This window comes from Phalacrocorax aristotelis, chromosome 1 (genome assembly GCF_949628215.1).
Source record: "Phalacrocorax aristotelis chromosome 1, bGulAri2.1, whole genome shotgun sequence".
In the NCBI taxonomy this organism is placed as follows: domain Eukaryota; kingdom Metazoa; phylum Chordata; class Aves; order Suliformes; family Phalacrocoracidae; genus Phalacrocorax; species Phalacrocorax aristotelis.
Genome location: NC_134276.1, coordinates 122,211,745 through 122,500,102, shown reverse-complemented (window position 1 = coordinate 122,500,102; position 288,358 = coordinate 122,211,745). Strand labels below are relative to the sequence as shown.

The following is a 288,358-nucleotide window of genomic DNA, read 5'->3' as shown; positions in this document are numbered from 1 at the left end:
ATTGTGGGATCCTGTTTCAGCAATTTCAGAACAGTTTGACTTGCCAGGCCCTCTTCACCCTCCTCCACTTTTCTTATTTCTTTCATGGATATCACAGTCCCCGCTCTTTTCACTGTCCAAAGCACTTGTGTGGGTACCTCTAAGTGCATGGTTGCCTGAGTAATTTTTAAGTTAAATTCAGTTCTCTTGGCTAGACAATGATTTTCAAAGATGTGCCCCATTCCCAGTAACACAAAACTGGGATTTGAGAAGTGGGGAAAAGTTCACTAAGGATATCTCCTTGTTTGGTTTTGAAGTTTGGGGAAAAATATTTGCTTTTAGGCTGTTCCTCACTTCATGAGATTGTGCCACACCAAGGTGGGCGCCATGCACATTTTCACCTCACGGTCACCATCCTGGAGAATTGCCACCACACTCACTGAAAGATCAGAGTCCTACGTCCGATCCATCCAACAAACCATCATTGTGACTGATAAGCTGGTCTGGCCTGCTCATTTTTTTCACTCTGCTTTTATCACACTTTCTGCTACAGGAAAAGAGCTGTTTCAATAATAAATCAGAACAAATAAAACTCTTCAGCCATGAAAACCAGACTGGACCCTTGTGCTAAAATTTACTAGGGATGATTTAGGTGTAACAAAATTCAGTCTTGTACTGATGCAGGAGGCACGGATAAGACAATCCAGTATAGATCCCTTCAAACAAACCAAGACCAAGATTTATGCATCAGGTTTTGACAGCTTCTGTCTTGAGATATTAAAGGATGATCCCCTCCACAGTTTAAAAATTACTTCTTTACATGACAGCAAGAGCTGTCCCTGAAACTTCAATCTTTAGTCCAAAAATTGCCCTTTCCAAATGTGTACAGCACACCAGAGAAAGTTATGAATTTATTTGAAATCCAAGTTGCAGATGGAAAATCGAGATCCTGTCTGCTCACAGCTCTTAAAGAGAGCATGATATACTTTTTCAGAGGTAGACAGTTATCCTCAATGTGCTGGCTAAATAAGTAATTATATTCTGTCCACCTGGCTTCCCCGCGGGGCTTCGAATTAAAACAATACTTAATCACCTCCAAGTTGTGAGGCAGTATGCCTGAGTTTGAGCCAGGAGACTTTACATTTCTGCAGTAGATGAACTAATTACTGGTATCCCCAGTGCCTGCATAATCTGAAGTAAAAATATCTCTGCTTCTCCTGTGTCTGCACCTTCTAGGTCCCAGAAGGAAACAATATTTCTTAACTGGAAAAAAGTCTTTCAAGTCCTATCACACTGATATTCTTCTCTTTCACTTTTCTCTCACTCCTACTTTTCAGGCAGAGCTTTCTAACTATTTTATTATTTATTTGAAGTAGAAAGACTTTTTTAAAGCCTGAGCGCTTGCAGAATGTCTTTCTCTATGATCCCTTGATTGCCTCCATCATACAGCAGCTCTGCCAACACGGGCTACAGCCACCCTCATACCTTCCTGGGCCTCTCGGTGAGGAGCAGGGTGTGAGAAGGTATCTGTGGCTGCCAATTTCACAAACAGCATGTGACCTTCTCCAGCAACACAACAGTGAGGTGAAGGTTGATGCTAGCTCAGTGCAGCTGTGGACCAAATATTCCTGTTTTAAAAGGGCTAATTGCTTACAAAACTCAGGCATGATCTGAAGAAAATGCCTTTGTTTTGTTTCACAATCACATGGAGAAGGTCAGAAGAATGACTTAGTCATCAGAAGCGTGCCTTCTCCCTCACAGGAGTTAACGGCCCTCCGTATCACAGCTGTAGGATCAGTTACCCTTTCTCTGGTCTCTGCATGTACACTCTCAGGAATAGCCTTACATTTATGCTATCCATGCCTAATTGCCTAATTGCAAAATTCTCTTCCTCTTAAATGAGGAGCCAATTATGACTTCCCATGTATGCCAACTGCTCTTACCCCTTGGCAAGTTTGGCGGTTTCTCTTTGAGAATCGGTAACCCGTAGTACACAGTGGCCAGCCAAAATTATTGAAACAACATTATTTATTATTCATACAGCAGCAAGAACACAACACTAAAGAAAAAAATACAGCTCAAAGTAGCAGCAGTTTACATGCAAGTCTAACTCAGCCAAAGCCCAGACATCAGTGATGGCAACCTAGTAAGGCCTGTCTTAACCAGCTACCCCAGGGTGCCTCTGATTCTGTCTCCAACATTCAGAAGGATTGAAGCGCTCAAGCATCCAAGTAACTCTTGAAAATGTGACTCAGACATATCAGAATCACCAAGAAATATTCTAGCTGACTGCAAGCCAGACTAATGATTTACACCTTTAACAAAGGCACAGAGTATGTGCACACAAATGTACCCTCCCTCTACTTGTTCTGCCTGATCTAAGTTAAGATAAAGTTTAAATAACCTCGTCCTCTTTTCATTAGTGATTTCATACATGAATGGGTGGTTCCAGGCTGAAGCTTTGTCTTTCAAAACAGGCTAACCTACAGAGCTCTGATTCTGTTGTCTTTGTTTCTTCTATATTAACAGAAAATTGATTTTTGAACCCATAAATAATGCAGTTTTATCCCAGAAAACACTGCTTTGACACTGTGTTGACAAAAACTTCCCTACGTAGTTTTTGAGACTGTTAGCAACCACTGACTGTGGCACTGCACTGCCAGGAAAAGAGCTGTCTTTCTGTCAGTCGTTTTTCTACTGTCTTAGTGCCTCAGTGTGAGCACAATTTTTTCCCTGCTATTGCAAATTGTTGAACCTTAAAAAAATTAATTGCATATACACTAGTGATCACTTCCATAGATGGGGCCTAAGGCAAAACACACAGATGAAATACTATGCATCTTCTTCTGACATGTTGTGGTGAATGTTATCTATTAAATTACAAATAAAATCACCAGGACCAGCTGCTCATTTTAGCTATGCCCTTCTAATCAGACCAGTTATGAAAGTCTCCTTACTCAAAAGTTTTCTCAGTTCAGACAGAATCTCTTCAGAGTGGAGTTTTTCAAACAATACTGTTTTATGCAATATGTATTATATACCTATGTGTGTATACATATACACACACACCAACGTGTACAATATAAAGGTATACTATATAGTATAATTATTACATACACCATCTAATATACAATAACTATATACACTATTATATGTTATAATTACGATATACAGGTACAGAACATATACTGCATACAAGTATATATTGTATATATAATATATATTATATACCTGTATATAATCTACGTAGAGGTAATTTTTGTATTACTCCTTTTTGCTGCTCAACCACTGCTACATTTGTGTCCACTGGGCTTTGTTTTCCATGCACTCACTCTTAGAAGATGATATAGAAACATCTGCAAATGCAAAAGTGGCATAGGCTCAAGCGATACCTCGGTGCACTACAGAGATCATCTCAGCTCTCAAACCCAGATGTAGGATGGGTGCAGGTCTGGGTACAGGAAGCACCTCTCTTGCCATTGGAAAAGAAAGTAAAGAATCGTGGGCATCAGGATTCAGGGAACACAAGCAGAATAACTTTTAATTCCAGCAGACTTTAGTGTCTGAAACTTCTGCTCATTCGTAATGAAATAGTTCTCCTGAAGAATAATCCAAACTACTGGTGAGGAAACCTAGATCTGATATCTGACCTGTCAGCATTGAACAAGAATGGATTCTTAGCAAAGAAAGTAAAGTATCTCAGCTAGACCAACACAGAGTAGGTCAAACCCTTAGCCTAGACATCCTACCTTGACAGGGGCTAGTCTAATGCCTCCAAATACAAGATTTAATTAATCACCTTGCCTAACATTGGACCCATCATGCATAATAAGGGATCTAAGTCTTTTAGATGTTATTTTTTTTCCTAAATCCATGTATTATTAATCAATACTGCTGGTATGAAGGTTCACTGGAAGAGATAGATTCCATGTGAAGGAAAAATGTCATATTCTTTCCGTAGCAGTGAGCTGCATTCGTATCTCACTGCTCCCCACTAAAATAATATTCACTGAAACCCTGAGTGTAAAGGTCTTTACAAAAAGTTTATTGAGAAAGAACATATCCTACCTGTAATTTCTAAAGCAAAATGAGTAGGCTGGCTTAAAGCATTTTGACAATAAGTATGAAAAGTTAACCTCATATGCCACATCTGTGTTATTCCAGTTGAGATAATTTGCAAAACAAGTATTTGCAATGGGAGACTGCAGCATGATATTAACTTATGTGAATGCATTATAACAGTCAAGTATTTAATCACTTTTCAATTCTTGTAAAACAAAGAACATTTTCCAGCATTGTCTGAACTGCGCTTGCTGTAGTCAATGGGTGTTCAACTCCTTTACATGAGAGAATTGAGTTCACCACCCTGCATAATGAAGTCCTACCATATTTGAGACTATAACTCAGCAGGTGATTGAATATTATCTGCTTCGCAGAAAAATACAAGTAAAATGAGCTCTTCAGCTGTAAATAATTTGTTCATAAGAGAGAAAGCCAACGTATTTCTTAGGTAACAATCTCAGCTCTGCTGCATGCTGCACTTATTTCCCCTGGACAGTTCTGGATTACATGATATCATCCACCCCAAAAAAGGAATGTTAGTGAGGATTTTTGTGAAAAGTCTCTTTGCTAAACTGAGCATGGGAATTCACATGAAGAGTTTGGTGCAGAACATGGCCTGACTGAATTTTCTTCTCCCCAGCACAATGGGAAGAAAGGGAGTACTGGAAAAATCTTCTTTGTCATCTAGAAAGAGCCCTACCTTCTTTCTCTCCCCCACCTCCCAAAGTTAATCGTATCGTTTGACAGCCCTGCAAATGCTCTCAGAGGCTTTAGCAGACTTTGGTTTATATTTATAATGCAAAACTAAGGTTTTAGATTATGTTTTGGTTTTAGAATATCCATAATATAAAAAAGCACCGGACATCAAAGAATCAACTAATCCCTTTATCCAGAGCTGTTCAGATCAATCATTAAAACACCGTGAGGTTATGACAGATGCCACCATGACAGATTTCTTTCCCCCCATGTTGTTTTCATTGCCACAGATTTTTTGATTTGGGTCATAATTGCATTTGGACTTTCAATGGCATGTAGTCAAACTACCTCACTTTGAATGTTGATTTCCTGCAAATAATTGAAAACCAATCCATATTTTTAATCTGTGGCAGCTGCTTGGCTACAACAGCCTCCTTTTGTTGTTGTTGCCATTGATATACAATATGTGATCCGGGAAAATGTCTGGTTCCCATGGCTATCTTCCCAACACTGGCTTCGTTAAATAACTGGTTTCACCTAGCCAGATTTTGAAAGTTTGCAATCATTTACTTGTAATGCCGCTTATTGCCTCTCGCCATTTCATAAGGCAGCTCTTCAGTGTTTTAAGCCTCCCCTGGTTAGCACTTAGTCTGTAGACAACTCACCCTGCGGTGTATTGTATCCTAATGAGGCTTCCCCAAAACCTTTCATAAAGCTGTCAAATAACGGGCAATCTCTGTGCTGCCATGTGCCTGAAGCACCACTGTAACACAGCTTATACTTGAACTGTCATAGTTGTAGTGGCAAAATACACCAGGTAAGGAGACGGTGTTTTGATCAGTGTAACTGTAGCAAATTCATCCTTTCATGAAAATACCATGTCTTTTTAACGTATATATAATATATGCACAGATATCTATGCTGATTTGCTTTCCTCCTGTAAAGTTCAACTTATTCCCATATTACACAGGGTGAGGCAAGGTTTGTGGGAAGAAGTAACGGTTTTTATGAAACCAAGATAGTTTCTCAGAAAAATCAAACAAGCCTTCCTGTTTACAGGCCTTTCTTCAGGTCGGAAGCCCAGATGTTCATACAAAGTGATTTTCCAATACAGCCACAAGAACTTAGCCTTCAAGAGTGACACATAATATTTAACTCCTCTACAACCAGCCAGACCACTAGAAAAAACATGAAGGCCCTTCTCATGAAATATCAAGATATAAAATAGGCTAAGTCTGTACAGAAAATTACGTGTGTGTATGTCTACACAGCATATAGCCATCCCAGGCAGAGGTAATGGTTCTGGTTTAGAAAGCAGTAGTTAGCTTTTCCATAGTATATTGACAACTTTTCTAAAGCAAGCCTAAGCCTCTGTACTGCTGAGCAGTACATTTATGCCCTGTAGAGTCCGATGTAGCTTCATCCTGGCTTAAAGGTTGGTGTGTGCTTAAATGTTTTCCTGGGCTATTTAAAACACTTTCATTGCACCCTGCCTGTTAAAAGCAGACCACAATAATCCTGGATATGGGAGAAGACACTTCTAAAAACACTTTCAAAACACTCTACCTGTCTGTTAGAAATTTTGAAATTATTGCTGTCTGCCTGTTTCTCACAGGTGAGGAGTGAAAGTGCTTTTGCTTAGCATCTTTCTCTTTTTCTGGCCCAACTCCAGTCCCATCTCCCCAGGATTTCTTACTCATTGCTAATAGGCAGCTGCAGTTAAAGTCCTTTAAAACAATCTGCTTTCATACCAGTTGACCACAAGCTCTACAGCAGTGTCACAACCTCTCATTTTTGTTCCTAGGGACATGCAATTTTTCAGACAGTTCGAATATATTTGATCTCTTCAGTTTTTAAAAGGCCATTAGGAAGACTGATTGTTCCCAGCTAATTGTAGAGAGAGAAAGGAAGGAGGGAAGCTGGTTGTTAATAATAGAAAAATGCCCTGATGTCTAGATAGACTTCAGTCATGATAATGCACGAGGTTTATTGTCTGATTTGGCAAATTTGATCCTGTACCAAGAGGCTGTACAAAGTGAGTCTAATTCAGGCATGACTATATGGGCAAAATCTGTGTTCAGTGGTGTCTTTGGAGGCTGTTCAAAAAAAGGCAGATCCAGTTCTCAGATCTTTTCAAGCTTTCCCCAGAGTAGGTGTCACCGTTGTTGGAGACAACTTTTGTGAGCACGGACCCTCCTGTGGGTACATCCAGACCACAGCTCTGCTGGAAGACACAGAATGGCTACTGGTTGTACCTGGAGCTGGGCTTTCCTCTCACAGGGTGACAGTCTCATGTGCCTTCTCTGCTTGCTCTGGTAGCACAAATTTCACTCTCCAGCAGGGGTTGCCATATTGCCTTTGGGGAAGGGACAAACACAGCTTTCTATTCAAAGCCAGAAGGATGGTCTAAGAGTCAGAACAGAGGATTTCTTTGCTGTACTTTCAGGTCTGCCATCCAGAGCAGAAGAGGAAAAAGGGCTGTTTGAGAGGCATAAGATGAAGCAGCTGCCTCTCTTCCTCCACCTCTGCTTCACCAAGTATGTGAAGGAGCTTCTCTGACCAGGTGAGGTTGTGTTTAAAGGCAAGAAATTCCAAGCAGGGAAACACCCTGAACCATGTGTTGTGTGCACACTGCACACCTTCCTCCCCTCCCGCCCCTCCCGCTCCCTAGGGCCATCACAGTAGTCCGTATCTTCTTGAAATGATTCTTGAGCTGAAATAGAAGAGGTGCTGGTGTGTGTTTAATGTGCAGATATTAGTATGTAACAGTGACAGGAGTACTGTAAGTGACCTGATTGGTGAGGTGAAGTTACTGTCCAACAAGAGTAGGTTATTCCTTTCCTGTATGAATACACAGTTTTGACTTAGGAGAGAGCTGTGGGAAAGGTGGGCAAGGACTGCATCATAAATCCTGATGAGCTGCTGCAAGCACACACTCATGAGGTGCATGGTGTGAACCGTTAGCTTAGAGGATCTGCAGAACCAGCAAGGAAGAAAAGCTTTTTTCAGAGACTGGAGTTTGGAGGTAAAGAAAGAGCCAGGGAGCTTCTAAAAGGAACTTTCCCTAGAATGCCATGGGACAAATTATTTGAGTTAATGGTACCAACCTTGTCAGTCCAACTGCAGGACCAAGAGGCAGCTTAATACACTCAGGACTCCCCGCTACCTGATTAAAACACAAACCAGAACAAAACTCCTATCAGATAACAAAATTTGCAGATTATTTAGATTATAAATACAATACGTTTGCTTTGTAGTTTTAAGATCTATAGGCTGGGAGGCTGTGGACCAACCTTTGGCCAGCCAGTAAAAGAAGGGTTTCCTTCCCTAAGCTTGGGTGACCCGTTGAAGCTTATGGTCTGGCCAGGACTAATGTGGGAGGACCAACGGTGCAAAAACTTCCATAACCCGTAGCTTATGCCAGTCAGCAAAGTAATGCCAACCACGCCAGCAGCGGAGCGGCATGTATACCTGATGCAGCCTTTCTCGGCAGCAGGCCTGACTCAATTCTGTGTCCCTTCGCACGTACCTGGAGCCCCCGAGGAGTCTGAGTGCACATTGCCACAAATGCTGTTTGACTTCAGGTATCGCCTTGACTTTGTACACTGGACAGACGCAGCACTGACTTCTGTAGCGGTGGTCCCTTACAGCCTTGCTGTGCTATCTATTTGAGACTTCTAAATTAGACAGTAAGGATAAAACAAATAAGAGGAGGGAGGAAAACAGATCTGGAAAAATATATATTATCTCTGCACTTTCTTTTGCCACTTTGAGATCCTGGAAATTGGATCTTGCTGCATTTTTTTTTTTAATGCTTCTTTCGAGCATAGGATAGCATATAAGCAAAGGATATAATTGACCATCAGACTATATCATAATTAAGCTCCTGAAAGGTGTAGCTCCAGTTAAGCAATGCCTTGGGGTAGACTTCCGTTTGCACTGGGCTTCTTGGAAGGTTTTATAATGGTTTTATTTTAAAAGAACTGTCTGTATGCCTGAGCATGGGAGAGGAGGGAGACTGGCAAACTTCTCTACAGTTCTGAGCTTGGCAAAATGTGTTTGTGATCTACAGATGTTCGTCCTCTATCTCTTGCAGCATCTTAATGATACGGCTCACTGAGCTCTGCCACTTGCCCCTGAATTTTCCTCTCATGCTTCCCCTCAGCTTATTTTCACCTCATTCAATAGCTATTAACATAATGCTGCTGTTAGAAGCCAGCAGGGGCTCATTGTTGCTCTCCTACAGCCGCTTTTTACCCTGATACACTCACCTGTCTGTGTAAATTGAGCTAGTAAAGAGAAGGCAATTTCTAGGACAACAAGATTCTAACAGCCAGATTTGTGCCTGGTGTAAATCAGCACCGCTCTGTGCTATGAAGTTTTTCCAGCAGTGACTGGTTTAGTCCGGGTGAGGAGGTGTTGGGTTTGAGATTAGAAAACCTCAAGGCAATTATTCTTTATTTCTTTTTGCCTTTCCTTGCAGAATCTCCAGACCTGTCATCCAGTCAAACGTCTGGGCACAGACCTACCACAAAAAGACAACCTTGTCCAGCTGTGCCTAGTTGCTTCAGTGCTGCAGACTCAGCTCTGGCTCCCAGGAGTGGCTCTCCTCGTACTTGCCAAGTAGCCTTGACCCTTGAGGAGCTGTGCTGGGCCATGATGACAGGTTCATGTGATCCTGATACTAAATGTCTTTTGGAGCACTAGTTATTTAACCCTAACACTTGAGCCTCAGTTCATCAGATGCTTGATGCATGTGATTCATTTTTAAACATAATGATTCAGTAGAGCTGCAGTGAAAGCCACATTAAGGTGTTTCTTTTGCTTTTAATCTTTAGTCTTTAATCTGGCTTCAGTGAGCCGAAAGATCTTGCAAAGGAAAAAAGAAAAACAAAGGAAACTCCTGTGTTAAACTCAGCAGAGTCCAAATTCTAGGTTTTGCTCTTTTGGGCTGTGACTCTGCAGTTATGGAGACTGGGACTACGGATGGGTATTAAATGGTTGTCACAGGCAGATGATGTTGTGGTACAAGCAAGGGATTCAGCATCATATTCCAGAGCCAACCTTGTTACATTAGCAAGGAAGGTGGGCCAAATTTATCCTCTATGCAATTCATGGCCTTTTTGTCTCCAGATTTTCCATTTATTTTTTATATCTGCCAAGAGGGTAGTTTAGAGAACATTACACTGTCATAACATTGTATTCCACTGGCAATATTCCTTAATTGTAGTAATAATACATAATCGGCCATATATGTATGCATTGATATATTAGCTGCACAGCTTCAGCACTAACTTCTGTTACACCCAACAACAGTCATGCTCGGCTGCCTTATTACTTGAGCTTCAAAATATTAATTTCTTTCTGTTAGATGCTTGGGGTATATGTTATTTTTATAATAGGAGCCAATGATGTTTCTGTCAGAAAGCCATGGGGTTTTATTGTGGAGTCTATAATTTTTATACAATGAGAATTTTCAGAGGACTGAACAGTACAGTGTTGCAGCATGTTGATGGGCTGGCAAAGGTTGAACTCTTGGCACGTTTACCAACCCAGAGGAGTTAAGGGACACCTAAAACTACCACTGTCTCTGCCTTTAGCTGCATGCGCTCAGGGTGTCAGAGAATAAGCCCTTGCTTTTGGGGTGACCAGAGTCTGCTGAAGATTTTGCTGTGACATCTTTTCCCAAGGGCACTTGTTGCATCCGTGGGAGCAGGCATTGCTCCCTAAGCAGAGGGGAGCAGCTATTGAGTGGGAAGGAAGGACACAAAGAGGAGTCAGAAAATGGGGGGTTTCTGGGGTAAAACCATTTGTCTGCAGTAATGCTTGGGCAAAAATTTAAAGCAGTGGGAGGGACCTTCTTAGCTGGCCTGGGGCAGGACAGCTTCAGCTGGTCCCAGCTACTGACTGGAGTGTGTGTGATTTAAAGCAGTGTTGCACATTCTACTGTTTCTTTACTGTCCCTCACCCAGATTTGGACAGGTTTTTGAGCATAGGCCTACAGGAGCTAAACCACACGTCACAGTCCCACCTCTTAGAGTTACAAACTTGCCTCTGAAGCCACTGTGAACCAACTGAAGAAGGGCCAATGAAGGGTAAAAAATGGTACAAAGAAAATCAAAAGTTGTACCCTTCTAGCACACTTCTGCTGGAAGGGTACAACACCAGGGGAGGTGTTCACTATGATGCTAGAGGAAAATACATCAGACAAGATAAAAGACCAACAACTTTTTTCTGTCTCTGTGAAGGCCTTGAATGACATCTGCTGAATGACAGTGCATATCAATTTGCAAAGACTTAATTTTAATTGAAACAAATAGCTACAAATGACATGCAGAATAAATGGATGGCTTTTTGCTGTGTTTTGCAGAGGTGAAATGTGGGACTGTGGAAGGGGGTGACATTGGTGAAGGGACTAACTTTGAAATGATAAAGAAAAATGAACAGTGGAGGAAAAGAGAGGGAATTGGAAGAAATGGAGCAAGAAGAACATTATTTTGTGTAAATTAAATTTAAATAAAAAAGGATGACACTGGCTCTGATCTTGTCATGCTGAAGTATTTTAAGGCCAACAGTAATAAGAGAATTATATATAACATGAATAGCCCATGAGTGCCAGGTCCACCTTTTTTCTTTTCTAATAATGAAGTTGCTGATGCACATTTGTCAAGAAGACAAATAAACACCCTTTAAATTGACCAAAAATGGTAGCCTTAGTCATTTAACATCTTCAGAGTTCTCTTGCATCAAGGTGAGGAACAGTGAAATGTACTGAGAAAAAGGCAAGAAAATGCCTGAGAAATGTTAGGTTGCCATTTGACCTGTCTTTCAAGTTTCCTTAAATAGGTGGGCACAGCAGAGGGTCCTTTTTTGTGCCTTGCTGTTTTCAGACTGTTGTAGAAGTTGATTTCTTCCACTCCAGTCTAGTCAGTTCAACAAGAATTGGACAGAAACTGTATCTGAACAGCAATGGCCATAATGCAAATCTGTGAATCCCCTCTGCCTAGAGGGTTGTCATGGGTGCTGGCGTATGCGTGGTGGGTGGGTTCCTCCAAAGGGCCAGCAGATGTTGTCACTTAAGAAAGGTAAAAAAAGAGCACAGGAATATTCAACCATGTGCATAAAATCTGGCAGCATTGAAAGAATTATTCCTGCTAATCCCAGAGAAATTCCACACAGTAATGCTATTATTAGACATGGCTCAAATTTTGTCTGATGTTGTCACGTGCTAGAACCTACCAAGGCAAAGACGTTTACCTACTCCAGGCAACTGCATGGAGGCATATGGGTCAAGTGGACCACTGATGTAGTCAGTCATGAGGCAGATATGAGGCAGGACAGGTAGCAGCCACATCGGCAATTGGTTTGTAAAATGGAAGGGAGGCAAAATCTTGCCTCTGGTCTTATGCAAGCTGGCTCTTCAGCAACAAATTATTACCTTTCTGGAGTAAGAGAATAGCAGTTAAAGGATGATTTGTGACTCTAAGAAAACTCTACAACTCACCACCACAAGATGTTAAGCTCAATGGTATATATTTGTTCAAAAATATTTAGGCTCATTCATTCACATTCAGTTGTTATTAAACATGATAGTTTGGATGTAACTCCCTTGCCAGAAAATGCCTGAACATTGTCAGATGTTTGTTGTCATATGGGAATTATTTTATATTAGCCCTTTCCCTTACACATGTTGCCTGTGGATTGTCTATTGGACAAGAGCAGAGTTGGGACACTGGGCTAGATGAAACTCTGGTCTGACCTCCTATGGCCTTTCTGCTGTTCTTGCGAGGGTAAATCCAAATAGCATACCAAACACATAAAATGGCTGTATAGCAGCATATATTCATTGCGATAAATGTCATGCTAATGCATGTACACAGATGCTGAGAGGTAGCTGCCCTTCAGCTCTCCAGGAATCTAAGCGGAGAAAATCTGTCAGCCCTGAGGACCACATAGGCACATCCGTAGACAAACAGATCCTTATCACAGAGGCAAAGTTATTAGTTGTTCCCTTGTCTGCCCTTGAGGGAGCATAGTTATAGCCCGTTGCTTACTGTGTGACCTCCCAGTCCCTCAAAGCCTTCCCTGTCTGCTTAGCTTCATGCAGCGCAAATAGCCCTACTGAACTTCAATCATGCAACTCACAGTGCGTAACATTAACAGAGCAAGATTTTGTAAGTCCAGCACTTAAACCTGAAGTCTAGCTCAAAAAAGTACTTATTTGTACTGTACAATTTCTAACAACATGTTTTCCTATAGGAGTAGTACTGACTTTTGACTAGTATGTGCAATGATAGGGCAGTGGCGCTCACAGCTGATGTTCCCATTCCAGAAAGGCAGTTGTACATATAAGCAAATACTTTTGCAATACCACCCAGAAGGAAGAAAAGTATATCTATATGACAAACTGCTTCTAGACAAATGTAGGTATTGAATGAAAATTAAATAGAAGCAAAAAACTTCAGTATGGGTTAAACCTTAGAGAGAGCTCCTTTCAATCTTTTTCCTGTTTGGGGAACCCTATGTATTTTCCAGTGGATGCCTGCATGGATGGATTAAATCTAAGCCCAGTGGCAATCCACTTGCTGGGTTTAGTTACCTTCCATGGGCCCCCAAACATAGTCCTTGGACCACTGATCCATGACCACAGGTTTTGGAATCACTAACTGTAATTCTTCAAGATTTGGGAGCGCCTTGATGTGCTGAGAGGATGGAGATATAATGCTGCATTATGAATATCATAAATTTACCTCTCAGATCTGGTGTCATTTGCAAGCCTTTCCTGCCCCGCTGCATGAACAGGAAATGGTAAATAGAAGTTCTTCTTTGCCAGGAAAAGGTGGAAGGTGGGTTGCAGAGAGCAGACTTATTTAGGGACTCTGTCCAAATCTGGATAAGATTATCATATTTCTCCCTGAGCAAACATGAAATGAACAAAGATCCTGAGTTAAAAGAGGATTTGCTAACAAGACCAGGGAAAGGAGGACATGCTAACAAAACCCCACACCACTCATACAAGACAAGGCCATTGCAGACCCAGGCCTGTTGCTCCTGTAAGGCAAAGAGCCCCAAACTGGCTTCAATACGGACAGACTGCTGCCTCCCTGCCTGGGGTGTTGCTCTCAGTATGCAGAGCAAGGTGAGACGCTCCTTTTGCTGGGTCTAATTTGTCAGGCAGTGGGTAAAGCAGGACTCTCTTCTATCTGCTTTGAACCTGCCACCAATGAGTTGCACCTGATGATCCCATTACCTGCAAGGCAAATATTACAGGCTTTCTTGGGCTGGTTTTTTGCTATTCATTTGCCTTCAGGCAAAGGTTTGGAGAGAGACGTATTTTTGTACTCTCAGTGACTGGAGGGGCCCTCCTTCCCTAATAAAAGGTAGCAGTTTGGAAGCAGAAGCAGATGTTGGATGCAGACACCCAAAAGGGAGGGGAAAGAGGAGCAGGAAAGGGGAGCAAAACAAAGCCAGAGAGAGATCCTATTGCCCTCTGTCAACACATCCAGTAGCTAAGCACCAAGGAGACAGAAAAACTGTGTAAGGAAATGGACAAAGCTGGAAAAAAGAAACAGGTACACCCTGCCTATGAAGAAACTTAGGCAGCAAATCAGAAGAAGGTTTCCAGTCATGAGAAGAATGAAGCTTGGGAACAGCCTCTGGAAAGAAGAGCAAGGACAAAATTTACTACTGTTAAGGTGGAGGTTGATTGGTTTATGCAGTGCATATATATCATGGTAGCCAGTAGTCACAGCAGATACTTTTATAGTACCTACACACAAGACCTTTTACATTTTACAAACTCTGGTGTCATTACAAAACAGATGAATCCACAGACCTGGCTACAACCAAAGGATTACAGCTGAGTAGAGCAGAAGCTTCCATCAGAAACACTCAGCCAGGAAAAATATGTGCTGCTGCGAGACAAGTTCTTTGATGGTATGTCATATTTGAGATATGAGGGGGAGTTTCAAGATGTCTGAGGAGAACCCAGAACCTGGCAGCATTTCCAAAATGAGATGCAGTCTTAACAGCATAAGTGTCTGTTCCGCTACTGAATCTCTGATGTTGAAAAAAGCTTGTGGCAAACCAGCATAAATGCAATATGGGTCAGTGGCATAGGTGTTGCTTTTGTTTATTAGAACATGAAATTAGTTGAATAATTTTTTGTCTGTTATGATTATTTATGTGCGTGGGTGTAAACAAGCGGTTGTTTGAGCTTTCTGGTTAGGCTGTTATTGCTCAAACCCAGCCACAGCTTTAGCAAACTAAACACACAAGGTCAACAGAGCAGCAAGTAGACAGGTAAAGGGGGGCTCAATGTGTGTCTACAGTTGCAACTAAGAAAGCACAGCACAAGGTGTCAAGATTTGCCCAAGCTGCAGCCGGAGTGAGGCTGCACGCAGGGAGCCGGGACTCAAGAACAGACCTACCACCTGGCCAGGAGGGCAAGCAGCCCAGGCAGTAACTGTCACCAAGTGTACATGGAGTTGGTTGCACAGGTCTCATCTGTTAAGAAGACAGCAACAAACTTCTGAACTGACAGGGCTGACAGGGGAGACGCTGTCTGGACCTTCCGGAAACTGAAAGGCTCACACTTGAACTCATAATGAAGGGTAGCGGGGACTGATCCTCAAGTTGTCTGACCTACTCAATAATTCTTACTCATATCCAGTGCTGTATTTAGGGGTGGTCCCTGTCATCATCTAAATGTTTTTCTTTCTCTCAGGAGCCTATATCCACTGGCTGCAGCAGGGTGAATTGGGGACTGCAGTTTGGCCATGATGCTTTCACTTCTGCAAGTATATTCTTGTAGCTTCCTCATGCATAGAGTGACAGGAAGGCATCATGATGGGTAACAGCTTCAAGTCGTCCCATGTGAAGCCATAATTTTCCTTTTTTATTGCAGTTTAGCATTTTTGCTATGTAGTGTATGTACTGTAGTTGAATGTGTCTAATCATTTACCCTGTCTCTTCCATCCTTCCAGGCAGCCTCTCCCTCAATCCCCCTCATTCCAGCAGCTCTCTTGGGCTAGGTACTCATTCAGAAAGTATTGGGAATAGGTTCTCAAACCATTTGACAGAGCATTGTTATCACTCAGGAAACACTTCAGAAACAATTTTTCGAAGCTTATTTCACGAGATGAAAAGCCAAGGAGTGAGCTACTTATCCGTGACTCCCTCAGTCATTTTAGTCAGTTCTCATTGTAATACAATTTGAGTGAGGTGATGGAAGGAGATTAGTAAAGGCTGCCAGCTATACTCAAAGAGTTAAAAAATAACCCAAGTAATAAACTGTCCTGTAGATATAGCCAAGTCTGATCACAATATAGGGGCAAGGGCAGCTATTAAGAGAGAGATCAGGTTTTACAGTTAAAACAATAGAAAGGAGTCAAATCTTCATCTTTCTGGCCGTGTCAGCACCATGAACTGGTGGTGGCCACCTGGGAGATGCAGAAAGTCTGCCAGGAAGAGAATGGGGGTCGGGTCAGCCATGTTTGCATCTGCCCTGCAGGCACATGTGTCTCAGTCTCCATCCTTGACAAGCAGTAGCAATCCTTCCTACACCTGTCCTGCCCTGCCCTATCTGGGGAAAAGTACCTGGGATGTGCTTTGCCAGGGATGGACTCCTGGAGTGGGGTTTACTGGGAAATGCAGAGCTAAATACCAGCAGGTGGATACCTCCATGCCTCAGGAAAGGCTCTGTCTGTGCAAGTTTTGGGGGGTGCTTCCTGCTGAAGGACCTGATTGTGCCATGGGTTCAGTGCCTCCTGACAAACCCTGGGACTAAGAGGAAAGTGAGTAGGTTCCTCAGCACCTTTCAGGGCTCGAGGGATCCCTGCCAGCTGAATGCTACATGGTGAGCAAAGGCATCCCTAGGGAGCAGGGGATCTCCTGACAGGCAGGCGAGTTGCCAAGCTGTGGCCGAACACCCACAGCACAGACAGGGCCGTTTCTGGGCCCTGATTCATGCTCCCTCGTCCCTCACGGTGCCCCACCGGCCCTGCGAGGGCTGCTCAGGCCTGCACCCCAGCGCCACCTTCCCCTCGCCCTCTGCCTCAGCTAGTCACAGCAAGGGGCACCATGTGGATTTTGGGTTTATGGGGCTGTGCAGCTTACTGGGTTCCTTAGGATAGGGGATAAAAATGTGCAGGAAAACATCTCCTTGCTACAGCATGTCCTGGGTCGGTCCCAATTACTGCTGCTGGCAGGGCATCCCCAGGTCCCCTCTCCTGTATGTGCCCACCCAAAGACTAAGGCTGCTGTTTCTTTTTCATCTTTCCTTTGCTCGCGGTTTGGGTTCTTCTGCCATTAAAGAGAGGACTGAGTGGGTAGGGATGCATGAAAAATTAAAATGTGTTATTACTTATTCCCCTTTTGAACGTTTCCTTCCCTGAGGGTTATCTGCTTCTTAACTCCACCTGGTGACAGGGGTGCCTTGTGCGTTGCTTTCATTAATCTCCATCCCACACAAACCTCGCTGCTTGGAGAGGTTATCAAAATTAAAATATCAGGCTTTTGTCTGAAAACATTTCCTTACCCATTATCACACCAAGGATTATGAGAGTTGAAAGAAACAGGGAGATCGGTAAGGGGTAGGAGAGGGAGGGACAAGAATTTTTACACAGGAAGGGAGAATAGAATTTTTTTTAATTGGAAAATGTGGTGATAAAATCACAAAATTAATGAAGTGAGAGAACTCAAGGTCAGTGCAGTACCTGAAGATACTTTAAGCACATTTTCTAGTTTGGTTTCTTAAAAAAAAAAAAAAAAAGCCAGTCTGTGCACGTCTGTTTGCTTTGCCGTTCCCCTCTCCATGATCTTCAAACCACTCAGCAGATTTCAGTCGCTCCTGAGAGAGGGATGGAGATTTCCTAAATAAATTAATTTCTCTCCTTTTCATAAAATATCCACTGGCAAAGGTATGGGACCAGGCTCAAGCAATCGCGTTGTCTTCCTAACTCACTTTCGGTGCTCTTAGCGCTAACTTTTACGTTATGTACAGCATAATGCTCCCCCTCTGTGGGAGGGGGCCTGCGAGAGAGAACGGGGCTTGTTTTATAACTAATGGGGATGATTATAACTAAGGAGTAATTAATAGCTGAAGGGGAACTGCTTTCTTGTAGTTCAGTTTAAAAAGTCGCTCAAGCAACAGAAACAAATCCACTGGAAAGTCAGTTTCATGGCTTCTGTGGCTTGCAGAGCTCTTCAGTTTTTTTAATGTTATAACACCAGGCTAATGACAGCCTCTTAAACAACCTGGAGAACTGAACTTGGAAACAGGGTGCTCCAGTAAAATAAAATCTCCTCATCCATGTTTTTGCTCCGTGTTTTTACTCAGAGACAGATCTGCACCAGAAGGCAGGCGTGCTGGTGTGGAAACCTTGCAGGTGCCCAGGGGCCACACAGGGTTTGCTGCGTGCTGCCCTGGGGATGCCGGGAGCCAGGGTGGGGCTGCTTTTGTGTCCCCAGGCTGCTGTAAGTGCAGGCTTGGGTGTCTGCAAGGCCAAAGGCACATGCTTTCCTGAGGGGAAACGATCAGTCCTCTGAACAGTGCCTTTGTGGGGGCAAGGCCACCCCTTCACCAAAGAAAGCATGTGCAAGACAGGTTATGAATAATTGATTCAGGTAACAGCAATTCACAGATGTGACATCATTGTTGGGTGCATTAGGATGCTGAGCAACCTCTGGGGAATATTAGGAGTTAGATGACCCAGGGAACTCAAAGATATTAATGCATAATTTATTTTATGGGGGAAATAAGAACTAGAGCTGTCCATAAAATTCTGGTCATATCCCATTTCTTTTGTTGTGTCTCCCTCAAAAGGGTATTCCAGTGGAGACATTATATTCTTATATAAAAATATCAACTTTCCATAGGAAACTTTTCTCTCTGTGAGCAAATTCCAAAGTCATTGTACATTAAATTAAAAGCTAAGTCTTTTTTAATTATTATAGCTCACCGAAGCAGGAGTTCAAAAATAACAGGTAAATCAAAAAAGAGAAACCCAAAAGGCCAAACAGGCCACTAAGTTGCATCCAGTGACTGGAAAACAGCTTTAATCCTGGTGCTCAAAGAATGCCTCTGAAGTTCAGCCTTCTAAAATCACACTTTCTCTCCTAATCCCTACACCAGTAGCATGTCCTCCAAGAGTATCTTTTTCTACAGAGGGAATTTGGTGGTGATATCACCTGTAGTGCCTGGCTGCTGGATGCTTTCTGGGGCTGAAAACATCTTTTGATGCAAGCCTTTCTCTCATCTTTAGTGGATATTCTTTGTACTCCTTTTTTTGAGCAAGTTTCTTTTTTCCTCCTTCTTTCCCCTCTGGTTTTGTTCCTCTCCTTTCTCCCCTAAATTGCACAGATTTCTAGCAGCTTTTATCCTCCCTTTCTTTTTTCCTTATAGATTTTGGGTGAAAATGAAGAATGCACCTCTTAAGGGAGCAGGTCGCATGAAAAGTTTTCATTTTGCAATTGGGTTAACCCTTTGGTTGTCAGATACCCTTCTATATAGCACTTGGGGTAATAGGAATCACAAATTCTGTTCACCTTTACTTAGGACCATCTACTTTGGTAGACACACTTCCAAGTTTCTTCTTGCATTCATTGCAGACAGAGTATTTTCCCAACGACACATCCATGGAAGTATTGCACTTTTTACATATGGATCATATATAATAAGGTTCCTTTGATATTATATAGGACATCAGTAGCTTTATTGTTAGATGCTCCTCAACTAGGAGAGTCAATAACTGAAGCTCTTGGGACTGCCCTTGTGTTTACATTTGGTAAACTGTGTAAGATTACCACTTAAGCCTCCATTCAAAGCAAACTTCTGTCAAATCAGAAACACTACATACAGAAATGCTTCAAAAGTGCTGTTCAGCGTGGACTTCCATATCACATGCAATACATGAAAACTCCCTCCTCCAACCTCTGCCCAAAGGAAGACTATTCAGATGGCAGCTTCATCAGACACAGAAGGCTGGCTCTGTGGCTGGCAATGTAACCTACATTCAACCCATTACGCTGTGGTCACTGAGTCCATGGTCACCCACAGGGCTGAGGGAACAAGCCGGGACCAGAGGGGTAATCCCTGCATTATCAGGGATTTGCAGTAGAAGCTGCAGAAGCCCCAGAGATTGGTGCTGTGCCTAACAGGACAAGGAAGGACAGTCCTAGCTACAGCTGTTTACATCACTGCTGTGGACTTATGCCTTGGTACCAGATACACAGTTTCAGACAAATATCTGTTCTTATCAGTGGAGCATTAGCTACCATATAGTGAGAAAGAGAGGATGTCTATATTTCTTAGCCCTGAAAGCATGTCTATTTGGTTTGTAGGCTTTTTTATTTCCTGAAATACGACTCACAAAGACTGTGAGCCAACATAACACAGAAGCACAATCTGTAGGGATATATCTGTGTACACATTATTAAGCACTAAAGGTAAAGTTAGATTAGCAATAATCCAAATAAAATGCATTGTGGTTGAATCATTAATTTTAATAATAACAACCAGTACAATAATTATGATTCCCTTCTCCTTTCACAAAGTTCTTATTATTCAGTGTAAGAATGATCAGAGAACTAGAAAACATGACCTGCAATGAAAGATTGAACTAATTGGTTCTGTGCAATCTATGGAAAAGAAAATGAAGCAGAGGCAAGGTAATAGTTTTCAAACACATAAAAGGCTGCTGCAAAGAAGGGAGCCTTCCATTTTCTGCATCCGTGATGGATAAGACAAAAATGGCAGGCTTTATCTGTGTCAAAAAAAGATTCTGCCAAGACATCAGGAAGGATATTGGCTCAGTTAGGGGCAGTAAAGCTGGGGAATAGCCCACCTGAGGAAGGCCCATCTGTAGGGTTCTTAAAGAAAAGGTTAGAGAAATTTCCATCAGGCTATCTGGCCTGCTGTAGGTGACATTTTAAGGTCCTTCCCACCTCTCTTTTCTATGATTCTACATTTTACATGCATTTATGAAGACTTTACATGATAGAAAGCCTCCTGTCTCACAACATTGCTCTTGATAATTCTGTCATTGGCATCTGTCAGAAAAGGATTGGGCCAATCAGGTTTTTTAAGAACTGAGTACAACGCAGGGACTAACATGCTGAAATATGTGTCAGGCCTTGCTTCAGCTTAAACTCATGGGATAATATTGTGGGTGAGTGACATGTAGTACACACATTGTGTTAGTAGCCTCACAAAACCAAAGCCTGGAATAAGAAAGTGTATTTATAAAGCATCAAGCACCTCAGGAGTATGCAACAATTCAAGCAACTGCTGGCAGGGACATTTTATACAAACCCAGTACCATATCTTCAACTGGGAATATCAAGGATTAATTGTGCAATCATATTTTATAAATATCCTATTACATGCATTTGTAGAGTTCCGAAGCTACCCAAGGATGACCTAGGGGGACCAGGCAAAAGCAGCCTCCCAGACTGTTGGGTGCAACAGAAGTCTAGCGGACTTCTGCAAGATCTCACTACAGCTTTATACAAGGAAGTTGTTAGAAATGTCATGACCAGTTAAAGTACAAGGGGAATGACAAGTTGTGGAGGGCAGCTGGTATGTTCACATCAGCTATTCTAAACTTCCCTAGATATTTAATTTTGAAGCTTTGAATTCTCCCTTGAGGGACTGAGTGTTACTTTACAGACTCTCTAAGTGACTTGGGTACCTAAATTAGCTCCTAAGTTATATGGTATGAGAACCTCCCCATGTAATTATCCTGGAATTTGTCTGCAATGCTGTGTTTAACAACCCAACTGATCAGCAGTAAATTACTGAATTCAGAACTGCCAATCCTTGAACTTCAGAGAAAGTTGCATCGGTAGGTGGATTTCAGTGACACAGTTCACAGCCAGTTTCTGGTCAGAACAGTGCAACTCCTAGCTGAAAATATTTAGAGGCATGATCTTAGTATCTTGCAGTCCAGTGCAAGTCACAGCTTGTTCATGGGAGAAGCTTACAAAAAGAATATTAACTAGTTATAAAACCTGACTCTTTCCGCCCAGCCTTGATTCACTTGCATTTGCTATTTCTGATATGGCTCAGTTATCTGATATATAAATGTGATATACAAAGCATTTGTGCTACCTGCTATATAGCACGCACCTGATTTGTGATGGTCAGGTACTCTTTGCAACTGCAAGTTGATTAAGGACCAACGAATGGCCAGCTGACTTGCAGGCTGCATGGCTGTAAATACTTGTATCTCAAAATAAAGTAATCAAAGAAGGAAGTGGTGTTGCTGAGTTTCACACAGCTCCTACCTAGGAAAGCCATATGTAAGCTTGATAAACTGGGAAATCGGGAAGCACAGTGAGCCCTTGCAATAATTCTTCTCTCTTTTAACATGATGGGTAATGAAATGCCATGGTGGGACAACAGTCCAAGAGCCTGTTTGGAACAAATTCATTTGGCAGTCATTCTTCCCAGAGTCAACACCGTGTAAGAGCCCAACAGGCAGAAATCAGTGTGTGAGATGTGCATATTATCCTCTCATCTCTTGCTGATTTACAGCACTTCACAGTCATTCTAGCAGAAACACCCACAGCTTCCATTTCTTAAATATTTAAGCAGGAAAACTTCCTAGGCAGAAATTTCCACTCCAGGGTTTAAAACACATCATAAGCCCACATCTGCTCCTCATGGAAGCAAGAGTGAGATTCCCTCAGACAAAGGTTTTTGGAAGCTATTAAAACAATCCCAGCTTTTAGCCAGAAAATAAGCTGGTATTCAAAGTACTTAGGCACATACATCAAAGGCATTAGTACATGCTTAAAGTTAACCACTTTCCTGATCTTAACTGGTGCCTTTCCCTTCATAATTTTTTTTTATAGCTACATCAAGGCCTGCCCGACAGTCCTGCAAGGTAAATGGGAGACTCCTACTGATTTCAGTGGGATCTCGGTGGCAGCCTTGCTTGCTTTATCTTTAGTGATGGCAACATTATCTTTAGTATCTTTAAATAGTGTGCGTGTCAACCTTACTTTCATTTTCTACTACCTCTCTGATTTATCTACATGGGGATTTGCTGTCATCTGTGGGTAACTGATGGACCTTGCAACAAAATTATATTCCTTGGCTTTTAACCGTCAAGAAGCTTTATTTCTCCCCCCTCATTATTTGAAGGGTTTCCAATTCAGGCAACAAAGTAATTAAGGGCACTGGATTTAACATTGACTGTAACAGGACTATCCATCCAAATTTGACCTACATTACCTAATTCTGATTTTTCCCTGCACACCATTCATTATCAGGCATGACTGGAACAGGTGGCAACATACTGATATGTGTTTAGTGGAACAGACGTTCAAATGCATATTTCAAAACTGGGCAAATTATTTCCTTTGTAACACTGTCAAATCATGAGCAGTGACAATTTCAGGAATATGCTACCTCATCCCAAACTGTCCCACCTTCATGTCTAGCATCTGCCGACTGGTATTTTGTTTTTCAGATTTTTGCAGTCTTCACTCATGCCTGATGTCTGTGCCTAGAAAAATGACATGAGTAGTGTTGGTATGTAACTCATTTGTTTTGAACCAACAGCGTGTCACCCTGCATGGTCTGAATGACCCCTGTGTGACTGTCACCTTAGCCTCCTGCACCTTTCAGTCCACCAGCATTTGAAGCCAGTGGTAGTTGTATTTATCAGCTATGCTCAGCCCCTGACTCAGAAGTCAGTCTTGTGCCAACATGCTTCTGCATGCCTGGGGAGACTACCTGGTTTCAGAGGCAGTCCAGATGGCTGCAGCTCTGTATGGGAGCATCACTATGTTATTTCTCCTAACTAGGGACCCACTTGGTTATGTGTCCACTGCAGAAAGGTGTCATTCTCCTAGCTGTTTCTCCTAGGGCAAATATGGAAAAGATTAGAAGTTTGCACAAGAACTGGAGGCTTATTAACACTGTTGACATTAGGTGTGTTTAGACATTTAACCCAAGTGCGGTGGCCCAGTTCTCCACATAAGCAAAGGAACAAGGTGTGCACTTGCAGTGTGGAACTTCAAAGTGAAATGCCCAAAGCACTCTTTGGTAGATGGTATAAATGCTCCTTCAGGATTTCCACACTTAGAGCTTTTTAGCTGTCACTCAGTGCTAGTGATGCCTGAGTCCCTAATCCTTCAGACCTGGATCCAGTTTTCAGTTACTTCAGCTGCAGTAAGCTAAAACCCGCAAAGAGTCTCATTGGTTTCAACAGAATTATTCAAGCCTGCATAATGCAAAGGTTGAGCTCATTTCTTAAAATAAGCACAACTAATTTTGGTCCATTTAAATGCCGAGTCCTTCATGGGACGGACAGTCATAAGGGAAAAGACTCTTCAAAGGAACCCACTTTCACAGCAAGGGATTCACAACAGCCTGTACGCCTAATGGAGATCACAGTGAAGTCAATGACCACCCATCTACCTTAATGTTACAACCAACTGCAAGTCTCTGGCTGACTTGAAAACACAAATAAGGTGTTTTATTTTATTACCGCCCTTTTAAAGGCATAGGGAATTTTTTTAATTTACCTGTCAACCAAAAATAAGTGACATTATAAACACTGAGAAATGTTTAAATGAGCCAAAGTACTTGTAGTAACGGACCTAACTTTTAATATCTCGAAATGGGATATTTTTAAAAAGAAATGTAATTAAATGTAGCTAGAAGACGTATATTTAACCAATATCAGATATTTGTAATTCTACATTTTAAGTACTTCTTGATCCCTTTGAACTTTATTGTCAAATATGTAGGAAGTTAATTAAGAGTTTTCCTTCAGAGTCAGGTCACAAATGAGTTAAAACAATACAATTTATAAAACAATATCCATTGACATAAGTTCCTCCCAGCTCTGAAATCTTAATGCCACAGAATATTGGCAATACTTTTAACTATATTTAATCCTTCCCTTCAGTTGTGACTTTCTTTTTGCCTAATTATGCTCATACCCAACCAGCATAGTCACTAGATGTTTTCACAAGCTGGCAGGTGTCAAAAGAAGTGTCAAAACACAGTACAAATTTATTTTAGCTACCTGAAACTGATGGAGGGAGTAGGAACATTGGGCATTTTGAGCCATATGGGCCAATAAAAAAGGCACAAGAAGAGTAAGTGACCATTGGGCAACATGGACACATGGACTGAACACTCCAAATACATAAAGGAAAAGGCTCCAACTGACAGAGGTTTTATTAAATAGTAATGGAGGCAGCCCTTTTTTTTTTTTTTTTCTTTTGTAACCTGGAAATAAGTAAAGACAAAAGAGATTTTTGTTCAGGGCAAACACTGAACAACTGTTTCATAAAGGTACGCTACTATTTCCAGCTAGCTATCTACCTGAAGAAGCCTGATCTGGACAGGCTGACAGCATTTAGCACCTATTTCCTCTACAGCTGTCACTCATCAAAACTTCTGATCTTTAACTTCATGTCTAAATACAAGTGCCCTCAGCTGGTTCACGACATTCAGCTCTCAACTTTGGAGTAGTTTCAAGAATGGTCATAAATAGACAAATAATCAAACAAATGCAGCAGAACGCTAACCTAGAAAGATAAATGCTTGGTCAGATTCTCTTTTTACATGCTGCATTTCCAACATAACATCAGCTGCTTCCTTGAATTTCTTCTGGATTCAGGAGTGGTGCAGAGATGATGACACCATGAGAAGTAAATAGCTAAGAAGATTTGGAAGCAGGTGGAAAAAAGTACTTGTAGAATTGTTTAGACAAGCTTCAACATTAATAAGGAAATTGACCTATTAATAAATGCCAATCAACTTTAATCATCTGACTGGTGACTTAAGTGATCTTGTTATTCACAGATACTAAGAAGAAGAAAAAGCAAGAGGTTGAGAGTTAATGAGCTACTTCTGTGCAGCTTCTCAATAATATTTGGAAATTCAGAAGCAGTTGGGAGAAAAAACTTTTAGTTCATTCCTTTCGCTTTCCAGTTAGTTCATGATGCTCTGGACGCAGTCAGTATTTGTTTGATGTCCTCACCTCAAGCTTCATGCAGACCATAGAGCCACTCCTAAGAAAACTATACTATCTTTATAGATACTTGTCTTTTCACTAGGTTTCATGGTCTTTACTCAAGGAAAAGTCCCCATTTTGCCTGACAAAGGCTGGACTGATTACCACCAATTACTAGAAATTTATTCGGCAACCAGATTATGCCAGCAAACACCCATGTAATAATCCTTTAATCCTGACTCTTTATTCTCTAGGAAGGTCACTATTATAGGCAGTTGACTGTAATTTGTGTGCTTTATTTTCTCCATGGTTAATTCGTTAGCTAAGATGTCCACCTTTATTTACTGCACTTCAAACAAACTGGGGATTAGTTGGTTCCTGGGTAGCAGAGGTCTGACCCCATGTGCTGAACATGAGGCTCACACAGATGATTTGTTGCACTGTTGGCTGCCCAAATGTTGCTGGCAGCTTGCTTACGGCAAGTTGTTTGTCTCAGTTACTTGATCACAATGTACCTGCCAGGTGATAAACTGATTTAAATGGGCGTATTGCATGACTCTGCAATATCTGCAAGAGTCCCTTCAAAAAAAAAGGGAAAAAAAATACATAGCACACCAACTTACCCTCAAGAAAAAGACCCAGCTAGACCCAAAAGACCCAAACAGCCAAAAGGCAAAGTCAGCCATGAAGGACCCAGTGAAAAAAAAGCATAAGGTGAGAGCTGCTGACCTACCTCAAGCTGGAAATCCCAAGGCAAGGATGTATCATACTGACTGACAGCATGCCATAAATTTCACTGTCCATATGGCACAGCAAAGAAACTTTGTGATTGACCTCCCTTATTTTCAAACAAATAGCTATACATAGGCACACAAATGGTTCTGTAAACTAAGTAGCCTATGAAGTGGGGTAGGAGTATACATCAGTCAAACAAACCTGGCTTTTATGCAATGGGGAGGAGAGTCTGCACTGTCTGATCCAGAAGGTCATATAAAGCAAAAATCTTGGTTCTCCACGGCAACGTAATTGTTTGAAGTATTGTCACTTAGTCTCAAAAATCCTTCTTAGGTTCACTCAGAAACACCATCTTCACAGGGGTCATGTTTGGTACGAGGTACTAGTAGATGTTTTGGGGGAAGGGTAACCGTGTGATGCTAAATGGTGGCTGGACCCTCCCCTCCCCTGCCTTGCCTTCACCCACAGCCTCTGCTGTCCAGCTGGAGCCTCTGTTAACACAACCACTTCTCCCTGGCTTTGCTTCTTCCCTTACAAACAGAGGCCATAAATACTAAGAGCATTCAGCTCACACAGACATAGATAAAACCTAAATTCAAATAGCAAAAAGTCTGTCAGACCGAATAAAACCGGAGCCTGTCTCAGTGCATAAGCGTAGGTGTACCTTTGCCCAATTTACAGTACATTTTGAAATGTACTTAAATAACAGTCTTTTTCACTGCAGTCAGTTATAACGGTCATTAGAGTACTCTGCCTCAGCTTTCCTTGATGCTCTCAAGAGCCTGAATAGTAGCAATTTATTACCCACAGGGCCATACAGCTTCAATCTCCAGTGGCACAATGAGTTTTCTTTCATTACTATAGAGACATTTCGGTATGTTCATTCACCTTCCCTGAAGACAGCAAGACTGCCCTGGTGAGAATTAAGTACACAAATGTTCCACACTGTATGATACACCTACCAAATTTTGTCCTGCTATTTTGCAGGATTTAGAAACAGACCAAATCATTTTCTGAAATTTGGCAGTTTTTGCAAGGGCTGATCTGCACCTTCACTACACGTTCATGCCTCCAACAAGATGGGTAACGTGAAGGGTCCAGTTATGTCTTTCCTAGTGGAAGCAAGACCAAAAAGGACACTCTGGAAAGCAAACATTTCTTATGTTCTCTGAGTGAGACATGGGTCACGAATGCAGCAAAGCAATTTCTTACCCAAGTTATACATGTCTTTTGACAGCGTTGGTGACTCAGGCCTCCTTAAAAGCAATGCTAAATGGTCTCTGCATTCTCGTAGGCAATACCAGGACACCAAGTGCTGGTATGACCTGTTTTCTGAGTCATCCACTTTTCTTTGAAAACTCTGCCTACATTTGAACTATTTATTTAGGACTTATTCTAACTGTAGACAAAATATAAACTAATTTATTTTTTCTGTAGTCAGTTTGTTCCACAATCAAAATCTTATTGCTCCATTTTTAAGCCTTTCAAGTAAAATACAGAGAATACTACATGAGGTTCACAAATAGTGTTCCCAAAGATTCCCAGATTCTTCCAACAAATCAGTGAATACCCGAGTGATATATAAAAAGGGAAAACACTGTTATTAAACCATTGCAGCTCATTGGAATTTTATTCTTTAGGACCAAGAGGTGACTGAATAATGAGGCAGTCATAAAGTTTGTGGCCTGTGTTAAAATCAGACAGGGATGAGTTGCCTGTTCTAATGTACTCATTAGGGACAGAGTAAGTACATCCTGGTATGCTTGAATAGAACAATTATTTTGTCCTGCAGTTGAAATGAATTATCAACTGCCAAGTGAAAAGTTCTGTTCTGAGTCATCATTCAGGAGGAGTCATTTGTTCACAGCATTATAAAAGTTTGCAAGATCAAACGTTTATATAGGAATGCATTCTTTGTGCCAGCAATCAACACTTGCAGATCTTTCACACACCTGAATGAAGTTTGATTTCATCTTTGCTACTAGCACTTGGAATATATTTTAAATTATCGCTATCAAGATATAAGTACGGTACTGTTGCATTCATCATATTTATTTCACCAATTTTGAATTTTCCTGCGTGGCAACATTATGCAAAACCAGTGGACTTTGCAGTGTGTAGCTGCTGGGAACCTCAGCCCGTGCGTCTTGAGGAATTCAGAAGGGAACCCATGGGCAAGACACCATCCACAGCCACCTGCAGACCTGTTTGTGGTAGGTAAGGAAATACCAAGGGACCAGAAACCATCTACTTCTGTTTAGAGGTTAAAGCGACCTTGCCCAGCCAAATGGCAGTGAGGTCTCTGCTCATCCCTTAATGGTCATAGTGCAAGCTGCAGCATGTGTGGTGTTGGAAAACAAAATTAAACCCACCCTACTACAGGGGACATATTTTCAAAAGACAAAAAGAAACAGTAAAAGCAGGCTAAAAATTAATCATATCAAATTTATCATAGTTCTACTGGATTCCTTCTTATTTAGCTAAAGACAAACTTGATATTACTGCTGCACTTATAAGCTTTATTAAGTAAATTACACTGAAAGATAAGAAGCTACAGAAATAAAATTTTAAAAAAGAAAGGGGGTTACATTGTACTAATAGAATTAAATCCTGGGATTTAACATATACAGTTTAAAATTTTATCAAGTACAAATAATCAAACTTGTTAATTCATTTCTTCTAGGCACAAAATGACAATTCTGCTAAATTTAGCTCCTTGGTACATAGTACTTGCACTACTAGAACTAAAATGGTGGATCAGTTTGCACCATGTCGTGCATGTGAGGCATACACACATGCACGTCTCAATCACGGGTTTGCAGTTCCTAGAAAACAGCTTTGACTGCAAGATCTTTTGATGCCAAGTAAATAAACCTTATATTAAAAGCACGTACACGTACACATCCTACAGTTCTGCTACTAATGCTTTCAAGTCACTTACCCAATGGTTAACTGTTTCAGGTAAAACCAGGTAGGTGCTCAAGAGCCTTCTAGTCAACCTGGCCTATGACTTAAGTGGTGTCTCTGTACTCCCCACATCTTGGCACCTCCTGGTCATCCCATTAGCCTCGACCCTCTCCCGTGAGCCTGCTGGAACACTGCCTCCACCTCTTGTGCTGCCCCATGAGTCTTCAGCTTTCTATCTCAGGATCTTCCTGGACTTCCCACCGTAACGTGGCCACCTTTTCGCATGTTTTGCTTTACTCTGCCTCAAATGCTGCTTTTGTGTCTGGTTCACATTTGCTTTTGCAGTACCCTTATACTTGCCCCAGAATTTTTCTTTGAAATGAAAGACTCAATGGCTGGGCGCTAACATGTCGCTACAAATCTTCATTCTGAAAACAGTCTGGGGGCAAAGTCTTCAGTCTGTTCTCCACAGCTGTGGGTCCCCCTCTTAACACGCTGGCATGCTGTCCCCAAGGAGCTCTCTCAGCTCTGCTCTAACATGATGAAATGAGGAAGAGCAGAAGCAGGAGAAGAGAAGCACCAAGTTTCCCTCCTTGTTTTGTAATGATTTTCCTGACTCCCTATCTCTCATTCTAGTAAGGACTAGATCTCATCAGAAAAGTCTGAATCCTTGAAAATACCCTGGAATTTAAAGAAGATAATGAATAAATAAATACATTAGAACGGTAAAGGTGCAAAGGCAGTTTCAGAAATTTTGGGGGGAAAACGAAGGAGAATGAGGGGGTAAGGGACCAAGGAAGCACTTCTCCCAAAAACACTTTCCTCTCCTGCTTACTCCTCTGGTTGCCATTTGTGGGAATGAGAATCACTCATGGCTTAAAATGGTTGTGATGCTTAGGTAACGCCAGACTTTTTGGTTGAAAACTAAAACTATAATTCAGACTGGGGATTAATACCTCAACAACTGATAAACTAATAAATGACATGTTCAAAAGAAAGCTGCTCTATGCAGCTTCAAAGCAATCCTGATCACATTCAGGGCAGTTATGCAGTACCAAAAGCCAGAATAATTTCCTTGAAATTTTCTTTTAACTCTGAGTAGGACAGCGCAGGGCATTTGAATGAGGGAAAGCGCTCTCCTTTCAGGCTCACTAAATAGAAGCTGAGCCCATATGTAAGATAATGTTACCATCTACTGGACTCGTGGAGGAATGCAGCAGAGCTGGGCGAATCCCTCCAGCTTTGGCTTTAGGGAGCAGCCGAGTCGCCCACCAGCATCCGTTGCTGTCGCCGGTGCCTCTCCAGGAGCATGGACAAGCAGCTGGGTCTCCAGCGGTCTCCCTGCAATGGCCACCCACGGTGGACATGGATCCCAGCCATAGTGTCAGGTGCTGTTTCAGATGCTAGGATTGAGAGCTGGCCTTGAAGGCCTGGAGGCATTTGCTGGAGGCTTACTTGGGAACACCAGCCTGCAGGGCCCAAGGTAGTGATCCCTGCTGGAGCCATTCCTGACAGGCAGACGCGCCAAGTCCGCGTCCCCCATGCTCCCGTTTGGTCCTTACCTCCAAAGGGGCTGGCTGTCACCATCTCTCCTGCCTAGCTACACTCTTTTATATGAGCAAAGGAAATCCTATAACACCACATTAATTAAAATCAAACAGCAAAACTAATCTGGTCACTGTGCTGTCCGTCCCTAAGACCTTGGCTCCATCTCCAGCCATCTGTAGAAGGGGTCATGGGTGGCTGGGGACAGTGAATGCCTGCAGCCCGCCCTCCCCAGATGTGCAGAGACCTTGCAAGCTGCCAGCACACTGCAGAGACATGCCTGAGAGGTGGCCAGTGGCATGGGGGGGGGGGTCCAAACCACCTTGTAGCACACCAAGCCCACTCAGGGAGAGGGTGCTGGCTTAGAGAAGCCAATAGTAAAAGGGAGGAAGATTTCAGCACATGCTCAAAGCTTAGCAAATGCTCAGGTGCTCTCTCTGGATCATGGCCAGCACAAATGGGCACACCAGCATGAGTTCTTGGTGCCCAAAAATGCTGTACTGCTCCCTGTACTGTCCACAGCAGCAGCTGGGTTTTTGCTTGGGATCTTCTACACTTAGGAAAAATTGAGATGAACATTTAACACATTTTCTGTTTCCAATAGGAATTAAAAAATGACAGAGAGTAATTGCTAGTTGGAACAAATGACAATTTTGTAATCTCTCCCAGTTGTTGGGGGAGGAAGAGCAATACAACACTGCTCAATGTTTTTACAGCTGGAAGGAAAATTAAGAAGTTACTTTAAACTGATAGGTAGAGTACTCTGCACGGCGAGTCACTACATTTCAGTTAACTGGTTTATACCACGGTGCACCAAAACTGCTTTGACAAACAATGCTTCTTGGGAACAGACTGCAATATATCTTGCCTCATCAAAATCACAAGCACATCCATTGATACTTCTCAGAACAAGTATCAAAGCTCAAGGACTGTATATTATGTTAAGCAGTTTAATATTGGATATAAAACAGTGGCACTGGTGCTGGGGAAACAATTGCAGCATATTTGAAGAGTAATACCAGCTGAGGGAGGTCACGGGCAATCAAGGAATGGGGGTGAATTTAATATTTAACTTTCTCTCCCATCTGCAGTATTTAATCACTTGATATAATACATGAGTCCTTGACCTTTGATATTTGGAGTACCACAGGAATTGTCAGATTTTCTGAAGCGTCCTTTTCCATCCAAAGGAATATTAGATAGAAAGGATCAGTCAGTAATTCTCTGGCTGAATGAAATGCTAGACAAAAAATCAAATAAAATAATGTAACTACACTACACAGTATAGCTGGTCTCTAATTTTCAGACTGCAGGCACTTATGTGTGCTCATACCACTCCTGATAGTCCATTCAAGGTGAATCTGCGGAATAAAGACATGATATTCAAAACTGGCATCTTCCGTGCATTTGCTATGAATGCTAAAATTAAAAAAAAAAACAAAACCAAGGCCTAATCTTCAGTGACACTATCTAACTAAATCCTGCAAGGTTTGTGTTTTCGTCAGTTCACTGAGTTAGAGTGAGATGTGTTTTCGTGGCAGATACAGATTTATTTAGATGAAATGGACATTTGAATTGTCAGACTATTTATCTACCTTACTCTTTTCCAACTACTATTCAGCTTTTTTTTTTCTTTCCATGGGATTTTTTGCACAACCCAACCTCTATATTCCTCACTTTCATCTAGGGTTGAGATACAGATAGATCACAGACCCTCATCCTCAGCAGTTAGATGCATGCATGAACCAAAGGGAGTTAAAAACACACAAGGGTATTTGGAAGACTTATGTCTTATTCTCCAGCCTGTGCCAGGACATATCCACACAGAGGAATGAGTGACACTAATAAAAAACTAGGGCAGGTGACACAAGCCAGGTTCCCTTATTCTGTGATACAACCCAGTGAACGCAAGGAGCAGAGGGCTGCTGTTCCCGTCCATCTTGAGATAGGGAGCTGTCTGCCCCTGAGAAAGAAGTTATGGATACTCTCCAACCTAAGGGCTAGAAAAGGAGAGCTACTTCTCGTTTGACTAAAAGTCTAAGAGGATCAGATTAGTGGTGAAAAAGAGTCTTTTATATCCCAGTTCCTAGCCTGGATCAACAAAGTCACATCCAAGCTCCTTAGCATTGCCACTTCTGGGGTGCCGGCAGCAGCACATTGGAGCAGGGAGGCTCTCCGGTCAGAGTTATGAAGAGCAAACAATCACAGTGTCCCTCCCTCCATCTGCAGTTTAAAATCTCTGAGCACAGTGTAAGCCAGAGGGCTAAAAATCCTGTAAGCATCAGCAGGACGGGCAGAAGGACAAGCAGAGGTCAGCTTAGGCCATGCTGTGGCCTAGAAGTGCATGCCTAATTAATCCAATTGCAATTGTATTAGGCATGAAGGCCTAAACCCCGTTAGCCCTCTTTTGACATTTTTTCCTGTGTACTCTTTGGTTCTCTGGTTGTGTTTGCCTCAGTAACTTCTTTAAACTCTTTTAGATAGCTTACCCACAGTCACTGATGAGACTCGTTGCTCAGCACTGGCATTAGCAAAGGACTCTTAGAAGTTACTGCCTAACTTCTGGACCTTTCCGATAGAGAGTTGACCCTGCCCAAGGGTAGGGAGATGAACTGTGTGCGTCTTGGTTTTGTAGTACTCTGTGTCCCACAAGTCTTTGCAGCACAGTCACACAACCACATTTCTTTCAGATGAAAAACACTAAGCAGTTCCCTGCAGAAATGCATAAGACAAACTGCAGCTCACAGGGACGCTGAGTTCCTGGTCAAACAGTTGCAGAACCAGAACCTGTCATTTTTCAGAGGAAGGAGAAATCCTTAAAACCAATTGAGGAATTGCAAGAAATAATTCACCCTGTGCCACACCATTTCTCAGCCTTTTCATCCAAGGCTCAATTTGCTTCAGCTTCGTCATACGTGGGGTATGTACATCTGAACACCTTTTCCAGGAAGAGAATGAAATGTGCAAACTCAGAACTCCCGTAATAATAATGCCTACCTCGACTATTGTGTAGATAAGAAAGCAAGCATCAGTGAAAGTGCATTTCATTCAGATAATTAGATCCTGCTGACATTTTCTGTGGGAGTAAGTTAAGGAAAGCCAGCGATTCTAGCTGTTGTTCAGATACCAAGGAGGAATATGAAGTAATTGCAGCTTACCATAAATAAAGCTGACATGGAGCAATGCTTATTTTAATCATGACTTTATTTTCACAAAGACTGTGAGGATTAACTTTATCAATGGGAAAAATCACTCTTCTTCAAGTTAACCTAGTGATTTTTTGGGACAATGTTGTTGCACTAGCTGATCAAGCCACACGACCCACCAGGGCCAGGTCCTAACAAAATTCAGGAAGCTAGTGGATAACAGGGATCCCTGGTAGACCATCTCAGTGGTTATGAGGAGCAGGTTAGGATGGCTGAAAGAGTGGTGGGTTCCCAGAGGAGTGCTGGGTATGTTTGCCAGTGCACCGCATCTTCATGAGACAGAGGTTCCCCCGAAAACTTTGCAAAGACCTGTCTGAGACATGCAGAAGTCAACAGGAGTTTTTCTACAGCTTTCAATCAGTGCAGCCTACAGTGATGAATCTCCAGGGGCAAATGACACCGGGAAAGTTTCTCTTACAGTATTCATTTCCATACGATAGGCATATTGTCTGGTAGTTACTGCATAGAACTGATTGCCAGGACTCCTGGACCCTGGACTCGTCCTTCACTTCCTATCTTGCCATACGGCTTTCTCACATCTCTGCTTCCTTTCTACAGGGGAAGGTTTTACAAAAGTTTGTGAAACTTGGTATTTGTAAGATACTTGAGATCCATACCCGAAGGCCCTCTGCAGAAGCAAGGTTTTTGTTGTTCAAAACCTTAAGGATATTGTGCAGGGCTCTTTTTTTTAAAATGAAGCTATCAAAACATACACTGTACACACTAAACTATTCCTTTTAACACCTTAGTGAGATGGTGTAAATATGATTCATGTTAAACATGTTTGGAGTAGGAGCTTTCAGCAGAAGGAATCTGCTGGGAGTCTTTGCAAATCTGTGTGAGTACAATGCACAGATTGTGGCTGGTAAATTAGGAAATAGCTGTATTTTTTAATGTAGATGCTAACAAAAGCGTGCCATGTCTCTCCCAGGTGCAACACCATTCATCTTTGTAATTGTATTCCAATAGCACAGTTGTGGCACAAATCTTTTTTCTATCTACAGATTAGAGAGCTGGCAAGAAACAAAGGTGTTGAGACGGTGATCTGTAGCTTCACACAAAGAAAAAGGAAACGTGGCAGGAGAGAGGAAGACACTAGCAAGGATACTTTTGGACTTTTTCATGGCAGAGCAACAGAGATGATACTGGCCGAGCCTCAAGCCCAGCAACAGCAGGGTTGGGAGGCCTCCAGAGTTCAGGAGCAGACCCTGGTCACCCTACAAGGATCCTGGACCCTCTTCTAATAACTAATTTTCGACCCAGAGACTGCATCACAGAGGTGAGAAAACTGAGGCAGAAATACAATTTTTTGCTTTGTTGTCCTTATTATTTCTCTATTGTATTCACTGTAAAGAACAATCCTGATTTAAGAAACTCCATCCTTCCCACAGAAAATAAAATACAAGTTAGCCAGCACACTCTGAGGACAAGTTTAAAATGTGCCTAATCCTTTTTTATGTCTCAGTCCCGAGTACTAAGTTCAACAAACTTGAATAGCAACATGCTTTTTTGAAGAATTGAGTATACTTCTTTAGATTATGGCACTTCCCAGCTGTCTTAAATGAAGTACACGCAAACAGAAGAATATCTCGAAAACTTTAACGGAGTATTCTTGCTGTTCAATTCTTTGGAGAGATCACTTCGCTATAGTGCTGGTTCTTTTATATGAGAGCACTGACTGTGCTTGTGGAAGATCTTTACCTGGCTTTATTTGCAACGTTAAATCACTGAAGGGAAGGTTAAATACAGGAAGAAAAATCTGGGTACACAGCATCCTAAGGCATGTCTGCAACAGAAAACCTCTGCTTTTATTTCAGGTCCAGCTGCCTGTTAATTTTTGAAGGAACAATACAACTCTTAGGACTCTGAAAACCTGTATGTTTACTCTCACAGATGCAATAAACTGTCTCTGGAAGATTCACCATCACCCACACATTAACTCATCACCTTGAATAATAAAGTTCACAAATATCATTTCATTTTTTTCATGCTAAGTTGCCTGAGTAAAACAAAATCACATCACATTCCTTTGATTTGTAGCTTGTATACTTTGTAAACAGCTTTGCCACAAACAATCTGACAACATTAAGGTAATGGGACCTTCTTTTCAAAGTTTCCACGCTTACAGTCCTTGTTATTATTTACACGTATCAGCACTGAAATATTGCAATTAGTGGAATGAAGTTTGGAGGAATGCATCCACAGGAACAATCAAGGCTGATTGTCTCGGAAGATGCAGAAGCTATTAGTGATCCCACGAAGTATTAGGAATGTTGATCCTGCTTCACTAAACAGCTTGGCATTTCCAACTCTTGCCTTTTACTGACAAGGCTATCAGAAATGGCACATTTGTCACATATAATTGAAAAATGGCTATCTGCCTTCTCAGAACTTCTTTCTTTTAGGTTTGCTGTGAAATATGCAAAGCATATTTATGCCTGGCACATTAGAACATTAAATTCAATTTTCTAATGTCTGCCACTAGCTTGGGGAAAAATAACACACAGGTTCTTTCATGTACCCTGGGGACCATCAAGGAAAAACAACAGTCCCACAAACCACTTGTGCTGCTGTGTTTTCAGGGCACTGAGGTTAAGAAGAACCTGTACCAAAAAAAAACCAATTACAAATACACTTTGAGACAGTCAGCTCCTGTAAATGCTTTAAAAGACAGTTGCATGAATTCTCAAAGGTAGGTGTATGCACATATTTTACATGCACATCCTGTATTTTACTCAGGTGTGAGTCATGGCCACACTGTTGAGCTGTGTGGAAAAATCTAGCTCCTGATGTGCTGCATCATATCGGCACATGGAAATGCAGGCATCCATAAGGGATGTTAAAATTTTCAGACTCTGACTCCCTGTGATCAGCATGGCCCCAAACCCCCATCCCAAGCCAGCACAAGACACTTGCAGGAAGGATCAGTTTTACTTCCGTCACTCACCACTTCACCCTACTGCATCAGTGGGACCGGTTGCAAATTCAGGATAAAAAGGAAGGAGGATCAGGCACCCATGGAAATACCCACATATGTGATCCAAGTGCCAACCTGATTCATCAGCTTGAACAGTAACTCAATTTGGGGTGTTTTTTACAACATGCTCTTGAAGGTAAATTTGACTTGGTTGTGGTAGAATCCTATGGCACTGAGCCACAGATCCCAGGCATTGCTCTTCATCATCCATTCAGACAGGCTCTCACAGCTCTCCAGGTGGAGATAAGCCTTCTGTCTCTGAGCACAGCATCCTCCCTAAACAATCAGGCAGAGGAGTCAGAATCCATTGTTGTGCTTGAGAGATGATGATTCACCGCAAGGGGAAGAGAGGAGATGCTGCCAGTTCAGCATTGCAGACTCATAGCAGGACACAGGAAGGAAGGAAAAACTGGGATGAGAAAGGGTTAAACAAAACAACTTGCCTGTGTGTGGAGATTAATTCATCCCCTCTGTCCCTATCTAGTGTCACCGTATATACCCAGCCAGGACTCATTGCCATCTTTTCCATCACAATAGTGTGAGGCAGGACACAAAGAGACCAAAGAAGTTTCAGCAGGGCGACGGCAGGCAATGCTGGCAAGGAGGCAGCTGCATGTGTCCTTGTGCTCTGAGGGGCCCTGGGGAGATGTGGCTGCCCTTGCCTTTGGTCCTCACCTCCTTGTCTCTCCCCTCACAGCCTATGCCTTGGTGGTGGTTAGCAGCTGGGAAATAGCACTGAAGGGTGATAGAAGTTGGTCGTTGTGACAGGCCCCTTAAAATGAGGATATTGAGAAGAAAACATTCTGCTGCTTTTTGGAAACCTTTTTCCAGCTGCCAGGACAATTTGTTGATTCAGTTGGCAGTCTTTGAGGATGAGAAATTCAAGAAATCAGCTGCTTCTTACTGCCGTAAATGACAGCAAGTCTCTATGGATGAAAACAGCACACCAGTTAGGCTCACTAGTGGGGCAAACTGATCAAGTACTAGGCTTTTTGGGGATATGTTTTTTTCTCTGAGCCATTCTGCTTTAATGAATTGCAAGCCATGACACCATCTCAGACACACTTGTCTCCCTTTCTCCTGCTTTACCTCATTTCTTGCTGTGCACCCTCGTTGCTGCATGCATTCAAAATCATTCATGTACATAAATGCAAAGGCATCCACAGCAGCTATGCACCCAGCCCATTAGGCACTCAGGTGGCCTGAAACTCTGACCCAGCTGTGGAACAGCCTCTACTGAGCCTTGAAGGATGTGTTTTCAAGGCCAGGCCCATTATCTGCAAGTACCACCATGAAGATAGCCATAATGCTGGCCTTTAGAGAGCTAGACAGCACTGTGCATATACAGGCAACATGATTGTGGGGCAGAAAATTGTAAAGCCTCTCAAATGCAACATGCATCTAGCCCTTGGCTTTGCCACTGCACCCCTTTTTTCCCATATTGCATGGTACATACTGCAGCAGAACCAATCAAGGTATGAAAAAATGTAGCTAAGTGGAGTACGCATCTGATGATCTGCATCATCAGATGCTGAGGTACCTTTTTAAAAAATACAACACACTTTTAAGATTCTTTAGAACTCACAGTAGTCTTTTTCTGGTTATTATGCTGATGCAAAAATGATGTGAAATAGCTTGTTGCTTCACAGTGACGTTAAATAGGATCCTGTCTGTACCCCAGAACATTTTGAGTGGAGATAGAAAAAAGCTGCACAAAGGGAAATGTGACTTTCTACCCTAGCAGTTAGGATATTCAGATGAGCAGGGAGAGGACTGCTTTCTTGGTTTTGCTCCCAAAATGGTCTTTGCAGTTTACACAAGTCCTACTTATAGGTACATCTTCTGTACTTCTGCATGCCCACCCTCCAAATCCAGCAATGAAGCAGAATCTGGGTGTGCTTCCCTTCATTCAGCACCCAGATCTGCTTGCCAGGCCTAATGCTAAACAAGACATGGGAGACACATCTTCCCTCAAGATATTCAGCCTCCCATTTATTGAATGAGAGCACTCCTTTTTGCAGGGAAGGAGGGCAAAAGTGTCATTTCAAACAACGTGGGAGGATAACATAGCCTTAGCAGGCCACAGTGTCCTTCAGAAATGATATCAGCCACCTGACACTGACTTCTCACACCAGTGCAGGAAAGCTGGTGCAGGATATAAAGAAAATTGCTTGCCTATACCAATGGTTTTCGCTGTATCAAGAAAACCCACTGGGCCTCTGCAAACCCTGATGCCATCGCAAAAGTCTCATATGTGTGTAGAACTGACTTAATGGCTTCAGCTGATTTAATGATCCCTCAGAAAAGGAAGGGCTTTAGCTAATAAAGGTAGGAGGAAAGACTTCAAAGGTAATGAAGAGGAAGAAAGTAGCAGGGGTTGCTCTTTACTGGTCCCATCTCCAGTGAAAGGAATATGCCCTTTGTCAAAAACACTCAGTAAAAGATCTCTTCCAGAAATTATAAGAACACACAAGTTTCTACTTGAGGTTTTACACCTAGAAAGGTAAGTATTTGCATGAAAGTACATCTAACATACGAGCTGTCCCAATAAAGGCAAAAGTATTGTTCAGCTTAATAAAAAGCTCTAGAGAAGCCACAGCTGCAGACTGTTTCCCTGCTGCCTACTGCATATTTTAAAAGGGTGATTTGCAACCTAGAAGCAGGTATTCCGAGTGAAGAGACAAGTTACATTGAAAAGCTGAGACTGGACTTTCTTTTCTTTGGCCTCAAGGCTTATGAAATAGCTCTTCCTGCTTTGCACCTCCAGGTGAAAAGTTGAAGAGCTTTTGTGCCCAGCTATGAAAGAGGAAAAGTTTTCCTGCTAAAAAGCAAGGAAGAACATAAGATACTTTGTATGAATCATAGAGACGAAGTATGTTGTACGAATTAGCAGTACCGCTGTCAGACCAAGGCCACAGAGGTAGCATGTGTTATGGCTACTTACCTGTGTCACAGCTGAGGTGGGAACTGGTTTCCAAATTCAATAGTACTCTTCAGTCCCTCTCCTAAGTTTCTTCTTCCCCTTTCTCCTCTGAAAAGACATAGCACCATGAACTAATAGGTGTGTTATCCGAGGCAAGAGTGTTTTCTGGAAGGGTGGGTTGGGACAGAAACAGCCAGGAATAAGGGAACTGTAAGTTTACATGACGTTGATCTCATTTTTTTCTTTCCTTTGGGTTAATTTTTTTTATTTATTTCAATTAAAAATTACCTACCTACTTTGCCTGCCTATAAAGTTGTATTGATTTGTGGGGAGGGAGATCTTCCAAACTTACAGATGTACCCATACAAAGGGCTCTTACACCCACCTCATGAAAAACCAGTGATTTGTGACAAGCTGACGTCTCACTGCCACGACACTGGACCTCCCAGGGATGAACAAACTCAATCCTCCACTGGACATTTTGGCCAGTAGGAGGAGCGCTCATGCACTGATGTATGATCCACAGAGCCCATGCATACCTTACCATGTCCTTCAGACATTCATGTCACAGCCTGTTTAAACTAACACTTGGGGCCAGGCGCAAAGGTTTGAGTCACTCCTGTAAGAGCCCCTGAGTTAATGCACCTTACGGATGCTTTCACCACCTCCACAACTGCCTGCCAGGAGAGAAGCGGCACACCTTACGAACAAAAACAAAACATGCAGCAGCACTTACGCTGACAAATACAAGTTCTAGCTCTGGCACAAGAAACATTTTCTTCATTTCTATGATAACATCATTAGGAAATTAGCAAGGACTCCTTCAGGACACATGTAGCAGCTACCAGAAAAAATGGTGGCATCTCTCACCAGTAATTTGATTTCCCAAAGAGTTGCTCTCCATAAGGTATCAGGCAGTTCATCCATCAATCTTCTAAAAAAGCTTTTCAGTTTTGGGCTGTGGTTTTCCCAGTCACTTATTTTAGTCTGTCTTTATTAACAGTGGTTTGATGTGATCAATCTCTGCCATGTTTCTGGACAGGCTGACTCAGCTTCCTCAGTGGAAATAAGCAATTTTAGGAAGGAGGGAACAAAGACTATCTACTCTGTCTCTGTCTGTGTATCTGAAGATGCAGAACAGACTCTGCAATTATCTGCTGATGCCAGTTTCTAATGCTGTGGCACATTTTTCAGATGGGCTGATTACAAATAGGGTTCCATTTCTTCGCATTAGAAGTAACATACTCTCATCATTATCCTCTCAGGGCTTACTCTCACTTTTAGTTAGTGTTGACCACCGTCAGAAACAGGATGCAAGATGAAAAGAATTATCGTTTAAATCCAGGACAATGTTTGTTACATTGAGGCAGGAAAAATAAATCAAGGACAACTAATGAATACACCTCAACAACATTGTTTTCCCACACAGGGCTTGTATTTATCCAGGGATATTTGCAAATACCAAAGAGAGATTTTGAATTTCACTTTTCAAACCTGCCCATCAGCTACTAGTCCCACACAACCATCACTCCCCACCCCTGTGTTTTCTAATGCACACTGATTGCTGAGCCCATGAGGAGGCTGAGCTGGAGTGTCCTGCTCTCTCTGCTTTCGTCCCAGGTTTGGTGATTATGCTTTTGATAGGAAAGTATCTGATGCATCTGAGCAGCTGCCTTTGCTGATCCATTCATCTCTGGTAACTTTAGCATCATTTGTGTTCCTCGGTCCATGTTTCCAATTTATCTTAGTTTCCAGAGCAACCAAATCTCATTCTTACTGCTCCTTCTCAGCTGATTTGGTTATGTCTCTGCTTCCTGCATATTCTGATTACCCTGCAGTGCTAAAGACTAGTATCACGGGTTCGGAGAAGAAAAATCCCAGTGCCCGAGTCGTTTATTGTTCTTTTTTATCTTTTAATAGACATTACATTTGTGGTTTTTCTTCCCTCACTTTTTCCCACATTTAATGGTGTGTTGAAGGACTGGCACTGCATTTTTCCCATTAGATTTTCCCTTTAGTAGGGTCCCTCTGACCTTACTGCACTCTCCAGTGGAACAACCTCTTTTACTGGTATTTCGGTATTATATCAGTGAAAAGATACCATTAGTGGAAGTGGCACTGTACATATCTTTTCATTTTCTGACACCAATGTTTCTGTCGCTGCTGTTCACCTTTCTTGTGCATGTAATAGCCTTAGCAGGTATTTTCTAAAATGCTAATTTTCTGGCTATCCAGTCCTTCCATTCCTCTCCCTGTGAAGCCAATCGCATGGGGTAACTGTTCCCCTGCTCCATGTACACACCTGTCCCTCCCTTCCCTTGACCTTCTCTGCACTAGTTTCTTCATGGATTTTGCAGTGCAGTCAAAGCGATCAGACACCCAAAGTTATCTGTACAACCCGGAGAGGCAGGGGATTCCAAGAGTGATGTGGTGTGTATCCAGGCCATGTGGTATGCAATGCATCCAGCATTAGGGACTCAGCCAGCTTCAGGGAAACATGACAAGATGAGCTTGCTCAGAGGTGATTCAGCATCTCTTGGCACTCATACATTCATTGCCTTAAAGCTCAGACCATGGACTTTAAACCAGATTTAAACTTGAAACTCTTTTTAATGCTTAACATGTTCGGCTTTCAGTGTCCACGTAGTTCAATTGTCAAATGGGGAGGAAAAATGGCCAAAGATTCTGTAAAACTTGTGTAGTTATAAAAAATAAGCATATAGCCAGAGTGCTTCACAACAATTTTCCTTCAGCCATACAGTAAAGCTACATTACAAGTCTGTCAACAAAAAAATGTTTGTTTTCTTCGTTTCTACCCTAAATTCATTCTTTCCTAAACAGCTAACGTTCAAACAGTACATCAGTGGAGTCTAAAGCTCTCCCCTCTCCCCTCCTCCCCAAGTCCTTTAAAAAAATCTGCACCTTCAAAAGCCAGATGACAAATACATGGACACCAGGGACAGTACTTGCCAGCTGTGCCTCTGCTCCCCTTTCAGCTCCTGATGAGGCACGTAATGCTCCTTCATACTCCTCTGAGGTTATTTTCTCCCACATTTGCTCTGTTCCAGTCAACAGATACATCTGCATTTCCTCTCTTTCATTTTTTTTTTCCCAATCTAGTCTTTCCATACAGTAGCAACCTCATTTATAGGCAGAGAAAAATCAACACAAGGTAATTAGGTGAGCTGCACAGAAACGCATGGTTAAACTGGCAAGCACCAAAGCACTGTCACCCTAAGCTCGGGCCTGCTGCCATGCCAGCATCCCACATATCGCGTGTGCCATCCGGACCAGGCACGAATCTGTCTCATTGCTGTTCAACGCCTTCAGCCCATCAGGTAACGGCTTCCCATTTCCTTTCTGGTTCAGTCTACACTTCCTGACTTTGACATTTATTAATTTTCCAAACGGGTCACCGACCCAGCTTGCCACACCTCCAACCCCCCACCCCATCCCCCACCCCAATCATCCCAGGCGCTCGCTGTGCCCCCCTGCCAGCAAAACCTCTTCCTGCAAGCTGGGGGGAGTGGTGGGGGGTGGGTTTAGTTCATTTTGGGTTAGAGGTCCCAGCAGGCAGGAGGGATGATGGGCTCAACTCCCTGCCCAGAGCACTGCACCCCGTGGCAGTTCCTCCTCACTTTCGCAGGGGGTCTCAGGAAGCCCCTGGCCCCACAGAGACAGGGTGTAGCGGGAAAGAGCTGGTTTGGTGTAAGGTGAGAAGTGGGTAAATTCTGCATTGCTTTGGAAAGAAGTGATAAACCCCCTGTGAATCAATGGCACGTGTCCCTGCCCGGGCCACTGAGGGGCACTGAGGGGGTGTTTGTAGCAAGGGGGCAAACTTGTACTGAAGGATGCCTCGTTACTAAGGCGAGGCTGTTCAAAGCACTAAGGTTTGATGTAAAAGAGGCAAAGTTTGCAAGGACAGGCTGTTTTAACAGAGCAGCCCAGACCGTCTGAGAAGGAGGATGAAATGCCTTTGAAATTCAGGGCGAGCAATTTATAAACAACTTGATGGTGGCTGGAAAGCTGAGTGGAAAAGAGACAAGGAGCTTAAATCTCTTAAAGATCAGGTGACTTTTACTGGAAGCGTGGGGCAAAACTTTTCCTATCAAGGTCAGGCAGAAATACAAGGCTTGAAGGAGCACTGAGCAATCCGGAGAAACAAAAGTTTGGCTTTTGGAGAGCCTCATAAGGAACAATATGTCAGCTAGCCACACCACTTTTAAATAAAAATCAAATTCAGCTAGAAAAGCAAAGCTGCCTAATAGTTCGTCCCCTGACAGATCCCAATAAAGTGCCTGGGACAGTCGGGTCTTGATGTTGTGTCTTGCAACAGCAACGCTGCTGGTCCCTGTGTGGAGCTCCTTGCGTCCTCCCCTGCACCGCAGCAGAACCCTGAAGGGTGCTTGCAGAGAGCAGGCAAGCACCCACAATAAAAGCCCATGGTATTGGCAAAGGTGCTGAAGCAGTGAATTTCCGAACGCCTGTTATCCAATGTATATGTTTCCGTATAGAATAAGAAGGAAACGAAGACGCCGGCAGATTTTTGTTTTACTTTCTGACCGGTTGCTTTTCTGGGGAGGCATTCAGGGAATTGTCCCGACCCCGCAGCGGCCTGGGGCCGGGCGCCGGGCGCCGGGCCGGGCGGCAGCCGGCTCCGACAGCAGGGGGCAGGCGGGGACCGGGAACGCCCCGGGAGCTCCGGACGGGCGGCAGCCGCCGGGGGTCGGCGGGGCCGGCGGCGCCTCCCCCGCGGCTGCCGCCCCCCGCCCCCGCGGCCCGCGCCGCGCCCCGCTCGCCCCTCCCCACTCGCCCCTCTCTCCTCCCCACTCGCCCCTCCCCACTCGCCCCTCGCCCCTCCCCCCTCGCCCCTCGCCCCTCCCCCTCGCCCCTCGCCCCTCCCCCTCGCCCCTCGCCCCTCCCCCCTCGCCACTCGCCCCTCCCCCCTCGCCACTCGCCCCTCCCCCCTCGCCACTCGCCCCTCCCCCCTCGCCACTCGCCCCTCCCCCCTCGCCACTCGCCCCTCCCCCCTCGCCACTCGCCCCTCCCCCCTCGCCCGGCCCTGAGGCTGGCCCTAAGCGAGGGCAGCTCCGCTCCTGCCGGAGAGGACTGGTGACACAGCGGCAGATAGCGAGAGGGAGGATTTGGGGGGATGTGGGGGGGTCCCCCCTCCTCTTTGGTTTCCTACCCCTTCCTTTTCATGCAGTTGGCCTCTCTGCCTTGCTGTTCTCTCTGGTTTTGTTTTGTCGTTCAGGCTTTCTGCAGATCTGCTTGAAAACTGGAGTCGCTGTTGGAAACGTTTATAATACTGGGGGTTTTGATCTGCGTCTCCCTGAGCTGTTGCGTCCCCGCTGCACTCGGGAAAGCCCTTCTGCATATGCATAATTTTAAGAGTGTAGAGGGTCCCATTCCCTCCCTCCCAAACGCAGAAAAATCAGCCCCTCGCTTCAGTATCCACGCTCTCGTTTGCTGCTGGAATCAGCTGGGCAGTAAAGATCACGTTATCAAAAATCTTCAGGTGTTCCTTGTAAAGCTGATCTTTTTAAAATTACCGCCATACACCTTCCGTGAAAGTATAGCCCGTCTCTCAATCAGGGAGCCTTTGTGTCCGTTCTGTAAAGTGCTGGGAGGTCACTTTCTCTTTTTGTTAGTTACCTGTTTGTGGTTTAGTTTGAAAAGCCTCCAACGTTTTTACCGAGCAAGAATTTTCAGCAACTCTTTCTCTGTCAACACTTTTTACCTTTACAACTTCTCTTTAATAGGGGAAATTTGGGAAGGGAAGCAACAAAAATATTGTTTTGCAAGGCAGAATCTTGCTTTGTTTGAGTTTGCAAGCTGGAGTTTTCACAGACATGCACCATTTTCTTATGCCTCTTCATTTAGGAAATTAATATGCAGGAGACTTGGGGAAAAGTTTAGGGAAATAAGGGCCAGAGGGGAGGGCGTTAACCTGGCCCTTTCCAGGCTTCAATACTGATGGAGAGAGAATAATTCCCCACTTATTAGACATTTACACATTGTTTATTTCAAGGACGTGGAAATTTATATTTATCATATACATCACTTGTTATTGCTCTTACTTCCTGACTGAATGACTGAAAAAGGAAATTAAGCTGTGCTGAATGGCATGTGTTATTGATAGCACAAAAAAAGAGCAAACTTCACAGAGACACCCTAAAAAATTATAGGCCTATGTTCCTTCAAGGTAGCTAGTTATTCCCGGTGGAGGTTTTAGCTTTAGCTGTGATAAAGTCTGAGGATACAAAAAAGCAAGGTTGGTAAGGAGAGGTAATATGCTTTATTAGGTTAACTCTTACAAGTGGACAACTTTTTGGGCTCACAGGTACTGTGACTCCATACAGAGAGTCTATAAGCACGTACTTCCTTTACTTTTCCTATGGGAGGTGTCATGTATGGACCACATCTTTTGGAAAGGAGTTTTGCTTTCTGTGCCGTTAATGCTGCAACTTTACAGCTGCTGGTGGTGTAACTTGCATGGAGTTCATGGAGTTCCACTGCAGCGGAAAGTGGGAGCTCCCGGGTTACTCCAGCTTAATGGGGATGTTTCTGCAGCTGGGTTCAGCCAGCTGCACGCTTCCCCCCACTCAGCCTGGACACATGCACCTCCTAACACTGTCAGCCAGACCCCAGGCTCTTCCCCTTCAACCAGTATTGCTCATAGCAAGGCCTGAAGGCAATTCACGCTCCAACGCCTGCATCCAGCTTGGGTTCCCTGCTGAATGACTGAGAGCTGCAGTTATGCCTTCCCATTTTGGGGCTATTATAAATATTCTCTGTTAAATTTTTACAGCTACAACTTTGCCATCCATTTGGATTTGGATTTACGTTACCGTGAAGTTGGTTCTGCTTTTTGCGCATGGATGCACAAAGCTGGTTTTGGCAGATTCATTAAACTGACTGAAGAGATAAAAGGGAGGGAAGGCACTTAGACATCATCCAATACTCAAAGAGGACAACTGGATATTTTTATTTGAAGAATTAGTATAATTCTTCTTTTAGGGTCCCTGTTCAGTGGTCTTCAAATCAAACTCTATGGCTGTATAGGCTTTTAAAAAGAAACTCCACACATGAGTGTAGTCCAGGTTAGGGGCTCCTCTTCTCCTGGCTAATGGAAGCAGATTGTATCTCCTCTTTACTTAATAAGGGCATATGGGAAGAGGGGAAAGTGACCTCCCTGTTTCATGCTAGGAGTTGTGACATTTGGAGGCTGCACATGCAAACAGCTAGCTCTTCTAGGAAGCCTGCCACTGCTTCTCCTAGCTGTGGGAAAAAATCAGAGGCCATAAGTTGATTCTATTTTTGTCCAAACAGCCTGTGGAAAGCAAAATAGATTTTCCTGTGAGAACACGCTGCTTCCAAAGCCTTCTGAGCCTGCCAGTGACTATGGTGCGGTGTCACACAGCCAATCTCCCTTGCTAGCTGCGCGCACGTGGTTATTAGGCAAGGACAACAAGGGTGGGCAATGGCCCTCGTGGGCAAGCCAATGTTCTTCTTGTGAGACTTTGCACAGGTGGATAGCGATGTTGTTGCTTATGGACCTGTTTCTCACACAGGCTGGTAAGGATAGCTCGTGGGCACAAGGGTAACATTTGTAGCTTGGTGCGTCAGCAGGAGGCAATGGGGGAGAAGGTTGTGCTCATGGCACCGATGCCTGTTGCTGCATGCTTGCTGCTCATCAGCCAGCAGGTGTTCACTGAACAAAATTGTTCGGACTTGTCTTATTAAAATGCTTTCCCCTAAAATGGCCACAGTTTGTTGCCAGGGTGTTTTTGTAGCCTCACTATAATCCTGGAATCCCCCATAGCTTACAGACACTTTCAGACCAAGAAACAACAGCTAAAACAACCCCTCATTTTCAGTCAGAGTTGTAGCTCAGAAACAATTTTGCTCAAGTTTCCTGGGCTTAAATTCACGGGCTGCCCTTTACCTGTTAAGGTGAGATTTTGAGCTACTGATTGTCCTTGCTCAAAACACACATAGAAGCAAGACTCAGCAACTGCAGTCTGACTAAGAGGATGGACGTTTGGCCAACTATCCCGTGGGAGGTTATGCAAGCCAATATGCTGACCATGCTTTGGGCTGTCATTGCTTGACATCTTCTTTCACTTTCTTTAACCACTTTCCCATTCCTCTAAATGTAGATTCCCAGGAATGGCAGATAATAATTTTTTCATCTGTCTGGGCACATACTGGTAAGGCCTCAGCAGCACATGGACAAAATGATAATGATTTCATAAGGGAAATACACGCAGTGCTTCAAACTAACGCTTCTCTTCTCCTCTCATCACCAGCTTCCCTCTCCATGTTACAAGCTTGGCTGTACCTCAGAAAGTGCCCATTTTCTTGTAGGAGCTCAGAAGTCTGTGTCATTTTTTCAGTCCCCAGCTTTTAAAATATAAATGCTGTAATGTTTTGACATAGCACAGAGAATGAGTAGCAAAGCGCTCAAGATATGCGGCACAGCCCCTTGCAGTTATGGACAACAAACCCTGTAATGCCCTTCCCAGAGTATCACATTATGTCTTCACAGCAGATGGCAGAGGAGAGCAAAGAAAGTTAGGGAGCTTCCAGTTCCTGGTTAGACATAGCTATGGATCACAGATACCTACTTGTCCTCATGCCAGACTTACTCTTGAGCTTAAATGGGTCTTTTCCTTTTTCCTTCCTCTGTGTGTTACAAACAGCAGTCTTGCTGTCCAACTTCTCTTGGCTAAAGCAGCCAAACCCTTCCATTCCCCTTCATACCTGTAAAACAAAGACCATTGTTCTTCTCTGAGGCAGTGGCTGCAAATGATATTTTGGCTCCATCTTTCCTAAGATTCTGGGTTTTAGAGCCAGAAGGTCTTATAAAAGGTACACCTGCAGCTGACTTGAGGACAGTGCTTCCTGACCAGAGATAGTTAATCATCAGCCGTATCCAGATGGTTTGTGACTGGGCCTGGTGATGATGCATGTACTTGGGGAATTTCCAGGTTTTGTTCACAATTCATTCAGCTTTGACTTCCCCGGCTGAGCAGGGAAGATCTCACAAACCATAGTAATAGTCTGCGTTATAGAGCAATTCACATACAGCTTTGCACCAATTGAAATTGAGATTTTGAGATTACTCCTGCATGGGGATGTCATGGTGTTATATCACGAGGTTGCATCTGTATCAGTTTTCCTCTTCTGTTGTGTACAAGCACAGGCTCACAGGAACCTTTTATGAGATATGTTTTATCTGTCTCCAAGGCTATTTACTCCTGCAATGGGAGAGGGCTTAGCTTCCCTTCCAGTCTGCCATTTCGCTTGTATCCATGCTTTAATAATGACAGTAATGCAAACTGGCACTTTCCTTTTATTCCAAAGGCAGCTGACTTTTTATAACATGATACCAGGTTTGCACCTTAGAATACAACCGCAGCCATTCTGATGAGTAATAGGAAATGCAGCAGAGCATCCTTTTGGCACCAGGAACATATGCATCTACTCTTGGCACTTCAGTGATAATGAGATGCACCTTATCACTGTGTTATGTGAGCATCTGCAACATCCTTAAGATGCTGGTCCCACTTCAGCTACCTGCCAGGAGTATGCTGTGGTCAGAGGAGGTGGTGGCAGTGGCAAGGTCAAATTGTGTTTATTGTGTACAATCACTGTGCTTGATATATTCTGGAGAGTTTTGATGTAACAGGTTGTGTTTGGTTGTCCTTCTTATGGAGCAGAAACTTGCACAAACTCACAACATGTCACTTACCATGAAGGTGTTCAACTATGTGAATGTTGCAGCACTGCTAGCAGTCATGCATAGTTAGTACAGGCTGGTACCCTGCTGTGCTTTCTCCTCCTGGTGCTATCACCACACTCACACGCCCTGCCTTTCACTGTGGGCTGATGGCTGCTTTAAACCCCCACAAGCTCCTGCACCTCAGGGCATGCTCTGCTTTCATGGGGACAGGGGACATGGTCACTAGCAAGCCCAGTTTGGTGTGTCCTTCCTGGCACCTGCAAGCATCCCAGCTGCAGGCTGCACACCCTGCTCTCCACCTGCACCTGCAAGCATGCTCAGCTTGTAGGACCCTGTGCCTCAGGGGCAGCAGGGAGGCCTCCTGGGAGCTGTAGCACAGCCTGTGTTCTTCTGCAAGATAGTACCCTGCTGGGGAAAGCCCATAACAGTTGAATATTATTCCCCATCATTTAGTCTCTGCTGCAATACTCTGCTGGAAGGGCAAGGGCAGAGTCCTTGAGACACCTCAGCTGGCATTGCTTCCTCTGCTCCCTGCATCCTTTGCTCCTCCAGCCCCACTCAACCCCGATCTGACAAACTCCATGGCTTGCTGTCATGGGCAAAGATGAAACCCATTTCTCCACTGTGCTGTTCCCCTCCCTTTGCCAGTGACTCATCCTTGCTGTGATTCCTTCAAGAAGCAAGTTAATACCATAAACTAAAAAAAAAAAAAAAAAAAAAAGGAAAACAAAATATTCGGTCCTTCCAGCTCTCAGCTGCTTGCTTTTTATTTTGATCTGCAGGCTCTCCAAGGCATCTCATTTTGTGTGCTGAACCGCATCAAGCACTGATGCTGCCCTTCTGATGACAGAAATGCTCTGGTCTGCTGGCCAGCACTGCCTGTGAACATGGGGACATAAAATACTCTGCTGGACATTTTATCCATGTCCCTAGAGGCTCCAGGGAAGAAGACTCAGGCAGGTACACTAGGGTGGCAGTGCCAAAATGTTTTCAGTCATCCCTGTGCCATGGCCTAGGTGAAGGTCCACCTCTTGGCTCATCAGCACTCCCCAACTCAACAGCAGAGGCAGGAAACAAGGCAGGGGCGGAGGAGCTGCCCCACCTCGGGGGACCAGTGCAGCCCATTGATATTTGTTATAGAGTGGTTTTTCACTGTTGTTTAAGCTGTTTCATCGTTGATGTCTATTCCCCTCTTCTTTTGGAAAAAAAAAAACAAAAGGCAGAAGTGGAGGGAGCCTAGAACAGAAATGTTCCTGCTTTTCCAGAAGAATGATAATGGTTGCACTGTGCACTGTTCTTGTATCGTAGCCTTCCCAAAAATACCACTAGAGGACAGTTTGCAATTTGAAGGTGCCTCCTCCCCATTTTAGTACATGCTCAGACCTCAGACGTACAAACTGGCAGAGATCCTCCAAAAGCAGCACTCGCCAAGGTCCCGGAGGTGCATCTTGGGTGGATCATGACCACATGGAGCAAAGCCCAGAGCCCACGGCTTGTGAGTTTGCTCCATGTGGTCGTGATCCACCCAAGGTGCCTCAGCTATGCTTTTTGTGTGTTCTCAAATAGTGGCCTACCAAATGTCTAAGAAAGGCCACTTTTGTCTTCAGCCCAACAATCTAATCCAATACTTTTCTTCTTGAAAATAAAGCAGGTTAATGTTGATACTTTTTGGCCACATGCAGTTTGTAGAACACAGAAAATACTAGAAAAAAATCTTTTAACTACCCTACCTATTTTATTCCATATCCTTCTTGCTACAGCAGAGAAATGTATCTTCCTGTTACCATATTCATTTCATTTTTACTAAACTTGTGTAAACTTTAACTTCTGTGATACGCAATTCAATTTATTTTGGGTTTCAGTGACAGTGGCAAAAGGAAGAAGGAAGAACATCCCTCACTTTATTACTGTTCCTGGTATTCCACCACCCCACCCTCATCTGAGCTGTCAGATGAAACCAATAGCTCTCCTTTAAGCTTCTCTATTCAGAAAACAGTAGTTGTACATCACTAAAAGGGCCTCCTGGAGGAGAAGGCTGATGATTTCAGCTTTATCGTGTGGGCCAGTGGAGACCAATGATGTTTTACTGGGTTAGCTTGTCATCATTCCCAAATATGTAAAGGCAGCACAGGCAGCAGAAGCAGCACACCTATGCTCTCACAGTATCTTAACATATGATGGGACACTAATATTTAAACAAATCCAACAAGCCAAATTACAGTCTCACATATCCATTATCCGTACAGATGGCCAGTTACACTTCTCCGAGTTTCACCCTGGATTTTGCATGGATTCTTGGTTGAAGCCCTCAGTAGTTGGTGCAACTCCACAGGACCTCCACTTTCAGCAGTTCTGCTGGTCTGAAGAGCAGCTGGCCCAGTCTTACCACCTGAGTTCAGGGTTTCTATTGCCTCTCACACCCAAGCTGCAAAGCCACGTCTGCAGCATTTGCATGATACCAAATGACTGCCCATAAATCATTCACATGCTATGCCTTTCCTTCCCTCTCCTTCCATTGCCTCTCCTCCTCTCACTTTCCTGTTATTGGCTTCTGTCCTGAAATAATTTTCTATCTCAGATTGTCTTAAAATCTATGGCGGTTGCTATTTTTCACCTTTCCCTTTCTAGAGCTCATCTGCCTTCATTGCCTTCACTGCCACCCTTTGTAACGTGGAATGGCAGACAACTCAATAATATAAGAGAATACTGTATTCTAAATACTGAAAGAAACCTTTGTTTTAAATTGAAAGGTCCAGTTTTAAGTCCAATATTTCATTATCACTGCTAAAAACACTGCTTCTCCTTGGAAGAGAAATAAAACTTGAGAATTGGTTCTCCGCTTGCTGCAGAGGATTTGATTCTCTCTTGGCCTATATGTGGTATGGTTACTTACCCTTGTGTAGCCCAAAAAGGAAATGGGTAGTATGCAATGTTCATGAATTGTATACTATCAGGATTGTAAAATCTGTAGGAAGACGAGCTTTATTTCTGCACGGTATTAGCCTTTAACACAAACTATGCAGAATTAGTGCATCACCTTTTCCTTTACACCAAGTTTATGCTTTTGTATTAAAATTACATCTGAATAGACAGCTGTGAGATTAAACTGAGGGGTTGAGTTTTTGTGTAGAAATGCAAAAGTGATGACTCTGAAAAGAGCAGCTCCTCACTGAATGTAGCCCTCAGTGTTAAGTCAGCTCAAGTCCCACCAAGAGCTCTTGGGACTGAGCTCAGCTGAGGCAAAGAAATGTGTCAAGGGGGCATGTGCATGGTAGTGGATGAGCATAGGGATGCAGTAAGAGCAGCCAGGCACAGTGCCGTGGATTCGCTATGCGACCCTGAATGTATCCATGCGGACCCTGATCCTCAGGGAGGGTTGGTGAGCACAAGAGCGCAGCCCTGCAAGACCTACCAGTGGCTACTCCTGGCCCTGCCCCAGCCTCCCCACAGGGCATGGTGCCCCGCCACTGGGGATGGGAGGGTATAATCTCCATTGATTCCTAAGGCAGTAAAGTACCAACATAAATACAGTGTTAATAATCTCAGTCCTTGTGGAGGTGAGGCAAGGACTGGTGTTATGAAGGTTCTCAGACACTGGTAAAATATACACTTGATGCCTGCAACAAGATAAGGACTGCATGTAAATTGTATGTAAATCTATCTTTTTTTAGACTAATGCAAATGGGGTAAAAATTGGCAAGCAGTCAGGCATGTGAGCGCACCTTCCTTCTCCATAAGCCTGCAAACTTGGTCTTATGTTTTTAGACCAACCTTGCTGCAATCCTGCCACCGATCTATACAGAAATTATTTTGAATCATTGTGGTATTCGGTGGATGACTACAAGTTAAATTTCAAATAAATGTATGCCAGTAAGGATAGAGTTGTGGTTTAAGCACTCTACAGATGCAGGTTTATTTCTTTACAGCATCCTGAGTATCACAGGCCATGCTGCCGAGTGATGAAGCTTTCCAGCTTCTAAGATAAAGATGCTTTTTCACAGATATGATATTGGAATTCTGTGGAGATTTGACATTTTGTGAGTTTTTAAAATGTGTCCCTTGGATTTAATTCTCTATATAGATACCAAATCACAAACCTAAATAAGAAAGAGACTGGAGGTAAGAAAAACAAGGTAGAGTATATCAGAAGTTGAGACCGATTCACACAAGCCCTATAAGACTTCGAGGGAAAAGGTGAAAATACCAGTCCCGTATTTCCTAGAATTTTGTGATGAATCTGTGAAGATTTTTAAGCCGTAAAGGGCTCACTGTCAGACTTCTGACACTTTGGAGTTTTCTTTTCATGAAATGGCAAACTTTTTTGCACAGTCTGCTTATGGTATCACAGTGAGGACTCATTCAAGTAGAATAAAATAGAGAAGTTGGTATTTTGACTTTGGAGTCTTTCTAAAGTTCCCAGGAATTCAAAGAAAGCAGATGATCAAGCAGTTCCTTCCGCCAGAGTAGCCTTGGCCACCTGGAATATATCCCATAACAGTGTGACATTGCTCTGGGTTGCTTCGGTAATCCAATAAATGTGAATCCAACCCTGGGGAAATAGAACTGTGCAAAAATGTAATTATAGGCTTATAAAAATCATACTTCCCTAATATTCCATTGCATTCCCAAGAGAAATATATTGCCTTGGGGACTGAAATGGGTGTATATTTGCTACATCCATCATTAAAATACGTGTAATCTACTGCCACTTCTACCTACAAGGGCAAGATGCTAGACTCTGAGGTCCCCTTACTGTAGCAACTCCAGTGAAATCAGAATACTTACGTAAAAAAAAAACCTGCATAGGTTTAGATGAGAATCAGAGCTATTAAAACAATTTTATTTTAGTGTTATTCCTGGTTTTTACCTCACATACAGGTCCACACTTCATCTTTTCATAGAGGTGTGTTGGCTGCAGTGGACCTACACCAATTTACACTAGCCAAGGACTGGAATATGTGTGTTTAAAACTGCCAAGAAGTCCTTGAATGGAATACATCAGCAGGACCTGTTTTCATGGGGTAAGGGCTGTTGTTCACCCTTCCAGCAAAGAAATGCAAATCAAAATCTTTCAGTTGCCCTGAAAAGCCTTAACAAAATGACTGCCATCATCCCTGTTGCTTGTAGACAGACCTTGAGATCAATGAGGCCTGATTGTTCCACGATGGCTCTCACCCGCCCTATCCTTCAGTGGTGGAGGTAGATCAGCAACCTTCCCCTGTGGGAATTGCTATGCGTATTCCTCCAAAAAGATGCTTGCTTGGGAAATCAATCAGGATTTTTCAACAAAGCTGATTTTATTTGGGAAAATGTTGATATTTTAACATTGGTGACCCACCAGAAAATCAGCCCTGCCTCCACCACCTTTTTCCAACCTAACAACCCAAGCTTAGGGACTTTGCAGGTTAAGACACTTTTTGAGAATTGAGACACTAAGGTGAACATCTCTTCTCTGTGACACTAACCAACCCACTCTTGGCCATTTGGGCATGACTGACTCTCACTTTCAAATTTCTTGTGTACAAAAATATTAAACATTAAAATGTCTTTCTGACATGGCGTGGAAAATTGTTGAAATCTCCTGTCTTGGGGGTGTGTGGCAAGCTGTTGGCAGTGGGGAGCGGCAGGGGTAGCCTCTGTGAAGAGAGACTGGGGCTGTCTCTGTCACCATCCAGCTCCAACTGTCACATCGCAGGGCACAGCTGAGCCCCTCAGCCATCATGATGATGCCTCTGAACTCACCAGAGGAGTCGGTGGTGCTTCTATGAAAACCTAGTTAATAAAGGGTGGTAAAAGCTGAGCAAGAGGGAACAGAAAGGCCAGACAAGTAGGAGGCACTGCATGGCAGAGCTGGTAACAACGCCCAAAAGGACTGTGGCACATGGATAACCCATGCCAGAGCAGGTACTCCCCCAAAAAGACTGCAGCCCATGGAGGACCCATGCCAGAGACTAGAAGAAGAGTGAGAAGGAAGGGGCAGTGGAAGAAAAGAGGGAGAAACAACAAGTGGCAGAAAGAAACCACTGTGCCCTGTCCCCAAGCCCCTGTCCCACCTGTTGCCTCACCAAAGGGACTGAGTGCAACCTGCAGCGATAACAAGGGGAGTAAAGACCAGGAAGGGAGAGGAGATGTGTCTGGAGTGAAGCTGAGTGGTGGAAAAGTGATTTCCCAAAGTAGTTAAATGTTTGTCCTCTTTGTTTCCCAATATCCAAATAAGTTATTAAATGTTTATGTTAACTGGCAATAAATCAAAATCTTTCCCCAAGTCTTGTCTGTTTTACCCACAGTAATTGTGGGCAACAGTAAGTGATCTACCTGTCTTTACCTCAACCCACATGTTTTCCCACTCTCATTCTTCCTGTTCTCTCCCTTTCCCACCGGGGAGGGTGAGCAAGTAACTGGGCGTGTGCTTGGCTACTGGCTGGAGCCAACTTACCACATCCCCAAAACATCTGCAGCACAAGAATATAATCTCCTGTCCTTTCTGGAGTAGATGTGGGTATCATGAAGCATTTGAAGAGGCTGTCTGAAACAGCCATGAAGTCTCACCGTCATGGTTTTTAAGAATCCCCGAGTGAACTATCTGCAAGGAATGACATTGTAACCTGGGTGAGGTAGGGGAATAGATGAAGTGATCCTATTTGCTGTGACCATATGGCTTAGACTCCTGTGTTTCTAACACTCCAGCTACCACAGATCTGATCATTCAAAAATGACAAATGGAAGAGATCTATGTTCATGTCATGAACACCCACAAATGGATGGTTTTGCTTTTATCATGAACAAATGCCTTCAAAGTTTGGTTTTTCAAAGTCATGTTTATTTCATTATACATTGTATAAGAAAAATTCAAGGATGCTTTTTCACAGTATTAAATAGCACTGGAACAACGTAATCATTCGGGAGTATTAGTGCACAGCTTATCTCACCGCTCTGTCAGCAGCAACGCAGACACCATGTGGCTGAGTGCTTCCTGGAGTGCCAGCGGGAGTTAACTAGACTAGGATGATTCAGGCAGAAGTCTAAGGATGATACTGAGGAAAGGAAAACTACAACTTCATTGGGTTTTTTTGTTTGGTTGGTTCATTTGTTTGTTTGTTTTGGTCACGCCTAGAGGTCTACCTTGGCCATCCAAGAGAAAAAGAATGGTAGTTGTTGCTCTTCTCATGTGGGCCAGCCAGAATATCCTGGACTTTTCCTTCAAGCTGGTATGGATGAAGCAGCTTAGCTTCTAAAATACTCTTAACCATGTGTGGCCTCCCAGCATAGTCTGTTGATCTTTGTAGCTTGGACCACGCTGTTGGAGTGAGGTCACTGCAGACCTCACGTGCTGTAGTCCTGACATATAAGTGGAATTGTGTGGTGCTAAGAACAAATAATAATGATCTTGAAAGAAGAATAACTCTTTGCCTTTTTCTGAATAAACAAAGCAAAAAAAATCAATGAAAAATTAAACACCCCTATGTTTGAAATATTCCTGTGAGTAACAATTCTCAAAAATAACCACTAGAGGAGGTAGGAGGGTAGGAAGTGTTCAGTAATTTTTTTGGTCTACCATATTTTTTATCACAATAATTCTTGTGAGTCTATCAATTGTGTATCTGCACAGAGAGCATGAGTCAGTCATTGGTAACTGATGCTGCTGATGTAGGGAGCAGAGTCCTAAACCCATGGGGATTTGCAACTGGGGAACTGAGAATAGCTGTCACAGATGAACCTGTCACCTTATTGAGAGCATTCCTCCACACTGTATAAGTTCTTAAGCCAGTTAGGGGTTTTTGTTGTTGTTGCTGTTGTTGGGTTTTTTCCCTACAAAAATAATTATCTTAAAACGTTCCTTCCTCACTTAACAGCAATTACTGCTAATATATTTCCAGGGCATAATATTGTAATGTAAATTTAGCTGGACTGCATGATGATGGAAGGATTTGCAAGTGTTGCTGAAAGTGTTGCCGTGGGAATCCACATTAGGCTGTAAAAGTAAGATCCTACACTTTGTCGATAATAAAGCAAAAAGGCTCCTGAGACCTTCTGTATCCTCCAGCCATGCCCAGCCTTGTAAAAGCTGGGTGAGCCACAGCATGTACCACAGCATGAACCGCAGCATGTAACTGAATTGGCGAAGCAGTGGCTGGACGACTGGAGGCAGCACCTACCTTTATGGCAAAAAAGATCCTGTGTACAAAGTAGAGAGACAGTACTGGAGTCCAGCAAGGGCCATGCTGACCTCCTGTCAGTTTCAGGTGTTTGCAGACCAACAAAGCCCAGCACAGCCCTGAAAAACAAATGTATTTTTGATGCTATTTCAGCTCAACAACTCAACGTTTTCTTTCTCCCAACCTGATGGCCTGTCCTGGGACTGCAAGGGCCCTGAGAGGTGCAGGACTGGACAAGCACACTCTGGCCAGATCTGTCACGCTGCAGTGCGGTATGTGACTGCTATGCGCCCAGGCCCCTGGCCCTGCAAGGAGGCTGGTGGCAAACCAAGGCATGGCCGAGCCCCACAGCCCAGCAGAGCTGCCAGGCTGGCACCATGTGTCCCTGCCCGGGGCAGGGATGGGGCTGGCCGAGCTCGACGTGCTCCAAGCGGAGGGGTACCCTGGCTTTGTCACTGGCTTCAAACACACCGGCAGGTAAGAAAAAACCCTAAATGTTTTCTTTTCAAAGGACAATTGCTGCAAAAATCATGACATGTGAGATGAAGGCAGGGGAGGAGAGGGGAGTGTGTTCTATCACTCTGTTTTCACCCATGAGATTAGGGAACTGCTTTTTTGCCTTTCTCTCCCTAAAGAACATTTTGCCATTGCCTGGGTGCACTTCAGGGAAAGGGGCCGAAGCAGCAGCAAGCCAAGGCATCAGCGCCAGACAGACTGCAACATACGGTAAACTGGATTTAAGTGAAGGGAGGCCTATTGCCCATATCATTGAGATCTATAACACCCAGACATTAGGTCACCCTGGTCTCTCCTAAGAAGCATGTGTTCAAGGAAAGCAGATTGTCTTGGCTGTCAGTTGCTGATTTAGCCCCTATTCAGTATTTTCTATTTGAATTTGGCTACCCTAGCCAAACCCTGTTTGGATGATTGACATTTTTATAAGAGACTAGCAAATAGCAGATGACAAATGAGTTACATCTCCTGCAGATTTCTGAAGCTTTGGATTTATAAACATTTTCATGACTATGCCACAGCTATCTAAATGTTTCCAAACAGAGAGAAACAGAAGCTTCTGAGGAGTGAAGACCTCAGTATTGGCTGGTTATTCTAGAAACTGGAGTTTTGTAATGGAGCCAGCTCCAACACTTGACCTGCCTTTTACCCTTTGCTCCATCCCTTTCACTTCCATTGCCCACTCCTCATTGTTTATCCTCTTGCTTGCCCATGTGTTTTCACCCTTACGCATTTTAATTCAAGTGTGCAGAGGTTTTTCATGTTATGTTAATTTCTAAGACATTCAGAAAGCTTAAGGATACTGTTTTTGAAAAGCCTTGAATATGAAAGCAACCTATGCATTTATAAGCTGTGACTTTCAATGAAATGCAGATACTTCACTTTCCATGGGACAGCCTGTTGTATCCATTCTCTCCTCCCAGTGCTTGACTGATAAATACATGCTCACACAACAAAAAAAAAAAAAATCTATTTACTTAGACACTGAGCTGCACCAGCATGACAGCATTGCTCAGTATCTGCAGTCCAGAAAACACCTTCCTGGGGCAACTGCTTGATCACTGTCAGACTTTGCAAAGCCACCATCCCCACCCAAGCCTCCCAATGACATGGCTCAATATTCCCCTTGCCAACTCTGTTGCATGTCTACTATAAAAAGTCCTTGGCCAGCCAGTTCTCAGCGTTGGACAAATCGGTAGGCTCGGTGTGGTGGCACAAAAGGTGCCAGCTGAGGTTGACTCTCCTAAATGTAAAGCCTTAAGCACTGTGCTACAGCAGTAATCATGACCTATTTCCATTTAAACACCGACTTCCCCTAACCTTCCCTGTGGAAGTTCCTTGTTCACTTCATTAACTGTAAGCCTGTCTTTTCATATCAGCTTGTCCCTCTACTAATCTAATTCACCGTAACCTCTTCCAAACAAGGTGGTTGTCTTTATCATTGAAATTCACAAGTGAACTTTTAATCTCATTTAGTGGCAAAAATGGGAGGGCAGAGGTGCTAGCATGGAAATTCTCAAGTCTTGGTATAATGCTCTTGCAGCTCATCACTCAGTTGTAGAAAGTGTCAGGGTATTTTATGAGGTGCTCCTAAGGCATACCAGCCTTTTCTGCCCCAGGATTATGCCTTTCACTAAGCTTCTGAAGTTCTGGTCCAGCCAAGACTGTGCTCCCACTAAGGTGCTATAACTGAGTCTTTTCACTGGCTTTATCATAGGACCTTGTGGTTTTAGTCACCAGAACCTGAGTAAGCTCTGAGATTAACATCTGGCGGGAGCCTCTTGCACCATGCTGACTTCTTGGAAATACACTTCCACCCAAAGCAAACTAATCCACCTTCAGAGAGCTGCGAGGCTCTGTGTAAATGCCCTGCTTGGAAGCACGCTGTGGGATGAAGAAGGGGTTGAAATCGTTGGCCATCATTTTATTCTGGTTGTGCAATTCTGTAACACCTTCTCTCATGCTGCCCTGGCTGCCACTGGGAACCACCTTCTCGCACAAAACATGTGAGCCAAAGCCTGAAGAGGATTGCTGCAACAAAGGTGAAGTATCCATTCCACTACAGGTGAAAGAAATCACCAGGGACCTTGCTTCTGCAGCATGATCTGCCCACCAATGTCATTTTAGAGCTTCCCTGTTTAGCCGTGAATGGGCTTCCTGATGCCAAGGAAATATACGCCCAGGCACATCAGTGAGTGCCACGTTAGCAGCAACTTCTGCTCAGAGTTCCCCGTTGTCTCCACAATTACAATTGAGATCAGGACCAGCTGAAATAAGTTTTTCAAAAGGTCTTTCCTGAAGAGAGGAATACCTGTCTTTTGGAACTATTCTTTTCCATATATTCACACTAGGAGCAAGCAATGAGTTACTGAAGTGCATGTGTGTATATGCACATGTGCATGCACATACACATGCGTTGTTTTGAAACAGCAGTAAGGCTCATTTGCCAACACATAAATTAAAGGCAAGGAGCTATATTAGGCGGAAGAGCCAGAACAGAGACCTGCAGGGAAACATCAATCTCTCATTTGAGTAAGAAAGAGAGTCTGCTGATTGCTGAAAGCAGCTTTCTCGCTCTTTCTCTTCTAACACAAAATTTTCTTTCTTTAAAGGGATGCTGTTCCCCACAAGGATTTGCTAAAAGGGTAAAACTGCGAGGGAAGCATTCCTCCTGCAGCAACGCTGCTGGAGCCTCATAACCTTAACCGACCTTAGGTGTCTCCATGCTCCAGCTCTGTATCTCCTCTTAGCTCATTCTGCAAGAGCTACTTAACCTAATTACAGAGAAGACACCTCAAGACTGTGGCAGGCGAGGACGTGGGGGAGGGTGGACAACGCACGCTTTCATCATGTGTCCTCATGCATGATTTGTACAGGACGGAAAAATTTCCTCTTCCTGTAAAAAAAGGATAAGCTCCACCTATGCGAGAGCACAGGAGAGACAAGCCAGGAAACCCATGCTGCGCCGTGCAGCTGGGCTGCACTCCCGGCAGGCTGCGCTCCCGCATCGCCCAGGGCTCCGGCACTGCTGCGTCCTACGCTGGGGACAAATTATGTGGCACATGTAGGTCTGCCTGTGCAAGGACTGCACGGTCCCCTGCTTTTCCTACGGGTGGAGTCCAAAGGCAAGCTGTGAAAATGAGTACGGGATCGCTACGCATTTCCTGCGTGGAGATCTCAGTGGCAATAAGGCTGGTGAACTGGAGGCAATGTGGCAGCTGTGGAAAACAGTAAATGATTATGAGAAGAGGGAGCAGTTTTGTCTTTAATTCTTGTAGCAGAAAAAACAAGAGGCCATCTGCGAAATGAGCCAGGCTAAGTTTTCTTTCCCGATTTTTCTTGAGTTGCCTGTGGAACATCATGAAAGCTGGAGATAGGATGAAATAAAGTGTTTCAAAGTGTTAGAAAACTCTTGCTATATAAGAAAAGAAAAAAAAAAAACATAAAAAGAGGCAAATCCCTCCTTAGATTATATACATGCCTGTAACTTTTAGTAACTGGAAAAAAACTTCTTCAAATGGTGACTTAAGCAAAAGGAAAAATTCTCCACAATAGATTTTTTTATCACCTTTTTCTGAAATGCTTGTTTTAGTCATTTGGGGAAAAATGTCATAAGTAGAGGAGCAGTAGTAGTCAGTATGATAATAGCACTATTCCAGACATTTCTGAAAGCAGATTATTGATGAATGGTACAAAACATGGTCACTGAGGTCTAAGCCAGGCTGCTAGGCTGTTTTCTGACAAGGCCTGTGCATGTAATTTGCATTCCTGCCTTTTGCAGGAGGTGTGTGGTGAACTACTTCAGCCATTGCTGCCCGCAGTTTTGAGGGTTACAGGGAAGGAGAAGGATGTCTTTTCTGTTGGAAAGACGAAGGGGATCCTCCCGCAGGCTTCTTCCCAGTTCTCGTGTAAGGAGAGCTGCAAATAGTTTTTCACAGCAACACATGGAGCAGTTCAGCAGCAGAAATCATGTCACTGTGCCAGGTAGAGCAAAGCCATGCAACGCTCAATGGGAATAACACTGCCACTCTCCCACCTTTCTGTTGTGCCACCTCAGGTCGTGAGCACGGCGGGGAAGGCAGGCTTGCCCTTTCTCTGCACTGTGCCTGGTGTAACAGCCTCTGGAGAGCAATGGGGACAGAATAAGCACACGACAGCTCTCCAGATTTGCTCACATTCTCACTCGGAGCGAACCAAGCCTCCCAAGTGTTTATTTGTGAAATGGACGTTTTTCAGTATGGTTGTTTTCAGAACAAACTGCTTTGCGGCTGAAATGCTGGATCCCATCTCTCAGGCAACTTCCTCTTGCCCCAGGCAGTCCTGCCCAGGGAGCCCCACACATGGTACACCCCTTCCCGCTGAAACCCGGATGACACCGCAACGTGCTGCGCTGACAGAAGACTTTGGCTTCAATAAACCTGCAAACTGTGACACATTTGCATTTCACCAAAAAAGTTCTAGCTAGCTGTAACCCTGAACTGAGGTGTGACCTTCAGGCATGGTACAGTACAAATAATAAGAACAACAGCACGCCTGATTATTATATAGCAAAGAGTGGAAAGGACAGCAAGAGCATATGAGTTAATAACATGAGTCCTGGCCACGCCAGAGTGCCTAACGAGGAGATTTGACTGCATTCCTGAAAAATTGCAAAGCAATGCCTATAGAAAGCTTTATAGTAATTCCCTGGAATAGCATCTCTTCCACAGCATCTGCTTTTCAGATCTGGCTCATCCCCGACCTCTGGGTGAAGTGTGTAAATCACCAAATACGCAGAACGGGGTTTTTTGAAGCAAGCGGTAAGCAATGGGTTTGGGCGGGGGTGAATTTAATTCTAGCTTAACTCTTCCGAGCTGATTTAATCTAAAAACCCTGCAGGCATGAAAGCAGATCTGGGAGGACCCCAGGTATTTTGTCACTGCCGTCAGCAGCCCCAAGGACACAGGGACATCTCTGCAGGGCGGGAGGCCAGGGAGAGAAGTGGACTCTGAAATGTCATATCAGTAGAAGAAAGACAAATAACGGGAAAAGTCTATCTCCTCCTTAGTTTGTCAGTGCAAGTGATTCAGAATCCCTCCAACCACAAACACCATTGAGGGAAACAGCCCTAATCATGTAAGATTTGCTACTGGTAAATATATTCCACCATCCGTACGCCTTGACACTTTCTCCTTCAGAGAGGCAGAGACTGCGGAGACCCATTCATACAGCCCACATTTCCAAACCTGACTTCGGTGGCTACGGAGTGCCCCAGCACGTAACCCACTCGGTCCCAGCCCATGCTTTTTGCCTGAGGGTTTCACCGAAATTCCATAAAATACTGGCTGCTGTTTAAGCGTGCCCGCTTCGGAGCGGGATTTGAGAAAGCCCCGATCACATTTATGACTTGGAGCTTGATATAATGCACAGAGGGAATTTTCTGACCGGGTGTGTTGAAAGGCACCGTCCTGCCAAAACTGCCACCACCGTCTTTCCCCCCGCCCCGTTCTCGCACGTTGCCGGTGCTCTGACCTCTGGTGGCAGCAGAGGGCAATTACAGAGATTTTTCTGATAGTAAGTGTTAAAAGACCCGGAACAAAAAAATCATCAGTAACAGCGTGAGAACGCACACCCGAGTGTAGGTAAAAAAACTTCAGAGTAGTTGAGTGAATGTAAAACTGCCTGAATAACTGTATTTTTTTGAAATAGCAAGGCAAAAAAAAATCAGGAAAATAATTTTTGTGTGAACTCAACAGGGAAGTGTTTTGGTACCCTTTTGGTTCAAAAAAAAATTGAGATAACATAAATTAAAAAAAAAAACACACACAACTTTCCTTTTTTTTCGGAACCCTTTTTTTAGTTATTTTTATAGGTAATAATTTGAACGGATGATTTGAGCTTTCTCTAGCCTTGTTGAGGAACCATTGGCTGATCTTGACTGGAGATGCCCTAAATAATTCCGTTACATACAATTCCAAAAATTCACTTTTGTCCAAGAAGTCTCACCAGCTTTCAGAAAACATTCCAGAAAACATGCTTTAAATAAACATGTGTTGGTTAGGCAGGCAGAGTTTCATAGGGCGGTTTCTAATGTTATTCTATAAGAAAAAGTGTCCCCAGAGGAAGCAAGCTCTGCCTGGTCATCACGCTCCTTCTCTGATTGCATTCAATATTATACCTGACGTGAAATTACGAAATGTAATAGACTGGAGATTAACTAAATCAACTAAAAAAAATATGAGGGGTATGAAGACCGGAGGGTAAGGGGAATGTGCCTGAAATTTCCTGAGAAACTTATCTGCTTCAGGAGCACGGCACTAGCTTTCTCCATGATCCAGAGAAATGCATAATAAATGCTGCTGAAATATCCTGAGCTCTAGACTCAACAATATCTACATGCCAGGCTGATCTATAGGTCGCTGGCATTAATATATAAGACGATTCCCTCTGACTGAATGAGCTGTCTCTTAAGTTGATGGAGCAGACCAACCTTGTTCACTGAAAGAGATATGCGTAGCAGACTGATGAGAAACAACTGACATTTCAATATTGTGTCTAGTGGACCTAAATGTAGGTTTCTGTGAGATTTTCCAGAGAATTTCAAGCACTTTAATTGATGACACTTTATTAAAATTATTAACTAATATTTTCTGCTTATCAAAACTGCAAGGTAAAAATATTTGAGATGCTATCTCAATTTTAGAATCAGTCTCGAATGACAAGGATTTTTGTGGCACTGTTCCAAAATAATGACAGTCAAATGCAGTAACTTCTTTTTGTGAAGAGTCCTGCAATTATAAAGCGGGGTCATTTTTCACTGGAAAGCATCAATTACCTCTGAATAAATAGAAGACCCCCCTCCTGCACTCTTTCTCCATATCATTTGGTAGCATACCTGCCTTTGTCGTATCCTCTTTTGTTCAGCTGAACTAAAAATCTCTACAAATTTCAAACTATTGGGATATTACTTATGTAAATGCAAGTAACAAAGACCTTTGCAGAAATGACTGGGGTGCTTTGGAGCAAAGGGCTCTCAGCTCCTGGCTTACTTGTGGAAGCATCCTCTGACTTCGCTGAACCACTTGAAATTCTTCCAAGTCTGTCCCAGGCCAAATGACAGTAGAAATGTCTAATAAATAAACAAACACCCCCGCATTTTGTCAGATTTGGGACCACAGGAATTCACCCTTTGCTTTTGAGAAGTCTGTTACACCACTCGGCTGTGCAAAGGAAACTGAGCAAATAGTGCGTCTGTTAAACACGGTTTCCTTTGATTCCTCGTGCTTGAATACATGAATTATTATTTTTTCTCAGAAGGAGGAACAAAAACTGGGTAAGAGGCAAGTGGAGGTGCTTCCTTGATAATCAAGCCCTCCTTTTGTCCTTTTCAGCAGAGTTTTATTTGCAAATGCCTGTTCTGCACAAGCTTTAAAAGGCCTCGGCTTCGAACAATGCCGTGTCCTCATTGAGGTTGACCTGGAGCGGACCTCTATTTACCAAATATAAAGATGCTAATTATTTCGTGTATAGGCCTTAACATGATTACAGCGAGCATGGACACTGGTTGTTGTTATAGCAATCTGAATTAAATTATGCTTGTGCCAGCATAATTAGGATCCCCCCTTGAGTTTATTGGGCTGGTATTTTAACGTGGCATCTCAGCAGCTTGGTAAAAACAACAATTTCACTTTTGCACCAGTTAAAGCATGCAGGCTGAGACACTGAAAAAAAAAAAGAGCTTTCTTGAGCAAATCCTGAGGAGGGAGGTCTGGGCTTTATGTGAAGCCCAGAGATGGCTTTCCTGCCCCTGTGAGCATTTCAATAAATGCTCATTAAAAAAATAGGAACTGGAGTTATAACAACTAAACTTAGGCCAGGTCTTTCTTGTTAAATGAATGCCTTTCCACAATGGAAACAATCATAGTATTCAAGCCCTGCAACACAAACGAGGTAATGAAGTTATTAGGCCATGCATGCATGTTGGGGGGCACGGGCTGCCCAGGGTCCGGCGGCGCCCCGAGCCCCAGGACCCCAGCTGAGGCAGGCAGGGGACAGTGGGTGGCAGGGCTTCTCAGAAAGCCAGGTGGGAAGATGGTGCAGCAGGGGAGGCGAATCAGTGCCTTTGGCCAGCCCTGGTCCCTGCCATGGCCAGAGGGCCTCAGACCCTTTGCAGGAGGCAGGATGACCACTGAACCTCAGCAAGCCCCCGAGCCACATGCCAGCACCCCCTCAGCAGCATCTGTCCTGCAGCGAGACGTTGCCTACAGTCTTGTTAACTGTTTTCCCTTCTGTCTCCACCTTGGGAAGCCACACTCCATCAGCTGCAGCTTTATTACCAGCTTTGGGGATAGCTGAAGGTGAAAGAGTGTCTTCTGCATCCTTTCTGCTGTTTTGGAGGACACTTCGTCAAAAGCTTCCCGAAGGCCAGGCAGTTGATGTTTCCAGTGGAGGAGCTGCATCTGCACACTGCTTGTGGCTGGCTTTGCTCCCAGTCAGCTGTCCCCAAGTCCCCAAGGACAGGAGCAAGGAGGGCATCCCTGGGGCATCCCTGCCACAGAGCAGACCCGCACAAGCCCCGCACCCATCTGCTGTTACCGGTGGGAAGATACTGTCCCAGAGCATCCCCTGAGAAATGATGGCAGGGGAGGGACACACAGAACTTTAATAAATGACATGTGCCTGTCCGAATAGTAAACGTTGTCAATGCGATCAGGAGGGTAAAGGTGTTAGTTTCTCACAGGAACACCAGCATGAGTAACTCTGACATACAGTTCGGCTTCTAAAAAATATGTTAGTCACCAGAGGTGTGAGTCTCATGGTGGCAGCAGCAATGTAAGTGATCGGTTTAAAGCCTGTGTGGTCAGCACTACAGGGATCCCACCGCAGCAGAGTATCACTGCGTCAGATGCTTGTTGGGATGCTTAGCTTCCAGAAACACACAAAAAATGAGCTGAAATCTAAGTAAATACATTGCAGCCGATAGGATGACACACACATTTTTAATTATGCAGGTGCTTAAGGAATTTGCAAAACTAGGGGCTATAGTTTGCTTTCATTTTCAGCACTTTGCATAATTTTATTTTCTGTGCATAGTGTGAAGTCAGAAACAAGCAATAATGTCAAGTCTACTATACAGTCAAGAATTGCACATCTACCACATACTTTCCAGGAACTCCCTTGGAAAGTTTCTGAAAATATGACCTTGTTAGCCAGAGCTTATGTTCTCTGGCATCATGGTGAGCCACGAATATGAAACAGGCTGGAAGGGAACCAGTTCACAGAGGAATTCCCACGCAGCAGAGCTCACCAACCTAAATGGTCCAAGACTCTCTCTTTGAAACTGTGAAAGATGGCAGTAACAGCAGAGCAGCAATATAACTTCCCTGGTTCTTACTATATTCCACCCCACTCAAACAGTAAAACGAAAAAGGAAACCTTACCTTAAAGGCTTGTACTTTCAAGTGTATATTTATATCATACAATTGCCATATAATCGCCAGCTTTAATTGCCCTAAGAATCAAATACTGTGGGAGGAAAACTAGTATTTGCAGTTAGGCTTGTTGGGGGGGTTAGGTAGGCTTAATCATATCTTGTCATAAGTGACAGCCTGATGGCTCATGGTAGATTTTGCAGCAGTGGGATAACGCCAGGGGGTAATGCCCAAGGGCCAGAATCAAATCCTGTATGGCTTCAGTCTTTGTTGAAAACAAGAGTTGGGGAAGACTTTTTTCCTTGGAAATGGGATCACCACCCAAATGCATTCATGCATTCTGCTGTCAATAAACACCCTCCTCCGTCCTGCTCTGTTTCCCCAAGGTGATCAGTTCCTGTCTTGCTACAGGGCGCATCCACCTCTGGCTGGAGTGTCAGACCTGCTCATGGGAGGCTGCCCCACCATGCAGGAAGGCCACACACGCTAGCAGAGCCTCAGCAGTGCCAGTAAAACCAATTTTGCCCTTCCAGAGATCACAACACCAACTCTGATGACTCCACCCTGTTCAAGCGGCATTATTCTCCTAGCATTCCAAGGAAAGCTCCTCCTTGGCCCAAACAGACCCAACACCCAGACTGCCAGGGCTTTGCCTTCTCTGGATGATGGGTGCTCTCCAGCTCCAGGCAACACCAGCCTTTGGCAGGCCAGATAGCTCCTTTTCTATCATGCTTCTGGCTCCTGCGCTTGAATGAGCCAGTCCAGAGCTGCTGCCCAGCCTCCTGCACAGGAGCAGGGGAGGAAGAAGGGTGATGGAGATGGAGAGATGCACATTGCGGTCTTGGTTTGGCACTGGCAGCAAAGACACAGCTGCCCCTTTCTAAGGCACTGACTCCATCTGCCTGCTGTCCTAGCAACAGCCAGTGTCCAAAGCCAGCCCTGAACTCCAACAGCAGGACCCAGCCGTAAAGGCTGATGAAGCATCTTCATGACCACAGCAAGTGGAGGGGAAAGAATTAGAATAATTATTCATGCAAATAAATTTTGGTAGATTTCTTTTTCATGCAGCCCCCAAAACAGGAGTGTCTTCCTTCCCTCCCTCACAGCAGCGGTATTTCTCTGGTACGGCTGCACTCAAGGCGGTGCAGTTGGGTCACGAATTCATCGGCAATAGGTGTCTCAGCACAGCAAGGCAGGGGAGATCTTTTTGCTGTCAGCAGTCGAGGTCACTGCATTTTATCTAGACTCAATCTATGGATCTTAATATAGATCTTTGTTACGCGAGATTGAGTGCTGTTCCAGTGAAAGCACTGCCTTTAGGAACAATATTTCAATGAGTTTATTAAAAGAGCACTCATCAAATTTTGGGGGGGGGGGGACACAGGGTAGGGACAAGCTATTTTAGGAATTGAAAATGAACTCATATTTAGCATACAGCAATCTTACAGGCACCTTGAGACTTAAAAAAAAAAAAAAAGAAATAAGAGTAAAGAATCAGGCTTCAATAAAAACAAATGCAAATCTTTATGTGATGTGTGTCAGTTCCCTGTGGCCCATAAAGATAACTCAGCGTAAACCCAACCGTATGAACGTATGAAGCAACTCTCATAAGCTAAGCTGACAATATAGGGCTTTGACTAAATGCAGTTGAATAGTTTACTGAAGTAATGTGACACAGAGATATCGAGAGGGCACACGTAATAGTCTGGCTTCATTTTCACATCTGCAGGGCACTTTGTTTGAAGCGAAGGAACAAAACCAGTTCATTATTTCTGCAAAGGTCTCCTGATACTAGTGCAGTCTAAATGCCATTAACGTTAGTATCGCTGGATGTTTTACAACCACTTGACTTTTGCTATTCCTTCCTGAATTTGAGAAGAATTATTTACCTGTAACTCTTATGCTGTTGGCGTACGCAGAGGCTGTACCAGGGAGGCAGCCAGCCAGAGACCAGAAAACGGAGCTTTCCTGAGCTATTAATTTCTCTCCCCGCTAGATGGCCCATATCTCTACCCATGAGCCAGGGAGAGGAAGATTTCTTCCCCGCACGTATTTCTGCCCTACAGAGCAATCCCATGCCAGCCGTCAGGCTCTGAAGGCTGACAGCCCAGTGTGGGGAAGCCTACTCCCTGCCGCCCTACCCCTGGCATCGCTGAGGGCTGTTCTGGAAATCCCATGCTCTCTATTTAGATAGAGAGCGACGGCTCCCAAGCCCTATGATACGTGCCATTTCACGTACAACTATACACCAGAGAACCAATGCCAATTCTGATGGTGTTTTTCCAGAAAACTGTATTTGGAAATTCATATCCTGAATTTAAAGGCGACTCCCCCATTTTTACAGCATGCGGATATTTCACCGGCTGCCACTGCACAGAGACATTTATGCAGCATTAAGCAGGTCTGACACTACCCAACAGAAAGCAGGATGCGTCCTCTTCTATATCTACGTGCACACACTCTTAGGTACCTAACTCCGTCCCTGCACTGAAGAGGAAAAAACTAACATTCACCCCCCCCCCAAAAAAAAATCTCTAGCTACATTAATCTGTGAAGATAAAAATATGATACGTAAGTTCCTCTTTGTGCCCCAATCAGGACAGGAAAAAAGCAGCCTATTGTAAACATATTTACTTACAGTAAGAGAGCTGGAAGGACTGGCATATTTCAGACAAAAAAAAGTAATCTGTTCAGGAGTGAGGACCTCTGATGTAAAAATGGGAGTAAACCAGCATGGCAGCAAAATCAATGTGTTTTTTTAGCTTGAAGAACTTGGATACAGGTAAGTTAGAAAACCTCACATCCCCGGTCCAAAACCAGAGGCTTTATTCTAAGAAAGGAATCAGACAGACAGCGAGGAAAAATCTCTTCTGTTACAGCTTTTATGACATGACCATCTCCTCGCATTACATTTGCACTGCTCTCAACTATACGTCAAAATCATATAGCCTAAGGAATCCATGTCCTTATGGTGGAGGCATAAAATATGCATACACATTATTAAAGTTGCATTAGTTTTGTTCAATCTGCATCACAAGACCTTGGAGGCATTGTTGCCTTCAGGAGCAAACACCAGTTTTGGTAGTTAAGGAGCATAAATGCTAATTCTTTCTCTGATATTCACCTAGCTTGAAACTTCAGCTATGTCACTTACACTGCAGTTTCCTTATTTGTAAAGTATGGAGGAAACAGTGGCGTGTTTGCCTTGCAGGGGTATCCTGAACTGTTAATGGCTGAACACTCCTTTGAATGCACAGGGTGCTGCTGCTTAACGGCTGTGTATTTTTAAAACCCGCTATTTTTTCAAGAAGTCAGAGGTCTTTTTAGTGATTCATCTGGTTTTCCCTTGGTCACCCTTGTGACAGGCTGCGAAGCTGTTCCCAGAGGAGAGAAGGAAGGGATATCGAATGGCAGAGCACGGGTGCAGGGCACGCTGCCTTTCAGATGGACACCGCAGCTGCCTGTGTAGAACAGTCTGGTGATGCATCAAGCCCAGGGTGCATCACCCGCAGTGGCCCCTGCAGTGTGCTCTGGAGGAAACAGTAGGCATTCCCCCATAATTCAACCCGTCAGGTGGTCAATATTATACCACAGGGATAAGCTATGCATTCCTGACCTCCTTTGTCACTCATGCCAAGAAGGAGGATTAATGACCCCTGTAAGGACCAGAATAGAAATGGTACTAGCAAATATCAATCTTCCTCTTTTCTGTACTATCCAGATCTGTACCTTAGCACAGACCAAGCCTGCTTCTGAAAATTCCCAGAGGTCCTGGCCAAAAGCACCAACATCCTCATGCCAGGCTGCACTGTCAATGGTATGTGCTCCTATCTCCCCTCAGTGCTCTAGAAAGCTCTGTTTGCCCCTTTTCTTGGGGTGGTTAATATGCCAATGCCTTGCCTGTCTCACACACCCTGACAGACCCAGCATTACTGTTCTTCATGACCCTCAAGGAATAAGTATGGACATCTCCAGCCACCACAGATCCACAACAATTTCCCCTATTGCTATGCAGTCTCTGTCTCTCAAGCTACTGGAGACACGAACATCTCAGGTCCATCCAAGACAGGCAACCACAGGTTGATGTGTCCAGTCATGGCTATTCTGTAGAAAGGTTTGAGATCCTTGGGCCTTAGGAATATAGGGTTGTGCTAATTTGATAGGCTGCAAAATACAGAGTGTAACATGCGAGCAGTCTGCTCTTGACCAGAGACTGGGGAGCCTAAACAAAAGGTGACTGAGTTTTGTATAACCTTGGTGGAGCTGGTGTAGGACTGCAACCTTTCTCCACCTCCAACAAAGGTGGCAGAGGTCTCTTTTCTTTTTCAGTAATTAGAAGTAAGGCCTCAGAATATAAAGCAATCGATATAACACAGCTGCAGTACTGATGTCAGATATTCATAACCCAGACCATGGAGAAAGAAAGCAAAAGCATATTGCATATGAATAATGGGAGGTCTCCATGAAGTCATATGACCAGTCAGCTGGCGAATTAACAATTTTAGCAGGTTTTTTTAGGTTAGGTGGGATTTTTTTCCCCTGGGAGAGAGACCCTCTGTAATGGAGTCCTTAGTATCAAATAACACATTGAACTAGTCTTGTTCCCTGAGGACATTCAAAATCCACCTGGACGTGGTCCTGTGCCCCCTGCTCTAGATCTACCTGCTCAAGCAGGGGGTTGGACAAGCCCCTTCCAACCCCTACCATTTTGTGACTCTGTGATTCTGTGAACTATAACTGTAATATTGATTTCTGAGATGTCTCCAACACAGCAAGCAATCTTTTGAGCCACCAGAATTTGGTCAGTGGAGACATGCATATTAGGAAAAATTTCTTTAATGAAAGAGTGATCAGGCATTGGAACAGGCTGCCCAGAGAGGTGGTAGAGTCACCACCCTGGAGGTGTTCAAGAAATGTGTAGACATGACACTTGAGGGCACGGTTTAGGAGGCAATGTGGTGTTGGGTTGATGGTTGGACTGATGATCTTAGAGGTCTTTTCCAACCTTAATGATTCTATGATTCTAAGATAATACAGATGTATGCATCAGGATGAGTGACTGACAATGAATTTCCACATTCCCATGATCCTAGAGTGTGGAAATTTGGTATACTCATATACTAGGAATGGAGCTGCATACAAGCACTTGGAGGAGAAGCAAATTTAATTTTTGATCTTTCTTTCTGAGAACACCAGAAGGTCAGCTTCTTTGTTAAGTCTGGTCTCAAACACTGATGTTCACTGATGTGAAGCTGAGATTTTGCAATTCATTCTGGTCCTCTGCTTATGAAAAAAACAACTTTCAGTATTTCAATATTTCTGTCACAAAAAAGTGATCACTTTTTTATTATTCTATTTCATCTTCCATCTGTGGGACATGTAGGACATGGAACCTCTAATTTGGAGAAATTAAGGTCATTTGAGGTCACTAGTTCAGTTTTTTGAGCTTTAGGCAAGACACCTCTCAAAGGGGAGCAAGCGCATTGTAGATGTTGATAGTGGTTGTCACTGTGAGGTAACAGGTCAGCTGCAGTCAATTAATAAACCCTTGAGGTCCATACAAAGAGGATCATCGTTTTGGATGAATCTGAGCGCACATATGCAGGAGCTTCCACAGTAAATAACGGTTTGACAGTTATGTTACTGTTTCATATTATGTTCCTCCTTAATAAAACTAGTTCAGTTACGTGCTAGGATCCAGAAGCTGAAAATTATTTAGCTGTCTAATGAAGAGTAAAATCATTGGAAGAGAAGTCTCTTAAAGCACCATGGAAGGTGTTTTAGGTGTCACGTTTCCATAGAAATTTAAACTCGCTGAGTATCACATTATTGGCACCTCTTTCTCCCTGAAAAGCACACCAGGATCTCTTCCAAACCTTCTTGCAAGAAGTGTTTCCACTCTCAGAAGCAAGAATCCCTTGGAGTTTGTGAGGAATTTTGCTATTGCTAATAACTTTCCAGGACAGGTGCTGAGAGCCTATGGTGGGCATCTATGAGTCTATGCTTAGGCATAAGTACTTAAGTCTCTACTGTAGTTAAGTCTCATCTTAAGTAACGCTGTGATAGGCCAATCAGAGGACAAGTCAGAGCTAATGAAATGTCTCTGCAATGCTGAGGAACAGCGCAGCGTTTGTGAAGGCAGTTTAGGTCAATGATTATGAAATTCTGCACCCAAAAGGACATACAGATAATCTACATAAATCTTTAAAGCCCTCACAGGATTAAATTTAAAATGATCTAATATCAGGCTAATGCTTTTCTCCCAAAGAAGAGAACACACTGCTTCTGAGCAGGAGCTGTAGGCAAGCCTCAAATAATCTCTTTCCAGCCAGTCAAAACAGAGTGGGTCACTAATCAAAGCTTTTCTTTCCCTTCCTCAAGTGTCCACCTAACACAAGACTATTTCCAGGACAGAGAAACTGAAAGACCAGAGGAATGTAAGTAACATCTCCCACCTTCTGCAAGTTCTGGGGTGGAATAAAAAAGTCACAGAAGTCTCTAAATCCCTCTAAGAAACTGGTACTTGATACAAAAGCCTGGGACACTTTGAAATGTAACTCAGGCGAACTATCCTCAGCACACCTTGACAGAAAGTCATCGCTTCTCTTTTACCTACCACATTAATTCTGAGCAGGAGCTGGATCAGCATATGTTGGAAAAGCAACAGTTATTGAAGAAAAAGCTGGGAGGACAAACATCCTCTTCATTAGAAACTATGAAGTACTTTTCTAATCCTAGTGGACATTCTCTGTAGGCTTCCTAAAATATTCCCCCACAAAAGATCAAAATATTATATACATTTGCTCTTGCAGCAGCTAGCCCATAAAGGATAACATAATGCCTGGCTTTTCTCTAAATTCTCTCTACGTGTCTGTCCTTTAACTGTGAGCTTCTCTGATCAGACAGTGCTTGGCACATTTCTAACATGTACTTGTGATTAATTAGTTGTAATCAAAGAGAGACCTGTAGCTACAGAAAGATTGCTTGCCTCCTTGGAGAAAACACTGCCTTTCTCATGTCCAATATCTGCAAATGAAACAAAAGCCCCAGTCACCACCCTCTGCCATCAGTCTTGTTGGAAAATTTACATTCAGGGGCTAAATAATAGGAAAGGCAGAAACATGTCCCACTGAAGAGCTCTGACTAAACTCCCATCTCCACCTATGTTTCCAACCGTGAGCAGACATGAGGTTATTTGGATGTGGAGAAGACATCCATCTCTAAGCTATTATAGATGAATCCTGGTGAGTTGCCTACTGACTGTGGGCAGCACAAACCTAGCACTCCCCAGAAATAAACAAAAACCCTATGGCAGCCACTTCTGCCTCCTGAGCAACCCTCTGCGTTCAAAACACTCCCTTGCCTAAAAACCTCTCGACATGAAAAGCAAAAGCCAAACTTCAGAAGAAAGGAACAAAAGGAAGGAGGCTGAGAGGATGAGTTTAGAGGAGGCTCCTCCACACAGCCATTTCCACACCCATGTTAGCACAGCATGCGTCACAGGAGAAACTTACTCTGGGAATGAAACTCACCACATACTGCTTCTTTTGGAAGGTTTTTGTACAATCTGACCGAATCACAGGATGACAAAATTCCAAAACAGCCCAGGTTGGAAGGGACCTCAAAAGATCATCTGGTCCAACCTTTAGAGGGAAAGGGAGCCTAGATAAGATTATCTAGCAGCCTGTACTATCGCATCTTGAAAAACCTCCAGCTATGGGGACTCTACCACATTCCCAAAGAGGTTGTTCCTTTTAAATGCTTCTGTTCCTCAGAAGCCACCTGGTACTGAGGCAAATCAACACAGAAAAGAGCCATCCTACACCCTGTTGCAGCAAAGATGTTGACAAGACAGCAGGTATAAGTAGCTACTCATGGGAAAAGAGTAACAACTGATGTGTGACCAAAACTAGCCTGCATGACTTGGCCATGCAGGACAGTGAAGCGTATTAATATGACACGCTCAAATATGTGCCTTTTCTGCCCTTTGTGAGTGCTGAATGCAACAGAGAATATTTTCAACAACAACAAAAAAATCCAGTTTATTCCAGAAGGAGCAGTATTAACATGCAGAAAGGGTGATGACTAATGCTGGTCAAATTAATTTTGTTGCAATGTTTGTTTTATGAAAAGCCTCAAATGAACCTGTTCTATGTATTTCCAGAAAGTGGTGCTCTTTACTGGTGACTGACTTTTACTGATGGCATTCTTGGAAACCCCCAAATGATCAGTCTGGGAGTTGTCAATGCGGTTATTTGCAGGTGATGAAGAAAGGAAGTAAATAAAAATATGATTTGACATTTCGTTAGTAGTGCTAGAGACGGCTGTGCACAGAGCAGAGGCAATGAATATTGCACCTGCTGGAGTGCAAGCAATAAAGGCAAATGCATAGCCTGCTCTGACCTCTAGCCTTCATTACCCAGAACGATATGCCGTTCCCTGTATCCAAAATCATACTCTGCTTGTGATAGCAGCAACCAGTGGCTGGATTTACATCCACCCAGCCGGAATTAAATTGCTATGATTCAGCTACCTCCTTCCCTTCTCTCTTGAACATAACCTGTCTTCTAGCTAGACTGCTGCCTTTCCAGTTGGGAATAAGCCACTGTTTTAAAGAAAAAGAACTGTGTGGGTGGAATGAAATGCTCAGAGGATATATGCTCTACCATTTAGATTTTTTTTTCCCTAATAAAGAAAGGGTGCAAAAAAGATGCCAGAATCCAAAGCGCAAACCCAAGTGTGCAACTGCATCTTTGAGCTTCTTTCTTGATTATTTAGATAACCAGATAAAAAAGGCAGAACACAAGGTTCAAATTTCCAGACTAATTCAAAGCAATCAGTGGTGACTAGTCCAAATATTTTAATGGTAACCAAGATTATCATTAAAGTGATATTCCTCTATAAAGAATGTAACAATTCTTGCAGTTTGCAGTGGTATAAATAAGATTAGGCTTTGACTCTGTATGAACATATAATCATCCAGTGAGCTACCCTGTGAACAAAAAGCCATTTCCTTGTACTTGATACTTGAAGAGATTATGAAAAAATGATATGTTTTATATAAAACAGTGCAGAGGCTTGTGCCACCATAGCTTGAAGAAAAGGTTACATTCACAACCCATTATTAATAAGAACCTTGTTTTTCTCCTGGTCATCTAGTTCTTTTCTTAAAAATAAGAGCATCTAGAAAACACTGTGTTGGTTTTCCATCTGGTATGTGATAAAAATGATCTCCCAGTCCCAGCCTTACACCAGATTTGGCTCTAACAGGACCAGTGGTCAGTCGCATTGAGAAATGCAGTAGGAAAAACTGGCATTTGGAGTTCACTAACAGTCAACCTTCCTGGTACCTTCTGGCAGAGAGAGTTAAACTCAGCTGAGCAACAGAGTCTCCCTGGTCCTCTCAAACTGTTGGTCCAGTCCACACAATACCACAGCTAGGTACATTATGATGGAAAGTCTAAGGGTGTTCATGATATGACTGAGTCTTTGTAATAGATCTGAGCTTATCTTGGCTAAGGAAATCGGCTTTATGAATGTGTAAATCTATGTATAGACATACATAGTGAAAGATATATATTTATCTATGTATTAATATATAAGGATAGATACAGATGTAAAGATATGAAATACACAGAAATACGATATATCCTTCTTTACAGATGGGCTACAAAATATTTTTTGTGTCCAGCAATTTCTGATACCTTTGGACAGCTGGCCAGTCTGTGCTGGCCTCTGCTTGCTGGGTTAGCCCTCTCCCTCATCCTCTTTTGGCAACCTCCCTCCAAAGGACCAATGACTTCTACTGCTTTATGCCTGAATTATTTAATGTCACGTTCCGGTGTGGATGGAAATCAATTCTTCCCTTGCTGACTTGGCTGCTCACATGCACACACACCTTTCCAGGACACAATTCAATAGCATCCAGGAAACTCACATTCAGGTATGACCTGATGGCAATGGTGAGAAAATGAGACCATTTCTCACTGGAAGAGGAGTAACTGACTACATGCTGCACAAATGGCAGAGCCCTGCCTCGAGTCTCAGGAGATACACAAAGCATCAGGCACAAGCTTTTCTACCTGGCCATGAATCCAGAACCAAAGTTATTCTATCGGTACCTTGCTTTCAGCTTAACATTGCTCTCTAATCCAGAGGAGTATTGCAGGCAGCAAGGAACAGAGCTATGAGTAGTTATCAGCAAGGTTGCATCTTAGGGTACCTGGTAGTATACCCTTTATGGCATTCATCCGATGGCTGGTAGATACATGCAAATTCATTCAGGTAGAAAGCGGAGTTGAACCCCTGTCCCTGTTGGCAGGTATCAGCTGCGGCCACAGAGCTCTAATATGTACCAGTAACTGTCCCACCTCTCTTCCAGCCTCTCCCCTGCATGACAACTGGTCAGTGAGAGATGTTCAGTTTATATAAACAATGTTTTTGACAGTAAATAAAACCTACCTGTGAAAAAAAGAGATGCTCAGCTTTACTCCCACATCTCTTAGCCTTTTATGAAAATATTGACCTAACCCAACAGAAACCCTGAGCAGGTTCCAGTAAAAAACAGAATCAGAAAAAAAAAGTCAGTGGAAGTCAGCATTTCTGTGCCTTTTGAAAATTTCCCTCATAATTTCTAACAAAAAGCCTAGACAGTGAGAGAGGAGGAAGCGTCACAATCATCTGGATAAGTGAACTAAACCGTCCATCTTACTGTGGCATCCGTGCAGAAATTAGTCTGAGAAGGCTGGTTTCTGATGCCATGTGAATCACACCTTCACTCTACAAGGCGTTTGTAGAGACAGTCCTACATATCACTTACAATCCATAGCACTCAAAGTACCCGACTAATCCTTTGAATGACCTACTCAAATATGGAGTTAGGAGTTTGCAATTTCTTCTCAAAAGAGGGAAGAAGTAGCAGCGATGTTCTTGTTTTGTCCAGCTAAAATCAAAACTTTCTGTTACACTGAATAAGCCAAGAACCATAGGTTCAGGCCGCAGTGTTGACCAAAATATGGTCAAGATGGCAAGCACGGAGTTTGGGGACTGCACGTAAGCACATGTTTAAAAATAAGAATGCACCCTCTGCTTCTACGTTCAACCAAAGGCAAATGTCCACCACCTTTGAAGCGCTTCTTTGAACCATGGTCTCTGGATCTGGGCCAAGAGAGAAACAAATTCCTGGCTCCAGTGAGCTTTGCAACCTGCCCCCAGGTATATAAATCTCAAGGCACCTCATCTAATTACAGTTTCAAGAGCAAAATATTGAAGGAAGTAGTTTTAAAAAACGTTGCCATCACTTCTGCCACATAGATATTTATGATCTCATCTCTGTCTGCAGGGTCAATACTTCCACCTAGAGGTGGTTTTCCATAAGAATGTCAAATTTATGTTGACGCTTTTGTAGAGCCGTTCTGCAGAAATGAATGGGCTGGAGACTGGGGAAAGCTCATGTCTGCAGCCAATTATTCCTGTTTGGCAGAACTCCTTCCTTCTGTTTTTAAGTTGTGGCCTATCATTTCCCTGTGATTCACTCACACTTCAGTGTCAAACCAATGCACAGACCCAGTGCAAAGCTTAGACACAGTGAGAAAGCTCCGGTGGGTTACCCAGTGAAGCCAGTTGGCAGTTCAGAGGAGCTAAAACTCTGACCTGTTTACTTTTAAAATCAAACCTTGTATTTCCTGGCTTGCTGGAGGGCTAGAGACAATGTAAAAGGAGCTTTCTCACCCTTTCATTGATGATCACTCCTGAAGTCTCTGCTTGGAGGGGATGAAATCCTCCCTCCTGCACAGTAGAAGACATCTGCAAAATGTCCATCCTTAAAACACACTTTAGAAATGTTGCATAGGGCTCTTGACACAGAGGTGGATTTTACAGAGCAGTGGCACATCAATTCCTTTAGCACACACATCGCCTCTGAAAATCTAGCAGTCTGTTCTCCTTACTTCAGAAATCAACAGTTAGCATACCATTTTTGCATTCAGGGGCCCTGATTCTGTTTTCATGTGCATATCTTGTACCCTAGTATAACTTTAAGCATACTCAGAGACAGTTGCTCTAATTTCTGACAGCAAAAGACCTGGAATGGTTCACATTTTTTTCATAATTCTGACTTAATACAGGTGCAAGTGGTGAGTCTGTTTTAACTATATCAGATTTTTTTCAGCTTAAAACTTCCCCTTTGATTTTGGAATGCAATTGGCATTATATTATTCTGAATTGCGAAAACCCTCAACAATTACCGTGGTTTTGGGGTACCAGGAAAGTTAAGTCTGTCAAAACCAAGGGTGCTGCCTTACAGACATTGAAATCAGTTCTACAACTTAATTTTACTTCAGGAAAGCCAAAACTTTATTATGAGCCATAATTACTCAGCAACTGGATGTGCTACCTTTTCAGGGACTTTCTACAAAAAGCTTCATGTCTGGGTTTGCAGAATTTAACCAAATGTAAAGTTTCTGAAAAATCTTGATAGGAAATGTCCTGCTTTGACATCTCCGTGTTGAAACTGATGGGCTTTTTTTATCTGAAAGTATTTTATAAAACAAGTTTGGGCCCTAAAATTCTGTTTGTGCACTTAAATAGCGTGTTGGTTTGGAAGGGTGGCTTTTCCCTCCCCCCGCCCCCCCCGAAACGCTATTGGCCAGCAGCTTTGTGCTGAGGGGATAAGAGCTGCAGCATGCAAAGCTGTGCTCTGTGAGCTACTGGGTTGTGCCCAGCAGAGCAGAGATGCCTTCCCCCTCTCCGGACCCGGGGAAGCACAGCTTAGGATATCTCCCTGGGCCGTGCTCCTCACAGGGAGTGGTGGCACTGGGCGCTGCACCCACTCCCACGGCTGGCATCCCACTGCTGGCCCATGAAGCATCACCCCTGGGCTCCGCAGAAGCTCCCTCTTAGTCTTCCCAGGCTTCAAAGGTGGGGGTGCAACTCTTGCTTGTTCTTCTGGTTTCCCGAAGGAACAGGTGCAAAGCACATAGCCGCTTAGCATCCTGACATCTTAGCTGTAAAATGGGAGTGATACACTGCTTCTGCTTTACAGAAACCCCGTGAGGCTGCACAAGGGCTGTTAAAGTCTGGTCTGAGGTCTGAAGCTCACTGATTTGCAGCATCTAGAAATGCCTTGTTTGCTCCCTTCCTGACCTGTGCACCTCCTGACAAGAGAAAAAGGTGGCACACAGGACCATGGGTGTCTCAAGTTTTCTGAAAGGTTTCACCAAGAAAAAAAAGAAGTCTGTTCCTTTTTATTACTGTTATTTTGCAGTTCAGGAAAAGGGACTGCAGGTGATACATGTTAAAGCCTTTTCTGCATCATTTGCTCAGTTATGCTATCTCAATAACCATTGTGATTAAAGTAAAGCAGCTCTATAAAGTATGGACCCTTAACTTGCCTTAATGGTATTTAAAAACTGGTTCCTTAGAGGAAAAGGAAAGAACCGTATCAATGAAGGCTTGTCTTTACTGTCACACCTTGTCAGATACTAGTACAACCACAATAAAATCTACATTCTAAGGTAGTACTTGGACCCCACACATATATCAGTACCAAAGCATGGTGAAGCTGTGTGTGGAGAATCCTTTTTCATATATAAAGATACTACTCAAAACTATCCATTAAAACACCAGACAAATAATGTTCAACTCTTTTGCCTCAGCAAGCAATGGAGCTTTTCCAGCAGCAGCAGAAGTCCTTCTGCTCTACCCTTGCTACTCTACTGCTGCAAGATGCTGCCTGCAGTGAAGCCGTTCACCGTAGCCAAAGTCAACACCGTACACTCCCAAGCCCCTGCTAGAAGAAGGCTGAAGGCCTGACATGTTCAGGCAGCCTGTAACTGGTTGACAGGCCATTGACTGAGCATCCCAGCATCAGAGAAACTACCTTGGCAAGTTAACCTATCATCACTGACCTTCATGATAGGAAATAAAGCTCTCCATGCTAATTCAGGGAAAAGTCCAAGGAAAAAATCCAGAAAAACTCTTAAGTATACCTGATACTACCTTTTGAACCTGCTGATGATTTGTCAGTCCTCACCCGTTAGACCTTGCCCCAAAGAGTAATGGCGCCAAACACCAGTGGCTACAGCAGGGGATCACACTGGTCCTCGCACTGAACACTGAGGGGTACCACGGCCAAGTGAAACAAGCCTGATGGATAATAAGGGTGAATCTAAGTACAACACAGAAACAAGCACTATTGGTATCAAAGAAATTAAGCACTTTCTAGCTCTCTGAGGCTCTATGGCCTGTACTATGACAACAGAGGAGCCAAAACTTTGCAGAGATGGAGCCACCACCGGGCCTTTGATTTCTATAGGGGGGAGGGGGGACCTTCTTGCCCGAAATGTCTGACTGGGTAATCCATCCCAGGAAGAAAAGCATGATCACATGGGAAAAAAAGTTGCTACCATGTTTTCTTTTTTAATATTCTTTTATGCACAAGATAAGTTAATAGTTAAGCAGCTAAGCCCACATGGTAAGTTTGATAGTAGCGAGGGTGTGAATGAGGAAGATTAAGGGTTGTAGAAACACAGTCGTGTAACGATTCAGCTGATTTGTATGAATGTCCTGGTGGTTTTACCCATGCTTCTTCCTTTTTTCCTTTTTTTCTTTTTTTTAAGAAATCATGTTGGATGGAATCCTGGTCTCTCTGAGATGAATGGAAAAGAACATTGACTCACTTTGTGTGGGCACTGTGGAAGAAAGTGGTGGAGTTTTTTTCAGAGGAACTTAAATAACAGGCTGGATGGACCAGCATAGTGAAAGACGACCAAGACTGCCGTGCAAAAGTGGTTGGCGGTGTTGTGATTTCATTTTAAAAAAGAAACTAGGACAGAAAAAGGATGGTAGGTGGCTTGCTACTTCTTTGGGGGCTGGGGGATGGCGGGGTGAGACCAGCCATTTTGGAAAGCTGAGCAAATAGGACAGTGTGTTCTTGAGTAGTCATGGTGCTGATCTGGGGACATGGGGAGCTGTGGTTTATTTCCGCTTTTAACATCGATTAAAGGTTCATGCCAGGGAAACCATTTCACCTGTGCTGCATTCTCCAGGCTCTGTCTCCATGGCTGTCCCTCAGGATGGCCCTGCGGGGCAAAGCAAAGTTTCTGACTCCGTGTTTCTCAAAAGCACAGTTTAGCTAGAAAGCCCTAAATTGTTTTAGACCTCTTCCTCTCCCTTGCAATAATACAGGTGAGCTTGTGTCTGCTGGATCATGCCACACAGCAGCAGGCAGCGGCCACCCCATCCCGGGGGTTTCGCCTCCCTGCTCAACGGTGTGGCTCTACCCACAGCAGTGGATGCACCATGCACACAGGGATCCTGACTTCGCTCCTGGTGGCATTGACTTGGAGAAGTCCTCAACAATCTTCTAGAGCAAAGCTTTGTACTCACACTTTTGGCAAAGTGATCTGATGTATTAGTTGTCCAATTCTAGGGTCATCCTGTCGTAATACAAACAGTAAATAATGAATAGAAATGGCAGGCGTTCACTATGACTAAATGTTATCCAGACCATAAAACTCAAACAGAAACAACAAAGAAACGTTCTGCTGCGTAATTACAACTGGAAATACTTTTGGCATTTAGTAGTGTGAAGTAACATCAATAAAAAGAGAAAGTGCACTCAGGAGTCCAAAAATACATAAATATTTATTTGAAAATTTATAATTGAATAAATTATATTCACAGTCTCTTCAAAAGAGGATGAATATTTACTGGCTAAGCCAGAGACCCGTGACTTGGCTGAACCATAGGCAAAGCTGCCGAGTAGGTGATGTGCTGCAGGCAATTTATACTTTGCCCTTAGCCCCACTTTTAGGGCATGATGCTGCCTGCGAGCCATTGCCTGAGAACCATTTCTTTGCAGCAACATTGTCCAACCTTTTGACCAAAACAGGCCATGCCTGCTTCCTTCATCAAATAAGCAGAAATTTCTGTCTTGTTGTTGTGGTTCAGCCCCAGTCAGCAACTAAACACCACGCAGCTGCTCGCTCACTCCCCACACTTGTGTTCCTGATCCCGTGCTTTCCCAGCACCTGAGGGTTATGTCATACAGCCCCATCAAACAACTTAACGTACCTCCACAGTCAACCACATGAATAAGGGACGCCTCTGTTTCCGTCACTTAACACATATGCATCTTGGTTAGTGCAGTCAGACAGTGTGAGGTCCCTAAGGAAGAGGATAGCAGGAAGCACACCAAGAGATACAAAATCTCTGAGCTGGGAATATTATTTTCTCCCTGTCCACATTTGACAAGCTTCAGGAAAAACAAGGAGCAAGCAGTGGGCTGGATTAAATCTTGTGACAGGGCTGAACTCTGCTTACTGGAAATTATTATATTTTTTACAATATATACTGTGGGAATTTATTGGTACCCTGTACTGGATCCATGCATTTTGCGTGGCCACAATAGTAGTAACAAACTAGTATTTTTTTTATCAGCACATAAAAACGCCAACACTATCCACCCCTGAGTGACACCAACACAGTCTTGCTAGCTTAACTGCATTAACATCAGAGATCTCTTTCACTGGTTAGATCAGCAATCGCATCTCTTCAACTCCTAGCATACAGTAGGGTATGTTCAGTTTATCCAGGTTCCAGCAAGTCATCTTCCCAGGAATAGCAGATTTTTATCATCACGACTAGAACAAACGTAATTCCTTTATCACAAAAGATAGGCAGGCCTATCTCAGAGATTACTGCTGTGATAATCTCTACACTTTAATATGAACTAAGATATTATGTCCATTCTAAAAATATATAAGACGTAGGAAAATGTTCCTAGCAGTTTTAGAGCATTGTAGCTCTGTTGATTTCAGTGGAGCTGTATTAATTTACATGAAATGTAGGTCCAGCCCTGCATTTCCAGTGCATCCTCTCAGACAGAGAGTAGAAAAAAAGTATAGAAAACACAAGAAGAGATAACACTGTAGATCTAGTCCCTCAACCTATTAGCCAAGGTTACAGAGACATGAAATAGAGAGTAAAATCCTGATTTGACTTCTAACGCTGTGTATTTTTTTCTTGGGATTATTTTTGATTTTCCCACTTTGGGTCAGGCACAGGTGCATAGGAGCTAGATCATATCTTTAAGGCTCCCTCTGATTCAACATCTAATACTTCTTATCAGTTGCTGATTTAAAAGGGGCAGAAGTCATTGAGCAACTGATGCTTTATCTGCAAGAAATAATTCTCTTGATAGAAGTCTCTGAGCAACACAAAACCAATTATTATTTCCAGGAACTTTTAACTAAAGAAAAAGGCATCCTTGAAAAATAGCAATCTAATTCCTCGTGGTAAAGCCTCGTAACTCAACTGTTTCATCCACTTTTAATAATTTACAGCCTTTCCCCTGGAGAAGGCTATGTGAGGCGATCAGAGTGGTCATCAAATGAGATGAGGTGAACTTTCCGATACTCTTAATTAATTGTCCTGTGCTCGTTGGTCTGTGCCTAATAAGAGCTCGTGGTGGCTTCATGAACTAGGATGTTGAAAAATATAAAAAAAAGCCACTGTTATCTACAGCTGATAAACTTAGCCTGTTTTCTAAAGCGATTGTTCCTCCTTCCCTGAAGAGTCAGACCTGATTTTCAGGCTTCCAGCTAGAGAAACAGAGAATGGAGAACCACTGCGGACACCAAACCCCACCCACTGCAATTACAGGCAGCCATCCAGCTGTTGTGACTGCCTGCTTAACCCACACCCTCCATAGGCCTGGCTTTTCCATCTTACCCACTGGAATCTGGATTCACAAATGCTCTAGAAGATGCCCAAAGTTTGACAGCGTTCTTCTGTAGTTCAGTGGTGAATCGGAGAAAGGATAACGTAAGAAATAACTTTTGATTAAGGATATAGCACCTTTTTTTTGTAACAAGCTTTGGGAAGATAGCATGGAGGGTAGCTGCCCTTGCCAGTCTTCCCTGACTCCTCAGCAGTGACCGCTGTAAATCAGAAAAAGCAATGCTAATGAGGTGGTGCTACCATTTCTCCTCTTTCTCTCCCTGAGAGCAAGAAATGCCAGGTCCTACTTGCCTTTTCCTAAGAGGTGAATTGCATGATTTCATGTGTAAACGAGGAAACCTTGGCAGTCTAAATGAAAGTTATAGCAGTTAATGTTTGAGAAAGTCAACCAAATGGACTAGTCTCACTGTCAATAAAAATAAATGATCTAAAACAGTAGCTAAATCATGAAGAATAGAATACTCTGAGCAAATGGGTCTCAATAAAAAAAGCTGTTCTGGAAATATGAAATTCCTCAAGTGGTTTTGTAGAAAAGAACACATATTAAACACAGCCATCGGTCCAAACAGAAACACAAGTTAAGACTGAGTTAATTATTTTCTGAAAGAAAATCTATTGTGAGTACATTTACTTCTTGGGGAAAAATAAGTCTCTTAAGATAAATTCAAGCTCCCCTGTACAGGTGTGTAATATATATGTCTCTCTATATATAACTGTTACATGACATCTGTGCAGATTGTCTGAAGGCATTTAAAAAGCAATTCACTAGTTTGTGTTAATATTTTAAAATCCTACTGAGGTTATTTTCTATGAGATAGTAAATTGCAGGACAGTTCCCTAATAAATGTTTATTTTTGCAGACTCTGGGCCAAATTCAGTAGTGAACTCTATGGTTGTGTAACATACACTGGTCTCCCTTACAGAGATAGCCCTCTGGTGTCACCACCCTCAGAGAAGCAGAACATTTTCTGGAGAACCAATGACCAGGCAAAAACTGACCATGGGGGATTTACATGGGGCAAAACTGCACCTCCACTGACATCGGGACATTTTACATCCATCTAGATCTGGAGTTGTTTAACTGGCAATGGATCAGCTGAAAACACTGTGTGGATTCAGTGGTGCTGCAAAAATTTGATCCAAAAGAACAAATATGTACTTGAGTTAATTCTTGCCAAAACCACTAATGACGAGGTAAATGTATGGCTTCAGGTATCAAGGAATGTATATGGACATGGATTAAATCAGGGAGATACCTGCTTTGTCACCTTTTACTAGCACTGCTCTTCTGTCTCCTTGGTACATCCATTGTGTTCGTTCTGTACAGTCAGAGGGTACAAGCTCTAATGCCTTGCAATTTATGGGGTTTTTTTCTGATTAATTTCTGACCAACCTGTTAATTTCTTCAGCCACCTGTCCTAACATCTCTCTTGCCTATATTTGATTGCTTTTCTTGCTCCCAGATTTTCTCTCTGAAACTCCTTGTATCAGAACAGAGTGTCAGTCTGAACTGAGATCCATTTCATGTATCTTCAGAGGCCTATAGGGTATTGATACCTACATCTGCACTAGTTTTTCTTTACATCAGTGGAGGGAACCAGGCACTTACAGGACGTGATTCATATGACCTATTTTAGACCTACTTTAGATGGAATGAATCACAGCCTAGACATGCCTATTTTTCCTTCTGTGGACTCAAAGGAAACCTGGAATGGCTTGTTCAGCTGTAGATATCTGCAGTCGAGATGCCTACACTATAGATGCCTATATAATGTTAGATGGGTCCTACCATTGATTGATAGCTTTGTCTTAATAGCAGCTTAGCTTTCCAGAAACATAACACTGTTTGGTGAAGACATTAATTTCATTGGATTTGGCTTCCTTTGGTATTCATCCCCAAATATTCTTCACTATTAAAAGGAATGTGACTGTATCTTTTGATGGGTTTTTTTGTGAAGTTGCTTCTTACATGTGCTTTTCCTTTTTTCCTTTTTCATTCTTTCTTTTAGCAATGCTGCTGACAATAAACACAGAATTGAAAAGAAAGAGCAAAAGCAAATCTTCACTTTCTACCAAGGATCTGATAATGGGTTAGTCAGGGAGCCACTGGCTTGGTTTTGTTTATTAGGTGTAAGGAATTTATGCTGGAGTGGTTTTGTATTCTAAAATACAATTGCTCTTTAATAATCCCTCACCTCTTGAGAACAAGAAGGCAGGGCTATCCATGTTTTCTTATGGTTCACCATTTCCTGAACAAACTTCTCATTAGAACGAGGCACATCATCCTAATGTAGCAAATTTTTCTTTTTATCAGTAGCCTCATAACAGTTTGTTTGAGCAGAGTTCATACTGTCATGGACATAAACACTCTACAGTTCAATACCTGTGTTTTACAGTATCTAAATTGTACTAATGATGGAGCCCAAAGAGTCTGCAAAGAAGATGGGACGAGAGCTCAGCAACACAATGAGGTGAAGAGCCAGTTGTTTCAAAGAGCAGATTGGAGAGTCCTTCCCTTGCAACTCAGGCATGCTATCAGCTTACAGAAGGAATACAAGAAGTAAATCAAATCATCAGCACTGTAAAGCCAAGGAAATGTCCAGAGGAATAAGAAATAAGGGAGATATATTCATCTGCTTAAATAGGATTTGGTCAGAAAAAGTCTACAGATACCCAATGCAAAAGCTACCTATCTCAACACATGACAGTGGGAGCCAGAAATCCACCAAAGGCATAGACAGAGCAAATTTCTCAGAGCAAATGCTATGTATTAGATATACTGAATTTGTAACAAATGCCGTAGCAGAGAGCTCCACAGGCTCTTAGGTCACCCAGCGAAAAAGGAGAGGGAAATATCTGTACAGTGCACTCGGAATGAATCTGGAGCATCTCTCAGGCAGCAGGATCTCCACGTTAGCTGCAGAAGCCCTCTATCAAACAGCACATAAAGGGAACTCTGGCATTTAACTACTATGAGGACACATAAAGAGCAACCCAGGGCAGACAGGCATGATGGATCCATGCCTGTGTCATGGTACTGGAGGAAGGACATTGATTCAGCCTGAGAAAATTATAATCAGAGAGCAGGATGACAGTCATGGTAATTCCAAACTCCTGCAACATCTCCCTTTTGCAATCTCCCATAGTTGTCTAAGCAGTCCATGTACAGCACAACAGAGCGGCCAGGGCAGCTTGTAAAAAACTGCATGGAAGACTAAGACTGCAAAGTCCTGCATTTGTTGTTTTTCTATCCTCTTATCTCTTCTTCTTATCAAATTTTCTGTGCAAAAACAGAATTCCCCAGGGATGGAATGTTACTGGGTGAAAGGGAGGGTGTCATTCAAGATTCCAAAACAATTGCTCCATATTTGGTATTTTTTTAAACAAAAGGTGGTTTCAAAATGTATTTTCACAACAAAACATTAAAAGACAGGATATTGTCTCAACGAATGTCTGGGTTTTTAAAAAAAAAAAAAAAAAAAGTCATGTCTGTGATAAAAGTCTTTTACCAGAAAAATATTCAAACTAGCCAGGAGAATGTTCTATAGCTGTGAAACAAACTTGAATGAATTTAAGTTTTGCCAAGAGTCACTATGTAGTTTTTATCTTACTTAAGCCACCTAAATAGTATTTAGCTAGAGATAAGGGAAGTAGAAGGAAGTTCTTTTTCCCCCTGTGTTCATTAGATTAATGTATTATATAGCTTCTCTTTCTCCGTATAGCAAATGTAGGCTTGTGGGGAAATACACTCAGAGATACATAAAACTTAGGAGCATGTTTAAACTAGAGGACCACGCTGGCACAGAAACAGATGATCCAAAACTAGCTATGAATAAGTTGATGACAGACAGTTTCTACCTCCTGCATCAGAGAGACTCTGGAGCAACCTTCCAGGAGGGAGGTGAGGGGAGGAAATCTATCCAGTAAAGTGATACATTTATAAAAGAGATGGTATGACCTGTCTGACTGTGATAGAAGAGAGCTGGACGCAAGGATTTTTACACAAAGCAAGGTGATGAATACATCAGTTAAGCTGAAATGATGGCTTTTGTTTATTACAGCCTTCAGAGTACTTTCCCATTATCTATCACTGCTTCCAGCAAATCCTTGTGAAAAAAATTAGCTCAGATATATTAAACGTGGGAGGAGAAGAAAAGATGGCACGGGGAGGGGGGAAACACGTTCACACACTCTGGCTGAATGCTGCACTCTTAGCTCCAAACCACCTGAAGCAAAAACAAAAAAATTAACCTGTTAAAGTGGCAGTATGGGCCATGGGATAGAGCGTGGGCGTAGCTCCAAGGACAGCAGGGTGCAGCTCTGGTCTTGGCGTGCCAGACGACCTTCACCGATTCCCTTTATCTCCTGAGGTTCCTCATCAGCAGTGATCGTCAGTGTTGATGATTACAACCCCTTTCCTCAAGGGCTTTGAGATCTGCACGTTTAAGTTACTGTATGAAAAAATATATTATTACTTTGCCACAGATTTAGTGACAGGAGATTTCATTGTAAACTTTATCCAGGATGATACTGTATACTCTTACATCTGTGTGGACAACAGGACCCTGGGGTACATTTTTAAAAATTGTTTAAGAAGTAGGGACTTAAAATACCTTTTTAGATATCAGCCTTAGCAATTAAAAAAAAAAAAAAAAAGGAAATTGTAATCAAAATTAGAGCAAAATTGCTCAGGAATTCTGAGGTGCATATAGATGTTCACAGAAAAATGGCAAAATAGTTTGTCTTAGATTTTTAGGTCACTACAAATTTGCTACAAATAGTTTTGAGGATGTGCTGACCAGCACTGGGGGTAAACTCCCCCCAAAGCCCTCTGAATAAAGGAAGCTTTATTTTCAGTTTACTCTGCTCTGATTTAGCACTCAAGAGAAAACTCATGATGGTAATTCACCTTACTTAATTTTTCTTTAATGGGCTACCAGAAGCACATAGCTAAACCCAAAGCCAAACCTTAAGATTTCTAGACTGTCATTGAGGGTCATGCTATATAGACAATGTACGACAATTTCTATCTCTGGGCATTTCCTTTGTACATTTTCTCTTAATCTTGTCCAAATGTCCTCACCCCAGACTGAGAGCAAGGTGTAGCTACCTGCAAGAGTCAGAAGATACTCACACAGAGAACAACAGGGCTACTCACACTTCCCAGGGAAAGCGGACCCATTAAAACTGCCTAATGTTTTAAAGGCCATGTTGGTGGTTGGGAATATTGCTCTTTATGTGGCTTACCTTACCATTTAGCTTACCTTTTTTCCCATACATTTAGGGCTGAGATTGTACTCACTGCAATGGGCCTTCTTTTGTAGGAACACGAGGGCTATGTTACTTACTAAAAATAAAGCTGACCTGGCACTACTAGTGAACATATTAATCACCAAAATTTGTTTTGGCACATACCTTGCTTTTGGGATGAGGAAAACGTGGTGTGAGTTTGACTTTGTTTCGCTGCATTACCGAATTACTGCATTTCTTTTTAGTAGCTTTTATTTCAACCAAATTCTTTTCTCCAAACCGCCTTTTTTTTAAAGCTGCTTTCTTTTTTGTTGAAAAAACAATAAAAGGATTAAAAGAAACTCTCAGACCCAGAATAAAATGTTTTGAGTGAGGTCATATGAAATATATTTTTAATATAGTTCTCTTTGAGTCAGTTCTTTTTTTGTTTTTTGAATGACAAATGAATCCAGCAGTGGTCAGTCGTAAGACATTCCGTCCACTCTCTGCACAGTACTGCAGACCAGTGCAATCAGTCCTGTGGCATTTTATACCTGCTTCTCTTTGAACATACAGTTAAAGGGCAAAGTAAGACACAAGGCAATGGCGTATCAGGCCTTTTGTCTTTAAGGGTGGTATCTGTGCACTGCCTATACAATTTAGGCAGGAGTCTAGCAACCAGAGTTGACACACCTGGCCCCAAGAGGTAGTCTTGCTTTTTGGTAGTGTAAACTACAATAAAGTCTATATGGCTAAAACTATATGAAGGCTGAAACAGATTATCACAGAGTATTTGGGAACTATAACTGACATCAGTGTAATTCCTGCTATTTGCCACACTGAGTAGATTTAGATACAGCCAAGAACACGGCCTGGCATTATTTCCTGCCTGGGAATTTCCTATTTGTTTGTCTCTTTTATGCTCTCAGGGAAAGCCTAGAGCGTATTAAGATGTTTAATACATACCAACAATAACAGGTTACATTTATAATAGTTTACAGGTTCTAAAAAATCTTCTGCCAATATATTCCATCAATTGGTCCTAACGTCCTAAAGCAAAATTCACTGCCTAAAATATAATGTTTGTCTTGTGCCCTTAGTGGATTTGTTTCAACTTCTGGCCCTTGCTTTTAAAAAAGAGAAGGTGTATATGGTGGAAAGTGCACCAGAGGACTTCAGTTGACACGAAAGAACTACATCATCTTGAACTGCAGACGTGCAACTTCATTCATAAAATGCATGAGTAATTACGTGGCATAATTACATGGTCTATCCAGGTAATTGCATGTGAAATTGAGCATGGTGTCATGTGCTAATGAGGTTTACAGCTACACTTAAATTTTTGTGTGTATGATTATATTGATTAAAATACTTTAAATCTGCTCTTAATAGTAAGGGTTATTCAATTGTCTGGTCTAAACTACTCCCAGCAGGGTGAAAGTCTACCATCGTAGAGGTTTAGCACAAGGTCTTTTCATCACTGGTATTTTTCAATCAGAAATTAAATGTGAGCTCTTTCTCCTCCCACTGTTGGTCCAGTTACTCTGTAAAAAGCTGCCTAGCAATGATCCATTTCTCTTGTGCCAGTGGAAATCAGGAATAAACAGGAGAAATCAGGAAAATCGCTGAGGTCTTACTACCGCTGTCATGTGTCAATAGGCTGTGTACAGAATGGTAGATAAAGCGTGTCATGTACAAGCTGGGTGTTTAGTGCTGACATATCAGAGTGCTATACAGATGGTTATCCTATTGCCTCAGGGAGGGAGCAGGAGGAAGGCCTGGCAGACCTGCCCGGGTATGGTTTTGCTCCTCAGGGTGATGGAGGGTATGTCCAGCACCTCTCAGAAAACTGCTACCCATGTTATTTAGGTATATTGTAGAGCCCCCAAGGGTTGGTTGGAGGCTAGGTACTCTGCATAAATCCTGCAGAAGCCACTGTCCCCAAAGAACCTGCAGTGTACCCTGCTTCCCAGTGGTGGGACCCACTTGCAACAACCGCCAAGTCTCCAGGGCCTTCCCCCTTACAGCACCCCCCAGGCAGGAGCTGCACCACTGCCCAAGCCTAGCAGCAGTCCTCCTCCACGCTCTCTTCCCTCCTGTCTTCTGTACACTCAGTTACCAAGTAGTGGAGAGCAGGGGAGGGTCCACAGCAAGAGCAATGGCTGGCCAAATGACCCTTTTGCCATAGGTATTTCCCCTGCAGTCCCGTCATCATCACCGTCTGTGGATATGGTAAGGCTGAATAGTCCAGGAGGGTAGGCGGAGGGAGGTGTGCCTGACCAGGGAAATTAGAGATATATTAAATGATCATTTACAAAGGAAGGTGAGATCATACCGGAACACAGCACCTGGCCTTTCTAGCAAGTTTATAATACTGACACCTGCTAACATTAAAAAAATACCCCATTAGGAAAATTATTTCACCCACACTGCCTCTCAGTTGTCTTTCCTTTCAATGAAAAGGATATATTAGCACCAAAATCTTCTGCTGCTCTTTTCCCACTGGCTAGAGTAATACTGGAATCAAGCCTAAATGTGAACATAATGGAGAACTCTTTTGAATAAAACTATCTCATTCAGACATACTGGTTCTAGGATGTCAAGCTAATGCAATCATTACAGTAGGAGTCTAGAAGTCCAGGGCTGCTTACTTCTACACCTGATTTGACTACTGACTTGTTTTATGACTTTAGAAACAACTTAACTTTTCTGTGATTCATCTCCTTCAGCTGGAAGATGGATATGATAATGTTTGTTTATTTCAATTATGTCTTGAGTGGTTTAAAAGGGATTAATTAATCTCCATCAGACAACCTTAAAGGTACTAATGCGTAGTGTTAATAATACTGTAACAGCCCTAAAAGTAAGGAGGGGAGAGGACGTTTTAGAAGTTGCAGAGCTTTAAGCCTAAAGCTGGTGTAAATAGGAAGGACAGACTATTTTTATGAGCAGGAATAGAAAAGCAACCGACCCATTTAGTACATTCTTGAGCAAGAGTTAGATTTTGCATATTTATTTATCAGTGAACCATGTGTCTTCCAATTCCTCATTGGTTGCTAATTCATTCCAGTTAGTTGGAGAATGTTTACATCTGTTCTCATAAAATCCCATTCACACCTCTCACTATTTCAAATTAATTAGCCTGGCTTAAACTTCAATATACCTTCTAGAGTAAATCCTTTCAAGAGTACTTTACAGTGTTAGTACATCCAATACACAATGCCTGGGATCATACCACATTGCCCCAAAAGAGTATTAGATTTGCAGCCTACTCCCAGCCACCATGGTTCTTCTTCCAGCACAAATTTGAATTTTTAGGGCTGAAAACATGAGCTGTTATTCTAAGTGACCTGGACTAAGTCTCTACAATTTCTCTGAAGACAATTGAACTACATTGATCCACAACAGCTGAGGCTTTAGCCCTGCCATAATAATTAAGAACCGTGTCAGTGTAGAAAAAATACAGTCTGATCTGTACTTATTTGTGCATTTTTAACCAAAGAATTTAGTGCTAAACTCAGTCCTTGTATACTGCCGTGAATAAGTACCTGAGGGCAGAGTTGATTCTTGCTGTCATAAATGTCATCAGTCTTTCTCTGTAGCTCCCAGTGGAAAGCGCAAATCTGACAACCTTTAGGCTACAAGATCCATCTCTTTCCATGAGCAGGTTGGGAGTAAATGGTTCTCCAAAGGTAGAGTTTGAGTGCTGATGTGTATTGCCAAGTTATCATTTAAGTTTGCTAGTGTTGTCTGAGGACATTAGGCAATTATGTCATTGCATTTGCAGGTTATATCTATATTTAATAGAGCCTAGAATTAGTCCTGTTTGGGACAGTTACAAATACACAGATGAACTAAAAATTATCATCATTCTCTATGCAGTTGACCACTTTCACCCCATGATGACAATAAATTAAATAATACTAGAACCAAAGTATTTCTGAGAGACGGCTCATTTATCTGTGCTCTTCCATGGGAAGACTGTTTGCCTCTGTCATAGTGTTGAACACCTTCTATATAATAGGTCCTTCCTCCATGGAGGATCTATTCCTCTCCAAATATTAGCTGATTTTAATTAGACTCTCTAGGTCCTTCAGTACACCACTTGGTCTCATCTGTATGCAGCTTCCACAATTTTCCTTGGTGGATTTATTACAAATACAGTATTAGTGGTATTTTAGTCTTTGTGGTAAGTGGTTGTTTCTAAGTATTGCTCCTAGGGAACTTGTGGTAATGTTTTCAAAATCACCTAAGAGCCCAAGTTCCACTTTCAATGGTGAGTGAGGTGCCAACGTCTCCAGCCGAAGAGCAGGCAGCCAGACAGCCATTTCAGCATAGGCCATGTAGCAGCTGCATCCCAGCGTTATGGAGGTGCAGAAATCGCCCTTCTTTTGGTCACACTGGGCTGCTGAAGAGAAACCCGTGTTCCTAGAGCCTTCTGGATATCTCCTACCTCATCTGCATTTATTCAGTATCCCTATGGCAACTACATCATTTGCTCAACTGGAGTAGTCATCTTAGGACGGTATTATATAATTTCTTCTTCTAAGTGGTTTAGCAATTGAAAAGAAAAGAAAACAGTAAAACAGCATCAGTGACCCAATAGTTCTATGGAGACAACATACAACTACTTAAAAGGACCAGGAGATGTCCAAAGACTGCTGTTTGAGTGGAACAACTGGACTCAGCAAAAAGCTACAGCCTTCCTCTTGGGCAGCTCAGCACTTTTCCTTGGCACTAATTAGAATGGGGAGAGGGGGAAATAGCCCTTAAATCAGAAAGAAACCTCAAAAGTTACATTTAGGGAAGGAGTAGCTTTTATTTAGGTCAGTGCTTCTGAGGTCTCTAATTTCCAGCATCACTCTCTTGAAAGGGTTTTGCATCTGTGAACTGAAATTCTTTATCAAGGGCTCCAAATGGCAATGAAAATTATACAGTGAAGGGCTCAGCCAGTATTGGGTTACCTTTCTTTTCTCCATCTGATTATCACTTAGAATGCATATCAACGTGGTGGTTTTGGTTTCATCCAGCTACTGCAGAAGCATTATACTAACTGTACATCAATAAAGCTTTGATTGGTATCAGGGTGTTTTTCTTATCTCCACCCACAGCCATTTTATGGAAAACGTCTGTTAAAATTCTCAGGTCTTCATGGTTTGCAGAGGTTTACGGTGGTTCACTTTGAAAATTCATAGGTCAGTCCCCAGTGTCAGCAAAGGAGAAGTCCATCAGACCTTTTCAAGGCCCCTACGCCACTTTAAATCCAATTTAGTCATGTCAAGAGATTTTAGTGATGTACAATACTTGTGGGCCTTCTTTTGTTCTTCGCAAGCAGATATAAAAAAAAAATCTACATTTTTGAGGTCCCTTCCAACCTGGGTTATTCTACAATTCTGGCTTTTTTGAGATACAATTTTCCAAATTGGTCTTACCTTGGATCAGAACATTTGGATTGCACTCACCTCCAGTCTGCTCAGCTTTCAAGCTGACTACTGCAACATGTGAATGTGCAACAGGTCACAAAATTGTAAGCTTAGCTTAAAGGTTGGGAGATTTTTAAATAGTAACATAGTTTGAGAAATTGTGACTTTATGCAACACATAGTAAGTCTCATAAGACTTTGTAAGACTTACTATGAAATTTGGTCCTAGGTTTGTAAAATACTGACTGCTGTAGGTCTGAGAAATGAAGGCAATTTTCCATGTTTATTTCCTATCAAAAGTTTATGTGAAAACATAACATCACGCACGAGTGAGGCAGTGGTCCTGACAACAGTCAGAGACAAGCTGACAAAACTCCTCTTGCTTTCATGACAAAGAAGCCTTTTCCATCTAGGTGAGAGCAAAAAAGAGAAAATATAATTGCAAGTTATTTATGTATTTAAAAAAAGAAACAAATACTTTTGAGTGCTTTCACTTTGAGCCTAACATGTTTTCTCCCATATTAAAACGTGAGTAGAGGAACCTGCGTGTGTGTGTCTCTGCGTGGTTTTGTATACATCTAGTCACACAAATATTTCAAAACATTAATTAAATCAAACATTTGAGGATGAAGCATGCCTCCTTTGAAGCCAATGGCTAACCACTGACCTCAATGTGTCCATCCTCACCTGTAATTACGTCTTCAGACTGAAACCCCTAACTTCAGTGGACTAACTGGAAAAGCTTAATTTGCTGTGAGGGAACCAGTCTCTTCGCTACTAGTTTATTATGGATGGTTCTTCCCATGAAATTAAGAGCAAGAGGAATTATAACAGACATGAATAGAAATCAGATTTTCCATTGATATATGGGAAATCTGACTGGCATCTCAGATATACTGAGATGAAAATCTGAAGATACAAACATGGACTGAGATTATTGGAAATATAAAGTTTGCTTAGTTCAGAACTAAGAAATGTTGAAAATTTTAACTATTTCACATATTAACTTTCATTACTTCATTAGTTATTTGTAAACAACAAGAGTTACAAAAAAAGGAATACATGCTTTTGCAAGTTTATTCTTCAAAATATATTACTTCTAATGAATTTCATTTTTCATATATTTTTAAATGTTGGATTTCCGTATGAGTCATAAAAATAAATCAGAAAAGAGAAAAGAAACATATATAGATATGTACATACATATAAAATCAACATATGTTCAATTAAATTGTATTTTGCAATGAGGTCAGCCTCCTGTTTCAGAAGCTTTCCTGAAAAATATATTTGTGTAGATGAATCATTTTAAGATTCAACAGTCAGTGGAAGTTGACAGAGGCTTTTCATATGAACTATTACACAACCTTATGAACATCAAAATTATATGGCAGGAACTGTTCTGTTGAGCACTACAGTCACTTACCCAGGATCAGATCAATACATTTTCTGTCAAAGAACAAAATCTGCTAAAACAACCAGAAAATTTTTGCAATAAAATGTTATTTTTAATACAGCTAACTATGTAATTCCAGAGCAATACAGATAGGCTTTTTCACATACTTTCTTATTGAAGAAAACCAAGGAGGTATTACACAGATTTCCCAGTACATTTTCACAAACTCAGACCCATTTTGCAAAAGCTTATGGACATGCTTAACTTTTCACAGAGGTGTACTTATTTCAACATAATAGATCTCTGCCTGCAAAGTAAGCACATACATTAAATCTTTTCAAAATTAGAGTCTTTGGTTCTGATCATACAGGCAACTGCATAAGCTCATCCCTGTAACTTAGCTAAATCCCATTTACAACATGTGCAAGGGTTGTCTTCACAAACAGCTCTCAAGGTATAGCCAAACTCTGGAAACATTCTGCATGTGCATAGCTTTTCAGGGGAAATATAATTAAAGACTACCTTATCTGATCCCAGTGGATCTAGCCACAATTGCAGAATTGTTTTTAAAGTCTTTTTATGTGTCAGCTGTAGCTCCTTATGCAGGCCTCATGTGGAAGCTTCTGAGTTGCTTTCAAGGACTGTCAATGATGATGTCAATGACTTGTATGATACAAGACATAAAGATAAAAGAAGGGTTTGATATTTCTTTGCTTTTTAAGAAATTAAAGTTATAATTTGAAGGACCAGTTGTCATTCTCTCTCTTTGGTGTGATAGACTATTCCAATTCTCTAGCAATCAATATGCCACTGGAGGTAAAGAGTTAATCAGTAAAAATAATTGGTTTCCTGTGTTGGATTAAAAATAATGGCATCATATTGATGGTTGCAATGATTGTAATGGGGTGAAGAAATAAAATAGTTGTTGAACTGGGTCTTTGGTTTGGATTGAAGAATGTTTGAACTGTACAAACTTGGTTATTTGAGGCAGGGATCCCTGGATGGCTAATTTAAATTCAGTGGATAGGAAATTAGCATTTCTTAGGTTCTCTGTTCTTCTAAATCTTCATACAGGAAAGCTAAGTGGAACTGTGACACCACCTGAATTCAGGCACCTACGTACCTCTGCCAAAAGACAATCTCCTCAGGTTCTGTTTGTAGACAGCGAGGGGAGCTGAGCAACCACTGAAAGAAATCCAGAGTGAGTCTAGGTCCAAGGGGAGCCTTTATGCCTCTTCACCACTTACAGGAGGAGCCTAAGGAGATCAACCCTAAACTGAAACCCCGCCTAATTTTACCTGTTCTAGGCCTCATAATCTATTACTTACATATTCAAAGAACCCAATCACTTAACAGACAGCTACGATAGAACTTAATCTCCCCATTCACAAAGCCTTTAGTTATGAGCCTGTGCAGGGGCCCAGTCATGCATAGATTGTCCTTGAAAAAAAGGTGCCCAAAGTTTTGCTTTTGTCTCCGAATTAAAGCACATAACTGGATAACAATGGCTTTGTTTGTCCTTCACCTCTTGCAAGAGGCTTAAGAGGTTTCAGAACTGTCTCTTCTAACAGATACTCAGGGAAAGAAAAGGAGTGAGGGGTGCAGGACACCTGTGAAGCAACCACAGAAAAGGGCAGTAGCTGCAGCACCTGGTGCCTCAAGGGGGAGTCTCACACGAAGGTAAGGCCTGAGCTTCCAATGCCCACCTCCATCTCGGTGGTGCTTACATGAACAACGAGGTTCTGAGAAGGTGCTCTTCTATTTCCTGATGAGCTGTCATCAACTGTATCACTTTCAATAAGGTAAACCCAATGTGAGTATCTGCTGTGTCAGTATCTGAATGCCAGCTTGCTCCTCTGGCTAGGAGTAAATTTCTGTGATAGGAAGAACCACCTGTCTGGACCCAAGGCTGGTTTTCTGAACTTCTGCTAGTGCCAGAAATTTCTTAAATTCTTAGCTACCATGCAGGGTGCCTGGAGGCTGGGAAAGTGCATTCCCTTTTCTTCTCAGAGGTTGTAGTGGTACATTCCTTCAGTAACGTCAAGGTCATCCACAAAACCCATTTGTCCTCTGCTGGCTCACACTTCTGCTCTTGGATTACTGCAAGAAAAAGAGAAGAAAAAAACCTAAGCCCTGGGCTTTGTCCCCTCCAGGGACATCAGGAGAGCCATAGGTCACCTCAAGCATCCTTGGACAAGTTGTGCCCATCAGTCTGCAGTTTAGTTTCAGCCCACCTACAACTCAGGGCTGGCTCTGGTAGAGACAACTATCCCTGCCCTAAGGATTTAAGAAGCCCTGTGTTTGGTCCTGGAGTGCCAGCAACAGTTATTATTGGTGTTAAATTTTAATTCAAATTCTCTTCAACCATTTCTTTTTGCAGAACTGCGAGGCATCCAGTTATCATTGTCTCCAGCCATGAGAGAACGCAAAATGGCCCCAACAGGTGCAGCAAAGCAGCACTTCAGAATCCACTCATAACTCAACAGACACAAAGTAAATGTATTCAATAAATATTTTATTTTGACACACCGTACATATTTGTACCTTAAGCAAATACTATAGCCAAAGGAATGCTTACAAAGAGATTGACACCAGAAATAGCAAAGCATAAAATTATCATTTTCCTGAACAGAGAGAGTTTTGTACTTAGAAGAATTTTTATATTATTCATCGAGTACCATCCATGTGCTCTGTACTGCTGAGCATGTACAGCCAGCCCTGGGATAAATATTTTCAGAGCCATCCAAGTGATTTGGAGACTAAAACCCACAGACTGTTGGTAGTTATTGGGTGCTTTTGATGGTGTTACCTGTCTTGTGCAGACCACAGGGCTCACTATCCAAACCCCTGAGGTCATTAAGAGACTTTCCATTTACTTCAAAGGCTCTGTGTCAGGTCCACAAGGTGCTGTAAGCTCTCTAGGAGGAGACGGGAACCCTTCTGGAACAACAGATTACTTTGGACTAAGAGAGACCATTTACTGCGAATAATACAAAGTATTTTTAAGTAGGTGACACTCACTGCTAAAATGCAAACAGCTGAAGGAGTCGCACTAGGGTAGTACTGTACGTGCATTTTGTCCTTTCCAGTGAATTACAATGAAAACCTATGAAACCTACGAAAACAACACCCCAGTTTGATTCAAACTGCTGCAGTCTTCACTCACACCTTAGCCAGGGAAAACTCAAGTAATCTTTGGCATCAAGATTAGCAAGGTAAAAAAAAAATGACTCACCTTGCTCTCTTCTGTCTACTCAAATTTAAAAGAATCAGGGCCGCCTTTTGTTATGAAACCCAACCTTGTGGATTCCAAGCTGATGAGCACGAGTGCCTGAAAATATCAGAAAACTGTGGTTTAGCAAGAGAAATAGGGAGTGAGTGGAGGAGCCATCCTGTTGATTTTGGAAGGAGTGGCAGAAGTTCCACTGACTTCAGCTGGGCACAAGCCAGGCCCACTGGGCATAAAACTCCACTTGGCATCTCTTCCATCTTCCACACACAATACTGACGGGGGTCCTACAGACAAAATTTAATTGATTGTGGCACTCAGACATCACCCAGAAATTGTTTCTTTGTGGTAGAGTTTACCCGTGTGTAAAGACTCAGCACAAATAGGACTATGAGGGACCTGGATGGTACATAAACCTTGCTTTGTTCCTCTCCATAATTGAATTCCACCCTTGGAGAATAAGCAAGGAAGTCTGCTTCTTAATGGTTAGTTTTCTGCTACAACTTGATGGATGACTGTTTTAAAAATATTTGTAAAGGCATGTATGCATTATACTAAAGAAAGGTGTTTGATGGCAGTGGGGAATGAAACCTTGGATTTAGTCAGAGATAAGAAAGAACCCTTTAATATTTTCATAAAAACTCTGGTTGAAATGAAGATACAGCAGCATCCTATGGCTTCATCAGTCCCCAGCACCACAAATGTTTCCTAACAGCCTTGTACAGAGCTTAATACGGAGGACAAAGATTAACAGGATGCTGTTATCAAGCACCATGTGCTGGGAAAGGGTAAATGCTCAAACAGTCTGTGCTAGCATCATTGTTGTATTATCTCTGCATCCATGGATAGTGAGAAAATGAGGGCTTCTAAAAATTCACCTGAAGAATTTGACCTCCATCTTATTATTATGCTAAAATACTACTTCACCATACATAAAGGAGTCCCAAAGTGGACTAGGAGAATTGCCACAGTAAAGCCCTGAATTTTGTCGGATATCATTCCCTTCTTTGTTTCACACATACACGTATACATATGCCTGTTCAGAGTCAAAACTGATGAGCTAGCGATCCACAAAATTTCTCCAAGAACACAGAAGTTTTGCACAAGAAAGCAATGAGTTCCAGTGGCAATGTATGTGCTCGGTTACTGCCACGGGAAAGGAGGCTATCCCTACAGACCCCAGTGCGGGGATGACAACCTGACAAAATCACACCCTGGACTTATTTCGGTGTCACTGTAAAAGCTTTGAACAAAGCTGGAGAACAAAAGAGGTCAAAACAATATTTTAAATAATTGTTGATATCCTAACAAAAACAGCATCAAGATTTCACCAGCTGGGCCTTTTCTTGGGAAGATGCTGAACGGTCTTAACAGGGAAGGTAGCAACCACACCATTTTCTTGGTGTTACAGATCAGCTAAAATCAAATAATGTCCTTGGAGAAAGTTCATTATTACTTATGGCAACAGGAAAATGCTTAAAAGTATTTGGGCCCTTTCATTAAACCACTGCAGTTGATTACATAAAAACTACTTTTGAGGAAGGATTCTATATCTATTACTGGCCCTAAACCATAAAGGAGTATAGATGTGAACGAACTAACTTTTCCATAATTAAAAGTGCTGCTGAGGTTGTGTTCAGCATAAGGAGAGATTCTGAAATAAGAAAAGCAATAAGATAAACTAGCGGGAAAAACAATGGGGGCAATATCCATCTGAGTGCGAGCAGAGTGAAAAACCAATGCAGAGAAAAGATAGAAAGAGAAGCGAAGGTGGTGGAGAAAATATATTAAACAGTGTGCCCTATATTCCTACTTGAATGTGTCTTGGAGGACAAGGGGCGTTCCAGCCTTTCCTATGGTGACAGAACGGCTTGGCAGAAAACACAACACAGAAACAGCCAGCAAGAGTTTTCACCTTGGGGGACAATGCTTATAATCAGAAATCAAACCAGTCAATATAGAGGCAACACTGACAAAAGAACTACAAAAAGTCCTTAGCGTAGAACACCCTACTTCAATAATGGACTTTCAATGTATGGTGGCATCCTTGCACTCTCATTTTCCTAGGAGATACCTACCTATAAAACTATGGACAGATTAGACCTAACCTGAACATTGAAGGACAAGTGCTTATTCTCTAGCCATTCTGCTAATAAGAGCCGTGCGAGTTCATAGCCTCCCAGACACAGGCTGTGTCTAACTACCAAATGGTTTAGAAGCACTGATGTTCAAAGCAGCTCCATCAGGCACCTGTGAAACTAGGCTCTTCCATCTAGCACCATTTTGAGGCCATTGCTGCTCATTTGGATTGGCAATACCTCACTCAGAGAATTCATTATTGCAAAACATCTCCAATTACTGAACAAGCAGATAGCTAAAGTGATTCTTGCGCTAGCTCCCAGTAATTTTTTTCCAATCACAATTGATATCCAATAGTTTCAGCCACATTTCATGTTTGTGTGCCCTGTATCTTAATGGTGTCTTTAATTTGCTTTCCCTGCCCCATTTCAGAAACAGGATAAAACATTCTAGAAATGGGCTCACCAATTCAATGTTCAAATCCGTAGGGACATACGTTGTATTACCCATGCTGTTTCCTATGCTGAAAAGCACTAATTTAGCAAAAACTGTTGTATTTTGGGCATGTTCATCCATGCCGTGCATGGGATGAACCTCACAATCATACTGGGTGAATGTCCGTTTTGTGTAAGTGAACTTCTCCCTGGCAATAGTCCGTATTCAGACTTGCATGCTTACCCCATTTCCATGTATTCCGCTGTTTCTGCTTGTAAACTTGTGTGTATAATGAAGGTCAGTCCAGTATTCACTCTGTAAGTATATTAACAAGCAGGTGGAACTGTGAAGACCCTATTTGTGCTGGTGGGCATTTACTTAGGTCATTGTACCTGCTGAGAAAGTGCTTGCCAACATATTACAGCTCCGCAATCTAGCCTCACATAATCAGGTTCTGTCTGTATGCAGTTAGAGTCCTCCACAATGAAACATTTCCATTCCCTGAAAAGCAGAGCTGCATGTGGAATCAAGCAAGCAGATATTTTTACTCATACAATTTTCCTCTTGCCAGGAAGCTGGATGGGTTTTATTTGGTTTTTGTTTGTTTGCTTGTTTGTTTGTTTTTATGAGAATGTCCATGGGGAAATGTCATTTCCACTTAAAGCTTTTTTTTTTTTTTTAAACTTTTATAGTAAATGCAAACAACTCAATGAAGATAAACTTTCTGCTTGGTATACACTGCACAAGAAATATTAAAAATTTCTAATGAAACATATTCATTTGAAATTGGAAGGTGAAAAGGTTCCTGTCAACTGTAATGTGAAAGACTAGGAGGATTTATCCTTAAGGAAATAACACTTCCCACATCAGTTAACACTCTATACGTAAGGAAAGGAAACAGAAGAGGGTGCATGGTCACAGTTTCTCCTCCACTCATCCACGCACGCCTGTTGCACCTGCATTGTGTAGATGCAAAGATGACGAGCTCTAAATTATACCAATCCCATCAGAAAAGCAAAGCTTTGAGAAGGGCCCTGCACTGATTGACACAAATGTGATCCTTGCCATTAACTTTGACAGGGTTAGGTACAAGATCCTGCTAAGAACAGGTTCACACAGCATCGCTAACTTTGTGCATTAGTTTGTGAGGGCAGCCAGGGAGAGAATGTTCTTTTTTGGAGAAGTCAGCACCTTATTTCAAGGTTATTAATGAAATAATGCATGCACAGAGTGCCTTAAAATACATTTAAAAAAATAATTTTCAACTGCTTCCAGCTGACTGAGGAGTTGCACTGGTGCAGGACCGAACCACGAGTATGAACATACAGGACTGAACGCCAGTTTGAGCACAGATTCAGATATATGGCAACTGTGAGAACAGGACAGAAAACTGAAAGCCATGTCAGCATTAAAAGACCAGAACTCATTCTGTCACGATGACCGGCTTTGGGCAATCCCTGAGCTGGTTCACAGGACGCCCATAGGCACAGGGATGGTTCTGGGTGTATGTCTGTAACTCCAGGCTGGGGAAAACTCAGTTTATTCTCCTGTTTGGCCACCATCTTCCAACATAGCTTGGAAAGAGCCACTGTTCCTCTTTCTACCTCAGTTTTCTACCTGCAAAAGAGACATAATAATATTTAGTTTCTCACCACTTGGAGATGAAGTGAACACACAATACCCACAGTTTAGAGGAGTGCAATAATCTACATGTAGGCACCATGGGTGAAAGAATGGCTATGGGACTGGACTCTGGTGCTGAACCTCAGCTGCTACTGAACCAGAAGGACGCTTAGGTACACTCTTCTATCTTTTCAATGACTCAAGCCTGCAAGGCCTTGTTGAGACCTTCAGGTTCCCTTGAAGCCCACTAAGTTAATGTCGAATCCCTTCGCAAGGTTGCTACAAGCCCTCTGTGTCAGCAATTTTCTGTAGAAAGCCAGTACATATATGTGCTCACTGTTGTATGTGTTAGCACACATACGTGCAGGGATATTACCATTATCCATCACTTCAGCTGCTGGAGATGCTCCACCCATCCCGTTCCACCACGGTGTCTGCCAGATTTTCCCCAAAATCCTTAGGGCCACATTCTGCTGTCTCCATATGCTTAGAGGGTGAGGGCCTAGGTTAATTTGTCTGCTTCCTCATTTGTTTTACAACCCGTATTTAATGCAATGGGCCTCTCACGCAGCAGCAGGCAGAGAAGAGGAGTTGAGAGTGAGGCGGTTTTCCCTGCTCTAGAGCTGATGTGCTGATGTGTGCCCCACCACATGCCACCCTGCTCGGCAGCCAGTGCCATTACCCCACCTTGTGAAGAGTTTTCTGTCAGCACTGATGCGATGGCTTTGTCCCTAAGGAAACATTAGCTTTTCCCCCACTAGCAAACATCATACACAACATTTCATCCTCAGATAAAAATGGTTTTGTACCCCAAAGGTATGAATACCAGGAGTATTTTCTTGTTACCAAAGTATGTGGAGAGCTGCTTTGACGCAGACATGCCAGTGAGGGGCAATTTTTGTTTGGCTTTCAGTACTTTGCATACCCACTCAGAAGCACAAGGAAAACAAAAAATAACCATAAACTTAAAAACTATACAAGCAAATGTGGTTACACCAATTCCCTCAATTCCTTCCAGAAATAAAAATTTGGGATGCAGCACTGGTTGACTAAGAAATCTCAGACCGGGTCTTCAGTCTAGCTGTTGCCACCTGTATTGCAAATAAGAGATCCTGACAAGTACTTCTAGGCTAACGATAGCAGGAGAGTATCCCACTGCAGTCTGCAAGATCTCCGTCACCGCTGTCAGAATTTCACTCACTGAGTGTAAAGTTTTGGAGCAAGAAATGCATCTCAACACAAAGCTCCAGCTTCACAAGGAAGACAGAAGCAACAGACCTTTGAAGCCAGAGTCACTTGTGTCTAGGCAGGCCTTCTTGGAAGAACCAAAATCATGCACAAGTTTAACTGTATGTGCACAAACAGCTCCCTCAAAGTCAATAGATGAGTATATAAACCTCCCTTTGACCGAGGCCTAAGTGTGGATGGAAGGCACTCTAGTACTTTTTAAAATACGGGTTTTATATGGGCAGAAAAAGTGGAGTGGGAGCAACAAGTCAGCCTGGAAATTTAAGAATGAAGGGGAAATAATTATTAACTTAATGTGAGCGCTGCTGAGCATGACGACTTGGGTTCTTCTCAGTAGGACTTCAGCAGTCACAGATTTAAGGTTTCTTTATGAGCACCCGGTTCATCACAGACCATAAATCTCACCATAGATCTCTGCATGCCTTCCACAACTCCCATTCGAAAAAAATGCAGACAGGCTTATGCAAACCACCAGTTTTTCAAATTGCTGGAAGTTTAAAAAAAAAAAAAAAAAAAGACAACAGATCACTTGTGTTAACCTGGATTGATTATTTTTCAAAAACTTATGTTGAAGTGCATTGACACTGAAGGCCAGAAAAGTGCACTAAAAATGCTGTTTCAGGTTTGATAATTTTATAGTTTTTTTTTAAATTTAAAAATGAAAATGTTCAATTTAGAAAGCATGTAAAAAAATTTAAACTTCTGCATGTAAATACAGGTACTTGCACCTCCTCTCCCCTCCACATATATAACCATAATTCCCCAAACCAGCAGCTGACAATACCCACCCTTTGAAAAAAATGGCCTGGTATTATCAAACTGCTTTTTTGCTGATCAAAGTTAAAACTTAAAATGTAGATTGACTCGACCACTAACCTTTCATAAAATTATAAGGAGAGAGAGCAAGGGCTGTAACTGTTCGTGACGCAGAGATCTCAACACAAATAAATGCTTCCACTAGAGCTGCAGAGTGTCAGAATAAAGGAAATACACACCCACCATGGGTGTCTGAGGGCGAAACCAAGCAGGGTTGGCAGACAGACTCGTGTGGAATTTGCCTACTTTATAGAGTAAAATATCTTCCTCGCTGCAGCACTGGCACTGGGGAAAGCTATGAGAACCTGCCGACTTCAGGGAAAAGCCACATTAAGAGGGCACACGGGAAGGCACGCTGTATATTTTTAAAAGGGCTCGTTCTTACAGGCTGGCCTGCCAACGATTCTCATGTTGGAGCAGGGAGGAGCAGGAGAAAGTGCCCTTCTTAAGTTTCACCTTCTTCTCCATTTTAACCCAGTGGGACAGAAACAATGCAATGTTCTGATTTAATTTCCTCTCGTGAGGCCTCTCACCTGGATGCACTGAAGCAGTGCACAACCGTGCTCCTGCAAGAATATTTACAGTGGGTTGCACTAGTCCAAGACATGAATTGTTTTCTTCTTTTTTTTTCTTTTTTGTCCCGGAAGAAGGCCTCAGGATCCATCCAGTTTTGTTCCCCACCCTACGTCATTCTTCCGATAAATCAGAAAATTGTCTAGTTTTATTAAATGATATTTATATATAATATATATCAAAATTATCAAAGCTGATAATTTTAATTCCAAAAGCAATTCCTCAGAAAGGGAAGGCTAGATGCGGTCCTCTGCCTCTGGGCTCCACTGGATTGGATGCTTCTTACCTCTTTGCCGGGAGCTGAGCCAGGACTCCTTCACTGTGTCCCCACATGACCACCACCTGAAGGAATAAAAACTCTCCCTTGCAGAGATGAGTAAGATCACTAATATTAAATCCGCAGGACTCTGTATTTCCCTAGATATAACAAGTTAAGAGTCAAACACCATGTCTTTGAGTAGTTCAGTGACTAATGCACGCTCTTGTTATTTAGGGTCAAATGGTCACTTGCTTTATTTACTTTACAAATGGTAGCAGCAGTGTGCGGCCAAAGAAGTGTGCTGCGGCCTCAAAACGGACATAACTACAGGCATGGCAGTGGGGCAATGAGACGTGCATCTGGGAAGCTCACCAAGTAAGAATTCATGCTCAGACCTAATGGGTGCTGCTCGTTCACTTGAGTCACTGCAGGGACTTGCCACTTGTCAAGCACAGACTCAATGACAACCTCTTCAGTTAAGCAGTGGACTTAGCAGGCTAAAAACCCTTTGCTCCCTGATTGTCCTGGTTCCTCTAGACAGAAGTACGTACGTAGTTGTGAGGTAGTTCTGAAGTCTCTGGTGGTGTATTGGAGGTTGGAGGGGGACGCTAGAAGAGAGTTGCAGTTTCTTTAAAGCACCATGAACATTTACAGAAAAGGGAAAAAAAGCAAAAAAGCAAATAAATGTTTGGATAATACCAGAAACAGAGATAAGAAAAAGAGGCCCTTGGGTGGAGGAGGGAAAGAGCTATTTGATAGTGCTAAAATGTAATAAGGGGCAAACAATCTAAAACTGAAAAATTAGTTCCAATAACATTTTATGCTTAAAGCAGTTAAATATTATTACAGTTTACAAGAGAGTTAAAGCAGTAACTGTAAAAATCCAAAGTGTGGAGCTGAGGGAAAGCTGCTACCCTTTGGCCCAGCTTTTAATGGGGGCTTTGTCAGTACATCTGAAGGAATCCCTGGGTGTGAATGGTAGACCCACTGCTCTCCTGTGGGTCGCTGGCTATGGAAACTGATTTACTCGCACTAGACTAACTCAATGGGCTACATAACCTCAGGTGAGCAGGCTGGACCTGGTTTACATATTTTTGGTAATGCAGTATACTTGTATAAGGACAAGTAAAATTACTGAGTGTAGAGCTTAGCAGACAATCACTTCATTATTGCAGACATTGTCTATTTCACATACGCTAGTATGCTAAGTAGTTATATATTAGTTTAACATATACCTACACATCTTGCAGAATCAGAAGCAATTTTTACAGAGGTGATAGACTGAAATAGATCTGCATGCTCTGGCTAACCTATTACTCAATTCTTCTGAAACAGGAAAAAACAGTAAAGAGCTCCTCAAGGTATAGTAATATTTCTCTGAAAAAGGGGGGTGCTGTGAAGGACACATCTCAGAGCAACAAAGAAATGTACGGAGCCATGCACTGCAAGTTAGAAGTCCAGATTTGGTTCCTGACTTTGCTGCTTCCACAGTGTGAGACTACGGGCAGGTCGTTTCACTTGTCTGCTCCCCTTCCTACTCTCTTTAACTTGTCAAATGAAACTGCTCGCAGCTTAGGCCAGAGGTTGCTTGTAGGATCTATCACTCTTAGTAGCTGGTTCTGTCAGAGGGCTGTAGTTGTTAATGCTCTGCTGATAGGGAGAGGCATAAAAATTAAAAAAGAGTTAACAGGAGACAGTGGAAATTAGATGTACAAGTATGGAAAGTTCAGAAGCAGTATCTCAAAATTAAAAGAAGAAAATACCCCGATCATTTTAATGTTGTGAAATAACAGGAGTAAGGATCAGGAGCAAAGAAATACAGTCAGAATTTAACAGTGCCCTCCTACAGAGAAACCAACAGAACAAGTTGGCCTCTCTTTGACTTCTACAAACTTCTGTTGAGTTCTCAAGAAACTGAAAGTGTTCCTAAAAGGGGCTGAGGTGGGAACAATAACTTCCTAAAAGTGTGGTCCTTGAAGAATGGCCGTCCTGCACTCATCCTGTGGCTCTCTGTTCCTCCTCTAACACGGATATTCTGCAGCTTTAGTTCAGATAAAATGCCTCCTCCCTTCAGTGCTTGCACATAAATTGCTATTAATGTTACCATGTTATACAAGTGCATTGAGGAGGAAAATAGGCCCACTAATGCATTGTCCTGCTCCAGTGTTTTTTAACCTGGAGGATGCCACACTATTCCACGGACTGTGGGTGGGCACAAGCCACAGGAAAAAAGCAACAGAGGTGGGACAGGCTCCATAAGGCTGCATCTGCCTCACCCTTTCTTCCCCATGCTTCTCCCCAGCCTGTGTGCAAAGCTTAACGCAGATAAAGCATATGCTCCCAGAGTTGCCTTATGGCCTTCCTTCCCTGCTCACATGACAACCGTCACTTGTAGTCAGCCATGGTAGCAGCTCAAAGGGATCCAGGGCCTGCAGGCTCAGGCTGCAGCTGGCTAGTCCAAGCTTCCTTTTTATTTTCTGAATACATTTAAAACAGCCATGGAAGCATGTGTCTACCTCAGCCTGGAAGAGCTACCAGTGGTCAGCTCGGTTCCACAGGCAGCAGGTAGCTTTTGCAGTGGGCAGAAGGAGGAGAGAAAATGGTAATCAAGGACCAAACTCAGGCCCCCGCAACATTAGGGAGTTCCATGGCAGGCCCCAAAGGAAGGGAACAGAACAAATCCTGATTATTATTCTTTATAGCAATGCTATTATTTTTCCTGTTATTATTAAATAACAACAACATGAAGGGAAATATTTTTCCCCCCCTTGACAGAGCACTGACACATGGCTACCTCACGTCTTTTATGTTGTGCCATGGATTAAGAGGGGATGCACAGCTGGGAGGGAGATACTCCACTGCCTGTTGCGCGCAGAACAGGCAAACCCAGATGAACTCAAACAAATGCCACGAATGTGCAACTTCGAAGCCCCAAATCCTGCTGCGGGTGCATCTGAGCAAACTGCTTTATCCGTGCAGAACGGCATCGACTCCAGCAGAGCGCTAGCTGTACACAGGAGTCCCCGTGAACAGCCCACATGGTAGGATCGGGACGTCACTCTTTTAAAAACTAACACCAATTACACAGAAGTGACAGAAAAGTGTCATCTGATGATACAAGTTGCTGCAGAAAAATCTGGAAACGCAACTTGTGCAGAGTTTTAAAACAACTAATAATCAGCAAGCAATTTTAAAAATTTCAGCACTCGCTGTCCCTCAAAAAATTCCTCACAAAGTCTGGCTAGCACCTTATAACTCTTGATAACAGTGACTGACTAAAGCCAGAAATACCTCCAAGTGGGCATGCAGAAAGATTAATTTGCTTAAAATCATGTATAGAGAAACGGAAACCCAGAAATATTTACTATCCTCTCCCTCTCCCTCTCCCCCTCATGACCTCAGTGTTTGCAGAAGGTCCTGGATTGACGGCCCAAGAAAATACAGTCCTCTCTTTCACTATGGACACAATAAATCAAAGGCAGTGGAAACTCAAGCATTTTATTTTCTTACCATACCAGCGTACCTTGGCTTACTCATCTCTCTTAAAGGGTGACAAAATACTTCTTCTTACAGGTCTAACAGGTGGCTGCCTTGCAACTCATGAAGCCATGTGTAACCGTACAAAGTGGACACCAAACATTATTGTTCTAATTAGCAGCACTGTATATCCATTTCATATAGCTGCAAACTACATTACATGCAAGGTGTCCCTATCTTGACCTCTTTTCTGAAATGGTCAGTAACGGAATCTAGTGTTGTTAACAACAAAATGAAGCATCCTTTAAAATGAACATCACGTATACTATCAAGCATCTATATCACTTATATTGCTCAGTTATTACCTACATCGGCAGGGTTTTAGCAATGAAGAGGTATGAGAGGCTCCATGATGTACTATCATTAATATGGTTAAAAGAATCCAAGAAACAGGGCATTGATACTGAGAAGTAAGAAACTATACCATGTAAGTTTTAACTGTCTGGCTTAGGCCTCTTAACGGCAACTGCTTATGCATACTGAAAAGGTGCTGCTTACCTACAACTGCAAGACACTTCAAAATCTACAAATCACAGGAGGAAGATCTGCCTAAAAATTAGGCCAACCTTTTCAAATGTGACTAATGAGATTTGTGTGCCTTCGCTTGCCAGGGTCCCAACTTGTGACACCTGACGCACACCTGACTTCCAGCGGATGGACGGTTGGCTCTGCTTTCTTAGCACTGAAAATGAAACATGAAAATTTCTGATTAATTACAGAATATGTTTATCCTGCTACTTTTACATTATTGAGGAGCTGACTAACCCACCCCTGCTGAAAATGAGCAAGAGGGTGGGGCATTTAGAATACTTTTCTCACAACTTAACAAAAAACGTGCGAGCTAATTTAAAATGACTTCTCAGAAACATGGTCCCAGTTTATTTTTCTAAAATCAGCTTGTACTTTACCCCACCGTTTTGTTCAGACATAAGAAATATTATTTCACAGTTAATATAATTCTGCCATAAAGGAAAATGGAAAAAAAATAGAAAAGAGTAGGCAAGCAATGGGAAGATGCTGAAATCAACCATACCACAATGGAAAAAAGCTCAGGACAGAGAACATATGGAATAAACTCTGCAACATCCTTGGGAGTGTTGGGTACTGATGTGAAGCACAAAATTTTCTCTTTTGCTGGAGACAAACAATGAGTACTCTTCAGTGTCCACTGTTGTTACTACTATTATTACTTCTATCTTTTTTTTTAATATGTCAATTGCAGACTGGAAGTCAGAGTCCCACCTGGAGACAGCGACACACAAAAATTAGTGCTTCCTAACTGCAAGAATAAACACCACACATTTTGTCCTTAAAAAAAACCCATAAAGGTCTCACGTTGCCTATGTCGAAACCCTTGCGAACATTAATACGTCGGGTCAGCGCACACCGTATGCTTCCACGTTGCATTGGATACCTGCAGGAGAAAGGAGCTTTTCCAAAGAAAAGTTAAGACTCCGCTTCTGCTGGGCTTTTCCAACACCCGTCCGCACAATCGCCGCGCAGTCACCCGAAAGCTGCCGGCCTCACGCTGCCGCCTGGCCCGTGTGGGTCACACCAGTTCTGAGAGGAGTTTCACATCCCTGTGGCCGGTGACCCCCGCGGGCACAGGGCGCAGGGCAGGGCAGGGCAGGGCAGGGGGCACGGCGCGGACGCCGGCGCTGCGCTGGTTCTGCCAAGTAAGTGCCCGCTGTCTCTATGGAAAGCCGACGCCAAGACGGCCGTGCTGTCGACGCTGGGCCGCCGAGGGCCTCTCCGCCACGTTTGGGCGAGGATTACCCGAGGCGGCGGGCACCATCCGCTGCCTCGCCGCATCCCCCCCGCGGCGCCGCGGCCCGACACCCTCCCGCCAGGCCCGGGGGGCGACGGCCGGCCTCGGGCCCCCCCCCCCCCCCGCGCCGCGGGGCTGCCTTCCCCTGCTCGCTCCGCGGGCAGGGGCTGTGCGGATGCACCGCGCCTCCCTCAACTTCTCCGCTCGCCGTCTTGTGGCCTCTGAATGAAACCCGCCCAACTCCACGGAGTAAGTTACGGGGGGCTGGGGCCGAGCGGTGCCGTGCCGTGCCGTGCCGTGCCCGCACCCCGCCGCCACCGTTACCCCGCGGCGCTGCCCAGGGCAGGCGTAGTTTACTCTCGCAGCCCTCCCCGGGCGGCCAATGGACAGCGGCTGCCGGTGCTGCGGCCGGCGCGGCTCCGCGCTCCCCTCGGCGCCGGCGGCCCCCGCTACCTGCCCTGCCCTGCCCTGCCCGGCTCCGCCGCCGCCGCCGCCGGCTCCTCAAAGACCGTGAAGAGCAGCGCGACGATCTTTGTGTGAGTGTGTGCGGGGAGTGTGTGCGCCAGCGGCTCCCTCGCGGGCCACGGGTGTAACGGCGCCGCGGAATGGCTGGCGAACCCGTCCCTCAGCGCGCCGGCCAATGGCGGGCCGCCTTATATCCCGGGGAGTGTTGTGGCGCTGCCCGGGTTGCATGGCTCTGTGTGGAGCCGCGTTCCGCGGGCGCCGAGGCGGAGGGGCTCCGCTGCGCGCCGCGCCTCGCTCCGGCCCAGCGGCGCGCTGCCCGCCCGCCCGCCGGCTCTGCCGAGGTGAGTGCGCGCCGCTCGCCGCCCTTCACCGGGCGGCAGGGGGACGGACGGGGACGGACAGCGGCAGGCAGGGAGCGAGAGAGAGGGGTGCCCTCGCCCCACACTTTCCCCTCCGCGCCCCGGTGGCGGGGCAGTCCCCCCAGCCCGTTCCCGCGGGCCCCACCACCCCCGCGGGGGCCGGGAGGGAGGCGCGGAGCTTCTCTTCCCCTGCCCTGCGCGGCGGCTGCCGCGGCTCCCAGTCACTTTTCCTCCCTCTCGCCAGCCCTGCCTTCGTTTGAAAGTTTGGGCAGGGGAGGACGGGTGGGTTGCTGCCGCCAGCCTTCTGCCCGGCCGGGAGGGCAGGGGGCGCGGGGGGTGTTTTACCGGGGCGGGGGGGCGAGGCGAGGTGAATTGCATTGCAGCGCAGTGCATTTAAAAAAAAAAAAAACCACCACCCAGAAGAAGAAGGCGGCAGGGGTAGGCCAGCCAGTGCCAGGCTGCGTTTGAAACCAGGCACCTCTCGCCGCCACAGAGAGAGAGGCAAGAGCAGCGGCGGCCGCGGCGGAGGGAGGAAGGGGAAGGAGGGCGAGGAGGAGGAGGAGGGATGGCCATCGGCCGCCGCTCGGTGTGTGCCTCCGGGGGGGACTTGACAGAGAAATCGCGGCAGGCAGAAACGAAACTTCATCCCGAGGGGCGGCGAGGCGAGGCGAGGCGCGGGGGAGAGTGCGCGGATCGGTATCGGCTGCCGCCGGCCTGGGGGGGCTCCGCGCCGCCGCCGCCGGGAGAAGCGGCGGGTGGCGGGGGGGGGGGGCATATAAAACCGGAGAGGGCGAGGGAGCCGATCCGGCGGCCGCACGGGGCGGCGGGAGGAAAAAGCCCGGCGCCGACCCCGACAACAACAGCGGCCGGGCTCGGCCGGAGAGTTGGGCTGTGCGTTTTCCGGTAGTCATCGGCGATGCACCCGGGGCGGCGGTGGCCCCGGTGGGCAGCGGGGCGGGGGGGTGGGTGGGCGGCCCTGCCGGGGTTTCGCGTGGATGTGGGATTATGTTGTGTCAATAAGTTTAAGGTGGAGAGGGAGAAAGGGAGGCGGGCGGGGGCCGGGGGGGAGGCGGCGGCAGGCCTCGGCCGCGCGAAGTCCTATTTCTGAAGGTAAGTTGTGACATTGGGTGGTCGCGATGACAGAAAACTTGGCGGGGGGCGCCCCGGGGAGGGGGCGGCCGCCTCGGGGGGGGCTCTCTCCGCCGCCGGGAGCCGGATGGGTGCTCGGCTCTTATTTGCTGCTGCGAGATCGGGTCGCTGGTAAATTACAGAAAGCAGCCCTCCTCCTCCTCCTCCTCCTCCCCCCCACCCCCCCCCCCCCCCCGCCAGCCGCTTCGCTCTTCCTCCTCTCGGGTTTATTTGCAATGTATGAAACTTGCATGGCTGTGGGGAGAGCCGATCCAGTGTAGGTTTGCGAGGAGGAGGAGGAGGAGGAGGACGGGGAAGGAAGGGTTGGAGGCAGGGGAAGGGAGGCAATCGCGTTAATCCCGGGCGCCGCACGGCAGCAGGTTTGCGTTAGAAATATCGGTGGCAGCCCGCCGCCGCCGCTGAATGAGGAAGGTAAAGCGAAGCGATGCGAGAGCCGCCGAGGCGACATGTACGGCGGCGGGGCGAGAGGCACCGGCAGGCGGCTGCCCGCCCCCTCCCTCCCTGCCTGCCTCCTCCCTCCCTCTCTCCCTCCCTCCCTCCCTCCCCGCCGGGGCGGGGAAGGACCGTGCCCGGGTCTCCCCCGCTCGCCGCCAGCCGAGCCGGGGGGCCGCGGGGCTTTAACCGTGTGCGGGGCGGATTCGCCACTTTTTCCGGGGGAGGCCCGCGGTTAAAAGTTTTTTTCCGGAGGTGAGTGTGTGCGGGGAGGCCGGGGCGCCGCCAGGCCGGCGGTGGTCACTCGGGCCTGGGGCGCCGAAACCATTGCCCGTCCTGCTGGTGACACGTCCAAGTCCCGCAGCCCGGCGGGGCGGCGGAGGGGCCCGGCCCGGCCGCCGGGGCAGGGACGGGGTGCCGGTCTCCATGTGGCTCTTCCCGGCGTCGGCAGCGGCGGCACCTCCTCCCCGGTGGCAGCGGCAGCGGCGGCGGCAGCAGCGGGATCATCGCCCGGGCCCGCGGGGAGGAGGAGGGGAGCAGCAGGGAGGTGTTTGCTGCCAGCCTGCCTCGCCAGATCCCGCCGGGGAGGGCAGCTGGGAGGGCCGGGGAGCCCCCCGCGCCCCCTCCCCGCGCCGCCGCCCCTTCCCTGCCCGCCCGCCCGCCCCCAAAGGTGTTGTGCAGACTTTTCCCCCGGGAGGGTGAGATTTATGCGCTGCATTATTGCTCCTCTCCTCCCCCCTCAAAGCAAGATGGACTCTCTCTTCTCTCTCTCTCTCTCACACACACACACTCTCTCTCACTCACTCTCTCTCTTTCTCTCCCCCTCTCCCTGTGTCTTGTCAGCCTTCAAGATCGACATTTTGTAACTAAGATGCAAACTTGATGGTGACCGGGGGCGGGGAAGGGGGGGGGGAGAGACGGGAAAACCCTGGGTCACGGCGGTCTTTCTCCATATTTAATACCTTTTCTTTCCACCCCACCCCGGAGCCCGGATTCCGGTGGCCCTACACTTTGCACGGGCGGGGGTGGGCGGTGGCGGCGGCTGCCAACGCCGCCCCCCCGCTCCGCGGCGGGGCCGGGGGTCTGGCCGCTCTCCCCGCGGGCGGCGGCGGGGCCGGCGGGGCGGTCGCAGGACGCCGGGCGGCTCGGCTGAGCTCCGGCCGGCCGGGGGGAACGGCGTTACCTGAAACTGTGTTACGGCGTTGCAGCCTTCCCTTGTCTGTCCGTCCCTCTGCCTCTGTCTGTCTGTCTCCCCGGGTGGATCTCGTACCTGCAGACTGGCGGCTTATTCTTGTTAATTTCGCGTTGTTTGGGTTGTCCACGCACGGCGATTGATCGCTCACTTGTGTAAGTTCCCGGGGGTTATTGTTACGTTCGCCTCCTTGCAGATGGTGGTCAACTTTCTGCCTTTTATTTTGACAATGCGCGCGTGTTTCTCTGTGTGTGGATGTAAATAATTACCTGATGCATCCCTGTGTCTACGTATATATGCCTGTGTGCACACGTAAACATGCATCCCTGTCTAGGAGAGACGTGGAGGGAAAAATAACCCACCCTGCTGATGCACACGCAGATGATTTGCTCCATTTGCCCAGTCCTAATGCCCTTTAAAGATACGGTGCATCTTTTGTTTGCTCCTTACGGTTTCCTGCGACTGTCATCTTGTCTTAGTGACAACTTCTCTGGGGTGGGGGTGAAGAGGAAGCAAGTTTCAAGTTTTGGGATCTCTCCTCTTGTTGACGTTGTGGTGAGTTGCAATATTGTAAAATCATGGTGTGCTGATGATGTGCTTTTATTTGATACTTTATAGGTCACTATCACATGACAAAGGCTTTGAGACAGCTTCATCTTCGTCTGTCTGTAATTTCCATTTGCCTTCCTGGGTAAGTATGTAAACTGTACACACGGAAAAAGAACTCAGTTGTTGTTGATAAGACAGAGGTCCTTGTGCTGCCACTTTTTACGTGGAAGATGCTTGTTCAGGTTTTAGTGCCTCAGAAAACATGTCTTCTCTGGGTGCTTGTAGCAACTGCTAGATTATGAAGTTTGTGGTAGGGGTGGGTTTGAATGACCTGAGAATTAAAAGGGTGCGTGTATTCCAATCTCTCTTAGCTTTTTTTTTTTTTTCCTTAAACGTTGTTTTGTAAAGACAGTCAGCTGATTGACTTAGGGCAAAAGTTTTAAACCAAAGTAACGTTAGAATATGTGAAGTGCAGCACACGGATTGAAAACTTAATGTCAAGTCCTTTTTAAAATCCAGTGGTAGGAAAAATATGAAAATATAAACGGAATAGGTAATTAGAAATCTCTGGAGGTCAAGAGAAGTTTAGCAGAACTGTAATACTACTGCAACAGGAGTTTGTTCGGTTTTAACTCATAAACTGAGAGCTAATTAGAATTCTATCCATGCACTTTCTGTGTTACTGTGTTTTCTTTTGGCATTGATTAATGCAGGTACCGATCAATTTGAAAGATGAATCTTTGTGACTAATGTACTAGTATTCCTAAGCTTTCAGGTACGCAACTTTTTTTTTTTTTTAACCTGTATGCTTGGAAAAGTTTTGACATCTTTGAAGGGTTTGACATCTTTTAATCTGAAGTAGAAGTGCTAGTTTAAAGAAGAGGTTCTAATTTCTGTGGTCACATTCATAGATGATGTAAGATGAGTGGCACTCAGAGCGCTTCTCATACAATTGCCCATGGTGGCAGTGAACTGCATTTGGCCCAAAATGGGGAAGTGGGAGGTAATATTTTTTTATGGTGCTATTTTGTACATAATTAAAAACAAGCCATGTATTTGGGGTAAGCTTAATACTCATAAACGCAAATGATTAATAACATACTCTTGACCTTTTCCAGGCAGTGTATAGCAGACATAAGATAAGTGATGGTCCCAAACATACTGGATTGAAGGGGGCTGTTAGGAGCAGCTGTCTTGATGTGATATTATGATCACAAGCCTTAAGGCTGGATAACCTCTGTGGGGAGATGGTTCGAAGGGAGGATTCTGCCTGTTCTCCAGGTTCCTGTAGAATTACACCCCAATTTCAGTTCTTCGGACTTTGTGGGGAATGAGGTTGGTTTGTGTGGGTCTGAGCGTAAAAACACCAAATTAAATTGCTGAAATTCTTTATGACAAACTTGTTGCATGGGAGAATACTGCTTTCACTTTTAAAGCATTATTGACATGGATCGCGTTCTGTGTAGAGTAATCGCAACAATTTTTACAAAGTAGGAACGCGTTGGGAAATTCAAAAACTGGCAGATAGGCTTCAAACTGCTGTTCAGAGCTGAATACAAATGGACTGATTTCTGAACTTAATTTTCTGTGTTGTCAGGTAAGAGTCAGATTAAAGTGCTGGAAGTGCCAAGGACTTTTTCTTTATTTGGAGTACTTGTAGTTTCTTTATTTGGAGTAAGGGGTACTGAACAAGAATAGCTGAGGGACCTTACTTCAGGTAGTATCTTCGTTCATTATCTGGTTTTAGTTTTATGTGATGGAACCTTTTGGAGGCATAGAATTTTGATCCTAGAAATGAAGCGGTGATCATAATCTGCCCGCAACTTTAAGAGGAGCCGACCTTGATTTTTTGTGCATAATGCTAAATGTGGGTCTTGCTTACTGTTGAACTGGTGTGAACAAATTACAAAGAAAAGAAGGGTAGGGTATCTTTTTGATGAAAAAGACAATAGAAGCTTTAGAGGAAGCAGATAAATACATTTCCTCATAGCTTAAAAAAAAGTTAATAAAAATAATTTGTCTCATTAAGGGGAGAATAGAGATTTCTTTAGATTTGTCCATGACTAGAAACTTCCATTTACTTTAGGGAGCTTTTATTTTGGTAGAAGGGAAGATTTCTTTTATTATACAGTTCTCAGTAAAGTAACCTTTCGTGAGTAGAGTTTAGTAATTCAGTCTTGACGTACAGGAGAGACACCTGGGTTTTGGTCTTGCTTAACAAGTGCCGGATGCAGTGCTGGTGTGTCACAAGCTAAAAGGGGAGAGCTACTTAGCAGGGGGCTTTGTGAATGCTTCAAAAGTGGGTCCATGGTCTCAAAAACTCATTGCATACTACTGCCTCTCTTGGTACAGCAAGCTGATAAACCATTTCAAGCAGGCACATAAATTAGCAGAAACGTAACTGGTTTCTGTGTTGAGGTAAACTCAAAATATTTAAGAAGTTTGCCCTCAATGCTTTTGAGCTTTTTGGGGGCTGCTTGCTATAAACCCGTCATCTACAAAACTTCCACTGGTTTCGGCAGGAGGTTTATTTAGAAAAGGAGTGTAGGAGTGATGGAGAGAGGAATTTGTCCATGTTTATTTTCCCGTTCAAGGAAGAAAACCTTTCTCTTTTGTAGCTGTTGTGTGAATAATTAAAGATATTAAATGTCAGTTTCCACATAAAATATCAGAGGTAGTCGTGCAGTTATTTTATAGCTAACACTTTTCATCCAGAATGATCTTGGTACACTTTATTCGTAAATTAGTGGTTCCATAGCTTGCAAGCCTGTAAGAGTGTGAATATCTTCACACAGATGACAAGTCTTGTTAAATTCGCTGATAGGATTGCTCGGGTTCAGAGCTTAAAGTTACTCCAGGTTGCTGCTGCTGCTCGTGGTCTGCAGGCTGAGGATGCGCAATGTCTCTGAAGCTCAGTAAACATGATGCGAGGCAGGGCAGTCCTCAGGCATAAGGCTGGTAGCAGAGCGGTATGAAGACAGGAAATTTTGACAAGGTGAGCTGGGGAGAGTTACTCTTCCACTGCGCATAGTGGTGGGGAAGGTGCACGTGAGGTAGATGAGACCTGTGGTGCGCAAAGCTCTGCTGTAGTGTGAAACCTGTAAATGTACCTGCAGTGAAATCTGGGCACCTGGGAGATGAAACAGTGACTCTCTTTCGATGCTACGTGGCACTTCCAGTGTTCAGGCCTCCCTGTCTGTTTAAAGGTGGTTCCTAAATTACAGTTGGAACTGAAATGAAACTCTGATTTTAATTTCTGAGTGTGCCACAGGCTGTCTTTGTGAGCTCTGGCAAGTGATGTACTCAGAACCAGAGGCCGCTTTCCAAATTTTGAACCAAACTTTCCAAAGTTGAACTTTTCTGGTGCCCTGCCACAAGGGGTGGCCCGCTGCAGCTGCTGGTGGAGTCGTGGGCGCTGCTGAGGCCCGCCGGCGTCTTCCAGGGTCAGAGTTTACTCTTGGAAGCACGTCCATATGACCCTCTGCCATCTGCAAATGGAGATTAAGGATACTTCCCTGTATCATTAAATCATATAGACAGTTTTCTTAAGCGAATTAAGTTGGTTTTAAAGTGTTATGGATACTGTTTTACCTTACTTTAACCGTAACAATTTAAGTTTTCTCGATTACTTAGGAGTCTATAAATCTGGTTTGAAATAGTAGTCATATGTATTTCAAAATATTATTGAGAAGAAACAAGAAAAAGTCACTTTCTAACTTCTGTACTATTAACTTTATTTCTTTTCCTTCTGCCATGTTTCCCCCTTTTCCTGGGGTATCACTGGCAGAAGCTTTTTCATTCTGTTTCATGTCAAAAGATTTATTAGGACTTACTTCCTTTTTATTATTTTAGGTTTATTTTTTTAGAATCAGTAATGATACAATGTTTCTGTCTTGAGAGGAATGTGGTGAGCCTGGTACTAGTGGACTTGTGAATTTCACAGAAGGCTCCTACAGCTGTCACCCTTCGTGAGACTTTCAGAGGTATAAGACCTGAACCAGCATAAGGATTACTCTAACTTTCAGAATGGCTTGATGAGCTGCTGTTAGATTGTATTGCTTGGAAAAGGAAGAAAAATCACACGTTACACTCTATGATAATGATATTATTAATAATTGGCAGTTGTAGGCATTGACTTATTCATGTGCTTATGTCGTGTCTGGCAAACTACATAAGCCATACTGTAATTGCACACCTCAAAACAAGGAACAGTCATTTGTATCCCTGTTTTAGGCATCTGAGATACAAAGCAGTGAAGGAGTGTAGGCTTGCCTGCAGTCACTTAGCAGGTTAGCATTAGCAGGGAATGGCATAAAATCTGCATCTGACTGCTTAGTTTTGTGTCCTTTCCCTTGGTGTATGCCACCACTCCGAAGCTTTCCCAGTAAATGCCTGTCTTGACATGTGAGTTGTTTCACTGAATTCTGTGCCAGGTGGCATCTTTTGCTAATACTCAACTTCTCTTCATATGCCACTTTAAAACCCAACAAACAAAAAAACCAACCCCAAACCAAAACAACCCACCTTCAGAATAGTGTGAAGTTACTGACTTTCAATTCAGTTATACTGATTAACAGGAGAGTCTAAAGTAGGAGGGAAGCTTACTTGAGATATTTGCCAGCTAATGTGGTATTTAAGCTGCTGTGTATATTACTCTATTTATTTAATACTAACTTACTTGTATTAACTTTATGAAGTAAAATACTGGTTTTCATAGTGACGTTTTAAAAATATGCATTGGTCTGAAAGTTCTATACACTTATTTTTAGTACTCATAAACTAATCCAAAATCACAACTGACTTTCCTAAGAAACATGGAACTGACAGAAGCAGTTACTTTGACACTCTGGCAGTATTGTGATGAATAGGGTAGCTTACTGATTTGAACGTTTATTTTTAAACCTGCTAAACATATTTCATCCTGTAAGATTTTCAGATTTGGTGATTACTAGTGGTTTTAATTTTAAAATAGGAGTTGTATTTGAGGAGGAAAGCATACGTTACTTAATGCCTGAGTGTAGACGTAATTGTAGTATTCTCACAATGATAGCAGCATTTTATTATTTTTAATATTTAGAAATTCAATTACATAGAAGATGAATCAACAAAGAGGAGAAGCATGGCTTTGACACTTTCCAGTGTTCGTGCCTTTTTCTTTATAGCATGCAAATGCATAATGTAATAGCAAGTCCTTAGGAGCATGGACAATTCAGCATGTGAAAATAAGCTAGCTTCAGGCATATCTGAGTACAAAGACAGCTAGTACAACAAAATTCCAATTTTTAGCAAGGGGAAGGAAAGTTAACAGGATTTTATGAGACTACACTAAGAAAATCAGTTGCTTAGGAAGTATGGAATTTTTATTGTCAGAGATCTTCCATGCGGGTGTTCCAGTATAAGAGATTTATCAAAATGTAGCAATCGCTGAAAATAAGAAACAGCATTTTATTGACCCTTCGTGTCACAGAGAGCTTCACTCAGCAAAGATAAAAATAATTCAGTGGACTTGCACAACATGGGATCTATGGAGCTGAATTGAAGTGGAAGCTCTCTTGACAAGAAGCTTAACAAGTCTTGCCTACACCTTCCGTCGCTGAGGGGAAGTGGGAAGGTGTGTCTTCCCTCTGCCTATTTGGTGTTTTTTGTTTGGGTTTTTCAATTATTTTTTCTTTCTGAAAGGCAATACGTATGTAGCAAATTGTTGAGGACTCTGCTTTGAGACATTGTCAGACCATCCAAACTGCAGGCTCGGCTGTGGGGTTACCCTCCTCTTACGCAGGTGTGGCAAAAGGAAGATATCTGCCATCCACGTTCTCCGGAGGGGCTTCGTCCTGCTCTGCTGAAACCCCGAGTTCCCTGTGGCAGGGCCGGGCGCACACGTTAAAGGCCTGCTCCTCGGTACTGTTGGTGAGAGCTGAACAGGCCCATGGCAGGGTTCAAGTGAGGAAAGCTTAAACCTGGTCCTGGGCCTCTGATGGGCTGGGTCTTGGGCTGGCGACTACACTGCACTGCAGAGTGTGCCGGGCAGTCCTTTACTGCTGCTGGGCTGATGGCTTTCAACCAATACCTTTCACTTCTTTCCTCGGTATGTTTTTTTTTTGCCAGCTGTGTAAGGACTGTTAAACATATGCCTTTTCAGTTGTCGTCTGTCTTTTTGTTATGTTTTTTTTTGTTGTTGTTGTTGTTCATTTGTACCCATGTCCTACATGATCAGGAGTTATCCAGCAATGGCAATGAGTAAGGCATGTCACATGGTAATAGTTAGGATTATATCTCTCGCAGTAGAATAGTAAGTCTTCGCTCATCAACCTGTGTGATCTTTTATGAAGCAAATAATCATAGGTTTTTGTTTGTATATGTGAGAGAATGTGTTATTTTTGTGGTTGTCAAAGCAGTATTTAAGAGAAAGACATCACAAGAGATTTGGAGATGAAGCTGGATAAAGAAAACCTTGGGAGAGAATGGAAGGAGTGAGAGACAACTTGATTTCTTATCATCTTTCAGCCTCTTCAGTGTGAAGTAGCTCCACGGAAGTCAGTGGAGCTGAAATGTTGTGAAGTTCTGCATTAAAGTCTGTCCGTGAAAGTTGGGAGAAAGTTGCTGGTTTTTGCCACGTTGATGAAAAGACATTTTTGTAGTTGCCGTGTTTTAATTTGCTTTCCACAAGTGGCCTTTGAGCCACATCATGTCTACAGTGATCTACAGTTAGCAATATCATGCTGATTTTTTTTTTTCCCCCTGATGGGATGAAGTACAGGAACATCAGTGTATCTTGTCCTAACTACTGAAGACTTCAATCCTGCAGCTACAGCTGTGTAACTGGATTCCTGATGTATCATCAATGCGCACCCCTTCGCAGGTCTGCTGCCTGAAGTTTCTGGTGGCCTCAGGAAAGCTGCAGATTTCACATTATTTGTAATTATTGATGTGCAAATAGTCCTGCCAGGGTCACGTGCCCGTTGTACTCAGCAATCAGTGCACCACCTTATAGGCAGTCCCTGACCTGATGAGCAATGCAGGAAGGGCTAGCAATAGAGACATTGCTGAAATATGTAGGGTTCCCATAAATGAGAACAGGGTGGAAGAGCATAAAGTGTGAGAATGCCAGTTGGTAGATGATACGTCTTTCGGCACATATGCCATTTTGTTCATTTGCTCCCTAAGTTGGTTATGTGGCTAGGCAAAGAAGGCATTCTGATGTACTGCAGATCAGTGGTTGGAGGCGATAGATTTGGAAAGAAGTAGGATTATCACCTCCACTTCATTGGTAAGTCTGGCTTTAGATGTTCTTTCTCTTTGCGAAGGGTTTCTTTATACCCAGATTTCATGTTGAATAGTGCACACTTCCTGCCTGGCTCAGTTCTAATCAGTGAGTGCTCCATGCCGCAAACTTGTGAGTTTCAGGATTTACCTCTTGTTTGAATAAGTAAAACTTTTTTTCTTATTTAAGTGTCTTTATTTGTATTTCTTCCCTCTAATTTGTTTGAGATACTCTTTCATACATTGTGTTAAACATCAGTCATCAAGTGCTCATAATATATTTTGAAGCAAGTACACAAAATTGCAGCATGATCCAGCACTGATTACAGAGCTATGGCATACAAATTAATAAGAAAATAAAAATAGCATCATTAATTTCCAGCTGCTTTTGTAGCAACAGAGGTGTTTGTAGGGGGAAATTTGGTGTCTGCAAAATGAAGAATGACAAAACTGGTAGCAAATACATTAATGCAAGTGACTCTTCACAATTTACTTCCTCTGTTCTATTGATTAAAAATGGGTTCCAGTGCCGAAATAGTAGGCAGAAGCTCCAATGCCATTCTCTTAAAACTGTTGGACTAAATGGAGAGCACTAATGTCGGAACTAGAGCAAGGGGATGAAGTTTTTAACTATTTCTTAGTATAGAAAACCTTAAATAAGGGAAGTAGATTATGGATAGCTAAGTGTAACAGTTAGTTAAATATGCCTACTTCCTATTAATTTGAGAGAGAATTGCCTGCATGTGTGGGGAAAATTATCTTTTAAGTGTTTCCCTTGGTTGTAAGTCAGTGTTTTCCATGCATCTCTTGCATGTGCTTGCTTCTGCTTGTCTGTCTCACCTCAGCATTGTGTACCAAAGCAGCAGAAGGTAAATAAAATCTATGGTTAAAAGTGACGCAGGCAAAAATCTTATATTGTGAGGGCCCTCGCCACAGTATGGACCATCATCTTCCTTCAAAGGAAGCTGTGGAAGGGATCTGGATGCTCAGTTGCAGGTTTTGAAATCTCCGCTTAGTTTACTCTTACTCAGGGCTGGCCTGTTGTTCAGGTGGAAGCTCCAAAGAAAGCTTTGGGCCTGCGTGCCTGCAAAGTCTTCCGGGATTTTTATCAGCAAAGGAAGATCTTACCCTCCTGAGAGACATGTCTAGAGGAAACAGATTATTTATTTATATAGTGAAGTGGACTCTTGAGGATGTCCCTGTCGAGCTTTCTGTTTTGCTGCACCGTGTGGCTACGGGGGCCAAAGCGAGTGGGAGGATGCTGAAGCCCGGGGAGGGAAGCACCTGAGAAAACTGGCCAAATACTCTGTTTTGTCTAAGAATTGTCCTGCTGGTTTCTCTGCCACAGGCGATGTAGTTTCTGTGTGCAATCTTGCTTTCCTGGATGGACCCACAGGGCTGCGTTTGAAGTTCACTGCTATTCTTCACTTATGGAGAGAGAGAGTTTGAAACGGGGTGAGGCAGTCATCACAGACATCCCCGTGCAATCAGTTGCAGGAGAGAAGGGCACGGTGCAGGTCTTCCGGTTAGGACAGTATGTGTTCTTATTCAAGGATCCTAGAGTTAAAAAAAAACCAAACCTTTGAGTGGGGGATGGTGTTTTGTGGAACGCTAACGGGCATTGCAGGGATTGAGCAGGGCTGAAGGAGAGAGTGGGGGCAGGCACAGTGAAAGCAGGGAGGTTTTTACACCTCGTATTCCTGGCCCTTGTGAGCCCCTCTCTACGTATGCTTATGTGTCTGATACCTTGACATTCCGGTTATACCTATTGAACTGATTTAAATCATGATTTTGGTCAATAGACACTTGGTTTACATTGGTGCTTTTAATCTTATTTTGCTTTGGTACTTTTGTATTTGTTTTCTCAGAAGCAATCTCTATTGGTAGGCGACTGTTGAAATATGTTGCTAAATATAGCCTTTACACTAAATTTGGCACTACCTTTTTGTTAGTTCAGAGGATACACTGTGTGCCTGCACACTTTCTAAGTGATTGCATTGGTTATATGCATTTATTTAGATTGCAACAGTTAAGAAAGCTTTGATTTAGGGTGTCACAAGTAACGCTTTTTTTTTTAATTCTGGCCTTTAAAAATGCCCTATTTAATAAAGCTACACTCATGCACTAACACACACATGCTCACAAGTTAATGCAGATAAAGTATTATCCCTAATAAGGTAACCGATTCTACTGTAACTGAACGCAAGCTTTTAGAACTAGTAGAGCTCAAACTTCTCTGCTTTGCTTTCTCAGATGAGGAGGAAAACAAGTGGTCTAACTTTTTCAATTCCCAGTTAGTTTCTCAACTTTACACCAAATTCCACGAAGTGACTCACGGAGCAAAGACATTTTCTCTGCAAATACAGATGAAGTTACTACTTTCAGGTAACTTAGTTCTAAACCCTAATACTTGTTCTTGGTCCTTCGGTGAAGACTTACCTGCTCCGTATTAGAAATTTGTTTACAGTTTTGGCATCAAACATTGGTAATTTATTGTAATTTAATAGAATTTGAGTTACATAATATTACAGTATAATTTAACATTGCTTTGTCACAATTTATAGGTAATTTACAGTTAGCTTTTTTATTAAAATACATTTAGCATCAAGAACATCTGAGTGAAATTTGAGTCCAATTTCTTTGTTCAAACGGATTAATTTGTAACTGTATCTATTTCTGTTAAGCTGAATATATTTTCTCAGACAACTTCAGTATCCATTATCCAAAGTTTCCGTTTTTAATAACGGATGCCTTGGGCAGTATCTTCTGCCATTAAAGAATGAAGAGCAGCGGACTAGGTGTCACTGGTACCATATTAACCCTTTTTGTGGGAGCTAGACCCTTCTGTGGCTTCTAGCAGATGTAGATCAACAGATACCTGTCTGTTTACACACTTATGTCCTTAACTTCTTTTTTTATATTTTTTTACATTATTATTTTAAAATTGCTAGTGCAAGCTTTTCTCTAGACTATGTGGCATGTGACTGTGACTTTAATGGTTGAGAGGGGACTTTATAACTTCCAGGAATGGATCTAGCACCACTGGTATCCAGAAACAAAAAAGTGAAAACAAGTTGGTTACTCGATGCTGAATGTATTACTAATGTATTAGATGAAGAAAGAGTAAGGAAAAAGGAATTGGTAAATATGTCATAGCAACTCTGTGGGCTAACACAGGTAAAGAATTCTAACCCCCACCCTACCAAAATATTAGTAGCATCTGTGCAGTTTCAGAGAGTTTGATAACATGTATTGACTCTGCAGCTCCACGCAGTTGTTCTGCAGCAGGGGAACCATGTAGCAGTATCTGTGACGATTAAGGAATGCCGAGTTAGACCTTGGGTAGTAGAAGGGTTGTGCTCAGAAATGTGGAGTGCGCCTGAGGCGTGGTGGCACAGTTATACTCAACATATTGCACTTTTGCCCACGCCCCCGACGAAGGAGGAGTTACACCCTTCAAGAAGTGTTTTTATGGCCTTCTTTCCCCAGTGCAAACATAGGTTTTGTGATCCTGTCTTTGTCCTGATTTTCTGTATTCTTTTGCATCAACGTATAGGGTATTAAAACTCAGCAGTTATTGTGGTCTTGTATAACTAAATATAAAAAGATAAGATTAGAAAGTTAAATAGAAATGAAAAGAATTGAAGCAAAGGTCAAAATGCTATTGTAGGTCACAAATGTTTAAAACAGTCAATTTTTAAAAAGCAAGAAAAAACTTCCTTAAAAAATTGAAATGGGAAAATTACTGAGTATTACCTAGTCTTTTCCTTAAGAAGAGAGCAAGCCAAAGTAAGATGAATCACTCATCCTGAAAGGGTCGTCATTTTCATTTTCACATACATTTGGTACAAGATCAGTAAGAAGATAAAGCAGTTGCATATTTAGGCAACTTTTCTGATGGAAGTTGTTTATTGCTGAAGCATTCGTGTTTTATGAAGCTGCCCTAAAACAATTAGCTCTTGTTTAGCGTAAGTGTTTAAACAGAATGCTTTACTAATGTGGCTGATTTTATAGTTATTGCATTTCCATAGGATTGAACTATTCTTGTTCTAACTTGCTTCCCCCCACCCCGACATGAAATGTTGAGGCTTTCTTCCCTTTAAGAAAGTGAGTATTTGAACCAAGATTTTCTCAGGAGGATTGGTATCTTTGAGGGTGTTCTGTCTGAGACGTCTCAGAGAAGCCTGTTACTCAGCATGTGCTTAGCAGTGTTTTCCTGCTAGGTTACACTGAAATGGGCTACTGGTCAGGCTAAAAAAATCTGGATATAAAATCCACTTTGGTCTGAATTCAGAGTTGGTGTGAGCTTGTGCAATTCCACCGAGGCTGTTGAACAGAATTTGACTGCGTTAGTCATGGGGATTGTGGCAAAACCACCTAGGAGTAGTGCGTGTTTAAAAATATTGCTGTAACTACATCGGTAACACTTGATGTGAAGAACAAGACACCCTCACTCCCGTTTGGTTTTCATTTGTGGGGGAGGGGCTTGCTCCCATCACTGCCATTAAAGCTCACTTTTTTCCCTTTGCTTTGGAGAGTTAGTTGGATGGATCAATTTAGTGAAATAATCCCACCAACAGTCCACATTTAGATGACAGGCCAGTCTTTTTCTTGAAACAATTTTATACTCAGGAACTTCCAGAAAATCGTATCTTCACAACCAGAAGTGTTTCTGCTGGTGCTGAACCAAACTAGTGCTGCTGCCAAACAGTCTGCTTTCTTGGCAGCTCCAGCCAAGCATAGAGGGAGTGCAAAGGCAGGTGCGCTGTCTTAGCCTGAGCACTCCAAGTTTGTATAAGGTAAGTAAGCTGCAGGGGAATATCCTTTGCAAAGTATCATATGTGTATAACACACATGCTGCACATATGCACGCCGTCTGCAAAATAGATTCTGTCACTTTCCCAGGTACTTCTTCCCCCGCGCCCCCAAAAGTGACGGGGGCACCTAACCATATGTGTGATTCCCCTGCCTCCCATCCAAAAAGGAGTTTACGCTGTTACCTGGGAGCAGTGCCCCAGTAGGTCTAATCAATGTCATGCTGAGTTCAGTGAGAACTTTATTGAGTGCAATGGAAACAAATTCTGACTTTTAAGAAAACCTTCATGAATCTCACTGAGGATTCTTTAAGGATCATGTGTGCTTTACTGGTGATTGGTGTGAATTTTACTGTTGTATGAATGTGGGTGGAAGTATGAGCATGGGTGCAGTAACTTTAGAATAAAGGTACAGTATGCCACTACAACTTTCAGCTACGGAGACCAAAAAAAGCAGTAAAATCCCTTTCACAAGGGTCTGCTTGCATTTCTGTAAGTTTGCTTTTTTGCCCTTTGAGGTATGCTGGTAGAATAACTTGCGTAGAAGCGAAGTGCGCGCGCACACACATAATCGCTTGCTAGGTATAGACTAGTATCCTGCTGCCATAGTATTTGTTCTGTTTGTGTTCTGGTATAGCTGAAACAAGACTATTTTCTAAGGTGAACAAATTCATAGAATAATGCATAAATTATACTCTGATGGTGCTAGGAGTGAAGAACAGTAATCTTGGAGTGAGTTTCTACTAAAATGTTTCCCAGACACTGAATGAACTTCTTGAAACACAACCTGGGGCACGTGCAATGCTGTATCTAGTACAATTTACTAGTTGAGTTCAAATATATTCAGAGGGATGGGTGAAAATACATTCCAGCTCTGCACTTATATTTTAGCAAGCAAATAAAAGGTTAGCGCTTCCTTCTAGGAGTCCAGAAAAGGGTGAAAATTGTGCTGGATGGAACAGGAAAAAAAAACACTGGCTGGTGCTGCAGTTTTTACCATTAACTCGCTTCATGATCTCATGCGGATTGCTTCCTCTTTCTTTCTCTCTCTGTTTCTCCATTTACAAACTTGGGATGGTGAGGGCTTCTTCCTTTGTAAAGTATTGTGCAATCTCTGGAAGAAAAACATGGTACTGAGTAGGAGGGCAGAAGGTTGAGTTGTCCAGATTTTTTTTTTTTTAATTACCATGTGTTAGCTCTTACCGTAGTGTAAAATAGCAGTTGCAGTAATTGTGGTGGTGTTAAAATACTTGGGGAAAGTTTTACGCTGAGGCTCAGTTTCGTTTGATGTTTGTGAAGATCTAGAAAAGATGCCTGCTTCCTTCTCTAGAGAGATGGACTTCAGGTTGACTTTTAGCATTTCATCCTAGCAGAGAGTCAAAACAATTCACTTTCTAAACCGGTATATAAACAGTCTTTAAGAGTGTGTACTGTAGAACAGAGATGGTGCTGCTATTCATGTGTGTTACATGTTTTGTTAAACAGCACATTACTAGGGTGTAATAATACTTTGCTCTCCTATTGTGTACTTTTACAGGCATCAACTAACTGCATTTTACAAACATTTCAGAACCAGTGTTACTACCCCTGTTTTGCAGATTGCAGAGTAGACCCAGGGATGTTCAGGTAAGACTAGATGCCTGGTGGCAGAACCAAGTACAGAACTCCTGAACTTGCTGCAAGTTTCTTACATCACTGTTAAATTTGTTACACCAGCTACCTCTTTGTTACTAAAATATCTGCCCTACGTATGCACACGTATTACTTTTCCATATTGGTAGGTGAAAAAAATGATAGCAAACTGTCATCTGTTGATTTCAGGCTTACTGGTTAAGTATTTGTGAACTTACCAAACCTGTTGGGATCCAAGTTCAATTCAGAATTCTTCTACTACTTTTAAGAGCTTGTGCTGCTTGATAGAAACGTAATCTTGTAGGTCACAGCTTTTGGACCTGGTGTTCTGTTCTTCCAACCCAGGGTCTCTTCTTAACTTGTTGCTTTGTAAATATTGCTCTCTGTTCTTCCTACTTCTCTGAAAGTGACTTTTGCAAACAGAAATGCTTGTGCATCCTTGTGGTCTGAGATGTGTAAAGGTGATAGAAACGTATTTATGCTGGTTCCAAGTATGAGCTAAAATGTCCCACTGCTCAAAAGGGCTTCTTAGGCCAGGCTTGGTCTGTACTTTAATATTTCAGAGTGTTCAATTCAGCTCCCTTGCCTGAGCTTCTTGCTCTAAGGATTGGCACGAGTGGTCTGGAAGGAAGTCAGCATTGCAGCAGCATGGGGTTTTGTGGGGCACTTCATAGTTCAGGTCCCAAGTTTAAACTTGTGGTTTTGTAGTAGGTCAGTAACAAGGAAGCCTAATGACTGTCTTTTAATCATTTAGATTAGACTGAGAATCCAGGGATCTTGTGCTTTCTTTTCCTAGGCTTGTAGTGTTCAGAGCTGTAGACTTCTGTGCCTACCTAGGGTTTTAAGCATCTTCTACTTTCTCAGTTGGCACACAGTCTTGGGCATACCAGAACGCGATTTCACAGAAAATTCTTAATATCTTGTTCACCTTCTGATTTCAGATCCAGCCATCTGTCTGCTATACTATGAAATAAAATGATGGAAAGCTAAGAAGGTAATTGGTAAAAATCAGTAGATCCCAAGGGAGTTATCCCCTATCCTTGCTCTACAGTTCCAGCCAGCACTCTCAGGTTTTGAACTGCTGACCTTTTTTTTTAAATGCTGCCGAATTTGCATCTTTGGGACTGAATTTTTCCTGCATTGGGCTTGTCTTTAGGACAAGGGCCATGTATGGTTTTCATCTGAGGGAGATGGGAAAGAATTATCAGAATAAAAATATTTATTTCAAGAAAGAAAAAAACCCCTTAAACAACTAAAAAAACCCAACAAAACAGGAAGTGGGGAAACAGCCTCTAGATCTTAAGGAGCTTGGCCTGAAGAATGCTGGTCCTGCTTGCTGTCCAAAGAATTGATTTTTATTTCACAAATACAGAAGTTTTTTGTTTGGCTGGTTTTTAAGAATTGTGCTTCAGTTGTGGAGAGGACAAAGGTCTTTATATACTTGATTATTTTAGGGCCCAGTCCTGCAACGCCTCTGTCATAGCAATCTCCCTGAGCTATTGCAGTTGCAGGGTTGAAGCCCTGCATGCATCTAATCTTACAGGGAGCTGATCCTGCTCTGAGATATTTTGGCTCAAATCTTTGGGCGCATGCACAGTTACGGGTAAGCTGTTGTGGCTTGGCATCAGTGAAACAGTTGGAGAAGATGGAGCTGATAGTGGAATCCTGTTTGTGAAGCAGCGAGGTTCCTCTTGGAAATTTGATAAGACTTGTTATATACAGAAGATTGTAAATTCTGTAACCTGAGTGATTTTTTTTTTTAGATCTGTTTCTCAAGAAATAGAGATGGTTACATTCAGAACTTGCCTCTTCTTACAATGTAAGGCTAAGCAGTTGGCAGCAAAAGGAGATCAATAAGTGTGTAGATAAAATAAAAACAGAACGGTTAAGTGGCCCAGTAGTGTGGTGGGTTTTGTTTTTGTTTTTTGTTTTTTTTAATAATTCTTCCTCCGGTTAATACATGAATGGAATAATTAATTTATGTGACTGCTTGGAAATTTCCCTCAACAAAAGTTTTCAAAAGTCAAATAATGTTTTTTGCAGAAAAATACATATTCTGTGAAAAAGTAAAACAATCTTACCCTTAGAGCTAAGGAGCAGTTTCATATAGGAACCAGGCTGAAGCCATGCCATGGTGCATCCTTGACCTGGACCGGATGCTTTTAGCTCCTTAGAGAACTTGTAACTTTAAGCAGAGTTAATGCTGGCCAGGTTTTCACTGCTGGTGTTTAGAATGCTGTGGACAACAGTGAGAACTGAAAATTACTGGGTACTTTGAAGTCTGCTGCTGCTTGGGAGTGCTGTTATTATCAGGTTCAACTCAGCTACAACCTCCAAGAAGAGGACTTCTAGTCAGGGTATGAAAAGGGTGTCTATGCTGCTACTGGTTTCAAACCATCCTGAAGAATAAGGTAGTAGCTCAGCTCCCTGGTACTGCAGTTAGACTGCTATGAGCATGTAGGCAAGCCTGCTGCATTCGTAACACTGCAGAATGTAGGACTAGTAGGGAAATAAAATGGGGGTAAGAGAATATGGGAGGATATGATTCACTCACATCAAAGTGGAATTTCTTGTACGGTCCTAGTATTTTCCTCTCATGGTTTATGGTGTTATTGAGACCTGCAGCAGCTGTTGGATCTGATCCATTCTGGTGCTAGAGCATGCTATTTCTTTTTCTCTGTAGCCAAGGACTGAAGCTGGCTCTTAGATACATGTCTGCAGTTACAGTGAGACTGAGTTAACGTCATGGTGCTCCAGAGCAAGGAGAACCAAATACCTCGTGATGAGGAGATGTCTGTATTCCTTATATCCAGAGTGAGGTAAGAGTATAGTGGTAACTGGGTTGTCCTTGCAAGGTGTTGACTGTATCTGGGGCAGGTAGAGTATGCCCTGCAGTTCTATTCCCTGATCGTCTAGACTGAGAACTCTCTTCTTGAGCTCCCTGCCTGTTTTTCTGTCTGGGTTTCCTGTAGCGGAGATTGGGATGGGTAAGGACAATTGTGAGGAACATTTTGGCATCCTCCAGTCAGGTCACAGACACAGCTCAGTCTGGAAGGAATTCTCAGTATTGGAGCTGAGGTATGGTCAGAGGTTGTCACGGATGCCTCTGAACTTTGGCTTCTAAGTTAATGGTATGGCTACTAGGACTTTAAGAGTATATAGGAGAAGATAAGGGCGGGGAGGAATATGATGGCTATCAGAGAGAACTCCCACTTGTGAAGTTACAAGGGAATCTTGTGAGATTGTAAAACTTTTTATTTGAGAACACAAAATTTCTGTCCCTCAGGTATACTGTGCTGACTTGATTCATTGCCTGACATTTTGTCATTGTTTCACTCTTTAGCAAAAATGCATTCTACGTATGGATGAAAGAGGACATTCCTGCTGCATTTCCTCTGGCTGTGAATCTGTAATTATTGTTCTTGAGTTTATTTATGAGCTACTAAGGCCTTTACTAGAGGTGATTTGCTTGTGACGTCAGGAAGAGCTGTTCCTGTTTTGAGTTTGTTGACTGTTTTTCCTTTACCAGAAGGAAGTCCCAAGGAGTTTAGTTTGCTCGAGTTGGCGTCAAGTACACAGCATGGTAAATCTCCACCGGGTTCAGTGAAGCAGTTGCAGGATGATGGGGGAGAAGTGCACCCTAACTGTTCCTGCATTTCTATGCATCAAATCACTTAGCTCCAAGAATAGAAAGGAGAAGGTTCATTGAGGCTGTTGATCAGGTTCATGGAGTCATGTCATCCATACTCTTCTGTACTGTTTCATTTTTTGAGATCTGGAGCAGCAGAGGCTTTCTTTAAATAAAAAGAGAACCTCATATCTTCTGTATCGTTTGCAGCTGCTGTTGTCTTTGTCACACCTATTTTGTGGAGGTGCAGAATTAGTTGTCTGAGGAGACAGTAGACAACATGTAAAACATCAGGACGGAGATCCATGGACCTTCACCTGCATGTTACTATGTTGAAAAACTACTTTCGTTCCAATCGTCCCATTCTTTTTTGGAGAACTTCACTCATCCATTAAGTTGGCCATGTATGATAGGGATGGAGGAGGATGAGGAGAGGAAAAACATTAAATAGAAAGTCAAATTGCAGTTAAAAAGTAATTACATGGAATCAGATCTTTTGGGAGAACTGGACATGTGTTACGACCATATTAAAAGTTAAGCTCATACATAATTCCTTATAAGACTGAGAATATTATTGGGTTTCAAAATTGCACCTGACTGCAAGGATTTTCGGCCTAAATTCCTATTATTTCTGTGTGGAATATGTTTCAAATATGTGAAATTTACTGCTGGTGACAAGTATTTGATCATAGCGTTATTTTAAACTTAGATGCATCAGCTTTCAAAATTTAAGATTCTTGACAGGTATTTAAATATTTAAAACACCCTCCATAAGATTACTAAATCCAGCAGTTCAACTATATAAACAATGCTAGGAATAATGAACCAGAAAACACCCAAAATTGCATACCCTCTCCATAAATATTTCTTTCTTATTTTAACATTCACCATGGTGAAACACAAGGAAAGTAACTCCTGAATGTTTGTTTTAACTGACTAGCTTGCCGCTGAAACAAGCTTTCAGGGAAATCCATGGAGTCCCACAAGGTGGCAGGAGCTAACTGTTCTATACTAGAGCCGTGGCCTTAAGGAAAGTAAAGGTAATAAACTGATTTTGCTAGTTGCATGCATTCAAATCATGAGCAAGTTAAATCAAGTTAAACCCCAGCTTGTGTAGGTGCTTCTTGGACTGCCAAATAATTTGGGCAAATGAACAAGATTCTATCCTCAAGAGTCTTACTTGAAAAGAGAAAGTTCAAGCATTCTGACTTTGTCAACAAAAAGGATCTTTATTTTCACGCAGTGGTGGTAATTTGCTTGTAATGTGCATCATCACTGTGAAAGGAGAGCAGGGATGAAGCCATGCAAGAACTTGCTGGCGTACGAAGTTCGCAGCTTAACAAATTGGTAGTGAGCATCTCTAACGTGCAAACTCACCTTGACATCGTGGGAATGCTGATCACAAGGTGGGACACAGCAGCCAGGGCTGAGGGACTGCCGGAGTAAAGGAATTCCCTGCTGCTTCAGTGAGGCCGTAGAGATGTTCTTCTTTAGAAACTGTGAAGTATCAAAGCTGTTTTAAAAGTATCAGAGTTTGGGGATTATTGGAAGTAATCAAAATAGCTCATCCTAACTAGTGAGCAACTGAGTTGGCTACTGTATAGTGCATACGGCTGAAATGTAATCCTTACTATTCCCACTGCCCCAGTCTTTCTTTAGGCTCCTGGAGTTGTTTCACTTTTTCTTGCTTTTGTTTCCACTTACCTGCCGGTGGTCAGCGCTCTCAGCCTGAAACATCTGTGATCAGGATGTAAAGCACTGTAAAAGAACAAGGCGGTTAATCCATTATGTCTCATTGAAGGCATGATTCAAGACCTGTGGTTATATGCTCGTGCTTGCTTAATCTTGCACTTTGAGTTCTAAGTGTCTCGTTTTTTAAAATCTCTCAGCCTTGTCTTAAAAGAAACCTGTGGACTTCAGGGTTTTAGTTGGCATAAGTAACACTGAGCAAAACAGTAGTAAGATGAAGTGATTGGCCCTGCTTCAGTGGACCACCAAGTGCTGGTTTTGAGACTTGTGCATCTCTTGATTTGTGTTAAGAGATTTTATGTAAATCAGTAACCGGTAAACGTCTATTTTTTGAAAGAGAGGACAGATCTGTATATTAGCCAGGTATCTTTGGGAATTTGGACAACCCTGTTTATGTGGACAGACAATTCAGTAGGACTAAGTTGAAATTAAAAGTAAGTAGCTTTCTTAACCAATAGACAGATATTAGGAATAAAAATAATTCAACTCTTGTGCAAAGTTGCCGTTTCTCCCATCCCACTTAGCGTCAGTTGCTTGTTAAAATGCTGTAGGAAACGAATTTAAGCATTTGTGATGGGGATATCTGGAATAGCCATATGAGGTGAATCGAGTGAAAATTCTTCCATGCCTGTATATGAAATAATGTTGTTTCTCTTTCTAGCAATGGTGGAAGCAACTTAAGACCATTTGAAATGAGTTCCTTAGTGACTTACGTTGCACTAGCATGCATTGTCCAGTAAAATCCCTACACCTTGTTTTGCTGACAGGAATGACAGGACAGGATGTAGAGATGAACGTTTTCGGCAGCTGCCATAAAGGAGGAGGGTGTACCATTGTCTTGCCAAAACATAGGAGCATCAGAAGCATTACTTTTTATACCTCTGTTTGCAGAAATGCATGAAATTTAGGAAAATCTTTGTTGTTAGGACAGACCTGACTGATTTTAGTGGATGGTGTCAGATGATATGTGTAATTTCCAAGTTAAAATTTTGTGATTTTTTTTCTTTTCCCCCAATGGTTACACCTTTCACTTGCCTCTAATTTGAAAAATAATTTTAATTCTTACATAAACATCCTAAAATAATGATTAGGAAAGTAAATAATAAAGCAAGGATTCAGCATTTGGTGAGCACACTGCTGAAATCTGTTATATGCAGTTGAAAAGGTGCATGATTTACTCAGTTATGTACCAATAGGATTGGACTGAGTATCAGTTAGAATTTAAATTAAATGACTGTCAGCTGTGAATTATTAAGCAGTTGGTGCTTACTGAAGGAAACTTAGCTATATCTGTCATTACTTCTGTTTGAAATTTTCAGTCACATGAGTGAGATGGATGCCTCATTCCCATTGCAACTTAGTGAGGAGCAACAGGTCACTTACACTGACTTGAAATACTGAACCCCCTTGTATATGTACATATGATGAAAGAAATCTGTTTTAAACTTGAAGGTAGGAGATCATGTATTACCAAGCTGTCTGTGTTCACCAGTGTTCTTTAAATGTAGTCCCTGTATGACACAAACACCCTGATGTGGCTTGCAGAGAGTTTGCTACTGCTGCGCAGTCAGAATGATATAGTAAGGTGAAGTTTGTTTCTTAAGTTTCTTTATTCACAAAAGGTCAGTGATCGTGATAATACCGGGGGTAGAAAGAGTAATGCAAGCAATTTGCTTTAATTTGACCACAGAGTCAATAGAGAAAAAGGCACCAGAGTTGTACAGTGACATATGTCTTACTGGGCAGAGTGGGAGCTTTCCAAAGAACAGTGGGCACTGTGTTGTGTTTCTCAGCAGTGATAAATGAATGATCATGAGAGATTTCTGCTTTGTGGTGTACTTAAAATTATTGCTGTCAACTGGGAGGCCTAGTAAAGATGACTGAATAATTTGGCAGTTGCCATGTGACTCCAAATTAATCACAATATCACTAGGAGAAATAGGGGTGGGAGGTAGAGAGGACTACACAGGACGTGTGCCTCTCCAGTATAAATATCTTCTTCCAGGAAACCCAGGGTCTTCCCTCCATATCTGCCAAACCCTGTCTTTAATGTCTCAACTATTCTGTTGATGTTAGTTAATTCAGGAACAATTGGAGCCATCCCATCCACCAGATCCCCTACTGAGGTGCTGAGTGCTTTCTTTTCTCCATGACCTCCTTGAAAAGGCAGGGCATCACTGGCCTCTGGTAAATGCCCAACACAGCTAAGGAGTTCAGCCAGACCAACAGGCAAATATACTGCCTGTTTACTAACACACCAAAGAGTTTTCTGCATCCTCCTTAAGTATGGATTGCAGTTGGATTTGATGGATTTTTTGTATCTAGAGAGCTGGCTGTGCAGTATGCAGAGTCTTTAAAGAAAACCAAAACAAAAACCACACAACAACAAAAAAACTGTAAAAGATTCTTTATTACCAACTTTTTGGAAGCACCTTGGTAAAATGTAGCATTTTAAAATCCATCCTATGAATGAAATTTGGCATAATCTCAACCTTTGCGGGTATGTCTACATTGTAGACCACTCTGTTTTGTAGTTACCTGAATGTGCTTTCAATAATGTAGAACAAGTATCAGAAGTGGTTTGGCAGTGATGGGATGGAGCTCTGTGCATGCTAATTTAACTTGCATGAGTAAGGGTAAATTAGCTCATGCAGAGCTGGGCTGAGATGCTGTATTTAGAGTTGCTTGTACTTGGTTAGTTGGTTTAAATCAGGTTTCTGTGTCTAGGAGCATACAGCTGCTGAAAGCATCTGGAGTCTTTGGGGCCATATGCAGTGAGGGCACGTCTTGGACATTCCTTCAAGACGCAAAATCTGGTTAGGCTGCAGTAACAACTTCCTATGCTAGCAAGTTGCAAATCCTGTTTATGCATGTTTTGTTTTTTTTTTTTCATAGCACTGGATGTTGAAAACGGTACTTGCTCTTGGGAAATTATTATTCAATTAACTTGCTATTTATTGTGTTATTAAGTTTTATTGTTGTTGAAAGTGAAAACTAGTTGGGAATAAGATCTGCTTATTAGAGGGCTTGTTGCTGGGTTTTATAGGAGTGGGGGAGGCAGGGGAGGATAAGCATATTGCCTTTGGTGCCTAGGGTGGAATTTTTGGCCTGGACTTTTGTCTTTCCTTAAAGAAGCTGTAGTTGAAAACTAGAGTCCTTGGGAATGTATGTGAAATACAGAAGTAAGTCAACACTCAAATGCAGGTAACTTGGTTTATCTAAACTATGTAGTGTGTACCAGTTGATTTAGTATCTATTTAGTACCCATTGCTTTAGAATACCAGCTTGATCTATTTGTGACTTCAAGGAAGTCATGTATGTCCAAATTAAAAGAAACTGTAAATGTAATAACTGACTAGATAGTGCTCCAATTATTGGGCCAAGCCTTGTGCTCTTATACCAGCATAATCCTTCAAGGCTGTGTTTAACATTCTACCCCATCCTTCCTCCATGCTCTTATAGAAACAGTAAAAATGAAGAAAAAAATAATAATGAATACAGCATTTAGTGTGCTGAAGACTTAAGTAAGTGTCCCTTGACAGGGCATTATTATGTCTGTGTGGTTCATATACTGCATTGGTCTACAAGTGATGCAGTTAAGGTCACAACCCACATCTACACCCAAATCAGAAGATCAGAGTATAATAATGGAATCACTTTGACCAAAACGTGAATGTTGGAGAAGGTGTTGAACTTCTCCAGGTTGCTTGTAACAGGAGCCTCTTTCTCCTAGAGGAGTGCACTTGGCCTTCCTCAGGCCTTTCCAGCAATTCCAGCTAGCGGTTGCTCTCACTCTCCTTCCTTTTCCCGGGCCATATCAGACAGGGTCCCAAAGAGCAGAAGCGGTGTTGGCTAGGTGAGGGACACAGGGATGCAACCGATGATTTCTCTAAAGTTTAACAGCAGCAGCTGGAAGTTTTACTGTCTCCCATGGGCCGTCATACGTTTCTGTGGCAGTTTAAAATGCATTGATAGCAAAAGTAGCAGTGGGTCAGCTCTGCAGCCACCGCGTTTTGCAGTGTGAGGTTTTTCATGTAAATAGCTGTTATTGTTAACCCGTGTTTAATTTGAATGCAGGACAGATGCAGGAATAGGAGAATTTGTGTTACTGGCAAGCCAGCATTGTGCCCTAACAACTAGAGTGTTTGTTGCTCTTCTGCATAGTCCAAGGACATAGTTTAGATCTGTAAAGCATTGCGTCCTTTGGTATTGAGTGGCCTAGCATAAATCTTCCTGTAAATTAAAACTGAAAAGCCAAAAACCTGCTTGCATATTACAGAAGGGCCAATATATTAATGCTGTTACAGTGTTTATGTTTATACAGGCAGGTAGCTAACATGTAGATTGGCATGTGTGTTCCTTGCATTCATGCTGGAGTGGCAGGAAGAACCCACCTTCTTCTATGCTGTCCCATAGATGTGTTTTAGACTTGAATGCAAGAAACCTATATGGTTTTCCTTGAAGAGGTTTGCTGTATTTATATGAGCATCAACCAGTGCTTTACATAGTACATTGACTTTTGGCAGCTGAACTTAGACTGTAAAAATGTTTGGTTTGGACTTTTTTTTTTTGGGGGGGGGTGGGGGGCCAGGGGCCTGTATGTTTAAAGTAAAATGTGAATTTTGAATGTTGGTAACCTGTTTTCTGTTCTTTTATAGTAAGTGAAGTGTTGCATAATATAAACTTTTTTTTTTGCTTTAGAGTCCCACACAAACACTGGGGAGAAAAGCAGAGACCAGAGAAGAGAGAGAGTAATTTTTTTTCCTTTTATTGAACAAGAAAAATGACTCATTTAGTTCTGGATAGTATGCTGACAAAACATAGAGGAACACTTAGAGAAGACCATGTGATAGCCACTGAATCATACATACAGCTTTGGTGTCAGGTCTTTGGGTAAGAGTGGACATCATCACGAGAGGTGTGACAGCAAATGCTTTGCTGTGGTGTATGAAACCCTAAGCAACACTTATTACTGGAGATGAAATGATACTTTTTTTTTTAAATGAGTTTGCAATTAGTCAAGGCTAATTAATAGTTTTGCAGAAGCACCTTGAGTTCAGTTTGTTTGCGATCGTTCAGAGGAAGTAGCTGTTGGTAAAACAGGAGAACAGCTAAAAATTGGGTGAGATCTCATAAATCCACAGGGATGGTTCAAAATTTTATTTCATTTGCTGGATTTGCATGTTGGGTACTGTATTAGCACAGTGTTTTCTTGCTGGCGTAACCCTCCCTCTCGTGTTTCCAGGGAGGAGTCCTCTGTCCTTGCTTACAGCGGCGATGGCCTTGGCTGGGGCCAGCCGTCCTCTGAGCAGCTCTGCTTCCCAGGGCTGGCCACATGGGCCCAGCTGTTGCCAAAGCCATGGTATGCGCTGGTGTACCCGTGCAGCGGGGTGGGCATCCCAGGGCAGGGTGGGGTGCCTGGGCCCCCTCTGCCAGAGGGCAAGGGTGGGGGTGGGAGAGCAGCCGTAGGTTAAAACAATGTAAGGACAGTTAAAAGTCAGGCTCGGTTTGCTCTTCAGTAAAACTGAATTAAAATTATTTCCCTGCCATTTTTGCTGCCCTGTTCACTTTTCCAGAAAGCATGTTCATGGAAGAAAATATAACCTGGATATGTGAAGAACAGGATGGCAGCCCACCTGCAGGGACCTGACCTCACCTCCATGCTTGCTTCCTCTCTCGCTTGGTGCTGCTATAGAGACTAATCTCATCTCCTGCCGTGCCGTGGCTGGCATGGCTGCCAGCTGTCCACAGATGTGGACAAAGCACACTTCTTAAAGTCACTTGCCTGTTTTCTAAATCTTGTCCACTTTGTTCCCCAACTTGTTTCGGTGCCTATAGATGTCTGTCAGATTTTTGGCCTTTAAATCTGAAAGAAACGGATCATAGATTACAGCCCAAAATGAAGCTAAACTTCAGGATTTTGGCAAATATAATACAAGTGGGACCAAGCGCCATAAATACAAGCTCTAGTTCTGGTGCTAAAGTTTTACATTGTACATGATCACACTCTCGATAATTAATATTCAAGTAAGTGCCAAACTTGGGCTTTCTTCAGTTTGCAGTATTAGCTTGCATATTAGAAAGTCACAAGTGTATCCTGAATGCAGAACTCAGGCTGCCATAGTGGTTTTCCAGCATCTCATTAAAATAAATTAAATTTGAAAGGTTTATTTTAATGTGTGTCAGGATTTGAAATCAGTGAAGTACTTGGTGAATGAGATGTGAAGCTGAAGGAAGCTTTTTTTCTGAAGAAAAGATGGCAATATTTGGCCCAAACACAAAGGATTCTGTAAAAACAATTACACGTACTCTAAAGGAAATAATTCAAATAAATAGTTGTGTGTAGTAGCTGTTTCTAATTGGGCTTGATGTTTTAACACAGTTTTCCATTTAGGAGCGAGGATAGGAACCATAAAACGATGCAAATTAGCAGAGTGAAATAGCTTTCTTTGCAACTGTTCTTTGAACCTTTGCATCTCTTTTAAGAATATGCTTACAGAATATTGCAGCAGTACATCTAGGAAGAAAACCGGGTTGTTTTTAAAAAAAAAAAAAACCAAATCAAAAGTATATGTCTTTCTAATCAATTGTTTCTGATAGGATAACTAGAAAACAGGGAAGATTATACTAATGAAGTTTTCTTTTTAAAAGTCTGTTTTGCATTTTAATCTCATGGGGTACAGCTCTTATTATTCTTAAAGCAAAAGCTAGACAAAACTCTCCTAATTTTAAGAAGTTTTTGTATTGGAAATGTGGTGGGGTTTTTGTGCTACAGGTAATGTGCAGTCTTACGTTGTGAGAAGTAAACTGCATCTCTGAACTTGCCAGTATCTTGTTCTGGTAGTGAAGTTAAAAAGGGGGCAACAGTGTTCGGATTTTATTCTGACACATTGTATGTAGTGTCTCGGCGCCTTCCACCTATAGCAGAGAAGAACTGGGATTTAACTTCTCAGGATAACAGTGTGGGCGAGGGATAAGAAGGGACTGCATTCTGCTCGTGGTAGGATTTTTGGCTTGGGTATTTTGCACATTACTTATGTATGACATTTGTACCTGAAGTCGTTCTGACACTTGTGATGTGTGCGTGTACGTAGTAGGTAACGGGGCTGTGGCTTTCTGGTGATAGAAATCTGCTGATGCATGTATGCTGTTAATGTACTACATAGCTCAGAAAGCTCTTGTGTGTACATGTGCATGTATGAAAATATTTGGTGCAACTTCTAAGAAGTGCTGAGATCTGGGAATCATTAAAATGGCGAGTCTGCTATTTCTGAATACAGACTGTTGATGTTTTCTGGAATGTTTTATGAATTAATTTATCTGTTTAGTGTTGTTAACTGTGTGGTATTGCAGAGTTATATAAGCGTTGGATTGGGAGATTGTATCCATTTTGAGCTGAGTAGTGACTTTGTTTAGATTTAGTGATTAATATTGTATTACTTCATGGGATTGGAATAAAATCTGGAGCTTCAGTGGAGATTATAGTTTATTGATATTGCTGCAAACTCTGTATGTATATGTGAGCACAATTCTTTTGTGAATTTTACAGGAGACAAGATTGCAATAGTAGACTGATACTGCAAATTCGATTGATTGGGGGAATTATTTAGGTGTCTTCACTGACAGTCACTTCCAGGTTAAGTTTTGGAGCGTGTGTTTGTTTTCTTGGTTGCTTGCTGTTACATTTCCTTTGTGGTTGGCAGGAGAAGGCTTTCAATCATGCAAGATGCATCAGTGTTACTTTTTCCCTTTGTATCTTCTTTCACCAGGTCTTCCCCATCTTGGTCGCTTTCTAAGTAATTTTAATACTTATAAAGTACCAGAGTAAGAAGCCAGGAGAAGTCATCCTGTCATGTCAATTCAGGAGAAGATAGATGTACTGATGGAGTGAGTAAATCTGTGATCAAACTATCTGTGTGTTGGCTTGTTTTAAATAAATATAGAGGCAATTTGGTGTCTAATCTCCATCTGCCTTTAATGTAGGGGATGAGAGGTCAGAAATTGTCACATATAAATGAATTTTGACAATTGTAATTCAAGCAATAAAAAAATTCCAAGTTAATGTTAAGACAGTACAGAATAACTGTTTGATTGGAAGTGCCTGGACTTCTAAGCGTATGTGATTGAGTTTAAAGCACAGGAGTGTATACACTTTTAGGTGCTTGCTATTTCCTACTTCATGCCCTCTTTCAGAGGTAGGTTTTTGTCTTACCTAGTAGCCAAAGGATGGTTATACATTAGGTGATCCCTTTTCATGACCACTTACATGCTTTCAAAAAATTTATATTCTCCCTGCGAGAAAAAAGCTGATACAATTTGAAGTAGTGAGTTTTCAACTTTTTTATTATTACTTTAAAGCTACTAAAAAAGTGTCCTGTAGATGATACGGATGCTTGAAAAATGAATGTACGCCTACCAACAAGGGACTAATCTTCGTAGTTACTTTTGCAGACCCATAAGAAATAACGACTGCAGTATAAAAACTGGTGATCTAACACTGTATCTATACTGAAGTTGGAGACCTCTGGACAGGGTAATAACAGTAGCCAGCAAAGATAATGACAGAAGTCTAACTGTTTGGTAGTGTTAAGCACAAACTGTTTCACTTTGAGAAGAATGCCTAATAATGACTTTCATATTATTGTCCCTGAAATCCTACAAATGGTAAACTTTGATTTTAAAATGTAGTTGTTATTTTGATGACCTCAGTCAAGGAAACCTGGGAGGGGCAAAGAAGCAGAGAATAATTATTTGAAGTACAAGCATATGCTACACTAGTTTCTCAAGGAATTTTCTTGCGTAGAAAGGCAGGGTTAAAGAAACGGAGCTTTTTGTTCTGAAAACAATGTGGTACTTTAGCCGGTGTGTCTCCAACTTTTTCTTTGTATGACCTGTCATCTTAAGGATGAAGTGCTTTCAGCAGTAAAAGACCGAAGTGGGCTGTTAGAGGAGGGTCTTTAAGAATGCTGATAAAAAATCGTTTGCAAAATAAATAATAACAAGTTACTTAAAAGTATGTATGAGAGTGTCTTAGTTTGTTACTAAGTCAAGATAGACTGAAGTTAAAGATGTGCCTTTATTAAAGGATGTGGATTGCTGAAGTTGAAGATGTGCCTTAAGTGATTTGTTAGTCAACCTCATAAACTGAATAAGGATTTTTATTTACTGAGAAATAATTATTTTTTTTAAAAAAAAGTGTTTCTGGTGTTTTCTAGGTTGCTGGAGTAAATTGTCTTTGGCTATCATGTCAAGAGTGCCAGAGATTGCTCTTCTGTATCTAATGAAATACTCTCACTGAAGAAGTAGAGAGGAGGAAGGAGGCTAGTACACTGTAGCAACAGCATACCTGGCTGGTATTTGTGAGAACTGAGAACTGCCCTTTTAAAACTACATTTCAATTTGAATAGCAGGGGAAAACCAGTACTCAGTGCTGTAGAATCTCTTTTCTATAAAGCAGGTAGGAAACAGCTTCTCTGAAATACACAGAATAATCCTGGGATTGGAGGTGGGCCTGTGAGCCCGTTTATCGCTTACAGCTGTGAGTGATGCTGTACAGGTGTTGGTTCTGATTTGAAGAGAAGCCCAGGCATTTATGTGACAGTAATTATATTAGAAAAGGTTTGGGAATATCTTTGGTGTTTCTCTTAAGCTGAGCTCTTGTATTTTAACCTTGCCTCCTGCTTGTCCATACACTACCGCCAGCACAATATCCCATGCAGGTTTTGTGGATTCTTGGTTTTAATACTCACCAAATCTGTTCAGCTGAGTGTATAAATTACATTCCCAGTTCCAATATAGCTCTGTCTTTAAACTATATGTTTTCGTAATAGGGAAGCAGCTGTGTGTCACTTCAGTGCTAATGGCTTTCCTGAAAAGAACAAGTAAGTTCTCCTGAGAGTAAAACTAGGGTGACTCAGTATATGAATGAAAAGGGATAAAGCTGCAAAACTACACGGACACTAGTGCACAAATGGCATTGTGATTAAGGTGGATAGGATCTGGCGTGCTGCTGCTCGTGCACTAGCTGGCCTAGCCTGCATGCTGAGGTTTAGGCTGCCTTTTGTCTCCCTGTGGCTCTGCTGATGTTGCCACAACACCTGAAGATGCTGCTGCGATGAGACTTCGCATCCACTCTGTCGGAGCTGATTACTCCATCAGAGTAGCTGTAGATAGGGGTGTATATCTGCATCAGTGACCTTGAACTTACAGCCTGAGGAGTTAAAGTAACTGCAGTCAGCAAAGGTAGGCTGTGAACTGGAAGGCTGAAGGCAAGGGCACGGGTCCTCTCTGTCCACTCTTGGAAGCGATGGTCATCAGGCTCTGCAGAAAGTTGGGGAGAGAGGTGTGATTATGTCTCCAGCTCAGTCTGGATTTGACTGCAGACTAAGTGTAGGGCATACTTCGAAACAGTGTCAAAAAGTGAAAAAGGCACAGTGAATTTCAAAGGAGTCATTAAATGCTTTGTTAAAAGTTGCTGGGTTTCGTCATCTTCTGGAATGGGGTCTTCCAAAAGTGAGTTAAAGACATGCTTACGGGTTCCTATATTGAACAGACAAGAGAAAACGTATGAAAGAAGTGGTAGAAGATAAAATTGGTTGGCCACCTTGCTTCTCTTTTCCCTTCTCCTGTCAGTACTAGTGTAGAGGGCATCAGACAGGATTTCCAAAAGTGTAAGAACTTGGCTTAAACTGATTTACAGCTTTTGTTTTGGTCCTGTGTCCCCTCTGTACGCACAGGGATTGTCTGCTTTTGGCTGAGAGGTATAGATCAGATCCGGGCTCTGAGTGTTAGGAAGATCCATTGACATGCTGTTTTCTGTTATGGGTTTTAATTCTTTTGAAACAATGCTGATGGCTCCCATGGCAGTCAGTCCGCCTTGCCTTGTGTCTTTTTCACTTTACCTCAACACTTTGTTTTCCAAGCTCAGGTTTATTTAGTATGTTCTGTATTGCTCTGCTTTATGTGGGTTTTTGTAATGCCATCCTAATGATACGAACAAATGTCGCTCCTGAGGAGTGTGGGGACAGCACAGCAAGTGGCAGATGCAGCCTGACTCTTGCAGAGGCCAGGAGGGCAGGTGGGGGAGTCCTGTGCTGTGGGAGCATCATCGGCCCTCCTGGGGCCTGCTGTCGCCTGGGAAGGGGGGCCTTGTTGGGGCTAGCCTGTGCCTTTGAGAGAGAGACGGTTCGTACCGGGTGGGAGGTGCTGTTATTGAGTTAAAGCCCAGCTTGGTGTTGGTTTCAATTTTAGCCTGAAAAGCCGTGTGGTTCTTGAAGCTGTCTTCCTAAAGAATCCCTCCCCGGTTTTGTTTTTATTTTTAAATAACTTCAGCAAAAAAAGTTAGATATGTACAAAACATGGCAGTTCTATCTTTCAGAAGATACCACCATCTGTTGTTTTTAATGCGCAATAAGAGTTTCCTCCAGTTGCACGAGCAGGAGCGTTAAATCCGTCCTGCAGGACGTGCCTTTTCAAACCGGCTCACGCGTGAAAGCGGGCTCGGCAGCGCAGCGCCTGCGGCCAGCCCTCGCCCGAGCCGGGGTGAGCGGAGAAGCGTCCGAGGGCACTCTGGGGCTGGGGGCCGGTGGTGCCAGCGGGGAAGGCGGCGTGGGTGGGCGGCCGCTTGCGCAGGGCTGGCTACCTGTGCGGTGAGTGCCGCTGCGCGGGGCGCGTGCTGCCGCCACTGACGTCGGCCCGCGTGGGGGGGGGGGGGGGCATCGTGTGTGTGGGGAGGGGGGTGTTGTTGGCGTCTGTTAGCCGTAACGCTGGTATTTCAGTAATGCGGTGGTATTTGGCCATACTGCCAAAACCAAGCTATAAGCAGCGAGTCTTTGCTCCACTTTTCCTCGCTCCGTGCCTCCGCTCCGCCCCGTCCGTGCTCCCCGCACTGCTGAGATCAGCTTCCTGCTTTTCATTTTCCTCAAAATGCTGTTACTCCTCCCCTGAAAGAGTTATTTTCATCGGTCTGGAGTTAATTTTTATGGGTGGCTGCAGGCTCTTTTTCTGACAGGGTAGCATGCCAAGCTGGAAAAGCGGTATCATGGTGATTTTGTTCTGTTGCAGCGAACCAGAGCTGTAGGCAGAATGGTAGACTGCTGCACCAAAAACATTTCTGTGCCAGCTCTGTGACCGTGGAAGACGAAGGAGGTGAGTGCTGGTTTTACGTCGCGTAGGTCCAAGGAGTTGTTGGAGGTGGAACGAAGAGTCACAACCTACCCCAGCTCAATAACGAGAAATGAGCAATTATGTTGTTATGCCCTCTGATGAGATAGATGCTTTTGCTCCTACTAATACTGTAATGGAGTATACTCAGGGAATGATGGATTTTGCTGTAGCAAAGAACTGTAGTTGATGAAAGTTCATAGGGTGTGGATTTTGTTTCTCTTCCATTGCAAACTGTAGATAGATATGGCACAAATATAGTCATAAAGGACGGATGGTAACGGTGATGTTCACTCCAAACAACTTATGATAGAAAAAATACTCAGCTAGGTAGTTTCAGAACTTCTAGATGGATTGAATAATGCCAGAAGGGGACTACAGTGATTTGGTAATAACTGTGGATCTAGAATAGTGTGATGTATATGAGGGAATGACATTATTTTATAATGTGTGGAAGTAAAATTTTACCCAGGAAAAACAAAAAAGAAAAAAACATTCTTTTTACAGTTGCCAAGCATCCCTCAGGATGGAAGCCAGGTTGATTGAGAGAAAGCAGATTGTTTGGAAGAATATCTCAGTTGCAACAATCAGGCAACCTGTATAGAAGTGTGTCTTCTTGCATTGTTTTTTTTTTTTAATTATTTTTTTAAATTATTTTTCCTTATGGACTGAAGAATGTAAATACCACAGGTTCATTAACCAACTTTCAGCTCTTTAAGCAGGTGAGCATTGTTCCCTGTATATCTTCTAAGGGAGCTCTAAAATCATTAATTGGTGACTGGTGGCAGGTTGCTACTTACTTTGTGTTGTGGTATCCTTCTTTTGCTGCCTTCTCATTACTGCCTGTTAACAATCAGATTAATGGGATGACTTTGTTCGTTCTGACTGTGGTGTCCTGAGTGATTTTGCAGAGGACTCTTCATAGAAAGCCACTCAAAAAGCATAGCTGTGGTGGGCCAGCTGGGTGTTGGATGCTGCTGTCGCAGGTATAGGGCACTGCTCCAGGTCTGAGCTGCTCCCCACGTGAAAAAGGGACAATAGGAAGAAATCAAGGATCTTGTTCAGGATCATGGGAGGTGTGAGGTGTGATGTGTTGTAGGCTCTGAGGTCTGACCAGAATTGCTTGTACTCTTGATCCAGACCAGAGTGCATGCTTTGAGTAGCTCTTTTCTGTGAAGCAGAGTCAAATTTATTGGTTCTGCTATAATATGAAACAAATCCAGTCTTTGATTAGTTGTGGGAGTAGAGGATACTTCTCTTACAGTGAAGTTCCTCAGTAGCTGTGCTGAAAGCAGTTCTGGGGAAGCGTTGATTTCAAAGTTTCATGCATTTTTATGTTAAATTAGAAACTGGGGTTTGATTTGTGGTAACATCTTTGGGCATGGCTGACTTTCCTTTTTTCCTTGGTGGAAATTAGCACCGCTTCTTTCAGTTGCGGGGCAAGTAGGAGCATATTTCCTTAAGAGTGTGTTGTATTACTGGGCCACACTTAGCACTTGTAATTGAACAGCTTTGTAGACAAATGTGTAAGTTAAAAAACAAACAAACAAAGACAAACAAAAAAAACCTCAACACTTTTATTGCCCAGTCTGTGGCCTGTCTGATAGTGGTGGAAGAGCATTGTATAGGAAGTAATAATAAAACTTCAGTCATGTATGGCCCTGCCTCTTTTGTATTTGGGTATACTACACTGTGTGGTTTTGCCTCCATGCAATCTGTAAATTCATTGCTGCTAAATCTACTTCTTGCTATAGACTTGTGCTCAAGAAGTTAACCCTGTGTTATGTCATTCCTCTGAGGGATAAAACCATGGTTAAAGACTATGTGCTGTTTATATCAGTATGTTAGAAAGATGATGCATGCCCATTTGCCTCAGTGTGTTGATTCTAAACATAAATGCTAATGTTTCCACAAGAAATGTGTGAGAACTGTACTTGTCCTGTAGGTGCAAATGTATTTCCCATGTGGGCCCAAGTACCCAACTTATTTGACAAAGTTATTACATTTTTACTCGCATTCTGCCACTAGAGAAACTCTGCAGCACTGAACACAGGCATGATGTTAAGCATCAAGCCCAACAGCTGCTGGGCTTCTGTACCTGTTTTGTACTTTTATTTTCAAAGCTTTCATTCTGATTGATAGGAGGCTGTTGTAAAAAATCCAACCTGTGTCAGTAGAGTCAAGGGTTCGTATCAATGGTTCTAAAGTTTGTGCTTATAACTTATTTGCCAGCCTTGCTGACAGCTAGGGTCAAAGCATTTGCGACTTCTCTGTTGTATTTTGGCAACCCAATCTTCTGTTAACTTGTGGAAATTTGTTAATTTGTTTTGGAGTGCACTGAAGGGGGGTGGAAAGCTCTGTCTGCAAGTTGGATCCTTCCTTGTTGGAGAGACCACAGAGATATTAATAAGTGCTCATGTAGGCATGAAGGGAAGAGTGAAGGGTATGGCTACTACAGTCTTTTTTTACCTTCAGTTCACTACATGTGTAATGCTGACCGCATCTTCAACATAGATAGAAGGTACAAGGCATTATTTGAACTACAGCTCCCTGACAGAGAAGTGAATAAATCTTATTTCACAGAGGTAATAGTGAAGCATCATGTTTAAATGGCAGCACTGTCACTGAAAGAAACAGTCCAAGCCTCAGACACTTGCATCTTACCCCATGCGGCTGTGCAAGTGTGCAGTTGTGTAATGAACTGGACTGGAGGACTGATCATAGCTAAAATCAGTGCTTTTATTAGCTTAACTTTTTCTGTCCACTAAAGATAGAACTGGCGACCACTGGGTGGATCATATATTGTGTCATGAATCAGACCAAAGAACTGAACAGCTTTGTTGCCCCAAAAAAGAGGTCCAGGAGTATGGGGAATAGAAGCAGGATAGGGGACAGGACTGCTTTTGGCTTCAGAGCTGGCTTATGCTATCTTACTGCTCGTCAACCTAGGGTCTCTTAAGGGCAGGCTAAGTAAAATGCAAGAGAAGGAGGATGTATCTCCAGAAATAGATCAGTATTGTCAATACTTGTTCTACTGGGGACATACATGTATCTTTTAAACGTGATTTTTGCAGTCTAGATAGTTTCCAGTCTGGATAGCATCAGTTAGTTGCTGATGCTGAAGATAACGTCTTAATTGTGATGTTGCTTTTATCTTTCTGCTGTGATCCTTTCTGAAGTAGGTGCTGCCTTGCATAGCTTTCCTTCATGTCACGCAGCATAGCATGCTACGCGTCAGGCTCTTCTTAAAAGTTGCATGGGACTTTCAGTGAGTGTGTTCGGTAAGTGATTTTAGCAAAGTAGCTCTGTCTGGATGCAGAATACCAGTTTACTACAGATTCAAGGTGCTTGTTGAAATCCGGAGTTGGTGCTGCAAGTAGTTCATACGATCGCGTACTCTGAGATTATGACTAGTGGCAGAATATCTCTAAAAGAGAAGGTAGCTTCCCCTCCAACAGCCTGTAAGAACAGTACAGATTTGTGGCCGGTACGATAATATTTTTTGTTTGTTTTTTAAATAGCAGGGTGATTGTTGTTGCTTGTGTGATTTGTGGAGTTCAGGAAGCTTTTGTTAGTGGTTTTCAAGCTTTTGTTATGTGTGTTAGGTGCTGGCAAAAAGCAGCAATAAATATTTCTATGTGAATTCCCTTGGGCTGTGTTTTGGCTAGGGTAGTTGAATGTTACATCCCAAGATAAAGATCCGGTTCTGAGATTTGCTGGTGTAGACCCGTGCATTTGTTCAGGGCCTTGTTACTCTTGGTGAGACTCTGCAAGGACAGAAATCTGTGTTAGTGGATTTTGACAAGGGATTAAAGGATGGATGTTTGCTTTGCTTGGAAGTTGTTCAGATAGTAGAATTAAAAGCTGAAAATATAATCTGTATTCCTTCCCTTGCCCTAACAAAGTAAACTGAAAACCCATAGCAAAATGTGGCACACTTGCTCAAAAATCTGAAAAGTCATACTTTAGAGTATAGAATCATAGAATAGTTCTGGTTGGAAGGGACCTTAAAGACCTTCTAGTTCCAATCCTCCTGCCATGGGCAGGGACACCTTCCACTAGGCCAGGTTGCTCAAAGCCCCGGCTCACCTGGCCTTGCACACTTCCAAAGACAGGGCGTCCACAGCTTCCCTAGGCAAACTGTTCAAGTGCCTCACCACCCTCATAGTGAAGAAAGGCTAATTCAAAGGGTACCTTAAGCTGCAAAAAGATGCTGTCAAATGAAAACTGTATACAAAACAAAAATTGATTTGTGGGAGAGGAACAAGAGGAATGATAGTTTCAGGATGAGAAAGAAAACTTATTTAAATGTTCCTATCAAGCTTGCACAGCATGAAATTCAGTTGACTTTCATAAAGCCAGAAAGATTGAAAGAACTACCTAGAATCCCAAGAAAAAAAAATTTAAAAATTGGCAGTTTGGCTTGATTGTATCTTTTAGAGGGAAAAATAAGTCTCTCCTTTGTCCTGTAAGTGGAGAAGCTAGTTAATAAATCACAAGAATAATGCTTTCTTTGTTAGGCAATTTACAGCAAAATACAAGGGGCCTAACACCTTGAGAGTTGACGCAGCTGGGCCATGGCTGTGGTTCTGTAATTACACAGCTTCTGCTGGTGAGGGCATGGAGTTACTACCCCTGTTGCAGCACCTTCTAATAGTGTTGTTCCACCCTCCACATGGACATGGTGTAATGGCAGCAGTGTTCTCCACAGACTTCTGCCCGGGATGATACTGGGAGAGCCTCACTGGGAAGCACTGTCACAGCTGTGGAGGGATGGTACAGGGAGCTGGTGTGGTGTGCTGCCATGGGACATAGTCTTCCTCAATGGCCAGCTAGCCTGAGTTGAAACCTTGGCAGCATCTAAGATTCTTCAGATGTGAAACTTAAGTATGGCAGGACATGTTTTTTTTGTAATGAGGGCTAATGCTTTACAGGGGATGTTTTTTTCAGAAGCAGTCCCTAAAGATGCCACCAGAAAAACTTGTCCATTTCAACTAAAGATGAGCAGGATCCACTGCAGAGTAAAGTTACTCAAAATGGATTGCCCCGCTTTCATCTGCTAGATCACTGCTGTAAGGTAAAGCGGTTTTCTGTGATATCAGGAGGTTAAAATATTTTCCAATTGAAGGGATATCTTTATGCAGATACTTAAGCAAAAAGTTTGTTTTCCAAACTAATTCAAAAGTGAAACCATCTGTAAAAGAAGTAAAAATAATTTAATTCAGTTTTCCCGTTCCCAGCTGGCTACAAGAATGTATGTTTTTTAAGTTTAAAATTATAGTAAGATGGCTATAGGTGTTGCATACTTGGCTAAATAACTTTCTTTTTGTGACTGATGGTGCCCGTTGAAGCTTGTTGGTGTATGGAGTAACTCAGAAATAGCAATTGGGTGTGTAAACACCTGAAAGTTTCTTGGGTAAAACTGCAAGAAAATTCCATTTGGGCCTATGTGCATTGACAGAACCTCAGTCAGCAGTAATACCTCCCATGTTGGTGAAACTCACTCAAGAAGCAGGTTCTTGTTAGTTAGGGCTAATAAAAGAATTACTAGATTTAAGCTATTTCCTCCCCCTTTCAAGGCTGCAAGAAGGCAGCCAGCTAGCCAGGCTCCATCTGAAAAGGACAATGACATATTCTAACACAGCGGAGGCCTTCCCATCTAGGTTGTTGTTCATGGTTTATTCAAAATGATCACAGGAATAAGACTGTGGTAGAGGCTTTCTGAATTAAATGCTGGTCTTTCACTGAATGTCTGACTCTGAGTCTCTGACAGGTTCTGCTAAGCTCTGTGAATTCTGAATCTCCGCATGGAGGTGTTTGCTGCAGGTATGGACATCTGCTCTCTGGCGGACCTCTAGTGAGACAAGGAATCCAAATTACTGCATTGGTGAAGCAGTGGTTAGGCAGAGGAAAAAGAGGTACTTTCCAGCTGAGCTTTCAGAATAAGTGAATGTATTTTAAATATTATCATCAATTTACATTGTTGCTTCTGATTAAATCTCCTGCAGTATGGGCTGACAAATGTACATAAAAGCAGATAAATCCTTTGCACCTGGCAGTTCTGAGAGAGGTATTTCAGCTTGTCCTGCAGGTCAGCAAGCTAAGGAATGATAGGAGGGCAGGGCCCTTAGAGAAAAACATCTCAATTTGACTGATATTGTTTAGCTGATTTCTGCTGAGTAATTAAGGTGCAAAGAGAGGCTGTCTTGAGGTGCTTAGACTTCAGTAGTAATGTGTTTAAGATGGTCAGCCTCCTTGAATTATACCTGGACATAATTCTGTAAAGTTGTGCCATCTCTGGAAGATGCCTATAAGATGCTCCCTTTGTGAAACGTCTTGGGGAGGGGGAGGCAGCTACCTGGCTAACCAAAGTTCCCAGGTAGTCTGCAGTAAGACCTTTAGGAAAGACAAGTTATGGCTGTCTTCTGGGGTCATAAAAGCCTCATCAATATCATAAACATTTTATCAAAAGAAAGTCTGTCAGCCCAGGTATTTGCAGCACTAACAAAGTATAGCCATGTTTTGGCTGATCTGCATATTAAGAAGTAGTAGAAGCTCCAGAAAAGGAGCTTCATGTTTTAATTTCAGTGCACAAAGATAGGTAGATATTTTAAGAGTAGCTGTGGTATTCTGCAATTTCTTGTCTTTTTATTCCATTCTGCCACTATTTCTGTTCTTTATGGCTACTTTGCAAACCGGCTTACTGTGTAGTGTTTGGTTTTATCTTGCATGTACCTGCAAAAAAGTATGTTTAGATACATACACACAGACATATTTGTTTACGTGTGTATGTATGTGTGTAATACAAAAAGCGTGTACATCTTTTTTGTAACAGCGCGACAAAGTGGACTTATGTGACTGTAACTGCTCCTCATTCACTCTTTGCCGTTCATGAAAGTGTGATGTGAGACAGGGCAATGTGACTTGGCCTAGCACAGTATAAATCAGTAGGTCTCTACTACTGTCTACTATTCATCAGTGAGATTTTTTTGGCTTGCTGTTTTAGACCAGCAGTGAACCCACTTTTTCATTGCTCTTTCTGAAGAGGATCTTACATGTGAAACACATAAATAAAATTAAGAAATAAAATCAGAATGCATTAAATTTGTGTGAAAGTATTAAGAGTGGCCTTACCCTTCATATGATGTTGGCCAGTTAAGACTGCAGAATATCAGTATTATTTTTATTGACAATACACGTCAGGCCTGTTTAAAACAGAAAAATAGATCTAGAGTGTGCTTTTGCAAACCTCTGAGTGCTGCAGAACTGCTTTCTAACTTCCAGACACCTCTGTGAGTGGGCCCCTGAGCAGTGAGTGGCAAGAAACAGCTCTTGGTGATTTACTGACCTAAAAGGGTAAGGTGTCCCCCACCTTGCAGAAATAAGTGTGCTTTAAAGCCAGTCTTTCTCCAGGTCCTCCATGTAAGGCAAATCTGACCAACACTTAATTTGCAAGACCTGTGAACAGGCAAGGTGGGGGTGTTGCCTGCTGACATCAGAGGGTGGCTGAGCTAAATACTAGCTTTAAACATCACTCAACTGCGTCTCATGCCACACCATTTTGAAGGAACCTTCTCTATTTAACTCTGAAATTAAGTCTTGCAAGGCTCATTTTTCTTTCCTTCACCTGTTGGTATAGTTGTGGTACCACCATTTTCCACCTTCAGCTGCAGCTTGAAATAGGTCAGAGCTCCTTGACAATACCATAATGATAATTTGCACTTTTATAGCACTTTCCACTTGAATTACCCAAGTGATTTATAGGATTGATGAAGAAAGCTAGGTGACACCTTTCTGACTGAGGTGATTGAGGCAGATAGTCTCTGAGTCACAGGGAGGATGAATATGAATTTAAGGAAGTCTTTTGGGCTTTTCCATGAGAAGTCTGAAGAACCTATAGTTCCTGATTTCTGGGAGGGTGCTGCTGCGATTAAGTTAGAAGATATTAAACTGCATAGATAGTGTGTGTGTGTGTGTTAGAAAATTGAGGGGGTTGTGTGTGTTATTATTTAACACCTGGTGCTCACTGCATTAGATTCACCTCTGAGCAACAGTGCAAGCATTTAAAAAGAAAAGATGTAAACTGCAATCTCTGCTCTGTGGAGGAAGAGTAGCAACACTTTTTTCCAGAGCCTGGCATTAGTGTTGCAGCAAAGTGATGTCCAGAAACAAAAAGAAACTTGAGACAATTGTGCTTTTTGGTCAGTGTCTGCAGTTCAGTCGCTCAACAGGTGACACAAATTAACGGAGTAATAACAATGGATCAGAATCCAAGTTTATTTTCAACTAAGGTGTTTCTGTAAAAAATTCAGTACTGATTTTTCACTTTTTTATTTCTAATATAGTTGAAATGACCGTTCATCTGAGGGATGAATATTTGAGGTTTTCAAAGCAAATTATACTGCCTTAAATTTCTGGAGCTTACCTGATTTGAGGTGTTGAACAGAGAATGATAAATCATTACAAATTTTCATGAACCTTAATAAGATTTTTATATATATATTAATACTGTTTATCAAAGTGTTATTTTAAATCATACTTCAAATACCTCTTTAACGTATTATGGTTCATACTGAGTTTTGCATGTAATTAGGCAGATGATTCTTCCATGACTGAGATACCTTGGCTAAACACTTATGTGCTTTGTCCAAACCTAGACTGCAAGTTTGTGGTGGAGGAGGGGTAGGAACTGAGTAAGATCGGTTAGCTTGCTGTGCTGCTGCTGCTTTGCTCTTTAATCGGTGGGCAAGACTGTCACTTGAACTGGTGCTTTGCATGGGCAGCAACGCTACTCAGAAAATATCTTTGCACAGCCCTGAAGAGGAACAGAGAGCTACATACTGGTTAGAAACAACTCAGCTGTGTCTACTCCCAAGCATGTTCAAGAAGGACAGAACTTGAATTTGGCCTTGATGTGGGCCAGAACTAGGAAACTGATGCTTAGGGCATGATAGGGGATATGAACATGGAACATCATGACCAGAGCTGCTAGGACTGTATCGCGGTTTAGATACTGGACCTTCAGCTGAAGCCCTGCCAGTGGACTCTCGTCAGTGCTGCGTGTGCTTTAAAGGTTCAAAAATCTTGTGTCCTGCCCTGACAGACTGCAGAAGCTGGTGAGGCTGTAGGAGTTATCTGTGGCCACTAGATGACTCCTTCAGCCTGCTGGTAGGTACACTGAGAGCTGAAAAAAGCTGTGGAGGTGAAGAGCTGGTAGGGGAAGGAGGAGGGCTGGTTTTTGTCTGTACTGAATGAGATGCACCGAAATAAACAGGTCTTGCCACTGAAGGAAGTGTTAACATGGTTTGAGCTTGAGTTGAAGTATTTACAGGATAATATACCTCTAGAAATCACTAATTTGTGAGTTTTGTTGTTACCTACTTTGAAAGCATTTGCAAAACAAAGGGCCAGACCTCCTTAAGGTCAGGGTGGATTTATTGAGGCAATGAACATGTGAAGAAGCAAATTTCACAAGTTGTACTACTTGTTGACTAGACCACAAGTGATACCTGGTTTTATGTCGAGCTCTGCTGTTACACCTCTTATTTTGCAAGCTTTCAAAAAAATAAAACCCACAAAACCTCCCACCCAAACCAGCAGCAACATAGCGCTATGTTTGCCTCTGTGTCTTCTAGAAGAATGGATGAATCCCATTAGGCTGAAAAAATCTGAACAGACTATATTGAAATTAAGGCCCAGACAGAATTTCTACAAACTCCCTACAGATTTCACTCCATACTCCTAGGGTCCACTCACCCTACGACATTCAGGATTAAATAATCTTCCTGTCATTTAGAGACAGCGTAAATGATGCTTTAGTTTCATAAACATGTATTTGCCAATGTCTGTACTAAGCATATAGTCACTTTATCAAGGTAATTAGATAATGAGGTGGTACCATTGTTGCTCCATGTGTTTCTCTGACATCCATTTTTGTTTCTGAGGTGTAATAATGAATCATTAGTTGCCATTAAATATGACGAGTTCCTGGTGCAAAGTATGTGCTGGATAAAACAATAGCGGGCCTGGCTGATAGTTGTTTTTTTCAAAACTGATTTTGTCAGCCAAAAATCCCATAGAGTTGAGACTTCACCCTGAGCTATGGCTTGATCTGTGAAGATTTTATATTGTTCTTTGAAGTTGTAATGTTTGAGTGCTTCAGCGTTCACTGTAAGCATAGTGCTAGTCCTGTTTTTAAACGTAATACATATTGAAAAAGTATATCTTAAAATAAGGGTCAGATGTACCAGCCTTTCTGTGTGTATCGTGTTTGGAAGTTTTCTTCAGCTAAAGTTTTCCTTTTTCTCTCTTAAATATGTAAGACCTGTTGATAAGTCCAAAACCCCTTCTGAATTAGCTTCCAAAAATGCAGTTCTGGATTGAGTCGTTGCAAACCAGGGCTAGAATTTTCTTGACCCAAACCTATGTCCCTTTCGAGGGTTATGTTTACCCAACAGCATGTTGGGGTTTAGTTCTTTGGATGTGTCACACAGACATGGTGTAAAAGCAGCTGTTGTATGGGATTTTCAGTTGCCTTCTATTTATGTGTATAGGATGTGTTATGTAATTCATATATATATATATATATATATGCCAACATCCACTATCTCTTGCTCACTCTGTCACTTTGAAAATATGCATACCTTGACATACATGCATAGGCATTCTTCCCTCCCTCCCTACCTTCTCTTCTGCCCCATGACCCCATACTTTGGGATTTGTAAGTTTAGAAGCCATGCTAATAGCAGTTTCATACTGATCTAAAGGGAAATTGCATGACCCATAATTTAAAACTAGACTAATGATGAAATGAGGTATGATAAAACTGATGAGAAATACTGAAATAAGGAAACTGGTTTTTGGCATTTCCTTAAATAATTTTCATCCTTCTTGCTGCTGCTTCATTATTTTATTTGTTACACTGCATGTTCTGTTTAACTTGCCTTCTGAGATTCCTGTGTTTTTATCTATTTGCTTAAAGCCATAGTTCTGAGGAGGTCCCTTGCCTGCCTTAATTGAAAGGTCAAGGAGGAAGGTTCGGGGCAAGGCTAGGGAGGAAGCTGATCACTGTCTATTTAAACTTACTTGGGTTTGGGTGAATTCAGTGCTTTAATCTCTCAGGTGCAGCAAGAGAAATAAAATTATTAGTAGTAATTATGCTGCATCATGTTAACATCAGACTAGTAAAAGAAAAAAAAAAAAAATTAAAGGAAGGGGGGAAAGAAACCCCAACCCTAATCCTGTAGCTCCCATTAACTTCTTACTCTTAAAAGTGGTCTATTGTTGGATTTATGCTACTTTTCCTGCTGGTGTCAGTGATGGTTGTAGATATGAATGGAAGGCAGCATGTAATGTGGATCAAAGTGAGGTGGATGAGCTGAATTGGAAATTTACCATACTTGAGTTTATCTGGCAGTGGAAATGACATGAGGGGCTTAATTTTCCTTAGAACTATGCAACGGGAGAGGCATTCATGTGTGTGCATGTGTGCCGGTCCTATCTCCCCTGCCCTCTGCCAGGTCCCTCTTCTTCTCCTGGGCCCTGAGTGATGTGCTGGGATGTGTACAGGTTATCAGCTGTGAGGGAGTCTGGTATTTCAGGAATTAGTTGGGCTGCTGCAGCAGTCAGAAGCACAAGTGATGGTGGATTATTTTATGTTCGACTTCCCCTCTCAAGTGGCAGAATTGAATCAAACAGCAGCTGGGAAAAGGCTGAGCAAGGTGCTGTCATCTCTGCAGACTTCTAGCTTGCGGGTCTCTGCTTGCCTGCCTGCCTTTCTGCTCTTCCTTGTTCATGGATTATCACATGGTGATAGAATAGCTACTCCCTTTGATGTTTCTTTGTTCCAACTCTTAGCATAGTAAATTTTCAGAAGGGTTAATTGGCGTACTTTTGTAATGTTATGTCTTGTTTTGCAAAAACCCAAGGAAAGGAGGACTGTGAATGGTCAGGCTGAGACAGATAATGAGGGTTGCATATTGTGTTTGTTTAGAAAAAAGCAAACTCTTTTGGAGTCTGAGAAATTTTTTGAGTGAAGAGGAGGATTTTGTTTGATACAAGATTGTACAGCAGTTTTTCTTACACAAGTTACTGGATTTAGGATTAAGAAGTAAAGCTTCAAATGTTTCTTACTGACTTCCAGCAGTTTTCCCCTCAAATACAAGCATTTGATTATGAAGTAAGATTAAACTTGAAATCCTGTTGAGGACTGTTTGCAGATGTCTTTGAAGACGTTCACCTTTTTCATTTATGTATTGGTTTAGATAACTGTAAACAGAATGTGTCTTAAAACAAGAGCTCCTAAAACTTTTAATTTGTCCTTCAAAAACCCAGGATATTTTCATGCCTTAACTCTCTATTTTGCAAAGGTCTACCTGCATTACTGTCGGTTGAAGTGCTGGTAACATTGCGTTACCGCTTTCATGAAGTTTCTGACAACTGGAGTCTTTCCCAGTGTCAGTTTTAGAAGTCAGGTTTCGTTTCCTAGTGCCAATATTGACACAGTTCTAAGATTGGTGTATTTAGTGTTCGTTCTGAAAAGGGTACGTTCTTTGATGTGCATCCAGAAAATTGTTTTGGTGTGGGTGGGATTTCTATTGTACATGGGCACAGGGGTTCCCTCTAGGATTAGATTTCCTCATCCTCCCAAAGCTGCTTTAAGATGAATGCTTTTTGTACTGCTGAGAATTGGATTTGGCGTAAAAGCCTGTTCCAGTGCATTGTGTCACAACTGCCTGGGCCACCCTATGGTGCACAAGAAGTCCTCCCCAACCAGGGTGACCAAACTCCTACCATCTTCTTTACCCTTCCTGGCCTTCAGAACAGGAAACCTGTGGGAAAAGAATGCTGAAAAGCTTAAATAGCAGCTGTTAGTACAAGTACCTCATTTTAGGTGCTAATTTCACTGGTTTATTGAGAATCTTTTGGAGTCAGTCATAATCTCAGCCTGTCTCTTTTCCAGCTTAATATATCCAAGTGATTTGTAACTAATCAATCTATTCATGGGTTGTGCCAGTGCACCATGCTTGACAAGATGACACATTTGCTTTTTGCTGTGGGGTAAGGAGGATAAAGAATCTGTGTTTATTTAATAAAGCTTGGTTCCCTCACTGAGGTTGCAGCAGAAACTCTGCATAAGGTGGTGCTAGAGACCCTAAAGTAACACCTCACACTGGCCAAGCTGGCAGCCAGGAGTCTCTCAAGCAGTTGAAAGTTGTGGATTGAGTTTCCAAAGAGACGAACAGTTTGTAGCAGAGCTTTTACAGCCTGATATGGGCTGCAGCAGATCCCATGTGGAAGTGGAGTCCTGATTGTAACTAGGTGATATGTATTCTGAATTTTTAAATGGTTTCTGTTATTCCCTTTCAAATGTAAAGGAGCAGCAAAAGAGATTTCAGATGCAGTACTTGATATTTATTTGAATAAAATAGCCATTACATCTGTGTGATTGACAGGTTATTTCAATTTATCTTGTATATTTCTGCATCAGGCGCTTTCTTTGAAGTTGGTAGAGGTCTGTAACACTTCCATTTGTGGTAGAATACAGAACAAATTCCATAGATGTGATTGCACAAACCTGTTAAAAGTTACTCATTTTAAAAAAAAAAAAAAAAAAAAGCCAACCAAACAAAAAACTCTAACAAACGATAAAAAACCTGAACCCTAGATTCAATATGCATAATCTTGTGTATACAGCAGTTCTGCAGTCATCCTTGGTGTTCCGTTGTTGACCACCCATACCACTAGAACGGGTAATAAATACTGAAGCATTCTTTATGTTATATTGTTGTTGTATTATTTTTTCACAACAGCTGAATATTACTGCAAATGCTTAACAAATTTGTTAACAATACATTCATTATTATGGAAGAAACAACTAAATTACATTTATATTATGTTGGAGACTCAATATATGCTTTTTTCTAATATAGATGTACATATCCAGATCAGGCATAGTAAGGAAATCCAGCTGGAAGCTTAAAGAGTTGTCCTGATGCCACTTTTTCCTACCCTACGCTGGTATAAGAACAAGAACTGAAACTGGAGGTTTGAGGGGGTTTGTCCAGAAAGCATGAAAATTAGCAGTCCCATGTGTATTTACTTTGTTTCCTGACAAAGTTTTATAAGAAACCAGCATTTTCTATTAAAAAAATGTTTAAATAATAACTAGATATCTGTGGCCTCTCCTCCCACCCCTGCAAAAACTGTTTTAGTTGACTGTTCTAGTAAGGCATATAACTACATGATTACATAGCATCGGGGAGTGAAGGAACATACCATGCTGTTCAGCAAATACAGTCTACAAATACAGGTTAATGGTTAACTACATTTAAGTCTGGAAATGATCGTATAGTAATTATGGTTAATTATGAGACGATACAAGTGCATTGCCATGTGGTGTCCTCAGAACACGCTGTAACTTCAAAATGCCCTGTTAGGAAAAGTATTTGAGTATTACCATGTTGCTTTAAGAGAAATACTGTTCTTCAGTATAAAATCACCAAAGAGCCTTCATGGCTATGACTGGTGTTAACGTGCAGGCTCATCTCCTTCAGTGAAAGTTTCATTTATGTACCTCTAAAGAAAAATTAGTCAGTTCCCACTTTAACTGCAGTGATAACAACTTGTCCAGCTGTGCAATTTGCTGCCTGTGCTTGGCCCTGGAGCAGCATGTAGACCAAAGATAGTTTCTCCTGATGCGTTTTTGGAACTACTTGGGAGCTCGTCCCTGTTAGAGTTGCCTTTAGGCAACTCCTAGCATGCTATGTTTTGGCTTCTGCATATCTCTTGGCTACACACCAAGGTGTGATATTTAAGAGTGAGCTGTAGTCCCCTATGACTCTCCTTTTCTTCTGGGGCAGCCTCTGTGAAATCAGGATTTTTATAGCCAGTTTTCCCTGCCTTTCTGCCCTCAAATAAGAGGCTGTGGCAGAACAAAGGATTGGCGCTCCTGATTATTATTAGGTTTTTTCAAGGCAAAAGGAATCTGTTCTTCTTCCCATGGTCTTTATCCTTTCTGTAATGCTACTAATAAATTTTATTGTAATTAGTTTGCACTTTCTGCTGAAAGTCAGGTTTTGAAAAAAAATTTTAGCTTGTATGACAGGGACTTCTGTGTGCAGCCCATCTCACCAAAGTTTCTCAGGGTCAACAGGAGTTCTGCAGCCAGTGAGGGCTCAAAGGGCCCAGCTCTTAAGTCTTGATCTTGAGACTATTTGCACTTAGGCTTAACTTCTCCACCAAAGCTCCCTTCTGCTGACCTCAGGGGCTACTTGTGCGTCTGGAATGGAGCCCAAATGTAAGAGCTCACAAGTTGGTGACTGCAGGAGGGGGAGACAGGGTATCAATTTACTGCTGCAAAGGGTGGTGGTTGTTTTCCTGCCCCTAGGGTATCTGTCTCCAGCTACTCCTCCAGAAGTGTGGGCATCTTCTGGTGGTCCACAGGCATGTCTGCCAGTCCCTGGAAAGGTCTTGGGTACTCCAGTACTTCCCACGTGTTCACAGGCACTGAAGGCCCGTAGCTTGACTCTATTTCAGAGTAATGAAATCTTTACTGAACACAAGAAATTGCGATATAGGGACTGCCTTGTAGACTTCAAAAAGCATCTTTTCTGAAAGTGTTAATAAAAATGCAATAATTACTGAAATTGTTGTCAGGGTCATGACCAGCTGCTGCATCAATCTCCCAAGGCAGTCATGATTATCTGGGGTGGTTTTCTTTAATACGCTGGGGACGCTCACAGTGTTGGAACTCATTCTAAGGAAGAGGTGCAGGGCTGATGGATGACAGTGGTTGAGTTGGTCTGTGTGTGGTATTGATGAAGGGGAAAAAAACATTGTCCTTCAGCCCATCCAGGTTGCTTCAGTTTTCTGTCAGCCTTCCAGTTAATAATTTTTAAGAAACAGCTCTGTGGTGTCTGTAAATGTCTTTTATGAGGAGGGGAGAAGGTACTTAGAATAGATGCTTTCTGTAATTACATATTAAAATAAATGTTTGTATCTCTGCGTGATTGCACAAAGCAATTAAGAACCCAAGACATCAGCATTTCTTAAAAAAAAAAAAATTAGGATTTTTTAATTGTAAGTTTGAATTGTTTTTCAAGTGATTTGTAACTGACCACTCACTGTTATGGTGAAATTTATTTTGGGTAATTAATCATCATTGAATCTTTTATATCATAAAAGGCTACTCCTGCTGTGAATTTAAAGCTGCTTTCTATTGCATACTACAGAAACAAATCGTGATTTAGCAATGGAGAATAATAATCCCTAGGTGACCTCTAATGCTCCTTACTACTGCATTACTGGGACTCTTCACAGAGGCGTTAAGCAGTGTTGTCCCTTGTTTTGCAGAAAGCTGGAATAAGATGGATGTCCTGGGGTGCCAGCTAGATACTGGAGTAGAGAGCGCCCTCTCAACACCTCCAGTGCCGTGTCCAGTCTCACATGGCTTCCCAGTTTTTACAGGAAAAGCATTTATGGCCTGCAGCGCTAAACATGACAAACCTGCCTAATTAAGATCCAGAATTTGGAAGACTGTGGAGTGGTGCCTACTGAGAAAGTATGCTTCCTTGAGGATTCTTGTGTAGTAAGGTTTTCATCATAGAGCTGGGTCTGCAAAGGGGTGGGCGCTGTCACTGACCAGCATCCAAACAAGTTTGTTTTCATGGGTCTAAATAGGAAAAGCTTTTGGCAAAGCCATGATGCTCTACATAGGCATGTGGGTCACCTGGCTTGCTGCCAGCAAAGCTCTACTCGATCCACAGTAAGATGGTGCTTCTGCCCCAGCACACCTTCTTATTGCACCCAAACTTATGTGAGGGCTGCCTTGAAAGTTGAGCTGTTACCTCTTCTGCGTAATTTCCATGGACCCAGAGCCCATTATTTAGACCATCTTTTATAATCTGCTTGATCACAAGGTGTGAAAATAGAACTCGCTGCTGTAGTTGATTTTTGAAACTGGCAGCTGCAATGTAGGAAAAGGTATTTTAGTGTCAGAGTATTTTGCTGCACTATGACTAGTGGGGTAGGGTGGGATTTTTGGGAGTGTTTTGGGGTTTTGAGTGCGTGGTTTTTTTTCCCCTTCAAGATTTCGTTGAGTGAGAGAGTTTAAAAGGATTTCTTTTATATTCTTTTTTTTCCCCTCGTGCATCATCATTCAGTATTTAATAGTGTTCTGTAGGATTAAGAAGAATTAATAGTCATAATTTTTTCTCTTCACTGCACTGTTTTCCAGTCTCTTGTAAAAGAGCTCTAATTTTTTTATACGAAAGTCTGTCAGATGATTTAAAGACAAAACAATGGAGAAGATTTTATCATTAATTTTATTTCTTTCTTTCTATTATGGGGGCATATTCATGCTTTTCCAATTTATTTTTCAGCATTAAAAGAGAATTGAATAAGGATAAGGATCCTGTTGAGCTGAACATAGCACAAATGAGCCTCGAAAGATAAATTGTACTCCCAACCACTAACCATTTAGAGTCACAGTTACTTCAGCTAATTAAATGGTATGGTTATAGTTCCAGACATAGGAGTGCTGCAGCGATTTTGCACGGGTGTCTGTTCGTCTATCCACCGAAACGCTTCTGTAAAACTAGAAATGTGGCTTGAAGGTGGCTGGTGTGTGGACTCACTTGGGAAGCATACCAGTGGGAGACGGAGGAGAGTACCCAGGAATTCCCGGTAGATTCAGTGTTATCATACGAAAACGGCTTGTCAGGCTGCAGGCTAGTCGTAGGGTTTCTGTGACAAATCTGCTGAATGCAAAAGCTGGAAGAACGATAGGAATGTGCATTGTTTGTCCTGCTCAGTACAGCCTGGGTGGTGGAGTTAACTGGCTTCTTCCTGGTGTTTTACTGTACTTGACAAAGTTAATTTTAGGCCTGGTTCTGCCTTGTCTGGCAGCTCGGTTATCCTGTTGGGCTGAGTGTGGGAGAAAGGGAAAGGGGTCACATGCACAGAAACTGGTCTTGCAGACAAAACCTGGTGGGTAGCTTTGGTGACACGGAGATGAGGCTGCGATCTGCTTATTGGCTTGTCGTTCTGTTGGCTCAGTGGTGGTAATAGGGCTAAGAACTAATAAAGCTCTTTCTGTCGTCAAAGTGAGCGCTGACAGGGAGCTGACCTGCTGAGTCAGAAAATGTCAGTTTTACATTGCTACTTTTAGAGTGTGTACTTAGAGAAAGGATATTTAGTCCTAATGCAATTTCATGCGTTTATACTTTCTCCATTTTGTAGAGTAAATAGCAGCTTGGCAGTGCAAAGTTTTTAATTTGGGACAATGCAGCTAAAATGTATGCAGTTAAAGAAATCCAGATGAGATTTTTTGAAATTAGTATTGTTCAGAATAATAAAGGGGTATGTGTGCATCTCTGCTGGAGTTGAAACATCCCTCGTTACTACTGTTTGCAGAATTAATGAGATATCAGTATATTTATTTGTTTATTAAATAACATGTAGGTTGCTGCTGCACGTAGGAGGACTGGACAATTTAACAAAAAAAAACATGTCTTGTGGAGTATAAATTAGCAGTATAACAAATTTCACAGAATGCTTAAATTTCCTTCTTTTGTAGTCTCTTTTGTTCAGGTTAGGGGTGTGTGTGTATATATAAAAAATACAAACAATGCGTATATAGTAAATAATTTTAAATATCTACTTTGTATATTGCATATTAAATAGGAGGCTTGAAAATTTCTGCCTCAGGTCTTGAGGTTATAGAATTGAAATCTGAGGCCTTCCAAGTGTTTTTCTCTAAATATCTTCATGGTTCCACCAAACTCTGGCCAGGGGGTTTGCTTTGTGCCCTACACTTTACTATAGCAGGAGGCCAGGGGTCTCCATGTCATCCTTTGATAGGCACCGGTCCTTCCTCAGCAGATGAGATGGGCGGTTTCAGGTGCCTAGAGAATTTTATTACAAATAGGTCAGGGTGCAATAATGAATATGGCATGTAAGCTGTATTTCAGCTCCATGCTAAACCCTGAATGTCACAGTGGTCAGCTGAACCTTCTTGTTCTAGCACAGGGCCAATTCCAGCCACTGGGGGGGGAACCGCAACACAACACACAAACAGGCAACCAGAACAGCGGTGGCTTACCAATGTATCCTCCTTTCTAATGAAGTGGGACAAGGATGCTTTTTCAACTTTGTGTTTAAATTCCCATGCATGTGACTTACATCTTTAAACATTCCTCTGCAGCTATGCACTTTGTCACTTCTTTTCTTATGAAGGAAAGCAGAAACCACTGGATTTTCCAGAATTTGTGACACACTAATGGGATAATCATACCATCTAACTTTCCATATCTGTGTGCCTGAGTTGAACATAGAATATGATTTGGAGGTACAAAAGACTGATTCCCCAAATACCAAACAACAAGCTATAAAGTTACCTAATCTGACAAAGCGGATGGAGGTGTTTGTTTCCATTCCCAAGGTGGCTTTTCAGCCTTCCAAGAGTATTCCATCGCATGAGGAGGATTTTTAAGAGGGTCAGGGTTCAGGAACTGTTTCCTCAGTAATCTGCAGGACACCTGAAGAAATGACTCATCCAATAGTGCTTTAGCATTCTTGGCCTTAAGCGGTAACTCAGGGATGCCAAATGCTTGCTTTTGCAATACATAGTTATAATTTGTGAAGAGATAATTTCCTGTTCCCCAACTGCTTCAACCTCAAATCGAACACATACTCCTTTTGAAAACCCAGTTCCTCTGATTTCCTTTTTTTTTTTTTTAGTGTTTGAATTTGTGTGTTTTCTTTCAGATCCTAAAAAAGAGGAAACCTCGCTTGCAAGTCAGCAAGGTTTACTTGTGGGGTTTGTATGTTTGGGGTTTTTTCTTTTGTTAAGTTTTGGGGTTTTTTATTAAACTTGTTCTCATCAAGAACAAGGTTAAGCCAGTCCAGTTTGGTTTTCTTTGGCACTATGGAAGCCACATGGTTTGTTGGAGGAAGGCAACAAAAAACCTGAATCTTGCAGGAAGGTCTTGGTCTGCGTGGAATGTCGAAGACATACAAACTGCTCTAGGTAAAAGAGAGACAGTAAATGAGGTAAAAATAATAAACTACGCTGGTCAACTTAGCTTTATGATCTTAATCCAACCTTCTTACATGCTTTTTGTCTGTCCCATCTTATCTTACAAGCAGGAAACATCAGGATTCAAATGTTTTAATGCTCAAAGGGGGAAAGAAAAAAAGATACTTTCTTATCACTAAATTTGCATATTTTAGTCACTAGAGGGCAGGCTTGTACCTCTCTGAATAAATTACTACAAACTAATAATTAGATCCAAAAAAGAAGAAGAAATAGTTGTCTAATGAAAATAAACATTTTCTGATGCATCACTGTTTTTGAATAAAGCTAATAGAAGAATTACCATCTTCATTTTAAAGATGTTTCATGAAGAATTTCATTGTTGCTGTGTTTTCTGCATTCCTTCAGTGCTCTGAAATTTGCTTGCTCTGAATTATTTGAAATAACATTGGTGGGATTGGTGGGCAATTCCTTTCCGTCTCCCACTTTGTACGTACATGACCTTGTAGAAACTGTGTATATGCATATGTGCTGTCCTCAAAGTCTACTGAGTCCACTAAATTTCCTTTCAGTGAACTAACAAAAGAATATTGCAGATAGATATGAGTCGCCTGATATTTGGGGCCAAAATCACCATTATTGCACTACATCCCTTGTATTAGTTCCCCAGCGTGAAGTTTGAAGATGATTCTGCGATGCAGGGGGGAAGCAGTTTGCACAGAGAATGAAGCCAAACTTGACCTTTTCAAGGTACAACATAGGAAATACCTTAACATTAAAGGCTTCCGTAATTTTCTTTTAAATGATATTGAGATTAATAAAAAGCAACCATCTCCCAATCTTAAAATTTCATGCCTGCTTACTTGTATTGACTGTGCTTTCCCTCTCTTATAACCTAATAGGAGGTATGTTAATAAAATACAGTAATGGAATTGATTCACTCAACACTGACTTGTGGATCATAAACGTAACTCTGTTATATTGCTTGTTATCTCAGATTTCAAAAACAGTGAGAGACCATCTGGGATATGCCTATATTGTAGTAAAAGGTTCCTTTAGTAATGGTGTTTGCAGTTAAGTGTGCTGATACCTGGCATAAGAATGGCTGGGGTGGGGGGAATATCAGCTATTTGTGATAAAATTCCTTTTCATACACAAGAATTTATAAAAGTAGTCTTCAAAGAGACGTTGCTATTACCAGCTCCTCCTTTCGTAGGTGTTGTGGTTTAGCCCCAGTCAGCAACCAAGCACCACGCAGCCGCTCACTCACTCCCCCCGGTGGGACGGGGGAGAGAATCAGAAGAGTAAAAGTGAGGCAACTCATGGTTTGAGATAAAGACAGTTTAATAGGTAAAGCAAAAGCTGCATGCCGAAGCAAAACAAGGCATTCATTTGCTACTTCCCATGGGCAGGCCAGTGCTCAGCCATCTCCAGGAAAGCAGGGCTCCGTCACGCGTAACAGTTACTTGGGAAGACAAACTCCATTACTCCAAATGTCCCCCCTTCCTTCTTCTTCCCCAGCTTTATATACTGAGCATGATGTCATATGGTATGGAATATCCCATTGGCCAGTAGAGTCAGCTGTCCCGGCTGTGCCCCCTCCCTACTTCTTGTGCACCCGGCAGAGCCTGGGGAGCTGAAAAAGTCCTTGACCAGTGTAGCTGCTACTTAGCAACAACTCAAACATCTCGGCATTATCACTACTGTTTCCAGCAAAACTCCAAAACATGGCCCCATATCAGCTACTACGAAGAAATTTAACTCTATCCCAGCTGAAACCAGGACAGTATCCACCCCTTATTCCATACCATTTACATCATGCTCAGGTTCCACACTATCTAATACAACTACATTAACCTCCACCCCTTCCTTCTCATCCTTTGATAAAATACACGGGTATCATTTAGTCCACGGCTTTGGTCTCCATCTGTTTTTGTAGTCACTCAGGACAGGAGAGGTGGGGTGTTGTGTGGAGTTACTGGGCACCAAAGCCAGCTCAGGTTGGGTCACTGCTGCGCTTGCACCGCTTCTTGAAAGGCTTGTCCTCCATTGGTTCGGGTGGTTCCTGCTGTAGTAATTCCTACAACATGCAACTCAAATCACAGATTACAACAATTTAAAGGTATATCCATTACAGTCTCCACCCCTGGCCCCTTTGGGCCAGGTTATAGGTTTTAACATTGCAATGAACTCCTCCCCTTGCTCCCAGCCTGGCTAGCAACAAGGGGTTTCTGCTACAGTAATTTCCATAATATGTAACTCAAATCCCGGGTTAGAACAATTTAAAGGTATTTCCATTACAGTCTCCACCCCTGGTCCATTTGGATCAGACCATCAGGTTTAACATTGTAATGACCACCTCTCCTTGTCCCTGCTCTGGTTTGGACTTATCCACAGACTGTATTCCTTTAGGGTTGTACCTGCTCCAAGTGGAGCCTTACCCAGGAGCCACAGTCTCCCCAGGGGCACACCTGCTGCAGCATAGACTTATCCAAAGCTGCAGTCGCTTTGAGGTGCGCCTGTTCCAGCATGGCCTTCTGCATGGGCCTCAATGCTTTCAGAGCTGTACCTGCTCCAGCATGACCTTACCCACAGCTGCAGCCCCTCCAGAAGTAAGCCTGCTCCAACATGGCTTTGCCTCATGGCTTCAGTCCCTCCAGAAGTAAGCATGCTCTGTTGTGGGCTTATCCATGGCCATGCACTTTGAGGTGCTGTGGCATGACCTCATGCACAACCATGGATGCTTCAAGGGGTACCTGCTGCACCAACTTATCTACAGCCACAGACACTTTGAGGTGTACCTTCCCCAAGACGGATATATCCTTGGGCCACAGTTGCCTCCGAGGTATACCTGCTGTGGCCTTTCGTAGGTTTTAGGGTATCTAATGACTTCATTAGATGCTTCTATTTAAAAACAAAACGAACCCACAAAACCAACCAAACAAAAAAAAAACCTAAAACCAAAGAAACATGAAAGTGCAAGTCCTTGAAGCTTCAGAGTTAGACAGACACCAAACTCCAGCGTTCCTAATGACTTTTATTTGAAATCATGCAGTTGTTGACTCAGTCCCATTTACCTGCAATCTGCTCTGGTCTTAAGATGTTCTCTCTGTAAGATTTTTATCTTCTACTTACCTTATTAATAGTATAATGATCTTGATAGATGAGAACAGCAACACCGAAAAGGCCTTTTCTTATCCCTGCCCCGAGCTCGCTCTCTCTTGGTGCATTTTCATTTTCAGCTGTTCTTGTGTGAAGACTGGTAAATATCCCCCTGCGCAGGCCCTGAGAACAGAGCAGTGACCTCAATTACGCACAAACATACCTCTCAGTTTGGCACAGGCCTGTTGTGAGTTGCAATGTTCGACAGAACCAAAGTGAAGGACGTGCACATTGTTCACGCATGATATTTAAAAGGCAGTAGGATTTCTTCCTTTTAGCACAAAGAACTCTTTCGGCACCCTATGTTTTCTGCCTTTGTTTCTTAGATGAATTATTCTTGCAGCTTGGGCAAGCGGACGCTAAATTTGTGTGGCTCATTAATAAGGGCTAACATGTGAGATGTGTAAGAGTGGAGAAGAATATATGCAACTGGAAGATATTTTCCTGCCTCCTCTCACTTATAAGCATGTTATCGGTTGCCTGAAACAATAGCAGGTACAGCATACTGAGATTGGAATTATGATACTTGAAGGTGATGCTAGACTGCAGCGTTGTGCTTGGCTGATAAGAGCTGCTGCGGCAGCCTTCAGAAGGTGTTTGCTGAAGAGGTTGACTGCTGGGAGATATATCAGGAAGACACACCTTCATTTGAATGAACACTTGAGAAATCACAAAGGCTTTTGAAGAGTAATTGACAGTTGTAGTTCAGCTTGTCTTTCCTGAATCTGTGTCTGCCTTTCTACCTCTGCCTACTCCCCCTTCCTTTTTTGCTCTGTTTACTGCTTCCCTGGACTGCTCAGCTCTGGTTTTTCAGATGGTCGTGTTCACTTGCCTCACTCTGACTGTCCTCTCCATAGCTACAAGAAGCTGGATGTATACTTCTCTCCTCCTTACTGAAGACTTGGCTTTAATGTTTTTGCTTAATTTCTTTTTCTAGTTTACCTGAATAATTCTAAGGAATAATAAAACTTGGGTGAATCAGGGCTGAAAATGAAAGAAGAGTTTCTTTTCTTACCCATTTAATGTACTTTTAAGAAGTGGTGCTCAGGGAAACAAGCAATGTCATTACACTTAGGTATTCTGGTATCATCAAATGAATAACCTTTGTTTGCACCAAACATTTCATGCTCTAGGTGAACATTTTTTCAGTGAAAACTGTGTTAGACTATGGATTGTGCTGGTGATCTACAGCTGCTTGTGATGGATGCCTTTTTGGGAACGTGTAGAATTAAGAGAATTAGTTAAATGGAATTAAAATTTGCCTTATTCTGTTTGACAATTATCTGTTTATAGTTCCCAGAAGCTTTTCATTGAACAGTAATATATTGTATATGTTGTACTAAATAAATATTAGGTACTGCCTACTTTACTAAGGTTATAGAAATATTTTAGGCTGATGAGATCACTAAAATGAGCATGTTAGGTGTATTGGAATTAGACTGACACACTGTCAGGACCTGTCTTATCGTGCTTTAGGTGTCTGTGCACACGTATCTTCCTGGTCTCAGTAACTTCACTGCCATTGCAGGTACTTCATTTCATGGCTAATGTGTTCCCACGTGCATAACTGGGAACTCATGCTGTTTTCTCTCAGAAGTTGCTGCATACCATAGCAATAGGTATAGCAATTACCTGTCTCTGCTGTGCCCAATTTACAGGCAAACGTGCACTGTCAGCCACCTCTTTCCTGCACCGAAGTGTCGTGTGTCTCTGGGAGCAGGTCCCATGTGCTGGCTTGGAAAAGACTGCCGAGGCAAAGAGGCTGGTTCCCAGTAGTTCAGAGTAGTCTGGAAGAGCCCAGGAGCACACAAAAGGAAATATGACTGTTTTTTCAACTGTCTTTTCACAGCCTTGTTTGCAAACTTGTCAAAGCTATACAAACACTCAACTGAAAGTAACTTCTGCTCATACGGATAATGTTAGGAATCATTGTGCCTTATACCAAGCTTTGTCTTAATTAGAAATTCTGTTGCATGGCTATATTTGGGGGCACAAGCTGAATTAACCTATGAAAGTTATGTTGGTTATCAATTGGATATCATCAGATCATCCCTTTTGTTACTCACCCTGTTCTCCCCAAAGGGAAAGCTGTGGATGAAGGAGAAAGAAAATTTCTTTTGAAAGTCAGGATAAACCCGTTCTTTTCTCAGTCCTCTCTCCCTCTCTCTCCTCATCTAGCGTAAAGCAGGTAGCAACAACCTGTCCTAATTCTGGTGGATGCATTGGCGTGTCAGGAGGTGTTCAGACGAGATGCCACTGTGTTATTTTCTTTCCTTAATTTACCTTTTTTTATTATTTTTTGTCTTTCAGCCTCTTAGAACTAAAATCTCTTAGGAGGTACCAGGCAAGACTTAGGATCCTTGGGAGGTGATGGTGCAGAGCACTTTCCACGCTTGTATCACCCTGTTTGATTTTTCAGGCAAAGTGTATGTGGATAAGTCCCTGAAGAGTTTCAGGTTTGTGTAATTCTGAATATACCCAGGATCAAACACATAATATGGTTAGCTGGGATAGTTCTCAGACTTCTAGCTTCTTTGTGAGCCTGTTCCAATTTGGAGGTTGGATACTGTTTTATATAGCTTTCTGTGTCAGACACAAGTGTCAGGTACTCTTTAAGCTGTGAGATCCTTAGGCCAAGGGTTATGTTGGTTGAGCGTTTGGAAATGACCATATGTGAAACATAGAAAGTTCTGGTAACATATAACTCGCTCCTGAAAAAGCTTTGTAGTAGGGCATGATGTTGTTTCCATTAGTGGCTTTTACTGAGCTGATAAATGAGGCTGAACCACTGCTGTGAAACTGGCTGTTGTAGGCTGTAGGGGTACACCTGCAGGTTTGCTTGCACTTCCCACTTGCTTGATGGCATTTCTCAAACTTGATCCCTTCAAAAGGAGAGAGTATTTGAAGCGTTAGCAGGTGCGCTTACCATTTCCATGCTAAGCAAACAGGTAAGCAGCACCCCGATGACCACTGGGAGCGGACATTCTGTTTCCAGTTACTTGTGTCTCCATGGTGCTTCTGTTTCCCATAGAGATGGTGACCGCCTGGGTCCAGAGGGGCTCCTGAGCTCATGTCCCCAGGCTTGGGCAGGCACCTCTGGCCTGCAGCGCTTCCAGACTATGATGTCTTCACCAGGAATAATATCTTTGCTAGAGATTAGGTGAATACTTCAAAATCTTCTCTCTAGTTAGCGTTGGTTTTAGCAGTAGTTGCTGTTCATCCAGGAGTCCTGATGGGAAGCGGGTGAGTAAATTTTACTCCTGTCAAGCCAGAGGTAATGGTTTCTAGAGCTCAGGGTGCGCAAGTTGTTCATTGATAGCATGGGGCAGATCATCTAGGTACTATGAATCGGTGTAGTCAGCTGAAGAAAGTGGCCTTGCTGAGGTTGTGACCTGTGACTTAAAATAGGTAACGAGATTCAAGAGTGAGGTGGTTACTTGTGGTATCTAATGCTGTTTCACTCTTCAGGAAGATGCCTGCTTCCCCATTTTCCTCCAACTCAAGCTGATATTTAAATCTTTTATATTGTCTTAGATTAAGCCTCAGCGAATCCAGTCTTATGCCATTTCCTTCATGCAGAAATTGAGGAGTGCAGGGCACACGTTGAGCTCCAGACGGTCCTTGTTTGCTTTTGACTCTGGGCGGCAGCTTTGTTGTGTTAGGATGAGTTGTATAACCAGTATCTGGCCAGCATCTGGTTCTGTGTCTGAGCCTTTTAATTGTGTGTTCAGCTGTGAACAAATGGGTTGGCAATGTCACTGATCTGCAAACCTGTATCTCAGACTTTGGCTGTAGTAGGATAGCTTTCCATTACCTGCCTACTGCAGCCACTTGCCAGCTGCTGCTGTGTCCCCCTTTGTATCACCAGAGATGCATTAAGAGCTGGCCATTCCGTGTTAGGTCTGTGGCCAGGTGTGTGGTAGGACACACCATGCACATTGTTTTCATGTAAGGAGACTTCTGTACGGTGACAGTGGTAGCCCAAATGTGGACCCCTGGTGGGTGTTGTAGCGTGAACACCAGTCTGGCGCTCTGGAGGGATAGACCTTGCAGCAGACCACTGGCAGAGGGTATGTTTCAGCAGAAAGTTTAGATAACTGAGTATCTGCAGCTTCTACTGGGAATACTCTTGTCTCAGTGGTGAGGTAAAGTCAGTAGACTCCAGAAATCTCCTTTCACTGATTTTTCTCCATGCAAATCTCTTATCGTTTGACTTTCATAAGCCAAAAATGTGCTTGATCTGGCTTTTGCTGTAGGCTAAAGTGCGCATGTATGGTCAACTGCACAGCTCAGCTACTCAAATTGCAGTAACTCAGTCCAATTTCTAAGCTCGTGAATCTATTTGATCTAAATCAAAGTAGTGAACTCTCCAAATGATTTGTCTTGCGAGGCTTCAGCTTTGTGGCTTCTTTTGTCAGAAATCAGTCTGGTTTTTGTGACACACTGGTAAGTCACGTGTCATGGATGTAAATTCCAACACTCGCTACAGCTTTATTCCCCTGGTGTCCTCTGAGCTTTGTGGTGTTGTGGAACGAGCCTAAGCTAACTGAGAATTAATGACTCTTGGACTGAAATAAGAACTGGAAGCATCTGAGTTGGTTTTAATTTACTAATGTGATTTCCTGTGTAATCTTATATATGTAATATATATGTAATGCAACTTCTGTAGCCTAAACAAGTAGGAAGTTTTAGAAGTCTTTGCCACTTTTGCTACTGATTTGAATTTCCACAACGGCTTACGAAAAGTTATGTGACACAAGTAATCTGGAGAAAGCAAAATGTCAAATACTGAACACTCACTGAGTGATGTAACTGGCTTCTGATTTGATGTAGAGCTTGCATACAGTGCATCTCGTCACTGAGCTCTAGCAGGCTGCAGCATAAATGGTCTTCTGAGGTGCAAATTGCTAGGCGTTAATGTCATAAAGCAACTCATAATTCAGAAGTCTCTCTCCCACTCTCTAAGGATAAAAATCTCCTTTTCCAGTTCTTGTAAGTATGTGTGTACAGTAAAATAAACAACTGATAGAGCCACAAAATCCAAAAGTTGTGCATGTTAAACTGTTCTCAACTATTTCAATTTTGACATTATTTCATTACGTGTGTAGCACAACAGAATAAAAAGTCTGATTTCTGGCAAATTAATTACTGTTTACTTTTTCCAGTGAGACCATTTTGAAACACACTCTGCATTCCATATGCTTTTGTTGTGCAAAGCAATAAAAACTGCATTAGAACTTTATCAGGTAGGAGTTAAAAAACCAGAAGTAGCCAGTTTTTCTTCACTAAATACCCATTCAAGGCGATAACAATGTATACAGGATGCTTAGTTATATTATAGAGTCTACAAAATATGAAATTAACAAACCTGATTATATTTATCTTATTTATCCTATCTTATCTATCTCATTTATCTTTGGCTTTGGTGGGGACTCTCTATGATGAAGAGATGCTCCAGAATAATGTCACAGAGCGGTGCCGGAGAGGTCTTTGGGCGTCATATAAGCTGGCAGTTTGCTTTCACTCTTTCTGGATCTTTCAGTAAAATTTTATTTCCATAGCCTGGTACAGGTACTGTAGGTCGTTATCTGAATTGTGAAAGCTGTTTTTCCATGTAACAGGCAAAGCAGAATCTCAAATTGTCTGAGGATGAATAAGAAAACCCTTTGAATACAAGGGTGTCAGTAGTTCAGTAGTGGTCTGTCTGTATTCCCATCTCTCGTGCCTGCTGATTTAAATTACTGTTGAGTCTAAACTTGGTGTAACCTTATATATTTTTATGGGGTTTCTTTGATAACACAATAGAGACTTTAGGGCTTCCTTAGCAAAACAAGACAGGGTGGGGGGGGAAGAAACCTGGGATTTTTGTTTGGTTTGATCCCTTATCTCTTCTCCAGAGAGAAGTCTTTGCAGGGTTGGGGTTTTTGTGTGTGGTGGTTATTGCAGACACAGCTTGTTTATAATTTTGTGTGTGAGGATACTGTTATCTTTTAATGAATGTCAAGGGAAAAAATTAATTACTTAAATGTGCTGTCTTTTTAATAAGAAGAGATATTTTCTCAGGCATTACACTGCTTTCTAAAGACATTTCTGAAGCCAAAGAGAGTAAATTCGAATCTACAATTCTTTGTTAGACAAAGACCTAACATCATCATAGGACTTCAGGAGACATCCTCTGGAGTTTTGCCTGAGTCATCCTGAGTACTAGCAGATATTTAGTGTAGCTGGTGTGCTGTTACTTGCATAACAATAAGTGATGGCAGCTTTTATTACAAAAAAGATGATCTCCAAGGTGTGCTGTCTAGTATATCTGCTGTCCCATCCCCCCTCTCCACTCACACACAGTCATTTATCAACCTTAGAGGAAACACCTAAATAGTAACAACTGGAAAATATTAGTCTCTAGGACCTTTTTGTTTGCTTATTCACTGTGCAGCCCCTTCTTTCCTAATTATTTTAGGCTGTTTTGTAGGCAGTTCACCACTGTTGCAGGTGTGAGTCTTGCAGACAGGAAAATATGCAGAAGTCCTAACTTTAAGCCCTCAGAGAGGAGGCTGGCAGTGGAGGCTTTGCGGAGCGGATGGGGCTGTGTACAGCCCCATCTTGGCACTGCTCTGAGGCAGCTGGGGCTGCTTCAAGTGAAATCTCTGCTGACTTCAGTGACATGGGAAGATCGTTGGGGTATGGAGTGAGGAAGGGAATCTGCAGCATAAAAAACCACTATGCCTAGAGGTTAATCCTGTAGCTGGAATTGCTTGTCAGCCCTGCCACACCAGTCATCACCCTTGGACATCGGAGCGACACCCACGCTCGCCTTCCTGTGGGCCCTCGCATGCAGTGAGAAGGGCCCAAGATGCTGTTCAGCAGCTCTGGTGGCTCTAACACAGCATGTTGCCCTGTGGTAGCTGCAGGCAGGGATGCAGGTGGCCAAAGCCACTCGCCTGCTGCAAGGTAGTGTGATTAAAGGAATGCTATGAGATGGTGAGTTCTGCACTGACTGGGGTGTTTTCAAAGAAAGCTGTGTTTGTAAGGACACAGGAGCAAGGAAGATTTGGTGGTTATTGTTTGGGTTCAGCGTGGGGTGCGGGGTGTTCATTATCTCTTTCCTCGTCGGCACTGGATGGTCAGTGTCCTGTCCTCTTGGCTTCTGCTCCTCTCTGTTGAATGTTCTGGGCAAGGCAAAGTTTCGGGGAGGGTTGATGGTCAAATAGTTTTCATGCTGCAACAGGTAAGTTTGTTGCAGGAAGGTGAGAAGGTGGAGGGTATTACCGTTCTGCTCTGTAGTTTAAAACAACCTGCTTTGGTGTCTGATGCAAACAGAAAGGTGAGTTTGATTGGCTTTGGAGAAGAAGTAAAGGCAAATTTACCACATTCGAGTACAGCAAATAGGAAATATTCCACAATCTGTGACTTCATTGTTATTATTTACAATTACTTTGACATGATCAATTCTTTAATTGATAATTGACCATGCAGCGAATTGTTATTAAAAAGGCAAACCTTGATGTCATTGCTGTGCCACTCAACAGAAAAAACAGGAAATTCTCTCCTCACTTAACCCTAGAGGAACAGACTTCATCAGCAATTGTTTTCTTTACAGGAATAGTTTTGTATTGATAGTTTCATTTCAATAAACTATCTTTTGACTTATCTGCGGGCACAGCTGCAGTTTCTCCTTGGCCGGTGGCAGGGTAGCTAGATGTAAAACCTTGAGTTTATGACCTAACATGTATACAGAGTTAGATGTAGATATATCTTGTCTAAACGTGTATCTCTATTTCCATCTAGGAATATTTGCATAGGCATAATAATACATTGTAAAGCTCACATGTACAGCTCATAAAAACTTAGGAGGTGTTCACAAAAACTCAATTTTACATGTGTTAAATAATCAGCAAAGATACCCAGTAGTGATCAAAAGAACTGGGGAAAGCAATATTCCCATCTTTGTTTCTCTGTGGTCGTAAAGATATGAAGATAAAAACCATAATGCCTACCTGTAATCTTAACTCTCCAATCTTGTTTGAGGTGTGGCTCACTTGTGAAGTGGCTTTTTTATGTTGGCTGGAGGTTTATTGTTTTGGGTTTTTTTCCGCTGGAGAGCTACAGAAGCAGTTTTCACCACCCAGCTGGAGCCAGACTGTTGGAGTTTTTTTCATGAAGCCACTTCTTCTTTGACTGTCGGTTAAGAAATACGAGTTTTAAATAGGTGATAATGTAAACAAAATGAGAACCCAAAGTTTAAATAATCTATCTTACTAAGAGGACTTCTCCTTTCAGTTTTTATGGGCCACTGGTGATTTCTTGGTGGTTCTCCAGAAAACCTTGCCAAAAGGAAAAACAATGAAACAGCGCAGGCTGAGATCCTCTACTTATGGCAACATCATTTTTGACTGCAGCTTTTCCAGTTTACAATTTTACTCCATATTTTTGAGGTGTACAAGGCTTTATTAAAAAAGAATAGCTGACAACAAAACCACAAATGAAAAGGCAGCTATTTTCCACGCTTTTTGTATTCATAATTAGTATAAAGAGCTGAATCACAGGCCATGGGACTCGGTAGCAGAGGAAATCTGTGTTTTATGTGTTAGCACTCTCTTTCCAGACTTCAGGGCTTAGTTAGGAGTGCCTACGTCAAATGTTTTTCCTACATTTTTTTTTTTTCCCCCCCTTTTTTCTTTAAATTAGCTTTCTGGCTGGTTGTGGTGTTACTGGAAGTTGCTGTTGCTACCATGGGTGGTCTTGAGGCATCCTTCCTTTCGAGAAAATATTCAGTGTGTAAATGTTTTACTGAGTACTTTGCCTTTACATTTTGGGAATCTTTTTGTGCTCTCTAGCTCTGTGGGTTTTTTCTTCAGAGGTAGGCCTGTGCAGTGGAAGTGCGAATTAAAGATAATTGACTTTGGAAGTGGCGTACTTTTTCCTCTGAGCTGACTTTGCCCTTGTACTGAGAATATTTACAATGATGAGAACTCATTTGCTTTTCCTAAGCTTTAGCCGAATGTTTGACTTGTCATAATTTAACTGTGATATAAGGCAAACTGAGGTATTTAATGCCAATGTCAGAAAGAGTTACCAAGAGCCAGTTTTCACAAATCCAGTTTTAGTCTTTAAGACTGGGATGAGTCATTTAATCTGACACAGTGAAAACAGAAAAGCAGGAAAGATCTTGAAGCACAGAGGTGCCGGTTCATCTTCCACTTTTGCACGTTCCAGAGAAAATCTTTCCAATCAGGAGGAAATTTTTAAGCTGTCTGCAGTGTAACTTCATTAAGATGCTGTGGTGTTTCACAAAGAGCAGGAATTCAGGACTCTGTTACTGTTGACAGGGGAAAAAAATAAGTCCTTAGAGTCCACTGAACTAAAGGAGTCCCTTTACTGAGTTCATATAGTAGTGTGAAGAAGATAGGATTGGTCAAATAACCTGGCACATCCACAGTTTAGTCCCTTTCTTTCCCTTTCCATAATGTCGCAGTTTAAATTAGCGGAGGAACTCAGGTCACAGGTAATGAGCATGGAATAGGTGGTAGGATGTACTCTCTATGGGAGCACAAGGAACAGTAGGCTGTGTAACAAGTGTTTTCTTGTCCACAGTAGCCTGCCATTATTGGTACCCAAAGCGTTCAGGAGAAATCCATCTGTTTCCCAGGTTTTTGAAAACATTGGATACACATGGGGATAATTTTTTGAGAGCGATGAGAGCCTAAATGAGTTGTGGCTTGCTGGCTGGTATTTTAAGAGCCTTTTTTTTTGTTAAACAGATTTTTTTTTTAAGATCTCAGTTTATTAAATGGTAAAAAGTGTCGAGCTTTGTGAGTTGTATTGCATTGTGAATGAGCATCAAAAGATAAAGGCAAAAGACCACTCAGTGTTTCAAAGGTGGAGGTTTCTGATTTACTGCTTAATGAATGGTATATGTTTGCCTGTACATACACATGAAATCCACCCATTGTGAGATGGCTTTGTTAAGGGTCCAGCACTTAATAAGCAAGGATCCATAGCCAGGTTTGAGAGGATTTTTGTGTTCCAAAATGCCCCTCCTCTTAAAATCTTTTAAAAAGAGGAGAAAAAACATTTCCTGCTTCCTGAGGAAGGTTCAGTGCAAACCTGGACTGCTTATAGAAGGAGCTCTCAGGTGATTTTAAGTATTTCATTCCTCAGTGGCCTGACTTCAGCCTCTTGCAATGAGATCCCTTGCGTCACCACTTAAGGCTTGTGAAAGACCTGTGTATCACAGAGATTTCTGCGAAATTAATGTATCCTGTATCAATTCTAGAGTATTTAAAAGAACTTCTACCTGTTTTCTCCCAAACTCCGCACCATGGTAAGCAAAGCAAGTTATTTTTGAAACTTGAATTGGAAAGTCCTATCTGAGAATATTGAAGTCCTTGGGCATCCTCACTGTTTCTGGTAAGCTTTTAATCAGCAAATCATGCAGAGTTGTCTGTGCAGTTGCTTACCAGCTCATCAGGGACCTAGACTTTCAGGGCAGACTTGTTCATGTTTAGGCCCTTGAGCATAGGGCAACAGAATTCTAAACTGGGCTGCGCACAGCAGATCTCTGGGGGTTTTAAACATCTGGATTTTAGAATTTGATCATTAGGTGCCAGGCACTCCTATATTATTCTTAATTTACACATCTTACCTGACCAGGAAGCTCCTTGCTTGTTCTTGCTCTTTAGCTTGCTCGCTTGAGTTTTGGTGGTTTGGTTTGGTGTTTTGGTTTGGGATTTGGTTTGGTTTTTGGTGTTTTTTTGGGGGGAGGGAGGGTGCACGTTGTTTTGGTTTGTGGGTTGTTTTTTTTTCCCCCCTTGGTAGGGCTTTTCTCAGAATCATGGTAACTTCATGCTCTTCCCCCTACTGAAAAACAAACTTTTGGAAAAGTCAAAATAAGAAGGAAAGCGTGGACTAAATTGGGCTCACATTTCCAAACACAATGAAAATACCATGCTGTGTTTAAATCTCGTGGTGGTTTGTTGGGTTTTTTTTTGTTTTGGTTTGGGTTTTGGGTTTGGGTTTGTTTCAGGTTTTTTTTTGAGTGGGGGAGAGATGTTTGTGAACTTGGATTTGTAGTATTGGGCAGCTTTCTGAGAAAATACAGGAAGGGTTGAGCCAAGCAAGCTGTGCTGCCTCTTCTCCAGCTACTGGTATTTCCAGCTCTTCTGCATTTAGAATTGCTGGCCAATATGGTAACGTGGTTGTAATCTCAGGTTACTGCAGGTCAAATAAAAGAGTGTCATCATTCTCATGGATCAAGCAAGAGGAAGAAATCAGACCCTGAGGTGTCTAATTGTACTCTAAGGCACAAAGAAACATCTGGGACATAGCAGGCTGGCTGACCTCAGCTCAGTCCCTGGGAGGATTGTGGCACTGGTCCTCGTGGAAGCCGTTTCCAGGCACATGGAGGACAAGAAGGTGACTGGGAACAGCCAAGCATGGATTTTAAATGGGAAAGTTGTGCCTGATCAACGTGATGAAGTGATGGAGACGAGGTGCTGTGGGCAAGGGGAGAGCAGAGGGCCTTGCTTACTTTGATGGTACCAGGAATTTTGAGACTTCCATTAGCATCCCTGGAGCCAAACTGGGTACAGACTAGACGGTTGGTTGGATGGATTACACAGTGCCTGAAAAATTGGCTGAACCAGTGGTTCAGCAATGAACTGGCAAAGAGTTACTGGTGGTATTCCTTGGGGGCTGATACTGGTGCCAGAGTTGTTTAATACTATCGTCAGTGATACAAATGATGGGAAGAAGTGCACCCTCAGCAAGTCAAAGGTGACACCAAATTGGTGGGAGTGGTGGGTATGCAGGAGGGCAGAGCCGTTATTCAGAGTGAATCCTGAAAGTTGGAGTGGGCTAACAGGAACCCCATGAAGTTCAAGAAAAAGAAAGACAGAAAACAGCTTTGCAGAGAAGACCTGGGGATCCTAATGGGCAGTAAATTGAATAGGGCTCAGCAGCGTGACCTTGTACCCACAAAACCAAACTGCAGGCTGGGCTGTGAGAGCAAGAATGTAGCCAGCAGGTTAAGAGAAGGGCTTTTCCTGCTCTGCTCTGTGCTTCTGAGACTGTGGACCCCCATACAAGAAAGACCAAACAACTGGAGGGAGCACAGTCGAGAACCGCTGGGGTGGTTGGGTCTGGAGCACATGACTTAACAGGAAACGCCACGAGAGCTGGTTGACTTTCAGCTGAGAAGGCTGAGGGAAGCTACAGTGGACTCCAACTGTCTGTAGAACAATTATGAAGAAGTTGGAGCTAGACGACTCTTAGAGGTGCACCAGTGAAAGGACAGGCAAGAGGCAGTAGTCACAAGTTGCAGCAGGGGAAATTCTTGTCGAGCATAAGGAAAAATATCCTCCCTTGTGAGGGTTGTGGAGCAGGTGCCAAAAGAGATGGTGGATTCTCCATCCCTGAGCAGGCTCCTGAGGAGCGTGATCCAGCTTTCAAGTTAGGTCTGCCTTGAGCAGGACTAGAGACCTCCAGGTGCGATGAATGTAGTCTTCAGTATTTGCCTTTTGTTGAAATAATGGTTTGTTAGTGTCTGAAAATTAATTATTATATTGTCTAGGTTTAAGGGGAATGATGCAAAAATATTTGCCTTAAATCCCCCACATGCAGCTCCTGTCAAATTCCTAGCTTTAGATCTTTTGAAGTGGACATTGCTAAATCATGTTATTGTCTTTCCATGAATTAAAAATAAGACAAGTCTCTTTCTCCTTTTAAAAGAGACTCGAGGTGGTGATGCATTTTTGCAACATTAATGAGCATGCATATGGCTTAGGAATGTCTACATTGTCTACAGCCCTGCTCACTTCTGATGGTTTAGTTTGAAGCTTATTTAAGAGAGATTTTTAGGGAGAAAATCTGAAAACTATGGCTGATGGCATAAAGCTACCTGTTTGGCAAAGGACATACTTTCTTGGTAGCTTGCGTTCTTCGAGGAGTTTGAAGTCCTTCATGCTGAACATCCATCGAGCTTCAGGAGGATGTGGCTAGAAGACTACAGTGAAATGCCAGCCATTAAATATGGGTGCATTCAGTTACACGCTTCTCATCTTTGTGAATATAGTTTGTCATTCTACAGGATTTCCTAGTTCATACTCTTAATCATATAGCTCTCAAATAAAGCAGTTTTAAAAACTACTGTATGAAAAAGAGTAAAAATATTCCTTTTTTATTTTTTTCTTAATTTGCTTAAGCTGTGTGGGTTTGACCTTTAGACCTTTTCCATAAAATGAGGTAGCTTAAGACTGCATGCAGAGCTTTAGCTTCTTTTTCACCTGCATCTACGTTTCACCTGCAGAAAAGCAGTAGACTTGGGCTTGGTGTTCTGCGGCATCCTGGGGGAAGTTCTTTGCTAACTTGGTTCAGATTATTTTGATGCATGGGCATTGAGCAGGCACACACCCCAGAGAATACACAAAGTACTCGTATCCAAAAAACAGGTAGCGGCCATGTAGGCCAAAACTTCCATGCCTTCCAAATTAAATGCATGTTTTTGTTTAATGGATCAACTGAATGGCGAAGAGCAACAACTTAGGCAGCGAGATATGGAACTATGGGACTTTAAAAAACTTTGATTTTGTGCTTTAGGTGATAAAAGGAGAGTTTAATATGCTGAGTAGCTGAGGCTGCCTTTTTGGGGCTCCTTCTGGGGGTTTTTAAGTAATGTTGTTTATTCCTTCTTTTTTTTAGTATGTGCATTTTGAAATTTTACTGCTATTTCTGGCATTGCGTACGACCTGTTCCTCTATTCAGGGGCAGCTTTATGATTTCCTGCATCTCCAAATCTTAGCATTGCTTTTTTTCTAATCACCCAGAGGTAGCTGCACTATCCTATAACTTTTCCAGGACCTGTACATGGATTATTACGCTGAGGTTGTTGGAGGATGTCAGATAGACAGGTTCCACGGTGTGTTTAAGGGTTTGTGTGCGTTACAAATGGGAGGCAGCGCTCAGGTCTAAAGCGAGATGCGTACACGTTTGTTGTAGTGTTTTGTCAGCACAAGCAACTCAGGTTGCCCAGTGAACTCCTTGCTGCCGGTGCCCTGTTGGGGTCATCTGGCGGGCCGGCTCGGGCTCTGGCGCACACGAACGGCAGCGATCGCCTGCGCGGGGGTGGGTTAGCAGGGCCGCTCGGTGCACGGGCAGCAGCGCGCGCCTGCAGAGCGGTTCGTGCACGCGCGCTTCGTCGACTGAATTCTGCAGCTCTGCAGAGGCCCGCCTGGAGGTGGATCTACAGCATGCCTCGCTGGGGATATTTAATGTCCCTGTAATTACCCATGTAACAAGCACATAAAAAGATTGCTGAATGTGAAAGGTTTTTTTCCAGTTTCTTTATCTTACGTCTTCTGGAAGGGAGAGATGGCAGAAGTGAGCAGGGGCTGGGATCAGAGTTACAAGCTCTCTTCCCAGTTTGACCATGAATTTGTTTCTGACCCTTTTTTTTTTTAAGAGATTTCATCTCTCAGACTCTTTCCTAGCTGGAAAAATAAAGGAGATATCAATGTTCCTACCTTTAATAAAAGTGCTTTGAAATCTGGATTCAAGACAGGATGTATTCATCCTGCTAATGAATGGTCTTTAATTCTTAAAGAGCTAAGCTTTTTTATTATTTTTTTTCCCACCGAATTTGATTCTGCCACAGCAAAGTAGCTAACAAGTCTTTCAGCAGAAAATAATAGAAGATGATGTTTGGTAATGGTATGTTTTTAACTTTGGCTCTGTCTCAAACTCTGTGTTCTAATACTTTCTCTATAGAGATACAGAAACAAAATTATACGTATATTACTGTACCTCTACCAAAGTATGTTACAGAAATAGAATAACATCTTCCTTTTAGACTCTCAGAGGTCCATTGTAAAGAAGCCCAGATATTTTCATTGGCTGGTTGGCTACCTGGCACAGACTTCCGTATTTGTGTCTGGGGATTTGCAGATGGAGATACAAGCACGTATGTGTCTTTCCGTACATATTGAATTCAGGATTTGACGTGCTCTGCGTGTTTCACACAGGTTGCCTGCATGGCACGCACCAAAGGTTTGATGCTTTCTTGGGCACGCTGTGTTGTACGTGCATGTTTAGCCATTTTTCGGGCTACCCAATCAGCCCAGTTCCTTATACTTGGAGAATAAGAGGATATTTGAGGTGGGAGACAGAGGAGACTGGAAGTAATTCTTCCCATTATGAGATGAACATGTCAAGACAAAACTTAGCTGAGTATCAAAGTTTTGGGCCTGTGTAAGATCACGGGTTGCGTTGAGTGTAAAACAGAAACCTCTTGGTACAGCACTGTGGCTTTATGGCTTTATCTGGTGTGAGGAATGCTTAGAACATGTTTTATTCAGTTGAGGTCCTAATTACTTTCAGACTTAAACATGTCAGAATTTTCTCATGATAAGAAGTCATTAAGTTGTACCGGAAGAGCTCTAAGTAGTGAATGGACGTTTGTGCCTTGTTTTGTTTCTATCGATATTTTTTTCCCTTTTAATTCCTTAGTCCTGCCATCAGCTGTTTTCTGGCCTAATTCAGCCCATCAGAATTCTTAAAGTTAGGCTTAATTTAAGCACCACCTATCTCCCCTTGCAGGACCAAGAGTTGCATAATAAAATAACAGCAAGTGGTAGAAATAACAAACTTTTTAAAAAAACGTAAAAGTTATTTTTAAATACAGAATTGAAATAAAAATGAAAATAACCACTAGATGGCACTTGAAAATTGTGTATTGAGTAGTACATCTGCTCTGAAAATCATTACAAATTTTGATAGATCCAAAAGGATTTTATGTGGATCTGCATGGTTCTGAGAGACGGTAGTCTTTCCAAAAACAGAGCTGAAGTTCCTTTAGCTGTACCTCCTTCTTCTGTGACCATTTTAAACCACTGCACTAAGGAATCTAGTCTACATTAAAAGCTCACTCCTGATGCTTAAAATGCTGCCTTTAGAAAGAAGAGAAATACCTGTATAGCTGATTAATGTGTGCAGATTTATGTTTTCCACTTACTTCTATTTATACCCAGCTTTTTAACAAAACTGTGCTCTGCCCTGGCTTTCTGTTTACCTTCTTGGATTATGCCTAATTTGAGATACAATGTATTTTCGTGAAGTGTTGCTGCTTTACTATTTCTTTTATTATTTTAGGTCAATAGATTGGAAATTGATCCAGTATCTGTTAGGGGAGGGTTCAGGCAGGGAACAGACTCTGAGGGTTCGCTTTTCACTAATTTTTTGCTTTACTCACTTTATGTCTTGGTAGGGGGAAAGGATGGAAGGAGATTGTGACAATTTGATTCTGCAGAAAATCTGTTATTAGCTAGGAACTTATTACCAAGTCAATCTTGTGGTATTTCTGTCAGTGATCATTGCACAAGCCTGTTCTATCTGAAATTTTCATGTAGACTCTTTATTGTTGTTCCTGAGATGCATAAGAGTTACATTACCATGATTTATGAGCTAGTAATAGTGAAGATGAGCAAAGCTGAGTAAATAGTGTCTGTAGCCATTACTTTGATTCTTCTTCCGTAGGAGCAGTGGGTAGTAGCTCTTCCAGGGGGTTGTGTGGACAACTGTCTTCGCCTATTGTACTTGAGTTGGAGAGAGCGAAAGCAGACAAACTGTAATACTGGGTTGTGCAAGAATATTTTATGGCCTATTAAATAGGTATTAAGGGACTAATTCTTTCATTTAGTCATACAGCTGTATATGGTTCCCCTGACACTGGTAGTAATTATTACTGAATTTTATTATGAAAGCTTTGTTACGCACATGGTAAACCTTTGAATGGATTACAGTAGCAATGGACACAGCCTCATTGTCCTGGCTTTGCAGAAGGCACTAGGGCACAATCAACAAGAGGTGAAAAGGAGAGTTGAACAATTTTCCCATTCAGCCGTGCTGACCCTGCGATGTCTGCTGCAGGAACGTCTCCTCTTTTCTGCTGCTCCACGCTGCGCAAAAGCACTTGGCTGTGTTTCTGCCGTGACTGGACCCTACAGCAATTTGTATACCTACTAATCAAAGATAAAAATGGAGCTTTGGGAATAGCAAGTCAAAAAGATTGACTTCCCCTCCCCTCGCTCTGCCATTCAAGGGGTCTCATCCTCTGTAGGTTGTGGGCAGAACTCCAGGCCATCTCTCTTGTTCATCTAAAATTTCAGTTTGACTTTGAGTTCTTACCCAATCGGCCCTTCAGTAACGAAGCTGTTGCTGAAATGCAGATGTCCTTGTGGGAATGAGCCGATGGGAGTACCCATGCACTGAAATTTAGCAAGTATTTCCTGTGGCCATCTTACTTGTAGTCTTAGTGGCTCTGAAGCTCTTTACACTGAGATTAACCATTTAGTTAAACAGCAAAAACTAGAGGGAACCCCTGGTGATCCAGTTAACAAATCACAAAGATTTTCATTTTAGGATGATATTAAAATAATGGCAAAACACAGAAATGACAGCTGCCTTTCTAGAAAAGCGGCTCTTCGTGCAGGCTCAGGTAGTCCCAATCACACAGGAGCACAAAGCAAATTTTTCGGGGTGTGTATGTGAATCACCTGTCAGGTCTGGTGCCTTATTTTCGTTGCTGTCGGGCAACTATTTTCTCTTGTCAAAATTTCTTCCTTGCTTTAACTTGCTAAAAGTCAGTGGTTTTTGGATTGTACTGTTGCTATGGTCTATGATGCTCTGCAGACAAGCACTTGTCTCTTGTCTGAGAGGTGGTTGCATTTCACAGTCTACTCTGTTCCTGGAGGAAAACGCACTATTGATAAATTGCTCTGGCGTCAGCAGAGGGCTTTTGTAGCTCGCGTTGTCATTATCCTCCTCTCCGTGGGAGGAAGCATTGCAAAGTAGGTTGGGCCCTGCCTTCTCTGTGTTTTCAATTTCAGGCATTTATTCTGCTCACCTACCCAGGTTTGTTGGTGCTCTCTCCTGTTGTGGCAGCAGATGTAGGAGCAAAAAGAAATGCTACTTTGGAGCAAAAGGACGCCAAAGCTTTCTGGCTGGGTGGGTCACGTCACCTTCACCTAGGAGCAGGGCCAGGTTTAGCACAGGTGTCCCAGTGTATCCATACCCTGGGCATCTGACCTCACCTAAATACACGCTGCTCTCCAGTGCCTGGCTGCTTTGCGTTGGTACTGCACAGAGCATGCAGTGAGGGAAACTCCTGTCTGCTCTCCCGGAGCTCCAGGCAAAGGAAGCTGCTAGGCTAAATGCAGGTGGATTTTCCCAGGGGATGCGCTGGCTGTGGGCAGACCTGCTGTGGCAGTCGGTTGGCACATGGGGCGGTTCGTGCCTGGTGTCCGGAAAGGCAGCTTTCGCCCTAACAAATGCTTGTCTTCTACACTTTTGACCCAGAAATTTTGGCTAGCGGAGTGTGTCACTGGAGTCTCGTTAACGTTTCGGTAAAGTAAGTGTAGCTGTGGCCTGTGACTCACTGGGTTTCTTGTTCTGTTGTTTCTGCCTCTGCAGTTGGTGAAGGCTGAAATGAATCCTGCAATAGCAAATGTCCTACTGTAACTTAAATTCAAGGCAAAAAAAGGCCTGTTTTGGTTAAGACCCCAGACTCCAGACAACTGGTTTTTTCCAAGCGACTCTGGAAGAAAGCCACAAAACCTGGGGGGAAAAAAAAGTTAATACAAAGGGTTATGGCTGGTTACTTCAAAGTGTTTACATTTCATCTTTGTGTGGAGGCTCCTGTTTGGAGACCTTAATGCATTTGAATAAAGGTGTCAGCGATTTACACCCCCAAACCTGCGAGGTGACCTCTCCCATCGAAGAGGTGCGCTCAGCGGCACGGGGGGGGGACGAGCAGCTTTGCCCTCGGCTGCACCGGCGAGCCGCTTCGCGGGGACAACCGCCCGCGAACCGTCCGGGCGGCTTGGCTGGTGTTTTGTTTCCGTGGTGTACGCCTGTTGGTGGTGGAGGGGTTTAAGTTTACTTTTAAAAGGGCGAGCCTTAGGCGCGAGCTTCCCTTCCCCTCCTCTGCCGCCTCCCCCCGCCCCCAGGCTGCCAGTTTGGAACCCCCGGGGCCGGGGCCGGTTTGGAACCCCCGGGGCTGGGGCGACTTCAGAAGTCAACACCTCCAACTCCTTCACCTGCTGCCCGGGCTCGGCTTCTGCGCCGCGTCCTCCCTCTCCTCCGGCACCAGGCTCGCAGCGGGGCTGCTCCGAGGGAGCCTCGAGCACCTCGCTGCCTTTCCGCTGGGCCCGCGAACATCTGCCAGGGCATTGCTCGGCGGAGATGCCGAATACCGGCGTGGCTTTCCCTCCCCCGCAGCAGGTACTGACCGTCCTTTCCCTCTTTCCAAAGCACCGGCTGGTGGCTTGATAGGACCGGAGAGTTGGCATGTGGCTGCAGGAGCCCTAAAACCAATGTGTCCAACCCCTCCCCGAGAGGTTCAGTGCTGTGGGAGCGGGTGCCTGGCTGGCTGGTGGGACCTGTTCCCGCCTCGATGTGCCCGAGCGGCTGGGGCAGCCGCGGGGCGCACACCCGGACCCCCCCCCCCCCCCGCTGTGCCCAAGCGGCTGCGGCAGCCGCGGGGCGCACACCCGGACCACCCCCCCCGCTGTGCCCGAGCGGCTGCGGCAGCCGCGGGGCGCACACCCGGACCACCCCCCCCGCTGTGCCCGAGCGGCTGGGGCAGCCGCGGGGCGCGCACCCGGACCCCCCCGCTGTGCCCGAGCAGCTGGGGCAGCCGCGGGGCGCGCACCCGGACCACCCCGCTGTGCCGCGGGAGCGCAGCGCACCCGGGGGGCGGCCGGCCGGGAGGCTGCCCCGCAGCCCTTGCCGGTGCCCGCAGCCCCGTGGCTGCCTGGCCGCGGCACAGCTGCCGGCTCCGGCGCCCCAGAGGCTCCTTTTCAGCCCCGCTTTACCCCGTGCGGGTACCAGTGCCGTGATGCAGTTACCGGCCGTTTTGTCACAGCCCCAGGGGTGGGTCACAGCTGACACTGGGTAGCAGCAGCATTTCTGATGCCTCCTCCTTATTTTCCCTGACCCGTCCTCCGCAGCATGCCGGTCCCTCCTGCTCCCAAACTGCTGTGCCATTCGGGGGCAGGCGAATTTCCCGTACCCCCTCCTTCTCCTGGATTTAATGCTCGCCTACTGAACAGGTGCTGGGTTTGTGGACGTGTGTTGGTTTTGAGCGGCATAGGTGTTCTGTTTTGATGCAGAAGCAGTATGTTTTTGTCAAACAAAAACTATGTGGTCCAAACAGAGTAAATGTTTCCTGTGGGGTCTGTGGCTTGCCATTTCATCCATGAGATTTTCCTTAAAAGCTGGGACCAAAATACAGCCCAACCTGTTGTGCCTGGCCTCAGCAAGTCCGTTTTGAAAAGTGTTTGTCACTTTGTTATTTTTTAAAAATCAATATTTAGTGCTTGGAGTCTTGACTTTTTGCAGAGATGAAGTTTATTTAGGCTAAAGCATAGTAGAAAATGAAAGCTTGACCGTTTTCTAAACCATTTGTCACTTTATAAAGGTTATTTTTGTAGGTCTGAGACCTGATTCCCACAAGCCTGGTAGTTAGGACCTTCCAAGCACTGATAAGTTTTAAGATAAATGTACCGTTTTGTCGTTACCTAGTAAATGGCTGTTACCTGGCATTCAGACTGGGGGAAAACCATCCAAATTGGGGGGGGGATAAACCCAAAACAAAAACCAAAGACAACAAAATAATGAAAGACCCTAGAGAACCTGGGGGTTGTCATTTTTATAAAGCTTGTCCAAACTCCCATCCGACCATCCTACTTTCATTCTGTGCATTTTGAGTACATTTTAAAGTACTTTGTGTTTTAGTTGCACGTTTGAAATATGATGCGCCACTTAGTTTTCACAATTAGATTAAATTTTTCTCACGTTTAGCGTATGGGGTGAGGGGGACGACACCAGACAATGTGGGCAGGTTGTTCAGCAGTGCCATTGCCCTGTGTGCCACAGCGCTGAGGGTCCTGGGGTGCCGGGTGACCCCCCAGCAGACACTTCCCTTCTGCTGCTCCTGTGCCCCTGGCTGCGAGGGAGCGCTCTCCAGGGCTTGGCCTCCGTTTTCCTTCCTGTCAGCAGTAGCCACCCTCTTGTGCTCTGCATTGTGGATGTGGAAGACAAATTATTTGCTGATGCCTTTTATGTATTCAAAGCCTGTTATTTTGCCATTGTCAAGCTAAATTATGCTAGTTTTCACAGAGCTTTTCCCCTCATTTTTCTTTGCCCTATTTTCTTCATTCTTTTTTCTTTTCTTTCCCATTTTTTCACCCTTTCTTCTTCCCCTATCTTTCCCTGTCTTTTTACTGTTTGCTCTCTTTTCCTTTTTTTTTTTTTTTTTTTCATCTTTTGAGTTCGTTTTCTAGACTACAACTACCAACTTGTAGTTTAACAAACAGTTTGCTCTACTGACAACAAGCACATGCTGGCACCCTAACCACAATGCACTCCTAGCTTGGTTTTCCAGTTCCATAGCTGATATAGCACTCCCAAGTTTGGGTTACATACTGGATTTCAGGCCGAGTGTAGGTTGAAATACACACTTGGCTGAGTAAGGTCCAGCCAGCTGTGTTTGTTCTCTGCAGGGGAGTAAGGAAAACCCAATAGTTGAGATATGTGCTAGGTGTTGTGTTTTTAAGTTCCTGGTCAGTTTACTCAGGCACTGTAGCTATAGGATTTAGTTCCTAAGTGTGCCTTTTGAGGGCAATTTTGTAGCAGGCAGGGTTTGCCTGTCTTCCGCTTTGTTACCTTAATGAAGACATTCCTAAAGGCTGAAGAACTCCCTACGAAGTAAAATAATATTTTATGATATTTCTTTATATTGTATTCTATAAATGAAGAAGAAAAACTAGAAAAAAAAAAACAAACAAGAAATCATTATTTAAAATTAGCCATCAGTAAAAGACTTTGCAGTAGATTGCGTATCTCCTCATGAATTTTCAAGCTTTATTTCTTACATAACGCTTAAGTCTCATGAAAAGATTCACGTTCATTTAGTATCTTTTAAAATACAGTTGCCTGAAATGGTGACACAAGCACGTCTGGGCAGAGTATTCCTTGCACAGGATAGGCAAGTTTTCTTCTATTTATTGAATGCATGAGGTTTTCTTGTTCAGTGTGGTCTTGTGCCAATCTCTGCACTTGCTGTCTGTGTGGTTTCCATTTTAAAAGCAGATTTGGAGTGAGGTAGCACTTGAAATGCCCTTACAACCATTCGAATGATAGCTCTGAAGAATTAACTATGATGGTGTTAACCAAAAACAAATCTAAATGATATGGACATAAAAAAGGCAAGTGAACACTAGTAACAAATTTATTCCCCCCCTTTTTTTTTTCGAAGTGAAGCATCCTGATATCATGCTAATGGTGAGTATAGTTGTTCAACATAAAGTGCTTTTTGTACTAGACAAAACATGGTTGATTTCTTTGCATTAAAAAAACCCAAAGAACATCTTATTTTTTGTGCATGTGTGAAGAAGCAGAGAAAGAGTAGAGCCGAAGTTTAAAAATCTATTGACTTTTATTATATGTTGCTTTTATTCCTCTTAGGTAGACATGAAAGATTCACTTAAAAACCCCCAAAATGGGGGTGGGGGGAGGCTATTGACATTCTTCTGATGATCGTGGGGTTTAATTTTATGTATTAGACAACAAGGAAAGCAAGCAACTCAGATCTGAGTTTAAGAGAATAAGGAATAGTTTAAGATCATTTATGATAATGGAAGAGCATGTCATTAAAAATTAAGTAAGACTTGTTGCTAAGCGTTTTGTGTGGTGACAGTCTATCCCAAACCTCTGCTAGGAAGCAGGACTCAACTGAGTCCCAGCATGTCCCCCATTAAACCGTCACATCTCTGAAAGTTAGAAAGCTCATTAATGGCTTTCCGCTGTGAAACAGTAAAGAATATATTCACTGACTGGACAGTGATTAGTGCCAACTAGTTTTTGTCCTTCATTATAGAAATATTCTGGATCAGTATTTCCAGAGCTAAAAGAAATGTTGGGATTTCCCCCGCCCCAGTAACCTTTTGTATTTGTGTAGGTGTAATATTTTACTGCCAGCAATTTCTTTTTGCTTTTATTTGAAAATTCAAATACCTCTTCAGCCCACTAGACCTATGAGAACATGAACTCTTTTCCCAGTCTCCTGCTTCTTTGTTGAAACAGCTTGGTTCGCTGACTTGGTAGCCCCCAAAACACCAAGCCATTGGTATCGTAGCTCGGTCCTCTTGTTTTTTCCTTTTGGTATTTGTTTTTATAAAGTAGTAGAAAATTTAGAGAGTGTAAAACAGCAGAAAGTGTAGAAAATCCACATGACATTTTCACTTTGCTCCTTTGTACCTTTGGCCCAGCTGGACTCCAGGAAATGTGGTTTTCAGGTAACAGGAAAACAGAAATTAATTTCCACTGTCCGCATGGAAATGAGATGAGTGTTGCTGAAGTTCAGACATTCTTCCATGGAGAAGCTTCCAACAGGGACTACACCATAGTCACAGTTCACATCTCTGGGGTCTGCTTTTGCAGGTCTTGGGTTTCTTTCTAGCATATAGGTGGGCCTTACAGCACTTTGTTACTTTTAAAGACCTTTATACGGATTTTGGTGTTTGTGGACATAGTTTGGGGATCACCTGGTGAGTACAGCTTGTTCCACACAAGCACCAGTGGCATTCTCGGTGACGGATCAGCCATGGGGTGAGATAGTCACAAAATTAGGACCACAGAAGTTGGTGACCTGCCTATATCACATTTTGAAAATAACAGAAGATGATAGGAGGAAAACCTAACATTAATGAAGGTAATCAAACACTTGTTAATGAGCACTTAAAAAAGACAGACTTGCATGCAGTTGTATAATTGAAATAGGAACCTATGCTGTAAAAAGCTAAACAATCATTCTTCTCCCCTGCTCCCTGCCCCACCATCCAGCTCTTTCCTTAAGGAATCTGTTTATAAGACATCCAAGAAAACTGTGATTCTTTGATTAATGTTTCCAGCACCAGAAAGGAAATAATGCAGCCAGCATTCAAAAAAAGGAAAAAAAAGGTTACATTTTTTACTGGTGTAATATCTCTGTAACGTTTGTTCTCTATCTGCACTAAAGGTAGGTGTAGAACATCACCCTGAAGGTATCTCTTGCTGTCAGTGGATCGTGAATGTCAGCCTTGACAGGTATCCTCTGGTGATGTTATAAAGGATATGTGGCTTATTTTAAGCAAAGCTGTCCATATTTTTGTCTTGTCTTGTTGGAATATTCCTACTTTCTCCATAGTGTCTGTCACTTTCTTGTCATCCTTAAGCTGAGAAATACCACATAAAATCTTGTTAGCTAGTTTTAATTGTTTTCTTCCTCCTAACTTCTAAAAGCCATTACTTCTTCCTAGAAGTTACATGATATTTTTACTGATACTGTAGAAGAATTTTTTTTTGTTACATATGGTTCAGAAATTCCAGTTCTAGCAAACACTTTGGGTTCTGTGTATCTTCTACACTTGTAAGCCCAAATCCTGCGAAGACTGCCCGTGACTTGTTCTGTGACTTTCTATGGAACTATTTAATTGCCAAGCTTAAACACATGCTTCAGTTATTGTAGGGTCCACATCCAGCTCTCTTTTCAGAAGCTTGTTGGTAGGGATGCTTGCCAGCGCTCAGGGATCCCTGAGAAGGAGCTGGTATTTTTGCTTGCCTCTGTCTGCCAGCTTCCCATCTCCCATACAAAACAAGCAACTAACATGCTATTGATGATGTGTTGAGGGGAAAGAAATCAGATAAATAAATAGAATCTGAAGAGTCCACTAAGTGGATTCTGTTGATATTTTGCCATTCAACAAGTAAATAATGCCAGTAAAACTTGCCCTGTCATTTAATCATACATGCAGTCACTTGACCATGGAGTGTCTTGTCTAAGTAGTTCTGCTCTGTGTTGCCAAAATCTTCCATTAAAAAAAAATTAATGAAAGTGTCCATGTTAGCTGTGTTTTGCATTTAACTGGATTTTTTTTAATGGGGCAGCTTCTCTCACTATTATATAATTGTATGTGAATATATCAACAGTTATGACATAAATGCCCATGAAGTGTGGGGGTAGTAAGTGTGGGGAAGCAATCCAGAGGAAAACAAGTTATCACACTACGTTGGCATCTGTTTTTCTTAAGAGGAAAAGTCCCATGCAATGTAATAGAGAATGAGAACTTTTTTCACTGTGCCAATCCTACATTTGACTGAGAGAGGCATCGGCAAAAAGTGAACACCAAAAGAGTCTCTGAAATGTAGGTCAAAACTTATAAGAACTTGAATAAGAAAAATGGTGGAAAAGGATTTGGAAACACACAAGTATTACAGAAAAGGGGCTGAAATAGTTTATCCATTCATGTTATGAACGGCCCCCTATTTTATAGGAAAGAAGAGAGGGCACAGAGGATAGAGTATATAGCTTGACTTACGTGAGGGGCGGGGTTCTTCTGGGCCATGCTGTAAAGTTTGAACGCAGACTGTGGCCTCAGTCCTTCCGTCAGCGGGGTTAAATCAGGAGGATTTTTGTTGTTGACCGTTGCAGAGATTCACTCCGAAGTGGATGCAAAGAGCAACTGTGTGTCTTTCTGTAGTAAATGATGCCTGTATGGCAGCCAGGATCATCTTACTCTGTGTCTTGAATCTCCTAAATCCTTGTTCAACTGATAGGGTGACAACCCATCTTGCTAAAAACGCTCTTTATAGTAGAACTGCTGCTTCAGGGTGATGACTAGGGTAAAATGGTTCACAATTTAAGAAAACAACCTAATGAACATCACTTGAATTCCTGGAGCTAAGCATATGTTTCTATTTCAGCACTAATGTGCAGTGAGCTTTGGTTAATTTATTTTAGGGGTAACTGTGTGTTAAATACCTAGCCTTCATGCATGGAAAATAAAAATTATTTGTGAGCTGGGTGGTAGTAAAGAGACATAACATACTGAGAGCCGGTTTGGGATTTGCAAGGAGACTGGTGCCTAGGGTCTGTACTGCCTCGCCAAGGTCAGCATGGAGCATAGGCAGGGCCTCAGAGGTGATGGCGAACAAGTGTAAAATACGCTGTGGGTTCACTTAAATCCTGTGAAGTTTTCTCTTGCTCATCTTTTGAAGGGCAGCAGGCAGAGAGGTTCCAGCTAAAGGCAATGCTGTTGAAATAGCACTGAGACTTCAGTTGAGCTTTGTAAAGGAGGATCATGGAGCACTCTTCAAACAATAATTTAGTTTCACACTAAGAGGATAGAAGGCTACCAGTAATACTCACCTTACTTAGGACTGACTGAAGGCAGAAACCATACGATTAGCTCTCATATAAGTCAGTGGTAAGGGCTGGAGTAGCTGATCCCCTGTCATACTTGTGGTGCATTTATCCTGCTAAGAGATAGGCCACGTACTTTATTGACTACAGTAATAGGCAGATCTCTCTCAATTAAGAAACTCTGAGATTCAACGAATCTCTGCTACCCTCAGGAACTGAAGATCCTGCTCGAACAGTAGCTCAGCTACTGTGTCAATTTGTGTTTGAAAATACCCCAAACAAAAGGTGGTTCAGCACTTTAGGAAGAGAAATGGGGAGCACGGTGCTGTGTGGTACATGGCGGGCATCAGAGTGGGGCAGAAACAATGTCCCACTTGCATTTTGTGATATTGGATTGCTGCTTGATTTTCCACACTTGAGTGTTCTTTGAAAGCCGAAGTTGTTAGTTTCTGTGTATTTGCACCCACTTTGCAAGTCACAGACAAAGATTTAAGTGAAATGGTGCGTGATTATGTGCCATATAATACTCACTGAAAAGACAGGAGTTGGTTGCAGAAAATGAACAGAGGAGTGGGTGCTGTGAAATCAAAGCTTAAATGTGCTCCAGGTAGAAGCAGCGTGATGGGGACAGCAAAGTGTGGAGCTCAATGGCAAGCTGCTATGAAGCTACAGGGTGTCCTTAACTGGTGGGGGCCAGGTACTACTGACGGGCAGGGAGGAACTACCAAAATCTAATACACATCCAGGAAAATGCAGTTTTCAAATGTAGGTTAAGATTTCTGAACCTGCTTCCTTCAGCATTCAGTTGTTTCTTCCAGTGAGCAGTCTGAAGGTCCCTCAGCTCTCTGTGCTGTTGGAGCGTGCAGGGGAAACAGCTGCTTACCCACATTTCTGGTGCAAACAAGGGTATATTGCCAAAATGCCAGTGAGTTAGCCAACAAGAAACGCACATGGGAAGATCAGCCAAAAGCAGAATTAGTGATGTCTAAATGGGTGGGATGTGGGGGAGCATGGCTGGAGCTGTACAGGCTGTAGCTGTTGAGTGCTGTTGTGTGAGACAGTTCTGGTGAGGCTTTTACCCTGACGGTGGCACCAGGGCTTGGGCAACTGGTGTGAGTGCAGGTGTCACAGCTTTCCCTTCTGTCACTGTAGGCTGAAACATCAGTGCTCTAGAAGGCATCTTCCAGAAAGCAGCATCCTAGAACACAGTGTGGGCATGCAGTTTCAAGGCTTAACCTCTTTTCATGCCCTTCTGAGTGTCAACAGCAGAGCTTCTGCTGGCTTCACCTGTGGGGCCAGGACTTAGCCCAGCTTCTTTATCCTGCTGGTGAGATGTCCCTGGGAGACTTCATCAGTTTTGTCGGCTTTATAAAGATCTAGCTGGCTAATCACTCCCCAGTTTCAGTTTGTTTTGATGTTTGCGTTTTCTTGGAAGGCCAGCCATACTCCTGTCAGGATTATCCATTTACATTACACAGCGTAAACAGAAGGCTGCGAGGGACCAGACCGTGTGCTGGCAGTGCGTGCTTCCTGTGGGCTTCGGTACTCGGATGTGATGTGATATGCTGGCTTTATTTAGTTATTTATTTATTCACTCCTGACTTGGGTAGCAGATCTTTAAGCCATCCCTTAAGTTGGTAGTTAGCATGTGTTAAGCATGTATTTTTACTGAGAGGTAGTTCTGAAGTATTTTTTAGATGAGCACACACACACAAGATAGGTGTGGAAGTATGGTTCAGCTTCTGCATGCACTTCATTCAGCGGATGGTTTGTTCTGTTCGTTGTGTGGGGACTCTTGTTGATGATTACTTTGGAAGTGTCAGGGTAACTATTTCTAGCTGTTTGCTTCAAATTCACATATTAAAGTTCACTTCTCTTAGGCAGGGAGTCGGATTTCCCTATTGCACCTTTTAATGGCACTTGGGAAATCCTAGCTCATAGCATCATGGGGTTCTACATCAGCATTGCTGTATGTAAGTGCATGATTAATAGATGAGTGGCTAGTGATACGTTTCACTGCTCAAAAGAGGGATATCCTGATATTTTCAGTGGCAAAATATGAAAAACTACAGTGGACACAGGTGTGGAAGAGCTGTGGAGTCTCTCACTCACTTGACCAGTGAGGTGTGAGGGCTTTTCTGCTATCCTTCGGACAGGAGCACATTCGAGAGCTGGACGGGCTAGTGTCCTTGCTTCGTGCTCTGAAATGACATATTGCTAGTTAATTGGGGAAATGCTAAGATCAGAAAAGGTACTCCATGCTGTTGTTGATAATTGGAATAAACCTCTATCTATTACCTTGCAAAAAACTTCAGAGAGTCTTGGATTAGTGCCCCATGTATTTGTCACTGGTTTAAGTATCTGTTGATGGTCACTTATGCTTAAGCGTTTGTTGTGAACTTACAACTCTTTTTGCATAACAGGTCACAGTAATGAAAGGCAGTAGTAGGAATAAGGATCATTCGACAGAAGGAGAAGGAACTGGGAAGCGACCAAAAAGAAAGTGTCTTCAGTGGCATCCCCTGCTTGCCAAGAAACTCCTTGACTTCTCTGAAGAGGAAGAGGAAGAAGAGGAAGAGGAAGATATTGATAAGGTAGACTTAATTGGATGCTTTGACCGTAGAACATTAATGGTTGGTCAGATTCTCCCTAGTTGTGCTTTTGTTTTGTTTGCTTGTTGCTGTTCTCTTTTGTGAACAAACATATCCAATTAAAAGAAGTGATCCTGTGCCCGTAAGGCTACAAAGGTAAATAGGAAGTAACACAAAAAAAATGGAGTTGTCAACCATGCTTTTAGAATCTCACAAAAAAAATCTGGTTTTTAGAAGTAGACTGTAAAAGTTTTAACAAGGTTGTTTTGACAGTGTTACACATCTTGGTCTTGATTTCACAAGGTGGGTTTTTGACACATTTTTTTTTAATTGTTCATTTTAGACATTAAGTTAGCCTGTGCTTAATAGCTGCTTCTAGTAGCTTTAAGGACATACCAAGCTAATAGTTTTCTTTCTTTTTTTAAAGATTAAAAAATTGCAAAGATTAAAAGAGAAGAAAAAGCTCTCAACAATTTTTACTATCTTTGCATGTGAAATTCAACTTATCCTCCAGAACATTGAGAGCACAGCTGGAATAATATCTCTCTCGTTTGATGCTTGCTAATTTGGTATAGTTCAATAATGCTGGCCTTAACCTTTTTTCATAAGAATCCCACAATGTGGCACCTCATGTAATGTACAGTTAGGCTCATCCTCTGTAATAAGAAGTGGGAATGGGGGGTGATGGGTTTTGGAGACGTGATGTTTCGACATCTCCTTGATGCTTTGCCAAGGCAGGAAGGGAGAGGTCAGTGCTGAGGAGACTGCCTTGAGCCACATACTGATAAGGAGGAGTGACCTTGACAAGGATAAGGAGCAGCAAGGAGGAGCCTGATACTCTGACAGTGCTTTCTATTTATTGACCTTACCAGGCATTTTGCGGTTAGGTAGGAGTTGGTTTTCTGTCTCATGCAGTAATAAGTTCAATACAGTCAGAACTAGTCTTCTGTGGTGTGTCCCTTGCAGGAATAGGCTGGTCTGTGAGCAGAGAGAGCATATTTTGGCACTGTATTCTGTTGAGAATTGCCCTCTGGCTCTGACCAGGCAGCTGTGCAGTGGCTGCATTGCAGCACAGCTCACAGGCTGAGTAATGAATGTCAGGAAATGGGGGAGCAACTGATACCTATGCACTTTCCTTCCTATGCATTTTGTAGTTACAAACACAAGTGACTGAGGTCCAAGGTAGCTCTGCTCACCTTATCCCACTGAGTTGATTTCTAGGTTGTAGGAAGGATCTTCCTCCCTCCAGCCCCTTTAGGACTGTTACTAGAGAATGGTCCTCAGCTTAGAAATCTGCTCTACTCGCAGGTCAGAGTTTAAGTCCTGCAGAGAGCATGAATGAACCTCGGACCGTCAGGTGAGGAGGTTTGATGTAGAACTCCAGGTCTTCTGGATGGAACTGATGGCCTTTGGAGACAGCTGTGTGTATCCATGTGCGTCTCCCTCATTGACACACAGACTCTCAGTCTCCGTGGGAAGGGGGGATAACTGAGTTTATACTCCTTCCCTTTCGATTCTGCTAGGTGCCGCTCCTTGGTGCTGACGGCTTAGAGCAGGATGCTGATGAAACCGAAGATGACGAGTCCTCAGAGCAGCGAGCTCGCCGACCAATGAACGCATTTCTCTTGTTCTGCAAACGCCATCGCTCTCTCGTGCGAAAAGAACACCCTCGCCTTGATAATCGTGGCGCAACAAAGATCTTGGCAGATTGGTGGGCTGTTCTAGATCCAAAAGAAAAGCAGAAATACACTGACATGGCCAAGGAGGTATGCTCTGTCTGAATGGTGGGTGTAAAGGGAGTTCATTATGTATTTGTCCATCTTCTCTTTCTCTGTGTATTCAGTGTTTTCTCTAGGGTCGTTCTCTTCCCTGAATTCCTGTTTTCCCAGTGGGATTATGGTGCCCAGAGCAGCTGCTGTTCTTGCTTTGATTCACTTAGTCCTTTGGACCAGAATGAAAAGAAATTGGTCTGTGTACACTAAACTGGCTCTAGTAGTCATTCGTACAAATATATGGACTTTGTGATAGATATCACGTGGTAATTCCAGCAGTACAAGCATTAACACGTGGATAGTGTGTGGATAGCGGCCGCTGAAACCAATAACATGTAGTTCAGTGCCACCTGACTAGTGATACTTAGCTCAAGCTGTGCATTTGCTATTGATAATACACGTTGCTATTATCATGCAGGTCAACCAAAGCAAAAGCATAGTCAACAAATGTAGTCCCTTTTTACCTTTTGATGCTAAAAAATTGTTAGTGTTTCATGAAGTACTCTTCCTATGTATTGATAACCAGTTTGTGATAGAGCAACCTTTGGTGAGGCAGAGTCCAATACCCGAATCGGATTACATAGTCAGAGTCCTTTAACTGGGAGCAAGGAAGAGACATTTATCCCCCTGTTTCACAAAGTATCTTTATGTCAACTTAAAATTTAAATGAGGCTTTTTAAGAAAATAGCTTGCTTGGTAAGCTGGCCCCAGGAAGGCTGTGGATATCAATAGAAGAGTGAGACACACACCGCCAGTTAGTTCGGCTGATAACATCGCCCCAAAACAGATCCCAGTAATTACCTGTATGATGTAAATTGTAGGTAACCATTGAATTCAACCTTAGAAAAAATAATGGAGGGCCAGTGAGAAGGAAGAACATCTCTGTCATTTGTCAAGTAAGGCCAGTGCACTACAGGAAATACAGATAACTGTGAGACGACTGGGGAAACTATTATCCATACCCACCCTGTCACCCAAAGTTGTCTGCTACTGTTAACGTGTATATAAGGTCTGGCTGTTCAGTAGTTTGTGTGATCAATGAAAGGTCCACAAGAAAAATTCAGTGTTCTGCACGGCAGATCCTTTTTTAAACGGGGTCTGGGGTCTGTAGGACCTCTGTAGTTCCCTGTCTGTGACACAGTGTGGAAATACTTGAGTCTCAGCTTTGTCCAACCATTCCTGACTTGTTCTGCATTCCCACTTCTGAATTAGGGATGCTTCTTGAAAGGTGTGGGAAAAGGGCAATTAGGAAATCCAGTACAGATATAAAGGGAGGAAAGATGAAAATGAGGAAATAATTTTTGGAAGAAACAAACCTGGTGTGACTGTTTCTCTTAGCCTTTTCTCTTGCTGAAGGAAAACTCATTCATTAAGAAGGAAAATAATTGCAGAACTTCTGTATGAAGTGACAGATCTGAAACTGTTAATCATATTGTTGTAGAAATTATTGTTCGTGTAGTGATTTATTTATTTTTCTTGGCATGAAGAACAAATTGCATATTCAATGTCAAAGCAAAACATAAATCTAAGTAGTTTACATCATTACAACTAGTTCCAAGAATGTGTGGAAGAGAGATAGCGTATAATTTTTATTCTTTAAATGGTTGTATGTTACAACATTAATTAGCAGCTACAATGTGCTATTGAATATATTTGGGCCTTCTTCATCAACAGGCCTATTCTGTGTGTGTGGATGGGTTGTTTTGTTTTAATACTCGCTTTTGTAGTTAGGCTTACTGCTGAGACTCTCAAAAAGATGTTAATGTCAACTCTAGCGCAAACCATTTATGTTACTTTTTCCTAAGGAGAGCTCATTTAAAAGTCAAGAAAGTGAATGCCTTTGGAAGGACATAAAATTACCATTGTACCAATAATCCGCTGTTTGAGTACCTGTATCTATAAGCTCACTGAGGTTTAAAATACAGTGGATGATTTTCTGTTACTTAAACGTAGCTTTTCAGTGCCCTTTGACTTCCAGTTTTCACCGCATAGCCTCTGGCCACTGCCCTGGTAGGGTACACATCTCCCAAAGGACCCTGTGTCTTATCCGCTACCCCCACAACATGTCTTGTGTTCCCTGAGCATCTGAATTTCCCTTCCGGAGATGTGAATGAGCCTGACAGAAGTGGTCCCTACTGCAGGGGCTACAACCCTGTTTGACAGTCTCAAGAATGTTTTTACTACTTGAAGCCAGAGTTCACAACACAAAGCCAGTTAGCTCAGATCAAACTTCAAGTAAGCAGCTTTGAGTTTCTCACCTGCTTAGTACCAGCAACTGATGCTCTCTCAGCAGTGTGCAAATCAAGGGATTGGTATATTTACTTACACATACCTAACTATATGCAAGATGTAGGATTTAGAAGATAGTGAGGCACCTGAACATTTTGGCAATTATGAGCAATGGAATTATGAGAAGTTTTCTGCTGGGTTGGACATCTATCCATGATTCCCACTGAGAGGATAATTGGGTCTATGTTTCATTCAGGAACTTTTGGAAAATCCTATTATGTACCTGTCTGTACCTTGGAGTGCCTTAGTTTCCTAGAAGAACTGTCCTCGTGATCTCTCTGTTTTCAGTCTTGTGGTTCGTGGTCTCTTGCAGCAACACCTGCCTTGGAGATCTCATACTGTGCTTGCAGAGCTCAGTGTCGGCTTCTGCTGGCGTTCTCCTTAGGAGCAGGCTTTCTATTTGTATCCTTACGGACTTTGCAGATCAACTGAAGTTTGAAAGTTCCATCCTAGCGGATTTAAGCCCAGTAGCTGATAAATACTCCTAAGTGGAAGCACAAGTGCCGTTTGTTAGCGTTTCCCTTCACTGAGAGGAAGATGAATTCTGGCCACTCATAAATATGCTCCAGCATTATTAGTTACTACAATAATAGGGGTAGTGTTCTTCTGTTAACTCTTACAAGGCTTACTGAGAATATTCATCTGACTTGTAAAATATCCAGTGAGATTGTTATTGTTCAAATTGTATTGTTTCCCTTGCTAGAAAACACTTCATTTTTAAATACGGCTTCGCATTGGCAAGATCCAAGCAGTTGGGATTGTTTCTTGTAGGGAGTAACCTGATAAATCCAGGCTGCAGCGATTGAGTGGCAGAGCTGAACACTTCTCCCACGAGTGCTTGGCCAGTGGTTTCGCAGGTACAGTCAGCCCGACTGGGAGCTTGTGATCCTTGCTGTGCCGCTGCTCTGGCAGCTGCCTCAGGCTAGCAGGGGAAAAACGTTCTGGCTTCCCGGCTGGGGTCTGGCAAGTTCACTGGGTGACGTACACACCGTAACGTGTAACGTGAACCCTGCATCCCTCAGGAATGAAAAATGGAGTGTAGTATTTTCTGGGGATTTTTTTTTTTATTTATTGTTAGGTCTCTGGGATTTGTGTGACATTTAATAGCCAGTTGGTAGGCTTCAAGCATACATTTAAAGTTAAGCACGTGCTAACTGTTACCCTGAGGTGTAGCTGGAATCCACTTGGGAGTTCCTGTTCCCACCGCACTGGAGAAAACAAATCTTTTTTTATTTGGTGATGAAAGCAACTCGGGGAGTTGCACAGAAGTGCAGCGACATTTTTAACCTCATCTCTAAAGTGACACCAGTTTCACTGCGTTAATGCATCCTTCCCCAGGCTTTCACAAAACAGAAATGATACATCAGACCGATGCCACAAACATATCCTGTGCTTTTTTTAATCTTACCTGGAACTTTGGGACGAGACCCTGCCAAGCCATCCCTGCCACTTGTGTGTGGGGACCAAGGTGGTCTCTTTGCATTCCAGGTTAAGGACTTAACTTTTTTTTTTTGTCAAGTGACTTCAGAGACATCCTTAGACTGGCTGTGTTAAATTGGTTTACCGCACAGTTCATCAAATGGAGGAAAACAGTAAGGTCCTCTGTTGCCTTTGGCATTTTCTCGTTACTGTGTAGCTCATCTAAGTTATCTTCTCATGACCTAGCAAGCAGAATCTATCATTTCATTTTAGGCCTCAGTCTAATAGACACAAAATCAATACTGAAAATCTTTCTGAGATTTGGATCGAGCCCCTGTATGCATTTTCTAAAATTGCTTCTTGGCCATTGTTTAACTTCCTACATTTTCTTTTTCATTTATCTTCATGCTGAAACTGTGAAAGGGGACAATGAGTTGTCCTCCCTCAGTTTGCTCCCTCCCCTTCCGAGAGTGCAGTTAATGTTCACTTCTTGGCTTTGCAGAGGAAAAAATCCATTAATACACCACCTCACTTGAATTGCTCTTGTTGGAAACTGATTAAAAGCGTATTGCCTGTTCTCGCAAATGGCATGCATTCTGGTTCTCGTTTGATGGGCAGCCTGTCAGCTTGTTGAATTACTCCACAGAATAATTCAATTACTCAAAGCAGCAATGCTGATATGAAGAACTTGCGTACCTCACTGCTAGCGATTCTGTGCTTTCCACTCTGCAGGCTGGAAGCATGATTTGTGAGTGGGCTGTGGCTTTAACAATGGAAGGCAAAGCTGCTTCTCTCTGTATTTCCTTTCCGCCTCTTCCTTTACCCCCTCCCCTTCCCTTCCCTCCACCAGGCTATTTTTGTGGTGTACTGAGCTCCCAAACCAAACTGAGGGAAAGGGAAAAGGGGCGAGGTGAGAGATGTCGCAGTCCTTAGTTGGCAGATTTAATACATACACCCTATTCAGAAAATACAGTGTGTATGTGGGTCAGCGGTCCCTGCAGGTTTTTATTATTTATAGCCATTTCTATAAATACAGGACTTCACACAGCGAGTTCACACGGTGCTGTGCTTCTTGTAAACTGAATTGTTTTTATCCTTGCTACAGTCTGGAGGTAGCAAGTGCCAGCAGATAGATTAAGATGGAAATGAAAGTAAGCAATACACATGCGATTGTGATCCTGCCGCAAGGCATGCTGTTTATTGAACTGGGAGAAGTGACTCTGTCAGAGGACAAGGTTTTCAGTGCTATTTCTGTATTTGATATCCAAGCGATTCCCCCCACCCTGCGTGTGTTTCTGTGCAGGCATGTGCATGAAACATAGGTGCTTCTCTGTGCCATAACAGGGCCTGATGACAGCTGGGTGGGTGGGAACATGGGTGATCATGGAAGAAACTTCCTGCAGCTGCCCTGCCACATACTTCAGGATAAAAACGCTCTATTGGTCATCTGCTGCCATCGAGAGCTACCTACTGCATGAGGAGGTGTTGGGTTCCTTCTCCCTGCGGCCAGCACTGGTACTTACTGGGTAGCCTCCCACAGCAGCCAGTGCTGTACACCCCTATCAGTTGTTAGGCAAACATTTGCAGCTGGAATGCGTGGCATGTTCTTCTGATTTGCCTGTTCTCCACCTTGCATAGCAACACGTTTAAAATACTGATATGTGCTCTTTTTATTGCTGTTAACATTCAAAAATCTTGGTTTGGTCTGATCAGCAAGATACTTTGAAGATGTTACTGTTGCATTTTGTGAATCAAATAGGTCCCCATCCCTCCCCCTAGCTCCCAGACTGTGTAGGATCCAGACCTTTTCCCCCCACCCCACACGTGTAGTCCAGCCTGGTTCATTTTGCTGCCTCATACCAAGAATACAGCAAACAACTGAGATGTGTGCTGTGTGCTCAAGGCCAAAGAAAGTTCTAAATGGTCCTGGTTTATTTTATGCAGCTGTGCAGTGGTACATTTTGGAAGGAAAGCAGGGATGATGTATCAGAAGTTACTGAAAATTAGATGATAGTGGTAGTAGTTTATTTTCGGTGCCTGGTTTGGGGACACGTGTATTCAAACATTCTAAAATACAGAACTACTGGAGAAAAACAAATGCAAGGTAAGGAGCATCATACTGCATTTATTGCTAAATGTATGTTTTCATTTCATTCAAACTGAAAGGTAAACAAAGATTATGCCTGCAAAAGAATTCAAACAGCTGTCTTTGTTTCCCAGAGAGTGAGCATACAAACTCCGGGGAGCAGTTTGCAGGATCAGAACTTCAGCCTGCTCTGGATCATAAACCCTCAGGAGAGGAAAGAGAAACCCCACTTTTTCAAATACAGCTCTACTTATCTTAAGATTTCTTCTTAATAGATTGTGTTGGTGGTCAGACTCTAAGCATGTGATTAAACTGTTAAAAAATCAAGATATTTAAGGATTATTTACTGTATCAAATCCTCTTACACACAGTGCACTCTATTGCCCTGTGGATAGTATTATGTCATGACTGGCATGACTGGTAATTTTCCTTTTCCTTCCTAGTACAAAGATGCATTTATGAAGGCAAATCCAGGGTACAAGTGGTGCCCCACAACAAACAAACCTGTGAAAACCCAGGCGCCCACTGTTACAAGCAGGAAAAAGCTATGGGCCTTTGCCTCAGAATCTGCGAAGGATTTACCAAGCCCAAGGAAAGCAACAAAAAATGAAGAAATGCCACAGCTTAACTTCGGGATGGCAGGTGAGATTTCCATCTGTGTTACTCAGACGTGGCTTCCTCGTTTTGTTTGAGGATGTGGCGTTGAAATTGAACTTGCAATACCAGTTTTCTTTACTGCACATGGTACTGTAGTGCAAGCAGATTTCAGGTCCCAAATTAGGTTGCCAAGACTCTAGTCAAACCTCTGCATAACAGCTTTATAAAATTTTCCCTAGTGACTGATTGCTTTCCAGAGTTGAGTCTGGATATGCAGCAACATAACCTGTACCCCATTTGGGGCCCAGATTTGAATGATTTTTAATTCCGGCTTATCTCCTGTTAGAGATTTTCATTTTCTAGTCAAAAAGGAAAATGCTGTCTTTCACAGAGCACTGTACTATGTTTAGTAATTTCTGTTTACAAAAATAATTTATGAGTACCTATGAAGTTGGAGGTATTAACGTTCTTGTGGATGAACGTACTGCTGGAGCTCGCTTTATGTATTTAAATCAAGAGAAGAGTAATTAAATTTCACTTAAAATACGCTCTTTTGTCCATTAGACCGTGGAGGGGTGGATTCTAACCTTCTAAAACAAAAAAACAAATTTGTGAATAAGTGTAGGTGAAGCACCTGAACTGGTGAACGGCAGGTAATCTCTCACTGATATCCACAAATAGCAGAACTGTTGCAATCACGACCTTGAAATACAGAGATTGACTTAACTTAATGTTAAATACTGGCAGCTCAAGAACCTAACAGTTAAGGTGGAAAATAAATTCTCCCCCACGACACTTATTTTCTTTTTTTCTGTTCAAAGTTTCTAATTTTACAAATACTGATGTATTTGAAGCTTTGTCATATCCTACCTAGTTTATGACGAGGGTGGGTCAGATAGGACTTTTCTACTTAGAGAGAGCGTGAGCTGGAGAGTGGAAAATGGTTTTATGGAACAAGTGTAAAAGGATAAAAAGGGATAAAAATGTATGTGTACTTTTTTACCAGTACAGCGGTATGAAAATTCCTGTCATGAAATTCTTTCTAGGTATGAAGGAATTGTGAAATGTGTTCAAAATAAAGTTTTTCATGCTACATAATTGTGATAAATGTTACTGGTGGCTAAGCAGATCGCGAATGAATGGACAGCTGGCCAGTACGGGTGTTTTTGATGTCACACATACATGAGTACACACATCTCCACCTGGGACGGTGTAATCCTGGTTATGCTTACAGGCAGGGGTGAAGAGGCTGGACAGCAGCCCCACAGAAAGAGATCTGGGGGTTTGGGTTGATGGCAAGTTGAATATGAGTCAGCAGCGTGCCCCAGCAGCCAAGAGGGCCAACCATGTCCTGGGGTGCATCAAGCACAGCGTAGCCAGCCGGTCAGGGGAGGTGATTGTCCTGCTCTGCTCTGCCCTGGTGCGGCCTCACCTCCAGTGCTGTGTGCAGCTTTGAGCGCCTCAGTATAAGAAGGACATCAAACTATTAGAGTGTGTCCAGAGGAGGGCGAGCAAGATGGTGAAAGGTCTCGAGGGCAAGATTTCCGAGGAGCAGCTGGGGTCACTTGGCTTGTTCAGCTTGGAGAAGAGAGGGCTGAGGGGTGACCTCATGGCAGTCTGCAACTTCCTCATGGAGGGCAGCGGAGGGGTGGTGCTGATCTCCTCTGGTGACCGTCGGTAGGACGTGAGGAAATGGGATGCAGCTGCATCAGGGGAAGCTCAGACTGGACATGAGGAAAAGGTTCTTCACTGAGATGGTGGTCGATCACTGGAACAGGCTCCCCACAGCACCAAGCCTGTCAGAGTTCAAGGAGCGTCTGGAGGATGCTTTTAGTCATGTGACTTAGTGCTGGGTAGTCCTGTGAGGAGCAGGGAGCTGGACTCTGATCCTTATGGGTCCTTTCCACTCGAGATATTCCATGGTGTATGGGAGACCAGTTCTAAAAATCTCAAGCCTCTTCATCCCATTCTGCGTTTCCTATCAGAGGAGTAACTTCTATGCTCTTTAAAGATTAAATGACTTAACACAAAGAGCAAGTACTAGGCCTTGGTCCACCTGCCTGCCGTCCCCCACTGCTGCTGCTGGGCTATCCACCCGTAGAGTTTCTAAGTACAGAGAGATTTTGAATCAACACCAGTGAGAGCAGAGGAGAGAGGACTTATGAATTAATTAGAAACTAATCTAATCCTTTTTTTTATCTACAGAGCCATTAATTTCTGAAGAAGGCCCTTTTGTGCTACATGTGATTTAGTGTGGGGTTTTTTTACTGTTACTACAGACTGAGTCAATGAGCATAGTAATTCATAGGGGTCTCACTCCAGTCCTCATGCCAATGAAGGAGGCTGGCTATTTCTTGAGTATAACAACAGCTCATAAAATGATCACAGCTTCTGACAGAGATGTTAGCAGCATCCAAATCATGACAAGTCTGCCATGCCAAATGGATTACTGTTTTGTCAATTGTATACCAGTTTGTACTAAATGTGTTTTGTTGTGTTCTTCTCTTCTTGACTTCATGTGATAGTTCAATTCAACTCTGACTCTTCTATCCATCACAACCTCTTCTAAAATCCAGGCTGTATACTAGCTGATGAACTAAAATGTAGGTGAACCACCTCAGAAACACTTTTACCTTTGAAATGCCACTGACTGTCTTACATCTTCAAGGCAGATAGCTTCCTTAGGACAGGGATTATATGATTCCAGATTCATTCCAGGAAATCTGTTCTACTTGCTGGTTGTTGTTAATCCTGCCTTGATAGCTTTTTACATATTACATTTAATTTTGGAAAATGTAATATGTAGAGAGTAAGATCTTCCTTTCTTCTTTTAAGTCCCATGTGGTCCGTATCTCTCCTTTATTTTTGGCATTCCAACAATAACCACCCCACTTTTAAGCCTCTCGTGTTGACCTATCATTGTGTCAAGAACCTGAGGCATGGCACCTCCATTGGGCTTGCAATCTGCAGACCCACTAGTGGTGTCCTTACTCATCCAGCCTAGAAGTTGTAATTGAGCATGTTTTTCTCATGACATTGCTCACCTGTCGTCTATTGTAGGGCATAGGGAAAAAGACAACTGCTGTTTGCAGGTGAACATGACCATTGCAGCATCTACCCTCACAAATACAGAGCTATGTGAGCAACAGCTTTGCTATGAAGATGTGCAAGATTCCCAATACTTTCACATTTCTGCATCAGAAGAAAACTGTCTGAGCCAAATAACTTTTAGTGAAGCAAAGGATGGAATAAAGACACTTCCTAGAGTAGGCAATACTCTGATAGAGATGCAATTTTTGTTGACTAGAAAGAATCTTAATTCTGCACCCAGCTAAAAGTTAGTTGAAACAGGTACCTGCTGGCCTTCTTTCTGCTTAGTTCTTCCTCACTTCTTTCTTTCCTTGACTGAAAAATTGCAATGATGAACAAGCCAGCCTGCTGAATGTTTCTGACCAGACCAATATTAACAAAGTATGTCATTCCCAAATAGTGAGATGGTTTTAAGTGTCATCAGTATTAAAAGCTGTTGAGAAAGTCATGGATCACCTACCATTCTGCAGGTCAGATGTGTGTGCTATTTTCTCACTACTGTTGTTTTAACTGTAAATTGCTTTAAAATAGCACTTTAAATTCTTAACTTTTCATACCAGTAAGTTCTTAGTGCCATTAGAGGAGCGCTGTTTTGCTGAGAAGGCACTATAAACATATGGCAGTGTTTGCATATGTACATTTTGTCTTCCCTTAGATGAAGTTATTTTGTAACTTGAAACCTTAGTGGAAGGATTTTTGGTTTTATCATGATCAGACATCTAAGTGCCAGCCCTCTGCTACAGCTGCAGCATAAGTATTCAAGTTGTTTGAGCACCAAATTAAACTTTGACTTTCCAATTAGCTATCATTTTTTTCCTTCCTCTTAATTTTTATATTTAAATAAACAGTTCAAGTATTTGCTTATTTGGGAAAAAAAAAAACCAGTCCTATTCTTGTCCTGTTATGGTAAGCTACTTATTTGAAGGACAGAAGGCTGAGACCACTAAGAAGGCATTTAGAAGAGGGGATTTTAGAGCCATAAGCTGAGTGTTCTCCAGTTGGCCAAAACTGAGGGGGAAGGAGATGGACAGGTAACTAAAGTGAAGCACAAGAAGAGAGCAGCTGGGAGCCATCAGTGTGATGTGGGCATAAGAAAGTGCTATACTGCAGTGTGTCACGCAAAGTGTTTTCAGGAACTGTAGTGAGGAGTTAATGCCACTGAACATAGCACAGCTCATCTGACGTATCTGCCCTGCTAGTCATTCACGTGCAAGAAAGATGAACTCCACCTGGAATAATTGGAGAGGAGCGCTACAGGGATCGCTGGGTCGGTGGGAGATGGGCATGCTTGATGACATCAGGAGATCTTGATTTGTTTAGGCTAGGAAAGCAAGTAGAAGAAGAATAGGGTGACTCCTGTAAACACCAGAGGGAAATGCCATTTAGGGAGAAAAGTTATTTAATCTTAAAGATACAGGCGCCAGAAAAGATGTGTACCACCTGCCCCGGAGTAAATTAAAGCTGAAAACTGGAAGAAAGTGCTTAATGCTTAGAAGATTTGGGTTCTGCAACAGCCTTCCAATGGGAATAAAGAAAGTAGAAAGCAACCAGCCAAGCCCTTTCTGTTTAATTCGGAGCTCAGTAAGTTTATGATTGGCCTGGAGATCTCTTCCCATCTCTCCTTCCTCCAAATTAATTGCCTGTTCAGGCATTATCTTTCAAGATACATGTTCACTTGTCACTTCTTAATTGCTCTGATGTCCTCTTCTTTGAAGGATTGAACTGTTTCTGATCAACTATTTTGATGGCAAAAAATGCTGTGCTGACAGGTTCACTTCACTTATGAATTGTGCATAGGTACTTGCTGTCCCTTCCCATTTTCTTCTGCATTTCTTCAGCCACTTCTTGTTACTAGATCCTACGCTTCTGACAGTGCCCTTTCTTAATTTAAAAATAAAAATTTTTATTTAAAAATATATTTTATTTATATTTTTAATGATTTATTTAACTTTTCTAATTTAAAAAATAAAAGTTCTTAAAAACCAACCAAAATAAAACCAAAAAACCTACAGAAAAACCTCACATACCTTCTACCTGTTTATTATGGTAAAGGAAAAAATTTATTCCATTTGAACATTGCGTTTGAAGCCAGATGCTATTTGGGCTGTGTTCATAAGATAATGAGGTACTCTTCTATCCTTGAGATAGCAGAGGAGCATGGTTTATTCACATTGCTTTAATCTGCTTCTAGTTACTGCTGTTTTAAGAGAGTATTGAAAAAACTTACCCTGTGAATGTCAGTGCGAGATGCTGTCTGAAGGAGAACTTCTGGCAGCATCTCTGGTATTGAATTAAACAGCATCAGTGAGTATTCCCTTGAACTGGACCTTGGTCATCTGTAGCACTAAATTGTTTGGAGGTTTACAGGTACAGGTTTTGCCCATGTCAGCTGAAAAGCTCAACAAATTCCTCGGCACCGCTCATGAGTGGGAATGGGCATGGGGATTTGCCAGTGGGCATTTTGGATACAACTATTCTGCATCCAAATTTTGCATAATAAAATGCAAACAAAGGGACAAGGGTAATTGTGCCAGTTGGCCTCTATTCCAGGGAATGGTCCTGGGCACATGTAATTTATTGTTGTAGAGACAGTTTTTGTATAGTTTAATGAAAGGAAGTTGGAAAACATGAGTGCACACTTAGTGAAACCTGGGGAAGGTTACTTCTCTTTCGTGTCTCATCACAACTGAAGTTGGTGTCTCCACAATACAGCAAGGATAATGCCTCCCTTTCTCTCACATTGTGGCTGTTGTGTGAGACATTTGGGCCATAGGCTGCCTCCCTCTCTCTATGTGACACTCTGTTAAATCGGGCCCCTGCATTGTTGCCAAGGCACTCCCCCAAAATCAGACAATTACTCTTCATAATGATGAAGAGCAACCACTGTTCTGAGTGGAAAAGCTGCTCCCTGAGCAATGCAGTGCCAGTGTTCATTGCTTTCACTACTTCTTGTCATTTTCCAAGCTCCTGAGGTGCGGGAAGGCTGGAGGCAAGAAGCTGTCGGTATCATATACTTGGAGAAAGAACATTTGTATCTCCATTTTACTTTCCTCAGTTTTTGTTGTATTGGCAGGGCAACAGGTAGGCAGGCAGCTTGCCTGGCCAGTGCCTGCTCTGTTCTGGCACAGAGGATCAAGCACTTCATGCTTCAGAGCTGTTAGGCTGGCACTTTTCACCAATAAATGCGGCTCTAAATTACAGCTAAATGAAAATAGAAATTTTGCTTCAGAGCTTGATCATGTTATTTTGTTCCATCCTTTTACTTGTTCGGTGGCTAAGGAAGGGAACCGCTCCCTTGGTAGGAGCATCTATTAACTTATAAACATGTGTGATATTAGAGCATCTTTGTGTATATTTGTGTACGAGATCATTACAGTTGCTGTTTTAAAGATATCCATCTCTGTAGTATATAAAACCTTTGGCAGTAAAATTGTAAATCCACGCAATGGGGTGTTAAGCACACAAATCCAATTAAATCCTTCAAACAGCTTTGAAAGCCTCTCCCAGAGGGTACAGAAATGGTTATTTGTGATTCTCTTGAACTGCCTTTTATGGTAGCTTGCTTAGAGTGTCTGTGACAAGTAGCCTTCTGGGGGTTTAATGCTGCAAGTGGTGGGCTCTTTAAACAAGCAAATGACTAAACTTAAGATTTGGTTTTACTCTTTTAACAGATCCAACACAAATGGGAGGCTTGAGTATGCTGCTTCTAGCAGGGGAACATGCCCTGACTGCACAAGAGGTAAGGAACTCTCTTCTCTCCCTTACTGCGGGCCCTCAGTTTAGAGAGAGCTCTGAAGAGGAGTATTTGACCAGTGGGAAATGAAATTTAAGATACATCTTTGGTAACCTCAGGTGGGACTGAATTGTGAGCCCTGATACAAGGTATGAGTCTTGTATCCCAATTGTGAATGTAGAGGTTGGGACCAGTTTTTATATCAGTTCAGTATTAACTCTGCTGATAGAATATTTGATCAGACCAGGCAAGCCTACCCCTGAAAGGATATTGTCACAGGTGGAAGGGTTGAAATACAATGACTGTGTTAACAAACAGGTGGTTTTCAACCTCTTTTGGGCAAGGATTTCGTATGCTTGTGCAGTGCCTCACACAACTGTGGTCTTGGCACTGATAGCAAAGTGAACACCTAATAAGTTCCATACAGTCATTATATATGCAGTTTGAAACCATGCAGGTGCTAATGGGTAATCACAGCATTGCAGCGTAGTCCTATTAACTAAGTCTTTATGTCTAAAAAAAAGTTTGTAGTTCAGTTGCCATCACAAACATTTTCCTTTTATGAAGGAGTCTAGTAAATAAAAGTGTTCCTGCATACCTCCAGTAGTGCAGAGACCTCTGGTCTTTCTTTAGACTGATTATTATTTATGATCTATTTTCTGGGCTAGCTTTGAAAATGGTTCAAAAGGAGGCTTGTATGTTGGGTAGTTACTGCCGTAAATTTCTATCCTAGAAAGAAGAGCCGTGGAAATGAGGAGGATTTCTTTTTTTCTTTTTCTGTTGCTACTGGGAGGAAAAGCAATAATTAACTGTCCATATGTGATACCCTCAAACACAAAATGTGTAGTGCATTTGAGATGGATTGCTCCTGTACTGCCAAGACGGAGCCATGGCTCCTCAATGCTTTGCCACCAGTTTGAGCATTGGAAGTCTTTGTGCAGATGTGGGTACCGGCTTTCTGTGTTGCAGCATGAAAAATAAGAAACACTAGGGTAAGGTTAGCAGAGAAGTGAAAAGAAATATATTATTTTGTGCTAAAGTGAGAATGTCCTGTAGTTTCCAAACTTTGAGTCTCTCGGCTTGGAGTTCAAAAACTGTTTTTACTACACTGTTATGTTTAAATGGGAGGGAAGGGGTATTGTGGTCACAGATACTCAGTTCCATTAAGAAGGGTCTTTGCTATGACCTTGTAAGTTGAGCTTTCTTGGTTTTACATGAAAAGCACTCAAGTAGTATGATTTCAGGTAGCAGTGACAGAATAAAATCTACATGTGCATTTAGAGACAAATCAAAAAGGACGTTGTGTGATTGTTCTAGTATGTGAATGTTTTTAATCAGGATTTTCTTTTTTTGAGCAAGACACATTTCCCATGCATCTACATAAACCCCGTTTTTTCTGATGGAAGCGTGCAATATCGCCTGTGTTGTAATACTTGCTTTGTATATAAGCTATATTATGTTGTGCTCTTTTGGGCCTGTAGTCTTCCTTTGAAACCCAGCCCTGCACATCAAAGAGACAAGCTGTCTGCTTTCCCTCAAAATGCAGAGCAAAATAATTGTCATAAATACACCCTGAACAAAACTAGTTGAGGGATTTGTTGGCTGCTATTAGAATCATGGTGGGCCAGAAATTAGCCAATACTTACTAATGAATTACCATAGTTTAATTGTCCTGCTCTATCTGAGAAGCAGGTAAGTGTCAGAACACTTTCCCAGGGAACAAAACTGCACATCTCCAAGTCTGTCAGAGGCTCCCCTGTGTAAAATACATCCTCCAGAACAATCTGGGTGGTTGGTATTCTCAAAGGGTCCCAGATGGATGAAGTTCAGTCCTCCTAAGTGGGTGTCAGCAGGAATGAAGTCTCCAGCTGTGTTTCTGTGCACTGGGAAACTTCCTCAGCTTCTTTGCGTGGCAGTCCTGGTGTGTCTGCCATTTTCCTTTGTTTCATTTTGATTCAGTGTTACCGTGGTGATTAGATACGGAGCAAATATTTCTTAGGCTTGTGTTTCCACAAATGCAGTAAAGATCCTAAAACTATTTAGAGTTGGATAACTGAACAGCACTTCTGGCTTCCCATCCTTGGGTGTGTTGACAGAGGAGACATAAGATGTTCATCTTTGCGTGCCTGTGGGTCAACCTATGGTTTGATTTCCATGCTTACGCTTGAAAACAGTTTCCTGCTCAAACCAGCATTTGGGAGGTTAGGAGAGCATGCTAGGAGGTGGCATGACAGGCTCAGTAAGAAGCTCAAGAATTCCTTGTAGAATTGGTAAGCTGCTTTCCTCTTAGTTGTGTTGTGTTAGAGTTGGTGTGCACGTGGGGGAGAATTTGGTGCACTAAGGTGACTGCCGAGGTATTGTCAGTGAAGAGATTCAGAAGTTGCTTAAGTGTGGGAAATACAGGTATTGGTTTTATATGCATGTAAGTGTATAAATGTATGTTATATATCTAAAACGAGGGCATTTCTATTTAAAAAAAGGACAGATGCAGTGTCATTTTTTAAAATAATGCTCTAAGTGATATAATGTATTCTTCATTATCATTAAAATGTGCATGTGTACTGTGAGATACACAAGCATATATATGGTTCTTAAACCAGGGGACCGCCAGATGTAAGATTATCTGTCAATATGCAGTTTGACTGCTTGTGTATTTGTATGATTATGTAGATTTGGGTGGCCTTGTAAGTCACCTAAGGTCTTACATACTATTACAATCTTAAAAATTGTTAATAGAAAGGAGGGCAGCACTGGCATAGTTTGCTCAGACCTTGGGAGAAGATGAGGGAAATGATACAGGTCTGCTAATCTCATGTAAATGTATTCGATGCCTGCTGATTTTCTGTTGACTGTATGTTAAATGGATGTATAGGGACTTTTCAAGTCAGGTGTTTAACCTTTGAGTTGTCAGAAGCCCAGATGTCAGGTAATAAAGTGAACATGCACTGGGAGGATGGGAAGAAGCACAACAGCGATATTTACAAAATTGCCTTGAGCTTCAGTCACCACCTCTGTATGTCACCAGTTATGTTCCTATTTTTGTAACTTTTTTCAAAAGACTAGAGGCTTTTTCTTCTGATAACAGAATTCAGTGTCGGTACACGATTGATTTCTCAGCAGCGACTGGAGTTTACTAAGCAGATAGGCAAGAGAAGCTACAGACGTTACCAGCAGTAAGCAAACAACTTGGATACGCAGTCAGTTTCCACCTGGCTTTTGGGTCCTTTCACCAGTTACACAAAACTGTGGTGTGCATATGAGCATATTTTATCAAACACCTGAGGAGAAATGCCAGACAGGTCTGCTCCAGCTCTTGTCCTCACAGCAGGCTTATTAGCAGAAAGGCTGAAGCTGGATGAGGAGCAGTCCTTGTGCTTGCCCGGTCACCTCCCTCCTTGCATATCTCCCTTACTTGCCCATCAGGCCTTTTGCTTGTCTTACAGCAGCACCTAGTGGCCTATCTGTAGGTTACTGCCAAGAAATGGCAGAATTTGTAGTGTAGTCCAAAACCTGGCTTTTCTACCAGTGTCCCCTCTTGCTGCTGCCTGGCACATCAGGGTGGCATTAAAACCTCGCATCAGTCAGTGCAGAAGGTGAGCTGGGGCTCTCCTTCGTCTTCGTTCAGCATGATCCATTTTAGAGCAGGTTATGGTTATTGCAGGGAAAGGGAGTCTACTGAGGTGTTACCCTTGCGACTTCCTTCTCTTCGAGAACGAAAGGTTATCCTGCACGCGAGGCCAGGTGTGTGCAGGGTGGTATTGTCCAGGGTGTAAATCAGAAGTGCGCTTGGCGCAGCTGAGGGTAAGCTGGGAGGAGGAAAGAGGAGAAGTGAGGAGGTGTTGAGGACATTTTATTATCACAGAAAATGAGATGTATGCAATGGCATTATCTGTGCATCCCTCCAGTAATTATTTTAACGCTTTCATCAGGTCCAGCCTGGCAGAGGTTAGAAGTCCTGGAGATAATAAGTTTCCCACAAGTCAGGAGTGTGTGGGGAGCAGCAGAGTAGAAGAAACAAGCTCAAGTTAGTGCTTCCGTCAAGCAAAGGCAACAGCATTAACTTTTTCAAGATAATGGAAATTGATAGGAGAAGTATGGTTGTTCTAACCACAAATCGCCTCTGAGTTACTGGGCATCAGCAATCTGTCCTTTGCACACAAAGCTGTAGGAAGCCAGGCTTCACACCTTCCACAGCTTGTGGTTCCTGAACCACAAGGTGAACAAACTCTGCTGGACCCCCAGCACGTGGCCTCAGAGGCAACAAGAAGGCTCATCCTCCCTCTCTGCGCCCGCCTGGGGAACGAGTGCTTTACAGCATTTGTGTTGCAGGGGCTGAGCCATAATAGCCGCTCTCGGGAGGGCTTCTCCATTCCAGCACAGTGCTCTTGGGGTGGCACGGGTCAATGGCTCCCAGCTCAGAGCTAGTTTGTGCCGCACCAACTCCGGCACGTTCATGTGGGTGTGTCCCTAGATAGGCAGAGGGAGCTGCAAAGCCATGGTACCTGTTACGGTGGGTGGGCAGAGTTCAGGCATGCGTGGCCCTGCAGTGCCTGCCTCGGAGTAGAGAGGCTTCACACAGCTTCGTCGTTCACGTCGCTTCTCCTAAGCAAAATGGTGCCCTTTCGTACAGCGAGTTGAATAGACTCCGCTTGTGAACAAACTGCTTCAATAGACGCCACAAACTAAGCTACATAAGGCAGCTGGTCAAACTGCAGAAAATTTAAGTTATATGGGGAACCAAACCCCAAATTTAGTTATTCCTGGGAGAATCCCACCAGGGAAATGGCCTGAAATAATCAAATGCGTGCTCAGGCATGCAAGCAGCATCCTTATATATTTCACACCAGTGCAGAGACTCAGAATTTCAGAGATGGGTCACTCAACAGCAGTGAGATTGGTGTGCACCCCTGGTACAATCCACACCACTGCTGAGGCACAGACATCTTAGAACAGATCATACAGAAACATGAGAAAAGTAGCAATAAACCTTACATCAGTGAAAACAGTAACACAAACCATTGAAAAAGGGAAAAACAGGCATTAAAAATACATTCTTTGTAACAGTTTGGGTTGCTGTACTCCCATAGTACGGTGATAAAGCATCCTGCTTGGTGTTTAATAAATATAATGGAAGCACAGAACGTAGAAGGCGCTGTTAGTGCTTGGTTTTATGGCAGGGAAGAAACAAGTTTGACTGTACGTAAGCAAATTGTCATGTGACATAGTTCCCTTTGGCCTGTGGGTTGCTACACTTGGATTTAGTGTTTTCAGGGGAGTGTGGGTAGCAGATTCCTGAAACAAAATGCCACTGGTGCTATTGCAGTGCTTAAGCACCTCGGACAAGCAGGAGCAGGAGCAGCAGTACAAACTGCATGTGCTGTAGGCCTGCTTATCCTGTGGTGTTCTGTGCTTACCAGCAACAGATGCGGTTGCTAGCTAAATCTCTGTGTGTTCACTAATAAATGTTGTTGACATACTTGTTTTGGTAATAAATAAGAGAAAAAACACATTTGCATTGAAATGTTCTAAATAAACTGAAATTTCATGAAAAATTTAAAATGGTTACAGGAAAAAAAAAAGCATCCTGTTACTTTTCCTAAAATACCACTAAGCCTCCTTCCTTTCTGCTGTTATCTATAAGCAATGTTATATACTTTATTTTATACTAACAGTACCTTATCCTTCTAGGACTTACACATGTAAATCTTTTACACTCGAATGTGACATTTAATGAATGTACCATATTTGATACAATTCCTTTACAGAGTGATGCCTGATGAACACAGTTCTGGCTAGGAAGAATAGTATGGCTAAGCTCTGTGTTAATTTGAATAAATTAGTTGGTTTTGAACAGTCATTTCTTTGTATTTTGATTTCAGAAGTTACAACTTTTTCTTGCACTGTTTTTCATAAGCACCCCTAACGGGATGTTTAGGTACACTATTTCCATAATTTTAGGCTTGTGGTACCCTTAATTACTTATTTTCATACTGCCAGGGGATTGGGGATTATTTTTTTACTAAGTATTTCTGTCACTTAGCAACCCTCAGTGTCTTCAAAATTTATTTTTTTTTTTTTAGCTTCTAAGTAGATTTTGTATTCAGAATGGTAGTACAAATTACAGGTATAGCAGTGTTGGTAGCGTCACCGATACAAGGTAGTTGTGTGCATAGCCCAATATCATTAGTTTAGTATTCTGTTGCATAGAACTCTTTTGCAAAGTTTGGAATTATTAATGAAAAAAAAACAACTGGTATTTTTGTGGTCTTTATTCTTAGGTGATTTTGAAATGCATTAAAATGGGTGCTAAACTATGTTCTCACCTATAAATTTGATTTAATCTGTCCAAGACTGTGAAACATTAGATTTCCCATCTTCTCTTAAACACTGCTTCTTGTTACTGCTGCCTGGTATTTTGTTTTGTTCACTGTTGTTCTTAGCTTGAAAGAAGCACCTTTGAGGTCTTACTCTGCGTGGTCCTTGTTTCAGGTTTCCTCGACTACTTGCCAATCTGATGCAACTAATTCTACCGAAACCTGTCAGAAGTCATCATTGTTTCAGTTTGCTGAGGTGAGTTTCTCTAAAAAGGGTTGTCTTCCCCAGTGTTTTCACTTTAAGAAGCATCGATGTTCAGCTGAAAAAAAATCAAAAATCTTTAACTAAAATTAATGCTTTTATTTGTTCCTTCTTTTTTGGTTTTATGGTACAGGACCATTTATCAGGTAGATAGGTCACACAGTGGAAGTACAGGAGAGTATGTTTAGGAACATGGTGGAAACCATAGTGCGATAATGGAGATGTGGTTTAAGCAGTAATTTAGAGATGTGTCATTCCTGTACATAGTTTTAAACTAGAGTCTTACTAACTAAAGTTTTAACACGTGTATTTGAATATTACTTTATGTCCTTTATATATTGTGGCTGCTTTAGTCTTTGACTCTATAAAAAATAATCGTAGTTCTGAAATTTTCTGCTATTCTGTAGCCACCAAGTAGCTCTAGGCAACCGTGCTTTAATTTTGCAATGTACAACATTGCTGTCTACGTAGTTCCAATTATTGCTAGAAGTACAACTGGTATATTTTGGTTTAGGTTTTGGGTTTTCTTTGGTTTTTGGGGTGGTTGGTTTTTTTTTTAATATACACTATTTCATCCAAGTTTTAATGGATTTCATTGACAAAACTAACATGACAAGAATGAGGTTGCAAAGAATCCTCATCTGCAAGCTTCACTTGCTTGTTTAGATCTTTCTAACTTTTGAAATTATTATAATCAAGTGACATACAAATATTTAGCTGTATAAATACTGATTGTACAGGACGCTGGGTGGTGTTTGAGTAAGTGCATATGGAAAGAAATTTTGTCATAGCAGGGGCTTCTTTTTATTACCGGTTTTCACACCAGCAGTGAATCTGACTCCCATGTCCTTAATACTCATTGCTGTGTGTACCTTCATACTCCTCCCCAAACATCATCACTTACGGAGCAGATACGTTGCAAACCTAGGACACAGAAAATATTATTTGTTTTGGTTTGATTTTTGTTTGTTTTAACATCAACCCACAAGACCTTGAGTTCCAACTTAAGATCTGAGGCTTTCAAAACATATTAGAAATAAAGCACTGATCCCTTATTTCTGATTAAAGGTAATGGCCACAGTGAAGTATGTAACCTGTAATTAGGCGGTTAAACAACCTGCTGACTGCTCTTGTTAGAAAGAGGAAACGCCTGGTGTGCCAGCAATGAAAAGCAATACTTAGAAGCTTCTTAAAATTGGTTCATTCCAATGTCACTTATGATACCTCCGTGGTAATAATTCATCATCCATCTTCCAGTATTTCAAAGATGCTTTTGCTTACTTATATTGTCAGCTGAGCAATGTCATACTTTGTATAGTTCCTCTTGACAACATGTTTCTTGAATTTCACTGCTAAGCCTTTCAGAGGATAAGACAAATAACAGGTCACTTAATTGTTTCAGTTCATTTTACAGTGCCCAAGCAGGAAAGTGCCAGAGCCATGTGGTAGTAGGCAGAATTTGTTTTGTTGGCTGCAAGATTGGCTCTTGCTAAGGGCCTGTGACCCCTGGCTTCGCCGTACACCTCAAAGAGCTTCAGTGGGTACAGGAAACAAGCTCATCTGCACCGCTAAAGCATGCGGTTTAGAATTAGCTCACTAATGATCAGTAATTAGAAATGCATGTTAGCTAGTCTTACTTTTCAAAGATATTGAACAGCCTGTAGTGAGGATGCGCCTAACCAGTGCACGGCAGGTAGGTGTGTCAGTGGCAAAATAACTGGTACTTGTACCAAGGTCTGACATTAATCAGAGGTGTCGTTTGCAACAAAAATAATTGACAAGGGTTAAACAGTATCAAATACAGTTACCTTAGTGTCTGGGATAGATCTGGTATCTCAAAGTACCTGCATGCATTGTGTCCCTGTCCACATGTGCCTTCCTTGCTGATTTGTGATCTATCAGCATCACCATTCTGCAGTCTTAGGTCTTTCACTGAACGGTGAAATACAATATAGTGTTAATTTTTTATTGCTAACCCTCTTTTGACATACCAGTGGGCAAATAAAAGCCCTTCAAAAAAGCCTTGGCCTGTTCTATTGATCCTAGGAAAGTTTTCCCTTGTGAAAAATAATTCAAGATCACCATTTCACACCCATTTATGTATCCCATGGAAAAGATACTGTTCTTTGTACACCCATCCTGGGACTCGTTTGCATGCTCTTAGGTACCAAGAGTCTTTCTGTATGATGGATCAGAAATGTAGCACATTGAAGTTTGATATTGAAACTGAAGAGTTAGGTAATACAAACATAATTGTTTTCCTGACAGATCTCTTCAAGCACATCACAGCCTGGCATCCCGGGAGCTGTAAAACAAACAGAGGAGTCTGCGTTGTTTCAGTTTGCTGAGGTATAATGGCTGATATATGATGGGGGACGATGGGAGGAAGCAAGGCACCAGTAAGAGTTGTCACTGAATGGCTAAGCACCCTATCTTATAAGGGATTCCCATCAGTAGATGTTTATCTTTGTGACAGCATTGTGTTAAGAAAAATCATGGGGGGAATAACCAGTGATTGGACGAGATGTTGGCCAGTTCTACCAGCCTTAATATACACAGAAGAAACTGGGCTTGTGAACGTTACCTGGCCTTCCATACCAAAGGACCACTACAGACATATTTTCCAAAGGGCCTTTTAATTTATAATTAGGGGGAAAAAAAAACCCAAAACATTCTGAAGTGACACTATGCACTGCCGATGGAGAAGGCTGCAGCAGTGCAAAATGGCAACTTCCCTAGGAGCAGGAATCCTTTGAAAAATAGCCTTGCAGGTCAAAAGCAGCTTATCACAACAGCTACAAGATATGTAACAGCATCGTTAGGCGACAACTTATAAAGCCTATAAATGATCCATAAGTGTGTAAGCTATTCTCCTTCCTCCAAGTATTGAAGATTTTGAGTTCTTAAAGATTGCTTTTAAGGATTTCTTCTCTCATGTGTTTAATGTGCCTCTGTAAATTGACTTTCCACACATATACTCTTCTTGCCCATTTGGGGGAGTCTGGTACTGCTTGTAGAATCGGTTATGCTAAAGGTATGTTCGTGGTATGTCTGAAAAGACTGGGATTGGCACTGCTGCTATTATAGAGGAGCATAATGGATGAAAAGATACCCTTTTTGTTATTCCATGTCCTTACAGAGGTTTGACTACATACAACATGCTTCTTTCTGTTAAATGTTAAGCTAATTGTGTACTACATGTTTTTAGCTTGGCTAGGATGGGCCTTGATGTATTTCTTAGGAGGCCCAATTAAGAAAAAACAATTTACTGATTCAGGTGCCATAAAATACCTGACTGCAAACACTCCTATAAAAGATACAATAGAGTTAACATCTCTAATCATGAAGATGTTTTCATATGTGCCACCTTTTTTTAAAGTTCAAGGTTATTTGGAAAGTTTGTTTGAGAAAATCAGTGGAATTGAGCAGGATGAAGCCATGTGCTGAAGCCAGTCTTTTAAACTAAGTAAAAGATAAACGTCGGAAAACATTTCTTGTGACTTCTATTGCAAAATATTGCACGAGTGTGTCTGCTAACGTAGTTTCAAAAATCTGAGCCATCTTACGTTTTAATTAAACAGCAATCTCAGCTATCTGCTGGGTTGAACAGGGTATGAATTGCCTTTACTACAGCATTTTCAAATTGTCATATAAAACCTGACTTAGCCGTAGTTTCAAAATTTCACAGAACCTAAAATAATTTCCTCTCCTAATTGAACAAACAACAGAATGACAAACCTGAAAATTGTCATACAGATGTGCCAGTGTATTGAGTTGCATACCACTACGCTGAGCCAGCTCATCTGGCGCATTGGAGTGCACGTATGAATCATCAAATGTTAGGTAGAGAGGTGCCTTTGAAAGTTAATTAGAAACTGGAGGGGACAGTTTTAAAGTCAGGCTTAATCTCTTTTTCCTGTAAAAATATGAAAATGTGTGTGCAGTGTGGAGGTTGTATTTTTCAGTTCTTTTTTCTGTGTCTGGAAATAAGGGACAGAAATCTGGAAAGGAAAAAGAAAACCAAACCAAAACAAAAAACCTTGTTGGCCATGGTTATTCCTCCTGTGTTAGACTGTTGTTGTGAAACCTTAACGGCAGTGACTAACATCATGTTTTATCTATAGCAATAGAGAAATGGCATTTTTTTAAGATTACAGCCTGATTTCATTTAGGTTATTCCAGGGGAAAGTATTGCACATGCCACAGAACCTCCTTAAGCTTTCTCCCTCCGCTATTAAAGCTGCTGTGCTCTTTCAAATATAAGGGCTTTCATTCACAGAGGGTGTCTTTGTCAAGTTTGGCAAAAATCCCGTTCCTTACTGTGCCACTTCGTACCGGGTCCTGTCTATATAAACGCATTACTGCATTTAGTAAGCTAAATTATGGTAAGCAATTTGCAGTAGGCTGCTGTCAGCAATGTACGGTGCTGCAAAAGAAAAGAGAGAGGGAGAGAAAGTAGTTATTTAGCCAGTAGCCAAGCAGACCTGTGAAGAAATGTGAAGTGTGCTGTGGTCTGATGTGCCTGGAGACTTTTGGCAGACATCCCAGCTCAGTTTTGGTTCTGGCTGGGTGTTCTTCATATGTTCCCTTTCTCTTTGCCGCCTTTGCAGCAGCGTGAGTAAGAGTGCCTCTTTGTGAAGACAGCGATCCCTTTGAGTAGAAATGTCATTTAAAACAGACACCTTTACCCCAGGAGTACAAGTCCCCTGTCACTCAGAAACAGCTCATTATATGTAAACGTAGCATGGGATTCTTTCTTCTTTACAGCCTCCGTTAGCCTTTCATCTGTTTGTCTGTCCCAAGTGCTATAGTCTTCAATTAAAGCTGTTGAGGCTGTGGCTAATGAGGCCTGCCCAGTGACTTGCCGCAGCAGATAATGAAAATCCCAGGAGTAAGACCTCATTGGGTCCTGCGGGTACACAGCCAAGCACCTTGGAAGTTTTCGAAGATGATGTGACCTCCTCAGAAGAGCTTTCTGAAATTCGGAGTGTTGCCAAGTTACGCTCTTGGCTTTCTCGTTCCGCTATGGTCTTGGAAATACTTGGCTCTACTTTTGTCCTTCTCATTTGTACCTTTATGGAAAGCCATTATATAGGCCAGCGATTTCTGAGCAGTGGGCTGTGTTCCTTAGTGCGGTGGCTGTTTGCAAGCTGTCTGTTCAGATGGGCTGATTGCTGTCATCCTCCTTGCCATGTGAGGTAAGCAGAGCAGATGGGACCCCTTGCTCTCTTGGTCTTACTGGATGTGTGTTTGGCAAACGGGAACAGATGGTGATGACTGCTTCATAGAGAAGAAACACAAGTACCTCTTAGATTTACTTAGTTAAACTCTCATCCATTATTAAACAAAGAAAATGCTTCCTAAGAGTGAAAGCAACAGTTTACCCATCTTAAAAACAAAATTAAGCCAAAAACCACAAACTCTTCACTTTCAGCTGCTTCTCTGAGGTTTTTCTCTAGGTGTGTTAATCAAAAAAACAATCACATGCAGCATGCAACAAGGTGGAAGTTTCTTTGCTAGTCCAGCAGGTTTCTATAATTTAAGAAAAAGGCATACTTGAGGACGATTTTGTCCCTGCTGCATTCTCACATACTCACTTTAAGCGGGCTTGCGGGCAACCCTTTCTGTTTATTTCTGTTCTGAACAGAAGGTTTGAGTCCAAAACTTTTAGTCAAAATGACTTGGAATTGGGAATGTGAGAGCTAGTCAGTATCTTCTCTTCCAGCCTTGTCTTAGGTAAAGCTGTCATCTTCCCATGTAAAGCTGTGGCATAAAATAGATTAATATATTTGCTGTTTGCCTATATACTGGAATTATTAAACAACTGTGTTAAACTGAAGTGCCTATCCTAGGAGAGAAATGAAAAAGTGGTACCATGGCACATGCTTCTTACGCACACTAGAATGTAATACAGTAGCTAAAATGCTGACCTGCATTGTAATAAAAGACAATAACTTGATCCTAATGATCCCCAATTTAAACCTCTACATAAGAAGAGGCTATCTGTGGTTGTAGTACTGCAGGTTCTGATTATTCTAAATAAAACTGGAAGGCGGTGTTAAGACGGGGAATGAGATCTGTAATCTCACTGAGAGCTGATTGATCAGCCATCCTCTTACTTCTGATATTTGGTCAGCAACTTCGGCAGAATGAGTTCTAAGTTTGTCTCTTGCGGTTTGTTTTCGTGACTATGAAGAGAATTTTTTTGCTGAAGTGAAATGTTGGATTCCTCTCTTTCTATTAGCACTACAAGGTTCTCAGCTGCATTTTTTTAGGATCGCCCTTTCTGTTGTCAAAATGAAATTCTTTACTCTTTCCTCACGTTGTGCATCAGGAGGCAAGATATGCCTGCAAGTTCTCAAGTTATACTTCAGTGTGTGGGTGTTTTTCTGTCCCTTTTCTGCCATTCATCTTGCACTGAAAAAAATCTTTAAGAGCTGAGAATTTGTTATGGTAGAGAGAGAAAAAGTTGAGGCCCTCTTCCTGCAAAGTGCAATGTACAAGATCACGTACTCAAGTGGGGTCCTGAGCAGGTTCACTGAACTGTCTCAAAACAAAACTAGGATTTTGGATTATTTTAGTTTAATATTAAAAATTATTGTTAATGCACATTAAAGTATTATTCACCATATTTTAAATAGTTTGCAGTAAAATGGATGTTCTGGATTATTGGGGGGGGGGGAAGTTTGTAATAAATCTCCCTGACAATTGAAAAGTAAACTCTTCAAATAACCTAGTTCAAAAGAAAGACATATTAAATGTAAAGAATAAGCCTAAGCATCATTTTTGTGATGAGGCAGGTGCCATGGAAACACTGGTGGTCTTGCCCCTAATCTTAGGGCTTCCAGGTCAAATACTACCATGTAATGCCATGCTAAAAAAAGATCAAATATGAGAAATAATGATCTTGCGTTGGTGAACTCATAATGCTGTACTTGGAAGCAAGTCAGAAAAAATTTGGCTGCAGAAGCAGTTCCCTGAAGTGTGGTGGTAGTCATTTACTCAGTGCTGGTGTTGGCACACCAACATCTACGTAGAAGGCTAGATTTGATGTCCAGATGTAAGGTCTTATTTCTTTTTTTCTAACTAAAGAAAGTGAAACAAGCAGTGCCTGTGAGGACAGATAGTCCTCTTCTATATCTAATCAAATGGGAAATACTGCCCAGGCTTTCTGGGAGAATCTTATTTAACCTTGACCATCACAGTTCATGTTTTTAAGCAACAGGTATGTCTTGTTCACTTACTCACATAAAACACATGTCATGACAGATAATCTAAGGAAGAAATTTCATATTTGCTTGTATCCTGCTGACTTCTAAATGCCTGTTAAGTGTTGTTGGATGGGATTGCTTACCTGAAGTAGGGCCTTCTGCCAGAAAGATCTAAAAGTAACTGATTTAACTAACCCCTTAATTTTTTCATTCTTTTTCTCCCTTCTTTTCTGTCTTTCCTGTGTGCCACTGAAATATTTTCTCCTCTGTTCATTTAAAACCTAGATCTCATCAAATACTTCCCAGTTGTCAAGTCCTGAGCCAGTAGAGCACTGTGGGAAGTCAGCACTCTTCCAGTTGGCAGAGGTAAAGTTATACCCATTAGCGTCACAGTGGGAAGATGTGTGTCTTTTCCCCAAAAAAGTATGAATTGTGTAAGGTTTGCTGTAGTATCAAATTTAGTATTTCCAGAAGCATAAATTAATAAATAATGGAATAGCAAGAGAATTAGGCAGAGGCAATGGCCGCAGGGACCTAGCTTTTCTTCATACACTTTTCAATGTGCATGGTTTCTTGGAGACAGCACAGAAAAATTTAGGCTGATTTTTAGAAAAAACAGCCTTATAACTGTAATAAAAACAGTGCTAATGACAATAGCAAAGACCAGAGACGACAGCATTCTTCTTAATGAGGAGCTGAATACCAGGATTCAAAAAGTAAAGCTTTGGTATGAGGACTAGAAGGTGTACTGCTGAATGGGGACCAAGAATAAGAAGAGAAAAGTAGACTTTGAGATCATGAGGAATCTGTCTGAAGAGTTGGAGGTTGAAACAGTGTACTAATTTCTGAAATTGGCAGCTGGCAGCAGCTTTCCCAAAAGTCCTAGAAATTCTCTGTAAGTCTTAAATATAACCATGTAGAGGTCTCCCCTTTGATATGTATGAATCACTCAAAAACCTTTGAGGCTTGGTGTGCAGATGTTCTTCTTGATGCTTGAAAGATGAAGATACATGCTGCATTCCAGGTAAATAAGCGAGAATGCTAGTACCTTACTTGTACTTTTTTTTTTGCAGATTTTTTTTTTGTTTTATATTTTTTTATTGTTGTTTTTGCTTTCTCCGTCCAAAGTCACTTCCTATTCCTGTGAGGCAAACGTTTCTCTGGACCCCATCTCATGGCATCCAGCCATATATTCTTGCCGGTGAAGTTAATTCCTCTCAGGGAGAATGTGGAAGCGCTTGAAATAAAAATATTTCATGACTTGTTCCATGGATAGTAATGCTACTATCTGACTTCATAGGAACTTACATAAGTGGAATAAAACCTGCCTTACCCTACAGGCAGTCCTGGCAGTAAGCAGAGCTTGTGGGTGTGTGCTATGTTGTCAGCAGTACCAGTGCAGGGGTGATTACATGTAACTGTGATCAGTGATCCGTAAGAGTGTTTGACTCGTGCAGCCCTGGGACAGTAGAAGGGCTGGTAATATTGAATGACAGACACCAGAAGTTTTTGAGGTGTCCTCTTACAGGACAGCAGCAGGCTTTGAGTAGTGGTGTTCTGGAGTAAAGCTCTTGCTGAGTGCAGCCTGGCTTTTGGAAGTCAGTATAAGAAGTTCTGATGTGACTGTGAAGCTTATGAAACCCTAATTTGGGGGAAGGACAGGCACTTGTCCACAGGAGTGCAGAGTTTGTACTGTAGTTGGTGGAAAGAGTGAAGCTAAGCCTGGCAGCGTCACTTTTGCTTGTTGGACAGGTTTCTGTGATCTCTCTCACAGTGACTGCTCAGATGGATTCCTGCAAGCCTAATTTAATATACAAAATGAATGTGTTAAAGGCTCTGATTCAACCTGAGAAAAACATGGCAGATGTGCTAAGCACATCCTCCTTGTCTCTAACTCTTGTAGGATATTAGTGCTGTTGATGGGGTTTTTTCCAGTTTTGGAGATCTCTGTAATGTTGGATTGTAATTAGGTAAATAAAATAGGAGAGAGGTAGCTTAAATTTTCAGACAGCAGTTCAGGACCTGGTTTGGGTCATCCCAAATAAACTGTGTTCATCGTCACCTCGAGGGTGTCTTCAGTTTGCAAGTTCATTTGGCAGACATCGGTGCCATGCTGCTGTAACTCCAATTCGCAGATGCTGTGCACTTGAGGGGACTGGACTGCTGTCTCCACACTGCTGGCATGGCAGGGGTCTGGGTCGTGGGAGCCTGACTGCTGTAGCACACAACACTGCTCTGCCACTCCTTCATCTCTCTACTGTGTAGATTAAGCAATTTTATATTTGTTTTCCTCCATCCTTCCCTATGCCCTCTTTTTTGATACTTCACAGTATTTTAGAGGTGGTGATAAAATGCAGAAGTGGATGAAATTATTTTCTAAAAAATTCTGAGAATTTCTACGTTTCTAAAAGTGGTTGGAGCAGCCGCTCTGCAGTCTGAAGCCTGGGAGACTGTTGTTGATCACCTTTGCTGAGCCTCTTGCTGTGCCTAAATGCATGCTTTGTCTTTTGCCTTCAGTGCAGAGGCATGAGAGTGAAGGGAGGCAGTGGTGCGGGTGCACACCACCTCCATAAGGCAAGGAGGCCACTTCTGCCACAGAGTGCTAACAGCATTAACAACACTCAGATGTAAGGGGTGTTCGGAGACTTGAACTGCAGTGGTCAGAGCTTGGGAGATGCTTTGAAGAACTGCAGCTTCCAGGAGACATACAGCGTTGTTAACCTTTTTGGTTTATTTCCTTTACAGCAGTGATGGGTTGATTTCTTCAAAATCAACTTTTTGGGCCCATGTTTGTTGGGAGCAATGAGAACTGAGTTTGGGGGGACAGGGAGAGCTAAAGTGTTGTAAACACTTTAGTTCCCCAGTCCCTAGAACTCTCCCTCTTTCTTAGGAAGCAAGTGTAAGAAACCTGCAAGCCTGGCCAGAGATTATGGGATATGTCCTTAAAAATAGAATATTTTCTTCTTCATACTAACAGCCATTCCTGAGACTGATCCTTTTGTTAAGAAAAAGTTCAAAACTGATACAAAACACTTTAGAGTGTTGAAGAGGATCATGACCTGATACAGGAAAAAGATTCTGGAGAATAATCAGCTACCTGCTTGCCAGATAGCCTCCTGTACTCTGAGGAGTGGTAAAGGTTACCAAAGGCTTGAGGGCTCCTACTTCACTTTGGTTTCATAGCATCTCTTTTATATGAGTTATAAACACCAGCAGGCAGTGCCATAGCCTGCCAGGAGTAACCTTCTTGAGCTATGACAATTAAATTATTTTGAAATCACATGTCCAACTAAGCCTTCAAAAACACCACGAGCTGGGTTGCATGCTGATGTAGATTGGTGCTTAGCTGCTGGAGTATGTTTGTGTGAGAAAGCATGTACTTCAGTTCATCCTACTCTTCAAAGGGCATCCCAACAAGATCATCGTTCCCAAATCTGGAAATGGCTTTTAGTGTCCGGTGGTATTATCCACCGGAGCAATGGTGGAGCAGGGTTTTATATATAACAGCATACACAGGTCTGCACTTCTTTTTCAATATATAAACTTATGAATGAATTTTGGGAAGAGGGAAGAAATAATCCATTCAAAAGCTGTGTGGTGAGCATAAAAGAATTGTGCTGGTAAAATAAAGTTTTTCTTTCCCCCCACCCCCTCTCTGTTTTTTCTTTAGATTTCTTCAAGTACATCCCATTCAGGTCCTTCTGATTTAACAAAACAGTGTGGAACATCAGCATTATTTCAGCTGGCAGAGGTAATGTATAAAATACTAGTGACTAAATACCACAGGTGCAGTGGGGTGGAGAAGTAATGATGTTGATTGCCAAAATCTGGAAGGCAGAACAGTACTACAGTTATAATTACACTGTAGCTTATAAAGACATAAATTATCATGGCTTGGGTGCCACAAGTCAAGATTTCCCCAGACTAGCCATCAAATTGGAGGTTTCTAAGAGTCTGTGCTGCAGCTGAGAAATACCAGTCCCTGGTGGTAAAGGGACTTCCCGATCACCATTGACACTGTTTCAATCCTGGTTTTAGGATTTGTGGTTTCGACTGTTTGGTTTGGCTGGGGACGCACAAAGAGCTGAGAGAGAGGACTGGATTAGTCTGTTACTTAGGTTAGGGCATTGCCATTACAAATTCCTGTTAAAAGGTCATTAGTTGCTTTCATTTATTTTAGCGTTTCATGACTACTGTTTTTTGAAGTGGGGAATAAACAGGTCAATAATTTATATAGAAACTCTGCTATGATACTCTCAGCACATCTTCCTTCTGGTAACAGTTAAAACCAATGGCCTCTTATTGAAATGGTATACTTCTTCTGTTTCTAAGCTTTTTTTTTAAGCTTTCCCAATCTTAAAGACTGTGAATGGCAAGTTTGTTTAGAGCTCAGGAAACAATAGCCGCTTTTTCGTAGCCACATCCGTAGCCCTCTGTACTATTGGCTACTACAGAAGAAGAAAAGGTATAGAGAAAAAAAAATCCATTGGCAAGGGATGTGTGTGTTTAATTGACAAAATATTACTGTCCAAACCAGTTGCATTTTAAAGGTTCATCTTTAATTTTTGAAAATCACAGGCTGCGTTTATATATACAGTGCAGTGAAAAAGTCACAGAAGTACCTTTGTTCCAATAACCCACCTCAGCATACTTGTAGGGTTCTCCTCTGCAAAATTTAACCTGCTTCCTAACAGATACTGTGCTGCCCAAGCTCCAGGGCTTTCAGTGCTTAGCCTAGCTTGACTTGAGCCAGATCAGGAGTTTCTACTCTGTGCAGCAAGAATTTCAGAAACTTACTACAAAGTGTTCTGTCATTGGTGTTATGCTCATCCATATATTAGTGTAAGAGATATTTTTAGTTTGCAAGTAAAAAATGCCTTGCCGATTTGAGAGGTCTAAAATTGACCTAAAGGGAATCCAGTGATCTGGAGAGTACATCCATACTGACCACATGGCCCGTGGGCTGAGCTGCGGGATAGGGAAACTCCTGATGTCTGTTTCAAAGAAAGCCTCTTCCATCTGGTTGTGCTCCAGGTGGCTGTTTGGTTGACATTTGTTTTAAAAAACAGAATAGCACTGGGAATGGAGCTTGAGGGCTTTGAGAGGGAGAGTAAGAAGTAGAAACCACGTCTTCCCAAGGGCAACTGCTTGGTGCTGTGGACGACTACCCTCTGTAGCAGTGTGAGCGTAGCCTGTAAGTGATCTGAAACAGAGAGGGTCTCCCAAGTCAGCGCTGCAGGAACACGGTAGTTTGAGGACCTTGTTACAGCTCTTTTCTGTGAATATTGCTGTTCCTCAGACAGTATGAGGAATTTGGTTTCCATTAATGTTATCTGCAGGAGGAGATAACCATGGCAACCACTGCTGCTTTGCAGTTCTTTGCAAAATAAGTCTGTGACATGAAAGATTTGGAAGGCTTTTTTACTACCTTGCAAATTATTTTGCACACTCGAGTAAAAGACAATGATCTCAATTACTGAGATTTGATTAACTTTTCACCCCCCTGCCTCTTCAGGGCCATTTGGAGGATGGAGAAAGGAGTTGTATACAGAGATATTTGGGAGTTGAAGGGGGGTGTGGGTGTGAGATTTCAAGTAACTTGTCTGTGGCAATAGTGAGAGATATCGTATTGTCCTGTTGCATTTAGGGTAATCCAAAAATCACTCTAGCAGTGGGTTTCCAGGTTATATAAAAGGTACTTAAAGAATCATGGAAACATCACTGAGTTCAGTTGGAGTCTTCTTTTATTAGAGTGGTAGAACCTGCCAGCCTTATTCTAGCACTTAGCCATCATAGTGTCTTTTTCAGTATTGTCCTTTAGCATAGTTTGCTCTCCTGAACTAAGAAGCCAGAGAGATTCCCTGTGTAATATTCCTGTTAATATAGGTAAGTAATGTTAACAGTTGAGTTTTGTTTCATGGGACTGTTTTTAAACTCGTTTTAGATGTGCCTTGCTTCAGAAGGAGTAAAAGTGAAAGAACCTGGAAAAACAAAAGTGGAAGCAGCGGAAGATGTGGGAAGGGAAGTTCCAGAGGAAATGGAAGTAGAAGAACTGGAGAAAACAACAATAAAGGACTCCTGTAAAGGAAAAGTAGAACAATCAGAGACAGAGAAAATGCAAAACCGGGATGAGACAAAAGCTGAGGAATCAGAAACTGCAAAATGCAGAGATTTTACTAGTCTTGCAATGGAGAGCAGTCCTTTTGAGAGAAGTGATAACACCAAGGATCACATGTGCTGTTCTCCAGAGCTTTCGATGGCCGACATGAGTATCCTTGGGCTAAAGCCAGAAAAGATAAAGAAGAAAAAGAAAAAAAATAAGTTGGACCGGCACACAAACGAAAAATCCACCCCCAAGAAACCTTGTAAAAAGAGGCAGTCCTCCGAGTCGGACATTGAAAGTGTAATGTATACAATTGAAGCCGTTGCAAAGGGGGACTGGGGTGCCGAGAGACTCGCAGAAACTCCCCGCAAAAAAGCCCGGCCTGTCTCAAATGTGAAGGGAAGTGTGTTGGATACAAAATCACCAAAGAAAAAAGCGAAATCGAAAGAGAAGAAAACATCAAAGGAGAAACCCATGGAGACCACCAAAGAATCAAAGCCTCCTGATTTCCTTAGTATTGCAGCCAGCAAGGAAATACCCTGTGAGGCTTCTGATAACATTAAAGTGGAACCACTGACCCCAACGGAGGAGGTGGTACCCCAAAGCTTACCAGGACAGGTCAAAACTGAGGACAGTGACTGTGTTAAAAAGATAGAAACCTGTGGCTCCAGGAAATCGGAGAGATCTTGCAAAGGTGCTCTTTATAAAACTCTGGTGTCAGAGGGCATGCTCACATCTCTGCGCGCTAATGTGGACAGAGGTGGGTGGCTTTGAGTGTTTCATTTACAGCATGAACTGCAAAAGCCTGCCTGGAGTGGGAGGAAAAGCAAAAGTCCATGTTTAAGCTGGAGTTTGAGCAATGTGTGATGGGAATGTTGTGTCTGGTCACCTGAGATGCTGAGGGCAGGTGGAAGGGACGAACTCCATGGTCCAGGACAGGTCTTCTTAAGTCCTGCCACCTTCTGTGTTCCTACTTACCTCACAAGCTCTTTTTGTCTTTCATGATCTGAGAGCTAGCTTTTTGACCAAAGGCTTTGTTGGTTAATTTGCCAGCCTGCTGATAGATGTATGCAGGACTTGTGTTGTATGTAACCCTGAACAATTAGTTTGTTTCTATATAAACAACTCTTGCGGTTGTGAGCTTAGTTCTCAGTCCTACAAGAGCAAATGTGTTGTGCTTTTGCTTTGGATGTTAGTTTTGCTGTAGGTGGTGAGCGAGAACCCTTTACCTTGTGGAGAGATAAATTTGAGATAATTTCTGGCAGCTTTCAGTGACATGTCTTGAAATGTATTTTTCCAATTAGTAGATTTAGATGTGTAATTTGAACAGTCAGAAAAGAAAAAGATGTTTGTAATTTAGGGAAGTTTACTACTGTAAATCTACTCATCTCTTTATTCTCCTTTATACCTCTAGAGATCCTGAGTTTAGAGGTAGTAGAAAAATGGCGGCGGGGAGGGATAGGGGAATAGTTGCCAATATCATCATTATCTAGTTTAAAATAAATAAATAAATGTTCTGTAACCCCTTCAAGAAGGTCAAGCATCCTAAGTTGCAGTACTGAATGGGTACACAAGTTCCTTCTGAGCCCACTTTGTTTTGGCACATTTTTCTAAAGATGAGAAACAATTTTCTGCCTTCATCCCAGGAAAAAGAAGCTCAGGGAAAGGCAACTCCTCAGATCATGAAGGATGCTGGAATGAAGAAAACTGGGCTTTTTCCCAAAGTGGGACAAGTGGGAACAAAAAACTGAAAAAGCCTAAGCCAAAGGAGGAGTTTGTTTTCGGGTAAGTTGTGGCTTAACACTGTTCAGTTTTAGTTAGGTCAGCCTGGTAATTTAAGAGGGAGTCATCCTCGTTGCAGCAAGTGGACTGCATCCAACACCCAAATAATCACAATTAGGCAAAATTCCTGAAAATTACAACCGCCCCTGGGCTGAGTCATGCTCTAGATACCTGTTGATATATACCAAAATAATTCCTTTGAGATCTTTCCTGGTTTACACTACTACTGTAAACAGATTTGAATGACGTTATTTGCTCACTTCTCAAAAAAAACCACACAATATTTACCCGCTCAAGAGGCAATGAAGAGGGTTACTTATATTTTCAGAGCGCTTTGCAAGCAGTGTTTATAGTTCTGTGTATCTATTCAATCACCATAAACAGAATTAGACTAGAAAGAATAGATCTCTCTGCCCACTTGGAGAGATTACTTACAGAGGAAAAGTAAACTATGTTCTAATATTGCCAAATAATTATGATAAAGATATCATTTTCCCATTGTAGAGACAAGATATTTAAACTACGCATGTACACCGTGAAGAAATTAAATATATCCAAAGAATAACTAGTGATTACAAATGCATTAAAGTTTAGTAACGCCACACAGAATTACTTTTTTAGTGTATAAGTAACAATTTTTGTCAGAGTATTACAGATTGATTTGACTGGAGGTGTCATTGTTAGATCTGCTTAGCCATTCATACTTACTTGCAAATTCTTGAAGACTTCAAATTATCTGAATTCAGAGGGTGAAAATGAATTAAAAAGGAGTCAGTTTTCCACACTTCATGCTTAAAATTGGCATGTGTTTCTTTTGTGCAGGCTTGCGGTAGCCTTTTTTATAACCCAGTCTATGTAAAATTTAGCTGCAGCTCACTTTGCAGCAAAGATATTAAATTGACAAAAATCTCCAAGTCTTGTTTGCTTGGAATAGTCAAGGAAAAATAATGGAACGCTTCTTGTATTTTTACTGCATTGTATATAAGTTTAGTAAATATTTTTGAAATTTAAATTGAAAGAAAACTTTTTACACCTAATGGTGTGAAAACTGAATGCATCTCCTAGCAAAAAAAAAAAAAAACCAACCCACCATAAAGTAGTTAGAAATGATTTATCCAAAGTAGCTGGAAGAATTGCGTAAAGAATTAATTCATTCAACAACTGCTCTTCTACCATCATTAGCTGGCTGGATGGGGGAAATACCTGTTTGCCAATCTTGCTGCTTGATTCAGTCATGTCATTAATGAATATTATTTAGTGAATTCTGTAATGGCAGAACCGGTAATTTGTGGAGGGGAAGTGCTGGAGGAGTCATCCATTATCCCTGTCCATTTCACTACCTGATCTTCTGACTTCTTGAAGAGCTGGGTTTACCTCTACCTGCTCCTCCTAACTCATTCTGCTCCCTTCAGCATCACCTTTCAGCTTCATTTTGTGTGTGTAGGGGGGAGGGTCCTCACCCCTCTGTAATTATGTCTTTCTCCCTGTGTCTTCTTACCACCTTCTCCATCAGTAGTTGCCTACACTTCCCCGATAGACCCCATGAAGTGCGCTTTGTCCACGTGCTGTCCACTCCTTTGCTCCACCTGCATGTATCTCCTCAGAGAACTAGGCATGAAAACCTCAGCTCAGCTACATGTGTCTGACCAGGCTTGTGAGATGCTCTGAAAATTTGTGACAATATGAATGATTTTTTTTTTCCCAAATAATTAATCGTTGACATAGTGATAGCAGCACACTCCATTGCCTCCATGTTGCACAAGCTATAAATTACTAGCCAGGATGGCAGCTTGTCTGCTTTCAGGGTAGTTCCTTCCTAATTGGAGTTGCAGCCCCTCATACACCGTTGGGGCAGGAGACAAGGCAGGTGGCCGCAGGCAGTGGGAGAGGAGCTGGGGCAGAGGATGGAATTGCATGACAGCTGTCAGAGCAGAAAATCGGCTGGTTTTGTGGTTGTCAGGGAACATCCACATGGAAGAGAAAGGTAGCAGTACCGAGCACCACTAATGTCAGATATTCTTGTGATTTAAAAACAAACGAAAACATGCGTGCGCCCACACACACACAGAAAAACCCAAAACAAACAAGCAAACCCCACCATGCACGCAGTCTGCCAAGACCAAAGGCTGTATTTTAAGATGGAAAATTCCTTACAGAAGGTAATGATTACAGGGATAAAATGAAGTATCATTCTATGTACTAAAGCTTTCAGAATGCAATTTGTTTGAAGTGCTGCTTCAGGGGGCAGAGAGAAATGCCATGTTTCTTGTGATACTGCCAAGTGTACAGTGTGTAAGGGCCATCCCTCCAACAGTCATGTCAAGTTCAGGTTTTCCGAAGAAAACAGAATTAAAGACAAGTAGAAAATGTCATTGTTCACCTGTCATCGACAGCACTATTTATAATCTGCCTAGCTGTGCGCACTGTCTTTTATTAAAATACAACTCCTTCCTGTGCTCCTGCCTGGCTGCAAAAATTTGCTGGAACAGGGTGCTTATACAAGACAGCGTAGACATCACAGCCAGAAATGCCATGCCATACTATCCTGTTCGAGTAGTGTGGTTTTTATCTGGCTATTAGGAACAACAATACCATCTCTGGGGATTTCCTGAGGTGCAGGTAATATAGTTACAGTCATTCAGGTTGGGCTGAAGTATGAGGGATGTTGAGTTTCCTGAAAGCATGGGTTAGCTGCATTTTTTATCTTGCAACAAACAAAATGTGAGGGAAGGAAGTATAATCCCTCAGAACAAACACAAAGCTAATTCCTACCTCAAAGCACCAGGTTTTAGAATATCCTCAGAAGATTGAATAGTTCAACATTTTTCATCTGGTTTGAATTGTTCTTGTTTTCATTCTAGGGTAAGGAGTTTTATGTGAAGTTATTTTATTGGTTTGTTTATTTTATTGGTTTTGTTGTCTTTTTTTCACTCCCCTCACAGAACAGACAGATATCCTGTATGAATCTGCAGCAAACAGAGCTACAAGTCACCAGCATGACATTGATTTTTTTTTTCTAATTTTAATATATGCAACTAATGTAATCAATTTGTACTGAGTTACAGTCCAGCTTCTATATTTGTATGTTCTCATCCCAAAGTTGGATTAATATATACTAGTTTGATGTTTACAGTGTGTGTGCGTTCGTCTCTGTCCCCCTCTCTCTATATAGATAGGTGTGTATACACACACACACACACACACACACACTCACTCCTAAACAAGATATTTTTTTCTCCAGAAATGGAGTTACATTTCATTTGATTGGTTTTGTTTCCCCTTTAGCTTAGCAAGGTTGGAAGAAGAATTTGAAAAGAAATTCAACAGCCTCCCTCAATACAGTCCTATTACCTTTGACAGGAAAAATTCAGCTGTTCCAAGGAAAAAGAGAAAGGTTGGAAGCGGCTCATCTGAACAACCAAAATCCAACAAAGGTAAATTACCATGTGCAATACATTCTTAAGCAACAACAATGCTACGACTAGCTCAGGAATTTATACTTTCTTACATTACTGTTATATGTGAAACATGTGATGTCAAAGAAAACATTTTGCTGGCACTGAAGGCAGTTGGTTCTCACCTGGGTTAGTTTTCAGGCTGTACTCTTGAATCCTGATTTTCATGCTGAGTAGAACTGGTTGGAGTTTGTAGATGAAATATATTCCTCATAGCAAGCAAATTTATCAAAAAAATGCATTGTGAGGTAAGTGAATTTGACAGGTTTTCCCAGGAGAAAATGGGGGGGAAAATGGCAGATGATCAAAAGGTTACATTTTGACATTTTTCATAACATGGTTTTATGCCGGTTTGAATTTCACTGTAGTTTTAGGCTCTATAAATTAAAACATAAGATACCAGAGATGTCTGAATGAAGCATTTGGATTTTTTTAATCAAGATTTTAACTCTCTATCGTAAGTTTGGACCAAAAATGTGCTGACATGTTAAAAAAGGGTTAGAGGACAGGAAAAGCAATTCCATACCCAGCTCCGTTGCTGAGGCTCTTAGAGGGAGAAACTCATGACACATTTGGCTGGTTTATATACAGACAACTTGTGACACAGGGGTGGTAGACAAGTGAGAATATGGTAGGGAAAACTACTTTTAGACTGTGGCAGAAATACTGATGCTTACATACAATACAGAAGCATCACAAAATGAAGAAATGACATACCAGGAATCCTACAAGATAAAAGGATGCTCAAAAGAATCCTCATTATGCACAGTTCACAATGTGAAGCTGGTTCCACTGACTGACGGGTTTTCAGATCTAATACTGCTATTTTAGCCAGGTGACGCTGGATTAGATCTATGCCTTTTGGATGCTTCACAAATAATCACATTACACCATGCAGGATTGAGCAGCTGTTCTTTCCTAGTGCATGCCAATTTCGGTATCGATTTTTGTATTTATATAATTAGATGTGGAACAGTCACTTCTGCCAAATTAGACTTGTGCTAATACCAAGTGAGTTCTGACTTCAAATGCCTTTCATTTTTTTATGGTATATATTTGACAGAACAACTTCAGTGGGCATGAATGAACTGCTTTAACCACTGTATTATTATCATGCTGCGATTAAGCAACATCTGTTGGAACAAGATCTCCTCGTTTGGCAGTTGAAGTTGTAATAGCAGCTCCTTGGATTTCTTGCTACAGTATTTCACCCGTTCAAGTGTCTTGATGTCTAAAAATTTTGCAGACCCTATGTTGTTTGGGAATGGCATGGTAGAATGCTACCTCAAGTCAGGTAGCCCAGAACTGCTTTCTGCTTTTGGCTAGGTTCATATGTGAGAGCTTAACTTTTATCCTTGTTTGCGTCACTTAAAAAGCTTAGGAATATATCTGGCCATGTCTCAAGGGAAGGTGAGAAACATAACTGCAGGCAGGTTACAAACCTGATACAAGTAGTTTTAGCACAGCCCTGCGGAGGAGGCCATGGAGCATTTGCCTCTAGCTGACAATAAAGGCTCTTTAAACTGAGCCAGCTGACTTTGCACTGAAGCAGATGGTAAACAGTCACAAGAACTTTTCCACCAACTGAGCTGTGGGGTTGCAACAAGCAGCCCCAAGGCAGGAATATCTGATTGTGAAACTGCTGTTTCTGTAGTGAACATCTTAACCGCAGCCCCGAACTGAATCCAGATGGAGCTGGTGTTACATGCTCCTAATTTCAACGAATGTTGAATTCACTCAAGTTAGACGAGCAAGCTGTCAGCTTGTGTCAGTCATTCCAGCTCCCTGGAAGTGAAGTTCAGCTCTCAAGAGGTAGCTGAAAAGCCTTCCAACAAACCAGTTTTCTTTTGGAAAAGAAAGATCGCTAAAAAGTAAATATTCCATGGCAGTGGGTTGATTTAAATTTGTTTTATTTTGTTAGGATGCTTAAAATTAGGATGTGAGTTGTGGATTTGAAACAACCTGAACCAAATTGCATACAAACAAGCTTACTGGTGTAGCAGGGAAACTGTTCCAGCTGAGCCAAACATTCATTAAGCTGAACCCTCAATTTAATTTGTGGTGTACTGACGGGCCATTCAGCCTCGTCATGCTCTTGGCTTGCCTGTGAACTGGGACTAGTCTAAAGACAGTTTGAGAATACTGACCTCCAAAGGTGTTAAGCTTACAGGTCTGCAAACTAGGCTTCTGCAGGTATTGCAGGAAATGAAAATGACGTATTGTGCAAAATGATAGAGATTGGTTTGAAATGGTTCTGGGTTTTTTGAATTATCGTGGGTTTTTCACACCACCGGAATGAAACAAAAGTAACATCTTATTCATGGAATGTGATGAGCATGAACTGTGAAGGGTCAATATAGTCTTATGGGTGTGACTGTGTTGGGATGTAGGAGACTGCTTTGCCTTGCTGTGCTCTGCATTACCGTGTCGTGTGGAGTTGTTTCTGCTGCTTTGCTCTTCCTTGGGGTTCTCTCTCTCTGTAAGGTAATTAGAAGAGATGTCCGGCACAAACAGTGCCTACTAGTGGTTGGGGCCTCTGGATGCTTCCAAACAACAGATAATACTTGCTAGGGGTAGGTGTATTAAACACTCTTTAAGGTCATTCCCTGCTTTTTCTGAATGAGCATGTGCAGGATCATAAACTTCCCAGGCATTCTCAGTTCTCAGATAAGTACTTAATCTTTGCAGTGTACAGATCAGTGCCTTCCAAAATACATTTAAAATTTGGAAAATAGTTTGGAGTGTTGCACACTAAAACTTTCCTAGGATGTTAGATGAATAAAAATGGAGAAACAGGGTTTTCTGTTGGTTTTGGGATGCTCCCGACATACCTACCCCACCACCCACCCCACCCCAAACTAGGGCTGTATGCCTTAATATGTTTTATTTTGGAGTAAATGGTGCCAGACTGATTCTTTGTCAAATGTCATTAACCTATACCTACAAGAGGCCTGATCTGGTACCAAAGTCAAACTGCCAGGATTGTCAGGATGTTTTCTAATCCTAAGCGGAAAGTGAGTGGGTCAGTGCCCACTGACTCCTTCCATTGTGCTTGTCATGTCCAGTCCTCACATCAGCCAGTTCTGTTCATATAAAAACATCTGAAGAGCCCTGTAATGTGAAAGCTGTTTCAAATCCACATGTATAAGGGAAAAATTGAACTTTCTTAAATGAGAGGCAATATTTTCCCCAGAGCTTTCCGAATTGTCCAAATTCTGCTCCCACTGAAATTAACGGGGGTCTTTCTTCAGTGGGAGCAGGACTGAACAAGCCATAATGCTTTGGCAAATTCTACCTCAAGCATTTTGAACTGGGAATGTGCAGATAAAATAATAATGTCACAAAATGGCTGAAAATACTGAATCTCTGCAGATGGTCTGCTCCGACATTTGCTGGAGCTGTGACTGATTTCTTTTTTTTTCTTCTTTCCAATGGCATGTGTGCCAAAACATCCCACCACACAGTAGTCAGCAGTCTGCAGTGAGTCACTAATCCCCTTGTATGTAGAAATGAGCAACAGGCATAGTCATTATTTCTGCCCTGTGTTGTGAAGAAATGCTCACTTATACACTAAGCATTTCACTAACGCTTTCATTTTGGGAAGGCAGGGAGAGGAATGCAGTGTGCTTTTATTTGGGAAAGGGATTGTCTACATATTTTTTTTATCTGTGGCCTCTAGGACTAGCAATAAAGCATCAGCTTAAAATGGATGCTTCTTTGTGACATTCCTCTTGGTCTTAGCTTGGGGGTTTTATTGGCTCAGTTCAAAGCATTCAGATGCCTAGAGATCGCATGCCATAATGTTCTAAAGATCATGACCTAAAAATATAGCATCTTCCTTCTGAGAGATGCAGAAATGCACAGACAAATCTGTTTGTCCTGGTTTTCTTACAATCACATTGAAGTATTCTCTATTTGATCAGGCCCTTTAAAATAGGGAACTTCGTGAGAGCAGAGGGGGCATTTACCCAGAAATGAGGAGGAAATGCACTTACGGTTTGTTATGTATGGTGGCTTCATTTTCTTGCCTGCTGCTTCCCTGAGCAGTTGCCGTTGGCCTTAGTGAGTATTCCCAGGACAAAATCCCTACCGCCCTCAGTGAGCACAATGGACAAGCCAGGGACTAGCAGGTGGTTAAATCCTGTGGCAACTGCTGAAGTGCTAGGGAAAGGAAGAGCCATGTAGAATATTTCCAATAGAGAATGATGAGCAGGAGAAAAGGATGTACTTTAGACTTTGCAGAGGCTGTATAACAATAGCAAGTAAACTAACATTAAAAGCTTTTTCAGCTTTCCGTAGAAAATCACATCCAGGGTCCACTGCCTAACAGCAAGCCTTTTAGATTAGTTAGTTTTTTCAGTCATGGATTTTCTCTGGATCGAATGTTGACAAGTGGCATTTGGTCGAAGCCTCGGAGTACTTGCCTGCTGTCCCCATGAAACAGGTGTAGCCCAGCCAGCCCTCCTGTAAACCCCTACATGGGTGAGTGTGCCTAAACTGTGCCCCTGCAGCACCTACTCTCACTAGAGCCTGATATTAACTCTATTCTAGGGATAGAGTTAATTAGATCTTAGATTAGATTAGATATTAACTCTATCCCAGCCAAAACCAGCACGTGATCTGAGGAATGCCCCCTTGTTCAGTCTTTCCTACATGCAGATGTCCTCTCTGGTCCAGACTATATCTTGCCTTCTCTGTATTGGTTTAGTTCAGTTAATTTCTATGAAAAGAAAAGCTCTGTTTTTCAAACCTGAATATGCCATGCAAAGATCCTGTATTTGTCAGTTCATTGGTTTAGACCTTAATCTAAAGGCAGGATGGGATGTAGCCATTTCCGAAGAACCACCACATAGTCTGTTCGGTGAATACTAGACAATTTGTATGTGTAAGTGTAAGAGTGATTGTAATTTGGCTTTTCACAGAGGACTCTGAGCATATCCTCTAGTTCTTGCTAAGTAGTTCAGGCAGGGATTGTGGATGAAGTTTCCCATGGAGTCAGAAGTTATATTCTCAGGTCTAAGTATGACATGTTGACCTATTTGGCTACTAGCCCATCTTTTCTTTCACTGCATTCATGGCCAAAGATCGTTCAAGTGTCAGTGGGCACTGCCTTACAGGAATAACAGCTAAAAGGGTAGGAAATTCTAATTTTCCTTATGAAAAGGCAGCCTTTCTTTTGACCCTTCTGAAGTCAAGGTCCTTGGATTTTCCATTTGGGAACAAAATTTTACATGTAAGTGGTGTGTGCCTTGGAGTACCCTACATATCGCAGATACAAGCTTATGACAGAGGTGCCTTGGATGGTAAAAAAGAGATGAAAGACACAGCTTTCCTTATTCATGCAGTATTTGTCATCTTTTTGTGAGTTTTTCTTCTCGGTTAATACTGCTTAGAGTTGCTGGCATTGGTTGACAGTCTGTGATACTGATTGAAATTGGCTATAGGGTACAGGTTGAGCTGTAGAAATGGTGACTTCTATGATAGTATGTAGCGTGTTGCTTATTCCAAGCTCCTGCAAAAATCACTGATTTGCTAATTAAAAAAAAATAATAAAAATGTCACAAGAATCATCTAGTTACGTACTTCTACCTCTGTCTTCTTATGGAGCTGTTGTGGGAAGACTTTTTCTCTTATATGGATGAAGTGTTTGACCTTAGTCTTCAGAAAAGCTCAGTTTTTTCACTTAGGCTTTCCCTCAGTCTGCCTGAGTTTTTTCATTCGTTGTTTGCATCTATATTGCACTGACACTAGACTGCTTATCCAACTCTGTGATACTCAGGAAGCTATTGTAAAATTTGTAGTTTGAATCAGTTTGAGTGAATATGGCCTCTTCTGTTGAACTTTCTGACGTTTTCTATACAAGTTCTAGTATACAAGTTCTATTCACATCAAGCTGGTGTTGCCTAAGATGGTCTCTCGGTTAGGCTTTATTTGTTGTTTGACTTCTAGATTTTGGGGAGATAATTAATCTTTTCCAAAGTTTTGACTTCTTCAATAGTAAAAAACAAGCAGCAGTGAGCCACAAAGCCAACATAGAAAATCTTAGAGTTTCTATGCCTGGTTTTGGCTGGATTTTAGCTTTCTCTCAGTAATTTTCAGTATTACTCAAGTGGCATTGTGTCTATGAATGGTCTTCCCCTCATAAGCCTAGATCCTTCTTCCATGTGCTGCTACACACTTTTCTCTTTCTTTGCCTGCTTATGTAGTCATAGTATGCATATGCGTATATAATATATGAATATAGTATGCATATGCAGTCAGTGATGGCAAACTGCAGACGTGTGATGTAGATGTACCTTGATCACGTGTTACTACATGGTTGCAGTTGTGTCTCAGTAGCCAATGTGTGTGTCTGATTCCTTTTAAGGATGAGGAGGTGTGGAGGAGGCTGGTGTTTGTGGTGGGTAGAATCCTATTCCAAGCCAGCTGCAGATGGGAAGGACACCCTCTTGTTAGGCTATAAGCTGTCTTGTCACCTGCAGTGCATCTCATTGCTGTTTGGGTAGGTCTTTTCTTAGCTAGCCTGAGGGCTTGCTTGCCTGCTGTATCTTTGGAAGTAAGATTTTTAAAGAGCAGTTTCTGAAAAGTAACTCCATGAAAACAGCTTTGCAGTGTAGAGATTATGCATGTTATATCTTTGGTCTGTTATGTCTTAATATTGATGTTGTATCACTGTTTACTCCATTAATGAGACAAAGGATGGCTTCTTGATGACCTCTGCTAGTGGCATACTTTGTGGTCTGATGCCACATAAGATGTCTTCTGACTACTACTAGCAAAGACTCTGCTGTCAAAGTAGGAATGATGCCATGAGCTGGGCATAACCTTACCTTCCTCTCCTGCGAGCTTTTACTTCTGCACTTAGTATAAACTCATTTCTGGTCACCAAAAAGGCAAAGGTAACTCTTGCATCCTCTGGTGGCATGGCACAGGCTGGTAGTCCTGTTGCTCACTCACCCTCCCCCAGTGGGATGGGGGCGAGAATTGGCAGGGCAAAAGCAAGAAAAAAAACCCTCATGGGTCAAGATAAAGACAGTTTAATAAGTGAAGTGTGGTGGGGAGAAACAAGTGATGCAAAAGCCAGTGCTCACCACCAACAAACTGATGCCCAGCCAGTCCCTGAGAAATGACTACTCTGGAAGAAACTCTTACCCAGTTTTATTGCTGAGCAAGACATTATATGGTATGAAATTCCTCTTGGTCAGTGTGGGTCAACTGTCCCAACTATGTCCCCTCCCAACCTCTTGCGCACCCTCAGCCTACTCACTGGGATGGCAGAGTGAGAAAGAGAGCTCTTAATGCTCTGTAGACACAGTTCACCAGTAACTAAAACATTGGTGTGTTACCAAGACTCTTTCTGATGCCAGTCTAAAACAGCACCAGGCTGCTGTGAGGAAAGTTTATTCCATTCCAGCCAAACCCAGTACGCATCCAAAAGAGAGCGTATCTTTAAACAACCAAGCAAGCAAAGCCCTTGTTTTATTGTATGTTTAAGCTTTCCTAAGGTCATCATTCTCCAAAATGCTTTGTATGCACTTAAGCATTGGGAGCTGATGGATTGAAGTACAGCCTGCTGAAAGCCTCCAGAGTCTGTTCTGCCAAAAGGTCAGCTTTTGTGCTTCCCCATGAAATGGCACCCTGTATTAGTGGAAGGGGAGGTTCTATAGTACATACTGTAACTGTTGTACTCTTTTTAAAACTGCTAATTAAAAGTATGTATTGTTAATGTTGTCTGTAGGTTCATTCCAGTCTCAGAAAAAGAACTTATTCCACAAAATTGTCAGCAAATCTAAGCACAGGAAGGAGAAGCTTAATGTTCCGGACACAGGTACTGGTGCATTACTTAGTTAAGGTTTTGGGCCGCCTTCTCTCTCAATTCAGTCTCGGGGAAATGCTTCTAGACAGAGGCTACTCAGCTCTCTAGTCTTTGATTGCTTTGGTCCCTTATTTCCCTGTCTGCTTTGATTCCATTAGCTCCTGGCTCCAGCTGATAATATTACCTTATTTCCAGTATGATGCTCTTTTGTTTTTAATTGGCATCTCCCTTAATTACAGCTTCCCGGCTCCAAATGCCATGCAGCAGAGCTGATAAAGCAAGGACAGTTCTGCAGTTGGCCCTGAACTCTTTATCTTCCTCAGCTCGTAGCTCTTCAGTCCTTTGGTTCCTGTTTTCTCTACCCCTTCTATATCAGAGGCTCTATTATTTGTCCTTTACCAGAGCATTTATCCATGTCCCTATCTCCTCTCCCTGTGATTTGCTGCTGTCTAGAACTTTGCAGGCTGCAGCTGGTCAGGATGTAAGAGCTCGTTTTTGCAACAGCTCTCAGAAGTAATAACCTAAACCAACCCTCCCTCTGTAGAAATCTTAACCAGCTTTCTGTTTGCCTCAGATTAAAGAAAACTTTGACAGTTTTTTTAAGTTATGTCCTGGACTGTCACTGCCCGTTGTCCTGCTGGTAGCTCTCTAGTCTTTTTCTTATTACAGTAATGTGGTCTGGCATACCTACATACTCAGAACTCTGAGGGGCATTTTCAAATCTACAGTATGTACAGGATTATAGCTTAGCCTGTTTCCCTAGGCCATTTTTTTCTTTTGTAGTCATGTTGCCCACACTATCGAAATCATGCCAGGCTGTTCCTTAGCCCTTCCACAGCGGAGTTTTCTCCCACATCATCCCTGTGGTGTAGAAGAGCCTCTCTGGTTCTGCTTGCTTGGGTAGCTCCATGAATTTATTTCATTTTTTACCCCATCCGTACCTGTCTCTTTTTGAGATAAATAAAATTTCTATCCCCATATCCAGTTCCTCCAGCTACCTTTATGCTTAATATCTTTTCCTAAGGCTTGGCCATGTCATTTTCTCTCCTTTCCTGATGCTCTGTTTTTTGTCCTCTGTGGTACATGTGCACTATTTTCCCACATAGGCTCTGCCAGCTCTGCTGCATTCAACAGTGCAAATATTTTGAAATTACTTGCTCTGTTACGTTGTATTTGTACAACAAACACGTTGTGGGACTCGGTCATGAGAAGTAACTATCTTGCTTCCATGTGGGTGTGAAAAAGTCATCATACATTAACATAGCTTTTATTGGGTGCCATTCAGATTTTTGTCACTGAATTATTAATAGGCCGTGTAGACAAATTAGTAAGAAAAATGGGTGTTTAAATTCTCCTGTGGGAAAAGAAACAGAAAGCATTTAATACATGATAGAGGAAAAAATATAAAAATCTTAAAATCTGCAGATACAAAATGTGGCTAAACAGAATGTCAAAACCTCCATTTGATTAAAGGAAACCAGCCTGTTTTGATATCAAGTGAAGTGTGCACTATGATCAAAGATTCAAGCCTGGCAAGTGTTGAGTTACCCTGGCCTCATTCCAGCACAACACAGAGGCCCGTCCTTGGAAGTTAAGCATGTGAATAATGTCATCATGTCTAAACATTAAAGATGTGTCTCTGCATTTGCTGGAGTAGGGCCAGTTTGCTAAGTTCCTCCCAAGACTGAAGCAAAGACACAAGGAACTTACTAGTCTTACACAACCCACGTAGAAATCATCAAAGGAAAGACAGTGGATATATATATATATATATACACACACACATCTTGGTGGGGAACTGCATTTTCTCTGAGTTACAAAGGGAAAAATATCTGGGCTCTTGCCTATCCTTAAGTGTACCATGTAGTAACACTGAAAGCAAAGTGTTGATCAACAAAGTACAGTGTGGGTATGGCCTTGGCAGGTGGCGTACAGCCTCTCCGTCATGTGCTGCCTACATAACTTCATCCTTTCATGAGTTCCTAGGCAGTGGGGCCCTAAACTCTGACTCCACTGTCCCATATTCTGCAGCATTCAAGCTACGAATCCCAGCATCTACTTTTCAATTAAAATATACAAGGATTTAGTGAATCAAACACTGAATTAAAATTGCAGCTCCTTGCTGTGGTTAGTCTATACTTACGGTGAGTCACAAGTCCATAATATGTGGGCTTGGGTTTTTTTGGAGTTAATTTCACTGGAGGGAGGAGCTTGAATATTCTTATAGCTGGAGAGGAGGCACTTGGAGGGGTTGTTGTCAGCAGAGGTCATGCTGGATTCATGTTTTGTCATCTTGAAAAGTGTGTGTGCCTGCGTGCATCTGTTTTGAATGAAGTAAGTGTGGTAATGGCAAACTTTGACATGATTGGATCATGTTCTCTGGGTCTGTCTCTGTTTTGAGTATCTGAGTGAATTCTGACTCCATGTGACCACATTGTACACAGCATCACCAGTGCAAATCATCGTACTATGAGTTTGCAGGTGTTTATAGAGATAGATACAGCCCAGTAAAATACCAGTGGGTGTACCACAACCCCTGCTCCTTCTAGCAGAGAGCACACAGTAGTGCAACTGAATATGTTAAGAGAGATGTCACTTCCTTAGGAAGGCTGACAGAAGCACAGCTGGACCCATCCCTGTTTGGGGAGGTTGAACACAAGTCGGATGAAACATTTGTTTTCTGTCACACTGTCAAGGCTTTCTGGTGGGAGGCAATACTTTAAATAACAGGGTAAGTCACAACTGTTAACTCCTTGCAGGTATGTTTAATGAGCTGTGCTGAGGGCTCTTGCGTGGTTTGTGTAACATCCAGGTGCCATGCTGACCTTTGCACCAGAAGGGGAGAAGAGGAGGTGGATATATACACCAGTGTCAACACTAGCTGATATGTGAGGAGCCCCATCTCCTGTGGCTGGTAGAGCTAATTGCCTGCTACTGATCCTTCATCAGCTCTCCCACTCGCACATCAGTCTGTACAGCCTTAGCACATATGTCTGAGAAAGAACAGAAAGTGCAGAAAACTAGGAGAATGACCTTTATTTTTTCTGCTGAGAAAGCTCTGTTGTGTGGGGCCTGCAGGCCAGAGGGAGCCAGCAGCTCTGTGCCACTGTGCCTTTGGCATCCATCCAGGCTGGAAAAGGGCTGGGTCAGCATAGGCTGGTGCAGCAGAACTTCCCATCCAGGCAGCTGTTCCATACACCTGGCTTGACCATCTGCTGCTTTGTCAGCTGGTGTCTCTCTGCTTGTTAGTCGCCAGCCCTTGCTGCAGCTCCGTTTGCCACCTGACCCCACGAGTGGTATTGCAGCACCATCCCGTTATCATGAAAGCTAGGCTTTCCACCAGGATACAGGTCAGAGTGTGCTTGGTGTCACTTCCTTGGTGGAGTGGTTCCCCAGGCACTGGTGACTTGAAGCTTTGTTCTGCCTTGCTAGGCTTCCCCTTTTTAGCTTCACAAAGATGTTATAAAGCATTACATCCCACCGTTCCTTCTTGATACTAGGGTGCTTAGACCCACAGAGCACTCATTCTCCACTAAATGTGGTTAAACTTCTGCAGCTGTCATAACAGATAGGCATCACTGAAGAAATTCCTTTAAATCTGTCTGTGTCTTCCTTGGGTTCAATCTGAAAAACTTGTCCTCTTCTGTAGTGTGCTGAGTCAGTCCAATTTACTTCATTTTTCTTGTTCACAAAGATGTGGGGAAATAGGACTACATGTACTCTGCATGCCAGCAGCATAGGGTAAACTGTCTATGCTAACTTTTAACAAATCTGGCTCAGGAAGCCATCTGGCATAGAGCTCTAGATGTTTTTCTCTCAAAGTGATTTTTGTCACTGGTGTAAGCATGCCAAAAGGCCCACACCTTTGTATCATGTGCTCAACTCTGCTTGCAAAAATAGCCCTGTAGTTCTGCATGTGCTGCTGTCATGTGGAAAGCTAACCATGTAAATACTTGTTTGCAGGACTGCACAGTAGCTGCAGAACCTCATTTCATTTCTAGACAGCATTCTCCTGAAAATGAGCTGGACTCTACATGGGACAGCTCTTGAACACAGGACTGTGTGGAAACAGAAGGGATGTGAAATAGATTAAAGAAATTATTAGAGAAAATACAGGGAATTAAACTTGTTTAGCCCTGTTGTTTCTGCACAGCAAAACCAAGTCTTGACTTTGGAGCCTCTGTATGGAGTTACCTTTGACAGCTGCAGCAATGGGTTACTGTTCCTCTTGAAGGAGGTGCGGGAGGACTCCTGTTAGCACCTAGCTTAGCTATATGGTTGTTGAAGCATGGACTCCTTTCTCTTCTGGAGTTCAGTGCAAAAGGTCTTGTGAGTGAAGTCTTTGTGTGATTTCCTCCAAGTTAGGTTTTACGTCTGCTTGAATAATAACTGTAAAGAACTCAATGAAAATATTTCTTATCCCAGCGTCCACTAAGACTGCTAGAGAAGAAAAAAGAAGCTCTTCCTTTCAACACCCACTCTCCACCCCCACCCCCCAAAACATACTCATTCATTGTTCACCTTTAATCCTTCCTTCTTCAAAACTCTGTGGCAGCAATGTTATGATGAAGTGATAAAGAGCTTACTTTAGAGCTAGAGGAGAAAAAAAAAGTAGAAGACACTCAAGCCTCGTTTCAAAGATTGAAAAGCCTTAAAACACGGAGAGAGAATATACTTGCTGCATCTTGAATTTGTCAGCCACCTTCTGCTATTTCTTAGTCAAACAAGCCAACATCGTGCACTCCTCCTTAATTTCTTTAGTAACTATCACTGCGTTTTATTTTACCTTTCAAAGTTTTTTTCTTATCTTTAATTTCTTGAGCTTTTTGATGCATACTATGAGAAAGAAAACAAATGTAAAAGGGAACTGTCTACTGTATTGACCAATCCAGTTAGTTTCTAGTGACCTGACCTGGCTTGTAATATACAAAACATCTAATTAAAAATATAGGAGATCAGGTTCCTCTCTATTGTAGTTTATTGTTTGAAATCATGTCTTAATATTTCTGTGAAATTTTTTTAAAAGTTACTTGTATTACTAAGATTAAAGCCATTATAAACTCAGCCAAACTAGAATTAAACAGCACCATCAAAGTACTAATTAAAGCAAATCCCCGATCTGAATTGGCAAGTAGTGTTGGACTACAACCAAGCCATTACATTAATACATAATCAGCGCATATGAATTCCCAAATAAGAAATCTAGAGGGAAAGCTGCCCACTTGATTATACATTCCAATTAAGATTTTGGTCTCAGTCAGTGCAGTAAGCTTATCTGAACATCTCACTATTAGCCCAGCGGAGTTACTTGAAAGTCACATTTGCAGTCATTGGCACTTCTACTTAATTGGACTGTTACGGGGCAGATCTTTTCCTGTGATTTCTCTTGCTCTTTTTAGAAAACATAAGTTTTACAGCATAGCTCTGCTCGGGAAAGGTTAGCAGCTCTAGTTAAACACTGAGAAAAAGCTAATTGAAGCTGTGTGCTTTTTTTCAAAATAAAGAGCACGCACAAGTTCAAAAATGTTTTGCAAGGGAAGATATAAAGGTGAATTAAGAACATAAATTAAGGTGTGAAACATTTACAAGTGTTTTTACACGTGTACTAGATATCATTGTATTCTTATGCCATAAAACTTTAAAAGGTCCCTTCCCACTTAAAAGAGCGAAGGGCAACAGCCAACATGATGGAATGTGTAGATAGCTATTCTCTTCACCCAGTCCATATCCTCACACAGTTAACAGTTAAAGAAGCTAGTAAAAGATAGAGGTTATATTAGCCACATCTTTGAATATGAAGCTCATCAAATTTACAAAACAATAAATACGCAGTAAATACACACTGAAGTGAAAGAGGGTAAAGTCCATGCAGACTGTTTGGCAATTGTGCGTGATTTGTGGGGTTGGGTGCTCCTGCATGACATGAGTCTCAGTGTAGGAGGTTGGTCTTGCTCCGTGCTGAGCCCTTCTGAAAGAGCAATTGTTTGCACTCCAGCTTGAGTTTTGTACATGTAATTTTTGCTGGTCCTACCATCCAGAAGGTGAACAAATGGGTCTTAAGCATATCTGTAAAACAGGAAGAAAGGTTGAAAGAAATTGTGGGGAAGAGAAAGCTAACTGTAGACACAATAACAGCTGTGAAATACATAAAGGACTGTTGCAAAGAGATGGGGTATAACCTGATGGGTAGTAAAGAAAATAACAAGTTGAAAATGCAGCAGGGCAGATGAGGTGCAGGCATTGGGAAAAAATAGGTAATCCTTCAGGATGGCAGCGTACTGGGAAAAACTACGCCATGGACTTGGTGCAGATGCCAGGAGTGCTCCTAATTTCGAAACAGGTTAGACAGACATCTGTAAGAAATTACTTAGGCATTCACTTTGCTACCTGTAGTCTCTTTTTAACCCTAGCTTACGGTGATCGCAGATGGGGCAGGCCTCATAATATTTTTACCACAGGAGGAAAAAAGATGTCACAGATGGAAATTATGGACTAGTGATACCCTATGGTGTCAGCAGTATGGCTTATTTAATAAATAGAAATTACAAGCGATCAGTGACTAGGCACTGATCTCAGACTTTGGAAGCTTAAATACATATATGTTGTAATTGCTGTCTGACCAACTTCTTCATGAACAAGATTAAAGTGACTGTTTAGTCAGGTGAAAACTTGTGATTATGTTCCAGTTCGGGGCAGAAGGCTACTTCAAAATGCCAACACTGGTACAGCTGAGAAAGGTTCAAACTGTTCCTTTCTCACTTTCTGACTTTATGTAGGCTGTATGTCCGCCATGGTATCCCGTGCTTGGTTTCTCTTTTTAGCATTCTTGTCTTCAAGTGTGATCCAGCTCTGCTTTTGTATTTGCTGCCTTTTGGGTGTTTTTTAAGGTTTGTTGTTTTGTAAAAGGCACTATTTCCCTCCGCTTAGAGGAGTGACTGTAGAGGGAAGATCGGGGGTTAATCAGGAATTCCTGAATTCCACTTGTGAGTCTCTGTGAGATAAAATAAGCTTACATGAGGACCGTTATTGTTCCCTAAATACATTTTGTCTCTTAGCTACTTGCTGGCATCTTCTGTTGCAGTGTTTTATACAGACTGCTCCCACTGAAGTGCTACTGCCCATCTCGCAGTTTTCTTTGCAAATACTAGAAACTTGAACCTTCCAGGATATCTTTAAGAGCTGATGCTACTATTCCCCAGCAACTATCAGCAGCACTCAGATCGTATCTTGCCATCGGTTATGCTCTGAGTACCTTTGAGGGAAGACTTAATGCAGATAGATACAAAACGGTAAATGCGCATAGATAGTAGCTGAACTATTCTACGTGTAAAACTGCATTTTTATCCTCTTTCAGCCATACTCTCAGAAGACAGAAATTCCAGTGAGTCTGCCTGGAAGAATAAAATTTCTATATCTGCCCTAAACACTCCAGAGCCAGCAATGATGCATGAGCCTTTAGTTGGCAGCCAGAAGAGGAAAGCAAGGAAAACTAAGATCACACATCTTGTTCGAACAGCAGATGGTCGAGTGTCACCAGCAGGAGGGACACTAGGTAAGGAAATTGGAGTTTAAATTTTGTTAAAACTGAATGGTTGGAGAAGGTTTGGTAGTACAAGCAACCTGTCAGGGAAGTATTTTTCAGTTGGCTTGGTTTCATTCCTGCTTAGAAAGGTAATCCTTTAAAAAACAGGTATCAATCAAGTAGGAAATAAGTGAATACATAATGGCCAACTTCTGTTTGAATGCCCAAATATGTCTTCTCTCCTTGGATATTTCTATCTAAGAACTGATTGCTGATACAGAGAGAAGTGGAAAATACTTACTTTTCATAATTTGTTTCCAGTTCAGCAAAGAAATTACACTGCACCTAGTTACAGGATGTAAAAATGAATTCCATAATACGACAGTCAATGCCACAGTCCTTGCAGGAGTCCTTCACAGTTAAAATAATCTTTCAGGACTTCTGTGTCTAAAATACACACAAAAGCTTTCTTGCCTGACCTGAAAGATCAAACTCTGTTGAATGCAAAATCAGTAAACAGCTTCATAAACCTTAGTACTGCACTTCTGCCGATAGCTTGGGTGAGAAGAGGTTGCAGCATGAGTCGGATTACGCTTGCAAAATCAAAGTCCTACATGTAAGGATTCTGTTAACACCAGGCTAGTCAGTATATCGAATGGGCTGCTGTGAATTTAAGGGATAGATTTGCAAGCTTAACTTTCTTCTGTTGCAGAGGAGAAGCCAAAAGAGCTGCCACAAAGTACTCTTCAAAAAACATCAAGTGCAGAAACAGATTGCAACAGCGAATGCTCCAGAAATGCAGAGACAGAAGAAAATCATAGTATTGCATCAGATATGCCAGCGGTGTCTGCATTTTTTAGCTTAGCTGCTCTGGCAGAAGTAGCAGCCATGGAAAACGTACACAGGTATAGTTTTCTTTTCCCCTTTTTGTCTTAAGTTAATAGTATGTGGCTGCCAGCTTGTTCAGAAAGCATGTGAATTGCAGACTATTTAATTTGGCCTGTTTCCTCTTCCATAGCTTTTTATGAATGTCTGTTTTACACCACATGCTTAGTAGTGTTAAGTCTTCACTTAAATGACAAGGTAATCTATTTCAGTAGTCAGTAAAATGATCCTTCCTCGTAAGCTTACCTACCAATTTTTGTATATAAACAGGTTCATGTGCTCCTTGAGATCCTGATGATTAAGGGTTTCTAATTATCAGATGCCATTTGTCAGATAATAGCAGATTTAAATAGCTATTGCATGCTGATTTGCATTTTTCAGTGGCCTAAGACTGTGGAGAGAATTTCATACAACTTCAGCCAAAGCTTTTATGCTGACCATGGCTGAAGGAAGCCAACTTGTTACTTTTACTCTTGTGCTTTGCTGTGTAGGAGACATAGCGTCTGCAGATGACATGGGGCAGAACAACTCTGGGTGATGGAAAGACACATTAGTTTGGGTTGGTCCTCTCAGTTACCAAGTAGACCAGCCATACAGAGAAGGTGCAGAACGTGCAGGTTACTTAGGGCTGTTGGATCAGTTCAGCATGGTCAGATCCTGCATGCTAGACCTGTGACGGGAAGAAGGTAATGGCAGCAACTCCTCCATGGCTCTTAATTATCCGGTGGTGTTCTCTGATGCTGCAGCTTATTGGAGACTAAACCCCCTCCTTTCCTGCATTGGAAAGTCAGTGAGGAAATGCTGGGCCAGTTTGAAACCATCACAGCCTCTGGAAATGGCATTTGACAGATTGCTGGTTGCCTAAGAAACTCCACAAGGCAGTGGCTGATGAAACCATTCACAACCTCAGTTTACTGCTGATCTCGTGGCCCCCAGTGTTCAGGCTTCCCATCAAACATTGAAAGGCTTTGTAGAAGCTTAGGGGCCCTACAACAAAAAGTCAGTTGAACCCAGCCTGCTAGCTCTTCTGCAGAAGCCGTTGTCTCACTTAAGCAACATTTTGCATGAGAAGTGTTTTTCTGCTGCAGTCAGCCTGGCCTTTCCTCCCAGCAATGCAAAACAAGCATCCTCTATCAAGACAGCAAAAGTCTGAACTCGTTTCTGTCTGTTGTTCTGTGATCAGAAGCCACAAAGTGAGACTTGGGGAAGTGCTGTACTAAGCTCTGCTCTCACTCTCACACCCTTGTGGTTTCATTGATTTCCAGTTCCACTGACCAGAATTGCTGAAGAGCAACAGGGTTTGCTTTGCTGTGGTTTTTCCCTCTCTGTTCCTCTAAGAGTTCTTGTCCTTCTCTTGTCCCTGTCGAAATGAGTTTCACGTAGCCTTCTGTTCGGGTCTTTCTTTCTTACTCCCACCTTTTGTCATCTCATCATGCAGCTAGAGCAGTGCAGCACCTTCCACGAGGCCTGAAAACACCAAACGGCAAATGTCCAGCAACTGTTGCAAATTCCAGCTTGTCATCACCTCAGGGGGAAATGACAACAGGGGAGGACTCTTTCCCATTAGAAACTTAGCCATGTGTCTCTCAGGCTCGGCAAACAGAAGTCAAAACAGAAACCTAAATCTGATGAGCCAGATGCTTCTCTATTTTCTACTCTGTCAACTGTTTGTTATCTTTTCGAATTCGCTTCTTTACTTGCAAATAGCCAGAAATGAAAGGAACGGCATTAAGGGTTTGCTTGATGTGTTTCTTCAGTGTCTGAATTTAATTACAAAATAATTTCACAGATTCTCAGGCCATGAAAGCCAAACTCCTTTTTTACTATAACTGGAGCTTGTCTGGAAGTGGCAGTGTGATTTTCATTTGAAGGCTTGTGTTTAGCTTTATTTACCTTGTGCATGCCCCAGTTAAGCGCCATGAGCCTGAGCTGCATTTTGTGCCAAGGCCACTCTATTGCACTCCGGTTGTGCAAAGCACTTTGGTACCTTCGTTTCTGCTGGGGTCTTAGCTGTGCCAGAGTGAGGTAAAGTGGCCTTGTGTAAATAAGAAGTGGGCCCCAGATTTTCGTTGCTGCAAATGACGCATACTGTAACAAAAATAGAACCTGGCTTGTGAGATTAGATAACAGGTGGTGACGTGCTTTGTGTATGTATTTTAAAAGGCAAGCTGCAAAGGAGCTCTCCCAAGTCCATCTGCTACAATGATTGATGTTGATTTCCAGCACATAATTCTGGCGCATTTTATTTTTATGATGCCCTGTGCCAGGGGATCATTTGTAAATTAACACTGCTGTAGTAACGAGAGAGATGTTGTGCTGGGCTGATGAAGTGTTAAGTCATGAAAGTTGGAGTAATCTCAATGTGCAACTTTGCTGATGAGTATATTTCCATATTGCTTAAAAGCTGGCTGTTGGCTCACATTAACATGATACATGCCTCTGCACATTTACCTTCTTTTGCCACACATGAGCTGTACTCTTCTGCTTCTGAGGGCTGAAGCCACTTCCTTACAAAAGGAGTAAATGCACTTGCGTGTCTCTAACTTACTCTTCAGCCGTGCATTTTGTTTTCTGTATTCAAATACCATCACTTCTTGGTTTTGCCTGACTTTGCATTGTGCTGCAGGTTGTCCTCAGGATATTGTGTTACTGTTGCAAGAACACCTCTAACATGAGTGTGTAACAGTGGTACGGGGGCATCTGTAGCAGCAGGGAGTTTTGGTGCTGTAATGTTAGATGTTAAGCCATACCACATGCCGCTTTCCATCCTTTCTGGTCAGATAAAAGCATCTCTCATGTTCCAAATAATGATGGGTGGCTTTTCTTTTCTTCTTTTGCAGAAGTCAGAGGGCCACACCTCTCCCACATGATGGACAGCCAAATGAAATGTCTCAGGCTCCAGTGCTTATTTCCTGCGCTGACCAGTGAAGCTCTACTTTATTGTAAAACATTGTGCTTTACCTAATATCCTAGCCTTGTCTTTACCAAGGGAAGCTAGTCAGTCCATATGATGGAAACTATAGACTGCAAGCAAGTGCTTATTGCTCTGAGTGGCCCAGAATTCACTGGAAGCCAGATGTTAGCAACTTGGGCCAGGTCATCAAATCGGAACCCAGTATGTAGGAGGGTGATATTAATTGTCTATTAATGAACAGAAATGGAATGATCCCAGAGCTTGCTTTCTATTGAAGGCTTTTAAACAGTAAAATAGGTGGTTGCTGTGAAAAAGGCTGCCTTTACTGTTAGCTCACACAGCATCTCTTTTACCAACCAGAGAGTATGGCAACTAGTTTCGTATAATACCTAGTTATTCTAAATGAAAAAGAAAAAAAAAAAAACCAACAACAAAAACACTGACGCACTGCACTAGTTATTATTAGATATTCTTAGTCATTTTTGTACATGAAGATTTAAGTTCTAAGATGGTTTATATTAATAGGTTATGCCTACGTTTATATTGTAGAATGAATTTAAAACCTGTTCCAGAGAACTCAAGGCAGCCTGGACAGATGTACCATTGTTAGCGGTGTTTGGGCAGCCATGTGGTCCAGATGTTCTGCACTTTTATATTTGCCACCGGAGTGGTAGAGTTTACTGGCAAAAATTCTGACAGGCTATGTTTGGGTTTGTTTCTTTTTAACTGAGCTCTGAATAACCAGGATGATGTGCATTAGAAAAAGGAGTGGTGTATGGAAAAGAAAGTACTGCAGATAATTGACTTGTCTTTCATGCCTTGGAGGGTTCCTTTATTTTTGCATAGATATCTGAGCGACTTGGTGAAACTTTCCTGTAAACAAAAAGTACTGCAAATGCGTTTTTCAAAAGTGACCTTAGTATTATTTCATTGTTCTGAAAAACCTAAACCCGTGACTTTTCGATATACATGTACACCGATACACATACCTTTCACATTTTACAGACACTGGCATTGTTGTGGTTACTATGCACAGTCCAAATCGGCTTCAGAGTTTGCGTAAAGGGCCATTTATAGTTTGTGTTGGTAAAGTGGCAAATTGTATGCGGATAAACTACAACCGAAGAGTAACATTTGACTGAATTCAGACTACCAAACAGATCCATCTGCCAGTTTCTGTCTTTGCTTATGTTGAATTTTTGTGTTTTGCTCTCATAAATACATCCCAAAAGCAGGCCAAGTGTATCACTTGGCCTGTTACTTTCGCTATCTTGACTTACACTCTTGTATAACAAAGCATTGATTCCTACCAACAGATGCAAAACGATCACTAGTAATTGATCTAAAGCTACAAATTCAACAGGGTACTTCTTCTATAGCACAAGATGTTTCCCTACTTTTTGCATTGTAGCACAACAATTTACCAAATTGGACTCCAGCAATAATTTTCTATTAGTCTTCGTCATACTGGCTGAACTTTTGATAGTATTAGATTGAGTTTGAAGTTCTTTGAATTAAGTCTTTAAATGACGCGAGTTTACATCATTCTATCAGGCATTCTTATTTATACTTGACTGAATTGATAAATGTGTTTTGGGGTTATTTTGTAACTAATTTGATGTAATAGCCATATGGACAGTAACTCTATTAATGCTTGCTAGGTTTAGCCTTTCATTGCTGTAGCTAAGTGAAAGTCTTTGGTTCAGTGTTGGGAAACAATATACAACATACCACACGAGTTGTAACAAAGGATTAAAGGTCTGACAGAAGGCAGGTAGCTGGGGAAGTGTCACTGAAACAGCACCATTGAGGATGCATGTGTTGGAAGAAGGGAACAACAACAAAAGAACAACAAAATTTATAGGCCGATGAGTCAGTGAAAAGGCTTTTTAAAAATTCAGGTGAATATATGACTAAGAGCCCCTAGAATGCCATTGCCGCCTGTGGCAGTATTTTTAATAAGATTTTATTAAAGTTTTATAAGTTATTTTAACAAGACAGGAAAAACTTAAAAGACTGACAACTGTTGGGTCACAGCAAGGTGGCTGTTGGAGTTTTGGACCACTTTATAATTAGCTGAAATCCAAATATGTTACAGTGCAGGCCGTTCACGTTGACAATGGTACTAACTTATTTCTCTAGAAACCTTTAGAGTAGATATATTTTTGTCAAATGCCATCCTTCCTCGATTTAAATTTCAATATTGCTCCTGAAGAGATTTCTGTATATTAATGGTACCTTTTTTAAAAGAAACAGAAAATTACTTTTTTCTATATGAATTAATATCTTACTTGATCTGCTTTTCCTTGACTTTCCCTTAGAGAAGGGGATAGGGTTGGGTCAGTTTACTGGATATGACTGTTTTCAGATACTTATAAACCTTTTTGTAGATATGCTTAATTTTTAAGCGATTAGGCACTGAGAGTAGCAGAAATCCTGCAAAGCTTTATAGTTCACTAGGCATTTGCCTTTGTTGGTTCTCTGAGTGATGTCTTGATTTCAGTAGCTAGAATTTTCCCTGAATCTACTAGAAGGGGTATCAGTATTTTCAGGTAACAAAGTCTGTTAGCACAACAAAAATTTCAGACCAATATCTTACTGTATTGGGGTTGGGTTTTTTCCTTGTTTGTTTTGTTTTAATTTTTATTAATTTCAGCTGCTTTCATTTTGGAAAATCTTATTGCTATTGTGTGTACTTCAGTATACCAGCAAACACTGTTACCCGTTAACACATTGTCCACAAATGCCTCTAGAGAAGAAATTGTTGCACCTTATGTATATCTCAAGCAAACCAAAATATGATGCTTTTCTGCTTTGTTTATTCTGAATATGTTGTATCATACTTTACTGAACCCATTTTAACTTAGCTAAAGCTATCGATATTTATGCATTTCACATTATTTCTGGATCTGAACCTGTGTATAAATCTTTCTTTTAAAAAAAAAAAAAAGAAAAGCATTTACCGTAGTTGTCCTCTGTGACTTATCCATGGGAGGGGGGAATCTTGTCTCAAGTGTAAAATGCAGTACGGTCCCAGTTTTCCTTGGTTTTTATTTATTTAGTGATCTTTGATATTTCGTATGTAGTTTTGAGGTATACAAAATACATTGTCGTAGCCGGAGCTACAGATCTAAGCAGCTGGGAGAAAATTACTGTAATGTCTTCTTAATTGTTCTAGTACTGTATACAAACATGGGAAAAATGTTCTGCAGAACATTTTGAGATGCAGATTCTTATCCCCACAGTAGGTTGTTTTCCAGATGTTAGACCAAATCCATCAAAACTCGATGATCTTAAAGGTCTTTTCCACCTAAATGATTCTATGATTTTAAAAACATCTATGGAGATTACTTAATGCTCTGCTTATGGCAGTATCTACCCCTTGAATGTGCTGTGATTTCAGAAATAGAATATATTTATTTAAGATGACTGAATGCTCTTTTATACTAATACAATATCCCAAAGTCATGAGCAAGAGACTTCCTGGTAGTTTGGGTATCTATTTTATAGCATTGGTGCATGACTTTTGAAATTAAAGTGACAAGCGTTGTTGGAAAGGGGCACAGGAACAAGGAACTGGTAGAAGCGTGTGAACTTGTGGTGTTGAAATTCCAGCGTTGGTCTTTATTACTTGGGTGCAAGCTGCCTTTGTAGCACAAGGCTGAAGAGCACCCTGGAGTTTGTATCAAGTAGAAACCCAGGAGAGTTGTAACTCACATCAGAACGAGGGAATGCCTTACAGTTCGCATGGTGTCTTTTGGAACAGGATATTAAATTGAAGCAGTTTTAATTTTCACTGCCTGTTTAGCTACTGTACGGGTGTACTAAACGGACTGCAGGCAACAGGTGTAGACATGGGACAGCTAAGAGAGGATAAAAGTAAAGCTGGCCTTTGTTCTTAGTATGGCAAAGTTATGGCAACAAAGGGGAATTAGGAAAAAAGATAGATGTATATATATGTGTGTGCGTGTGCGTGTGCGCCTGGGTGTGTACATTCTAAAAAAAAAAAAAAAAAAAGGTATGAAAAACAAAAACATGATGGGTCTGCAAGAGACTATAATGTATATTGACCCTTTGAGTGCACTCCCTTTTTTTTGAATGCTGAGTCTAATATGGCTACCTCTCCTAAAAGACTACTTTCGTTAACTTCCATTTGCTTTCAGGCTTGATTGTGTAATCTTTTCAGCCATTGATACCATTTGTATATCACTGTGTGCTTTACTTCGCAAAAGCAACATTTATATAGCGCAGACAATGTAAAGGCTGAGTATACAGTGGTAGCCAAACTATGTTGCTGGAGCATTTTGGAGCTATCCACCACAGTCATAGGGGTTGCAGGACGTGGGCCCGCTAGCTCTAGTCGGTTCAGTGAGATTGGTTTTTGTAACCGCAGCAAATGCAGGGCTCAGGGGGTGGTGGACGTCAGATATTGCCAGAGGTGATGCAGTAAGCCAAGTAGCTGCTCGTGAAACTTATTCTGGAGTTTACGTTTGCAATCCTGATTTCGCAAGGAAACATAACTCTGCAACTTGTGTGTTGTGTACCATATGTTATCCATTAGATGCCATTTGTTTGCCGTGCTCATTTGATAGATTGTAGAGCTCCTAGGTATCTTTGCCATGTTTTGTAATACTTGTAGCATTCTCCTTACCTTGCACGTGTTGTGGAACTGTCAACCGACAGCTGCCAGGATGCTGAGGCACTTGAGGACACTGAGCGCCGTGAACGAGTGCATTTAGTCTGTGAAAGAGTTACTTGCCCCCTCCCCTGAATCCCCCAATAAAAAGGCACAGTGAGGTTTATGCTCTCACCTAAGTACTATTATAGTCATTTATATACGCAGTATTATCTACTGAATCGACAGCTTTGAAGAAGCTTATGAATGAGATGGATGTATATTTTGTTCCCCCACTAACTATTCTTCTAAGGCAGAAATCTAGGAAGACTTGACATGAGATCTCGACTCAGCAGCACACCTAAGCTTATGCAGAAAACCATCCTTCCTTACGGGGCAGCCTTGTTGTTTGCACTGTGACAGTGCAGGAGCCCCGATTTCGGACCACTACACTCTCGGAGTTAAGCTTGGGCTTGCGTGATGTTCCTGGGGGAAGGGCCATCATTGTGACCTAGGGCCTTCGTTGACATGGAACTTTAAAAATGACTGCAAATAGCTTAACATTTATTTGAGTTCTTCCAGAGAATTGTATTGTAGTTTCTGGGTCTTAACTGTTACCATATACCAGCAGACCCACGCTGTACGCTACTGGAAAAAACCCACACCTGCGCAGTGTAACTAACTAGACTTCCAAATGTAATGGTCTAATATACTCTCTTCACTCCTGCAACTAAAACCTTATTTTCTCCCACTCCTGCTACGCTTTAGTCAGTGGCTGGGGCTTTGAAGGCGGCAAAAGCAAGAGAGGCACGTATGTGCATGTGTCTGCGTTGTGTGCGTGCCTATGCATACACGCACACACACACACACACGTGAGGGCAGCGACTTGCAGTATGTTCCTTGTACAAAAATGTTCCCATGCTAGGTATAAAACAGCATGAGGTTTCTCAGACGGTAGTTTTCCAACTTTCTTGCTAGATTTCAGTCTCTTTCCTTCGCATTACACCATAAGGTGTGACTTTCAAAAATCACACCTGAAAAACCCCACAGTTACAGCTGACCTGGATGCTACGAAAACCTCCTTTCTCAGCAGTGCTTGCTTTTAATAACCGGAATCTGTTGACAGTTTTAACACAACTGATTTTCTATGGTCTTTCTTCCTAGGGCCCAATCCTTCAACTTCTATTCTCACACGTAATTCCACTGAATTTTGACCCAGTATTCGGCTTTATTCTCTACAAAGCTTGGTGTAAACATGCCTTACAATAGCCCATCTCCATCAGTGGGATAACAGAGCTACTGCCTTCTTAGATGTGTGGAGTTAAAAGACAATAAGCACATTTATAGAATGTCATACTTTCTTCAAACACCTCTAATTTGATATTTTTAAGTGCACATGTGAAGTCATGTGTATAACATGCTAAAGTACATTAAACTGTGATAATGAAACTGAATAAATATTTAATAAAATATTTGAAATATTTGAAAAGGACCTTCAAATAAATTTCTTTATGTTCATTCTATTTTGGTTATCTAGTGTGTGCCTGTAAACAGTTTCCCATTTAAACCTAATGATTGCAAATAAATACTATTCAAACGGAGCTTTTGATACTTCACCTGCTTTACTATCAAATGATTGTTTACTTTAACATACGGCTGAGTTAGCTGTATTTGCAGAATTTGTTTTTAGCTACAGTATGAATTTCTTGGCTTTTTTATACTTAAAAAGAAACAAGCTCCTTTTCCACCTGAAAACGGAAGATGCCAAAAACCAGAGATGGATCTTCAGAACTGTAAGCTGTAGTTTCCTGTCAGATCATCCATTCAAGTTCCACACAATGACTATAAAGATGTCGCATATTTTGCAAAGAACCTCTGCCCACTTGTTCTTGCTTACACGTGCCTGTAAGAGGAGCTTCCATTTTGTTTTTAAAAACTTCGGAGCCTGGTTCAACACCACTGACATTGTTGGAAAGATCCATAGACCCGCTGGAAGTGCCCCGGAATCCAGTGGGTTGATATTGGCGTAAAGCTGGAGACTGTGGGACAGAGAGAGCCAGGTCTCGGTGCAGTTGGGCTGTGGGAGAAAAGTTTGCCTTTTCTCCTGAGCTTTCCAGGTATCCACTTTGTGCTTCTGTATTTTGTCGTCTTTGCACAATTGGGAAGCTCATTTATAGACCACACAAGTATAAGAGAAGTCATCACACATGGAGAAGCCCTTGCTATGTTTTTTGTCTTTGGACTCTAAGAGAACTTAGAAATGGATTCTCTTTTAGTACTGAGTACCAAGTGTCATCAATGTTTAAACTTAAAGGTCCACACTACTTTGGAAACTTACTTAAACCAGGACTGTGTTCTGCCTGTATATTTTGCCTTCTTGAGGCTTGAAAATCAGACTGCTGGGATCTTGTCTTTTCTTGTCCTTCGATGCCTGAAGCCTCCTCGATTGCAACATATTTTTCTGATCACAGAAGACCCAAGTACAGACTTCATGAAGCCAGTAGACACCAGCTGTTCACATGGGAGCAGCACTCCTGTCTCTGAGTCAAATAGCAGAAGGGAAGCCTTTAGGTTTATTTGTTTCTTTAAACTACATGCTATTTACTCAGGGAAGAAGAAGCGTACATAATCTTGCACTGCCTTTACTGGGTATGCATCAGTATGTCTGCAAAGACACCAGGAATGGAAGAGCGTCAGCATTAAAGGACCTGTAAAGGTCATATTTGGGGAAGGGGGAGAAAAGCTCTGATTCAGTGAGCAAAAAATGCTGGAGGAAACCTTCTTACGAAGTATATATTCTTTCAGTATAGTATGCCCTGTCATGGACATAGAAGTCACTATTCTGTTTTTTTTATTACCAAATTACCTTAAAGAAGTCATCTTCATTCCTCGAACTCCCATCTTTTTTCATCTCTCATTTTGTTCTTCCAGCAAAACAACTGCTGAATTCAGCTAACTCTCAGTGCATCTAGTTTGTTAGCCAGCTCTCACGTCCTTTCTTGCAGCTGTATGGCATTACACTGACACTCTTAACCGTCAGGTAAGATAAATTGCCACTAACACTTCTGGAAAAACATGGGGCAGAAAGGCATCCTCCTAAAGTGCCGCGCTTCTGCCAGGCGCTTCATCATTCTCCCCTTGATACCATTTGTTGGGTTCTTTCGGTTGTTCATCCCGGGGTTTTTTAATGTGCAGCTAATCCTGCTTTCAAACACTTGTTTTTTTCCCTACAGTGTGACAACATTAAATGAGACACAAAGTATCCTTGAGCATACCATAACCATGCTATAGCTTGTAAAGCTGTCGATTCTTCAGTAGGACTCTAGCACTTTGTAACAAAATATGAGATGCGTTCCTATATCTGCTGCAAAGTTCTATTTTGTTTTGTTTTCAGAAATAAAACCTGTAAGATGTAACGCCTACCAGCTATTCAGTGTCAGCTTCTTTTTGTGGACAGTCCTTGGCACAGAAACAGTAAGAAATTGAGCTCTAATATAGTTGTATTTAAAATGTACTTCAGATTTCAGCTAGGCTTCATTACTCTCTGATAGGAGAAGATAATATTAGATCTTCAGCAGAAGTAAGCTAGCACAAGATGTAGCCGTCTCAACCCCAGCTGAAACTCCACTTGAAAAAAACAGCCTATATCAAGGGATGCAAAAGGTTTATTCCACATAGAGAAGCGCTTCGACCCATTTGTCAGCCCATGAAACAACAGGAACTAGTTGAAATAGACCCAAAAATCAAACCCGTTGAGTTAAAGTGACAGGCTTAGCACCAAAGTGTAATTTTCTGAATGCAAACACCTAATACTTTAATCTACTCTTGTAGCATTTTGTTTGTTACTTTTCTTACCGTAGTATTTGGATATGGAGAAGTAACATCGAGGGTGTCGGGTGCATTTATTACGGTTTGCACGCTTAAGGCCGTTGTTGCCATCAAACGGCATCCAGTTTAAGAAAAGAAAGGGGGCGGGAAGAAAAAAATTGAGCTCTCAGGCAATGTCCTTCTGATCCAAAAGAAGTACTTGCAGTACATCTTAAAGTTAGGTATGTGGCGCACCAAAGGCTTCCGGGTCATGGCAGACCATCAGGCTCCAGTCAGATCAATCTGAGCATCAATTACCCGCCTTCCAAGGTCCGGGTGGGTTCCCTTAATACCCGGGCAACACCTAGAGTTATGATTTCATTTCAGGCTTTCCTAGTATGAAAAATCTTGATTCCTGGATGTTTTCATGAGTGAGATTCTTAAAATGATCCTGCTGCTGGAGGACTTAAAACTCAGCAGCACGTTGCCAAAAGTGTCAAGGTCTAGTATCTCAGATACGAGCCTCAGAAAGTTTTACTGTGATGGGATTTCTGTTCTAATTGGGGCCCTCTAAATGCTGCTGTCTTATATCTGTGGATTGTTTAAAAATCTTACCATCTTTCAGGAGTTAAGGAGAATTTGGAAGTCAGATAATACCAATCTGTCAGTAGTTTAAGGCTTTTGGGTGTCGGTGTTCAGTAATGCTGGCTGAGATGTTCCGTCTGGTTTGGTCCTCGCAGGCTTGGTCAAACACCCGTTCTTGCCCATGGGTGAACCTTACTCGGACTCCCAGCTGTGGGGTTTGTCATGAAGCAGGGCTCCGGCAGAGGGAGGCTCTTTCCCCACAAGCCTCCCAGCCTCTCCCCTTTAGGATAGCAAAGCGTTTCTATGCCACAACTTCGTCTATGCAGCTGGGATCTCTTTTTGCCCACAAAATAAAGCAAACCCAGCTGGGAACTCAACAGTCAAGTCAGACCTTCATGAACTTCCAGGTTTCAGTAGGCGGTAGTTTGAGAGTGAGGGGTGCAATGTGTCTTCAGTTAGAGCAGCTATGTAAATTGTGTGCAGAGATTGACAGGTTATGGCAACAAAGCCTTGTTTCCTTTTGTTTTGGAGAACAGTGTTTTCTGATGGAAGTAAGGTGGCAGAAAAATTACCATCGCAGCAGATGGACTTATTTCCATTAACCTCCAAGAGGTGGTTCTAATTTCAAAAGCAGTCTGTCTGAAAAAAAAAAAAAAGAGAGAGAAATTGCGATTCTAGTCTGTGGCTTGGAATGGATGCCATGTTTTACTTCTGTGACTGTAGCGATAGTTTTTTAGACAGAAGTAATATGTGAGCTACTTGAGGTGTGATGCAGTTCTAAATCATCCCACTGGCTTCTAGATGACAGATGTATTTGGCACATGGCGTAAGCGTCGCTAGGTCCTTCCCTGTATGTACGCCATAAATAATACTGGGTGTTCATTGTCATTTCAGTCAGTGCTTAAGGAGATTCTTCCTGCTGTGTGTCAGGAAAATATATTGTGCTCGGCTGGCACAGGGCATAGTTTTACCCTGGAAAGTAATGGTTGGAGGCATTTGCTATGCGACTGTTTAATCTTGGTACGTATTTTTTTTCCAAAACATCTTTACTAGTAACTGTCTTTAGTATACTGTGTTTAGGATATAGTTAATTCGGCTCTGGGATCTTTTAAAGTGAAGATTACTTAATTCTCATGCAGAAATCCACACCAGCAGAGGAATCTCTTAGAAAAGAAGGGTGCCATATGCACGTGCTGGATCTCACAAGACGTGTGACATACGAGATGTACGATTGCAGACCTAGGAGCCAGGCTGTTGGCAGGTATCAGCACAGGTTACGGTGTAATTGTGCTGGCTTACATGAGGGGAAGACAAAAGAGCCTGTGGTTTAAATGTCAGGACAGCTGTATTCGTTGTTGTCAGCACCGTGTGCTCTTGCCAGAGGGAGTTTGGGGGTTGCTGCGGTGGGAGGCTCCATTGCAGTGCTGCTTGTCCTGAGTATTTGCTGTTCATTGGTTCTCTGAAACTCGGCATTTTTAACTTAAAACGGGATATCGAGATGGTCACAGGTTCCTAGATCAGTCACGGCTGGAGTATAGTGATACTTGATACAATAGTGTTGTCCACAGACAGGTGCAGCAGCCCCACTGTAGATTTAAGGCAGTAAAGTGGTAACCAGCGGTTCTTGAGGTCCTCCCGGATTGCCTCCTCAGGGTGGCCGAGTGCAGTCACTGCCTGCACTAGAGGACAGGGTGTGGGTTTTATGGTGGCAGCACTGGCAAGTCGCTTGGACGGGCTCTGTTGCACGCGATGCTGCAGGAGCGCACAGGGGAAAGGCTGCCAGTCCTTAGGTCACTGACTGCTTTGCTTGGGCCAGGATCTGGGAACAGCAGAAATAGAGGGTGCTCAGAAAAAGTCCTTATAAAAGTGAAGCTGAATTTTAGTCAGTCACGTCCACACACACAGAGCAACAGGATCCATTCAGTCTTTTGTGGCTTTTATATAAAAACTGCCTGGAATACACAATGTTTGCTGCCATGAGCTCTGACAGCTGCACTGCTCGTGCAGTGTGCACTGTGCACTTGGTTTCTTAAAAACGAGTGAGGGGAAAGTATATATATGTTTTACAGATTTCTGTATCTACCAGACGGCAAAACGTACCTGACATACCTTGGTCATCAGGTGGTTAGAAGAACAATAATCTCCAGATTATCTGTGGGGCTCCTTATTTTAGCGTTTTCAAACAGCACATACGCAGATGAATTTTTGAAATAACTAATTTGTGAGAGTTTTACTCATCATACATGTTTCATGTGTGAGAACCATGAAAGCACTGTACTACGTAAGAGTCAATATAAAAGTGTTAATCTGCAACTAGTTTAAAAAACCTAGACAAAAAATATGTGTGTGCTGTTCCACCTTGGCAAAGTGATTGTATAATTGACAGCCAAGGGTTGCCATCAGGGATTTAAAAGTATCATCTTTAATAATGAGATAAAAATTTATTCTTAAATAAAAATTTCTGGGCTTTTAGACCATTCAGAAAATACTCCAAGCGCTTTGCAAGATGAGTAACTTTTTTCTACTTTTGATTACTAAAACCACAAATACAGTTAGTTTAACAATCCTCAAATAAACAGAAAATGGCAGGTGTCATTTTTTAGATGCCATGCGTTGCCTCAGACCTAGGTGGGAGCCCCCTCCCCGTCACACTGTGCAGTGCTTGCAGGAGGCCGTGGTGGCATGTCTGGAATGTGCAGCTGCCTTTGGCATCAAACCACGGTCCCGTAGATCTCGGCCATTGGAAATCCATTGCCGTCACGATAGAAGGAGCATGAACAGCATAAAAGCTGTTTGAAAATGGGAACTGGTTGGGTTCTGTCACTTTTGTCAAATCTACTGTCCAACTGAAAATGCTTTTTCTTTGATACAGACTCATCTCTTTGCTGTATGGTTTTGTTTGTGTTTCTGGAAGTTGGAAATGTCAAGCTTCACGCACAAATTTCTCACCTTCCTTTTCAGTCGTCTTCCCTTTCCTCTCCTCCCTTTTCTCAAGCAGCTAAAAACTTGATGGACCTCAGTAGCAAAGCATCCCGCTGATTTTCAGTAGGATGGGCAGTGTCCTACACCTTCCCGAGCTACTGCACAACTCTCAAAAACCCAATTTTTTTTAATTAGAGGTATTTTAAGAACAATTTTCCCCAACTGTGGTTGAACATCAAATGCAGGTTCTGCAAAAAGATAGGCGCAAGGAGGTGGGATCCTCGACCAAAGTGGGTACAGCAGCAAAGCTGGGCTTCCCAGGCCCTTCTTGCACCCTCGCTTTCTGTAGAAAAGCCCAAGCAGCGCCAGCGTTGGGATCCCGGCAGGCTTTTGAAATAGGATAAGTTATTTCCTTCTCCAAACTGTTTATTGTTGAGAATACTTGCAGTTTATGAGCATTTGGCCTGGTTCATTTTTTAGTGCATGGCTGGTTACAGCAACTAAAGTACATTGAAGTCACAGGCGTTTTTTAAAAAACAAACCAAAACCCACTCCAGCACTGCATATTAGACCTACGGCGTTTGTGTTAACTCATACTAAGCCGTAACTTGCGAAGTAAGGCTCTTGCCACATTCCTAAATTTCTTTCTTAGAGGGGAAAAAAAATGTCCTCAGACAATTAAATTTTCCTTCTTTGTAATTACTGAAGGAACCTTCAGATCAAAGAAACGTAGTACCAGCTTTTCCTGTTACCTTACCCACGTAGCCTCACCTAAGCCAAGAGGTACGCCTATGGGAACAGGACCACGTTTACGTGAAGCATCATTGCTTTCCCTCCAGAGCAGGCACCCTGGCCTTTGGGAAGTGTGGCGCAGCAGCCCCGCTGCATCCGAACGGATCGGGTGGGGATGCCAGCTGAAGGGTGCAGACAGAGCCCCTCAGCACCCGCTGCAGAAAGCTGCAGTAAGAGTTGCACCGGCAGGATTCGTGTATCGAAGTAAGGGCTGTTGCTCTGCGTGTCTTGTCAGTCAGTAAAATGTTGCTTTTAACTTCTGTATCTTTCACCTACTTCTGTGCGAAAGCTGTCCTAAGCACTTTGCGTGACACAGCTTGTGTCGGGTGAGCAGTTCTCTGTGGTTTTGAGTTGTTGTGGTCAAAGATTTCATGCTGGCTGTAGCAGCGCTGCCGTTGTAATCTCCAGCGGTCTCCTTGAAATACTGTGGTGGTGGTGGTTGTCTCAGGGCCTTTGTGCATGGAGTTGCTGCTGATGCAAAGACATTTTTATCCTCCTATTATTGTTACTGGGCATTATTTTATCAACATGAAATGGGAAGGGTGCCACAGACTTACATAATTAAATATGTCACCAGATGGTGTCTCTTAACCCACGTGAAACTTCTAAATTGGGGGGGGGGGGGGAAATTCAGGGTGCAGACAAGCCTGTAGGAAAGTCCATCATCAAAATCTGCATTTTCTGCTTGTGTGTCTCTGGCGAAGGCAGGTTAGCAACCTGCTAAAATAACAGTTCACTGCAGAAACGGTAAACAGATGGATCCCCTCGGCCATCCGTATCTGAGTGTGGCAGACTGCTGCTGCTGCTGCTGTTTATTTGCTTCCTTTCATTCCTTGTAAGTTGATGGCTATTAATGTTGTCGTATTAATTGCGCACCATAAGCCAGCTGATGGGAGCTCAGTGTGTGAGGTCAGTTTCTGGGCATCCGTGTTATGTTAAATGCAATGTCGCAGGTCATCTTTGCAGTAGTGTTGGTATTTCCTAATGATGTTTCATCTCGCTGTTTGTGCGTGCCTGTTAAATGTCCCAAGCTTCTAGCTTGGCTTCTTTTCTTTTCTTTTTCCTTTGAATGCCCAGCCCGTGCAAGCTGTCAGCAAGAACCAGCAGAAGATATTTAAAATATTCAGTGATTCTTATCAGTGTGGGGTTTTCTTGCTTGTTATCAACTTGCCAACAGTTCAGTCAACATTTTTCAAGACGACAAAAGGCTGAGGGAAAGCTTTCCGTAGCAGCTTTTGAAATTTTAGGGTGAACGTTTCCCTGTGTTCTTCTTGGTTTGCTGTTCCCCAGCGTTTTTTCCGGGGGGGACTGTAAAAGTAGACAGGCTTTTGATGGTTTGTGAGGAAGTTGTAAGCTGACTTTTAACAGGATGTCTGAAGAGCTGAACAGCAAGCCCAGCAGAAAACCCAGCAGCCAGTCATGATACTAAACACATCCCACGTCATGACGGGATGAGAATTTGGCCGCGTTTACTTGGCACAGAGTCACAGGGCCAAAAGGGACATGGAGATGTCAGCTAGAGAGCTTCTCTGCCCTAAGGCAGGTTAAGCTGTACTTATTGCATACCTGATGGGCCGGTGTTGAACCTGCCCTTAAAAGCCTTTAATAGTGTAGACTCAACCATTTCTCCATGCCGGTTTTTTCCAGTGCTTGACAGTCTTTACATTTTGAGGGTGGTTTATTCCCCCAGTGCCTAAGTACAAAATTTTAGGGTGTGGGAGAGAAAGAGGGTGTCCTCAAAAGATATTAGATACAGAAGCATTTTAGCTGTTTTTATAAATGCAACTTCAGAGATAATGATCAGATAAAATCTGAGATGAGTTTTTCAGGGAGCACTAGCCCAACCTCATTGCTAGCCACAGGACTTCTCTATGCCTTGGAAAATCTCTTCCTTCAAATGGTGTGTCAGGTTCACGGTTAATAGCCATACCAGAGAGGTTCAGAAAGACCTTTCTTCTCATGCTGTGCTTTCTATCTAGCAGTTGCCTTTAATTTTTTTTACAGAGTTCTGACAGGAAAAAAAAAAAAAACAAAAATAAAACCCCAAACCAAAAAAAAAAACCCCAACCCAAAAAGCATCCCAGCTTTTTCCTCAGTATCCTTTCCAGACACTACGAGTCCATCATTAAAGCCATATTGCAAGGAGGAAACCAAAGGAGAACAGCACCCATTTCATTAGGCAGCGCTTGTGCCAGCCATGCCGAGAGGCTGGTGAGCCAAGGGGCTCTGGAGCCTGCCCTTGCTCTTTGGCCGTCCTCTCTCACCTGCCTCCGGGCTTGGAAACGGGCATTTTCCTGGTTGTCCTCTGGTGGGATGCTGCTGGCAAGGCATCGCCCTGCGCTCACAGCAAGGTCCCTGCCTGGCGTCTGATCCAGCCTCTCCCCAGGAGACGTGGGAAAAGCTGCCCGTGATGGTGTCGGCAGTGCAGGGACCAGGACATCCATGGGTCTCCGCTTTGGGACAGGGACCCATGGCTGTACCTGCGATGCTCTCTCCAACTCCAAAACCAGGACTAGTGGAATAATTTGAAACCGTTAGGAGACTCATGGAGCAAGTCCAGTGTGTTAGCAGGAGCGGTGCGCTCCCTTGCTGATGGCGCGCTGATTTACCCAGGGAGATGCCATGGTTTGCCAAGGAGTTGCATGGGGACAGACCATGCTTTTCTCCGCGCAGAATGCCCAATACCAGGAACGGGTTTCCAATGGGGAAGCAAAGGGGAGAGCACATCCCTCAAACAACAGAGGCAATTGCCTTCTTTTTGTGCCCGTGCCAGGCTGTCAGGAAGCTCCTGCCTGCACTCCCAGTTCCTGTGCCGGGCACCAGGGCAGGGTTTTGCCGCGCTCAGCAGAAGTTTTAGGCTTACGGGAACAGGTTGGCAAAACTCTCCCACGCTAATGGTCCAGGCACCGGGAGAAGGTAGCCCCAGCCATGCTGGCATGCTGCTGGGACGTGGCCCCAGATCCCACCAGGGCTGCTCTTCTACAGGGCACTGCGCAGTTTGGAGGCAGGGGTAAGCAGCGGCAAAGTTCCCTGGCTCCAGCAGCCAGCGATGTCAGCGCCTTCCGCAACGCATGGCAGCCCCTCACCATCCCCACACTACCACAGCAGGGGCTGGCGGCACCACCGAGGGTTGTACAGGGTGCTGGGGTGCCGCTGAGCACCGGCCGGCCGTGTCCTTGGCTTTGCGGCCCCAACAAGAAGCAGCAGCGAGCTGCAGCAGAGGTGGGCCTGCAGGTGCTGCCAGAGGCATGCGGGGCCCACCAGTTGCCATCATGGTCCCAAGGCCCCCTTTAAGCCACTCCTTGTGTGGTACGGACCCAGTACTGACACCCAGGGATGTGCAACAAAGAAAAGCAGGGAATCGGTACTGTATCAAAGAGCTAAAATAAGTAAAACCATAGGCAGGACACAAAGCAGAGGCCCTAGTAACATTGGCCTCCTACAGGTGCTTGCTCCAGGTGGTGCCTGGCCCAGTTACAGGCATGGTTATGGTAAGGAGCATAGATGGGTGAGGGACCCAAGTGTATTTAGTTCCAGTAAGAGCCTTTGATGAAGCCCAGTGCAACTGCGTACCGACCAAAAGCTGGGTTTTTAAGGGCAGTATCTCCACAGACAGCCTGCTGCAGTAGTTCACAATCTCAGAGTGTTGAGGGAAAAAGCATTTAATGGCTAAAAAGGAAACGGGAGTTCAGAAAATGCAGTTCCCTCAACAAGCTTGTGAGTGGGAGAAATGGCACTTTTAAAAAGGGGAAACAAGGTGTGTGAAAGGGATGAACTGATTTTCCCCAAGCCCAGTACTCACCCTGGCAAGGGTGGCCTAGCGCTAGGAATTTTTGGCTCCTGGTTTCACATACGAACTATGAAATATGGTGGATGCCTATCAAACTGCACTTCACCTGCAAATTAGCCAATACGTTCAGCAGTTCCCAGCTTTCACAACCGATACAATCTTCAGCAATGCCTGGAGAAGGAAAAGTGTTTTCCTCCATGTTTCACAGTTTCTTTCTGGCTCCAGTAGACTCTTAATCCCTTGTGCTCCCCCTGATTTCCTCACTTTTGCTTAGCCCTAGCAACCCTACCCAGGATAAGCAAAAATAGGTTGCGGTAGAATCAAAAGCAACAAAAAAGGCTGCACTTTGCAGCGGACCAACTGGAGCGTGACTTCCAAATTACACCCTTTTCCTCAGTAGTCAAAAAACCACAAGAGCAGCCAGCAAAGGTAACTCTTTAGTTGATTTTATATCCACTGTAAGTGCTTCTTTCTTCAAATTTGCCTTTTTTTTCCTTCCCAGCATAGCGGAGTGCTTCTCATATTTTCCCTACTGTTGAGTATCAGCATGTGCATTGAGTCCTGTAGAGCTGAACAGGAATTACTAACAGAACTGAAAAAACACTAGTTCTGTAACCCTTGCAGGCACAAAATTCTTACCAAAAAAATGAGCATTTCCCTTCTGCTGTGCTTGCACGTCCATCTGTGTAACACCAAGGGTAAAAGAAGGTCCAGATACCTAAATAAGATGAAATGGTGGTGCAGGAACTGAGGTGACGAGTTTCAAACAGCATCTGTACACTGTGGCTTTCCCAAATTAGGCAGAAGAATTTATGTCGTTCGGGTCAGCTTCTAGCTTTTGCGTGTGCCTCTCTTCTTATGGTACTTACCTGCCCGCTCCAGATGGGTACCTCGATGACATAGAGAAGGGTACCTGCTGCTTGGATAGTTACGATTGCTTCTGAGGTCACTATGAAATATCAATCAGGCATTTTCTAGCTTTGCTGTTTTGTAGGCAAAGGTGCAGAGGGTAATGCTGAATTCAGCAAGGATGTGTTTGCCTGGAAAAGTGCTGGTGGCAGGTATGCTTTTAAATAGAGTCCATCCTTCATTCTGTAATACTGCAAATACATCCTGTTCCATCAGGGTGTCCCTCTTTAAAAATACCTGGGTTTAATCTCCCCTATCAAAATGCCAGGTTTATTATGGGAAACAGTTTATTTATTGCCACATATTTCTTGATAGACGTTTTCTGCTATACTCAAAAGACAGCTTGTGTTGAGGGTGCGTTGTACGCTTTTGGTCAGATGTTGGTGCTTGTGCTGGAGGTTGTTTCTGCCCGGTGGCCCGTGCCAAGCTGGGTGTGCTCTCTCACGCTGGTGGGGCCATGTTGAGCCACATGGGATGGATCCTGGCTTTGCAGGTCACAAGGAAGCGTTGCAGGCTGGGGGAGATACCCGGGCACGTGTGAAAACAGCGCCAAAGCCAGAAGACATCCCTCCCACCACCCCCTACCATCTCTCTCCACCAGGTTTTCTGCCTGAGTGGGAGACACCCGTGCTTGCGCTGCGGTGCTTTGGGTCTGTCCTGGGTCTGAGCCACTTACATCATGTAAACCCAGCTCCTCACCACCGGGGTGGTACCCAGAGTAGAGCAACCGCCTGTCAGGCTGTCATCACTGACTTGGGAAGAGGCTTCTCGAAACCCTTATGGCCTTGACGTGTTAAGTGACGTCTGCGTCATGAACAAAGTGACGTGGCACTTCAGGATCAGCAACGCCTGGGGAGGGTTGGGCTGAGAGCAAAATAACATCGCTTATGAAAAGGGCCTTGTTCCTTGATTCCTGCTTCTAATAGAAAGTCCCATCGGAAGAATTGCTGCCCACCTGCATGTGCAGCTCCCGCTTCGCCTTTGCGAGTGGGCCCCAAGATGCAAACAGGGAGCAGGCTGGAAACAGGTGGCACAAAAGGCAGCCTTGGTCTTGCCAGGTCCTAACGGTGTCCCCATTAAACGTCTCCCCCTTCCCCACCGTGGCTTGGTGGCTTGGGCTGGGCTCTTGGGCAGCGGCAATGGGCAGCACTCTGCTGCTTGCCTGCTGCAGGGAGCGCGAGGCTGAAATAGATATCTGGCCCAAAACGTGTTAAAAGCATTTCCTCCAGCAGTCGGTTTTAATTTTAATAAGTCATATTTGGTAGCCCTCAGGACACTGGCTGTGAGAGGGGGAAGGGTTATGCCCTAAAAATTAATGGATGGATGGCTGCTGCGTGAGGGACTGCTGAGAGCTTGGTGTGGGGTGAGAGGCATCACATCTTCCTTAGAGAGAGGAGCCCTTGTGCTGTGGTTTGAACAACATGGTGGGATTGGCAGGGGAAGCACCTTGACTGAGAAATATTCTTTTAGATTAAACAACGAAACTTTGCATGCACATACAGACTAGATCTTCATAACGCGTCTGGGCTTTGACAGTGTACTGCAGCATTACTGCTATTTATAATCAACAATTACTAACACTATAATCCAGTAAACTTAGTGGTAGCAATTACAGCTACATAAATAGCAATCCAGATGACTAAAGGCATTGCTGTCAGTGTGGGTGGCAGCTATAGCATTAGGAAAAAATTTGGAGGGAAGATATCAGAAGTTGATATGCGAGCTTGGGTCTGCTAGTCTTTTATATACCATTTTTAATATACTTCCTGAAACGAAGCTTCAGAAAGGTACACTGCCTCTTTAAAATTAGTCTAGGAACTACAGGTAGTTCACATTATTTTTAAAATAATAAATCTCTATATATATCTATATTGAAATATATATGTATACATAAGTTGCCTAGCCTACCTTGTGGAAAGGCTGCAGCTAAACTAAGTCTGAGCTAATATTGTATTACCATGGTCTTCTGGTTTGTAGATAGCCCTTCCTTATTAGATGAGGTTCTGTTCTTGCTCCACAGAAGGTGCCTGTGTATATAACTCCTTTGTATTGCTTTCTGCAGAGTCCCTTATATATTTCTTACTACTAATGCTGTGTAGAAAAGGAAATCCAGAGATTTTACTACTGATAATTAACCATATAATGGCCATTAGCAAAATAAAGATTTAGTTGTTTGGGAAACAGATTATTTATATTGTGTATGGTTTATTGCCTGATAACTTGTTTGGTGACTGGATATTCTTTTCCTTCTCCTGGTCCTTTTCTGCTTTTTCCAGCTATGGTGTTTACTCCTCACTTTGATTATCTAGCAGGCAATAAAGTATATTGTATGTTTTGAAGCCAAGAGGTGTGCTTCTTAATTGTCCATTAAGGGGGATTCGGTGCTGGTGGAGGCCGGACGGTGGAGTGGCAGCTGCAGCCTGGCAGGAGGACGGCTCTCCAGCCATGGCTGGCACCTCTCCCACAGCAGCTTTTGGACAAGGCAGGGCCCAGGCAAGCGCCCAAGACGAAAACCTGGCATTTCCTCCTGGAAAGGAAGGAGCTGCAACCAGGAGCAGTCATAGCCTTGCTTCCCAGCCATCCCTAAGGACATGAGGAGACCGAGTGGACGCAGATGAGTTGCTGCATATCTTCTCACTTCACACAACAACCCTTTTTACTTTTCCGGCATGGGCAGCAGTGGCAGAGGCAGGTACCAACACTGTCACAGGCAGCTTTTGGCTCCCTCAACAGCCTGGTGCCCCGGTGGTGCTGGGTTTGTACCCCGAGGTACAGCGACCGGCAGAGCTCGGCACACACGCCAGGCCCAGTTCCCAGCCTGGCCAGGAAGGGCAGGGGCACTGCTTTCCCACACACGAGGCAATGCATCATCCGTCCTCAGCAGCTGCACACCCAGGCAGCGTGTGCCGAAACACTGCTCCCAGGAACGTGCTCGTGCACATGTCAAGCTGCCCAAACTCACCCAGTCTGCTTGTTTGGGTTTGCATTGCTTTGCTTTGCTTTGTTTTGTTTTTAATGGGCAGCCACGTTCTGCATGGCGGCTCCTCTCCTTGCTGACACCCGTGGCATTTTTTCCTGCTTTTCAAAAATTTCACTCCCAGAAGCAACTAGCAGGAGCGTGCCAGGTGCTGTGTTTGCAGGAGCATGTCCTTCTCTACACCGTTCCCTTCCTCTTCCTCAGACATCGCGGCTCAGAGGTCGTCTGTCACGTCCTGAGGAGACACACAGCATCACCCTGTGCTTTGCCCTCCTCTCAGCAGGAGACAGCAGCCGTAGTGCAGCACGGGGGGGCTGCAATCAGGTCACTTGCCTGACAGCGCCGGTCCTTCTTCGGGAGCCAGGACATGGGTGTGTGGCCCCGCTCCTGTGCAGCAGCTCAGGGGACGGGCTGTAAGAGGGCAAAGCCACTTCCCGCTAAATGTCATGAGAAACAAAGAGCTTTGGCATCTGGGGAGATGAAGCTGCTAAAAAAACTCAGCCTTCATCGGTCAGCACAATTTTCTGATGTTTATTTTTCCCCATTCCACCCTGAAGCAAAGGTTGAAAAGGTGCTGCTGCCTGAGCAGCAAAGCTTCCCAAAAAGCAGTAAAAACCCCTCATTTGTAAGTCAAATTGATATATTTTTTTTTTTTGTGTCAGCGCTGATGTTCACCTGTTCTGCTAGTTTTTGTATGGGCGAATGTGCATACTGCGTGCACGTATGCAAGGACAGACAGACGAAAAGCATTAGTCCGTGTGCCTGAGCACCGCTCTGGTCCCAGCACCACAAAGTGGGGTTTTTGCGGGGGACAGACACAGGCTGCGCATCCCCCCTCCCAGCCCCAGTGCCCGGCCAGGCAGCTGTGAAGTGCACCATGGGGCAAGGAGCTACTGCCCTCCAAGGAGGGGTGGAGCGCCCTGTGTAGGGGTGAAAAAGGGCCCCAAAGGGGCCCTCGCCAGCCCCATGGTGAGGGGGACAGAGGGGCTCCTCACCAGTAAGCGTTTGAGGTGGGGAAGCAGGGGCGAGGGGGACACACCTTCATTTTACAAGGTTGTAGCCAAAGGGCTCGGCAAGTCAAAAAACTATTTTCTGCTCATTTTTGAGCTGTCCTTTCCTTGTTTGGAAGTGGGAATACAACTCAACCCCTTGAAAAGCACCTTGTTTGGTCCTCTACCATCGGCACTGGGAAAAATGTGCTTTTTCACATTAATCAAAGTATGTGGAAGATTATTTGAACAGAGGAGACAAACCAGAGACTCACATCTGGGAAATGTGTGGCTTCATCTTCCTGTGCTTGCTACATCGGAGGGGAAAAACAAGAGTAAAGCTGGTTCCCCTTTCTAAGCAGTGGTGCTTCTCCCTCGGACCTAAAACATGCTTTTATGTCCTCAGGTGCCTGTGCCAAGACTTGGCCTTACTTGCACATCCCACCTGGAGAAATTAATTGGTAGCACAGGCGGCAGCAAAGCTGGCGGCACTGAGTGGGCACAGCAGCCCACCGGATCTATATTCAGCAACTTGTGAGTGCTGGAATAAAACCTCAGTTACGAAGCATAATTTATATGCATGTGTCTATATATTTCTTCCTTTTTAAAATTGCTTATTATGGCATATTTATGATTGACAGGATTCCTTTTTTTTTTTTTCCCCATAGCACAAACTGGATGCGACACAGGCTTTTTTTGCCAGCACAAATTAGATCTAAGAAAAGAAGGGTTGCTGCAGGTACTTAGGGAAGGTAATGCCTTCCTCTCCAGATTAATCCATCTGGCACTCGCAGGGAGTGTTTGTACAAATAAAATGAATCTCGTGTTTGTGCTGGGCCTTGTGTCCTCAGAGGAAACCCCGGGCAGCAGGTGCTCCCAGGTTTGCGGAGGGAAGGCTTGGGTGCGCTCCAGGCTCCTCCAGAAGCTGTGGTTTGGCGAACTCTGGGTGTTCAGCCACCGACTGCTGCATTTCCGTGCTTTGTGTGTTTCACCATTTGGTGAACACTTTGAACCAGCTTGCCAAAATGAAGGACTTGCACCCCTGTGAACTAAGGAGCGCTTTCAAGCTGATTTGAAGTCTGTGCAGACGTGCTTATTTTGGGTGAAGTCAGAGCGCGTCGGGGAATGACCAGTCCTTTGGCTGTACCAACCCAATGCGTTTGGGTAGTAGTGTTGGTTATGGGCTCGGTGGTCTCAGGACATGCTTCTGGCAGGATTATGGGGAGGTATCTTTAATTAAACCAACTGGTTTAGGGTAAAAAATGGACGCAGTTTCAGCCTGCAAGCCCAGGGGCTCAGCTGTGTGAGCATCATTGCAGCTCATGGCTTTACACCCCACCGCACAGGGACCGGGTTGGACAAAACCCTTGAGCCAGGCCCCTGTACCCAGGGCTCGTTTCCGAGCCACAGCCATGCCCGCCAGGCCGCCTTCGAGCAACGAAAACCACCAGCGGTGGTTGGTGGTGAAACGCTTGCACCAACTGCATTTCTCCTCCTTGGTGGAAGGTCGCTACCAACACCAGGAGCTCGGTTCCTGTCACTTTAATGTTTATGGAAATGGTTGCTGCTGGGATGTGAACTCTGGCACCCCGGTTCCCAAGGCAAACCCCTTAAGCTCTGTCCCGCCTAGCGGCGTTGCAGGGAGGCACACACCCCATAATGCAGCCTGCCTCCTTACACCGCTCTGGCACTGCCGGGACTTCTGGGGGGGAGGTGGCTGCAAGAGCAGGAGAAGGCAGCCCACGGGCCTGGCGTGCAAGTGTGACCTTGCATTGAACTTGTCCTGAAAAAAGCAACCGGCATCCTTGCCATGTGATAACTGAAGGGAAGCTTCGGTTGTGGGAGCAGCGGTGATAACCTCCAATTTAAAAATTGAATTAAAAAAAAATAAAGCTAATCACTGTGAGCCATTTGGGGCAGAGAACCTCCTCCCCCTTACTGCATCTCATCAGCTTCCAATTGTTCGTTCAGACAGATTTGAGGGCACACTTGGGCTGGCACTTAATTGCTTGTCTTAAGGACCCGAGTCTTTAATTAAAAGCCTGATATTGCAAGGCACGGAGAGGAATCCTAAGTGGCAGCAGCACTCATGGATGTAAAAATCTTAACCAAAGTGCTCCACCTTTCCTGGCCTTAATTTCTCCCTAGCTAAATAAAAATGGATTTTTTTTTCACTAATATGTCTCATTCCTTAAACTTTCTCAATCTTTCTATGCTATAAATGGTTGCTATCTAGTCTGCTTTTCTCCTGATGGCACATCATGAGATTTAAAATACCCTGGACACCTGGGAAAGGAAATTTGCCTGCAAGCTTTCAGCAATTCATTTTTATTCAGATAGAGTTGGGGAATGGGAAACCAAACGCAAATATTCTCAGTGCCAGCCATCCCTTTGGAAGGGAAATCTCTAATTGCACCAGCCTGGGAAGAGGCTTTTCTCCTGGGGTCTCCAGCAGTTATGAGCAGCAGGAGGGGTGGGGGCTCTGCAAACATCCTACTGTGCTTTTGCTGCTTTTAGTTACTGCATGAGGTTTAACTGTGCCGACCTCCCAGGACATGTAATGAGGAGATACATAAGGCAAACGCAAGGTGCAGAGCACAAAGAAGCAAACCTGGCACTCAGACCTCTGATTATTTTTTTATTATTATTATTATTTTTTATTATTATTATTACTATATTTATTTCTTTTCCCCCCCATATTGCAGAGGGAAAGAAGAAAGAAGCAGATCTATGAAAGCTGAGTTGCTTTTGTTTGAAGCTATGTGAAAATCTTGTTTCTGAACCATTTCTGATGACAAACACTTAATTCCTTCTCTGCAAAGTGTTGGTCAGGAAGAGTTGCTGCTAAAGACATCGAGGGCTGGTTTCCCAAAAAGCCGGCGGGGTGTCACCTGCGCTGGAGGAAAAGGGAGGTGTTGGAGTCCCTCAGAAGCGGGGCCTCCCAAAATAAGCTTTCTGAAAGGGCTGTAGGCTGGGAAGCAAAGCAAGGTGAGGGCCACAGTAACCCACCCAAGTCTTTTTCCAATCACAGTAACAAAGCATCAGCTGTCAGATGTTGCAAAAGAAAGTTCAGCTCTTGAGAGCAGAGTCCCGTAACTGCTCTCAGTAACTGCTCTCCTCCAAAGCTTGGTAAATGCAGAGGCTTGGTCTCTGTGTTTGCATTTTCTGTGGTAGGGAGCTACAAGCCAGCCCTCCTCCCAAACTACACACACACGCACATAGCCTGGTACCGCTGCCCTGGATCCCAGCAGCGATCCTGTCCACCATGGCCACTGCCTTGTGTCCTGGCACTTGTGGATGCACTCCCTCCTTTCCTAGCTTCCTCATCCAGAGCCCCAAGCAATTTCAGGCCTTCCCTTGGTGGTGGTGGGTCTCCATCTCAGGAGCTTTACCACAGGGCTTCCTGCCTCCACCTGTGCTGAAAAGCCTATGAGCTGCTGGCAGGCGCTTCCCCGCAGGTCTGTGCCGCGAAGCCAGGCAGGACGGGCTTTTGCCGAGGCTGTTGCTGCTCCAGAGGGATCTTGGAGCACCTGGTGTCCTTCCCAGGAGGCGATAGATCATGGGGGGAAGCGTGGGCTGTTCCATCAGAGGACACAAGTCCTATTCCTTCCTACAGCTCACCTCCTTGGTGTTAATCATTTATAGCACTAAAATGAAGAGGCAAAGGAGAGTAACGCCATTACAGTGCCATTGCTTTCAGGGGTTAGTTTTGGGAGAGCTGCAAGGAGAGCTTAGGCTGCAAGATACAGGATTCAAAGTGAACTGAAAAGCCTTATCACCTGTCCTTACAGTGTGTGTGTCTCTCTTTTGGTGGTGGTACACTGCTGAGTATTGCAGCTGGTGGGGCAAGGTCTAGTGCCGTGATGGAGAAAGTCTGCAGGGGCTCGTGGAGAGGCACCTTGAGCATGGCTGCCTGGGCATGGCTGGCAGGACCGTGGGCGTCGCAGGGTGTTCGCTGCACCAGCGTGCGTGTAATGCAGATGTTATCCTTTAAAGCACATTCCCAACCTGCTGGTGCAGGTGGCTTGCACCCACTTCAGCAGCATGGATAGAGGTTTGGGATGGCCAAGGCTGAACCTCTAGGGAGGCAGTGGTCCCGACCCACTGGAGCTGTGACTACAGAGCTGAGAGTGTCTCTCCTGTGGTGGCCATGCCAAGAAGGGGTTGGAGAAGTGCAAATGGGATGGTGCCTGGGTGACCATGGCAGCCCCTCTAGCCAGCTCCAGCAGAAGGATAAGGTTACCTCTACCAGCTTGGTTTATGGAGCATTTTTACCAGATACGTTATTACATAGAAATGTTGTCTCTTTCTTTGCTCCTTCCCATGAGTTGTTTGATTTGGCAGGCCACTGAGCCTCAGTAGCTGCTCCACTTGTCCTTCCCAACCTGGGGTTTGTATGGGCATTCTAGCGAACAAGCAGCCCCCCATCACTTACTTTCCATCCGTATTCAAGATGAGGAACTGCTTCACAATACACCAGCATCTCAGCACCCCAGTAAAAACAGTGTCATGGCACAGTGGCAACAGCATGTGGGTGCTCATCTCTCCTTTTGGATCTTCTGGTTTCCCTGTTGCTCGTAAACAGATTTTGGACCATGTCACGTTTGCCATCATGCACCCCAGAGATGTTTGTCTTTGATCTGTGATTTGCACAGGGTGAGCAGAGCAGAGCTGCCTTCAGTCTGGAGCCCATAAATCCCTTTGCCAGGAAGTCTGGAGCCCCCTGCATGAAAGCAGCTCTATAGAAACACAGACCTCTGTCAATAGCCCCGTATTTATCGCCTGCACATTTCATTGTTCCATGATGTGTTGCTGGTCGCTTCATTTGCCATCGGTTTTTATAACGTGCAGTTAATGGTGGTGGTGGGTTTGATGTAAAAGCTACAGCCACATGGCAAGAAGGCAGCATGCCAGGAGCTGTCAGAGAGGATTTAGTTTTCCCCAGTGTTTTCTCATTCTTTTTGTTTCTGGGAGGGATGCTTTTGCTGCCGTGCCCTAAATGCGCTTGCAGTCAGTGGAGTTTCGCCACATGAGATACTGGCCTGGCCTGGCCCCCGGCTTGGGTTTCTGAATCACCAGATTATTTATAATTGAGTGACAGCCAATAAAGATCTTTTTAAAACTAGGTCCTTCAAAGGCTAATGGAAAATATTTATATGTATTTATGTGTAATATAACTTTTCCCTTGTTTTGCATGTTACTGAAAAAAGTGGTGTATTCATTACACGTGGATTTTTAAGGCAAATTTCAGTTGCTAGAGAAGTCTGGACTAACAGTATACTTGGTTCATCTTTTGCGGGCTGGAGTATGGTTGATCCATCATTACAACTTAGCCAGGTGTTTCATGTCCTCTTTCCTTTCTTTTTCCCCCAGCTGGCTGGATGTCTCGTTCCTGTTACTCTTAATAGGAATTAGACATGTTTATCCCTCTGACATTTTTTAAGAATCTCAACTTCAGTATTTTCCTTAAATACATATGCAGAGGACCTGCATGCAGAGGCTTACAGTCAGCAGCTGCCCCACTGCTGCTGCCCCCCTGGGGCACAAAGCCACGACTGCCTCCTGGTCCCAGTGTGCTTTGCTTTCTTCTTCCAAAAGCACCAGGGCTGGGCACAGCAGCCCTGGAAAAGCACCAGTGACAAAGATGATTTAAAGATTAAACTTGGAGAGAAGGGAAGCTCCCCTGCAGCACAGCTGGCGATATCTGCACAGGAGGGGAATAAAAAAAAAAAAAAAAGAAAAGGGAAGGGGAAAGGGGAAAATCCTGGTGGGAGTTGAGTAATCCTGCCAGAAGGTTGATACCTTCAAAGGCCAGGACTGCAGAGCTGCAATGGGTGTGAATCCCCACTGCTGCGGTGTGCCACCACCCATCATGCCAGCCCCCCCTCCAACCCCTATCCCTATTTCCCAGGTGTTGGTGTTAGTGTTGGAAAGGTTGGTCATCATGTAGGGCAGGACTCATCTCCTCATTGAGCCACTTAATAGAAGGATATGAAAGGCAATGCTGCTTGCTTTTTCCTGCTCCCTAGCTGAGGCACTTGGCTCCACAATTTTCTCCTAGGCCCGGTCTAAAAAGGTTCTGTGAGTACTTTGATGGAGAACTCTTGTGCTTTGCTGCGCTCTGCAAGTTTAATTCGGTTTACATGGGCTGAGGAACCACATCCATTATGTGGAGCAACGAGTATATTCATAGTCTAACAAAGCCTTGCCAGTCCAATCAAAATAAAAACCAACAGGTTCTATTAATTCAATTACAACGTTACTGAAATTCATAATCCCAGTTATCTAATTGCTGCTAATTTTTTGTTATTTTACTCTTTCCATGCCTTGGTATGGCATGTGCTCTGCATCCCTGTTTTTTTGGCGGGAGAAGGACACTGATGGCAGGGTTTCTTCCTCCTTGGTCAAGAGCCTATGTTTCTTTTTTCTTTTTTTTTTTTTTAAATTGTCTGCAGGTGTAGATACACGATGATCACTTGGGTGGTAAGGATCTGACAAACCCTTGCTGTAATTTCCTTGCACAAAGCGAAGCTAAAGCTAAAACCCAAGTTAGGCAACAGTCGGGCGATTTGCTCTTACAGCAAAGCACAAGTTGCAATGAAGCCAAGACTGCCCAAAACAAGTTTGTCTAAGGTGCCAGACCTCGTGGCAGTGAGCTACCACCTGCTTGTGGGGGTGTCTTATTGCAGAGGCTAACTCTGGACCCTGGCTCTGTCCCTGCAGTCAGCTCCCGCTCCCCAAAATGTTCGACTTTGAGAGTTCCTCTGATGTCTCCTCTTTGCCCAGCAAAGTGTTTCCCAACAGGTATTTGATTCTGAAGCTGCTTTTCCTTTGATTTTCCTTTTTATAACCAGCCATTGAGGGAAAATCACCTCCCATTACCAGGAGTGGTGCAGGAGGAAAGCACCCCTCCTGCCTGAGTCAGCAAACTTTTATCAAATAGTCAGTTTAAAGCACTGCAGGCCTGCTGAGGTGCTGGATATTTCTCAGGTCCCGCCAGTGTTGTCCAGCTCTTGGGAGGTGCTAAACTGGCACCACTCATTTTCATGTAAACCAGTTTATTTCATGCTCGTCTCTATTCCCCTGACTCGTTTCAGCCAGTGACATGCTCCAGGCTGAGCC

The 288,358-nt window shown here is 42.8% G+C and overlaps 1 protein-coding gene across 39 annotated transcripts; it reads left to right on the top strand.

Moving 5' to 3' along the window:
• Positions 1-113,851: 113,851 nt before the first annotated feature.
• On the top strand, positions 113,852-262,780 carry BBX (BBX high mobility group box domain containing). Of its 39 annotated transcripts, none has more exons than XM_075104379.1 (19): positions 113,863-113,994; positions 117,404-117,476; positions 130,946-131,034; positions 133,724-133,859; positions 148,481-148,564; positions 200,433-200,603; positions 202,124-202,366; positions 208,610-208,808; positions 215,525-215,592; positions 222,076-222,156; positions 224,431-224,511; positions 233,044-233,124; positions 235,318-236,236; positions 237,123-237,261; positions 240,544-240,692; positions 248,452-248,541; positions 255,884-256,081; positions 256,764-256,956; positions 259,777-262,780. In XM_075104379.1, exons 6-19 carry the CDS (start codon positions 200,442-200,444, stop codon positions 259,862-259,864), a joined length of 2,691 nt encoding a protein of 896 aa, XP_074960480.1. In that variant the 5' UTR covers positions 113,863-113,994; positions 117,404-117,476; positions 130,946-131,034; positions 133,724-133,859; positions 148,481-148,564; positions 200,433-200,441; the 3' UTR covers positions 259,865-262,780. The 39 variants fall into 39 exon arrangements, with proteins under 39 accessions (XP_074960303.1, XP_074960435.1, XP_074960427.1 ...); XM_075104227.1 differs by lacking the exon at positions 148,481-148,564 and adding an exon at positions 229,659-229,739 and having other exon boundaries at positions 113,866-113,994; XM_075104202.1 differs by lacking the exons at positions 130,946-131,034; positions 133,724-133,859 and adding an exon at positions 229,659-229,739 and having other exon boundaries at positions 113,852-113,994.
• The last annotated feature ends 25,578 nt before the right edge of the window (positions 262,781-288,358 follow it).

Excerpts from the sequence above, each read along its gene's own strand:
- BBX (XM_075104202.1), top strand. The coding sequence starts at position 200,442 with ATGAAAGGCAGTAGTAGGAATAAGGATCATTCGACAGAAGGAGAAGGA. Across the intron at positions 240,693-248,451 it reads ACAACCAAAATCCAACAAAG|GTTCATTCCAGTCTCAGAAA; the intron begins GTAAATTACCAT and ends TGTTGTCTGTAG. Across the intron at positions 256,082-256,763 it reads ACCAGCAGGAGGGACACTAG|AGGAGAAGCCAAAAGAGCTG; the intron begins GTAAGGAAATTG and ends CTTCTGTTGCAG.